The 288358-nt window shown below is 42.8% G+C and overlaps 4 protein-coding genes across 5 annotated transcripts; 2 read left to right on the top strand and 2 right to left on the bottom strand.

The window, feature by feature from the left end:
• Window positions 1-36861: 36861 nt before the first annotated feature.
• On the bottom strand, window positions 36862-45145 carry mis18a (MIS18 kinetochore protein A). Its single transcript, XM_080203235.1, has 5 exons — window positions 44952-45145; window positions 41256-41319; window positions 39105-39227; window positions 38049-38148; window positions 36862-37405 (listed from the first exon to the last, which is right to left on the bottom strand). Exons 1-5 carry the CDS (start codon window positions 45133-45135, stop codon window positions 37325-37327), a joined length of 552 nt encoding a protein of 183 aa, XP_080059361.1. The 5' UTR covers window positions 45136-45145; the 3' UTR covers window positions 36862-37324.
• A 37362-nt stretch (window positions 45146-82507) lies between these two features.
• LOC145352930 (uncharacterized) lies at window positions 82508-114055 on the top strand. Its single transcript, XM_080203234.1, has 3 exons — window positions 82508-82717; window positions 86787-86886; window positions 113325-114055. The coding sequence occupies exons 1-3, from the start codon at window positions 82585-82587 to the stop codon at window positions 113539-113541; spliced, it is 450 nt and encodes a 149-aa protein (XP_080059360.1). The 5' UTR covers window positions 82508-82584; the 3' UTR covers window positions 113542-114055.
• A 21388-nt stretch (window positions 114056-135443) lies between these two features.
• On the bottom strand, window positions 135444-238802 carry urb1 (URB1 ribosome biogenesis homolog). Its single transcript, XM_080203599.1, has 39 exons — window positions 238608-238802; window positions 237181-237320; window positions 235651-235802; window positions 233847-233979; window positions 233003-233099; window positions 232487-232572; window positions 230221-230346; window positions 228225-228355; window positions 225796-225991; window positions 220882-221019; window positions 218725-218898; window positions 215856-216018; window positions 213496-213618; window positions 211557-211669; window positions 210454-210573; window positions 207899-208015; window positions 204631-204769; window positions 200063-200233; window positions 197323-197522; window positions 192727-192951; window positions 190495-190671; window positions 186427-187285; window positions 185417-185621; window positions 183807-183993; window positions 183641-183699; window positions 181032-181222; window positions 179439-179549; window positions 179285-179348; window positions 176904-177072; window positions 176627-176729; window positions 165456-165616; window positions 159540-159651; window positions 152334-152440; window positions 148943-149086; window positions 148361-148470; window positions 147707-147862; window positions 146520-146761; window positions 142234-142818; window positions 135444-135849 (listed from the first exon to the last, which is right to left on the bottom strand). Exons 1-39 carry the CDS (start codon window positions 238729-238731, stop codon window positions 135638-135640), a joined length of 6822 nt encoding a protein of 2273 aa, XP_080059725.1. The 5' UTR covers window positions 238732-238802; the 3' UTR covers window positions 135444-135637.
• Window positions 238803-238900: 98 nt separating this feature from the next.
• hemk2 (HemK methyltransferase 2, ETF1 glutamine and histone H4 lysine) lies at window positions 238901-256930 on the top strand. 2 transcript variants are annotated; one of them, XM_080203233.1, is made up of 7 exons: window positions 238901-238972; window positions 241981-242112; window positions 246253-246339; window positions 247016-247106; window positions 248566-248649; window positions 250575-250716; window positions 254962-256930. In XM_080203233.1, the coding sequence occupies exons 2-7, from the start codon at window positions 241985-241987 to the stop codon at window positions 255066-255068; spliced, it is 639 nt and encodes a 212-aa protein (XP_080059359.1). In that variant the 5' UTR covers window positions 238901-238972; window positions 241981-241984; the 3' UTR covers window positions 255069-256930. The 2 variants fall into 2 exon arrangements, with proteins under 2 accessions (XP_080059359.1, XP_080059358.1); XM_080203232.1 differs by having other exon boundaries at window positions 248563-248649.
• The last annotated feature ends 31428 nt before the right edge of the window (window positions 256931-288358 follow it).

Genomic DNA, 288358 nt, shown 5'->3' with positions numbered 1-288358 from the left:
ATCAGTAAAGTCTCTCCATGAACTGTAATTTGCTTTGAAGTGAATAATTGCTGTTATAGAGGCAAAAACACAGCAACTATTTTTGCACAGCAAGTTTGCACAAATAGCAAAATGTTACCATTTTTGGTGATGGTGGTGACTGGCCAGGAATGAATGTTGGCCACGATACCAGAACTCCCTGCTCCATGTTAAATAGTCCCATGTGCTCCCAGACTTTACACGGAGCATAGTTCTGCTCACAATGTGGTAGCTCTCTCTCAGAAATGCAGTGGGATGGCACAGTGGCACAGTGGTTAGCATAGCAGCCTCACAGCGCCAGGGTTCAACTCTTGGCTTGGGTCACTGTCTGTGTGGAGTTCGCATGTTCTCCCTGTGTCTGTGTAGGTTTCATAGAACATAGAACATAGAACATAGAACATTACAGCACAGAACAGGCCCTTCGGCCCACGATGTTGCGCCGACCAGTTAAAAAACAATGACCCACTAACCTAAACCAATCCCTTTTCGTCCATAAACCTATCCACGGATCTCTTAAACGCCCCCAAACTAGGCGCATTTACAACTGCAGCAGGCAGGGCATTCCAATCCTTCACCACCCTCTGGGTAAAGAACCTACCCCTGACATCCGTCCTATAACTACCCCCCCTTAATTTAAAGCCATGCCCCCTCATGCTAGCTTTCTCCATCCGAGGAAAAAGGCTATCACTATCCACCCTATCTAAACCTCTAATCATCTTATATGTTTCAATAAGATCCCCTCTTAGCCGCCTTCTTTCTAGCGAAAACAACCCCAAATCCCTCAGTCTCTCCTCATAGGACCTCCCCTCCATACCAGGCAACATCCTGGTAAACCTCCTCTGCACCCTCTCCAAAGCCTCCACGTCCTTCCTGTAATGTGGGGACCAGAACTGCACACAGTACTCCAAGTGCGGCCGCACCAGAGTTGTGTACAGTTGCAACATGACGCTGCGACTCCTAAATTCAATCCCCCTACCAATAAACGCCAAGACACCGTATGCCTTCTTAACAACCTTATCTACTTGATTCCCAACTTTAAGGGATCTATGTACACATACACCTAGATCCCTCTGTTCATCCACACTATTCAAAGTCCTCCCGTTAGCCCTATACTCGACACATCTGTTATTCCTACCAAAGTGAATTACCTCACAATTCTCCGCATTAAACTCCATCCGCCACCTCTCGGCCCAGCTCTGCAACCTGTCTAAGTCTCCCTGCAAACTATGACACCCTTCCTCACAATCTACCACACCTCCGACTTTGGTGTCATCAGCAAATTTACTAATCCACCCAACTATACCCTCATCCAGATCATGAATAAAAATTACAAACAGCAGTGGCCCCAAAACAGATCCCTGAGGCACACCACTCGTAACCGAACTCCATGACGAATATTTACCATCAACCACCACCCTCTGTCTCCTATCTGCTAGCCAATTCCTGATCCAATTTCCTAGATTACCCTCAATCCCATACATCTGCATTTTCTGCAGAAGCCTACCATGGTGAACCTTATCAAACGCCTTACTAAAATCCATATATACCACGTCAACTGCCTTACCCCCATCCACCTCTTTGGTCACTTTCTCAAAAAACTCAATAAGGTTTCCCCTGGGTGTTCTGGTTTTCTTCCATACTCCAAAGATGTGCAGGTTAGGTTGATAGGCTATATTAAATTGACCACTTGATAAGCAGGGTAAAATATGTGGGGTTATGGGGATAGGATCTAGATGGGATTGTTGTTGGCACAGGCTCAATGAGCCAAATTGGTCATCCGGAAAGTAAGGATACTGCAGTTACAAGCAATAAGAGAACTAACTTCAGAAGGCAATCAAAGAAAAAGATTCAATAAAGAAACCCCATTACATCAATACAGGGGCCACGCCCTGAGCCACACAAGCTTCCCACAATTCCTATCTGTTTTCTATTTATACCGGATCAGCTGGTCAGCTGACTGAAAACATCATTTTACCATTGGTAACATTACAATAGATTCCAATGTTATCATTGGTGTATCTGGATTTCCAGAAGGCATTTGACAAGGTGCCGCACCAAAGACTGCTACATAAGATAAAGGTGTACAGTGTTACAGGTAATGTATTAGCATGGATAGAGGATTGGTTAACTAACAGAAAATAAAGAGTGGGGATAAATGGCTATTTTTCTGGTTGGCGATCAGTGACTAGTGATGTGCGTCAGGGATTAGTGTTAGAACCACAATTGTTTACGATTTACATAGATGATTTAGAGTTGGGGACCAAGTGCAGTGTGTCAAGATGGTTGGAAGAGCAAAGTATGCAGAGGGTGCTGAAAGTCTGCAAAGGGATGTAGATAACCTAAGTGGGTGAGGATCTGGCAGATGTTGGTAGATATGAGGTCATCCATTTTGGTAGGAATAATGGCAAAATGGACTATTATTTAAATGTCAAAAAATTGCAGTGTGCTGCTGTGCAGAGGGACCTGGGTGTCCTTGTGCAGGAATCTCAAGGAGTTGGTTTGCAGATGCGGCGGGCAATTAAGACTTAAATTTAGACTTAAATAAAATAAAATTAAACTAAATTTAAAGACTTAAATAATTAATTAAATTAATTATTAATTAATTAATCAATCGTGGGATTGAGATTAGGAGTTGGGAGAAAATGTTGCAGCTTTATAAGACCCCAGTCAGACGTCTCTTGGAGTACTATGCGCAGTTCTGGTCACCTCATTACAGGAAGGATGTGGAAGCTATTGAAAGGGTGCAGAGGAGATTTAAGAACATAAGAACATAAGAAATAGGAGCACAAGGATGTTGCCCAGATTGGGTGGCATGTAGGTATGGATATCATCAGCGCAACTTGTGGGCCGAAGGGCCTGTTTGTGCTGTAGTTTTTCAATGTTCTATGTTCTAAGACAAATGAAATTTTGTCCTTCATTGCTAGAGGAATGGAATTTAAAAACAGTGAGATAATGTTGCAGCTGTATAAGTTGCTGGTGAGGCCACACCTGGAGTACTGTGTACAGTTTTGGTCTCCTTACTTGAGAAAGGATTTACTGGCACTGGAGGGGGTGCAGAGGAAATTCCCCAGGTTGATTCCAGAGTTGAGAGGGTTGGCTTATGAGGAGAGACTGAGTAGACTGGGGCTGTACTCATTGGAATTCAGAAGAATGAGGGAAGGTCTTATAGAAACATATAAGATTATGAAGGGAATAGATAAGGTAGAAGCAGGGAAGCTGTTTCCACTGGTGGGTGAAACTAGAGCTATGTTTCAATTTAAGGGGAAGCAGATTTAGAACTGAGTTGAGGAAGAGCTTCTTCACACAAAGAGTTGTGAATCTGTGAAATTCCCTGCCCAGTGAAGCAGTTGAGGCTACATCATTGAATGTTCTTAAGGCAGGGATAAATAAGTTTTTGAACAGTAAAGGAATTAAGGGTTATTGTGTCAGAGTGGATAAGTGGAGCTGAGTCCACAAAAAGATCAGCATGATCTTATTGAATGGCGGAACAGGCTCGTGGGGCCAGATGGCCTACTCCTGCTCCTAGTTCTTATGTTCTGATTGGTTACATTATAACACAGTGGCGTCCTTCTGCATAGGAGGGATTCTAATTGAAGTCAAATAGCACAGAAAGAAGCCATTGAATTCATTGTGCCTACACTGGCACGTGATATAAAATGGGGGATGCAAAAATGAAATATATATGCACGGGATTTTACAAACCGTAAAATCCCGCCCGAGATCAACATGGACCACCCCTCACCTGCTCCAATTCCCGAGGTAGGCAGTGTGGTAAAATTCCAGCCGTAGAGCTTTCTGGGGTCCAAAAAATACATTTCTGTTGGAGGGATGGTGGAATATATTTGGCCTTTTGTTTTGAGATCAGTGAGAGAGGGATGTGGAGGAACAGTGGTTTTGTGAATATCTAATTAACTTGCTGCTCAACACATAACTTGCAAGTTAGTTTTATTTTCTTGTTTAAGGCATTCATTTAGATTACATCCAAAGTGGAGAAAGAAATTCAATCCAAATAATATGTTCTTATGTTGCCTTGGCTTAGTCTCAAATTTCAGTTATTTTGAATACCTGAAAGACGGTCGTTCTGCTGCACAGTTCACCTATCATTAGTCCTCAGGCTGCTGTTTGATTATACCAATGTAGGTGGTAGGACATGAAACAGCCATCTGGCCTAATGGCCAAGCCTTCTGCTTTACATTTCAGCTGCAAATGGCAACTAGCACTGCGGCTATGAGCTTATCTGCAATGCTGACATTTCAGGAACGTGTTTACTTTTCACATTTGCCATTAACCTCCCTGCGACCATCTGTCCACTGTGCAAACGTGGGTGGACTTTCCCACTTCTGAGCCTCGCTGGTTGTCCTAGTTTAAAAAAAAGCCAAAGAACTGGGAATTAGTACAAAGCTGGAAAAGGATTTTTTAGCGGATAGACCCAGTGTGACTTCTGGTAAGATAATCACATGCAAACACATACACACACACACACACACTCATTCATACACAGACAAACACGTACACACACACACACACACATGTGCACACACACACACTTATTCATGCTCACACACACTCATTCACGCTCACACATACGCACTCACACTCACACACACTCATTCACGCTCACACGCACACGTGTGCGCACACACACACTCATTCACGCTCACACACACACATTCACGCTCACACATACGCACTCACACTCACACTCACACACACTCATTCACAATCACACATATGCGCTCACACATACGCACTCACACTCACACACACACATCACAAACATTCAAGCACAAACTCACAGTCGCACACATACACTCACAGTCACACACACACTCACACTCACATACACCACAAACACATACACACTCTCACACACACATTCACAGTCACACACACACACACACACACACACACACACACACACACACACACACACACACACACACACACACACACACACACACAGGATCCATGGATGTTTGAAAATACTGAAAATGCTCAAAATGCATAGCAGGCCTGCAACTGTAGGGAGAAAAGACGATAGCTCGATACTTAATTGATGTCCTTATGTTATTTGTATAAAATCTATAATGTACCCCGATGACATTTACTGGAAACAATGCCTTTATAATCCATTAGCTGAAAATTAACAGATGCTTGCAAAGTCTGGTGTCACCAGGAATGATTTGCCTGCAGGGAACATGTTCCTGATGACAGATGACCCCCACAGTTTGAGAAGCTCTTGGAAATTTTCAATTCAACACCATTGCTTTCTCTCGCACTTTCCTGACACGCACTACATATTAACGCAGTCCTCCATCCCCCAACAAAACAAATCCGTCACTCACAACTTCAGCAAATGAAGTTTCCTCATTTCGTGCCATGAAAAGAAAGACTGAGATTAATATTGTCAAAGATTGCAAGATTGGGTGGCATGGTGACACAGAGCTTAGCACTGCTGACTCACAGCGCCAGGGACCCAGGTTTGACTCCCGGCCTGGTTCACTATCTGTGCGGGGTTTGCACCTTCTCCTCGTGTCTGCGTGGGTTCCCTCCAGCTGCTCCAGTTTCCTCCCACAGTCAAAAGATGTGCAGGTTATGTGGATTGGCTATGCTTAGTTGCCTCTTAGTGTCAGGAGGCTATCTAAGATAACTAAGATAAGGGTTATGGGGATATCGTCTGGGTGGGATTGTGGTCAGTACAGGCTCAATGGGTTGAATGACCTCCTTCTGCACTGCATGATTCTATGAAAAGATTTCCTGTATGCTGTTGTCCATTAAGCTTTTACTGTGTTTTCCACTGGGCAACATTAGAATGTCCAGATATCAATTAGCACACCATGTGATTGTGCACTCCCACACTAAAGAGAGGCTAAATAGACTGGGTCTGTACTCGTTGGAGTTTAGAAGGATGAGGGGGGATCTTATAGAGACGTATAAGATAATGAAAGGGATGGACAGGGCAGAGGTAGAGAGATTCTTCCCGCTTAGAAAGGATAGCAAGACTAGAGGGCACAGCCTCAAGATGGGGGGGGTGGGGGGCAGTTTAGATTGGAGTTGAGGAGGAACTTCTTCACTCAAAGGGTGGTGAATCTCTGGAATTCTCTGCCCGTTGAAGTGGTGGAGGCTACCTCGCTAAATATATTTAAGTCACGGGTAGATAGGTTTTTGATAGACAAGGGAATTAAGGGTTATGGGGAGAGAGCAGGAAAGTGGAACTGATCCACTTCAGATCAGCCATGATCTTATTGAATGGCGGGGCAGTCTCGAAGGGCTAGATGGCCTACTCCTGCTCCTATTTCTTATGTTCTTCTGTTAACACCCCATCCAGCCTCCACTTCCACACCTTCCCACTTCCATCTATGTCTACAGTGCTAGAATTAAAAAAATGTTTAAACCTGTTTCAGCTTCACCATCTACTTGTAATTATTTTTCCCATGTAATCTCTATATATTATCGATAGTGAAGAAGGGAGTTGAGCAATGAAGGTCATGTCGAACTAGGACCAGGCACTCGGTAGGCCCCATGTGGAGTACTGCATCCAGTTCTGGGTGCCATACTTGAGGAAGGATTGTTGAAGGCATTGGAGAGATCACAGAGGAGATTGACAAGAATAATACTAGGGATAAAGAGCTGCAGCTAGGGAGATAGATTAGGATGGGACTGTTTTCCATTAAGAAAAAATAGTTGAGAGGAGACTTGCTAGAGTCATCAAGATTCTGAAGGTTAAATAGTGAGAAATTCTTCCAACTCAGAGTACATCACGAGCTAAAGGGCACAGATCAAAATAACGGGCAAAAGGAGTTAAAATGCTGTGAGGATTTTTTTTCATCCATAGGGTGGCGTTAGTATGGAACAAACTTCCTGAAAGGATGGTGGAGATAGCTTCCATCGAGGTATTCAATGGGCAACTGGATTCCTATCTGAAAAGAAAGAATGTGCAAGGTTACGGGGATAAGGCACGGAAGGGGAATGAAGTTAAATTATCTTTCAAAGAGCTAGTACAGATTTGATGAGCTGAATGGCCTCTTTCGGCACTGTAAAGATTCTGACTAAGAATGACCTGTGTTTTGTGCTAAATTAACTGAAATCAATCAATGTGATGATGGGACCACACTGCTGGCCGTAGGTTGAGCAGCACCAACAGGGCTATGAAATGTAGGCACAGTGGTTAACACTGCTGCTTCACAGCGCCAAAGACCTGGGTTCAATTCCGGCCTCAGATCACTGTCTGTGTGGAGTTTGCACATTCTCCCTGCATCTGTGTGGGTTTCCTCCAAGTGCTCCGATTTCCTCCTGCACTCCAAAGATGTATGGGTTAGCTTAATTGGCCAAGCTAAATTGTCCCTTAGTCAGGGGGACTGGTAGGGTAAATATGTGGAGTTAAGGCAATGTGGTGGCAAAAAAGCTCCATGCAAGGACATTGGTCTTAGCTGTGCCTGGGTGTAGCCCATCTGGTTTATACATGTCCCACCTTCTCCAGAACTGGTCCCAGTGCCTCAAGAATGTGAATCCCTCCTGGCTACAGCCAAGTGTTCATTCGGTCTATCCTCTTGTTCCTGCTCTTGCTAGTGCGTGGAACTGGGAGTAATCCTGAGATCACATCTGAGGTCCTGCATTTTAATTTATCTCCTAACTCCCTGTACTCAGCTTGCTGGTTTTCATCCCTGAGTTTACCAATGTTGTTTGTATTTGTACCATGTTTCTATGATCAATGGCTGTTCACCTTCCCTTCCCAGAATGCCCTGCAGCCGCTCCATGACATCCTGAACCCTCGCACCAGGGCAGCAACTTGCCATCTTCAAACTAAGGATGGAATCTAAAACATCAACTGTGAGGGGTCAGGAGCAAAAACTTATTGAATGTGTATATCGTATAATCTTATTACTAAAAGAAACTTATTAAACTATGTAAATCAAGGCCTAGTCTCCAAGCTCATTCTATTGGCAAGGAAACTGATAGCTGGCTTCAGGGAATTGTGGGTGTGTAGCTGATGCATATGTGCACAGGGTGTGGAAACTTCCTGTGGCATCAACTCAAATAATCAACTCTTTGATGTTACAATAAAATAACAGAAACTGAAAACAGTTGGATTTATCACAGTAAATATATTAGCCATTTTTGTGGACTTTTTTCAACTATGTATGACTCATCTCCAAACTCCATGGCCTGGGGCTCAGCTCTCCCTCTGTGACTGGATCCCGAACTTAGAATCCTAGAATCCCTACAGTGCAGAAGGAGGCCATTTGGCCCTTCAAATCTGCACCAACCACAATCCCACCCAGGCCCTATCCCCGTAACCCCAAGTATTTATCCTGCGCATCCCCTAACACTAGGGTCAATTTAACATGGTCAATTAACCTAACCCGCATATCTTTGGATTGTGAGAGGAAACCGGAGGAAACCAACGCAGACACAGGGAGAATGTGCAAACTCCACACAGACAGTGACCCCAAGCTGGAATTGAACTCCACACGGACAGTGGACTGAAGGTCGCTGGCGTTGTGAGGCAGCAGTGCTAACCACTGTGCCACCATCATGCTGCCTCTTTTTAAATTTTAAATTAAAAAAATCTTTTACTCTATTCTTAAAGTTACAAAGCCAATGCTCAGAGTGGACTGGGCAAATCGGTATCCGTTCCTTGCTTGTTCAAAAAAATCAAACTCAAATTCCTATTAATGCAGTATACAGTCAGGAGGGAGTTGCCCTGGGAGTCCTCAACATCAACTCTAGGCCCCATGAAGACTCACAGAATCAGGTCGAACATGGGCAAGAAAATCCCCTGCTAATTACCATGAACCACCCCCTCTCCTCCTTCAGCTGAAGAATCAGTACTCTTCCATATTGAACACCAGTGGGAGGAAGCATAGAGGGTGATGGCAAGAGCACAGAATGTACTCTGATGAGGGCTTCACTGTTCATCACCAAGATAGCACTATTACTGACTGAATTGTCTGGGTCTGAAAGGACATGGCTGCTAGACTGGGTCTGCGGCAGCTGGTGAGGGAACCAGCAACAGGAAAAAACACATTTGACCTCATCCTCACTTACCTGCATGTTGCAGATATATTTGTCCCTGACAGTTTCAGTAGGAGTGACCACCACATAGTCCTTGTGGAGTTCACCACGGCTGAAGCAACTATCCATTGCGACGTATTGGCCAGAATTTTCCGGTCGTTGATGGCAAAGGGATTCTTTGCTCCCATCGGCAGCACACTCCCCCACCTGCAGGTTTCCTGCCAGCATGGGGTGATGTCAGTGGAATAGAAATTCTCATTGACAGCAATGGGATCAGAGAATCCAGCTGCTAGCAAACAACGTGCCACCTTCCATCAGCAGGAAATATGTGGCTGGTAGGCCAGAGAATCTCACTTAATATGTTACATATGGCCACATGTTATGTTATGACTGAAGCACTGTAGATTGACAGTGAGGCATTATGGGACTTGACTAACTTGACCACATTCTTGTGGCTATTCAGTCATTACAGTCACGGACCATTAAACTTGCTTAGCAGAGACCCTGTTATCAGCACGCAGGCAAACGGCATTAGTAACCAACTGTAATGGAATAGGCGGGGATGTAGTGGAGATACGAAAGTCCTGAATATAGTAATTCATTGTGATGGCCCAATGACAATTAACATAAGGTGTCTGATCCACATCATGAGATAATCCAGAGCTGTCCATGAGTTGATCACTCAGACACATGATGTTCAATGGTTAGCTTGATTGTATATGTATGTAATTAATTAATATAGTGATTAGTGTGTAACCAGCTGGGATGGGCTAGAGTAATGGATAAGAACATGTGATTTCCTTTGTTTGGGGAGAGATCACATGGTGAGCCCAGTGACTTGCTCCCTGCTGGTGTAAAATAAAAACCATTTATTTTTGTTTACTTTATTCCAATCCAATCAAGTCAAAAAACCATTTGATGATTGGAGTTGAGTGATTCCTTTTTCATTAACAAGGCCGCATTCCGTTTTTGCATTGACAATACACTGAATTGTGTTGTGTGGCACTACCACCGCCGTGCTAAATAGGATTTCTAAAATATCTAGCAGTTCAAGACTGGGCATCCATGAGGAGCTGCGGGCCATCAGCAGCAGCAGAATTGCATCCAACCAGAATCTGTAACCTCGTGGCCTGTCATATCCGCCACTCTACCATTACCACCAAGCTAGAGGATCAATCCTGGTTCAATGAAGAATGCAGGAGGGAATGCCAGGAACAACAGTAGGTATATTTAACAATGAAGTATCAACTTGATAAAGCTAGAACTCAGGACTACTCGCATACTACAAACTACAAACAGCATAAGCAACATGTAATGGACAGAGCTAAGCTATTCCACAACCAGTGGATCAGATCTAAGCTTTGTAATCCTGCCACATCCAGTTGTGGATGGTGGTGGACAATTAAACAACTCACTGGAGGAGGCTCTACAAATATCCCCATCCACAACAATAGGGTAGTCCAGCACATCAGTGCAAAGTTAAGATTGAGGCATTTGTAACAATCTTTAGCCAGAAGTGTCGTATTCACAAGGATGTTGCCGGGGCTTGAGAAGCTGAGTTACAGAGAGAGATTGAATAGGTTAGGACTTTATTCCCTGGAGCGTAGAAGAATGAAGATTCGATAGAGGTGTATAAGATTTTGATGGGTATAGATAGAGTGAAAGCAAGCAGGCTTTTTCCACTGAGGCTAGGGGAGAAAAACAATCAGAGGGCATGGGTTAAGGGTGAAAGGAGAAAAGTTTAAAGGGAATATTAGGGGGGGGATTCTTCACGTAGAGAGTGGTGGGAATGTGGAATGAGCTGCCGGATAAAGTGGTAAATGCGGGGTCACTTTTTAACATTTAAGAAACACTTGGACAGGTACATGGATGAGAGGGGTGTGGAGAGATATGGTCCAAGTGCAGATCAGTGGGACTCGGCAAAAAAATGGTTCGGCACAGACAAGAAGGGCCAAAAGGCCTGTTTCTGAGCTGTAATTTTCTATGGTTCTCTGGTTGATCCAGCTTGGCCTCCTCCGGAGGTCCCCAGCATCATAGATGCCAGTCTTCAGCCAATTCAATTGACTCCATGTTATATCAAGGAATGGCTGAAGGCACTGGATGCTGCAAAGGCAATGGGCCCTGATAACATTCCGGCAATAGTATCGACAACTTGTGTTCCAAAACCTGCCGCTCCCCTAACCAAGCTCTTCCAGTACAGTTACAACACTGGCATCTCCCCAGCAATGTGGAAAATCGCCCAGATATGTCCTGGTGTTGTCAGACTTCTTACTGTACACAAAAGACAGGACAGATCTAACCCGGATAATTACCGTCCTATCAGTCTACTCTTGATTATACGATATGTGATGGAAAGTACTATCAAGCAGCATTTACTCAGTAATAACATGCTCACTGATGCTTGCTTTGAGTTCTACCAGGGTCACTCAGCTTCTAACCCCATTACAGCCCTGGTTCAAACATGGATGAAGAAAGAGCTGAATGCTAGAGGTGAGGCAAGAGTAAGTGCCTTGACATCAAGGCAGCATTTGACCAAGTGTGGCATCAAGGAGCCCTAGTAAAATTGGAGTCAATGGGAATCGAAGCAAACTGTCCGTGGTTTGGAGATTTTCCTAGCACAAAGGAAGACGGTTGTGATTGTTGGAAGACAATCATCTCGGCTCTAGGACATCACTGCAGAAGTTCCTCAGAGGAGTGTCCTAGGCCTAACCAATGGCTTTCCTCCATCATAAGGTCAGAGATGGGGATGTTCGCTGATGATTGAACAATGTTCAACAACATTTGCGACTCCTCAGATGCTGAAACAGTCCGTGTCCAAATTCAGCACGACAATATCCAGACTTAAACTGACAAGTGACATTCATGCCAAACAAGTTCCAGACAATGACCATCTCCAACAAGAGAGAATCTAACTTTCACTGCATGGCATTCAGAGGCACTAGCATCGCTAAATCCTCCACTGTACGATCTACAAAATGCACTGCTGAAACTCACCAAGGCTCCTTACACAGTACCTTCCATACCCAGGACCACAATCATCTAGAGGGGCAAGGGCAACAGATACATGGGAACACCACCAGTTGCATGTTCCCTTCCATGCCACTAACCATTGTGACTTGGAAATATATCGCTATTCCTTCACTGTGGCTGGGTCAAAATCCTGGAACGCTGTACCTAACAACAATGTGGGTGCACATATACCACACTAAGTGCAGCAATTCAAGAAGCATCTCACCACCACATTCACAAGGGTAATTAGGGATGGGCAATAGATGTTGGCCTAGCCAGTGAATTAATAAAAATACATTAAATTGTGGAGAGAAGGCAGGGATAAATATTTGTGTACAGTAATTTGGTATTATGTATTGTGTTGACACTCAATTATTGAAAATGTAATGCAAAATGATGGAGCATACCTATCATAGGTTGGAGCTGATCTGTTCCATATTATGTGAAAGTAACCTTCACAAGTACACCAGTTTCCTTAAGTCAGTACTGCCAAGTAATAAATGTATAAAATGATTGACAGTAAGAATCCACTGTCTGTGATAATATCACTTTCTGCTGGCTGGCACAAACTGCCAAAACCAGCATCACTGAGCAAATCAGGGAATGGCTAGACAAGTTTACTGTACAGTCTTTAGTTTGAAAAGGTATAATTTGTGTGCCTACATATAGAGACCACCACTTAGATAAAAGTTGTTATTTTATAAAGTTGACATTTAATTTTGGTAATTCTATTGTCGGGACATTCTCTCTTCCATCTTCTTCCGTTGGGAAATAGATCCAAAAGTCTGAGGTCATGTACCAACCAACTCATGAACAGTTTCTTCCCTGCTGCGTCAGACTTTTGAATGGGCTTACCTTGCATTAAGTTGATCTTTCTTTACACCCTAGCTATGACTGTAACACTACATTCTACACTCTCTTGTTTCCTTCTCTATGAACGGTATGTTTTGTCTGTATGGCGCTCAAGAAACAATCACTGTATGCTAATACATGTGACAATAATAAATCAAATCAAATCAAAAAACAAAATTGCCTCATTCAAACCAACCCAGAATAATTTTTGAAAACAACAATGCCATTATTTTTTGAAAGTAAAAACACAATTACAAAATACGTAATCCAAGCCAGTGAACATTAATGCCAACCATCATGGCATTTTTATTATCTTATGCTCCCATTGAAGGAAAACTGGCACCACAAAACTACAGGGAACAAAATTCAAAATAAATTTGGTTAACAGGAACCTCGATAATTGAACACCGATTTAGTGAGCCTATTGACTCAGGAAGTTCAATAAGTGAATTCCTTAAGCAAGCTAGCGGAAAAAAGTACTAGTTTATCATGACAATTTACACTGTGTTTATTGCGTTATGGGGCATGACTCTTGGCTAACACTGCAATCAATTCTCATTGGGTTAGTTAACCCAAGTACTTTAAATGAGATACAAATGTTACATCTGCATTTTGTTAGCTGGTTGTTGTGTCCCTTTACAGTCTCACTTGTTTTCAGTGGATGAGGTATTGGCAAGATGTCTATTAAGATCCTCCTCTGGTTCCAACAATGAATCAGTGAGTGAGTTCAATGCACAGTGCTGCTAGAAACATTACAGACTCACCAGGAAGATGTTCAATTCATCCCCAGCATTGATAAATTAACTCTTCACTGCCAGGGCAATGCGCGCAATTTCTGGTCATTGTTTACATTGGGGAAAGCTGTGGGGGCAACCTTGGATTTGGCCATAGTGCTATGTCCACTACCTAGCCTCACACAGGAACGAATGACCACTAGGCATAGATGAAACTGTACTGAACATTCAGAAGTTGCAGGAAGAAAATTGGAGAAACGTAAAAAGTCTCCAATAATGCCATGCCCAATCCATCACGCAAACTAGCCTCCCATCTATTGACTCTCTATGTTTCCCGCTGCCTCAGCAAAGCAGCCAGTATAATTAAGGACCCCAGGCAGCCCAGACATTCTCTCTTCCATGTTCTTCAGATGGGAAAAAGATTCAAAAGTCTGATGTCTCATGCTAACCGACTCGAGAACAGCTTCTTCCCTGCTGCCATCAGGCTTTTGAATGGACCTACCTTGCATTAAGTTGATCTTTCTCTACACCCTAGCTATGACTGTAACACTACATTCTGCACTGTCTCACTTCCTTCTCTATGAATGGTATGCTCTGTCTATATAGTGTGCAAGAAACAATGCTTGTCACTGTATATTAATACAAGTGACAATAATAAATCAAATCAAATGAAATCAGATTAAGACAGAAACCCAATCAGTGGGAGTAACGTTCCACTGTGACATATTACATCCAATCCCTGTAAGGAGCTGAAACTTTCACAGCCCTGCCTCTGAGGGGAGTTATAAAAGTTGTGAAAGTTGTATGGTTGTGGAAGGAAAAAAAAGGAAGTGATCCCAGCATGTAAAGTTGAAGACTGAATACTTTATCTGTATAGCACACAAGATACTTTTCACTATATGATATGTGACAATAATAAATCAAATCAAATCAAATGTTATGGAACTAGTCCTAAGAATCTCAGTTTTATGTTATGATGTTAGACTGATGTTTATAGATCTTTAGTAGCAGGTTATTAGAATCAATGTAGGCACTTTGAATTGATGCTTACTTAACAGGGGAATGGATAATGGGAGTATTTTCATTCTGCAGAGTTGTCCTTATTAAGAGGCTCATTTTTGCTAATGCTTTGAGCGCTGGGTTGATTGAATGTTTTTCATTTGCAAAGTAATCGAGTCACTTATTTTAAAATCCTAAAATGCTTCTATAACTGTTTAAAAAATATACTAACTTACAGAGGTAAAATATTCAGAAAGCTAAAGGAAACAATTTTGCTCTTTAGTAGTGTGGCCAAATGGCCCACGGTCTGATCAATTAGGCCCGATACAGAATTGGACAATCTAAACTAAACAGGCAGCCAGGCCTAATGGGAATTTGGACAGGCCAGGCTTAATACACACACCGGTCAGAGATGAACAAGGACAAATCTGGACTTGTTCTGGAAGCTGGAACTGGAAGCTCTGCTCTGACCAAATACGGATAGTATTTGTGTATTCCCCATTTTTGGCCAGACTCTCTGGCACCTCGGATTCTGGCCTTATAGAGAAAGATACTACATGTACCCCTATACCTGAGAATGGACACTTCGGAGGCCTGGCATCTTTCATGCATGGAATCAGCAATCTCATTGGGTGGTGCCCAGTAACCTTATTGGCTAGAAGCCAGAGAAACTTCCAGAAGAATGAGAAGAAGGGAGGATGAGAAGAGACAGCTGGAGGCCACCTCCAGCAAAGATTCAGTGTTGGTAGCAGAGATGCAGCAAGGATTCAGCGAAGAATTGGTGAAAACCTGAGAACAACTTTCACCACACAGAAGATCCTTAGTTCAGATCTCAGCAAAGACCCAAGACCAAGATTCTAGATGGAGCAAGCTTGGACAGTTCAACCTCATGGGTAATGTTTAGGTCTTAGATAAATGTGCTAGAATAGTTTTATTTAAGTTGAAGAAGTTTTATTCAATGATGGTATTTTGTTGAAGTTTGGTACCAAAAGTATTTAAAGCAAGGTAAGTTTATTTAAGTATAACTGTGAATTGACTCTTGTGCTTCGTTTGTCTCACGCATAAGAGCACCTAGCACCATAGAATCATAGAATTCCTACAGTGCAGAAGAAGGCAATTTGGCCTATCAAACAACAATCTCACCCAGGCTTCATGTATTTACCCAGTGACACTAGGGGGCAATTTAGCATGACCAATCAACCTAGCCAGCACATCTTTGGACTGTAGGAGGAAATCAGAGCGCCCAGAGGAAACCCATACAGACACGGGGGGAATGTGCAGACACCGCACAGACAGTAACCCAAGCTGGGAATCGGACCAAGGTCCCATGCACTGTAAGGCGGCAGTGCTAACCACTGTGCCACCATGCCACACCTGGGTAAAGGATTTTATCATAAACTGGTCAAATTGTCAAATTTGATAATAGTGTGACAATTCAGTAGCTTTACCTCTTCACCTTCACTATCTCCCTCCAAGTCTATCTATTTAACCGTAACCATGTCATCTTCTCTAGCTCTCTTACTATGATATCCTTTTTGGGCAGGATCCCGATCGCACCATTTTCGGGCCTTCATAAAGGGGGAACCCGGTGTGGAGGCGGGCGTGGATTACACTTCTCACCTCACACCCGACTTTACCAAGTTTGGTGAACACAATGGGTAAAACTGGTCCCATGAACTCCTCCTGCTGCACCTTCTCAGAGTATTGCTTTCAATCCACATTGCAATTAAACAATTATTTCCATTTGTTGGTAGGTCTAGTCAATTAATTCCAAATGAGTGTCTTTTTTTCTAGTTTGTTGCATATACAACAGATACTCACATTCAGCAAAATTTCTTTAATATTCAATGAGGCCCCTCATAAGCACCATTGAGTATTAAATTGTGCTTAGATTAAGAGGTACTTAAATTGCAGTGATACTGAAGCTGGCAACAATGTTAATGTACAGTGTCTGGTAGGAGTTTCGATAACCATGTAATTTTTGTGACTTAAACTGCAATAATTGTACATATTTTGCCAAAATGTCCCAATAGTCTAGCAATTCCAGTGCTCACTTCCAGATGAAACTCCCTTTCAACTTTAAATACCAACATTTTACTCTCTCGTGTAATTATTTCAGCATTAAATTATTTCAGGATATGAGGGAGGAAGAGATCTTGCCAGGGGAAATTAAGTGATCCGGCACTCATAGTAAAGAACCATGCTCAAAGGTCAATGAGTTCCGCCCTGGTATCTGGCTCTAACAGACAGAAATGTGTCCACTTAACCTGCTTGTCTGTACAATATGTGCAATTAATCATAGAATCATAGAACTTCTACAGTGCAGAAGGAGGTCAGTCGGCCATCCGAGCCTGCACCGACAACAAACCCAAACAGGCCCTATCCCCGTAACCCCATTTACCCTGCTAATCCCCCCTGACAGTAAGGGGCAATTTTAACATGGCCAATCAACCTAACCCGCATATTTTTAGAGTGTGACAGGAAACCAGAGCACCCAGAGGGAACCCACGCAGACACGGGGAGAAGGTGCGGACTGTACACAGTCAGCCGAGGTTGGAATTGAACCCCAGATCCCTGGCACCGTGAGGTAACAATGCTAACCTGCTGTAATACCACGCCACCCAATATTTACACTCATTTCAATTTCTTGAAACCTCAGCTTAATTGATTAGAGTAGTCGGGAATTTGAGCAAACGAAATCGGCATTGAGTCTCAGGTATCATTAATCCAGGGCAAAATATTACGAAATTTTACATAGAGCCATTGAGGTACATATCAGTTGAGTTAGTTGTAAGATAAATAGTAGGTACTAATATTAGGCTCATGTATTACCCAAGGATGGATTTCATAGTCAACAAAAGGTAAACTGCATTTTAACTAAATAAATTAAAGGGCTGATATCATAGAATCATAGAAATCCTACAATGCAGAAAGAGGCCATTTGGCCCATCAAGTCTGCATTGACCACAATCCCACCCAGGCCCTACCCCCCTATCCCTACATATTTACCCGCTAATCCTTCTCACCTACGCACCTTAGGATTCTAAGGGACAATTTTTAACATGGCCAATCAACCTAACCTGCACATCTTTGGACTGTGGGAGGAAACCGGAGTACCCGGAGGAAACCCACGCAGACAGGAGGAGAATGTGCAAACTCCACACAAACAGTGACACGAGACGGGAATTGAACCCAGGTTCCTGGAGCTGTGAAGCAGCAGTGCTAACCACTGTGCTACTGTGCTGCCCCTATGTTTGGTATCCGTGATCTTCAAAACCATGTTGAAGGATCTGGTGATGAACAATGCAAAATAATAATTTGATGCAGAATTGGACTTCTCAAAGGCATGGGGAATTCTAACATGCCTAACCTATTGACATTTTTCAAACATATTACGACCTCACTTGGGCAAGGGTCATAAAATCCCACGTGAGGCCAGTGGAGAATTCCGTTCTGAGAGCCTCGCTGCCCTGGAATTGAGGTGGGCGAGACGGTAAGATTCTGGCCATTATTATGATAGTAAATCATATAATCCCTACAGTGCAGAAAGCCATTCGGCCCATCAAGCCTGCACCTCCTCTCCGACAGAGTAACCCACCAAGGCCCACACCCCACCCTATCCAGGTAACCCCATGTATTTACCCCACTAATCCTCATGGAACACTAAGGGGCAATTTAGCATGACCAATCCATCTAACCTGCACACCTTTGGACTGCAGGAGGAAATCGGCGTACCCTGAGGAAACACACGGGGACAACATGCAGACTCCACACGAATGGCTGAAATCGAACCCAGTTCTCTGGCGCTGTGAGGCAGCAGTGCTAATCACTGGGCCACCATGCCACCCTCAAAGTAGCTGTCATTCATATTCCCAATTCTGTGCCTTAGTTTGAATGGTTTAGTTCAGTTGGCTGGACAGCTGATTTGTGATGTAAAGGCATGCCAGCAGCAATTGTCCAATTCATGCCCCAGCTGAGGTTATTCATGAAGGCCCCGCTTTCTCAACCTTGCCCCTCACCTAGGGTGTGATGGTCCTCAGGTTAAATCACCAAAGGGGAGAGCAGCCTATGGTCATCTGGGGCTATGGTGACTTTTTACTTCATGTTACGTACTTGGCTTTTCAGAAAAGTCCAAAGAAGGACACATCAATAACTTGTGAATAATGTAAAGAGTGCCAGATAAGCAGGTAAGATGTGTCATTAAACTAATAATTGGTTTAAAAACATAAAAAAAGGACAACTGTAACTGGGAAGATTCTGTGTCAGCTTATGGCAGACGGTTGGGGTCAGTCTTCTGATGTCAACCTTGTACATATATCTTCGCAACGTTTTTATGTATCTGTACTGTTTTTTCCATTTGATTGATTTGCTACAGTGCTCATATTTTTCTGATACTTCGTAAATTAATTATTACTGTTTTTAAATTGCTGTCTTTCCTACCATGGTCCACAAAAATAACCAAATTCATGCGATCAAAGAAAAAAATCCATATCCGAAATGACCTTTCATTTAACAGAGCAAAACTTTCAAACCATTTAACTTCCTCACCACTGTGGAAATATTCCCATTATTTGAAGTCTGTTTTTCTAAGTATTCATTTTAAGTTCGTAAGTAGTTTAAAAAATTAATGATTGGACCATTCCGCAAAAAGGGTACGCTTAAACTGGACCAGATGCTGGGCAACACGACAGCTCAGTGACTATCACTGTTTGCTGTGCAGATACATGGATTTGGGCCAGTGTCTGTGGAAGTTTGCACATTCTCCCCGTGCTTGCGTGGGTTTTCTCCAGGTGCTCCAGTTTCCTCCCACATCCCAAAGATGTGCTGTTAGGCTGATTGGTGTAACAAATTGTCCCTAAGTTAGTCTTCCCTCAATGTGGAATGCCATAAGCATAGACAAGGGGCACGGATGGAGAGGGGACTCATAATGTTAAAATGGTGGCACGGGCTCGTTGGGCCAAAGGGCCTGTTTCCTGTGCTGTGTTGTTCTTTGTTCTAAACCTCGAGAGATTCTGATGGAAAATCAGAATTTGGTTTTCTGAAATCAGGAATAAGGCACAACTTTACTTTCGCTATGACACCACTGTAGAAGTAAGTGGTTATTAATGTATAAAGCTGCTTGCGTATATCGGAAGAGGAACCAACTCTGTGTGTGTTCTATTCTGCTGATGTCAAAGAATTGCTGAGCTACATGCCGAGGCTTGATTTGAGTCTCGACACATTGCCAAAGTCAAACATAGAAATGAGACTTGCCAGGTTCTGCTAATTGTCTACAACTGTACTGTGGTCTGCAGTGGGTGATGTAGAACAAAATTAAAATATTAGGTGGCACGGTGCCATAGTGGGGGCGGCATGGTGGCACAGTGGTTAGCTCTGCTGCCTCACAGCACCAGGGACCCAGGTTTGATTCCTGGCTTGGGTCACTGCCTGTGTGGAGTTTGCATGTTTTCCCCATGTCTGCGTGGGCTTCCTCTGACATCCAAAGATGCGCGGGTTGGGCGGATTGGCCATGCTAAATTGACCCTTGGTGTTACGGAGACCAGCTAGGGTAAATATGTGGGGTTATGGGGATAGGGCCTAGGTGGGATTGTGGTTGGTGCAGACCCAATAGGCCAAATGGCCTCCTTCTGCACTGTAGGATTAGAGTCTTTGAGTCATAGAGGTTTACAGCATGGAAAGAGGCTCTTTGGCCCAACTTGTCCATGCTGCCCTTTTTTTTAAAACCCCTAAGGTCATCCCAATAGCCCGCATTTGGCCCATATCCCTCTATACTCATGTAACTATCTAAATGTTTTTTAAAAGACAAAATTGTACCCATCTCTACTACTGCCTCTGGCAGCTTGTTCCAGACACTCACCAGCCTTAGTGTGAAAAAGTTGGCCTCTGGACACTTTTGTATCTCTCCTTAAATCTATGCCGTCTAGTTTTAGATTCCCCTACTTTTGGGAAAAGATATTGACTGTCTAGCTGACCTACGCCCCTCATTATTTTATAGACCTCTATAAGATCACCCCTCAACTTTCTACACTCCAGAGAAAAAAATCCCAGTCTATCCACCATCTCCTTATAGCTCAACCCATCAATTCCTGGTAGCATCCTAGTAAATCTTTTTTGCACTCTTTCTAGTTTAATGATATCCTTTCTATAGTAGGGTGACCAGAATTGTACACAGTATTCCAGGTGTGGTCTTACCAATGTCTTATACAACTTCAACAAGACACTCCAACTCCTGTATTCAATGTTCTGATCGATGAAACCAAGCATGCTGAATGCCTTCTTCACTATCTGTCCATCTGTGACTCCACTTTCAAGGAGCTGTGAACATGTATTCCTAGGTCTCTTTGTTCTGTAGATCTCCCTAGTGCCCTACCATTAAATGAGTAAGTCCTGTCCTGGTTCAATCTACCAAAATGCATCACCTCGCATTTGTTTAAATTAAACTCCATCTGCCATTCATCAGCCCACTGGCCCAATTGATCAAGGTCCCGTTGCAGTTGGAGATAACTTTCTTCACTGTCCACTATGCCACCAATCTTAGTGTCATCGCAAACTTACTAACCATGTTTCCTATATTCTCATCCAAATCATTAATATAAATGACAAATAACAGTGGACCCAGCACTGATCCCTGAGGCACACTGCTGGTCATAGGCCTCCAGTTTGAAAAACAACTCTCTGCAACCACCCTCTGGCTTCTATCAAGAAGTCAATTTTCTGTCCATTTCGATACCTAACCCTGGATCCTGTGAAATTTAACCTTATGCAACAACCTATCATGAGGTACCTTGTTAAAGGCCGTGGTAAAGTCCATTTAGACAACATCAACTGCATTGCCCTCATTGACCTTCTTGGTTACCCCTTCAAAAAACTCAAATTTTTGTGACGTGATTTTCCACTCACAAAGCCATGCTGACTGTCCCTAATCAGTCCTTGCCTCTCTAAATGCCTGTAGAATCAATGATTCTATCTTTGATATCTGTAAAAACAACATGAGTTCAGTTACTCAGTAAATGACATCACCGAAAACACAGTAGTTTGTACGTGATCATAAATAGTTTGTACATAACCATTATCCCAGTACCAAAGAAAAGCCAAGCCGCATGCCTTAATGGTTATCTGACATCCATCATTATAAAATGCTTTGAAAGGCTAGTCATGACACAAATCGATTTCTGCCTTCTGGACTACCTAGATCCTCGACAGTTTGTCTACCACTGCAACAGGTCCACAGTAGACTCCATCTCCCCAGCTCTGCACTCAATCCTGGAACACCTAGATAACAAAGGCACTTATGTCAAACTCCTATTTATTGACTACAGCTCAGCCTTCAACACCATTATTCCTATGAAACTCATCTTCAAACCCTGTGGCCTGGGCCTCAGCTCCTCCCTCTGTGACTGGATCCAGAACTTTCTGGCCCACAGGCCACAATCAGTAAGATTAGGCAACAATACCTCCTCCATGATCATCCTCAACACTGGTGCCCCACAAGGTTGGAATCTCAGCCCCCTACAATACTCCTTATGCATCTATGACTGTGTGGCCAAATTCCTCCCCAACTCGATTTTCAAGTTTGCTGACGAAATCACCATAGTGGATCGGATCCATACAGTGACAAGACAGAGGTCAGGAATGAGATAGAGAATCTGGTGAACTGGTGCGGTGACAATAATCCCTCCCTCAATATCAACAAAATGAAGGAGATTATCATCGACTTCAGGAAGCGTAAAGGAGGACATACCCCTGTCTACATCAATGCAGATGAGATAGAAAGGGTTGAGCGCTTCAAGTTTTTCGGTGTCCAGATCACCAACAACCTATCCTGGTACCCCCATGCCAACACTATTGTTAAGAAAGCCCACCTGTGCCTTTACTTTCTCAGAAGACAAAGGAAATTTGGCAAGTCAGTTACGACTCTCATCAACTTTTACAGATGCACCATAGAAAACATTCTTTCTGGTTGTCTCACAGCTTGATATGGCTCCTACTCTGCCCACAACCGCAAGAAACTACAGAAGGTCGTGAAGGTAGCACAATCCATCACGCAAACCAACCTGCCATCCATTGACTCCGTCTATTTCCCACTGCCTTGGAAAGGCAGCCAGCGTAATCAAGGACCTCATGCACCCCGGACATTCTCTCTTCCACCTACTTCCGTTGGAAAAAAAATACAAAAGTCTGAGGTCACGTACCAACCAATTCAAGAATAGCTTCTTCCCTGCTGCCATCAGACTTTTGAGTGGACCTACCTTGCAGTAAGTTGATCTTTCTCTAGCTATGAGTGTAACACTACATTCTGCACTCTCTACTTTCCTTCTCTATGAACAGTGTGCATTGTCTATACAGCAAGCAAGAAACAATATTTCCCACTGTAAACTAATACATGTGACAATAATAAATCAAATCAAATCAAAGATGAACAATCAGCACATCATCAAAGATGCACATGTATACAACACAACATTGTCACAAGCCAGCAGATAAGTGGTCACAAGAGATTCCTCATCCCAAAAGGAGTGGAATCAAGACTTGGGGTGTCCTGAAACATCACAAAGAAATCTATTCTCAGTTATGTCATCCCCGAGCGTAAGAGTGGCGAATTGTTACAGAAAATACAGTCAGGATTAGGTCAGGATAGGCAGAATCTGGCAGGAGGTTGGCACCAATTGAGGATGAGGTGCCTAGCATATACCCAGTGTAAAGATAGACTGGGGAATGACAGCTGTTGCTGACAGGAAGCAAGTGAAGAAGTAGCTGACTATGAAGAGCGATTTAGAACAACAGGGCTCAAACACTCAGGCATCAGAGAGGTGACGGCCGAAAATATGGATAAAAGACTTTTGATGCCATTCAAAACTGCCTGAAACCAGAATTGTCTAAGACACTGAGAATAAATAAACCCAATTGGAATACAGAGGGAACTGAACTCACTCACCTTGTTACCTATCTTAGCCGATTAGAACAGGATATGACCGCAAATGTCAGGAAGCACAAGCGACTGTGCGATCATCTAAGGACAGATGCTCAGGATGGTGTCAGCACTGCGGGAAGAAAGGACACTGGGCCAAAGTGTGTCGTTTAGGGGAAGGGTCAAGGCGAGCCAGAATATCAGTAATGGGAAGAGTGACAAGGGTGACCCTGATGGATTAGTGGACAATTTAGACAACTCACTGCGAGAAGCGGCTGCAGGTGGCAAAAAACGAGTAGGCCCGACCCTCACCCCTGTTGGCTCTCCTGCAACAACGGACAGACAGCCTATATATCAATGCAAGGGTAAGTGAAGAATCAACAGACTGTTTAATAGATAGTGGAGCTGAATTAATGTGTATACCCCATAAACCGCTTCCCTATGTTCCCTTGTTAGGCAATAAAATGCTATGTAGAGGGCAACAGGAAGACAGATGCCCATGTTTGAGACGATGCCCGTCATCATAGACTTGGGGCCACACCAAGTTGAGACATTTACGTGGGTAGGATCTGTGACCCAAGCACTGCTGGGTATGGATGTTCTCACATAGATGGATTTGTCTCTATGTTTTTCCGAAGGAAGGAACACCTGGAATATTCAACCCCTCAAGGAGGATGAATGGCAGGAACATCTGATTTGGGCAAAAGACAAAAATGATTGTGGCCTGTTATAGATGGACCCAGTCACATTCGTTGGAAAATCCTGCGCTTGTACCAAGCAGTGCCCCATCAGTAAACCATCATAAACACGACCTGGCAGCAAGGAAGAAGCTGTTTTGATGTGGATTAGGATTGACATTTTCTGTGATCTTGCAGTCAAAAGGCATAGGTGGAACAGCTAGTCGTAGAGGGGAATGTTGGTCAAAACACATAATGCGCCCAACAATCCAGTCTGGCCAGTTAAAATGGCGAATGGACCATGGCAATTAACAGTGGACAATAGAAACGCCAACCAATAACTGGACCGACTAACGCTCTTGGTAGTCGACGGCCCTCCACAATCCTTAGTGCACTGTCATCAGAACATAGATAATTCTCGATAATTGCTATGACCAATGGATTTTGGTCAATTTCCTTAGCCCCTGAAATATAACCGTGGTTTGCCTTCACAACCAATAGGACAAAACTCCCACAGGGATTTCATAATAGTCCAACAATCTGTCATATGGCCCTACAAAGTCACCTCCGAGAGGTGCCACGCTGCGATTCAGTCATTATTCAATATGTGGATAATGTTCTGATTGCCTCCGAGGCAGAGAAACTACACAAGAACGATGTGAAGACATTGTTAGACTATTTGTACCAGAAGGGTCAATAGGCTAGCATTAACAAAGCCCACATCACTCAGGAGGAAGTAGTGTATTGGGGGCAGAAGATATCCCAGGGCCACAGGGAAGTAAACCAGAACCATATCACTGCTATTCAAACCGCCAAACAGCCCAGCACAGTCTGGAAATTACGAGCGTTTCTGGGCCTCTGTAACTACAGCCGATGTTGGATGGATTCAGATGTGCGACTGGCACAACCCCTAACAGTCCTCCTGAAGGAGAGACTGGACAAAAAAGGAGCATATATATGAATCTTTAATTCCTTAGCATAACATGATAAAGAATCAAAGGCGAATTGTAGGAGAAGATGATTAATGTATAAATTTGCTTGTATACAACAATCAGAAGAGGAACCAACCCTGGTGTGTGCTATTCTGCTGATGTCAAAGTATTGCTGAACTACATGCCGAGGCTTGATCTGAGTCTCGACACATCGCCAAAGGTTGAACTTGGAATTGAGACTTGTCTAATTGTCTACAACGGCTGTGGTCTGCAGCAGGTGTTGTGGAACTGAGTATACATGAAAAACCGAAACTAGCGAAAACACAATCGGTTGTATGTGATTAAATCATAACCCCAATCAGTGGCACATAACTCTAACCAGTGGGGGTAACATCCCACTGTGACACATTACAACCAATCCCTGTAAGGAACTGACACTATCACAGCCCTGTCTCAGTGAGGAGTTATAAAAGTTGTGGAAGTTCTACAATTGTGGAAGCAAAAAAGAAGCAATACCAGCATGTAACGTTGAAGACTGAATAAAGTTTTGTATGATTGTATCACAATTCTGGCTCAAGTCTAATGAATATAGCACCACAATTTAAAGTTAATTTAATGTTAAGGTTAAAACTGGCCAGCAATTGAATATGCAGCTATTGTACCATTGCTCCACTGATAATTGAGAATGATGGTGGAGTGTGTGATGTGGATTAGGATTGACATTTTTTGTGATCTTGCAGCCAAAAGGCATGTCAGTAGGGCTGCCAAGTTTCAAATGTTAGGACTCCAGATGGCTGCCTATTTGTACCATGTTGGAAATAATGTTTTGTAATTACATGGAATCAAAACTTAGCAATATTTGGAAACTCGGAATGTGAATCAGTCAGAGGGGCGAAGGCACCTGGGTGTGCCAGTCTGTAAAAATAGCACTGCAGGCTACCAAGGCCATTAAAAAAAGCAAGTCAAGCATTTGGGTTTATTTCTAGAACAGGATTTCTCAAACTTTTGGAACTGCAGGACCTCTACTGACATCTCAACAGCATCGGGAAACCCTAAGTCTTCTCATAATGTTGAGAACCCTTTCTTTCATACAAATCATAGAATCGCAACAGTGTACAATAAGTGCTTTGATTTGATTTATTATTGTCCCATGTATTAGTATTAGTGAAAAGTATTGTTTCTTGTACAGACAAAGCATACTGTTCATAGAGAAGGAAACAAGGGAGTGTACTGTTACAGTTGTAACTAGAGTGGAGGGAAAGATCATTAATGCGAAGTAGGCCCATTCAAAAGTCTGATGGCAGTGGGAAGAAGCTATTCTTGAGTCAGCTGGTTTGTGACCTTCAACTTTTCTATCTCTTCCTGATTGAAGGAGGTGGAAGAGAGAATGTCCGGGGTTCGTGGGGTCCTTAATTATGCTGGCTGCTCTCCATATGGTTCTGGCAAGATTCTGAATCACAATCCCACTCTTTAGCTTTCTCCCAAGGTTCTGGAGATACAATCAAGTGTGACTCCTAATTGGAAGGGCTTTTTGGTACCGTTTAGCTCTGTTTCATTACAGGAGACTTTGAAAGCTCAGTTTGTTCAAAGCACGTTGAGGCGGGAGGTCAAAGTTTTGATCTTTTATGGTTTTGGCCAGAGACCCATTTGGTAGAAGTGGTTCTCCACCTGCTGCACATCATTGGTCCTCAATGGTAACCATATTCTTATTTGGCGTGGTTAAGGCAATGTCTTCAACATACAATGTATGATGTTGTGGAACTCACGTTGCAGGCAACGTTGAATAATGTTGAATAACAAGGATACCAGGACTGAATCCTGTGGAAGTCCATTTTTGAGTGTTGTTTAGCTGCTTTCCTAATTGTTAGTGCAGAAGTTTTTGTTGTTAAGCACAAAGATCATTGTTCTGCAAATTAAAATGGCCTTGAAAAACAATCTATGTTTTCCTATGGTGTCATGCATCACCATATTTGAGAAAGGATATAAAGGCACATGAGTCATGATAAATGATTGATGACAATGCTTATCAGGAAAAGACATCAAGCTACTAGTTATTTTCTTTGAAAAGAGAAGACTGAGGTTTGATGTGATAATAATCTTAAAATGATGAAAAGTTTTGATAGAGTAAATGGCCTCATCCCTTCCCCTCCCTCCCAGCACCATAATGGGATCCCTCTCGTCCTCACTTTTCACATTACCAGCCTCCACATCAAAGGATCATCCTCTGTCATTTCTACCAACTCCAGCATGTGTCACCACCAAATACACTAGCCCTTCACCCACCGCCTCCTCCCTCCATTAGAATTCTGCAAGGACCACTTCCTCCATGACACCCGGATTCACTCCTCCATCAGAATGTTGGTTAGGCCGCAGTTGGAGTACTGCGTCCAGTTCTGGTCACCTTACTACCGGAAGGACGTGGAGACTCTGGAGAGAGTGCAGAGGAGGTTTACCAGGATGTTGCCTGGTATGGAAGGACTGGGGTATGAGGAAAGATTGAAGAAATTGGGGCTCTTTTCCCTTGAAAGACGCCGACTGAGGGGGGATCTAATAGAGGTATATAAGATTATGAAGGGTATAGATAGAGTAAACAGAGGCAAGCTATTTCCAGTGACAGAGACACGTAGGACAAGGGGCCATGGACTTAAGGTGAGGGGGGAGAGGTACAACACAGATATTAGAGGGAGGTTTTTCACACAGAGGGTAGTGGGGGTATGGAATGCTCTGCCAAGTAAGGTGGTGGAGGCAAACACGCTAGAGTCATTTAAGAGTAACTTAGACAGGCCCATGACTGGGTTGGAGATGGGTGGATATAGGACATTGTTTTAAATAAGGGTCATTAGCATTGGGGCGTCCCTGGTAATGTAAATGGATATGGTATGATAATAATGTTTTTTCTCTTTTCATTCACAGGTTTTAAGTCGGTCCGCCTCGTGTCCAACGAGGGGCATACACACGATGGGTCGTACTTGGGCTGCTCTTGGTTGTTCGAGATTGGCCTAGTGCTTCCTGTAGTTAGTGTGTGCCTAAACTGGACCAGATACTGGGCAAGACGACAGCTCAGTGACTATCGCTGATTGCTGTGCAGACACATGGATTTGGGCCAGTGTCTGTGGGAGTTTGCGCATTCTCCCCATGCTTGCGTGGGTTTCCTCCGGGTGCTCCGGTTTCCTCCCACACCCCAAAGATGTGCTGTTAGGCTGATTGGCAGGAATAAATTGTCCCTAAATCAGATTCCCTCAATCTGGATGGCCATAAAACATTAGACAGGGGTTGTGGGTGGAGAGGGGGACTGGTGGTGTTGAGATGGCGGTACGGGCTCGTTGGGCCGAAGGGCCTGTTTCCCGGGCTGATTTTGTTCTTTGTTCTCTATCACCTTCAATCCTTCATCCCCTTCCCACAGCACCTTCCTGTGTAATTGCAGAAGGTGCAATAGCTACCTCTTTACCTCTCTCACTGTCCAAGGCACCAAGCACTCATTTCAAGTGAAGTAACATTTCACTTGCATCTCCTTCAACTTTGCCTATTGTATCCGTTGTTCCCAATGCATTTTCCTCTATACTGGGGATATTACACGCAGACTGGACATCGTGGAACACCTTTGCTCAATCCTCAAGCATGACTCCAACCTCCCTGTTGCTTGCCATTTCAACCAAGCATCTTGCTTTCATACCCACATGACCATCCACTACTTGATGCAAAACTTTACTGATGCCCAACGCAAACAGAAAGAACAACACCTCATCTTCCAATTGGGCACATTTTGGACTCAACACTGAGTTCAATGACTTTAGACTGTGAACTTTTCCTTCCATCTTGCCCTCCTTACTTTTTGTATCTTTCCTTTTATTTGCTCAATACAACCCCACCTCAACTCCACAGATTTACCTGTTGTTCAGTTTTGCTCCCACTGAATACTGACATTTGTTTTCCTATTATTATTACTACTATTATATTCTGCTACCTTACCGTTTGCCACTATTAGCATCCTTCAGATCTTAGTGGCACCATTAACCATCCTTTGCATTTTGTCCATGACAGCTTTGTGAATCTCCCCTTGACTCTGACCTATCCCTGACCTTCTATCTTGCCCCACCTCATCCACCTGCTTAGCCAACTGTAGAATTCATTACACTTGACTTTGGTGGCACGGTTGTTAGCACTGCTATCTCACAGCGTCAGGATCCTGGGTTCACATTTATCAACCTGGGGTCACAGGTGACTGTCTGTGTGGAGTTTGCACAGTCTCCCTGTGTCTGCATGGGTTTCCTCTGGTTCCCTCCCACACTCCAAAGATGCTCAGGTTAAGTTGCTTGTCCATGCTAAATTGTCCCTTAGTGTCAGGGGATTTGTAGGGCAGATAAGTGGGGTTATGGGGATAAGGCCTGGGTGGGATTGTGGTCGGTGCAGACTCGATGGGCCAAATGGCCTCCTTCTGCACTGTACGATTTTATGATTCTATAACACTTCTACCCCTCTTCGGTTCTGAAGACTCAAAATGTTAGCTGTTTCTCTCTTCACAGTTGCTGCCAGACTTGCTGAGTTTATCCATCATTTCCTATTTTTATTTCAGATTTCCAGCATCTGCAGTATTTTGCTTTTATTTAGATGAAAGGAATGTGTTTTCACCTGTGCAAAAGAGCAATATAAGATAGTCACCAATAAATCAAACGTGGAATTCATTCCCACAGGAAGCAGTTGAGGCAAGAAGTTTAATTTATTAGAGGGGAAACTGGAGAAGTGTATGAGGGAGAATTAGTTGAAGGATGATGGGAGGAAGCTCAAGAGGAACATAGCTGCTAGCACAGACTGGTTGGACCAAATGGCCTGTTTCTGTGTCCTATATTCTACACAAAAATTCCAAAATTTAACTTCTTAGGAAGATATGGACTGTGATCTCCCTCATGTCAAGCTCCATAGAATGGTGTCTTCATGATATCATAGTATCTTGAGATGGATCAAAAGCTGGTTAGCAGATACGAAGCAAAGAGTTAGAAAGAGAATAAGTGAGTATTTTTCTGATTGGCAGGCAGTGACGAGTGGAGCATGACAGGGATCTGTGCTAGGATCCCAAATGTTCACATTATATATTAATGATTTGGAAGAGGGAACTAAGTGTATTGTCTCCAAATTTGCAGATGCTACAATGTGGGGTTGGGGAGTGGGAATGGTGGGGTAGAGGAGGAGGAGGAGGTTGGTGGAGATTGAGTTGTGTGGAGGATGCAGAGATGCTTCAGGCTGAGGAGTGGGCATATGTATGGCAGATGCAGTATAATGTTGATAAATGTGAGACAGATTGTTACTTAAATGGGTGTAAATTGAGAGAGGTGGATAGTCAGTGAGACCTTGATGTCCTCATGCATCTGTCACTGAAAATAAGCATGCAGGTACAGCAGGCAGTAAAAAGACAAATGGTATGTTGGCTTTCATAGCGAGAGGATTTGAACAGAGGAATATGGCTATTTTACTGAAATTGTATAGGGCCCTGGAGAGGCTATAGCTGGAGTATTGTGTGCAGCTTTCATGTCCTGACCTGAGGAAAGATGTTGTTACTATAGAGGGAGTGCAGCAAAGGTTTACCAGGCTGATTCCTGGGATGGCAGGTCTATCATATGAGGAGAAATTGAATCGGTTAGGATTGTATTCATTAGAATTTAGAAGAGTGAGTGGGAATCCCATAGAAGCTTATACAATTCTAAACAGATTAGACAGGTTTTAGGAATGCTTAGCTTAGACAGGGTAGATTCAGACAGAATGTTCCCAATGGTGGGGGAGTCCAGAATTAGGGGCCATAGTTTGAGGATAAGAGGTAAATCTTTTAGAACTGAGCTGAGGAGAAATTTGTTCACCCAAAGAATGGCGAATCTGTGGAATTCACTACCACAGAAAGTAATTGAGGCCAAAACATTGTGAGATTTCAAGGAGAAATCAGATGTAGCTCTTGGGGCTAAAGAGATCAAGGGACATGGGAGGAAATGTGAGATCAGGATATTGACTTTGAGGATCAACCATTGTCAAAATGAATGTGGAGCAGGCTCGAAGTGCCGAATGTCCTATTCCTGCTTCTAGTTTCTATGCAACCCTTCTATGAAAGTTGCCTCACCCTGTTCCACTCTACTTGCTTGGTCCCCATTTCTTTCCCTCTACTATTTGAGTATGTCTCAAATTTCCCATGGAATTTTGCCTTATGGAACTCTGCCAAAATACGATACATTGCTATCTCTCTTCCTACTCCATCTTTCACAGATTTTCATTGATCATGTCCATTTGTCTATTGTCATTGAGATTCTTTCACTTCTTGCCCTCTTAAAAGTACTTTTAAAGATTTGTCTACATGGAAATTGCTGTAGGGATGTAGTCTGTTGAACAGAATGGGTCAGCATTTGGGAATTCTTTGGTGTGTAATTGACTGCCTGATCCGTCAAAGTCTGTCCACCATCTATAAGTTGCAAGTCAGGAATGTGATGGAATTTTTCCACTTGCTGGATGAGTGCAGCTCCAACAATCCTCAAGAAGCTCAGTGCCATCCAGTACAAAGCAGTCCCTTGATTGGCACCATCTTAAATATTCAGTTCCTCCCACCTACAGTACAGAGTGGTAGCAGTGTGTACTATCTGTAAGATGCATAGCAGCAACTTACCAAGGCTACTTTGACAGCAGCTCCCAAACCTGCGACCTCTACTAACTAGAAGGACAAGGGCAGAGAGTGCACAGTGTCACCACAACCTGCACGTCCCCCTCCAAGTCACTAATCCTGACTTGGAAATATATCACCGTCCCTTCACTGTCGCTGGATCAAAATCCTGGAACTCCCTTCCTAACAGCACTGTGTTGTTGTTATAATATATGGACTGCAGTGGTTTAAGAGAGTTCGCCACCTTCTCAAGAACAAGGGTTGTTACAGGGCGGGGAGTGGGGGGGAGGGTTTATAATTGCTGGCCTAGCCAGCAATTCTCACATCCCTTGAAGGAATTGAAAAAGTTAATAAAAACAGCTTTCGATGTTGCGTCTGGAACCCTCCACGTACTGACCTCTGTATGACTTACCACTTTCGGCTATTACTGTGGAGAGGCCTGACATTTTCTTTATGCAGGTTAAGGGTTGGTTTGTCCTTTTGTAAAGACACGTTTCCACATTGAAGCAGTTCGTCTACATACAATTGTGGCCTGTAACGTTGTACAGCATGTGGAAGTAATAAGTTGTGAAGCAGAAAAATACTTTGAAAGAGACCCTTTTGCCATGGCCTTTGTTAAGAAACTTTTACCCTGGTGCATGGAGTGCACATAAGTATTTACATCTACACAACAAATGCCTTATTCATGTCATGCAAGCAAATTGTACAATAACTGCATCAAGTAAAATCATGGAAAGTAAAGTTTAACTCATAAAAATAAGTTTCAGACAGAAAACTAGAATTCAGTAACTAAATCAGCATTCCTAAAATCATGGTAATTATATTTCACAAAATGAAAGAGTTTCAGTATAATTGACTCCTCCTGTAAACATTTGGACAACTTCTAAGCAATAGCATTGAATAACTTAAGCAACTACTAATCAAGATGTTTTAAACTTCAGTTATGAAATGTTTCTTCAGTGTAATGGACAGTATTATCTATTTTTACACTTATCTAATCAACATCCTTATATTTGAGCTTTATTAGCAGGACGGGAGCAGGAGGTAAGGAATTGCGTTATTTGCACTTGTAAAGAACCTTTGGTTCCATGCTGAAGCATTCATATTCCTTCTTTGCAGGTTGACATGGGGGTTTGCAGTGTATACATTTGTTCCATGACCTTTAATTAGCATTGTTAAAATTTATAATTAGTATTGGAGTTTTGAGTTGGTGTCTGCTGTATAATTCAGTACCATGTAATTATCTATGTATGCACCTCCAGAACACCACATGCAACTTTAACCCAATCACATCTATAGGTGAAACAGTGCCACTTAACTATAAACATCACCTTGTTAAACATAAAAGGGAAAATCTTTCCTCTAGGGTAGCCCCAGATACAAAAATAAGTTGAGACTAGATCTTTCCTACTCTGCTGTTAAAAATCTATAAGTGTGTTTTCAAAGCAAAATCATTGCAGTGACAAAATTCCAAATTGCATTATTTGTCATTTATGAGTTTTAATGGCCTTCTTTTCAAAAGTTAGCAATCAACAAGGTGCATTTAATTTGAATAAGGTGGAGTCCGCTCAATTAATATCCTGGGACAGGCACAAGTTTCATTGTGACACGTTCCAGCCACAGACCATAGGAATGCTCAGCTCAGACTACATGTTTTTTGGAATGGCACAATGGCTAGCACTGCTGCCTCACAGCGCCAGGGACTTGAGTTCAATTCCCGGCTTGGGTCACTATCTGTGTGGAGTCTGCGTGTTTTCCCAGTGTCTGCCCCTTTCTGGTGCTCGGGTTTCCTCCCACAATCCAAAGATGTGCAGGTTAGATGAATTGACTATGCTAAATTCTCCCTCAGTGTACCCGAACAGGCCAGAATGTGGCTACTAGGGGATTTTCACAGTAACTTCATTGCAGTGTCAATGTGAGCCTACTTGTGATTAATAAATATACTTTTAAAAACTTTAATTTCATAAGTCTTTTCAACTTACTGTTCCGACATTTTCATCCTCTTAGAAGTACTGTTGTTAAAATTCTTGTGTTCTCCTAGGCAATTAGGAATGATCTGCATATTAAGGGTAAAAAATTCTTTTTGATTTGGTATTTTTGTAATAGTGCCTGAACAACAACATGGGCACTAAAGCCAATTCTTTAAACTGCTTTATTTGGTATTATAGTGCTAGACTAAATCTGATGCATCGCTGGATGTAAGAAAACCTATCAGTCATCAATTTTTAAGAATAATTGTTCAATTGTGTAATGCAAATCCAAACAACAAAATAATAAATCTACAGTTACGTATAAAGATGAGCAGGCAATGGAAAACCAACATGGCAGAAATTTAACCTAATTACCAAGAATCACCCATGGGAAAGATGGATGAATCTGGGTCTTTCTTGCAATGCCCACTTGTGACTAGTTTCCAACTGACAATCATAAAAGCTGAGTAGATTGTCATCTTACAAAATCAAAATTCAATGCTTGAAACCTAAATGAAAAATGTGTCTGGAAATACTCAGTGAGTCTGACTGCACCTGTGGAGAGAGAAACTGAGTTAAAGTTTCAGGTCTGTAATCTTGCACTGAAGAAATTAGAAGTAAACAGGTTTGAGCAAGTGAAGTGATGGTGGGAAGCACAAAGGGAAAGGTCAGTGATAGGATGGAGAGCAGGAGAGGTCACAGGCATAAGCTATCACAGCACAAAAGTGGCAATGATCAAGTGTCAGATGGAGATTTCCATAGACCAGTAGAAATGAAGCTAATTATGAAGGAGCCATTTCCTTATTGTTACCTCCAATCAGGAAATGGTCTTTCAGAATTACACTTACCTCATTTTCTCAGCTTCACACGTGAATAATTACATGAAGATAGAACCAAGGAAATGTGAATGGGTTGCATTATTTTGTTGGTGCCAATATTTTCACTAACCTCAGAGTTAAAAGGGGGAAAACATTAGTGTTGACCCCAAAAAGAAATGACCTCACTCTCAGTATGTAAAGTTGCACCCAATTTTATAGAATTTTGCAATTATCAGCGCGTGGTTGGTTTGCTGATGACACCACCGAACTGAGTTGGATCTCAAAGAATGAGGTAGACAATCCAGTGAACTGGTGCGATAATAATCTCTCCCTCACTGTCAACAAAACAAAGAAGATTGTCATTGACTTCTGGAAGCATAGTGGAAAACATGTCCCTGTCTACATCAACTGGGACAAAGTAGAAATGCTTCAAGTTTTTAGGTGTCCAGATCACTAACAACCTGTCCTGGTCCCTCCATGTTGATACGATAGCTAATAAAGCCCACCTATTTTCTCAGAGGATTAAGGAAATTTAGCATGTCAGTTATGACTCTCACCAACTTTTAGATGCACCACGGAAAGCATTCTTTCTGGTTATATCAGCTTGGCATGGCGCCTGCTCTGCCCAAGACCACAAGAAGGTCGAGAACGTAGCCCAATCCATCATGCAAACCAGTCACCCATCCATTGACACTGTCTACACTTCCAGCTGCCTTGGAAAAGCAGCCAGTATAATTAAGGATCCCACGCACCCTGGACATACTCTCTTGCAACTTCTTCTGTTGGGAAAAAGGTACAAAAGTCTGAAGTCACATACCAACCAACTCAAGAACAGCTTTTTCACTGCTGCCAGGCTTTTGAATGGACCTACCTTGCATTAAGTTGATCTTTCTCTACACCCTAGTTATGACTGCAACACTACATTCTGCATTCTCTCATTTCTTTCTCTATGAATGGTATGCTGTCTGTATAGCATGCAAGAAACAATACTTTTCAATGTATACTAATACATGTGACAATAATAAATCAAATCAAAAATTAAAAATCACGCCTGAATACCAGTCCAAAAGACAACAATTGCAGGTATGCAAAAACAAAATACATTTGGTACTTAGTCCACTTTCTTTGGATAAATAATATTCACATAAAGATGCAACTTATGGTGGCATCATCTCCATCTGCTGACTAAATATATCAATAAATCACAGATGCATTTTCTGTTTAGTATCAGTGCTACCAGTTAAATTGACACTAACACAAACAAAAATGTGAATTGAAGGGAATAAGACAACCTGCTACATAACATCACTATGTTAGGACATGTAACATCCACAAAACCCAACCAACAGATCAGAATGAAACTTGGTATTAATTCTTCCTGTAGCTGGGAGAGATACTCAAATGTGCAATGATCCAAAGCTTCCTGTACAGGCTGCAAACTTGCTGTCCCTTTAAAGTGCCACTGTGGCCACACAAAAGCAATAAAATGCTCGTGCCCTTAAATGAAATGATTTCATACTATGCAAAAAGAATTAATTGCTGGTTGAAATTTGGAATTCTGCATTTAACATCAAAGTAGAAACACAAGGGTTACAGCAGTTCAAAATGAAGTCAAGCAATTATCACTCACACCCGAAGATTTTTTTTTAAAAAAAATCATCACAGCCCCCAAAATGGAGGTTCTTTTCAGAACTCCAAATGTACAGGGTGCTTTGAATAGTTAATTACATGCCCATCAATGGGCATCACTTATTTTAAGAAAACATGAAGAAATTTCATATGGAACACAATATCTTGCAGATGATGAAATTTGAGAGGGCAGATTTCAAATACAAGGCACAATCTATTTCGCCCATATATGGAAAAGAAACTTAAATTCAAAGAACCATCAGATTCTACTTGTTTTTGTACATATGTAGCCAGACTGAGAGTGCCCTCTGCAGTTGAGAATGAGACTTTTCATGTTGTACATTGCTGAGCATATGGTATTGATAAATGCGGCATTACAAGTGAGTTTACTGCATAATGCCCAGTGTTTAATACAAGATTGAAATTAAAACAGATAGCTTGTCTTTTTAACTTTTTTTAAAAAAACAGTTGTACTCTATACAAAACAAATAAAAAACATTTCAGTTAACTCCCAGATTATGTGAAATTAAAAACTAATTACAAGCAACCTTGCTTTGGAGAAGGGGATTTAAATATTGTCCCAATTTCCCCCTGAATCAAATAGTACAAATATTGTGTTGTGGAATGTGTAATTAAAGAATAGCTTGCTTGGATCAAACCTATTCAAACAACTTTATTGTTCACATGAACATGATCATACATTTACAGACTACAATTAAAACAATTTTACAAAGACATTTATGGAGCAAAATGAAATGGTTAGAGGCTGCCTCTCTAAATTTTAAGTAAACTTAAAGATGTATGTCAACATTGATTTATGATATAACCTTACAAGATACATTAATTAACCTCAGTATTTTTAAAACATAATAGGACCAAAAGTCAAAGTTCAATTTAGCAACTGATATAATGCATAATGTATACAATTTTGACAAACATGAGCCAAGGGTTGTGGCACTGCAACAAGCAAAACCATCATGCCACCACACATCAGGAGAAAGAAAGGATTTCCCTAAAGGGTGCTTGTGATGAATTAATTCTCCGAGCTTGGGCAGCTGTTGTCTGCTGATAGCTTCAAAACTTGGCCTGTTCATTAACATGCTTTTGGAATATAGTATTTCTGTTAGAGTCATCCTTTATTCTGCAATGATTCTATCTTTTCTTCGACAACAGCAAGTCTTGCAATCATTAGATTCAGCACAGTTTGGGACTATTGGAAGAAACATTTTCACGTTAGGCTCATTTGTTTATAGTAATATGCAAAATGTGATTAAAATAAACCAGAGGAAGAAAATCAGGCAACATTTTTCCCATGCACATCTTCTCTTGGAACTAATTCAAGAAGTACAATTTAATAATTAAGCCCAATGAAAATCTCAGCGCACATCTCAAAATGCAAAGCGTAGCTTTTTGTATGTGATGTGGAAATACTAGTGTTGGACTAGGTAAATATAGTTAAAGGTACCAGGTTAAAGTCCAACAGGTTTTTTTGGTAGCACTTTTTTTAAAAAATGGTACATGAGATCAGCTACATCCACGCTCCCCTTGACAAAAAGTGAAATGCAGCATTTAGTTTTGTAGGTGATGTATCAAAATAAATTAATAGAAGAAAAGTCTTTTACCAACTGAAACCTTTATAGCTGCCAAGCAAGTTATTTAGTGTTTACTGCTCACATTGAACAAAATTAAATACAGCTGCCAACTGCATTTTGCAGGACCTGAATTTCAAAACTATTCTTCAAGAATCAAGCATAGTTATTTTTTTCATTCTTTCCTCAAGATTTTACTTTTCAAGTCAACAAATCCACTAAAGACAACCTTAATCTAAAGATACAATCACACTAAAAAGTTACCTTTGCTAATTCTTCAAGGACTTCGGCTTGTGTTTCAAGGACGACTGGCTTTTTTCTCTCATCAATAAATTCTGCATTTATAGTGGAGCCAAGGACATAACTACGGAAATAAAGCAAAGATAATTTACAACTTGAAAAACAAACTAATAGAAAAATTATACAACATTTTAGAAATGACATATTTGGATTAATACAATTAATTGCTTGCCAGATCTTGATCAAATTAAAGGAATAAATTTTTAAAGTATAAAAATTTCTAAGTGACTAATTTATCTTTCCTATGCATTTGGTACCTATCAAATTGAATATCCATGATGCTGTGGCCCAGTAGCAGCATGAATCAAATCATGGGTTTAAGAACCAGAGACTTGAGCCAACTCTATTTGGTTCATCAGTTTTTGATTATAACTTGATCAAAGATCTCAGCATGCTTGACTCATCGTCACAATTGCTTTTACAGCTACTTAGAGGGGCAACTCCAACATAACTTCCCTGCTTTTGTAATCTATGTCTCGACTGATAAAGTGTCCCATATGCCTTTTCACCACCCTCCTAACATGTCCTTCTGTCTTCAGAGATCAGTGGACATAATATTAGGCAACCAGAAACTCTATTTGTCTTTTCACTGATTTTTCAGCAGCGTCGTTTTGGGATTCCTGCATATTGCAATGAGGGCTTTCCGTTTCACAGCTGACCAAAAAAAAAATTTGCAAAATATTTTAAATTGGCTAGCATTTTATAATTCAGAGCCCATCCAAGGTAGAGTACTGAAGCAATGCAAACATTTCTTTTCTACCTTTAAAAATCTTCATATCAATAGCACACACCTGTAAGGTGCTTCACATAATTTGGCAGTGGCAAAATTCAGCAAGTGGAACTATATTCATAAACGATCACTCGTTGAAGGCATGTGGAATTCTCTCTACATTGACAAACTACATACTTACAACAGTTGAAGTTGAATTTGCTGTTCTGTCAATGTCATTTTTCTGCATTAGATAGATATTACGTGGCAAATTGTGCATTACAACCTTGCTTTGTAATATACATACTTGCCTTTCAATATAGGCCACAGACAAGCAATATATATTCCGTTTATAGTCCAGGTGAACTGGAGTGCACAGGTACATTCGACCCAGTAACAGAGAACAGCCACTGCAGGATAACAAGACATAAATGCTGGAAGGAGGGAAAAAGAAAGTTACTGCAGAAATACGAATTGCATAATGAAGCACACAATAGCTGGTCCATTAAGCCAGTCATGCATTATCATAGAGATAAAGACAAAATATTGCAGATGCTGGAATCTGAAACAAAAACAGAAAAAGCTGGAGAAACTCAGCAGATCTGACAGCACATGTAGAGAGGGAGTAGAGCCAATGTTCAGAAGACAAAAAGTCATCCTGACTTTAAAATCATAGAATTCTACAGTGCAGAAGGAGGCCATTCGGCCCATTAAGCGTGCAGTGACCACAATCCCAGCCAGGCCCTATCCACATAACCCCATTTATCTAACCCAAAAAATCTCCCTGACACTAAGGGGCAATTTAGCATGGCCAATCAACCTAACCTGCACATCTCTGGAATGTGGGAGGAAACCGGAGCATCTGGAAGAAACCCACACAGACATGGGGAGAATGTGCAAACTCCACATGGACAGTGACCCAAGGCCAGAATTGAACCCTGTCCCTGGGACTGTGAGGCAGCAGTGCTAACCACTCTGCCACCGTGCTGCTCTATGTTGGCACAGTGTTGAAATGTAGGCTCTATTCTCTTCCCATAGATGCTGTCTGACCTGCTGAGTTTCTCCAGCCTTTTCTGTTTACGTATCAATGTGACTTTCCCCACACTCAATATGCTGGCAACCTATTCCAGATATCCAGCTCTTTGTGAAAAGTGGTATTTAACACTTAACCTCATTCTATACACAACGGAATTTTGATTAATGTCCTCTAACTTGAATAGCAATCCACACGGATTGATTTACTCTTTCATTATACAAGACCCCAATCAACTTCCTTGAATTTTTTTTATAGAGTTAATATTCCCAACTTTCCAGCCTCCTATTGTAAGAGAGGCACTTTAAATTGGTTATCAATCTAGAAGCCCACTTCTGTATTTTTAACTGTCCCCATCATCTGCCATATGAAAGGAACTAAAGTAGACATTGTTTTTCTAGAAACTGCACATAGAAACATTAGTGACTCATTTTGAAGATAAAAGGAGGATACATCCAATAAATGGCAAAGAACGGCAGAAAAGACAGGTTCAGAAATGTAAATTATAGAAGTGGGAGGACACCCTGAGAAACTGAATCCCAAATGCTTTTGAATACAAGTTTGGCAGATGAAGTATACAATTGGAAAACGTGAATTTGTCAAGAAGAATAAAAAAGCAGCATATCATTTCAATAAGGAGACATTGTACAACTCCTGAGGTAAGTAGGGATTTGGGTGTCATGATGCATGAACTGGGAAAAGTTAGTATGCAGGTGCAATGATTGGGAATGAAGGAAGGTTTTGTTACAGCTGTATAGTGTATTGATGAGACCACATTTGTAGAATCCCTACAGCACGGGGATTCAGTCCATTGAGACTGCACCAACTCTCCAACAGAGAATTTTACCTAGGCCCACCCCATAACCCCACACATTTTGATACATTAAGAGACAATTTAGCATGGCCAATCCACCTAACCTGCACATCTTTGGACTACAGGAGGAAACTGGAGCACCTGGAGGAAACCCATGTAGACACAGGGAGAACATGCAAACTCCACACAATCACCCAAGGCTGGAATTGAACCTGGGTCCCTGATTCATCAAGACTGCCACCTAAAATCAATTTACAGAAGTGGGAGGACAGTCTTGATGGTGGACCTGGGCCCAGTGTTAGCAACATACCTCTTCAATCGTTGTTGAGACACACAGAACCAGGCAGTACAAGTTTGAATTCAATATAAAATTATACAGAGAGAAAAAGATTAACAGAAGACTGAGGCTGAAAACAAAATATCTAATAATCTAGTTCTGAAGGAATAAGACTATCCTTCTAAATATAAAATTACAATGATGGAAAAGACATCTGATAGCGTTGGGGACTTGTCATGATGTTATCTATTGTACAAGACAGACGAGAATCATATCTTTCTTTGCTTAACTTCAATGAGGAGTTCAAAAAGCTGCACTCATCAATATTACATACTTACCAACCAGACTCATCTGCAGTGTCTATTTTCTGTTCCTTGCCTACTTGGACATTTTTAGTAACATCTGTAAAAGGGTAGCAAACTGTTAGCTTACAGGTTCAAAATTCAACACAATGATCAAAGTTCAGCACAGAACCAAACAGAAAGCCTGGTTCTACAAACATTTTGTCTGTTCAACTAGTTAAATGAGAGTTCAGAAATGAGCACATCCATCTTCATTCAAAGTTGGTAATATCTCACTTAGAATACCTAAGTGCATCACTTCAATAGCACATTATAGGATGTTACATGACTGGTCTCGAGTTTCCCAAATTTATTAACCTGAGCGGGATTCCTCAACTTGTTACCATCAGCTGGGATACCTTGTATTGTTATGCCTTGAGTGAGGGCAGATTAACTGGTTTCCCTATATTCAACCCCTTTTGCTGGTTGCAACAAGATTAATCTAAAAAAAACTCCTTTTGTGGATACCTTTTCCCAGTCTCAATATTTATGATTTAAAATTTAACCTGGCTTTCTTGAATTAATGATAGAGCAAGTTCATTAATATTAAAGACAAAGAAAACAACAAATCACAAGCATACACATTCAAATTGTTCAGAAATGAGAACCAAGTACAAAGCAAATAAAAGAGGTACGAGTCTTTGACTCATGAGGAACAGATCTGATTTATTGTCACATGTATTGGGATACAGTAAAAAATAGTTTCTTGTGTGCTACACAGACAAAATATACCATTCATACAGGATATAGGACAGAAGGAGAAGGAGCAGAATGCAGTATTGCAGTTACAGATAGAGTGGAGAAAAAGATCAGTTTAATATATGATAGGAAATTCAAAAATCTGATGGCAGCAGAAAATAAGCTGTTCTTGAGTCGGTTGGTACGTGTTTTCAAACTTTGGTATTTATTTCCCGATGGAGATGGTAGAAGAGAGAATGTCCGGGATGCTTGGGGTCCTTGATTATTATGCTGGCTGGTTTTTCTGAGGCAAAGGGAAGTGTCGATGGAGTCAATGGATGGAAGGTTGGTTTGCATGGACGGGGCTACATTCACAACCCGTTCAACCCTTTGTAGATGATTGAGCATTACAGGCACTGCAACTCAAGATTCCAGTAACACTGATTCCTGCAAGCAAATAGTCAGTATTGAGATTCCAGTATTGTGCAGTCTGGTGGTGAAACTTTGTTTCCATTTCAACTGTGGTTTTTGCTGACCTGGCTTGCTTCAACAATACAAGATAGAGGATTTTTTCAAAAAAAATCTCAAATAGACTACTGCAAAACAACAGATCGAATGATTACAAACAGTGCAAAAAAGAATAGTTTTTCCAGTACAAAACTATGCTTATTTACAAGACATTACATTAATTTCATTTCGTTGCTTAAAACTATATACATGTCTCAGATTTTACTGTGTGCTGTTATTTTTCAGATTAGCACACAGTTACGCAGGCCGAGGGTATTCTGCAGTTACCAGGCCCTCTGTCTGCCTTGGTTGAAAGGCTTTACAGTGTGGCCTTTCCCCATTATGCCTTTGCAGCGGCTGCCCCAAGCTTGAGCACGTCCCTCAGCACGTAGTCCTGGACCTTGGAATGTGCCAGTCTGCAACACTCGGTTGAGAACAAATCTTTCAACTGGAAGATCAGCAAGTTTCGGGCAGACCAAAGTGTGTCCTTCACCAAAGCTGATGACCTTCCAGCAGCAGCTGATATTTGTCTCGGCGCGCTTCCCTGGAAACAGCCCGTAGAGCACAGAGTCCTGCATCACCGAGCTGCTCGGGACAAACCCCGACGAATATCACTGCATCTCACTCCAGACCTTCTTTGCAAAGGCACATTCCACAAGGAAGTGTGCGACTGTCTCATCAGCCCCGCAGCTGCTTCGAGGGCAACGTGCGGTGATGTTGAGACCTCAAGCGTGCACAAAGGATCTGACAGTGAGTGCCCTTCTCACCATCAGCCAAGCCAGGTCTTAGTGCCTGTTTGTGAGTTCTGGTGATGAGGCATTCTGCCAGATTACACTGACAGTCTGCTCAGGAAACCATCTGACAGGATCCACCATCTCCTTTTCTCTCAGGGCCTCAAGGACGTCACGCACTGACCACTGCTTGGTCGCCATGTGGTCGAAGGGGTGTTGCAGAAATATTTCTCCACGAAGGACAGGTGCTAGGGTACAGTCCAACAACTTGGAGCGTTCCGCGGCACAGTGGCCAGACCTATCCTCCGCAGCACTTGGGACAGGTAGAACCTCAAAAAATAGTGGCACTTGCTGTTAGTGTACTGAGAATCTACACACAGTTTGATGCAGCCGCACACTAAGGTGGCCATCAGGATGAGAGCGGCCCTGGGAACGTTTTTCCCTCCGTTCTCTAGAAATTTGTGCATCGCTTCCCTCCAAACTCGATCCATCTTTGATCTCCAGATGGATCTGAAGATAGCCTGGGTCACTGCTGCTGTAAGAAGTCTCACAACATCAGATTAAAGTCCCAGCAGGTTTATCTGGTAGTAAACATCACTAGCTTTTGGAATGCTGTTCCTTTGTCAGGTGAGTTCTCTCCACTCACCTGATGAAGGAACGGTGTTCTGAAAGCTAGTGGCATTTACTACCAAATAAATCTGTTGGGACTTTAACCTGGTGTTGTGAGGCTTCTTACTGTGTTCACCCCAGTCCAACGCTGGCATCTCCACATCATCACTGCTGCTGTGCAGGATTTGGGGATAGGCCACACCTGTGCCACGTACAACAACATGGACAGCACCTCGCATTGGATCACCAGGTTTTTTCCAGTGATAGAGAGGGAGCACTGTTCCCACAAGCCCAATTTTTGCCTGGCTTTAGCAATGTGCTTGTCCCAGTTTTTGGCACATGCCCCTGCCGCTCCAAACCATATCCCCAGCACTTTAAGGTAATCTGCCCTGACGGTGAAGGGGACGAGAGAGGTTGTACCCACAATGATTTCTGCAGGGGTGCTGCTGCTGGCTTCCTGTTTGTGTGTCATACTCTGATAAACCAGCACTGATTCTCACATACGCAAAGGGCAGCTTTTCAATTGGCTTTTACCCCAGTCTTTGTATATTCCTGGAAAGTAAAATGCACAAATCCGTCTAGGCATTACACAGAGGATATCTCCTGATGAGATGACACTCATCTCCCACTATGTCTGAATGTCTCCACCAGAGATGGTTACTAACTTCTGTATGTATGTTTTAGAGTTATAGAATCATAGGAACCTTACAATGCAGAAAGAGGCCATTTGGCCCATCGAGTCTGCACCGACCACAATGCAAGCATTTTGGTTTGGAAACAGGATGGTTCCGTTGGCTCTCTCAATGTACCCCACCGCCCCTCTCAGCTCCAGCCCCACCACCACCCGCCGACCCCCAATTCCGCCCCCCTGCACTTTGCCCCTTGCCTGCCCCTCCTCCTCCTCCAGCACTCCCCTGCCCCCCCATCCCCCGCACTCCCCTGCCCCCCCATCCCCCGCACTCCCCCGGCCCCCCGCACTCCCCCGCCCCCCCCCATCCCCCGCACTCCCCTGCCGCCCCCCCATCCCCTGCACTCCCCTGCCCCCCCCATCCCCCGCACTCCCCTGCCCCCCCCATCCCCCGCACTCCCCTGCACCCCCCATTCCCCCATCCCCCCCCCCCCCAGTTCCCCCATCCCCCCCCCCCATTCCCCCATCCCCCGCACTCACGTTTCAGGTAGATCACGTTCTCCTTGGGGTTTGCTCCCACCCAGGCCAGCGAGTCTCCCACTGGGAGGCGGCACTGGGAGCACATAAAGACCACGGGCAGCTCCGAGTCGCCGCTGATGAAAGTGCAGGACTGCTTGTTGTCAGTTTCATCGTCCGTTGACAAATCCACCGTCACTCCCGCCATCTTTCAAAACGCCGCGCACCGAGCATGCGCCGGAAACCGTCAGGCCGCCAGCCCCGCGCATGCTCACGAAGCCGGCTTTCAGAGCGAGATACACCGTGCGCGTGCGCAGTGCAGCTCAGCCGCCTGTGCTCGGGTTGGCGATGTGTGTTTGACCTGCAGCTGGGGGAGTTTATTCAGAGCAAAGCCCGAGACCCTTCCAGCACCGTCCCAAGAGAAGGGCAACACACACAAAACAGATAGCTTGGTCAATGTTTCCGTGCACATCATAAAACAGAATTGGAAACATAAGAATTATTTGATTTATTATTGTCACATGTATTAGCCTATAGTGAAAAGTATTGTTTCTTGTGCATTATACAGACAAAGCATATCGTTCATAGAGAAAGAAGAGGGTGAAATGTAGTGTTACACTTATAGGTAGGGTGTAGAGAAAGATCAACTTATGCAAGGTAGGTCTGTTCAAAAGTCTGATGGCAGCAGGGAAGAAGCTGTTCTTGAGTCAGTTGGTACGTGACCTCAGACTTTTGTATCTTTTTCCCAACAGAAGAAGGTGGAAGAGGGAATTTTCTTGCTGCATGGGGTCCTTTATTATGCTGGTTGTTTTGCTGAGGCAGTGGCAAGTGTAAACAGAGTCAATGGATGGGAGGCTGGCTTGCGTGATGGATTGGGTTACAATCATGACCTTTTGTAGTTCTTTATGGTCTTGGGCAGAGCAGGAGCCATACCAAGTTGTGATACAACCAGAAAGAATGCTTTTTAATGGTACAACTGTAAATGTTGGTGAGAGCCAAAGCTGACATGCTAGATTTCCTTAGTCTTCTGAGAAGAGGTGCTGGTGTGCTTTCTTAACTATAGTGTTGGCATGGGAAGACTGTCCCCCAAGGGGGAACATCTGTTCAACATCCACCTTATCAATCCCCTTTACCAATTTATATACTTCAATCAGATCCCCCTCATTCTTCTGAATTCCAGCGAGTACAAGCCCAAGCTATTCAACCACTCCTTGTACGACGGTCCTTTCATCTCTGGAATCAATTTGGTTTCACAGTCAGCTCTGTGTTGAGAATGCAGCTCTCCAGTTAAGCAGACAAAACTTCTGGAGACCCAAGCTAGGCTTCCCGTCAGAGTCTGGTCTCCACCATTGACACTGGCCTGGTTACAGGAGTTGCCAGAAAGATTACATATTTGGGCACCAGTCCACCTTTGAGGTCCACTCCAGATTTTTTTTATCATTGCTTACTCCCTTAGCCTTCAATTCTGCCAGGGTATCCACCAGACAGTGGAGCTATTCATCCACAGCAGTGAGTTTGTTTCATGAGTGTCAGGGTGTGTCCACATATTGGGCCAGCAGACTGCAGGTCTGGGAACAAAAACACCCCCCAGTTTTGGCCTGGGGCCACCAGGGATCCAGTTTCTGTGTTGCTACAAGAAAACACAGCTGAAGGCTTGCCAGTGGAGAGGCTGAGTACCGACAGCTAAGGAGAGATTTACACATTTGGTTCTCTTTTTTCCTTGTAGCGTCACAAGTAGGCACACATTAACACTGCAATGAAGTTGCTATGAAAATCCCCTAGTCGCTACACCCTGGCGCTCCTTTGGAAACACTGAGGGAGAATTTAGCATGGCCTAAATGCACCTAACCAGCATGACTTTCAGACAATATTCATAAGAATTCTGCAAGAACATTCCAAACATTCCAAAATGGCCATCACACAAAAAGCAATAATATTCAGCTCTTTACATACATTAAATAACACTGGGATGCTTGAATACACTAAAAGAAAATTTTCAGATATTTTAGAATGGTCCTTACCAACATTGCAAAATTATCTTAAAGGTTGTCTACATAGAACAAGTTGCACTCTGAGATGCTTCAGTTCATTTGGCTCTCTTTTTCACATTGCTGCTAGCCAACGGCGTGGGTTGAAAATAAGAAGCAAACTAGCACACAAAAAGCAGAAAGGAAGCGAACCTCCTTCAGTGTCTCACTAGCCACAACACATCGGCTTGTTTACCAGCATAGTGCTGGCTATGACACAGATCATTCATGGTGTGCACCATGGTGAGGATACAACTCTTGATATTTCTAAAGCGGAAATTCTGTTCTCGTATCAAAATCAATTATACTGTTCACCCAGATAAAAACCAACAGACCCATTATTCTATTGAACAGGCACTCTCCATTAATCCCACACACACTGCAAAAATGAAATGGAACATATTTCAATACACTATCTTAAAGTAAAGTTTAAAGTTTATGTATTTATTAGTCACAAGCAAGGCTTATATTAACACTGCAATGAAGTTACTGTGAAATTCCCTTAGTCGTCACAGTCCGGCACCTGTTCAGGTCAATGCACCTAGCTGGTATGGTCTTTCACAATTTGGAAAGAAACTGGAGCACCCAGAGGAAACCCACGCAGACACGGGGAGAACATGCAAACTCCACACAGACAGTGACTCAAACTGGGAATCAAACCCTGGTGCTGGGTGAGGCAGCAGTGCTAACCACCGTGCCAACACACCGCCCTACAATCTACATCTACATTCTACAATCCCATACTCCCAGTACATGGGAAGCAATAACAGAAAAGCACTGACTGGTTGAAGGCTCACATCTGTCACAATAGAATTTTCATTACAGTGTTATGAAATTTGAAAACTATTCTTAAAGGTTAATTAAAAAGACAGTGACTGAATTAAAAATGGCTCCCAGAACAGCAAGCTAAAATTATGACAAGCTGTCCTATTTTGACATAATAAAGACAACCTTTAATTTATACTCACTGTAATCTCATCCAGAAGATAATGGAGTCTCAACGCCACACTGTGGGAAAGTAAATTTTGCCTTGGCATGAACAAAAGCCTTGGCTATTCCCATCACTGCAGAATCAGTCAACAGATTCAAGAAAGAGACAGATATGTTTCCAATGAAAAGTGGGATAAAAGGTTGAGGGGAGGAGGCAGGAAAGTGGAGTCAAGATCAGGATAAGATCAGTCATGACCACGTTAAACAGCAGAATGGGCACGAAGGGTTGAATTACCCACTCCTGCTCCTAATTCTTATCTTCCTGGTTTTATGATGTTCAGGGAAACATTGACCAGGTCACTTGCTGCGTTGTTCCAACACTCAGAAATGATCTCAGTTCATCAATTAACATTTCCCCCTTGCCTTTTTTAGAAAGCAACTTAGCAATTTCTTATCAGGTCACAAAAGTACAGCAACCACTTTGGTTTATGCACCAAGAATAATATAAAAAAGCAACAAGCTGCCTCGAGAGAGAGCTGCGATGGAGATCCACCTAGAACAAACGATGCAGGGAGAGAGGGACCAACAAGCACAATGGAACAATGAAGCTAAAAAAAGGCTCAAACTGCCCTTCCTTGAAAGGGAGCTAAAGAAACCCCTCTCTCTGTCCTCAAACTTACCTGAAATAACCAACCTTCTGCAGATTGACATACAGGAGCCCTCGCAGCTGTGGAGAAAATTATACAACTTCAAGCCCTTCACTTCAGGAAATGCGACATTTCGACTTTAAAAATATATCAGGGTCACAGTGAACAATACAGACAAATTGATTCACGTTTATAAGTATTGTCTGTAATTAGTCATGGTGCTTGTCTATGTTAACATCTTGATTGCTTCTTAAGTAACTTTCAGAGTGTTGAAATTAAATAAATTAATCTTTTCTTAAATAAAAAGGCGTTGCTGCAGGGTCATTTTAAATTGAATTTCTCACTCCATGGGCATAAAAACATACACCCATTTACAAATGTGGTTGTGTGTGACCTTGGGGATACAGCGCTTAAAGTGTCTGTAACACATCACTGTGATGGAACTTGTCATTGAAGCCAAGCAGTCCACTCTCTTTAATTACAAGAGAGACCTTAGCCAGAAATCTCTGAATGAAATCAGCGCTGCTCGAAGTAAAGTTCAACAAACCGCTAGGTAGTTTACTGGTGACTGCTGCTTGCAAGTCTGCCAGAATATCCAAATGTCCTTTGGCACAGGGAATGTCAGGAGCGTGCATGAAGTGATCAGAAAGGCAACAGGTTCAAAGAAAATAGCTCCACTGAAAACAAAGGCAGGGGAGGTCATCACTGACTGCAATAAACATTTGGCGAGACGGGTGGAACAGCAGCTTGAGTGTACTCCATAGACTTCTCCACTGTTGCTGAATTATTAGACAGCTTATCTGACATCCAGTATTGGCCAAGCAGAGGTTTTCTCCAAGTGAATACTCCAATGTCTTTTGTCCCTTTTCCAAACCCCCACTCTCTAACCATTGTCGCCACCCATTTCTCTGGCAATAGTCTGAGAGTGAATTAGATTATTTGCAAACTTTGTGTCATCTTTACATAAGAACATAAGAAATAGGAGCAGGAGTAGGCCATCTAGCCCCTTGAGCTGAGCCTGCCCCGCCATTCAATAAGATCATGGCTGATCTGAGGTGGCTCAGTTCCACTTTCCCGCTTTCTCCCCATAACCCTTAATTCCCTTGTCTGCCAAAAACCTATCTCCCCGTGTCTTAAATATATTTAGTGAGGTAGCCTCCACCACTTCAACGGGCAGAGAATTCCAGAGATTCACCACCCCTTGAGTGAAGAAGTTCCTCCTCAACTTCGTTCTAAACTGACCCCCCCTTATCTTGAGGCTGTGCCCTCTAGTCCTGCTGTCCTTTCTGAGTGGGAAGAATCTCTCTACCTCTATCCTATCCATCCCTTTCATTATCTTATACGTCTCTATAAGATCCCCCCTCATCCTTCTAAACTCCAATGAGTACAGACCCAGTCTATTTAGTCTCTCTTCATAGTCTAACCCCCTCATCTCCAGTATCAGCCTAGTGAACCTCCTCTGCACTCCCTCCAAGGCCAAAATATCCTTGCGCAAGTGCGGCGACCAAAACTGCACACAGTAATCCAGCTGCGGCCTCACCAATGCCCTGTACAGTTGCAGCAAGACCTCCCTGCTTTTATATTCTATCCCCCTCCCTATAAAGGCCAGCATTCCATTCGCCTTCTTGATCACCTGCTGCACCTGCAGACTGGGTTTTTGCGACTCATGCACAAGGACCCCCAGGTCCCTCTGCACCGTAGCATGCTGCAGCTTTTCGCCCTTTAAATAGTAATCCCTCCTACTATTATTCCTGCCAAAGTGGATAACCTCACACTTGCTAACATTGTACTCCATCTGTCAGGTCCTCACCTACTCGCTCAGCCTATCCAGATCCCTCTGCAGACTTTCCACACTGTCCGCACAATTTGCTTTTCCACTCATCTTTGTGTCATTTTTGATGCTGAGCATTTGATCACACATCCATGCCATCACAAGCACCACCTATTTCCGCTTCTGTGCATAAAACATCTGTCTCTGCTCATCTGGGGCCTCAGCTATTCACCATTTATATAGATGATCTGGAGGAGGGAACCGAGTGTATAGTGTCGAAATTTGCTGATGACACCAAGATTGGTGGAACGGCAAATTGTGCGGAGGGTGTGGAGAGTCTTCAGAAGGATCTAGATAGGCTGGGCGAATGGGCCAGGAACTGGCAAATGGAATTTAATGTTGGCAAATGTGAGGTTGTCCACTTTGGTAGGAATAATGGTAGGAAGGACTATTACTTACGTGGCGAAAAACTGCAGCATGCGACGGTGCAGAGGGACCTCGGGGTCCTTGTGCATGAGTCGCAAAAACCCAGCCTGCAGGTGCTGCAGGTGGTCAGGAAGGCGAATGGGATGCTGGCCTTCATAGCGAGGGGGATTGAATATAAAAGTAGGGAGGTCTTGCTGCAGTTGTACAGGGCACTGGTGAGGCCGCAGCTGGAGTACTGTGTGCAGTTTTGGTCGCCGCACTTACGCAAGGATATTTTGGCCTTGGAGGGAGTGCAGAGGAGGTTTACTTGGCTGATTCCAGAGTTGAGGGGGTTGAACTATGAGGAGAGGCTGAATAAACTAGGCTTGTACTCGTTAGAAGAATGAGGGGAGATCTCATTGAGACGTATAAGATGTTGAATGGGATGGATAGGATAGAGGTGGAGAGGCTCTTCCTGCTCAGAAAGGACAGTAGGACTAGAGGGCACAGCCTCAGGATAAAGTGGGGGGCGGTTTAGAACGGAGTTGAGGAGGAACTTCTTCACTCAAAGGGTGGTGAATCTCTGGAATTCTCTGCCCGTTGAAGTGGTGGAGGCTGCCTCGCTCAATATTTTTAAGACGCGGGTTGATAGGTTTTTGATAGGCAAGGGGATTAAGGGTTATGGGGAGAGGGCGGGAATGTGGAACTGAGACACGACAGATCAGCCATGATCTTATTGAATGGCGGGGCAGGCTCGAGGGCCTGGATGGCCTACTCCTGCTCCTATTTCTTATGTTCTTATGTTCTTATATCTGCTGCTGACAACCTCATCACTGCTTTTGTTACTTCTAAGCTTAAACATTTCAATGTACTTGAAACTTTCCTCCAACATTCTAACCTCTGCAAACGTGAAGTCACCCAAAACTCCTCTGCCTGTATCCTTATTCACACCAAGTCCGTCCCCCTAACACCCCTGTGCCCTATTGCTAAAAGTGACACTCGATCACACAACATCTTGACTTTAAAACTCTCATGTTTTCAAATCCCTCCATGGCCTACCCTCTCCTGATCTCTGCAATTTCCCCCAGTCCCACAACTCTCTGAAATATCTGTCCTCCTCCAATCCTGACATCTTAAGCATCCCAGATTCTCATTTCTCCACCATTTATGACTATGCCATAAGCTTCCTGAGCCATGAGCTCCATGATTCCCTCCCTGAACCAATCTTTTGGCCATTTGCCCTAATATAATCTTATATAGCTCAGGGTCCAATTTTGCTTTATAATACTTCTGTGATTCACCTTGGGATGTTTTATTTTGTTAAAGATGCTGTATTAATATAAGTTGTTGGTACCTTTGTCAACTGTGTTCATAGAATCCTTACAGTGCAGAAGCAGGCCACTCATCCCATGGAGTTTGCACTGACTACAATCCCACCCTGGCCTTATTCCTGTAACCCCACATATTTAGCTTGCTAATCGCTTTGACACTAGGGTCAATTTAGCATAACCAGTAAACCTAATCCGCACATCTTTGAACTGTGGGAGGAAATCAGAGCACCCGGAAGAAATCCATTCAGACACAGGGAGAATGTGCAGACTCCGCACAGACAGTGACTCAAGGCTGGAATAAAACCAGAGCCCTGGCACTGTGAGGCAGCAGTGCTAACCATTGTGCCATCACGCCACTCCTGTGTTGACACTGTTTCACTAATATATTTTATGTTTAAGGGGAACTATTTTAAGATGCAGCTTTTTTGTTACAGGCAGTTGCTGTGTCTGGATAAACAAACAGCTGAGATGCTGGGAAAGCATGATAATTACTCATTTTAGCCATGTAGTGTTTATTTAGTAGAAGGGCTTTTGTTTATAAATGGAGATTTCCCTGGGGAGTTTTGCTTAAACACAGTTCGAAGTCTCACAACAGCAGGTTAAACATTTTTTTCTTAATGGAATGGAAGCTAGATTTTTTTAAATTTTCAATTCAAGAAATGGATTGAGGTAGGTTTAAAGCAGAGAAACAGCTTTCTGTTTCACTTTAGAGTTCAGTTCCTGACTGGAGCTGTTTAAAGACAGAAGGCTGTTCTCTCTTTCTTTTTGCAAAGTCTCCCTGACAGTTCCAAGACTTTCTGCACTCATTTATGACAAGTATGCCTGGGCTTACTAACTATATTTAAAGTGGGTTTTAAATCTCTGTTGCTTATTTGGAACTGAAATAGTGATCAGTTAGCAATTGAGAACTTGTTTCTCTTCATGTTTAAAAATTGTTCAATTGTTAAGTGTTAAGCTGCTTCATTTTGTTAGACTTATGCTTAAACTGTATTACAAATGAAGCTTGTTTTGATAAAAGATCCATAATTTATCAGGGAAATTACTCCTGGTGTGAAGCCTCCTTTCTTCGCATTTATCCCAAAATTGAAAAATTGTTGGGATCTAGTCTGGCTTTATAATACAACTTAGGGGATTTGATCCAGGACCTGACCACAATCTTTACATTACTTGATAATCACTTTAATCTGGCACAACTTTCTTTTGAGAAATCTCATATTGACCAACCCTTATTGTATGCAAAGAAAATAGAAATCCTACAGTGCAGAAGGAGTCATTTGGCCCATCAAGTCTACACCAACAACAATCCGACACAGGCCCTATTCTCGTAATAGAGTCATAGAGTCATAGAGGTTTACAGCATGGAAACAGGCCTTTCAGCCCAACTTGTCCATGCTGCCCTTTTTTAACCCATAAACAAATCCTAATTGCCTACATTTGGCCCATATCCCTTTATATCCATCTTACCCATGTAATTATCTAAACGCTTTTTAAAAGACAAAATTGTACCCACCTCTACTACTACCTCTGGCAGCTTGTTCCAGACACTCACCACCCTTTGTGTGAAGAAATTGCCCCTCTGACCACTTTTGTATGTCTCCCCTCTCACCTTAAAGCTATGCCCTCTAGTTTTAGACTCCTGTACCTTTGGGAGAAGATATTGGCTGTCTAGCTGATCTATGCCCCTCGTTATTTTGTAGACCTCTATAAGATCACCCTCAGCCTTCTATGCTCGAGAGAAAAATGTCCCAGTCTATCCAGCCTCTCCTTATAACTCAATCCATTAAGTCCCAGTAGCATCCTAGTCAATCTTTTCTGTGCTCTTTTTAGTTTAATAATATCCTTTCTATCATAGGGTGACCAGAACTACACACAGTATTCCAAATATGGCCTTACCAATGTCTTGTACAACTTCAATAAGACGTCCCAACTCCTGTATTCAATGTTCGGACCAATGAAACCAAGCATGCCAAATGCCTTTTTCACCACTCTGTCCACTGTGACTCCACTTTCAAGGAGCTATGAACATGTACCCCTAGATCTCTTTGTTCTGTAACTCTCCCCAACGGCCTACCATTAACTGAGTAAGTCTTGCACTGGTTCAGTCTACTAAAATGCATCACCTCACATTTATCTAAATTAAAATTCATCTGCCATTCATTGGCCCACTGGCCCAGTTGATCAAGATCCCTTTGCAATCAGAGATAACTTTCCACATAATCCCACATATTTTCCCTACTAATCCCTCTAACCTACACATCCTGAGACACTAAGGGGCAATTTAGCATGGCTGGTACACTTAACCAACACATCTTTGGACTGTGGGAGGAAACTGGAGCATCTGGAAAAAACCCACGCAGACACGGGGAGAATGAGCAAACTCCGCACAGTGACCCAAGCTAAGAATCAAATCAGGTCCCTGGGCAGTAGTGCTAACCACTATGCCACTGTACCATCCTAACAAATAAATAATACTAGTCAATGAGTATCAACCTTTTTTCAAAGATAACACTTAAGTCTCTGAACCAAAATGTTCTGGATTCTAAGCTCCATTCAAGATAGCTGTTTCTTCATGGGTTATTGGCACCATGGCTATAGCCTAGCATCCAATGAATTGGCCATCCCTAATTGCTCTTGAGAGAGTTGTACTGAGCCACCTTCTTGAATTATTGCAGTTCATGTGGTGCGGATGCACCCACAATACTGTTGGAAAGAGAGTTCCCGAGTTTGACCCAGAGACTAAAGGAATGGTGATATAGTTCAAATCAGGATGGTCTGTGGCTTGGAGGGCAACCTGCAGAGCACATAACCATTTAGTACAATCATCAGACTGGAGCACTGCTGGATGTGCTCCTTTCAGATATGGCTTTAAACTGAAACTTCTTCAGCCTTCTAAGGTGGCTGTTGGTGAATATGCAGCACGTTTCATAAATTGTGCGAGAGGGTTTCTCCAATGCAATGTTCGTCTCCATGTTTAAGAAAGGATATCTTTTATATTGGTAGTGATACCTTGAGGATTCACTACATTCCCTGGGATGAGGGAATTATCATAAAGTGATAGGCTGAGCATATTGAGCTTATACTCTTTGAAGAATGCAAAGTGACCTCATTGAAATCTATATAATTCTGAGGAGGTTTGAGGGGGTAGATGCTGCAGGATTATTTCCACGGATTGGAGGATCTAAGACACAGGGGTACAGCCGCATGATAAAGGGCTGATCATTTAGTACTGAACTGAGGAGAAGTTTCTTCACTTAATGAGTTGTGAATCTTTGGAATTCTCTATCCACGAGGGTTGTGGCTGCTCCATTATTGAATACATTTAAAGCTGAGATGGACAGGGATTTAAGCTTTCAGGGAGTTAAGGGATATGAGGAGTGGGTGGGAAAATGAACTTAAAGCCCAAGATAAACCATGATCGCACTGAATGGCAGAGCAGGCTGAATGGGCTATGTAGATGACTCCCGCTCCTATTTCCTTTGTTTTGTGCTGTGTTCCTGCACAGTCTTTATCCTCAACTTTGAAAGAGATTATCCAGTCATTTATTGTTTTTATGTTTGCAAAACTGTGTATGCAAAATACCTGCTATGCTTCCAATATTACATTGCTAAGTACACTTCTACACTATTTGAGAAGCTGTAAAGTGCTGTGGATGTCACAAGGTTGAGAAAATACTGCTTAGATGAAAGTTTTTTATTAACCTTCCACAAAATTGGCTCTCTCCTACTCCTACCACTTGCAGTAACTTTCTCACCATGTCTCCCTATGTGACTTGTGCTGGTCACAGTTTCATGAGTGTGACAGCTCTGCAGTACATCACTGATCTAAATCTGCTTTTCCAGAGTCTCATCGTCAGTATTATTTTTGGAGTAACATTTAATATAACATCAAATGGAACAGTGACGGTTGAAGTGGAAGGAAATACTCACTTCAAGTTATTTATCAGTTTTAGCGGCGTACCACAAACAAATTAATCTATTGTTCAGATGTAGGATGAAGAATATTCTGAATCAGAGTTTTTAGCCCGTCTTCCAATGCCGCTGGATGATGTCCATTAACTCCAGAGTATTGAACTTTCCCACTAATTTCCTTTGGAATGCTGTATTTGGGTAAACAGCTTATTCTTTGCTAACCTTTGGCTGGTCAACAGCAAATCCCACTTGCTCTTTTGCCCTTTCTACTGACTACGGTCCCTTCCACTGTTTTATTCAATCTATCTGTGATCATTTTATCTTCTCTTACCTTCTCATGCCACTTCATTGTAGTTTAACCCTTAGATTACTTTGTGATCCTGAACCAGGCCCCTCCAAGTCACAGCTGGCCAGCCAGTGGTGACCATGTCCCACGAATGAATAAAAAAAAGTGATTTGTTGAAACAAGTTGTAACGGTGCAGATGTCAGTACTGTTGCTTTAGTATTGCAACTGAAATCCTCAACTGCAAAATTAAATAGTGTATTTAATAACATACAAGGTGCTTTATTTTTGACAAGGGAATCAAAGATGGGGGTGTGTGTGCTACAGAGCAGATCAGTTGCTGTAGTAATATTGATCAGTGATGTACCCAGTTTCCAGTGCAAATTTAAAAATGCCACCGTCAGTGCTTTGGGGAGGGTTTTTTCCAGATGGAAGGAATAGAGTTTGTGAATGGTGAAGGATACAAGAAAGTGAGCAAAGATAGCCTTGCCTGTGGTTGAGTCAATGTGAATGGAGAGGGCAGATGGACAGGTCAAGAGTGCGGCCAGGAATGTGGGTTAGAATTTGTGTGGAGCAGAGCGGCACAGTGGCACAGTGGTTACACTGCTGTCTCACAGCACCAGGGTCCCGTATTCAATTCAGCCTTAGGTGACTGTGCATGGTCACACACAAGTTGAGGGAATGGAATCATTTGTGGTTCCTGAATGGCGCCACATGCCACCGTGGTGAACTAAGAGTCATGTTGGTGCGATCTATCATATCTTGCACTTAGAGCATCCCTGCAAGGCAGGCGAAGCCCATGGCACTGGCATCCTGGCTTGTCTGGTCCCGGTCCAAGTTAATAAACATATCAGCCCTGGCATAAAGGGCAGCAGTCACTTCTCTCATACATTTGTGAGCGTCAGACTGGGAGATGTTACAGATGTTCCCTGTGCTATCCTGGATGAACTGCGAGCATAAAAGTTCAGAGCAGCTGTAAGTTTAAGGACCACGGGCATTGGGTATCTTCCAATTCTATAGAGAACCAGTTCATGCAGTATGTGGCAGAGGTGGTCCATTGTCCCTTGGGATGCAGTTTTCCCCAGCACTATAGTTCAGACAATCTGAAGGGAGGAACATTGACTGCGGGAGGTTCTTGGCCAGTGCTGTCTCTAACATTGTTCCTCAATGTGTAATTCTGCTCTCTGAGCAGCTCCAGGCCACAGGTTCTGACCACGAGCAGCAGCACGTCACTGTCTCCACTTCTGGTCAATCCTGATCAGTAGAAAGGCCAGTCCAACAGGCTCCATAATTCTCATGTGAAGTGTGAGAATGCCACAGTGAGCGCTAAGGAGCCCTAATGGAGCACTGGCCCTCATCGCTTCACACACCCGGCACTTCCATCCCAGTGCTTCCCTTTGGGTGGCGCAGTGGCTCAGTGGTTAACACTGCTGCCTCACAGTGCCAGGGACCCGGATTCAATTCCTGCCTTGGGCTACCGTCTGTGTGGAGTTTGCACATTTTCCCCATGTTTGCGTGGGTTTCCTCCGAGTGCTCCAGTTTCCTCCAGCAGTCTAAGAGATGTGCTGGTTAGGTTCATTGACCCAAACAAGTACCAGAGTGTGACGACTAGGGGATTTTCACAGTAACTTCATTGCAGTGTTAATGTAAGCCTACTTGTGACTAATAAATAAGCCTAACATTACCTATGTGAATTTCAATTCTTCCTCACAGCACCCCACTCTGATACTACAGCCTCCTCACCACAAAGCTTCCTCTGTACTTCAGCGGGATGAATGGTGTTGAATCTTTATTGTGGCGTGGCATCTGACCCACACATTCTACTCCCCCGCATTCACCTCCCCACAAAATAACATAAATCCGGATCTTGCATTGTGCTAAAGAACATGAGAGAGAATGCATGATGGCAAGGTCTGCCCCCTGACAGGACGTCTCAAAGACGGTGCCAGAGATTATATTGAACAGGGTGAGTGATATCTGCTGTCACCATCCTACATTGCCAGGAGGTTCTCCACAGCGCGAACTGTGTACTGCTGAGGATTGACTTAAAGACACTTTAGATTGTTGGAACTTTTGTGTTCCAAAGGGTTAACTTCTGTTCTGAAACTGTGCAACTAGATCTAGCTCTGGCTGTTAAACTGTCATGTTGGACTGCTCAAAGTATCGTTAATTAGTCGCTTTGACAACACTTCTCTTGACAAGGCACAGTTGAATCTTGAGAGGTCTGCAATTAGGTTTTGAAACAATTCACTAGAGGGCAGCCTCATTCTTTGGGGTCTTCAATGCTGTGCAGTTAAGCAGCCTTGCAACTCTACCTGACGCTCAGAGTTTGCAGAGAAGTGGATTTAAACTTCCTGTCCAGTAACCCTCTCTGGCCTCGCGCCATTAACGGAGTGAGGGTTGTAGGTTTCGCTACGTTCACCTCCCCCAGGTGAGAGGGTCTTTCTGCCTCATGAGGTAGGGTAGCTCTCCATCACTGAGACCCCCACACTGCCCTTGCATCCTGGCTTCTCCCAAAGCGGGAGCCCAGGACCTCAGAGTCGCCCCGGTACTGCCCCTGTGTTGTGGCCGCCTCCCACCCAGTTTGGAGCTCCCAGCAAGGAAGGGCACCCACTCAGCTACTGTTTGAGCACAAACCCAGCATGGAGGAACTGGGAAGCGATGCCTGCTTGGCAGCCAGCACATCCCCTTGGAGCAAGATGTTACCCGATACGAAGTGAAGGTAAGGACTGTGAGTGACCCATCCACACCCCTCAACGGCCCCCACACCCTCACCCTGACCCCCCCCCCATCCAGATAGTGAAATTGACCCCTGACTGTACTTCTCTGCATCACAAGCCTTCTCCCTCGTGCCCCTTGAGTCTTGGAGTGCACAAAAAGTAATGGCCACCTGAGTACTCACCTCCAATATCCCCTTTGGAGGTGTTGGCCCCAGGTTCAGGCTTATATGGAGATGTTGTAAATGGTGCTGACATGCCTGAATATTCAGTGTGGCCTCAATATGCGGAGCGAGTACTTGCTAATGAGATGCTGATGCATTCAAATTAGGTTCCTGCCCTTCCGCAGCATTTTCCATATCGGTCCATCAGAGATGTTATTTCAAAATCAGAAAATATGATCTCACTGTCGAGATTCACATTTTTCCCAAACTCTCTGCATTTTGAGGCCCTGCTCCATTCTCATGCCATTCCCACGCATGGGGATTCTGGGCTCAAGATTCTGCCCAGAGATTCTTGAAAATGCTGACACAGAAATACAGAAACTACAAGCAGGAGTAGGTCATTCTGCCCTCCGTGCCTGCTCTGCCATTCATTATTACCATGGCTGATCAGTGAATTCAATATCCTGATCCCCTAAGAATCAACAGCAAATGGTTTTGAATGAAGGAAAGCTATCTGAGGTAACTCAAAAAGAAGCAAAATGTGCAGAAAGTAAAACTAAAATAAGGGCCGGAGTTATACTGGCAGGCTCGCCCAAGGCTCGTAAGGTCGTGCGCAAGCCAACGGAAAATGCCACTCTGCAAGCTTTGCCCACCCCGAGTTTAGGGCGGGTGTGCCGGTAAAATCAGGGCCACGGTATCCCACAATAAATTGTTCACATCAGATCTGAACTGGAAGATTTGAACCCGCAAGATTGAAGCTGAGTATATACCTTTGAAAATGCACGATAAACTGAAGGTTTTAATGAACCAAGCTGTCGAGATCTGAATAAACAAACTTCACAGATGATACAAAGGTATCAGGAGGAAATAACAGGTAGGATTCTCTGACCACCGTGGCAAGTATTTTTTTGGGGGGGGTGGGAGGCAGCCCACCATTGGCCGGCAGCAGGGTCTGCTAGTCCTGCCACTGTCAATGGGATTTCCCATTGAATCCACCCCCCCCACCCCAGCCGCCGCTCGGAAATCCATGGCCAGGGATGCACCGTCAGTGGGAGTGGAAGATCCCACCAACAAAATCTAGCTCAACGACCCTCAGTTCCACAGTTGGCAAATCAAAATTCAACCAGCTGTGCAGCCAGACAAAGCAGCAAGCAGAAAAGGCAGGCAGAGAAGTTGTGACCCTGAAAGGCTCCTTGAAGAATCGACACGTAGCCACAGAAAAACAGGAGAAGCTAAAAAGGATGTTTCAGAAAAATCTGTGTTGGAACTATTAGTAACAATGAAACAAGAATGAGATGGCATGAGGTCAACAACGAAATAAATGGTCAAAACAATCGTTGATTGTTCTCCAAGCTCAAATGCAAAAGGAATGTGTAACCATTCAGCATTTTGAAGAAATGAGGTCTGTCTCAAACAGCAGAATGGAAGAACACTGGAAGGAACTCAAAGGAACTTTGCTGAATTACAGGAAGTCCATAGATGAAGAATGTGGGCTTCACAAAGAAAAGGAAAACCTGTTGATTGACCTTCATGGCACAGTGGCTAGCACTCCTGCTTCACAGTGCCGGGACCCGGGTTCGATTCCCTGCTTGAATCACTGCCTCTGTGGAGTTTGCACGCTTTCCCCATGCCTGCGTGGGTTTCCTCTGGGCGCTCCGGTTTCCTCCCACAGTCTGAAAGACGTGCTGGTTAGGTGCATTGATTTAAACTGGCTCCGGAATGTAGCAACAAGAGGAATTTCACAGTAACTTCATTGCAGTGTTAATGTAAGTCTTATTTGTGACTAATAAATAAACTTTACTTCACACACAAGTCTTTCTCAAGACAAGGTGTAGTCCACTGGGAAAAAACAAAAGCAAAGTGAGTTTAACATCGCTCTGAACAAAGTGATGGACCGGCTGACAGAGAAAATTCAGCAACGTCCCATAGTCCAGGAGGAAGTCAAAAGAGACAGAAAACAGACTCAAGATTGAATTGAAACAAAGGCAAAGTTCTGATGCTGACAGAGAAAGCACAGGCAGAAATAAGATTGGAAAATGTAACTCTGGCACTGAAGTGCAAAGAGCGTAAGCTTGAAAATAAAGCAGCAAACAAGCTGGTGGATCAGCTGTCAGAGAAGACTCAGCTTCTTGTCTTATAGCCAAGATGATGTGTCAGTTCAAGCCTAACGGTGGTGGAGGGGGGAGTGCAATGCCTTGTCAGCTTGGATCTTGTTTGTCTCTCTTGAGGAGGCCATGAATTAGATTCAATTGGATTTTGAATTTGGCTTTTGGAACAAGCAAGGAATGGGATCTGGCCCTAGGGCAGGGAAATGGAGTTAAGCCACAGATCAGCCATGCTATTACTGAATGGCAGAGTGGGATGGAGAGGCTGAATGGCCTACTCTTGCTCCAATGTTCCTGTGAATGGATTTGGTTTGCCTAGTCCATTGGCTTTGTAACTTTGAGTTAAAAACAAGATTCAACAATGTTCAGTACTTCAGAAGGAAGCTAAAAGCTATGGTTATACTCTGTTGGGCACAATTGGCCCTATTTTATCATTTTGATTCTAAGTGCTGGGTGGACGTGAAACTGGGAGTGTTTCAGATCTGACTTTTAGACCCGTTCTTAGGCGCCCCCACACGCACTCTGCCTGAAAAAAATCAGCAATTCCAAATTGTGCTGCACAAGCCTGTGATAGGGCTCAATGCACCAGAAATCCTGTAGCTCCAGTCGGTGCCTTCAACTGCGCACGTGCAGAAGAAAGATAGAATGTAGCTCCCCTTCCACATCGCTCCCGGGCTGAATAATGCCTCCCCCAGCCCTCATAGACATTGTCCCACGCCCATAACATTAATGACCCTTTTATCCCCCCACCCACTCGCCACCCAGAACAATCGCAGCCCCCTCCCTTCCTTCCCCCTCACTGATCTCAGACAGAATGGCAGCGGATCCCTCCTTCCCCCTCACTGATCACTGGCAGAGTGGCAGCTCCACCCCCACCGATCTCAAGCAGAGACCTGTCGGACCCACCTTCCATCCCCGCGGCCATTTTCGGGCTTTGGTAAAGAGGGAACTGGCGCAGAGGCAGGCACAGATCGTGCTACGCGCCTCAAGCCTGACTTTACCAAGTTTTTGCACTCAAAAACTGGCACAACGCGATGGTAAAATTGGGTCCAATGTCTCAATTAAGGTTGAACCATAAAGGTTGTCCCTAACTCTATGCTTCTATTTATAAAGCGTTGGATCCCGTATGTCTTATTAACCATTTTCTCAACCTGATCTGTCACCTTCAACAATTTGTGCACATGTACCCGCCCCAACCCCTCCCCTCCCACCTCCCCCCCCCCCACCCCGCCCCCGGTATCTCTGTCCCTGCATCTCATTAAAATTGTAGCCATTAATTTATATTGTCACCCCTTGTTCTTTCTATCCAAATATATCATTCGGATATGAGTCAAAGTCAAAACATATTTCCGGTATGTTTTAAATGACTCTGGAAAACAGATTAATTGCAAAGAGCCATAACCACATAACTAGCCTTTCACGTGGGATTGTAGACAATCCAGAAAGGGCCTTTAGAGGATAGTTTCAGTTGCAATTTTTATTTTAGCTCAGTTCCATCACAATAACTTTGTACATTTTGTCTTTAACCCATGGAAGCTCAAAATACTTTCTCTATCATATTTCAAAAACATATTTCATGGAATAAGGAACAGATCATGCAGTTCAGTAGGATCAGTAACAGAATGTTTGCATCACCAACTAAATGCATGTGGATCTGTGGGGACGATCTTACCAGAAATTGGCAAACTATCGGTCCTGCTGAGAAAAATGGAGTAAATCGCGTTGATGCCGCCAGCGTATTTTCTGACCAAACCTTGACCCCCATTGACAAACATTTTCACGGCTATGGGAATAATGCTGTGCCCATGGTGGCTTCCCTCTCTTTCGCCCGTGATCTTAATCGCTCCAGCCACTGGGGAGCTCCATATAAGAGGCTCCTCAGCACTTGTTCCACAGAGACTGCAGGGGATGTCTGACGTGAATCCCACACCACATTTCTCAGAATGAGCCCTGACCAGAGTTCACGATGGAGTGATGCAGAAGCGCAATACACTCTACCCCCGCTCCAGCAGAATGTCCCCACCAAGGTCACCACCCCTGCCTGGGATGCAATGGCAACCCTGGTGAATGCAAGCTGGCTGCAGAAGAGGGTAAGGTAGCAATGCTGCAAGAAGATGAATGATCTTCTGCACTCAGCTAGGGTAAGTCAGCTTAATGCAATCTTTCTCTGCATCGCCTTGCACACCCTTCCCACTTCCACCTTCATCTATCACCCAGCCACTTCTGGCTTTACCTACACCTGTAAAAAGACTTTCCTTCCTCTCCCCCAAATGCCATATTTCCTCTCCCCATCCGTACCCGCTGCCATGTTCCTCACACTCCAGCTCCCACTTAAAACCCACACCTACTACACCTCATCACCATCTTAAATGTCAACACTGCTGCCTCCACTCTCCCTATCTGTGTCATTGCAGGACAAACTCAGCCACAAGAAGCGTGAGCAACACGCCCAGCCAGAGTAATTGCAGAAATTAGCACCCTCAAACAGGAGACAGCCCTCGAGCTGGCCGGGGAGGAGGAAGAACATGCCTGCGTTAATGGGGCAACAGGCAAATGTGAGAATTCTCAGGACATACTGTCATTTCTCAAGTCTCAAGTGAGTAATCAATGTTCCCTCATTTTGCCCCTGTGATGCACTAATGGCACCTCTGTTCTCTTGCAGGCAAAGCAGCCGAACAATTGGACCACCCTTGCGCCCCATGGCCCTACCGGACTCCAGCAGCTCTAAGGGAGACTTCTCAGGCCCCACTGCAGAAGACATGTCACAGCTGTCACCAGTACCAGCGCAGATTCGCACCTCAGCGAGTCACTAAACAGACAGGCTATTGGATCACTCACTGGTGAGCACCTCACAGCTGAAGATCCGCAGCAGGTAGAGGTGGGGATGTCCCAGAGAATAAACACACGGAAGGATACTGGAGCCCGGAGTTCTTTGCCAATGATGTGCCCTGGAGCCGGTCATCCCAGAGTTTCTGGAGCTGCTGAGGCAGAGTCGCGAGCATCAGGAGGGGATGACAGCGTCCCTCCCCAGACTGCAAGGCTGACTGAAGGAGTCCCATTGCCTTCTATCCAAGGAGATGTGCCCTCACTTCAGCGCACTGAGGCCAGCACTATGAGGTGTTGTCTCACTGGGGACCTTGGCGCAGGACATGCACTCCATGACAGGATATGTCCGCACCATGGCTTAGCTCATGAATTCCATAATGCAAGGTTTCAACTGCACGATGCAGGCACTGGTGGGAATCTACAACTGAATGCATCAGATGATGGTGGGGCTTCTGGATCTCACTCCAGTTGGCCCTCTATCCTATGGAGGCCCACTGTACACACAAAAGGATGAGGATGGTCTGGTGCACAGCCTGGGGCGTACCTATCAGGAGACCCTGGGGGTGTCCAGCCTATCTGGGTCTCCCCTTCCTGTCAGCCACACACCCTGAGCCTCAGAAACCAATGAGGGCAGCACTGCAGTCCCTGTGCTGCCAGAACTCTCCATTCACCTGACGAAGAGGCTGTCCCCTCGAAAGCTAGTGAGAATATTATCAAATAAATAGGTTGGACTAAAACCTGGTGTTGTCAGACTTTTTACTGCCTGAAAACAGGCCAGGGTCTTCAGTTATTCACATCAATTTGGCACTTGGTCTTTGTTTAATCTTATATGGAATTTATAGCACAAAAATTGCTTCACATGAACCTTCTCTCATCTTATTACATCTTACCCTCTCATCATATTCTTCTGTTCCTTTCTCCCTCATCTACATATCTAGTTTCCTCTTAAATGCATTTACGGGTTTAGTTACATGGGTTGCTCTGCCCTCCTGCAGTCGCCCAATCCCACTGGCAGCTAAGAGGATGAGAAAGGTTCAGGCAGGGGGACTGCAGCCTCCCAGCAGATATTTAACAGCTAGTTACCTATCATTAGGCTAGAGGCAGGATTCCCACCTTTCAGCAACAGCAAGATCCCACTCTGGACAACTGCCCAGCCAATCGGAGGCTGGCAGCTCTCGAGGTACTGGTTGTGCCAATGGGAGCAATGGCTGTTGCGGTGTAGCGTTCCGGAGGTTGGTGGTGAGCTGCGAGCTTTATAAATGTTCCGGAAGCCTGGCAGTGGGTGTTGGGGGGCCTGGGTTTGATAGGTCATGGGAGAGAGGGCGACTTGGGGACAGTCCTTCTTTCAGCCATCACCACACTGTGCAGGAGAACCTGCCAGGCTGGTTACTTGGTGTGGGCCTCTCCCACTGCCAGTTAAATACTTTCTGATGCAGTCATTCAGTGGAAATTATTTGCCCACTTTAGAGCCTCAATTGACCCATGGGCAAGTTGCCCAGTACTACCTCTGCCACTGCTATAATTACAGTGGCGATGAGGGCAGGTGGGTAGGTGGTGGGCAGACTTCCCACTGAATTTAACATGTCCCTTTGCTTTCAAACCTGCTGGCAAGGGAGTGTTCAACCCCACCTTATGATTCTCAACTCAACTGCTCTTTAAGGTGACTCCTTCCACGTTATAACTATTTGCTGAGTCAAGAAGTTCCTTCTGAATTCCTTTTGAATTAATGTGGCATGGTTATGCTTATCAATTGCAAAGATCCTGGCTGTCATGCTTCATGCACTCCACCTTGACATTTGCACCAAGTTGGGTAGGAAATACTTCTGTACGAGAATTATTGGGTCGATGCACCTCAGATAAAATAAGTTGACTACAACTAGTTATTAACTGTGAGAGCAGACTGGCGAATCATCTCCTATCAGTGTTGTTCTGCAGCTCGTTAATGGCAGTTACATAAAAACAAGATTGGGCAATTATCCTTTCACAGCGTTTTTCCACGGCGATTGAAAAATATATTCAGTCCATTGGGGATGCATATCAGGAATTCCAGTCTGGGCCCCATTACTTCCTGTCCATTCAAATGAACGGACAGTAAATTGTGAGGTGTACATCACCGGTATTCCCAGTGCACACTACTGGAAAGATTATCTTCATCCTGGGAATGGAAATTTGTCAGAAATAAGACATCAAATGATAACTTTAGAAGAGTGAGAGGGTATCATAGAAACTTACAAAATTCTAACAAAGTTAGACAGGGTAGATTTAGAAAGAATGTTCCCAACAGTGGAGGAGTCCAGTACTAGAGGTCATAGTTGGAGGATAAGGGGTAAACCTTTTAGAACTGAGGTGAGGAGAAATTTCTTTAGACAAAGGGTAGCAAATGTGTGGAATTCGCTACCACAGAATGTAGTTGAGGCCAAAACGTTGCCTGATTTCAAGAAGAAATGAAATATAGCTCTTGAGTCTAAAGGGATCAAGGGATATGGGGGAGGGAAGAACGGAGGCGGGGTCAGGATATTGAATTCGATGATCAGCCATGATCAAAATAAATGGCGGGCCAACCTCGAAGGGTCAAATGGCATACTCTGTCTTCTAGTTTCAACGTTTCTATGTTTCTAAGAATATAAATTATAGAAATCAAGCCAACAGATTTTTTGATTTTTGATTTGATTTGATTTGATTTATTATTGTCACATGTATTGGCATACAGTGAAAAGTATTGTTTCTTGTGTGCTATTCAGACAAAGCATACAGTTCATGGAGAAGGAAACGAGAGAGTGCAGAATGTAATATTACAGTTACAGCTAGGGTGTAGAGAAAGAATAACATAATGCAAGGTAGGTCCATTCAAAAGTCTGATGGCTGCAGGGAAGAAGCTGTTCTTGTGTCAGTTGGTGCGTGACCTCAGACTTTTGGATCCTTTGCACAACAGAAGTAGATGTAAGAGACAAAGTCCGGAGTGCAGAAGTCACCCAGATCAAATATGAGGAAATTCCAGGGGAACAAAATTGCGGTAAATAAATAAGGGAGAAATTCTCTCAAGAGTCTGCAAATGCTGCTATCAATCAGCTTGTAGCAAAACGAGAACTCCTATTAAGAGAAAGAATGCAATCTGGAATTCAAATCAACGTTCAGCAACTTAATATGACAGATGGAAATTAAAAGTCACAGAGAATACCAACAATGGATATTTTAAGCCTTGGAACTGTGTTGCGTGAGTATTGCTGGAAAAAGGGATATGATGATGTTGAAGCTTTTTGCACAAATCAGGACAGATGCAAGAATACCAAATTTCAAAAGGAGCAACAATATATATTGCATGAGAAAGGGGTGCTGATTGGGTGGATCTGATTGGCCAAGATATTATAATGGAGAATGCTTTGTCCCCCATGCTGCAGTTTAATTCAAAAAGGCACAATGTCCGGACATGTTCCTTTTGCCTGCAGAAGACGGATCTCTGTCCATGAATAAAGGTGGCTTCTAGCAAACATAGTGAGCACAACTGATGGTCTTTATTTGGTTGTTAATGTAATTCTTAGCACACTCTGGATTATTCGTGGAATCACAGCTATTGTTTGACATTATGTTCTGAGTTTTGCAGACCTGGGCTAGTTCAGCATACTATTGTGGACAGCTACCGGGACATGCTGTTTGCTGTTATTCACCAGGCATTGAGATTATTAGCCTATGTACGTTGCATCGCACCAGCATGAAATTCGGATACCACATTGCTCAATTGAGTGTTAGGAAGCACATTTTTCTGGCTTGATGACTGCATTCTGATCATGGAAAATACCACTCCCATTGCGACTGCATAGTAGGAGCAGCAGTGTGAAACAGCTTTGGTACCTTGAGATACCTTATCTTTTCAGGTCTGACAGTGGCAGTCTTAGGCCCATTTATGAGTTTGCAGTGAGCCATGGTTTGATTGAGGTAGCCATTATCCCGCTCAATAGCTTTGATGCATTCCATTTCAGCACGTCAGGTTTGCATGGAGCAAATGGCTCAGGCGCAATTTACCAGGTCACTGATGCAGCAAATCTTACAGTGTGTGAAGCACAAATGGGTAATGTGGTATATGAATTTCAGTGCTGCTGCGATGCCAGGTATCCAGGGCATATATCCCAAGAACTGGCAGATCAGATCAAATAGGACATCCCTTCAAGCAGTTCACAATAGACTGTATTCAACTAACCTGTTCTTGCATAACTCAGAATATATTTGCTGGAATTCTACTACCCTGCCCATCATGGAATCGGAGTGGGTGAGGGGTGGACGATGGAAATGTCCATTAATCTTGGGTGGTCTTGCTCAGCAAGGCCGTAAAATTCCCTCCATTGTGTCACAATCCCAATTAATGTTACTACTAAACAAATCAGATCCCATAGTGGAACCCAGCTGGATAGATCCTAATATTTATTTTTTCTTCAGACACTAGGAAGGTAGCGACTGAACAGAGTCACAGGAGTCAGCTGTTGAACTTCTAATAACACATTTACTATGCAAGAAAGATGAACTTTAAAACACTATTCCTTCACCCCACCATTCCTTTACAGATATCTACAGATTCATAAGCATAACACAAGTTACAAACTCCATCTGACACGCTAACGTTCACAGGAAGTACACAGACTATGTAAACCAATAAGCGGAATGTGGTCAACCACCTTACATTCTGAAACCAAGTGACAGATGCCATCCAAAGAACTTCCAAGGATTTCTCATCAATTCCCCACCAACACTTGTCACACTGTGGGCGGGACTTTAGGCCTCGCTCAAGGAGACTAGAAATTCCCACCCAAGGTCAAAGGACATTTCCATTGTCCGCTTCTCACCCACTCCGATTCTGCGGCAGGCGGGGTGGTTGAATCCTGGCGAGTGAGTCAACTGGCTTCTCTGGAACTCTGTCTTCCACATGAGGATTTCTAATCTCTGCTCTCAAAGAAAATGCCTGGAGACTTCTCCCAAATGACACTTTCTCTCAGATGTCTTCAATAAGGATCCATGTCAAGGTTTCAAACTCTCCTTCCTGTGTTCCTAATCCCTGGATAACCATGTGCATTCAAGCGTGGCCTTCCACACAGTCTCTCAGATATCCAGCCATTCTAACAGAACATCACTGCTTCACAGGCCTGCAGTAAGGAGTCACCAACTTTCTGGTAATCTTGGATCTCAAGCCCTCTTCACTTTCTGTCTGCTTTTTGCAGTTTTGCCTTTTTGGAGTCTCTCTTTGCTCCTCACTCTTAACTTCACTGAACAGAACCATGTCTTCAGAGCCCTGTTCTTTTCTCCTTTGACAAGAAGCACAGGAGACAATAGCTCTGCAGTACATTCTCCATGGCAATGCCTTGACCAATCAGAGCCAACTTGCCAACCAGTCAGGATTCTTTTCTCATCTATAAATCTCCTGAAACTTTTCAATCAGTGTTAGGTTAGAATCGCTACCCAATCTTCAAAATGCAAATTACATCCCAGAATGACTTTTTTTGAAAATGTATTTATTTATTAGTGTCACAAGTAGGCCTACGTTAACACTGCAGTGAAGTTACTGCGAAAATCCCCTATTTGCCATTCTCCGGCACCTGTTTGGGCACACTGAGGGAGAATTTTGCATGGCCAATGCACCTAATCAGCATGTCTCTTGGACCCTGGGAGGAAACCAGAGCACCCGGAGGAAATCACGCAGACAGAGGGAGAATGTGTGCAGAATGCATTCATGCTCAAGCCAGGAATTGAACCCAAGTTCCCTGGTGCTGTGAGGCAGCAGGTCAGAGACTTAAATCCCCATTGTAGAAGTACTGTGTTTCAGTGACTGGCACTCAAGGATATAGTGAACAATAAAGGTTTGTTGTTAATTCAGCTCGCACACTGTGTATCTTCCTGCACTCAGGTGAGGAGAACTTCCACACTTCCAACACAAGGCCACTTGTCACAGAATCTTTACAGTGTAGGAGAAGCCATTCGGCCTTTGAACCTTCACTGACAACAATCCCTACCCCATTAACCTGATATATTTACCCAGCTAGTCCTTCTGACACTAAGGGGCAATTTAGCATGGCCAATGCACCGAACCAGCATGTCTTTTGGACTGTGGGAGGAAACTGGAGTACCCAGAGGAAACTCAAACAGACAGAGTGAGAATGTGCAAATTCCACACAAACAGTGACCCAAGTCGGGAATCAAACCCAATTCCTGGAGCTGTGAGGCAGCAATGCTAACCACTGTGCCACCCTCCAGGGCTCAAATTAAGAGTTCATGCTTCTCCAGCTGTTGTTGGTCTGGAAGGTGTTGTACTGAGTGAGATAGAATGTAATGGTATCCAGATGGGTCCAAATATAACTCCGCTGAACAGAACCATTTTTCCAGATTCTGTTCCTTTGACAAGAAACTCTTCCTGAGACTTGTTTTTGTGCCTCTCACTGGTTTCAGGACCTTTCTGTTCTTCAGCTTTGGGCGTGTTGGATATAGAGATAGTCCAAATCATGAATACCTTGGATGTTTGAAGAATGGAGGCAATTCTTATCTGACCAATTAAGATTGACCACCTTCAATAAATTGTATGGCTGCAGTAGTGAGGATTCATGGTGTTGTGGAGAAATTTGAAGGTGGCCAATTGCATCCTAACTTAGACAATTCAAAACTTGGCTTGACTTTGGTTTGATTGAATTTGATGTATTATTGCCACATGTATCATCATACAGTGAAAAGTATTGTTTCTTGTGCGCTATACAGACAATGCATACTGTTCATAGAGAAGGAAAGAAGACAGTGCAGAATGTAGTGTTACAGTCATAGCTAGGGTGCAGAGAAAGATCAGCTTGATGAGAATGAAGTCTTAGAAGCATAGAACGAGAGTATAGATAGAATTAGAAGGTATGCTGGGCACAGCTTGCAAGAAGTCACCTCGCTCCCCTATGTAAAGACATAACAAATATATTTTATATAGAACCAATGAAACAAGCATACAGCCGACTGCACACTCTTAAAGGGTTATATAGCTCTGGGAATAGAGCCACAGAACCACTCCAAAAGATCTGATGTACGTAGTCAAATACAAATGAATTATAGTTTCTCCCAGTCAATAACTCCGTATTTCATTAGCTAAAAATCAATTTCATTTAACAGTCATACATCAATACAAATTTCTGTCAGATACCTCAGCCAACCATACGTTACTTGTTGTTCATCCATTTTGAGGCTGGATGTGGTGCATCTGAAGATGACTGATCAGGCCAATTCAGGCATGGAATGTCCTGGCACATACTGGACAGACTTGTGTAGACACTGTAGTTGTTGTGCTGGTGGCTCTGGACTTGCGCAGCTCGCACTTAAGTTGTGCTTCAGCAATGTACCTTGCTTTGTAAGCTTGATGGCCTTTGTGGATGAGCGCCAGGTAGGGCGGTTTTGTGCCAACGTTTCCCAGGTGGTCGTGTCTATGTCAAGCGACTTCAGGGAGGCCTTGAGTGTGTCTTTGTAATGTTTCTTCCATCTTCCATGCGAGCATCTTCCAGCAGAGAGTTTCCCAAAAAGGAATTGCTTGGGTATGCGCTCATCGGGAAAAGGATGACATGAACTCCCACTGAGTCTGCAATCTCATCAGCAGTGTGTGGACTGATGGTAGACTTGCTCTAGAGAGAACTTCAGTATCTGGTACTTTGTCTTGTCATCTGATGCGTAATATTTTGCGAAGACAAGTCATGTGGAAATGATTGAGCTGTCTTGCATGCCTTTGATACACAGTTTCACAGGCATACAGGAGGGTAGTGAGTACCACAGTGCTGTAGACCTTCAGTTTTGTTGCTAGGCTGATTCCTCGATGTTCCCATACAGTGGAGCACAGTCTATCGAAAGCAGAACTTGCCTTTGCTATTCTGCAGTTAACTTTTGTATCAATAGTCACTGCTCGGGAGAGGGTGCTGGCAAGATAAGTGAATTGGTCCACTGCTTGTAGTTTCTGCCCTTTGATTGTGATTATGGGTTCTGTATACAGTGCATGAGGAGCAGGCTGGTGCATGCTTTCGGTCTTTTTAATGTTGATGGTGAGTCCAAAGTTATCATGAGCCGTGAAAAATTTGTCCATACTGACTTGCATCTCTGGCTCTGAGCCAGTATGTGGAAATGCCGGTGTTGGACTGGGGTAAACACAGTAAAAAGTCTCACAACACGAGGTTAAAGTCCAACAGGTTACAGCCAGTATACAGGGCGCAGTCATTGGCAAAGAGCAAGTCTCAGAACAGTCTTCTTCACTTTGGTAATGGCTTGAAGTCTCCTTAGGTTGAAGAGCTTCCCATCCACTCTGTACTTGAGGCTGGTTCCAGCAGCACTGTCCTGGAAGGCATCACTCAGCATGGCAGTAAACATCATGCTGAACAGTGTGGGTGCGAGCACACAACCCTGTTTGACGCCATTGATGACTGGGAATGCCTCAGAGGATTCTCCGCCATCCAGTACTCTGGCCATCATGCCATCATGGAACTCGCATACCATCTGAATGAATTTGGGAGGGCAGCCGAACTTTGACATGATCCTCAACAGGTCTTGTCGGCTGACAGTGTCGAAGGCTTTTGCGAGGTTAACAAAGGTTATTTAGAGCTTGCTATTCTGCTCCTGATACTTCTCCTGAAGTTGGCACGTGGCAAAAATCATGTCAATAGTCCCGCAACCTTTGCGAAAGCCACACTGTGACTCTGGAAGCAGGCCCAGCTCCAGATGAGTGACCAGATGATTTAGCAGGACTCTTGTGAGGCTTTTTCCTGTGATGGAGAGCAGCGAGATTCCTCAGTGGTTGTCGCATACTTGCCGATTGCCCTTCCTCTTGTAGGGGTGTACGATGGAAGCATATTTAAGTTTCTGAGTGTTGGATCCTTGCTCCCAAAAGGACTGGAACAACTTGGTGAGCTTCTCGATAAGTACAGGTCTGGCAGCTTTATAGATCTCTGTAGGTATGGCATCTGCCCCTGGGGCTTTGCCACTGGATAGCTGGTTGACAGCTTTCATGACTTCGGCTACTACCGGTGGGTCATCCATGGCGCTGTTGATATCAACCTGGGGAATCCTGTCTATCACCTCATCGTTAACAGATGACGGTCAGTTGAAGATGGCTTCAAAGTGTTCAGCCCATCTCTGCAGGATCTGAGCCTTCTCTGTAATGTACCATCTGTACTCAGGAGGGAGGATCTCCTGAGAGATTGCGGTCCGTACAGAGTGTTGAGGGCTTCATAGAACCGTTTCAAGTCGCTTCTGTCAGTATATCCCTGTATTTCATCTGCCTTGGCGCTCAGCCAGGTATCCTGCATTTTACACAGTTTATTCTGGACTGTCCTGCGAGCACTGGTAAAAGCACTTTTTCTTGGCAGCTGATGATGGGTCGTTCTGACAGGCCCGATGACGACAGTGCTTTTCAACAAGTTGAGCTTGTATCTCCTGATCATTCTCATCGAACCAGTCATTTTGCTTGTGGTTAGAAGGCCTGAGCATCTTCAGTGCAGATGAATGGACAGCATTCTTGAAGCGTTCCCAGTCGTCCGAGGTGTAGGTCCGCAGGCTTGATACCTAAGTCTTCAGCCAGTGCTGAAGCTATGCTGGGGTTCTTTAGCTTGGGTGCATTGATTCTTTTCATAACCTTGCTTCCTTGTTGTCACCTCTTGGATCTGATGTGGAGCCTCATTTTGGAGACAATGAGCCTGTGATCTGTCCAGCAGTCAGTACTACACATGGCCTTGGTCACTCTAACATCCTGCCTGTCTTTTCTCCTGACAATGACATAGTCGATAAGATGCCAGTGCTCAGAGCGGCGGTGCATCCAGGAGGTCTTGTTATGGGTAGGCAGATGGAAGGTTGTGTTGGTGATGAGGAGGTCGTGTGCTGCACAGGTCTTCATTAAGAGTGGGCCATTACTGTTACACTTGCACACTCCATGCCTCCCAACGACCCCAACCCTGCCAGATTGCAGAGTCACACCCTACACTTGCATTGAAATTGCCAAGCAAGATCAGTTTGTCAGTACTGCCCTCTGCTGATAGTAGGGCATCTAGTTTTTCATAGAACTTGTCCTTCATCTCATCCGGGTTGTTTATTGTGGGGGCACAAACACTGATCAGGTTGGCTTGGCTTCTCTTCTGTAGCGGAAGCTGTAATTTCATAAGCCGGTCGTTCACACCCTTGGGTAGACTAGCAAGTTTCCAAACAAGGTGACTCCTGACCACGAATCCAACTCCAGCATCACGACGCTCATCGCTGCTGTGGCCGCTCCAGAAAAAAGTGTATCCACCTCCAGTTTCAGTCAACTGACCTACGTTGGCAAGATGAGTTTCACTCAGGGCTGCAATGTCAATGTTGTAACTTGCAAACTCTCTGGCAACTAAGGCTGTTCTTCTCTCTGGACTGTCTGCTGTAGGGTTGTCCAAAAGCGTGCGCACGTTTCAAGTGCCAATGGTGAGCGGTGTCACCTTGTGTTTTATTTTGTTTATTCAACTGCAAGATGGGATCCCTGCCAGCCACAGTAAACTGGCCAGGGTGTAGTGAAGCAGGCAACGTTTAGGGCCCCTTTTCTAGCCCCTTCCTCATTCTATGGAGGTGAGCAGTGCGTTTCTGAAGGGGACTGCTCAGTAGCCCAGGTAGACACCAAGTTTCAGTGCTGCTTCAGTCAGTGAAAAATGACCATTAGACCTGAGGCGCCTGTGTGCAGGTCTGTGACCACAGCTCCCAGTGTATCCACACCTGCTGCTTCATTGCTTGTCCATAGCCACAGGACTTCAAAGGTTGAACAGGAAGAAGATGATGATGATGATGGTGTCGAGACTAGCGCTTGATTTGGATTAAAGTGAGGGAGAGTTGTGCAGCATCAGCCTCACTCTCTCTTCCCAATTCCCATCTGGATCCAATGGCAAGACAAGAGTCAAGACAGTTGGAGGTGGGACTAGGCGCAGTGGATGACCAGGATGTCTTCTGTGTCTTGTCCTGCTCTTCGTGTTCCATAATGCTTGCAGAGACCGCCTTCTTGACCATTGGACCTTCCATTGGTCTCGTCTGCTCAACCCGCCAGACTCTGTGTTCACATGCTGGGATAGACATCTCCCTATCTCACCGAGGGTTGAGACCCATCAGCTACCCTCACCTGGTTTAGCTGGCTTGTCGAAGCTGTTGCCCGGGGTGTGGCTGCTGTCACATGCGAACAGCTAAGGGAGCCACAGGTGAGAGCTGAGTGCCAGGTGGGGACCAAAGGTGGATAAAACTGCCCTGGAAAGGACGCAACATGTTCCTCCACCAGAGGTACTACCCCTCCCTGACATCCCACATAACCATACATATGATACTTAATAGCATGATGATATCTTATTTGGCCAACAAGTCTAGACATTGCCTCCCTTCTTATCTCTAACTATTTCCCTGGTGCCTGGTAACAGCAGACACTATTGTAAGGTCAAAGTGTACGTTCCCATCGGCTCACTGCCAACCTGAATAAACATGTGTTCCTGTGTCCAGGGGCATATCTATCCTTGTGTCTGGGCAGTGAATGCACCCATTCATTAATGTTGCAAATATGTTCCCTCATAGGAATGCTCCCAATATAACTACTGCTGATGAACAGATTCCCAGACCTCTAGGTTTAAACTAATGACATTTACCATGCCTTTCGATAACTTTGCTTGATTAAAGTGAACAATACATTTAAAATATCATTATATATGTTTTAAAATCATAACTACTTGTTTTGATTCTCTTATTTCATCCACATATGTGTTAACTGTTCATGTTAGCTTATCCAATAATCATTTAACACCTTACTGACTCCCTTTCTCTTAAAGACTGCATTCAGTCTATGAATCTTATTAGCTGGTTAGGAATCCTCTACTTCACATGGGAACTGTTTCAAAAGATGACCAAACCAGATTTTATGTATGCAGGGGGCAGGCAGTTGGCAAAGATATACATGTAATGGCAAAGGCACCTGCCAGCCCAGTGCAAATTATGTGCCTACCTGATGACCACCAAGTTATCCATGTTAGGTATTGCAAAGTAGTTTAGATCCCCTGTGTAATAAAGAAATGGCATGAATGAATATTCAGCAATAAATCTCATAATCATCAAAATTTTCATTTTTTCAATACAATATTTAATACAATATGGTATTTGGTGTAAAGATCAGCTGGAAGTCTCAAAATTCTGGTATATGAATATACAGATGAGGCAGAGATCTGAGTCGAAGCTATCATTAATTGAAATCACCTTACAAGAATGTCCCTGGACTCCCATCTCAATGAGGGAGGTGATGGCCTGTTGGTGTTATCGCTAGACTATTAATCCAGAAACTCAGCTAATGTTCTGGGATCATGGGTTCGAATCCCACTACGGTAGCGTGTGGAATTTGAATTCAATTTTAAAAAATTCTGGAATTGAGAATCTACTGATGACCATGAAGATTGTCGATTGTCGGAAAAACCCCTCTGGTTTATTATTGTCCTTTAGGGAAGGAAATCTGCTGTCCTTACCTGGCCTGGCCTACATGCGACTCCAGAGCCACAGCAATGTGGTTGACTCTAAACTGCCTTCCAAGGGCAACTAGGGGTGGGCAATAAATGCTGGTCAGCGAGCAATGCCCATGTCCCACAAATGAATATTTTAAAAAATGCTGAGATTCACAAGCTAGTAAGATGAAATGTTAATGTTAAACATTGAACATGGAATCTAATACTTGGATTCTAGTTTTGCTTGATAGAAACACTTTAACTTTCCTAGTTGACAATTATTGTGCTTCATCTTGATGGGAGTACTGAAGGCAAGACAGAAAGGGCATTAACATTCTTTAAGCTGGCTTCTTAAGTGGCTGAATGGAGTCTGTGGGATGAATTATCCAGTCTATAGTCATCAGGAAGATGAAGAGAAAGAAAGGGATAAGGAATCTGTAACCTAAATTAAGTAAAGTGACTGTCTCATTATGGATTTTAATCATTCTCACTGGAGTGAATAGGCTTTGAAAATCAAGGTGCTAAATTAATAGCAATGCAAAAATGGGCTGGAAGAGCATTTATTCAATAGAAAGAGACAATGGCAGTGATATGAATTCTTTAAGCAACAAAAAAAGCTGATAATTTAAGCAGCAAAGAATGATTCCACATAGCACAACGAAAGACTAAACACACTCATGAAGACATTGTAAAAAACACATAGGTTTTAACAACAATTGATGATAGTTTTACGGTCAACTTTAGATCCTTAAAGGATATTTTAAAAAACTTTCAAAATCAGTAATATACGCTTTACCTGAAACCAGACTGGTTAGGCATAAATATACATTGGTTCGGCTATATTCAGCCGTGATCCACGCATACGAAGAATGTGTTGACTATTATAAACCACAGAGCTAGAAACCAACATTGAATAAATTGATGATGAAAGTAGCACCCAGAGGGATCTTTGCAAGGAAATGTCTTCTGATTTAAGCTATTAATCATGACTTGTCATCAGACTAAGATGGAATCACCTTGAGACAAGTGACAGAAGGGATAATTTTATAAATTTATGGTGCAGGAAATGCATTTCAGAAACTCAAGCACACACTATCACAATATGAGTTGCTGCAGGCAAGGTTCCTTTCTGGTCGTGTAGACTAATTAAATGACCTTTAGCGAATAATAGGGAAAGACTGACATGCAAAGAGGTACCTGAGCAAAGTGGCTGAGAGAATTTATATGGGTCACTGTGACTTTTCATTTGTATTTTTAGTTCGATAACCATTACCTCTTGGAATACCAGAAACTTTTAAGGGTTAATTTCTTTATCAAAGTAATGGAAAGAAGGGTTATTGTTTTGGAAATGTGAGCGTCCCTCGCAAGGCCAGCATTTGTTGCCTATCCCTAATTGCCCTTGAACTGAGTGATTTGCTGTGCCATTTCAAAGGGCAGTTAAGAGTCAACCACTTTGCTGTTGGTCCAAATTCAATCCCTAATTTTGCCTCATTTGCTAGCTATATAATGATAATTTATCATGCTCCGCTGAAAAATGTTTTAGTACACCCTGCCATGCCAGGAAAAGTACATGGAACATTCCCAGACTATATCACTCACACAATGTATTTACTGATTGAGCCATAAAGGGCTCTCTGTTAAACAACATTCATATCCAAGATTCTACTACTAATGGTAACCACTTAGAACTCACCATTTTACCTAATCCAACTGTTAACCCTATGACAGTGGGTCTTTTCCATCACAGGGACTGTGAAGAATTGAGTGAGCCAGTTCACCAAATAGAAGTATATTTCTGAACTGTTAGATCAAAGACAAGCCAGTATGTGTCCAGTAAAAGATACTACTGTCTGGAAGATAAATGTTGATGTACTGCCAGGATTTGACAAATAGACTCAGAGCTGTGTTGACTTACAAGAAAACTGTCTCCTGCAATGGAAGCCATGAAATCCTGTGGGAAAACTTACAATCAAAACATGAAGCTGACTTTATACATTAAAAAAATAGTTTGGGTTGTGAGAGTGCAACAAACCCTCCCAGTATCGTGAACCTTTGTCTGAACTGGAAAGAGGTTACAGACATGGTACATTCTCCCAAGTCAGCTGCTACTGTAGTTTTAATAGGATGACTTGTTACAAAGTTAGCTTAAGAGACACTTATTTTAAGCAGACCTCACTTTTTTCATGTTGTTAAGCTGTCATTTGTTTCTATTTAGCTGGGAAAGAGGAAGACCTTTATCATTTTTGTAATTCTTCCAAAATTTGCATTACATTTATTGCATTGTCAAATGTTGGCTGTTAGCTTCAGGCCTTTATGCCTTAAGGGAAGAATTGGTATCAGAATTTCAGTACATAACTAGCCAACTGTATTTGGGGGTTGACGCAAGATAGCTAAAATTGATAAGGATTCTGAGTTCAACATTGGAAATCTTAATGTTGGCGGTTTAGATACAGCAGGCAAAACTTTCTCATGAAGTTGTGTGATGAAGATTGCTGATGAGTTATACCATCTGTGTCAAAGCTCAATTACGACATTCTCATCTCAGGATTCAGGAAGTTTCAAGTCCCATTCTGGAAACTTGTGTATTTATTCCAGGCTGAAACCTCCTGTGCATTGCAAGTGAAATGCCGTACTGTCAAATGTATCATCTGTTGGACTGTTTCAAATAAGAGTGAGGAGTTCTGGCCAACATTTATTCCCTGCAAACAATACCTAAACCAGATAATTTTGTCACCAGCATCTTATAATTGTCGGACCTTTCTGTGCCATGTTCCCGACATGATATCATTGGCTGTACCCGGATAATACTTTGGTGGCTGCAAAGGGAATGGTAGCAGAGTGCTTATATTACTGGACTAATAATCCAGTGCCCAGACTAATGTATCATGAGTTCAAATCCCACCATAGCAGCTAGGGAGTTTAAATTCAATTAGTTAAATAAATCTGGAATAAAAAGTTAATAATCAATAATGGTGATCATGCAACTACTGGATTTTTATCTGACCCAAAAATAAAGATCAACCTGATAAATTCCTGCCCTTTAGGGAAAAAAATTCCGCTGCCCCTACCTGGTTTGGCCTATATGTGTCTCCAGACCCACAACAAAGTAGTTGATACTTAACTGCCCTCTGAAATTGTCTAGCAAACTAATCCATTACCAAAAGGTGGCTCACCAGCACGTCCTCAAGGGAAAGTAGGAATAGGCAATAAATTCTGGTCTGGTTATGCCCACATCGCATGAAAGAATCAAAAATAAAATTCTTTGGGACATAAGGTCATAAAAGTTACTCTATAAATGCAAGCCTTTTTTTCCCATTCTCACCGTAATTGCAGCTCCGTTCTGAGAACACAGGAATATGAAATTAAGCAGTATTAAATTTCTTACTCTAATTCCACTGAATTAAAATTAAATAGCATTCTTAGTATCTCCCTAAATAACCGCAGTCCTATTTAACAGCAGATATTATGCAAGATCCCAGCCAGCAGCCAAACAATAGTGCCCATGGCTCACCTCAAAGTAACCTAAAGATCAAACGACCTCTGCGGTGTGGAATATTCTCCCCGGTTTTTGTATCAAGCACCAGGTCAACAACAACAGAACAAGCAGCCGATCAGATTGAAGTATTCTCACTGAAAGCATCAGGAACTCATCTTTCACTTTTCATTTAAATTTTCAGATGCCAAAATAAGACCATAAGACATAGGAGCAGAATTAGGCCACTCAGCCCATTGAGTCTGCTCCACCATTCAATCATGGCTGATATTTTTCTCATCTCTATTCTCCTGCCTTTTCCCTATAACCCCTGATCCTGTTATTAATCAAGAATCTATCTATCTCTGTCCTAAAGACACTCAATAACCTGGCCAAATAAATCATTGTGAATGAATTTAGATTGAACTAAAATACCAATTATGAACAAACTTCAAAAAAAATGCAATGTTTTCGCGTAAAGGAGAAATTTGACATTCCGCAATTGCATCTCAGAGCCAGTGTGGGTGTTTAATAATCATGATGAAGTTAGTATATAGTTAAAAATCCAGGCACCCCATTTAACACAGTATATCTTCTTCAAAGACTTTTTCCAATGAGATTATCAGTGTAAAATTGGAAATTTTCATCAATTCCACCGATTGCACTCAACAACACTCTCTCTGGAGGAATGTTGAAACACTGATGGAAATTTTTGGATTTCCACAATATTCTGCACATAGACAGACTTCTAAAGTTGCTGTCAGTTTCATGATGAGAAACAGTTTCACTGTTACTACCAATGTGAAACTTAGGCTAGTGTCCTGGCCCCTCCATGCTGACACTATAGTTAAGAAAGCTCACCAATGCCTCTATTTTCTCAGAAGGCAAGGCAAATTTGGTATGTCCACTAAGACTCTCACCAATTTTTATAGATGCATCATAAAAAGCATTCTTTCTGATGTATCATGGCTTGGTATGGCTCCTGCTCTAACCAAGACCACAAGAAACTGCAAAGGTTGTGAATGTAGCTTAGTCCATCATGCAAACCAATCTCCAATCCATTGACTCTGTCTACAATTCCCAGTACCTCAGAAAAGCAACCATCATAATCAAGGACCCCACACACCCTGGCCATACTCTCTTCCAAGTTCTTCCGTCGGGAAAAAGATACAAAAGTCTGTGAGCATGTACCAGCCAACTTGATAGCAGCTTCTTTCCTGCTGCCATCAGGCCTTTAAATGTACCTACCATATATTAAACCGACCTTTCTCTTCACCCTATCTATAACTACAACATTATATTCTGAAGAACATTGTTCTTCTCTCTTTGGACAGGGAGATAAAGGCCAAGAGGAGATTTGGTAGAAATGTCTAAAACCATGAGGTGGCTGGACAGATAGGTAGGAACTGTTCCTACTTATAAAAAGATCAACAACGAGAGGGCACAGACTTAAAGTAATTTGCAAAAGAAGCAAATGTGATGTGAGAAAGAACTTCTTCACACAGTGGTTCGGGTATGGAATGCGCTGCCTGCAAGTGTGGTGGAGGCAGGTACAATCGGGGCAATGAAGAGGGCATGGGATGATTATTCGGATTGAAACAATATTCAGGGTTACAGAGAAAAGGCACTAAGTCATGATGCTCACTTGGAGAGCCAGTGCGGACACTATGGGCCAAATGGCCTCCTTCTGTGCTGTAGGGGAAAGGGGGGGTGGGGTTCAGGATATTGAATCTGATGATCAGTAGTGGTCATAATGAATGGTGGAGCAGGCATGAATTGCCAAATGGCCTACTCCTGCTTCTAGTTTCTATGTAACGATTCCCCCATTCATTTCTTTAACATTTCAGTTGTATTTTTTTGATAGTCAGAGGTGCGCTAACTCTGATGAAGGCTCATCCTGACTTGAAATGTTGGTTCTCTTTTCTCTCCATAGATGCTGTCAGACCTGCTGAGATTTTCCAGCATTTTCTGTTTGTGTTACTGCATGTTAGTTTACCCACTTTGTAAAGAATATTAAGGGATCATCTCATAAGTGTTTCTTTTGTTTTGATTTATTATTGTCACATGTATTCGCATACAGTGAAAATAATTGTTTCTTGCGTGCTGTACAGACAAAGGATACATAGAGAAGGAAACGAGAGAGTGCGGAATATAGTGTTTCAGTCATTGCTAAGGTGTAGGGAAAGACCAACTTAATGCGAGGTAAGTCCATTCAAAAGTCTGAGGACAGTGAAGAAGCTGTTCTTGAGTCGTGGACTTTTATATCTTTTTCCCGGACTGAAGAAGGTGGAATGTCTAGGGTGTGTGGGGTGCTTAATAATTGTGGCTGCTTTGCCGAGGCAGCGGGAAGTGTAGACAGAGTGACAGGAGGTGATTACTGTCCAGTGGTGCCCAGCAGAGGGAGTTCCTAGCAGCAGGTATGGCAATGAGGGAGGCTTGCTGCTGGAGCTATTTCAGACAAAGCGCTGCATCTAGTTAACAGTGACTGCAGCGGAGGCGCAGCGACAGTAGCAGCGCTGGCGGCACAGCTAGGACACTGTCGCCGTATGCTGTACCTTACTGGCGCGCCGTGAGTTGTCTCCGAGCAAGTCTGGATAACCGGGATGACTGAGGTTAAAGCTCCGAGTGGGCTCAAAAACTCTTCCGAAGAATCCTTGATCAGCGGCCAGACTTACGGTTACGAATATGAATATTACGATCTCGACGTTTCATTTGACGGGCTCAAAGCGAACAAGTGTAAGTGTTTCCATTCACACCGTTATCCCAGCATAGATTTTCTCAAACTAGCAAGAAAATACTGGGCAGTCAGTATATCTGCTGACCATGTCGAGGGCTATAACTGAGGTTTCCCCCTTCAAATCCAGATCAACAAGATGCAAAGAAACCGCACTATTACTCTGAGTGAGCTTTACCTTCTAACACAATATGATTCTTTAAATAACCTCGGTTTGAACCTGGGCAGAGTTAGTGATGTTCTGAAGTTATCAATAAATCAGCAGATGTTTCCAATGTGGTGGGGAGAGTAGGAAACAAGACATTTAAAGCCACAATTTTCACTTACAGATTGAAAAAAAAGTCCTTATTTTCTCCCTAAATCTTTGTTTTCAGAGTGATGGGAGTGCTAGCCACAGTATGTTGAAGGGTTGGAATCAGGGCCAACTGTAAGGGTGGGAGAAGAATTTTCTTTGGAACTAACACCTTTCTCTTCCCCCACTTGGGATGCTCTGGTGTATCAGTATGCATTTTTTTTCCCTACCATCTCTGCTGCTGGTGTCTGTCTTCAGCTATCTGGACCCTGGTTTCTGGAGTCCCTTCCCCTCCCCTCAGCTTCCCTCTCTCTCTCTTTAAAGTTTAAGTTTAAAGTTTTTGTGAGATGTGACTATCATGGCTTAAAGCTTATTTTTGTCAGAAGTAAGGCTTACATTAACACTGCAATGAAGTTACTGTGAAAATCCCCTAGTTACCATACCCCGGTGCCTGTTTGGGTACACTGAGAGAATTTAGTATGGCCAACGCGCCTAACCAGCATGTCTTTCAGACTGTGGGAGGAAACCCATGCAGACACAAGGAGAATGTGCAAACTCTACACAGACAGTGATCCCAGAATATCAAGAGTAGTTGGATCTTGTCTGTCTCCCTTGTGGGGACCATGAATTGGATTCAATTGGAATTTGAATTTGGTTTTTAGAGCAAGCAAGGAATGGATTTGGGTTTGCCTGGTCCACTCCGAGCTTTGTGGTGTAAGGATGGAGTAAAAATTTAAAAAAGAACCCTATACCTTTGACCAATTGCTTTGCATAACATGCCCAAAATTTCCTTAAGTGATCTGACTTTGATAAGGATCCATCGAAGCTTCTTGCAACATTTTTAACGATGTTAAGTGTATCATATAATTACACATAGATTTTCTCATTCTATTGTTTAATCTCAATTTTTTTTAAAAGGTCCTTATTTTTAAAAAAAGTTATTGAGGGATAGCTTGGTGGAAAGGGCTAGAAATGAGGATTTCTGCCAGAAATGATGTTTGAAAGCACCTAGAATCTTTGTATAATATTTGTCCCTAATATGGTTAACGTTTATCACATCAGTGGGGAGTCTACCCACCAGGATAATTATCTGGTTTCTATCATAGTGCTGCTTTGGAGCATTAAAATCGTATGCAATGTGCTCTCTCGAAAGTGGCTTTGCAGAGCTCACCTTGCATTCTCAATGTAATTTTTGAAAGATTCATTTTTGTTCTGAACAAGTCAATGCTGTCAAATAAGTAATGGTTGAATGTTTAAGGGACTTCTCCTGATTGAGCACTTATCACCAATTCTGATGCAGGGCCTTTATAAAGTTAACATGCAAACATGTGAATTCAGGGCCATATAAATGTGTTCTGGCAAGATAATAAATGCATTTTAGTTACACTAAACCCTAGCAATGCCTGGCATTGAGCTTTGAAAATACTCAGACAGCTCGCATTATGATGGTCAGTTATCAGAGTGATGGGAGTGCTAGCCACAGTATGCTGAAGGGTTAGAATCAGCGTCAACTGTAAGGGTGGGAGAAGAATTTTCTTTGGATCTAACACATTTCTTTTCCATTACTTGGGATGCTCTGGTGTATCAGTATGCATTTCTTCCCTACCATCTCCGCTGCTGGCGGCTGTGTCTTCAGCTATCTGGACCCTGGTTTCTGGAGATAACCGGAGCATCCGGAGGAAATGCACAATGGAGGACATGCAAACTCCACAGAGACAGTCACCCAAAGCCAGAACTGAACTCGGGTTCCTAGCACTGTGAGGCGGCAGTGCTAGCCACTGTGCTATCGTGCTGCCCATTCTAGAAGCACCTTTGTTCTGGTTAGACATTCCCAAAGGCAATTTCCCATTGGAAAATAAATAATACAACAAAGAATTTAATTCCAGATTCCTTGGGATTACTAGGTTTGAACTAAGTCAACCTGGCTTTCGAGAAGTCTACTTAGGCAGTCCCTCCAATTAGAGAATTATTCACACTAGTTTGGTGGGTTTTGAGATGACTGATAAGTTCAGTGTGCGATCTGCAGGCTCTGCCACATTGTGAGACAGGTGGTGCTTGAAGGGTTGGGTAGGTTGTTTGGACTTTCATGCCTTGACTTCACCTCTGCATGTTCCCGATGAAAATTCTTGATGTATTGGGTGCCTTTCCAAATGAGCCTTCTCCATTTCAGTGGGTCAAAATCCAGGGTTTCCCGTGAATCAGTGTTTGACCTCATCAGTGATGCTTTGAGGATATCCCTGGAGTATTTGTGCTGACCCCCTGGGAGCCTCCTGTCTTGGGTTCCAAGTAGAGTAGTTGCTTCTGAAGTTCTGGAGCCCTACCCAGCTTTTCAATGATTAGTCACTCAGTGTTGAGCATGTTGGCTTGGGAGAGGACGCTGCTGTTAGACCTCTTTTCTTGCCATTGGATTTGAGGGATCTTGCAAAGGCACCACTGGTGATACATCTTAAATGCTTTTTGGTGTCTGCTATAGGGTGCCCAAATTTCTGAAGCATTTAAGAGCAAAGGAATCACTACCGCCCAGTAAACTATAAGTTGGACCCTGGTTCTCAAATATTCTTTTCCTTAGTTGGCCAAAGGCTAACCTGGTACATTGGAGATGATGATGAATTTTATCATCCATGTCTATCTTCATTGAGAGGAGGCTCCCAAGATCAGGAAAATGTTCCATGTTCTCCGGGATCTCACTATTGATCTTTTTTGACTGGGGGAGGTGTTTTGCTGTGGGAGCTGGTTGGACGAGGACCTTAGCATTCTGGATTTTTAGTGAAAGATTCATTTTCTCTTATGCTTCAGAGAAGGAATTGACAATGACTTGGAACTCAGTTTCTATCTCTGTGTACCCATGATCACTGTGAACTATGTCAGCCTGGCATTCAGGTCTTACTAGAATTCACAAACACAGAGGGCACCACAGAGAAAGAATAGGCAGCTTGCGCAAACTAACAAGGTGTGCTTGTTAGTTGAAATTACACTTTGATCATTGTTGCCAATCGTCTGGTGCTTTGCAGTGCCCAATGATTGCAGAAGTCTTCAAGTAAACTGGTGGACATAATGCCATTGCAGTTCCAGATCACCCTATGTCAGTTCAAGGGATTGGAATATGAGAAAACAGCTAGAGAACCAATCCAACTATCTTTCATATCTATGAGTCACTGCTGGGAGTAGACTCATAAAAAACTGTTCCATACTTTGATCTTCCTGTGCAAAGGGTGACCAAAGATTAAAAAAGCATGGGGGGAAGTGTATTTATAATCTCTGGAATTATCTCTTCAGAAGGTAGAACAGGCTCAAAAACTTTCCGACAGTTCACGCCAGCAGGATTTTCCCATCCTGCTGCAGTGATTGGAAATTTGGCTCGTCGTTAAATTCTCCACCTATGCAGGAGCGGGAGCGTGGTGTAAACAGGTGGTAAGATCGAGCCCATAGGAAACTATTTCATCCTCACTGTATAACTAAAATCACATTAGTGCAAATCTCTTTTGAGTGTGTAATTTAGAGATGTTCCTTTAGCAATTGTTTTCTGACAGTGTATTAACTGGGGCGGCACAATGGCACGGTGGTTAGCACTGCTCTGCTTTCTTGCCACCTTCTGAAAGATGTGCTGGTTAGGTGCATTGATCTGAACAGGCACCGGACTGTGGTGACTGGGGAAATTTCACTGTAACTGCATTGCAATGTTAATGTAAGCCTTACTTGTGACTTATAAACAAACGTTTAACTTTAATATTTTAATAGCCGATGATGCGTTACGTCTAATTCTTGTTCTCCTCTCCTAGATTCCATTGTAATAGCATTCTGGGTTGGCCTTGCTGTCTTTATGATATTTCTCTTCATAATTCTTATGTTGATGTCACGTTCGGGCTCCACACCTGCACAGTAAGTAAATTTTGCAACCCTTTCCTGCGATGAGCTCGACTTGATTGAGCTTAGTTACAGTGATTGTTTGATTTGAGCCTTGTTAATGCACTTTTCATTTATGCAGAGACACATTTCTATAATTTCCTGAGTCAACTCCCATTTTAATGAGGCCTACGCCTGTCTGATTCTGTGTGGGAGTCGAGTGGAATAAAATTAGATTGACGCTTTTAAAACCCTCTGACAGCTCAGCTAGTTAAAGCAACAAGTAGCTTAGCTACGAAGGTCAATGCAAATGTTAGCGCAAGTGCTGGAGTGACCATTGGCAGCTTGAATGAAACGAATTTGTGTCACTTAAGAGTTTCTGATTGCTCACTTCACAGTCAGCCTGAAAATGTGGCACATTATGTAATCATTAAAAATCAGCCCTCCAAATGTATCTTTCTGTCAAGTTTAACAACCATACCGTGCTTTGTTTTTTTTGTTAACCAGTGGCAGGAAACATCTCTCTAAATAATGTTATATATTACAACTCGTCGTTGTTAAATCTGCAGAGTGATAGGTTCACTGGATGGTCTAATGTGTTTATTTTGCCGGTAATGTATTCTTCCTGTGGGATCCTCCACAGTGGCTCCAACAAAATGCTCTCAGATAATTAACCACAGCTCACGGGGTACGATGAATATCGCTCCCATTAGAGAGAGACAATTGGTTAACTAGCTGGGGGAGGGGGCAGGGTGGGGGCCGGAGAGAACCACTCCGCATGTGGCATGGTAAAGAAACAGGCTTTCGTGAACTACTACAACTGATAAGGGGATTGAACCTCTGCATCATTTTGCACCATGTTCTAGCAACCTGGCCAACTATCTGACCCACCTCCTCAAAGAGGGCTCAGAATTATTGATCTCAGCTCCAATATCTCAACTGAAACAAGATTTTAATGTAGGTAAACACACAGCGGCACAATGGTTAGCACTGCTGCCTCACAGAGCCATGCCTTTTCTACATAATCCTTGATTTATTAATCAAGAACCTATCTATCTCTGTCTTAAAGACACTCAGTGACCTGGCCTCCACAGCCTTCTGCGGCAAAGAGTTCCACAGATTCCCACTCACTGGCTGAAGAAATTCCTCTTCAGCTCTGTTTTAAAGGATGGTCCCTTTAGCCTGAGGTTGTGCCCTCCTCTCCACGTCCACTCCGTCCAGGCCTCGCATATCCTATAAGTTTCAATAAGATCCCCCCTCATCCTTCTAACCTCCAACGAGTACAGACCCAGAGCCCTCAACCGTTCCTCATACGACAAGCTCTTCATTCCAGGAATCGTTCTTGTGAATCTCCTCTGGACCCTTTTCAAGACCAGCACGTCCTTCCTTAGATATGGGGCACAAAACTGCTCATAATACTCCAAATGGGGTCTGACCAGAGCCTTTTCCAGCCTCAGAAATACATCCCTGCTCTTGTGTTCCAAGAGGTCCCCTCTTACTCTTCTAAACTACAATAAATACAATCCTAAGAAACTTAGTTTGTCCTCATATGACAGACCTGCCATCCCAGAAAGCAGCCTGGTAAACCTTTGCTGAACTCCCTCTGTAGCAAGGACATCCTTTCTCAGATAAGGACACCAAAACTGCACACAGTATTCCAGGCATGGACTCACCAACACCTTATACAACGCCAGCTCACATTTCCATTGCACTTCTAGTGTTGAAAAATGTCTGAAAACTCTTGGCAGAAGGTTAATCATACAAGAATGAACATCAAACTGAAAGAGGAGATAGTAGAGGAGTGACTAAAAGATTGGTCAAAGAGGTGGGATTTGAAGACGGACTGACAGAAAGATGGTTAAAGGCAGAGAGATTTAGACAAGGAATAAAACTTGGGAAGTAGGCATTTGATGGCGTGTAGTAGAATAGCGAAATGGTCAGAGTCAGTGGAACACAGAAATCTTGGAATAATTTGGGCTGGAGAAGATTACAGGAAAGAGGAGGCGTACGATTATGAAGGCTTTAAACACAAAGGTGATCATTTTATATTAATATCGCCAGGGAACTGGGAGCCAATGTAGGTAGCAAAGTACAGGGGTGATGGAAGAGCAAAGCTTGGATGGCGGCAAAGTTTTGCATGATCTGAAGTTTATCGACATTTGAAGATGGGAGACTGATAAAACAAGATTGAGAATATTCGAGGGGAGATATTACAAAGGCATGGATGAGGATTTATGGAGGACCCATGTAGTCTGCAGACAGGGAAATGGTTACCCAATCAGTCAGGATTAGAAGCTAAGTTAAAAGTTATGTAGTGAAGGATATTTAATAGCATTGGCATGATAATTGACCAAATAGAAACAGAGAATAATAGAATCCTACAGTGCAGAAGGAGGCCAATCGGCCCATCAACTCTGCAGTGACCACAATCCCACCCAGGCCCTACCCCTATAACCTCATGCATTTACCCTAGCTAATCCACCTGACACTAATGGATAATTTAACATGGCCTAACCTGCACATCTTTGGACTGTGGGAGGAAACTGGAGCACCCGAAGGAAACCCACGCAGACACGGGAGAATGTGCAAACTCCTCGCAGATAATGATCCAAGCCAGGAATCGAACCTGGGTCCCTGGCGCTGTGAGGCAACACTGCTAACCACTGCGCCATCCATTCTTTTTACTGATAAAACTGATTGGATACTATCAACAATATTAATTGTATACTGAGATTTATTTCAAGGGCCTTTGACTGTAACTCAGAATGAGTCATTCTAACCTTGTATAGATCTGAGTTGAGGTTATGCTGTGTACAGTTTTCAGCACTCTTATCTTCGAAAGAAGATTCCTGTCATGGATAAGGTTCAGAAAACAGTGATAAGGATGGTTCCTCGATTTATGGCTTTAATTTATGAGGAAAGACTCATAAAACTGGAGATGAAAAACACAGAAGTGGAATGAGGCAAGGTTTAAAAATGCTGCCAGCAAGGACAAACTCAACAGGGACAAATTTGTTAACTTAAGCCTCGTGGACGGTTGTGTGTGGCTTTGGACAGTACCTCAGAAAACTACAGCACAGGAACAGGCCGTTCGACCCTCCCTCTATTCCCATCCTATTCATGTATTTGCCAAGACACCCCTTAAAAGTTACTATTGTATCTGCTTCCATTACCTCCCCCGGCAGCGAGTTCCAGGCACCCATCACTCTCTGTGTAAAAAACTTGCCTCGTACATCTCCTTTAAAGCTATGTCCCCTAGAAATTGACTCTTCCACCCTGGGAAAAAGTTTCTGACAATCCACTCTGCCCACGCCTGTCATAATCTTGTAGATTTCTATCAAGTCGTCCCTCAACCTCTGTCATTGAACAAACCAAGTTTCCCCAACCTCTCTTCATTGCTAATGCCCTCCATACCAGGCAGCATCCTGGTAAACCTTTTCTGAACCTTCTCCAAAGCCTCCACATCCTTCTGGTAGTATGGCGACCCGAATTGAACACTACATTCCAAGTGCAGCCCAACTAAGGTTCTATAAAGCCGCAACATTGCCAATTTCTAAACATGATGCCCCAGCCAGTGTAGGCAAGCATGCCATATGCCTTCTTGACAACCTTCTTCACCTGCGTTGCCACTTTCAATGACCTGTGTACTTGTACACCCAGATCCCTTTACCTATCAATACTCTTAAGGGTTCTGCCAGGCTGGGATTTTCCTGGGAGCTGTTTCTCGGCCAATTTGACTTGACGGAAGTGAGGTGGAAACTCCAGGAAACTTTACTGGGTGAAAACTAGCTGGCAACTGAACAGTCCAAATCAATATGTTTTTCACTGCACCCTGTCAAACAAAGCTTTGTTATTCTTCTTGTGGGCAGATCTAAATGCAGGATATGCAGATATTGACAAGTAGGACCAATTTTCTTCAGGGTAGAATCCTGTGCAGAAGGAGGCCATTCGGCCCATTGAGCCTGCACCGATAACAATACCACCCAGGTCCTATCCCTGTAACCCCCATGTATTTACCCTGCTAATCCCCCTGACAATAAGGTGCAATTTAGCATGGCCAATCAACCTAACCTGCACATCTTTGGAGTGTGGGAGAATTCTGAAGCACCCGGAGGAAATCCACGCTGACACGTGGAGAACATGCAGATTCCACACAGAGACTCGAGTCCAGAATCAAACCTGTGTCCCTGGCTCTGTGAGGCAGCAGTGCTAACCACTGCGCCACCGTGCTGCCTATGATGTCTACTCTTTTATTTTAATACATGATAAATTTCCTCACTCTTGCTACTGTGCAGTTGGTCATGATGATCAAGTTTAGGGACTGAGTAATTTTAAATTATAGACCTTAAGCACTCTCTGTAATTTAGCTGGTTATAGAAACACATTTTATTATGAAGGCAGATGGGCATGTGTGACAATTGATCTCTTTGATAAACACCAAGTAGGACCATTGCTCACAGTGAATTCTGAAGAAACTGACCTCAAATAAGGGCTGACCAACTGCAGAAAGATAACATCTCTCACACCCTAGCTCGAGCTGCATAAAATTCCCAACGGCAGTAATACCAGACCTGGTTAAAGTGAATAGATAGCCATGTGAGCTGAACCTGTCCTGAGACATCAGAACTGAATCTTCACCCAATTACATGGCAATTCACAGTCACTCATCCTGATGACATTTAAACGAAATCCATTCTGCGTAGCAGAGTTTACAGAAAAGAATCCAATTCTGAATAGTTTACTTAAGCATTTCCACCAAACTGTTCAACAACCATATGATGTTTTAGCACAACTGCGCAATGGCAACTACAGTAAGAAGTTTCACAACACCAGGTTAAAGACCAACCAATTTATTTGATAGTAAACTCACAAGCTTTCGGGGTTTGTCCCTTTGTCAGGTGAACTCTCCATTCACCTGACGAAGGTGTAAACCCCGAAAGCTTGTGAGTTTACTATCAAATAAATTGGTTGGACTTTAACCTGGTGTTGTGAGACTTCTTACTGTGTTTACCCCAGTCCAATGCCGACATCTCCACACAATGGCAACTAGCCAAGGCAGGTAGATGGAGTTAAGTTACAGATCAACTAGGATTGAGTGGCCTGCTACTGTTCCAGTCTTCCTATGTGCTAATCCTACTAGTCTGCAGTGCTGAGCGTGATTCAATTATCTAAAGGAGGTGTCTGCTTAGTCATGCTGCCCTGAAGGATGGGGATCTCATTCGCCTGTGACTCCTGCATAGCTTAGTTCTCACATGACCTTCACCACCATCCTTCTTTGCTGTTCATGGTCGCGGTGGATCATCAGAAGGTGGAAGGTGAGGGTGAGTGAACATCACCCCCTTGGGATTAAGGAGTGAGGCAGGTACATTGACGAATTGTGGCAATGTCGTGTTTGATAGAGAAACCAAGGCGACAGTGCTGGTATCCAGTTAGTAGCTTAAAGTTTAACTATTAATCACAAGTAAGGCTTACATTAACACTGCAATGAAGTTACTGTGAAATTCCCCTCGTCACCACACTCCGGCGCCTGTTCAGGTCAATGCACCTAACCAGTACATCTTTCAGACTGTGGGAGGAAACTGGAGTACCCAGAGGAAACCCACACAGCTCAACACCTCCCATGGAAAGGATTGCTTGCTCCCTTATGAGTTGCCTAGCCTTGTTCAAAAGGAGATGATGGGTTTATTGGTGGAGAAATGTAAGGCTGGCAGTTACAACAACAACACCAAGGGTGGCACAGTGATTAGCACTGCTGCCTCACAGCGCCAAGGATCCAAGTTCAATTCTGGCCTTGGGTGACTGTCAGTATGGAGTCTGCAGATTCTCCCCGTGTCTGGGTTTCCACTGGGCTCTGTGCTTTCCTCCCTCAGTCCAAAGATGTGTTAGGTGGTTGGCCATGCTAAAAGTTGTCTCTTAGTGTCCCAAGATGTGTAGATTAGCCAGATTAGTGGCCAACTGCATGGAGTTACAGGGATAATGCCTGGGTAAGATGTTCTGTTGGAGAGTCAGTGCAGACTTGATGGGCCAAACAGCCTACTTCTGCACTGTAGTGATTCTATGATTCTATAAACTTTTGTTCAGCATTTGTCTAGCACCTTTAATGTAACAAAATGTTCCCAGGCACTTCATATGCATATTATAAAATAAAATGACACAGAGTCAAAAAAGGAGACATTAGGTCAGATGAACAAAAGCTTGTCCAATGATACAGGTTTAAAGGAGTGTCTTAAAAGAAAAAAAAGAGGTGGAGAAGGTTAGGGAAGGAATTGCAGATGAAGGCATTTTAAATAGTAACAATTGATATCTTAGGATTGATATCAACAATTGATATCTTAAATAGTAACAATTGTGGAATGGAAGAGGTAAGGTGATAACTATGGGGGTGTGACAATGTTAAAGCGGAGGAAACAATTACACATATCAAATGTGCAATAATGTACGTGTGTAGCCATTGAGCACAAAACAGAGTTGAAGGCGGCCTCAGCCAGAGAACACTGATTCTGAAAATGTGGCTTTAAGTCAGTGAAGGTTGTGCAGGTTAAACTCAGCAGGTTTGACAGTATCAGTAGAGAGCGAAACAGATTGACAAAGATGCTGTGGACACAAGACAAAGGGAGTGTTAATGGCAATGTTCAAGACTAAAGAAGGTGCTATTAATGGCATAAAGATAGAATAATGGTGTTATATATTACTGTAGCCAGCTCACTTGTACAACAAGATAAAAGTGTGTAAAGGTTGCCACATGGTGGGTTACTTAACCAGTTAGTCAAACTTTAGGTGTTGCTTGCTTATAGTCCGGGATGGAAAAGGGAAAATCCTGTGAATGCCTCTCACGGCATCAGTAAACGTCACACGACTAATCAAACAGAGATACATTGGTTTATAATACATAACATCCCTCCCCCTTTACTTCAATAGTACTACAATGAATTTTAAACATTAAGTATTAACACTTATTGACTATGAGCGTAGGTTACATTGCCAACTATTATATACATATTAGTACAGTTAATACGAGTCTTTTTGGTGGATGTCGATATCGGTTTGGTGAGATACGACACTCTGGAGTCTTATACTCAATACCCTCAGCAGTCTGTTCATCACTAATATCAGGTGCTTCATCTTGTGAAGTTGCTTCCTTGATGGCTTCCTTGATGGTTGTTCTATCAGAGTAGATTCGGAACTTGGTTCTGTAATAACCCTTGGCTCAGGAATTTTACAACCTTTTGTGTCTGATGTAAACCTTCCTGATACAGACTCTATAAATTCACCCTTTGAATGGTTGGTATGGTGTAGTCCTTATGTGCTGTATACCGTTGCTCATAAGGGAATTCACAAATTCCTTTGATGTAAATTGTAATCTGTTATCAGTGGCTAGTTGTTTGGGCTTTCCAAATCTTGTGAATAACTCACTAACTTCACTATTGTTCTCTCCATTCTGGTAGATCTCATCATCATGATTTTGGGCCATTTTGAATGCACATCAACTGGGACAAGAAGCATATATCCTTCAATCGGTCCCCCAAAGTCTATGAGTATTCTCTGCCATAGTTGTTTTGGTCATTCTGACAGATGAACTGGTTGTAGAGGTGGAGTATTTTGTATTCTAGTGCAGGGCTGGCTTTGCCGCACTTTTTCTTCTGTTTGTGAGTCAAGTCCCAGGCAGTAGGAAAAGCTTCTTGCAAGCTCTTCCACTCTTGCCACACCTTTGACCTTTGTGCATTTGATCCAGGATTCAGCTTCGTAAACCTGCAAGGATGACCACAGTGATTTTCCAGAGCAAAACTCCATTTTGGACAGTTAATTCAAGTTCACTCATGATATAAGGTCTAAATTCAGCATTCTTCCTTTGTTGGGCCAGTGATGTTTGTCAGAAGACCATGTCCATAACCTTCCCTAACAGTGGATCATTCCCACTGTGCCTTTGCGCCTGAGGCAATGTATTTGGTATACTCTTTACTCGGGAAAAGTAAAATATGTTGATGTAGCTATCCTGGGATTTGATTTTGTCCTAAACTGACAATTGTGATAAGGCATCAGAGTTGACATGTTGCTCTGATCTCATACGCTTGATATCATAATTATGTGCTGATAGTATTAAAGACCATCTTTGGAGATGACTTGCAGCTAATGATGAAATTCCCTTGTATGGACCAAATATGGTTGTCAACAGTCTAGGTCAGTTAACAAAGTAAACTCATTTGATTCCCAAAATTATACTCAGACCTCTTTTTCAAGTTGAGCATAATTCTGTTCAGTGCTTGATAAAGATCAGTGATGAATGCAATTGGTCATTCTTTCCCTGTTAGCATGATATGCGAGACTGCATCCTCCCCCTAGGGCAATGTGTCACACGCTAGCTGAACTTTCAATTTTGAGTTAAAATGGACCACTACTTCAGATTTCTTTAGGACGTCTCTAACTCCTTTGTACGCATTTCACACTCTTTCGTCCAATTCCATTGTTGGGTAGCACACATTAAGTTAGGAAGTGATTTCAGTTGTGTTGCAAGGTTTGGAACAAATTTTCTATCATACTTTATTGATTCTAAAAACGATTGCAACTGTGACATGTTCTGTGGTCTTGGCAACCCGAAGCTTGCTACCTTTTTCTTTGTTTCTTTAAGGTGGCCATCTTTATCTATTGCATGATCTAGATAACTGATTGACAATTTGAAAAATGAACGTTTTTCTTTCTTCACATGAAGATTGTGTTTCTCCAGATGCTCCAGTGTTTTTTTCTAAGTTTTGCAGAAGTTCCTGTTCACTTTTGCCTGTGTTTAGAATGTCATCCAGATAATATTGGACACCTTTGAGATCACTTAGGATTTGAACCATGGATTTTTATAGTATGGCCACTGTTGACATTATTCTGAATGGTAGGCGTTTCTACTCAAACGACCCTTTGTGAGTGACAATTGATAGCAGTGGTTATGTCTAGGTTGCCACTTTCATTTGGAGGTCTGCTTGGGGCAAGTCTATGTTACTGAACTGCTGACCCCTAGACAATCCAGCAAATAGCTCCTCAGTTAATGGTAACAGGTACTGCTCGACACACAGCACTGGATTTATTGTCACCTTGAAGTCACTGCCAATTCTCATAGAACTACCTGGTTTAATGACAGGGTGATTGGGGTTGCCCAATCGCTTGTGGTTGCACATTCAATCACCCCACCCTTTATTAGTTTCTTTAGTTTCACTTCTAACTTTGGTCTAATTGCGTATGGCCCACTTCTTGCCTTTAAAAGTCTTGGGGTGCTATCAGATTTGACCTTGACTCACGCTCCAAGTCCAGTCATGGACCCCAAAGTATTCTCAAACACCTTCCTCCATTTCTCGAAAAGTTTTTGTTGCGTGTTCTTGTCATCAACCAATTGGTTAACTGCTTCCCAAAGAGTGTTTTCCAAAGAGTGCAGGAAAATTTCCTCAGACTATGTGCAGAGGCAATTCTGCTGATTAACCATTAGCTTCTACTTGGACCATGACACACCCATTCAGTGGAGCACCCTCCTCAGTAAAAGCTTTCAGGATGACATTTGATGGCTTTAATGGTAGATATTTGAGCTTCTGATTAAATCTGAAATGAGATGATACAACTGCTCCTTCTCTCTTCACTTTTTCCCCAACAAACTTTGATAAACCCAGAACCTTTGATATCCCTTTTATGGATAGGATACCTATTTTAAGTTCTTAGATGTTAAAGTTTATTTATTAGTCACAAGTAAGGCTTACATTAACAGTGCAATGAAGTTACTGTGAAATTCCCCCAGTCGCTACACTCCGGCGCCTGTTTGGGTCAATACACCTAACCAGCATGTCTTTCAGACTCTGGGAGGAAACCAGAGCAACAAGGGAAAGCCACACAGACATGGGGAGAATGTGCAAACTCCATACTGATGGTAATCCAAGCCAGGAATCAAACCCAAGTTCCTGGTGCTGTGAGGCAGCAGTACCAACTACTGTGCCACCATGCCACCCTGGAAGGATTGAAACATCGAAGTGAACGGGAGGAAGTTAGGGGAGGAATTGGGAGATGATTGGGAGATGATTGATATAGTATAGGGCATCAGAGGGACCACAAAAGTAGGTGAGAAGAGTCTGGACAAGGAGAGAAGGAATGAGTCAAGTTAGGAAGAAATGAATTCAGTGCGGCAGGTACAGGTTGAAACGAGGACAGCCCTGTTGTGGATTTTCAGGAGGTAAAAGTGGGCTGAGATTGGTGAGTTACTGTGAGGTTGGAGACAGTAGAGGGACGATTTCTGAATGGGATGAGGTCAGTGACAGCCCTGGAAACAATGGTTTGATGTTTGAGGGTGGGATCATGGTCAAGGATGAGGTAGGAAGAAGTGTCTGAAAATTATAGAGATTAGCCTCTGTCAATATGCCAGACAACAGCAGCAACACCGCCAACAGCAGATTTGATAACAAAGTCGGGTTGGAGAGAGTGAAGTGCAGCAAGTTCAGAAGGTAAAGTTTATTTATTTGTCACAAGTAGGCTTACACTAACACTGAAATTAAGCTACTGTGTAAATCCCCTAGTCGCCACAGTCCAGTGCCTGTTCAGGTACACTGAGGGAGAATTTAGCATGGCCAATCCACCTAAACTGCACATCTTTGGAAACCTGGTGTTGTCAGACTTTTTACTGTCGGAGGAAACCAGAGCAACCAGAGCACCCAAACAAAACCCATGCAGACATGGGGAGAACATGCAAACTCCACACAGACAAGCTGAGAATTGAACCTGGGTCCCTGGTGCTGTGAGGTAGCAGTGCTAACTGTGCCGCCTACAGAAGGAGACAGGTTGGAGTGGGTGAGGGGAGCAGAGAAATCGATGTCACAGCGACAGTTTGCAATGAAAATTCAAGAGACCAGAAGGCGGGGTCCAGGTGGAGGCAGAATGCTGGAGGAGGGTGAAAGGATCCATTGAATGCTGGGGCGGGGAGAGGGGGAGAGGACTTCTCCTCAAAGAATTGAGCTTGGGACGGAGACCTCAGGATGGCTTCTTTTCACTTTCAATGTGATATGCCCTATAGGATTCTCTGCGTGTGATTTCAATACCGATACTTGTTGAACTTGTTGAAATGTTTTGTTTTGTTGTGCCTGTTACCTGCTGCACAGTCTGTTTTAATCCTTACACGGTGGGCAAAGAACTGCGAGTAGACGTCTTGTTAGTACAGCCAATATTTATTTAAACCCACACAATCAATAATCACCCACCCAATCACCCACCCAACCAACGATAAATTATCTTACAGAAAAATACTAAAGTTCAAGTCCAATACAAGACTTGACTTTGCGTGACTGGTAAGTACCCAAGCAGACATTGGCCTTTATCTATGTGCTGGTCTCAGTACTCATCTGCGTAGCCAGGTTCTTTGGTCTGGTCTGGTACTCTGACTCTGGTCTTCCTTCCTTCCTTCTTGGGTGTGGTGGCTCTCCTCATGTTGGTCGTTGCTGGCAATGTTCACTGTTGTTGTAGCTCATTTGTGGAGTCAGAGAGAGAGATTCCTGGTTGTGCAGCACCCTTTATACCCCATTGGGTTTCCCGCCCCTTTTGGCCATTGCCAATCAAACGATCAGGACTTGATCCCTCTGATCGATAAAGCCCAATTGGGTGCTGCCACAACACCAATGTCTGGGTGGGTCCCCCACGGCCATATCTGTAGGTGCTGGAGGCACATAGGTCACATAGCTCCTTTCCAAATAAAGGGCCACGGAGCCCTCATGTCTGGTAAACAACCCAGTGTGACCAGAAAATCTCTTTCATCCTGGAGATGAAACAAGCCAGTGTGACCATAACGTCTCTTTCATGCTGGAGATGACCCATATCCTGTTTATTCACTCGTCAGGGTTGCAGCCTGTTTATCTCTGTCTTTAGGTTGCAGCCTGTCATTTTAGTTTTGCCCAATTGTCCCAGTGTGCTTTGCAAATCGCCATTTTAGATGGCCTGTTTGGTCACCGTTTACTGGAGTCAACATCTGACACGTGCTTCTCCTTGCATCTGGGGACACTTGTGCTGATTAGTGATTACTTATAGCTCTTCAAACATGCTGACAAGCTGTGTGCCTTTGAAATGGGAAATATTTTGCAAATAGAATGCCTGTGAAGCGTATTAAGGTAATAAAATCTTGTTCAGCATAACTATCTAGTGAAGCAATGTGCTAGTCACGAGCAATCACATAATAAGATGGTAAACATGGATGAGGAAGATCATTTAGTCCATTTAATTCATCCATTCACAAAAATCCTCGTGTTGTGGCATCCAGCTTTTTTTTTATAACTTCACATGTTTTGCTTCCACTACTCCAAATGGGAGGCCATTCCATATTCTTTATATGAAGAATTTCCTGACGTTAATCCTAAGTTGGCCTTTTGCAAGATGGAACCTGTGTTCCATTGCGCTATTGTTGTTTAATGAAACATAGAACATTATGGCGCAGTACAGGCCCTTCAGCCCTTGATGTTGCGCCGACTTGTGAAACCAATCTAAAGCCCATCTAACACTATTCCAATATCATCCATGTTTATCCAATGACCATTTAAATATCCTTAATGTTGGCAAATGCTTAGCCTGAAGTAATTTACTCAATCTAACTTTTCATACTATTTATTACCAATAATGTCTCCCTGCAGACGCATCCTTTCAAGGCAGAACAGCAGAAATTTTTTCAGTGTTTCCCCACAACGCTGACTCTTGGCTCTTCTCTAACATAGAAAATAGAAGCAGGAGAAACCATTCAGCCCTTCATTGCTGATCATCAAATTCAATATCCTGAACCCGCCTTCCCCCCATATCCCTTTATCTCTTTAGCCCCAAGAGCTATATCTAATTTCTTCATGAAATCACACAATGGCTAAGTTCTGTGGTCGTGAATTCCACATTTTCATCACTCTCTGGGTGAAGAAATTTCTCCTCACTTCAGTTTTAAAAGCTTTACCCCTTATCCTCAAAGTATGACCTCAAGTTCTGGACTCCCCACCATTGGGAACATTCTTTCTGAATATACCCTGTCTAACCTTGTTAGAATTTTATGCATTTCTATGAGGTCCCTTCTCATTCTTCTAAACTCCTAACTGATTTAGTCTCGACTCATATGACAGAGCAGCCATCCCAGAAATCAGCCTAGTAAACCTTCGCTGTGCTCCCTCTATATCAATGACATCCTTCCTCAGATAAAGACACCAAAACTGCACACAATATTCCAGGCCTCGCCAATGTACTGTACAATTCCTATACCCAAATTCTCTCGCTATGAAGGCCAACATACCATTTGCTTTCTTTACTGCCTGCTGTACCTGCATGCTTTCAGTGATTGATGCATGAAGACACCAAGGTCTCGCTGAGTATCCACCTCTCTCAATTTACACCCATTCAAATAATAATCCATCTTCCTCTTTTTGCAACTGAAGTGGATAACTTCACATTTATCCACATTACACTGCGTCTGCCATGCATGCGCCAACTCAGCTGTCCAAATCATACTGAAGTTTCTCTACATCCTCACAGCTCACTCTCCCACTCAATTTTGTATCATCTGCAAATCTGGAGATAACACATTTAGTTCCCTTGTCTAAATCACTAATATATAACAGTGGGGTCCTAGCACAGATCACTGCGGTACCCCACTAGTCACTGCTAATCAGAAAAAGACCCATGCTTCCCATCTGCTAACCACTTTCTATCCATCCCAAGACACCACCTGCAATTCCATGCGCTTTAACTTTACATATTAGGAGGAAAGGGAAGGTGTACAAAAGGTTCAGGGAACTAGGAGAGGTTAAGGATCTTGAGGAGTATAAGGACTGTAGAAAGGAGCTTAAAAAGGAAATTAGGAGAGCCAGAAGGGGTCATGAGAAGACCTTGGCGGGTAAGATTAAGGAGAATCCCAAGGCCTTCTATAAATATGTGAAAGGTAAAAGGATGAGAAGAGAAGGGATAGGACCTATAAAAGGTGAAGGGGGAAAGGTCTGTGTGGAACCAGAAGAAATGGCAGAGGTGCTTAATGAGTACTTTGCCTCAGTATTCACGGTGGAAGCTGATCAGGGAGATTTTGCTACGGATTTGCAGCAGATGGAAAAGATTGAGTTTGTGGATATTAAGGTGGAGGATGTGTTAGAACTTTTGAATTCTATCAAGATAGATAAGTCGCCGGGACCAGATGGGATGTACCCCAGGATACTGTGGGAGGCGAGGGAAGTGATTGCAGAGCCCCTGGCGATGATCTTTGCGTCGTCACTGGAGACGGGAGAGGTTCCGGAAGATTGGAGGATTGTGGATGTAGTCCCTATTTTCAAGAAAGGGAACAGAGATAGCCCGGGAAATTACCGACCGGTGAGTCTGACCTCAGTGGTTGGTAAGCTGATGGAGAGGCTTCTGAGGGACAAGATTTACGAGCATTTGGAGAGGTTTGACATGATCAGGAATAGTCAGCATGGATTTGTCAAGGGCAGGTCGTGCCTTACGAGCCTAGTTGAGTTCTTCGATAATGTGACTGAACACGTTGACGAAGGAAGTGCCGTGGACATGGTGTACATGGACTTCAGCAAGGCGTTTGATAAGGTCCCCCATGTAAGACTTCTTGAGAAGGTGAGAGGGCATGGGATCCAAGGGCCTTTGGCCTTGTGGATCCAGAACTGGCTTGCCTGCAGAAGGCAGAGAGTGGTTGTGGATGGGTCTTTTTCTGAATGGAGGTCAGTCACCAGTGGAGTGCCCCAGGGATCTGTTCTAGGACCCTTGCTGTTTGTCATTTTCATAAATGACCTGGATGAGGAAGTGGAGGGATGGGTAACTAAGTTCGCTGATGACACGAAGGTCGGTGGTGTTGTGGATGGTCTGGAAGGATGTCAAAAGTTGCAGCAGGACATAAATAGGATGCAGGACTGGGCGGAGAAGTGGCAGATGGACTTCAACGCGGATAAATGCGTAGTCGTCCATTTTGGCAGAACCAACGGGATGAACGAGTACACTATCAAGGGCAGGAGTCCTAGTAGTGTTGAAGAGCAGAAGGATCTTGGGGTCCGGGTCCACAGGACTCTTAAATCGGCCTCGCAGGTGGAAGAGGTGGTCAAGAAGGCGTATGGTGTACTGGCCTTCATTAATCGAGGGATTGAGTTTAGGAGTCGGGAGGTAATGCTGCAACTTTATAAGACCCTTGTCAGGCCTCATTTAGAGTATTGTGCGCAGTTCTGGTCGCCTCACTATAGGAAAGACGTAGAAGCTATTGAAAGGGTACAGAGGAGATTTACAAGGATGTTGCCTGGACTGGGAGGCATGCCTTATGAAGTTAGGTTGAGGGAGTTGGGTCTCCTTTCCCTGGAGAGACGAAGGTTGAGAGGCAACCTGATAGAAGTTTATAAAATGTTGAGAGGAATAGATAGGGTGGATTCTCAGAGGCTATTTCCCCGGGTTGAAATGGTCGCTACGAGAGGACACAGATTGAAGGTGCGGGGAGGAAAGTACAGAAGTGATGTTAGGGGTAAGTTTTTCACTCAGAGGGTGGTGAGTGAATGGAATCGGCTGCCGTCAGTGGTGGTGGAGGCGAACTCGCTGGAGTCTTTTAAAAGACTTCTGGATGAGTATATGGGGTTTTATGGGATTGGGGGTTATAGATAGGTCTATAGATTGGTAGGTGTTGATGTGATCGGCGCAACTCGTGGGCCGAAGGGCCTGTTTGTGCTGTAGTGTTCTATGTTCTATAATAAGCTGCTACGTGAGACCTTTTCAAAAGCCTTCTGAAAGTCTAAATGAACCATATCCATTGTTGTCCCTGGCCAATTCTACTAGTTGCAAACTCAAAGTATTCCAGTAGATTTGTCAAGTATGATTTCCCTTATGTAAATCCATGCTGACTTTGTCTGATTATACCTCTGCTTTCCAAATGTTGTGCTACAAAATCCTTGACAATGGACTCTAGTAACTTCTGTACTACTGACGTTAGGCTTACTAGTTTATAACCCCCTGTTTTCTTTCTACCTCTCTTTCTGAATGTTCTCCAGGAGTTCTGTCTTGGTGACTAGCACTCACGGTCTATCACGTTTGCAGTACTTTTACTGAGGTTTTAATTGAATACTGCAGCATTTAATTTGGTTTGCTGACTCTTGTGCCTGTGGAGGTGTTCACCAGATTCAGTTCAGTGCAGGAAGAAATAAAGAAAAAGTGGAAGAGAAGGATTAAAAAAAGAAAAACTTGAAAACTTGAGTAAATAAGACCTGCAGCTGCTACAAACTAGATAATAATTCCTTGGAATTAATATAAAAAAAGACAAAATCCAGATGACAAGGCTGGACTGCAATTGTAATTGATGCCAAATAATGTGCTTATCCTAAATAAAAACAGAAACTGCTGGAGATATTCAACACATCTGGCAGAACATGTGGATGGGTGAGTGGGAGTTGTGGTCACAAACATTTGATGAAGTAGCAGTGCTCTGAAAGCTTCTGCTACCAAATAAACCTGTTGGACTTTAATCTGGTGTTGTGAGACCTCTTACTGTGCTTATCCCAGTCCAATGCCGGCATCTCCATGTCATAGCTACCAAAGGTCATTCGCCAGTTAGGTCAATTAAGTGCTGATTGAAGGCATTCATCAGATACAGTCTGAAACATTCCAGACAGTAGACAGGTCCACCGCTGAGGCAACAGCCTGTTGGACGGATGGAGGTGGCCCTTCGCTGGCATGCTAGATGGTCCAGCAATTCCTCATTGATTCCAAATTCCCCACCGCCACAGTGTGGGTTATGGAGGGCCATAACTGCGGCCACAAGCTATCCTGTTCTACCCCTACAATGAACTATTTTAAGCTTTCTAGGTTGACAGGTCCCTCAACTATGTCCATTCCATTTCCCATACTACTCCTCTGCCTCCCTCCCCTACCTTCCAGAACTATGATTGGTAACCCCTTGTGGTCATCTTCCACCTCAGCATCTCCACATTCAGTGAATCACTCTGCCCTATATTTGCCACCTACAGTGTTACTATCAGGTACACGGTCCTCCCCCCACTAATGCTCTCTGTGACACCTTAGTCCGCCCTTCAGTCACCCCAAATGCACCCTTCCCTTTTTAAGATAAGTACAACAGTTGCAGTACCTGCCCTTTCACCTACTCCCACTCACTGTCTAAGACCTCAAACACTCCATGCTGGAGAGCCAATTGAGTACTCTGAGTCCATTGATCCACATGCAATCTCCTCTCCATTGAGGAAACCAATTGCAGATAATTGATCATGTTGCCAAACATTTCTGTTCTGTTCACAAGATTCTGAACTTCTGTTGCCTGCTGTTTAATTCTTCACTTCCCCCCAACTCTGAACCCCCCCCAACCACCCTGTCCTCAGCCTCCTCCACCATCTCAACGAAGCTGTACATAATTCACAGAACACCACCTCATCTTTCAAATAGATACCACCCAGATCAAACATTCAATTCAACAATTTCAGATCATGATCTCTTTTCCCCCCTTCTTGTTTTTTATAATTTGTGGGACATGGGCGTCGCTGGCTGGCCAGCATTTATTGCCTATCCCTAGTTCCCCTTGAACTGAATAGCTTACTTGGCCATTTCAGAGCATAGTTGAGAGCCAATCACATTGCTGTGGCTCTGGAGTCACATGTAGGCCACACATGTGACTCCTACATGTCTGGCCTACAGGATGACATCCTGTAGGATGGCAGATATCCATCTGCCATTCTGCAGATGTAAGGATCTGCAGGTAATCCTTACATTACCTGCAGATGTAATGTGCAGGTAAGGCATTGAGGATGCCTTACCTGGAGGTGGCCCTTCGCTGGCATGCGAGATGGTCCAGAATCTAGCTTGTAAGGGTGGCAGATTTCCTTCCCTAAAGTGAACCTCACAGCAACAGCTGTTGATGCTGATTCTGTCTTTCACATTTACACCTCCTCTCAACTCATTTTTTTGTTTCTTCTCCGTTTACCATCTCTCTTCACCTTGTGCTATCGAGCCTTTTGCTGTTTAATCCTTCCTGTCACAGACTGTCTCATTCATTCTTTTTCTTCCTCACTTCCCTATTTTGTTGAGCCTTGCTTAAAACCTGTTACATCTCTAAATTCTCCACATCCTGAGGAAGATCACTGACCCGGAACATTAAGGCCGAATTCTCCGATGTCCACTGCTGCCAGCGAGAACGGAGAATTTGGACGCTCAGCCAAATCTCCATTCACAGCAGCAGGACTGGGGAATCCCAGCCAAGAGCAAGATCGGAGAATTCTGGCCTAACTCTTTCTTCGGTCCGCAGATGGTCCCAGATCTGCTGAGTATTTCCAGCATTTACTGTCCTTTAATCAGATTTCATTATCCACAGTACTTTTCTGTTGTGTAAAATTACCATGGCATTGTTTAGTTGTAACTCAGAACATAACATTCCGCCGATGGCAGCTGAAGGCTCAGTAAATTGATCCTTTAGAAAATGAATATAATGAACAAACAGATGGGTGAAATCATGTTGTATTTTATGTAGGTCATAAAATCAAGAATTCTTTGTCGTAATACTTGGACAGCTGTTCTTTTCTGCGTCAGCAAAATAGTATAATCTTGTAATGGTGATAATTAAGATTCTGAATTACATAGGAAATTACCAAAGGAAATTATTTTTTGCACACTGGCCCAGAAATTGGTTTGTGCCACACCTATTTCTTAGGCACGACACAGACACCGAAGGATCCGATACAGCCGGCTTGGGCATCCCTGTAGTCATCGAGGATATGCATCAGATTTATTGGAAAGCCCCATCACAATGTTAAAATAGTGATCAGTGCTCATTTGAGGCCCCTTTTGTGAAATCGGTCTGCCCCAACGCCTAATTTGCTCTGTGATAAACCCCTGAAGAGGAGCTTTTCCAGGTGGAAACCTGCCAGCCTTAGTTAGAAAGCTGGACCATCAAATTTAAACAAACATTTCAGCGGAGCTAGAACGCAGACTGACTTTACCTGGGCCACTCTTCCGCCTTTCCCCCTCCAATGCAACCACCCCCCACCACCACCTTTGCGTTTGCACACTTATGCACAATGATTCATCATGCAAAGATTCTTCTCTTAGCTTTACACATTGTGCCCCTTCCTGAACTGCTCTCTGATATAGTCAGTGATGTTGCCACCTATTTAAGAAGGCTGACCTCCACAGTTACTGAGGGTGCGATCTTGCCTGCCGCTCACGCCACGCTCCCACTGCAGCAAAGTCGGAGAATTTGGCATCCCAGCCAAATTTCCGTTCACTGCAGCCAGTTGGGAAAATCCCACTGGTGGGAATGGTGGTAACATTCCAGCCTTGGAGTCATAGACATGTGCAGCACTAGAAAAGGCCCTTCAGCCCATCGTATCAGCACCAGTCAAAGACAAACCACCTAACTATTCTAATCCCATTTTTCCAGCATTTGACCCATAGCCTTGAAAGCCTTGGCATTGTAAGTACACATCTAAATAATTCTTAAATGTTTTGTCTTGAACTGGCCCAGGCACCCTGACATTTTCTGTACTTGAAATAATAGGTTTATTAGGTTACCAGTGAGCAGAAATACAGCTTTAAAACGTCATGTCTGACATGAGAGTGACAACACAAATAGGTTTCACAGTAGACAAAATAGATGTGAATAACTGCTACTTGTTTTAAATAAGGGAGTGTGTGGGGGTGTAAGCTGGTGATATTGGGTTCAGTTTTACAAAGTGTGGGTGTTACGGATAGTTAGCAAGTGGATAAATGCTAACCATTTCTTATAAACCATGAAGTTTGAACATTTTTGAGCACAGTGTGACCACCTAATCAAAAAGAACACAAAATCCTGCAAGTTTCACAGCTTAATTAACAGCGATAAACCACTGTGTGTGTGTGTCAATGAGTCAGACATAACAGCATGCCAGGAAAATTCCTGCAACAATTTTAGTGAGATTGAATGTGGCATTTTAGCTGAGAGCTTATCAAAAGGATGCATGCGTAGGGCAGACATTGTACACAGAGCAATCGCACTGTACTAGACAGGGAGCAATGCTAATGGTATGTGGGAGTCTCAATAACTTAGAGTGAACCAAAAATGACAAAGTTACTCAAAAGAGGAGCCTGACATGCAAGGAAAAAGGAAGTGGGTTAGCAATTGTCAACAGTGAATGGAAAGTGAAGATGACCCTCCAAATGTTGGTGGGTGAGTTTTACAGGCGGTCGCCCACACACCTCTCGCAAGTAGAAGAGTTGGTTGGTTTTAACTCGCTGAAGGTGGGACTCCAACCCCTCACTGAAAGGTTGCTTCACTTTCTAAATCCGCTGGCCAGTCTGACTGGATGAGTCATCCCAGTGGGATGGAGTATTCTCAATGGGTTTAGGTTGCTTTAAAAGAGACTGTGCGCTCTGGGTGATTTGGGGATTCTCTGGCCTCCCAGTCGCATGTTTCTCTGGGGCAGGAGGAGGCGGGCTGTTCACTGGCCTCGGGATTCAATGGTTCCTCCGCTGTCAGTGGGATTTCCCATTGATGTCACTCCATGCCAGTGGGAAATCTGTGATGGGAGAGGGAGGGGCACTGCCAGTGGGACCGGAGAAACCCAGCCTGTAAATGGCCAGAGAATCGCCCTCGTTGTCTTTCAGCTGAGGGTATTGAAATGAGGCCTCATCCAGTCTCAGTTAGACATAAAAGTTCCCATTGAACTTTTCAAAGAAGAACAGGGCAATTCTCAGGGTGTTCATCTGTAATCTGTAGCCATCAACAGACCATCTGGTGATGCATCTCATTGCTGCTTGTAAGCCACAGCTTTACAAAAAACAGCGTGCTGCATTTCCTCTATCAAAACAAAGGCTACATTTCAAAATGCAAACACATTATGAAAGCCACAAGGTAAATAAGATGATAATTTCTTCTTTCTGTGATGCTGGCTGAACAATAAATATTTTCCAGGAAACTGGGAGAACACCTCTGTCCTTTGAGTGTTGCAATGGATTAGTTTGTATTCACTTGAACAGGAAAACTAGGTTTAATATCTCATCCAAGGACTGTGCCATCAATAATACAGCACTCAATCAATACTGCTCTGATATGTCTCAGTGACTTTTCAAAGAATGTTTAATTTTTTTTACATCATGAATTACTTTGAAGTATTGTTATGTGCGTAAGGGTCTGAGTCTTCCTAATCTCACTGCAAGAGAATTGGGTTGGGAATTTTGCCTCTCACCCTGTCCTATTTTCCTCCTTGGGCCGTAGGTAAGATGGATTCCTGGTAGAATCTCTGCAACGGAGAGATAATCTGCTGCTTCTGAAGTGGGAGATATACAGCACTGCTGTAGGATAACATCCATTGCGGCAGCAGAAAGGGAAGGAGCCCATTTAAATTGGGTTACACATAAAGAATATAGTACCTTAGATATTAACCAACAGGCCATTTGGAATGAATATCTGTCAGAGTATGACTAGAAGGTTCATTTTATGACCACTTTCACATTTTTATGACCATTTTTAGATTAATTAATGACCTCATAGCAAAATCACCTCTAGTTAGCCATGACCATAGTATAATTGAGTTGTACATTCAGTTTGATGGAGAGAAGAGTGATTCTAAGACCAGTATTTTAAACATAAATAAGGACAATTATGAGAGCGTGAATGCAGAGCTAGCTATAATGTACTAACAATTTAGGTTAAGGGATAGGTCAAAAGAGACGCAGTGGCAGACATTTAAGGGGAAATTTCAGAATACACCTTTCAACAAGAAAGGAAAATTCCAGGGAAGGACCCACCATCTGTGGTTAATTTAAAAAGTTAAAAGATGGTAGCATACTTAAAGAAAAAAATATATAATTGTGAAAAGCTGGCCAACAGGCCAGAAGATTAGACAGAATATAAAAAGTATCAAAAATGACTAAGAGATTAATAAGGAGGGAAAAGTTACAGTACAAGAGAAAGCCGGTTAGAAATATAAATACAGATAGTAAAATTTTCTATAGATATTTACAAAAGAAAAGAGTTAACAAAAAGGTGTTGGTCTTATAGAAAGTGAGTCAGGGGAATTAATTATGGACACTAAGGAGATGGCAGGTGGAGTGAACAGGTATTTTGAATGGGCCTGCACCTGGAGGGTACAAGTAACATCCCAGAAATTGCAGTAATTCAGGAATTATAAGGGAGGGAAGAACTCAACAAAATTACAAACACCAAAGAAATGATACTAAACAAATTGTTGGAATTACAAGCTGACAAATACCAACTCCCTGATGGACTTCATTCAAGGGCCTTAAAAGAAGGTGAATGAGTTGGCTAATGTGTTGGTTTTAATTTTCCAAAATTCAGGTAAGGTTCTATTAGATTAGAAACTAGCAAATGGAACTCCATTATTCAAAAAGGGGGGTAGGCACGCCTGTAGCCTAAATCTGTCATAGGGAAAATGTTAAAGCTGTTAATAATGATATTACAACAGGACACTTAGAAAAAAATATCAAAATTATCAGGCAGAGTCAACATGGTTTTGTGAAAGGGAAATCATGTTTAACCAATTCATTGGAGTTCTTTGAAGGAGTCACATACACTGTGGATGAAGGGGAACCAGTGGATGTCCAGTAATTAGATTCCAGAAGGCATTTGAAAAGGTGACTCATCAAAGGTTATTGAAGAAAATAGAAAGTTCACATTGTAGGGGGTAACACATTAGGATGAATAGAGGATCGGCTGGCTGACAGGAAACAGACAGCCGGCATAAATGGGTCTTTTTTTTGGCTGGTAAGATGTAACAAGTTCTGTACTATGGAAATTAATGCTGGGGCCTCAACGTTTTGCAGTTTATATAAATTTCTTGATTTGAAGGATCTAAAAATATGGTTGCTAAGTTTGCTGATGATACAAATGTTAAGTCAGAAAGTAAGTTATGAAGAAAACATAAGGAGGCTACATGGGGATATAGATAGGTTAGCTGAGGGGGCAAAGATCTGGCCAATGGATTATAAAGTTAGAAAATGTGAGATTGTCTATTTTGGCAGGAGGAATAAAAAAAAGTATATTATCTAAATGGTGAGAGATTGCAGAGGTCTGAAATGTAGAGGGATCTGGGTGTCCTAATGCATGAATTGCATAAAGTTAGTATGCAGGTGCAGCAAGTAATTAGGAAGGCTACAGAACATTATTGCTTATTGCAAGGGGAATTGAATACTAAAGTTGGGAAGTTATGTTTCAGCTTTACAGGGGTTTGGTACGAGCATATCTGGAATACTGTGTTCCACAGTGCTCTCCTTATTTGAGGAAGCAGTTCAAAGAAAGTTTCCTAATGTAACAGCAGGAATGGGGAGGTTGTCTTGTGAGGGAATTAGACAGGATAGGCTTGCATACGCTGGAGATTCCCACCCCTCACACCAGCAGACCCCCCCCCCCCCCACCAGCCCCCCCACCACAATCTGCCCCTAATTGCTTCCCTCCCTCCATCCCAGACCAATCCTGCCTGCAAACTGGAAGCAGGACCCCTCACCCTCATCGATCGTCCCAGGCCCTGGCCACCAAAAGCCCTTGGCACTGCCCAATGCCTGATGGGCAGTGCCAAGGTACTCCCTGGGCATGGGCACTTTGTCGCTCGGGCAGTGCCAGGGGTCATAGGCTGGCATTGCCAGGGTGCCCATGCGCAGGGAGTACCACACTCACCCCCCTGCCGCCCGACCCCCTGGGGGTCCCCAATTGTCCCCACCTTCATTCCAGCAGAGTCTCCCGCTCATTCCCCAAATGTGGGGGGCTACTCTAAACCCCGCCGGAATGAAGTATTCCTGGCGGATTTGGGAGATTCAATCGGGACCTGAAAGGTCTTGATAAAGAGCTAATAAACATATTTCAAATACATGCAAAAAAGATGAAACTTACTTACCTGCCTTCCCGCTGGTTTTCAGCGTGGTCTGACAGGCGGCTGTTCACCGGCTCTGGGAGATGGACATGTGCTCCTGACACATACACAAATCCCGGAACAAGGCCAGAGACCCGCGTCCCCCACAGCGACCCAACAGAAAAGTTGCGGGTCACAATGGGGGAATCGGGGTCAATATTTCTGATGGTGAAGTAATCCAGAACTGGGGGCCATAGTTTAAGGATAAGGGGTAAACTTTTTAAGACTGAGGTGAGGAGAAATTTCTTCACCCAGTGACTGATGAATCTGTGGGATTCACCATCACAGAATATAGTTGAGGCCAAAGCATTGTGTGATTTCAAGAAGAAATTAGATATAGCTCTTGGGGTTCAAGGGGTCAAGGGATATGGGGGGAAGGCACAGTAGACTGAAAGGGCTAAATAGCCTTTTCCTATATTTCTAATTTGTATGTACATCTGTACATTTATACATCCAGGAGCAGTTGAGGAGATATGCATAACAGAGAAGAGCAGTCAAGTAGTCCTCAGCTAGAATGCTTTAGCAGTAGTAAATAAACCGCAGCAAGCAATAAATTTGCATTTCATACAGTTCGCTGTGGCTTTTATTTTTAACTTCAGTATGAGCTATTGCTGCTATAACTATTTCACGGCTTATTAAGTAGCCAGAATAAAGTTATTGCACAAAGAAGCTTAGGGCTATTTTTCAGGCTTTATAGATAATTGGAGATAATTGTAAAATAGCACGATCTGGAACTGTTGTAAGTGCAGTATGACTCTGTGCCTCTCCCAGGTCCTAGTTTTGCTACAGGAAACATAATGAGTTTGCTGTTCCATTCATCAAAAAGGGGAAGTGCCTCTGGGTTTAAACGGCCTGCACAATAGCTGGTCTTCAAATCTGGAGTGAATGAAATTTGGGCAATGATTCAATGATACCAGATTGTTCTACTCAAACAATGAATTCATTTATTTACCGTCGAGTGGAGAGTTCTGTGTTTAGATTGGACTGTTACATCCTAGTGCTTTTGAAAAAAGTTTCGAGGAGCTTGCAAGTCGGTGAATGAGGGTGTTTTCCCAATTTTATATTTTGCAAGTGGTTCCCTTCCACTTTTGAATAAACAGAATAATAATGGCAATCTGCATTTATATATCTCTGTACCTAACAAAATGTCACAAGGTATTTCACAGGAGCATTATCAAACTCAGTCGCTTAATAGAACACGTAACCAAAAGCTTGAGCAAAGAGTTGGGCTTTAAAGAATGTCTCAAAGGAGTAGAAGATTTAAGGAAGCAATTCTAGAGTTTACTTATGAATGGGTTACAGTTGCGGTGGGGAGAAGGGAGTTGGGTATGCGTGAGTCGTCGCATTTGGGGGATCTCAGTGATCTGAGTAGCTTCCAGTAGGGAGGGATAGCAGTTCCAATCTGGGACTTCGATGGATCCTGATCACCAAATCATAACTTGGCCGGGATTTTCCAGCCAGTCTGGATTTTCCAGCCCCACCAACATTGTTGCAGGCGGGATGGGAATTGTTTTATTTTATTTATTATTTATTATTTTAGTCACAAGTAAGGCTTACATTAACACTGCAATGCAGTTACTGTGAAATTCCCTCAGTCCGGCTCCTCTTTGGGTCATTGCATCTAACCAGCACGTCCTTCAGACTGTGGGAGGAAACCGGAGCATCCGGAGGAAACCCATGCAGACACGGGGAGAATGTGCAAGCTCCACAAAGACAGTGACCCAAACTGGGACTCAAACCCAGGTCTCTGGCACTGCGCTATTGTGCCGCCAACAGTATTTAAATATTTGTTCATGGGATATGGATGTTGCTGGATGGCCTAGTAGTTGTTTAAGGCTCAACCACATTGCTGTGAATCTGGGGTGGGATTTTCCACGTTCCCCGCAGTGGGTTTCCAGGCAGTGGGAGTTCGCTATCAGCGGAACCATAGGATCCCATCAGTGAAAATTGCTGGAAAATTCTGGCCTTGGAGTTGCATGAAGACTAAGTAATATTGACAGGTTTCCTTTTGTAAAGGACATCAGTGAACCAGATAGGTTTTTACAAAAATAATCAACATTTCATGGTTATCATTTAATTCCAGATTTTTATTGTATTTAAATTATACCATCTGCCCTGATAAGATTAAAACCCAGGTTCTCAGAGCATTGGTCTCTGGATTACTAGTCCAGAGACAATAGGGCGGCACAGTGGCACAGTGGTTAGCACTGCTGCCTCATGGCGCCAAGGACCCAGGTTCGATTCTGGCCTAGAGTCACTCTGTGTGGAGTTTGCACATTCTTCCCGTGCCTGCGTGCATTTCCTTCGGGTGCTCCAGTTTCCTCCCACAGTCCAAAGATGTGCAGGTTAGGTGGATGGACCATGCTAAATTGCCCCTAAGTGTCAGCGGGGGCCAAAAGTCTAAAAACGTGGGGTTAGGGAGCCTGGGTGGAATTGTTGTCAGTGCAATTTCGATGGGCCAAATGGCCTCCTTCTGCACTGTAGTGATTCTATGATCAGTTCGGCCAAGTGGCCCTGCATGACAATGCAATTCAAATAATATATCTGAAAACATGTCACTAAGTAGGGAATGTTGATAAACCAGATTCCTTCCTAATTCTTGAATGTCTATCTTCCTTTGTTTTGTAGAATTGATAATTTACGAAAAACGTCAGCGAACAAGTTGAACAAGAACAATGGTGGTCCGGTCCAGGGAATGAGCTATGCCGTTTCATCATTACTGACAGTTGACACTGGAAATGTGGCTAGTGTAAATACCAACAATGAACAGAAATGCCTTGAAGTCTCGGAAGGACCACAGCCACTGTTGGATAATACTGTGATTTCTGCCAGAGTTATTCCATGATCAGACGATCTAAAACGTATAATAACATTCCGGTTCTCAGGAATGGGGACAATCTTTTGTGTCACAACATGTAGCATCGTGGCTTTAAAAGAAATTGGTGTTATGAATCATTCCTGTAAGTGCTGATGATTCAAGGGGACCTCGGAGCTCTCAACAGTACACGTTTGTGGGTTGAAATTGCATTGGGCGACTTTAGTAACAAACGTGCTTGTGTCAAATTCTTTTGTCCACTATTTTAGTCAGGCTTTTGAAATATCAGACTGAAAAATATACTGGTGCATTCATTACTAAAAGTAGAAAGTGCAAATTCAGCCCAGTTGTGGCAACACTGCATATTGTGTCTCATCTTAATCCATTCAAAACCCATTCACTTTCCCAGAGTTAATATTGGGTCCAGCGACGCCAGGCTCCTGGGTTCAGTTCCTGGCTTGGGTCACTGTCTGTGCGGAGTCTGCATGTTCTCTAAATGGGTTCTCCACAGTCTAAAAGACATGCGGGCTAGGTGCTAAATTCTCCTTCAGTGTACCTCAACAGGCGCCAGAGAGTGGCGACTAGAGGATTTTCACACTAACTTCATCGCAGTGTTAAGGTGACAGTAATGAATAAACTTTAAAAATGATGACATTTGATAAAGTGCCACTCAGCAGATGTGGCAGCAAAGTTGACATTGCCAGTGTGGATAAGAAGTTGACCAAGTGAACGGTGACAGAGAGTGATGAATATTGATTGTTTTTTTTTAAGAGACTGCATGATGGTGAAGGAGGAATTCCAAGGCATCAGTCTTAGCACCAGTGCTTTTCTTGATGCATGTTAATGTCTGAGACTTGGCTCTACAGGACAACTTTCACAATTTGTGGTGATGCAAAATTTAGAAGTAGTGCGAACTGTGAAGAGGTTAGTGATAGACTTCAAGAGGACATAGGGTGGTAGAATGGACAGACGTGTGACAGATAAAATTTATTGAGGGGAAACGTGAAGAGATAAATTCTGGTTGGAGAACCAGAAGAAGAAGAAATATAAAATGAAGGGCACAGTTCTAAAGGGGATGCAGAAACACATACATCTGGAGGTATCTATGCGCAAATCATTGAAGATGGCAGGGCAGGTCTGTGTGAACCTTACACGTTCTCCCCATGTCTGCGTGGGTTTCCTCTTGATTGCTCCGGTTTCCTCCCTCACTCTAAAGATGTGTGGGTTAGCTTGCTTGGCTATGCTAAATTAACCTTTGGGACCAGTTAGGGTAAATACATGGGGTTGTGGGGATCAGGCCTGGAGGGATTTATTGTCAGTGCAGGCTCGATGGGTCGAATGGCCTCCTTTTGCACTGTAGGCATTCTATGAGGTAGGGAAAGCAACAAAAAATGCATATGGTATCCTGAAACCAAAAGAGAAAATGCTGGAAAATCTCAGCACATCTGGCAGCATTTGAGAGGAGACAAAAGAGCTGACGTTTTGGGTCCAGATGACCCTTTGTCAAAGCTGGAGTATTGCTCCCAATTCTAGGCACCCACTCAAAGAAGAATGTGAAGGCTTTGACAGTGCAGGAAAAAGTTTATGGGAATGGTTCTAGAGATGAGGGACTTTAGTTACATGGACACATTGAAGACTCGGGCTGCGCTTGAAGAACAGAGATAGAGAGGAGACTTAATGGAGGTTTCAAAATCATGAAGGGTCTAGACAGGCAAACATTGGCCGAAGAGTGAAGAATCAGACAAAGTCTGATATAAGATGAATTGATATAAGAACCAATGGTGCTATGAGGAAAAATACTTTTACACAGTGAGTATTAGGATTTGGAATGTATTGTACAAGACTGGTGGAGGCAAATTCAAATTGTGGAATTAGAGAAGGACCCGAAGCGAAAAGGAACCGAGGTGCTACAAAGTAAGGGAAGGGAGTGGCATGAGCTGCAGATACAACGGACTGAATGGTCTCTGTAATCTGATCCTAAAAAATATGTGCCTTACAATAGTGCAACGCAAGAATTTGTGAAGAATGGTTTTAAGGCATAATCTTCTGTAGTTTTATGGTGAAATCACAAATGATATAGATGATTTGAGAAGAGATTTTTCAAGCCTGTAGTTGCTTCACTGGTAACAACCCCCCACCCACCCAGATTCCAAGCTCTAATCTTAAGGTTATACGTCCCTTTATCTGAATTGTCCAGTCAGAAGAAAAAGCTTTGCTCTGTTCACCCTAACAATTCGTTTAATCATTCACATGTTTTGTAGGAATTTAGTGTTCTGTCATGAGTACATTTACTTTATTGGAGGAGCATGATTTCTTCAAATACAAGTTGCTTCAGGACAGTGGAGTTCCTTGTACTCCAAAAATATTGGTCTAACATAGTCATTCCTTTGATTTAATTCACAGTGAAATGCTCTGAATTACTGTTTAATTCTGAACACACATCCTTGTTTAACTTCAATGTTTGTTTTCTCCTCTTGTAAATAGCCGAATATGACACATCGCACCATAACGTGTTAATACTTCATGACTGATTCCATTATTTTGTTACAGCTTCTTCCTAATGCATAATTTACCCACTGCACTGGCGCCAGTGCAAATAGCGCTTAGATTATGACCCATACTAGTGGATTGAGCATCACATGGCATGTCCCACTTGCTGGGCATTTTTTCCTCACATGTCAGTTCAAAGATGTGGCACAGTGGTTAGCACTGCTGCCTCACAGCTCCAGGGACCTGGGTTCGATTCCGGCTTGGGTCACTATCCATGTGGAGTTTGCACATTGTCTCTGTGTCTGTTTGGGTTTCCTTTGGGTGCTCCACTCAAAGCCCAAAGGTGCACAGATTAGATGCATCGGCCATGCTAAATTGCTCCTTAGTGTCCCTCAATGTGTAGGTTAGAGGGATTAGTGGGGTAAATATGTGGGGTTACAGGGATTAAAACCGAGGTTGGATTGTTACTGGTGCAGACTTGATGGGCTGAATGGTCTCCTTTTGCACTGTAGGGATTCTATGTACAGGCTAGAAAGGTTGGCCATGCTAAATTGCCCCTTAATGTCAGGGGGATTTGTAGGGTAAAACACATGGAGTTACAGAGATAGGGCCTGGGTGGGACTGTTGCCGGTGCAAGCGTGATGGGCTGAATGGTCGCCTTCTGCACCGTAGGGATCCTATGAAATATCCCACGTCTCACATTGCTGGATGAGCAAACTGATAGCAACATGGTGTGAATGTAGGACATCTGGGATCTCGCTGAATGACAGGACAACCTGCCTATCTCCTCAATCACTGAGATTTAAGGATTGAGAAAGAAGTAGAGGAACGATTGAGAAAGAGATTGGGTTAGGGTCAAATATGACATGGAAAGGTAGAAGAAGATTAGGTTAAGCAAGAAGAGACAAAAGAAGTTAACATTTGGTCATTTAAAAAAACTATTTACTACCCTTCCACAGTGAGATTCCACGGTTTAAATTGTCCCCTTTCTGGGCTGGAGAGGTTGACTGGGGTTGTTGAAGCAGAGGCACCATGGTTAGCACTGCTGCCTTACAGTGCCAGGGACCCGGGATCAATTCCCAACTTCAGTCACTGTCTGTGTGGAGTTTGTACATTCTCCCCGTGTCTGTGTGGGTTTCCTCCCACAGTCTGAAAGACATGCTGATCAGGTGCATTGGCCATGCTAAATTCTCCCTCAGTGTACCCAAACAGGCACCAGAGTGTAGTGACTAGGCAATTTTCACAGTAACTTCATTGCAGTGTTAATGTAAACCTACTTGTGACACGAATAAATAAACTTAAAAACGCATAAACATAAAAGACTCCTCACATTGTTATGTACCAGGCAGCACCAACTTTCCCAAGTGTGTTTAATTTGTACTTAATGTGCAAGTTCAGCAATTTCTTGAAATTCGAGGAAAGGTGAACACTAAGTGGCCACTTTCACAGAATACACACTGGCATATTTCACCCAGAAATCTGTGATGACTCACAAGCCATGGGACTTCCTCATTACAAATTGCTGAGCTGTTTACCTAAGGTCAGCAACACTACCTGTATGGGACAGGTGGCATGGTGACACAGTGGTTAGCACTGCTGTCTCACAGCCACCAGAGATTTGCGTTCGATTCCTGGTTTGGTCCACCGTCTGCGTGGAGTTTGCACATCCTCCCTGTGACTGCATGGGTTTCCTCCAGGTGCTCTGGTTTCCTCCCACAGACGTGCTGGTTAGGAGCATTGACCCGAACAGGCACCAGAGTGTGGCAAATTTCACAGTAACTTCATTGCAGTGTTAGTATAAGCCTTACTCGTGAATAATGTGCTTTGGTTTATTTGGTAGCAAATGCCACTAGCGTTTGGTAGTAAACGCCACTCACCTGACGAAGGGGCAAAGCTCCGAAAGCTGGTGGTTTGTGCTACCAAATAAACCTATTGGACTTTAACCTGATGTTGTGAGACTTCTTACCCGGACAGTGACACCCACAGCCTGAAAATGAATATAAAATATCTAACTCTTAGGCTGGAGATGAAAGTGTTAAGTGTAAGTGAACTCTGAAGCCAGAAATCAATTTAATGATGACTGTAAAAAATGCTGTGGAAATTCAACTCCACAATCTTGTGTGAACTGCCCTTTTATTAGCCTTATCTTCCATGTGAATCTGATGATATGCATGAACCCGTTTAAGGATACATGGATATGTATTACAACAGAATCACCATTAACCACCAGAAATGGAAATAGTGGTGATAGTGACATAAAATGGCCGGTTTGGGTCTTCATTCTTGAATAAGCTACCATTTGAGGAGACCGTTTATGACATGTGCCACCCATCACCACATTCAGTGTAAGATCAGAAAGCAAATGGTGAAAACCAAGAAAGGAGTAGGACAAGCATAGTGAATAGAAACTAGGAGCTGGAGTAGCCAATTCTACCCTTTGAGGTGCTCTGTCATTCATGATGATCATGGCTAATCATCAAATTCAATGTCCTGATCCTGCCTTGCCCTCCCATATCCCGTGACCCCTTTAGACCCAAGAGCTATATCTAATTTCTTCTTGAAATCACACAATGTTTCACAGTTCAAATTCTTCCTTGTCACACAATGGTCTGCAGTGCAAACCTATAAAAATCAGTACTTCAATAAATTGCACCAGAACATTTCAGATTAAGACTATCCTGAAGTTTGTTGCACAATGAATTGAGACGAATTAAGTAATTGAAGCTGTGCTTCCCAACCCTGTACTAAAGGCAGTAATTTATTATGAGGTACAGTGTTGTGGGTGCTGAATTTCCTGCAAGATCTTGTCCAGGTAATCCTTACTCCAGAGTGAGTCTTGGTTTGCTATTCAACTGCAGGAACCAAAATAACAAATATAATCATGTTCTCATGCATGTGGATGTTGGGCAGAAGTTACCGGATAGTAATCAGAAACAGGAATCCGGAATAGTTTTCCGCCCCTGACCTTATGAGCTGAGACCTTGATCACTAATCTTATCAAGAACAAAATCTGGGACTTGCCTGATTTACAAGATTTTGCTACTTATCAGAACGTACCCATTGAATCATGAGAGGATTATGATTCATAGACTGAATAAGGGACAGGCGAGGCCAGCAGAGAAGTCTGTTCTGCGAGCCTTGCCCACTCTGATTCCAGTGTGGGCAAGGCTGTAAACTTCCAACCAATGTCGTGTAGGGATGCCACAAAATGTGCATCATCAAATCAGCCCCCTGTTATTCAGTGTATGTATTAATGGCTGCAAAAATCTTGTTCGTAATTCACATGTTACAGATATAATTTTTGGTTTCAGGAAAATAACTTTTATGTTGGAGTTTCCTGACACTTTGTTCCAATGCCCAAAACTTATTTTCATCCCAAAATATTTTGAGATTCAAAGAATCTAATGCCAAAAATAACTCCTGTGGAAATACAACAACTTTTTCTCGTGTTTGTTTAATGAGGCAGGTAGGGATTGATAGAAGCTGCACGTTAATGTGCCACTACATTTGAGGATAAGTGATCATCTCAGATTCAGATCTTGGTTTGTGCTGAGCCAGCTGGCTAGGTGTAGGGTGTCATCACCAGATACCCTGAGGTTAAGGAGGGGAAAAATCAGTTGGGTCTGTCACCCCCTGACTGCTAATCATTGAGTTCTGCTGATAAATGCACATTTGGATGGTGGGTGAACTGAAGATGACACCTGGCAAACTCAGGGTGAATCATCCTGTCAACACTTGAGGAATTAAACCAAAGGACGAATCTATGTCTCTAAGGAAGCAGAAGAAAAAAAAATGAGATTACAAAACACTAATTTAAATTCCAATAGCTTTCCTCGCTCTTCAGAATTATTCCCAATACTGTAATCTGGTTTGTCAAAAGAGAATTGCTTTTGAAACCACGACTGCATTTCCATAAGTACCCTATATTCAGTGTACATATTAATGGCTGCAAAAATTTTGTTCATAACTCACATGTTATAGTGTATAATTTATGGTTTCAGGAAAATAAGTTGGAGGTTAAAGTGTTAAGTGCAAGATAAGTGGAAATATCGAATTGAGAAACTTGTAATCACTCTGCTGTAAATATAATTCAGCAAGTCTGGGTTTAGTATTTTGTAAAGGGTAAGCTACACTTATCTTAGAAGTTGACGTGAAGCTTGTGATAGCAATAACCAATTGGGACTCTTTTGTTCTGATTCAATGGGGCCAGATTGTCTGCCATTACTTCAAGAAAAGATTTGAATTATATGTGAAAGGAAGCTAAAAACAGATTTGTAAACATTTGATTTGATTTGATTAATTATTTTCACATGTAGTTGTATGAAGTGAAAAGTGTTGTTTCCTGCATGCATGGCCTTTCTTTGAGGACACAAGGAGTTTGGAAAAAAGGCCATAAAACTTCTTTAGCAATGTGAATTATTATATGGATTATTGAATCAAAGAGTAGCATTGAAGCTAAAACAATTTACATTGTTCTTTGAGAACATCTCAAAGCAAACCATGTAGCTATAGAGATGGGTTGTGGGCATGGAAGATTCTTTTTATGTAATCTGGGTGTTTGTTGATAGAAGCAAACAGTTCCAAATGGAGAATGTACAGAGACAGTTGCAGATCTGCACTGATGTCGACTGCATCTCACCAGATTGAGAGAGCCAACGTGAGATGATAGTCAGTTAGGTCTTCACTTCAAGCAGAGAATAAACTAACTTAATCATTCACCACATGGAATGCAGGCAGGGTTCTCTCAGTTTTGATTTTGTGAAGATTTTATCTAGCTTGCAGCTAGTGGAATACATCTGTGGTGGTCCTCACAGAGCCTTGTAACAGAAAGCAATCACCAGGATTAGTTTACAAAGCTCTGGGTAGACAGTTAGGCATCTGCCGACAATTCAAACACAGAGCTGAGGCATCCACAAGGTCTGTAAAGAAAATGTGGAGAGTCATATAGCTAAATTGCTGTTGGAAAGTCCCCACATTGAAACTTATCCCAAAGGATGGTTGGATCACCACAGAGAATTAAACTAAATTCTGGAGGGCTATGGCATACCTTTGGTCTGGTCTCTAAAGAAGTCAATGCGCCTTCAAGATTGTTATAAGGTATAAGGTGTATATAAGGTATAAATTCTTTGAGGAAGTTAAAAAGTAAAACTGAATTCATAATATACATAGCTATAAACTATAGTATTTAAAGTGCTTACATTGTTTAAATCTTTCTGATAAACAATAAAGCTTGTTCTTGTTTAAAAATATGAAATCTTGTGGTGTGGTTTTGCAGATTGACACCTACATGTTTGGATTTCTTCTTTAAATTAAATGATGCCCAATGGGATTGTAATGTAATAGCAATGAAGTAATTTCAATTGTACAGGTTAAACTGCTGTTTACATCAGGATGTTTCCTTAATATTAAATGGCGTGGTGATTAGTTCTATTCTAATTCCAAATTGTGGTCATTTGGAGATTCTGCACTTGACAGACACATTTAAAGCACAATATTTGTTTTTCTGTAAATGCTAATTAGTAGTCAAGTGAGTAGGTAGAAAGGAACAAACCACATTATTTTTGGAAGGAAGTAGCCAGATGATGAGGTATGACTTTCATCCATCTGTCTGTAAATTGAATCAACTATCCTTCCTGTGATTCATTAGGGAGTAATAGGAACAGATGAATGCTATGTTATCTTGTGCCTGCTCAGTTGACACTGATTTGTTTAAGAAGCTTTTATGCACACAAACTCAGACCTTCCAGGGCACAGGAGAACTTAGTTAGAGCCATTTCAACATCCAGAAAATTATATTGTACAGGGGCATTATTAAGTATTATCATAAAATGATGAAGAACAGAAGGAGACTATTGAGCTCAGTGTGCCTGTGAATGTTATCTTTTTTTATTATTCATTCAAGGGATGAGGATATCGCTGGCTGGGCCAGCATTTATTCTCATTCCTCGCTAGGTCATTTGACAGTCAACCACATTGCTGTGGGTCTAGAGTCACATGTAAGCCAGACCGCGTAAGGATGGCAGATTTCCTTCCCTGAAAGGGCATTAGGGAACCAGAAGGCTCTTTACAATAATGCCTTCATGGTCAATTAATTCCAGATCTTTCTTGAATTTAAATTTCGTAATGGGATTCAAATTCAGTCCCTGGATAGCTAGTCCACGCTCAATACCACTATGCCACCACTTCCCCTTTAATGCACTTATTATGCCGCAAATGCTAAATTTGCAATTTATTGGTGAATTAAGATTTGCAAAACAGAAATTGAATGATTTAATTGACTTGCCTTCTCCTTTAATTGGTTGTTCTTAATTTGATGTATTTTTGTGCTTTCCTCACTGGTAGCTGTTCTATTTGCTTTCCCTGAACTTGATTCCTGTGTTCTGCTACAGTTGCGGTTTGTTGGTATTTAAAAAATTTCAGTCCATCGGGTGCAAGTCTGATCCAAAGATTGAGAATAAAAATGTTTGATGATTAAGACAGATAAAAGGAGCTCTGCTAATGAAACTTTCTTCATTTTTGAATTCTACCAATGATGAAAGGAAGTGGGAAATACATCCAATCTCTCTGAAATCTCTGAGGCCAATTTTGATGGTATCAGGCAGGAATTTTCAGAAGTTAATTGGGGGAGTCTGTGGGAAGGCAAAGGGATGTCTGGTAAGTGGGAGGCTGTCAAAAGTGTGTTAACCAGGGTTCAGGGTAAACACATTCATCTTAGAGTGAAGGGCAATGCTGGCAGAAGTAGGGAACCCTGGATGACTCGGGATATTGAGGCCCTGGTCAAGAAGAAGAAGGAGGCACACGGCATACATAGGCAGCTGGGATCAAGTGAATCCCTTGAAGAGTATAGGGGGTGTAGGAGTAGAGTTAAGACTGAAATCAGGAGGGCAAAAAGGGGACACAAGATTGTTTTGGCAGATAAGGCAAAAGAGAATCCAAAGAACTTCTACAAATACATAAAGGGCAAAAGAGTAACAAGGAAGAGAATAGAACCTCTTAAGGATCAACAAGGTCATCTATGTGCAGATCGACAAGAGATGGGTGAGAAATATTTCTCATCAGTAATTACTGTTGAGAAAAGCATGGATGTTAGGGAAATTGGGGAAATAAATAATGATGTCTTGAGGAACGTACATATTACAAAGAAGGAGGTGCTGGAAGTCTTAAAGTGCATCAAGAATAAAGAACAATACAGCACAAGGACAGACCCTTCAGTCCTCTAAGCCTGCGCTGCTCATGCACCCAACTAGATCATTCATTTGTATCCCTCTATTCCCAGTCTGTTCATGTGGCTATCTAGATAAGTCTTAAACAATCCCAGTGTGTCCGCCTCAACCACCTTGCTCGGCAGTGCATTCCAGGCCCCCACCACCCTCTGTGTAAAATATGTCCCCCTGACATCTGTGTTGAACCTTGCCTGGGGATTTATCAAGGTAGATAAATCCCCAGGACCTGATGAAGTGTATCCCAGGACATTGTGGGAGGCTAGGGAAGAAATTATGGGTCCCCTAGCAGAGATATCGGAATCATCGGTAGTCACAGATGAAGTGCCTGAAGATTGGAGGGTGGCAAATGTCGTGCCTTTATTTAAAAAGGGCTGCAAGGAAAAGCCTGGGAACTACAGGCCAGTGTGCCTCACATCTGTGGTGGGTAAGTTGTTGGAAGATATTTTGAACGACAGAATCTATAGGCATTTCGAGAGACAAGGACTGATTAGGGACAGTCAGGTATCACTTTGTGAGTGGAAAATCATGTCTCACAAATTTGTTGAGTTCTTTGAAGGGGAAACCAAGAAGGTAGATGAGGGCAGTGCAGTTGATGCTGTCTACATGGACTTTAGCAAGGCCTTTGACAAAGTACTGCATGGTACACTGTTGCATAAGATTAAATCTCACAGGATCCAAGGTGAGATAGCTAAATGAATAAAAATTGCCTTGATGACAGAAGACGATTATAGAGGGTTGTTTTTCAAACTAGAGGCCTGTCACCAGCAGGCAGTTTCGAAAGCTAGTGGCATTTGCTATAAAAAAAAAACCTGTTGGACTTTAACTTGGTGTTGTGAGGCTTCTTATTGTGTTTATCCCAGTCCAACATCAGCATCTCCACATCATGACCAGTGGTGTCCCTCAGGGATCAGGGCTGGGTCCACTGTTATTTGTCATTTATATTAATGATTTGATGAGAATATAGGAGGCATGGTTATTGAACTTGCAGATGACACTGAGATTGGTGGCATAGTAGATAGTGAAGAAAGTTATTTCTGATTACAACAGGATCTTGATCAATTGGACAGTGAGCTGACGAATGGCAAATGGAGTTTAATTTAGATAAATACAAAGTGATGCATTTTGGTAGATTGAACCAGGGCAGAACTTACTCTCAGTTAATGGTAGGGTGTTGGGGAGAGTTACAGAACAAAGAGATCTAGGGGTACTTGTTCATAGCTCCTTGAAAGTGGAGTCACAAGTGGACAGTATGGTGAAGAAGGTATTCAGTATGCTTTGTTTCATTGGTCAGAACATTGAATACAGGAGTTGGGACGTCTTGTTGAAGTTCTACAAGACATTGGTACTTGGAATACTGTGTATAGTTCTGGTCACCCTATTATAGAAAAGATATTATTAACCTAGAAAGAGTTCAGAAAAGATTTACTAGGATGCTACCAGGACTTGGTTTGAGTTATAAGGAGAGGCTGGATAGACTGGGATTATTTTCTCTGGAGCGTAGAAGACTGAGGGGTGATCTTAAAGAGATCTATAAAATAATGAGGGGCATAGAGCAGCTAGATAATCGATATCTTTTCCCAAAAATAGAGGAGTCTAAAACTGGAGAGCATAGGTTTAAGGTGAGAGGGGAGTGATACAGAAGTGTCCAAAGGGACAATTTTTTCATGCAGAGGGTGGTGAGTCTGGAACAAGCTACCAGAAGTCATAGTAGAGGTGGTACAATTTTGTCTTTTAAAAAGGATTTGAGTAGTTACATGGATAAGATGGGTAGAGAGGGATATGTGTCAAATGCTGGCTTTTATAGAAAAGGGTGGACAAGTTGGACCAAAAGGCCTGTTTCCATGCTGCAAACCTCTATGACTCTAAGCTTACATTAGCACTGCAATTAGGTTGTTGTGAAAATCCCCTAGTCGCCACATAGTTGCATTGTAATTCTTGCATTTTCACTGATTCCAACAAAGTCAAGACTTTTCCTGTACAGAAATGGCTTCTTTTCCCTCCTTCCCCATATCAATACCTGTAGAGACATCCAGAGGTTTATCCCCAGCAGGCTTCTATTGTTACCTATACACTGCCCTTTGCTAAAATAATTCGCAGGCAGGGGACCAGTTCTCACAATTGCATGAAGATGCCCAGATCTGTCTCAAAATATCAAAACAATAGTTAAAGCATTGAATGCTGTTTAGGCACCATCACTATAAAAAGGACATTAAAGTTGTAGAGAACTATAGTAAAGCGACCAGAGATCCAGAGACTACTTCTACTGGAGCAGAAGTTGTTTAGACTGAATGGAAGTTTTAAATTGATTAAAGATTTCAATCAGGTGAACAGGGAAAGATTACTTCTGATTGAGCAATTACCACGAAGAGAAATTTCTTTACACAGAATTTGCCAGTAATTGAGACAGGCACCTATTCTGCTTTTAAGGGAATAGCAGACAAGTAATTAAAGCAAATAAAGATGTGGAGAGAGTGGGGAGTGGGATTGCTCTTAAATTACACCAGCTAGAATACAATGGATTGATTAGACTTCTACTGCACTGCAAACCTTTAGATGGTTTTACATTGCCGCCTCTTGTCTTGTGACTGCAAACACGCCAGACGAGCATCAAGTCCTGATTAGTCACAGCTTTGATATCAAGACTGAAACCATTGTCTTTTAATCTTCCACGAAGTCTGCTTCCTTTCCAATGACTCCATTGCCACCCCAGGCACTCTCAGGCTGAATTAATCTATTGACAGCCCCAACATTCACTTCAGCTCAGGGCTGACCTTAAAACCCACATCACTAATCTGCAGTGCCCAACTTTATGTCTAACACAGCCCTTCTGTTAAAGCTTTTGTGCCTGAACTTATCACTGCTAGCCTTGGCTACCCGAAAAGCTCTTCATGTTGCCTCAAAACCCTTCACTCTTCGTGAATGCTTCCACTTTCTTCCATCGGAAAAAAGATACAAAAGTCTGAGATTGCCTACTGACTGACACAAGAGCAGCTTCTTCCCTGCTACCATCAGACTTTTGAATATTACATTGCTCTTTCTGTACACTCTGTGACTGTAACGTTATATTTTGCACCCTCTTCTTTCCTTCTCCCCTGTGCTTTGTTTGTATAGTGCGCAAAAAACAATACTTTTCACTGTATCCCGATACATGTGACAATAAGTCAAATCAAATCAAATTCTTAACTTGTTCAAAGCTCTATCTCATCTTTCCTATCATTTCCCACCTCACCTCTCCCTGGTGGCATGACAGCTCATCATTCCTCCATAGATTAAATGCAATATCCCAGCCCTCATCTACAAATTGCTCCCACTTTTTGGTGAAATGTCCTCATTCCCCCGTTCTTGGGCCGACCCTGCTTCTGTTAAACTTGTTGGCAAAGCATCTTGCAAAGTTTCTTGTATTAAAAGTATCATAATACTCCGAGCTAGGGTCAGCAAAAGTGAGATAAGTGGCCAGTGGAATCATGGGCCATTATTTAATTGAGTCTGTATGACCCTAATGGGGGTGTGGGGGAGGAGGAGGGGGGGCGGGGTAGTGGGGGTTGGGGGAGGCTGGGGTGGAGAATTGGGTGGCACTTCCTGCCTCAGGAAAACTGTCCCTAACTAAATTGAGGTTGGATAGGCCCAATGTGGGTAACCTGGTTGCTGGGAGTGTGATGCAAATTAGGCTCCTTTCTAAGCCACTTGATACCAATTATCCCTCATGAGCCATTGGAATCCAGTGATAGCGCAGGGATTTAAGTGGGTCACACATGGCTCTCCTCGCTCTCCTGAAGGCCTGTCAAATTAAGCTGCGGCCTCAGAGATGGGGTGCTCCACTTTCAGGAACATAATGCCTGACTGAGCGACCAGCATCGGGGAGGAAAGTGATGGGGTGGGGGGTGGGGGGTGGTGGGATGGGGGTATTGAATGCTATCTTCCCAATTACCTTCCTGGACAGGGGAGGTGATGATCGAGTGGTATTATTATTATTAGATTATTAATCCAGGAACTCAGCTAATGTTCTGGGGACCTGGGTTTGAATGTCGCCATGGCAGATGGTGGAATTTGAATTTAATAGAAGTATCTGGAATTAAGAATCAACTGATGACCCGTGAAACCATTGTCAATTGTTGGAAAAATGCATATCGTTCCCTAATGTCCTTCAGGAAAGGAAATCTGCCATCCTTACCTGGTCTGGCCTACATGTGAGTGTACAGCCACAGCCAATGTGGTTGTCTCTGAAATGGCCTAGCAAGCCATTAGCAAGGGCAACTACAGATAGGTAATAAATGCTGGCCAAACCTGTGACACTCAAATCTCCTCTCTCTGGTGATCTCCCATCTCCAACCTCAGTTATCCATGTCCTGAGGTCAAGCACAGGTCCTCTGCCTGGGCAATGCTAGAAGCAGGCGCCATTCCCTGTGACACTGCCGGCAAAGGATAGTTAGTGGTGAGGGCGGTGGGGTGGGGTGGACCTTTGTCACGGGCACTTAATCCCAGCCATGAGATCCCTAGCAACTAGTTCAGTACCATACAGTCATAAAGTCATACAGGTTTACAGCATGGAAACAGGACTTCCAGCCCAATTTATCCATGCTGCCCAGTTTTTATCACTAAGCTATTCCCAACTGGCCACAGTTGGCCCATTTCCATCTACATTATACCCATCTGACCCATGTAACTGTCCAAATGCTTTTTAAAAGGCAAAATTGCACCTACCTCTGCTACGGCCTCTGGCAGCTCATTCCGGGCACTCACCACACTCTGTGTGAAACAATTGCCCCACTGGACACTTCTGTATCTCTCCCCTCTCACCTTAAATCTATTCCCTCTAGTTTTAGATTCCTCCACCTTCGGGAAAAGATGTTGACTATCTAATTCATCTATGCCCCTCATTATTTTATAGATCTCTTAGATGGTAGCACTCTTGCCTCAGATGTTGGGAATTTAAGTCCTAATCCAGAAATCTGACCACATAATCGGTGCACACTGAGAGAGTCCTGCTGTGTTTTGGATGGAGCCTTAGGAGAACCCATTCTCTCTGTTCGGTGGATGTGAAAGATTCCATGGAACTAAAAGAAAGGAGGCATTATGATGTCTTGTATTTATTTAAACCCTCAATAAACAGATGATCTAGTGATTGCATCATTCCACATTGGATGCCAGATTTCCTACGTTGAAATAGGGACTACTCTTAAAGAAAAATACATCAATGGTTGGAAAATGCTGTGGGGTGGACTGAGGTCGTGAAAGGTGCCTTATAAATTTTCCTTTGAGAATTAAGTAACATTTAGCTCAAATTATCTCACTGTACCTTAAGATACATTCACAAATCTTGGTTGTGTTATCTTACTGATACCTAGGATTAAAAATTGTTGCATTTGAAAGCCAAGGATATAAATGACACTCATAAAACATGACTCATCATCCACAGAAAGAGCAGTAACGAGGTACAGATTTGTCACTCGCAGAAGGCACGGAAATTAAATTATTGCTCATAGCTGTCTCCAATTCCCCGTGTTCACAACAGCATCATCACTTTGCTGAGTATGTCTGCGGAGCGAAAGCAATCTATGGGTTGCAGTTTTCCTAAAATTGCACCGAGTGCTGGCTCAGGTGAGAAAAGCTGTGTGAAACTTGACTGATCACACAGCACTCTTTGCAATTTCAGAGTGCTGGCGAGGATGACACAGCCAGCTGGAGGGGCAGGGCCTAACCATGCCAGCAATGCCGGGATTCTGAGATTGGTGTAGTTGATGCCTCCATATGTGGTAAGTCACATTTAGCCCATTCGTCAGAAGTTGACATTGCAGGGACTGGGAGGACATCCATTGCAATTGGCTCTCAAAGTCACTACAGTTTAACCAGTGACGTTGATAGCATCTCTCAGGTTTCCGCACAAGTGAGTGCAGGAGGTTACCCTCTTTGCCAAGGCACAATTATGTGCACTTCATTAGACATCAAGCTAGTCAGGCAGCCTGAACACTGGGATTTGATGCTGTTCCAGGATTCCCACAACTGTAGGGCGCCATCGACTGCACTCATGTAGCTTTAAGAGCTCCCTGGCAAGAGCCAATGCAATACATTAATAGGAAAGGGCTCCATTCACTCAATGTACAGCTTGCTTGCAACCACAAGAAATACAGGTAAGTGAGTAAGTGCAAAATACCCAGGAAGCTGCCATGACTCCTAGATCTTCAATAAATCACCGATTCGAGGGCCCATAGTACAGCCAGAGTTGGCTCCTCGGCAACGAAGGACATGGCTGATGACATCCTTCAGAGAGTCACAAATTCCATGTGATGACTGTGCTCATTCTGCTACATGAACATTCACAGAGCAAAGCATTGGCACACTGAAGATGTGATTCCGATATCTCAACAGATCTGACAGTGAACACTCCCCAAAGGGTCTCACAAAGGGCCAGAGGAGGCAAGCATGCACATGAGGAGCTAATAATAGCCACCAGATTTCAACAAGATGAAGTGATTGAGCTTCCAGTCACTGGCCTCCATGCTGGGCACACATTGCTATCCTTCTCATTTCACTCTGAGAATGAATCGTTACACATTAACGGAATGGTGGCACATTGATTAGCATTGCTGCTTCGCAGTGCTAGGGGCCTGGTTCAATTCCTGGCTTGGGTCACTGTCTGTGTGGGGTGCTACCCTAAGAGCTCAAACTGAATCCTCAGTATTACTTCAATCCTTGTAATGTTGACATCCAGCACTCTCAATGGGGGATTCAGTGTTGCAGTCAGTCTGACCTTTCACTGGGCGTGGAGGACCTCACTTGGACCATCTTCAGATGCCTGCCTGCCACAGAGGGACACAATTATTTTTCTCTGATGGCCAGCCATGGCCCTAGTTAGTCTGACAAGCCCTCAAGGTTCAGCATTGTTGATTGTAAAGAGCAGACATTAGCTGCATTCCATGCTTACTCCTATCCTACTTCCACTCTTAGTGTTGTCATCCTATTAAGCTTGCGTATACACACTGAGATTAGGCTTAACAGTTCAAGTGATTGCAACATACCCCTGTATGAAATTTGCATTATGGAGCTCACCAAGGGTTTAGGTGAGGGGATGCAAAGCAGAACTTGTGACCCACCACTGCAACCCACCATGTCCTTGATTGTCTTGTGGGTAACAATGTAGACAACTCCAAAGTCGCTAACAGTAAACACTGTAACATTGAACGCCAGGATAATAATACATTGTTGAAGGCCAGAGCTCAGGAACGTTGAGATGCGAAGATGTACATTTAATGCTAGGGGGCTGTGCAGATTTCCACTCAGAGGCTTAACAGTGATTCTATTATGCATGGGAGCATAGACCGTGGGCTATTCGATCGAACAACTTCATGGATTGACGGGGAGTTTGTGGAGATCAAGGGCAGAGTACCCATCTCCATGCGCATTTACATTTCTCCTCTGACACTACACCTTTGTCTTTCCACAATGCAGACTACATGAGCCTCCATCTTACTCAGCCTGAAACAAACATCACTGGAATCTGCAAAACATGTCCAGGAGATGTCCTTACACTGAGGGTGATGCATCACTGATGTCGGGAATGAGCTGAAAACAGACACTCAACATAATGAGGAGGCTGTATGTTCATCCCATGATGGAATCACACTCATCCTATGAAGGATACATACCCATCCCATGACGGATACATACCCATCCCATGATGGATACATACCCATCCCATGATGGATACATACCCATCCCATGATGGATGCCTACAGCAGCACAGGCGTTATGTCCTGGACCAAGGTCTCCATGGTGGCCACCAACTGATCTTGGTGTGCTGGCATATTGGTGCTATTTCCTTGCATTGAACACAGACAGGTTCCTCCATCGTATATTGTAATCTGTGGAATGCATCTAACAACACTGCCTTATATTCCCGTGTTTGTTGCAACAGTTCCAACATTTGAATGGGATCGAATTGACAGGTTGGACATCAGACAGAGACGCAGCAGAATCTAAGGCATTAGTGACCTTGGATTGACCTGCCTCTACCTGCTGTGGATCGGTGCTGGGTTCACACTGTAACACGAAGCCTGCTCTGGATCCAGATCCCACTGAGATGGTGTGCCTCTCTATGTTGGTGGAGGGGATGGGTGAGCACTCTGACAGATTTTCCAGCAGTATGGCATCTGGATCCTCACCCTCTGAGCTGGAGATGAGACACCGGTTCCCGGTATCTCTGGGCTGAATGGTTCTGGTGACTAAGGAGTGCATGACAGCAGACTTCAAAAGATAACAACACAATCACAATGCAACTGTCTGATGGAGCAGCTGGTGCAGGGTCCTCATGAGTCTGCATGGTCCCAGCCCTTTCTGGCTAGGCCAACAACAGGTTCCTCACAAGGTGTGAAAGTCTTGAACTCAGGCATCCCATCACTAGCCTGGGACCTCCTACTTATTGTGTGCGAGTCTCTTTTGCATAAAGACCGACTGAGTGCGAGTAAGACTCACGCCAAGTCAAATGATAAGAATGCTTGTCTCATATGGGTGTTGAGTGGAGCAGTGCACAGGATGAAGCCAAAAACTGGACAGGATGTGAACCCAGATGGAGATGGCAATATGTATAGAGAATTTGTGGTGATGTCCCTTGAGCTGGCAGTATGTGAGATCCCTAAGGATAGTCATCCTGTGAAAGTCTGATGGACTAGTGAGAGTTTTGAATTGAGAGTGAAGAGATGGTTGACTTACCCTGGTGGATGAGATTATTCATCCTCTTCCTGCACTGGATGGTTGATCTCCTAAAGGTGTGTTGGCACTCCTTGCTCTGGCTGCCTCATCTGAAGCTGCAGTTGAGAGATTTTTGGACCTCCGCCTGCCATCATTGGGGTAGAGTGCCTGCTGATCATTGATAGCATCAAGCAGTTGACCCAGCAACATGCTGATAAATGTGGGGGCTCTTTCTGTTCTGCAGCAGTCCTAGATTGCAGGCATTGAGATTATGCCCTTGTGTGGTGTAAACATGGAACCTGCCGCAGTGGCCCCCTTAGGCCTCAGCAAGGCAGGCAAAACACATCTCAACACCATGATACATGTTTCTTTTTTCCTTCATTTGTGGGGCATGGGTGTTGCTGGTTGGCCAACATTTTTTCTCATCCCTAGTTGCTCAAGGGCAGTTGAGAGTCAACCATATTACTGTGACTCTGGAGTCACATGTAGGCCAGGCCAGGTAAGGATGGCAGATTTCCTTCCCTAAAGGACATTATCAGAAAACCCCATCTGGTTCACCAATCAACAATGGTTCCACAGTCATCAATAGATTAATTCTGGATATTTTGTATTGAGTTCAAATTCCATCACCTGCTGTGGCAGGATTCGTATGAATGCACACTTAAGCATAAAACTGGGTGTGTAAATAGTTATTAATCCGGGGGTCAAAATGATGCTTTTCCTCCTTAGCCCATAAGACCACAAGACATAGGAGCAGAAATAGGCTACTTGGCCCATTGAGTCTGCTCTGCCATTCAATCATGGCTGATATTTTTCTCATCCCTATTTTCCTGCCTTTTGCCAATAACCCCTGATCTCCTTGTTAATCAAGAACCAATCTATCTCTAACTTAAAGATACTCAATGACCTGGCCTCCACAGCCTTCTGCTGCAGAGTTTCACAGATCCACCACTTTCTGGTTGAAGAAATGCCTCCTCATCTCTGTTTTAAAGGATTGAGGTGGTGCCTTCTGGTTCTAGTTTTTCCTATAAGTGGAAACATTCTCTCCACGTCCACTCTATCCAGGCCTCAGATCCCCCCTCATCCTCCTAAACTCCAACAAGTACAGACCCAGAATCTTCAACCTTTCCTCAAACAACAAGGTCTTTATTCTAGGGATCATTCTTGTGAACCTCCTCTGGACTCTTTCCAAGGCCAGCACATCCATCCTTAGATACAGGGCCCAAAACTGCTCACAATACTCCAAATGAGGTCTGATCAGAGCTTTTACAGCCTCAGATGTACATCCCTGCTTTTGTATTCTAGCCCTCTCGATACGAATGCTAACGTTGCATTTGCCTTCCTAACTGCCAACTGAACCTGCACATTAACCTTAAGAGGATCTTGAACAATCCTAAGTCCCTTTGTGTTTCTGATTTCCTAAGCATTTCCCCATTTAGAAAATAGTCTATGCCTCCATTCTTTCTTCCAAAGTGCATAACCTCATACTTTTCTACATTGTATTCCATCTGCCAATTCTTTGCCCACTCTCCCAGTCTGTCCAGTCCTTCTGCAGCCCCCCCGCTTCCTCAATACTTCCTGTCCCTCTACGTATTTATCATCTGCAAACTTAGCAAGTACCTTCAGTTTCTTCTTTCAAATCATTAATATTGTGAAAAGTTGCGGTCCCATCACCGACCCCTGAGGCACACTAGTCACTGGCTGCCATTCTGAAACAAGACTCCTTTACCCCCACTCTCTGCCTTCTGCCAGTCAGCCAATCCTCTATCTATGCCAGGAACCTACTCTGAACACCATGGACTCTTAACTTATTTAACAGTCTCCTCTGCGGCACCTTGTCAAGGGTCTTCTGGTAAACTAAACGAGTCATGTCAGCTGGTTCTCCTTTATGTGACTTCCTTGTTACCTTCTCAAAGAACTCTAACAGGTTTGTCAGACATGACGTCCCCTTGACGAAGCTGTGCTGACTCAGTCCTACTTTATCATGCACTTCCAAGTATTCCGTGGAGTGGAAAATCCCGCCCGAAATCTAAAATGCGTTGCTGTCTGTGTGTTGCAGATTGTAAATGTTACTGTATAATATAGTACTGAAGTGATGTTGTTTTACCTTTTTGCCAATGTAATCTCTGATGTATTGGATGGGGAATGGTGTCATGTGGACTGTGAACTGGCAATAATTAGGTCAGAAATGAAGCCAGGATAAATAGCCTGATTCAGGGAAGTACTATTTCCTTTGCAACACAGATAAAAGTTTTCAAGGTGACAAAGAGTTTACAGTCTATTTTTATAAAATATATGCAGGTACTCTTACAGCTATTTCTAAAATCTAATGGACAATGACCGTTTAAAATGCTGATTCTATGTCTGCCACAGACAAAAAAGGAGTACAAACAAACAAAAAAGGAGTACTGAAGAAACTTGCACCTCATTATCCAGAGACCCTAATGATCCTCCTGCTTTGGGCTGCGCACACCAAATTCAGAGAGAATCAAAGGCCATCCGCATTTCAGAACTCATTGGTTGGTCAGCTGAAGTCCACCCACCTGCAAGGACAAAGGATCTGGCAACCTATGTTTCAGTTTTTAATGACTGGGGCATTCAACAATTTTGAGGACCCAGACGAGGGATACACACCCTTTGTCAAAGGCAATGTGGAGAGGTGGGAGTCACGTGTCTTACTGTATTGCAGAATTTCAGTCTGCTGTTTACCATTCTGCAAGCAACCTCACAGTAAAGGGGCTCTGCCCAGATCGAACTGCTGATTCCATCTACACCACTTGAGCTGGAGCTTCTGCACCCTTGCCCAAAAGACTGATTTGTCTCTGCATATATACCTCACTGTGTGACTTCAACACCACCAGCAAAGGAAATTATATACAGCAGCGGTTTTCAACCTACTGACCTCCGTGAAAGAATGCCTCATTGGATTTTGATTCTGGACCTATGTGAAACAATAATCTTTTCCTCCATGGTCTCTGCACTGTAATCTTTCTTTGCTCTGTCTCTATGAATGCAAAAAGGGCAACACTGCAACTCTCTTCCCTGCAATTTAGGTTCGCACAAATAAACTAATGGACTTGAGGTCATCCTGTCTAACTTCTGCTGTGAGTTTACTAATAGAAAATTGGATTGCAATTAAGCTGAAGGATTGGGGAATATGCTGCCGTTTATAAAGGAGCAAGCAAATCAAAACCCATTTCAGTTTACAGAAGGGCGATGAGAGGAGAAATTAGTGCTGTTTAAATTAAACCTCCCTCCTGTCCAAAGCAGCTGACAATTTGGGCGACTTATTTATAAACCACTGTGCTGTGAAGATTCAGTGATGGAGGTGTAAACTGTGAGAGATTTATATACTATTTACAGTTTAGAGAATTGATTTCTGTTAGACATTCCAAAGAACAGACTATTGCGCGTTTGTAAGTGCCTGTGGAGTAATTGCTAGCTCCAATTAACTATAAAGTGCAGACTGCCATTTACTACAGGGAAACCATTGTACTTCGACATGCACGGGCTAAATTGTATTTACAGATTTATTCAAAACTTAATATAGATTTTCAATATAGACAGGCTGAGTATCCAAAATACCGCATCTCTTGACGGTGCCTGAAGCATACATACACGCAACACATTTAATAACACAACTGTCAACTCTCCAATTTCCAGTAAGATATATAATAAAATAAGATCTGTCTTTGATAGTAAGTGCAACTAAATGTGTCACTTTTCAATTACTGATCTCCAATAAGGGAATGAATGTCTTTACAGAGAGATACAATGGCATCTGTTGGCTTCTTTCGTTTTGCTTTAGGGCTCTTTGCAAACATTGGTGTTTCTTCAGGAGCTCCCAAGATCAATCTTACATGAGCCAGAAGGAGTTGAGGTTCCTGTACTCCAAGCCACAATTCCCACAAGTAATCAGAGAGCAGAAACAATGCTGCAGCTGTGAGAGAAGACAGAATCACACATTTTTAAAACATCATTGTTGTACTTAAAATGGTCAGATACATTATACAGGGGACAATCTTTGGACTATTTTTGAGGGTTACCTTGTAGAAGCGTGTGACTATTTTCTTCCTCCCAAAGCCCTACCCCCCTCGAGCCATGGAACATAACATAGTTGAGAAGGGAGCTTGTGCCATCAACTGTAATGTTGATCATGTTGAAATCTACGGTGGCCTTGCCTCTCCCTTCCTCTATGACTTCCTCCAGCCCCAAAATTCTCCTCCAAATCTTGACCTATTGTGCCACTTCCTTTGTCTTACTGCTGGTGCCCTTGCTTTCAACTGTCTAGCCTCCCCCCCCCCCCGACCTGACTAGCCCCCACTACCCAACTCCTTTTCCAACACTCCCAACCCTACTTGCCTAGCCCCCACCATTTGACTCCCTTCAGGCACCTCCCAATCCGACTAACCCCACTATCTGACTCCATGCCTGCCTGAGTTCCGTTAACCTGACTAGCTCCCTCTTCTAGACTCCCTGCACCCCCTTGACCTGACTAGCCCCCACCATCTGACTTCGTTCCTGCACCCCACAAATCGATCCTCTCCTAACTTGACCTGACTAGCCGCCACCACATGACTCCCTGCCTGCACCCCACAAATCGATCTGATTAGATCCCACTACTTGGCTCCCTACTTACTCACTGGCTCCCATCCCACTCTACAACCTGATCTGACTAACCTCCTACACCCCCGCCCTAATCCTGTAACCTCATGCATTTACCATGGTTAATCCACTTGACTTACACATCTTGGAACATTAAGGGGCAATTTAGCATGGCCAGCCCACCTAACCTGCACATCTTTGGACTGTGGGAGAAAACTGGGGCACCCGGAGGAAACCCATATACATACCGGGGAGAATGTGTAAACTCCAAACAGTCACTCAAATAGAACCCTGGCACTGTGAGGCAGCAGTGCTAACCGCTATGCCACCGTGCAGCCCTTAATTCAATTATTAATCAACAAGTATATTAGCAGAGGGAGGAAATGAAATCCCTCAGTTGGTAACAGTGTTTTGAAGTGCACTTTAAAATAAAGGAGGTGCTCTGACGTTTAGGCCTCCTCAAACATTACAGTATTATTGTTTTATAGCATGGCCTATTATTGAAATTTTGGCCTTTTGCTCTAATCAAAACATGGAAATCAGAACAAAGAGAATGAAAAGATAAAATGAGTTAACGTAAAAAAAAACAGACCCTCCCCTAACCTAAAAAAAAAGAGAGAGAGAGAGAGAGGGGCTCTGTCTGAGAGCTGGTAAGACTGCTTTTGTATTTGTGTGTGCTGTAAGTGCTTTGGCTCACAGGGCCAAAGAGATAAGGTAAGTTGTAAGTTTTTTTTTCCTTTTTTCCTTTGGGTTGCTATAAGGGGTAAATATGAGTGTGAGACCTGTATGTTGTTGCCAATGCAACATGTGGGACGTCTTGGAGGCTCCTGGCCTGCCAGACATCCACACCTGTGCTCGGTGTGTGGAGTTGCAGGCCCTACGAAACCAGGTTAAGGAGCTGCAAATGCAGCTCGAGGACCTTCGGCTAGTTAGGGAGAGTGAGGACGTTATAGAAAGGAGCTACCAGCAGGTAGTCACACCAGGGCAACGGGATGAGGGCACTTGGGTTACCATTAGGAAGGGGAAAACACGGGTGATGGGGAGCACTCCGGTGGATGTCCCCCTTCAAAATAAGTACTCCGGCCTGAGTACTACTGGGGGGGACAGCTCATCTGAGGGAGGAAGCGATGGCCAGCTCTCTGGAGCTGAGCCAGTGAGCCAAAAAATCAAAAAGGGAAGCAGAAAGGTAGTATTAATAGGGGACTCCACAGTGAGGGGCGCAGACAGGCGTTTTTGTGGACGTAGAAGGGAGTCGCGGATGGTGGTTTGTCTCCCTGGGGCTGGGATCCAGGATGTCTCTGGGCGGGTCCCAGACATCCTGAAAGGGGAGGGTGAGGAACCGGAGGTAGTAGTACATATAGGTACTACTGATGTAGGTAAGAAGAGGGAGGCACTTGTGAAAAAGGACTATAGGGAACTGGGTAGGCAGCTGAGGAAGAGAAAAGCGAAGGTAGTAATCTCAGGATTGCTGCCTGTGCCAAGGGAGAATAAGGGAAGAAATGAAATGAGGTGGAGGGTGAATGCGTGGCTGAGGGACTGGTGTAGAGGGCAGGGATTTCGGTTCCTAGATCACTGGGACCTCTTTAGGGGTAGGTGGGACCTCTATAGTAGGGACGGGTGGCACTTAAATACCAGGGGGACTAGTATCTTGGCGGGAAGACTGGCTAAGGCTACCGGGGGGACTTTAAACTAGAAAGGATGGGGGGAGGGAACTGTGTTGGGGAAACTGGGACGGAGGAGGTTCGCTCCCAGGTAGGGGAGGACCGCAGGCAGTATGCGAGGGAGGTTAGACAGGTGGTGGAGATGGGAAATGCCCAGACTGAGGGGCTGAAGTGTATATATTTTAATGCAAGGAGTGTAGTGAATAAGGTAGATGAGCTTAGGGCGTGGATAGCTGTTTGGGATTGTGATGTGGTGGCCATTACGGAGACTTGGATGTCTCAGGGACAGGACTGGGTACTTCAGGTGCCAGGCTTCAGGTGCTTCAGGAAGGACAGGGAGGGTGGCAGAAGGGGTGGTGGCGTGGCACTGTTGATCAGGGATAGTGTCATGGCTACAGAGAAAGAGGATGTCGTGGAGGGATTGTCTACAGAATCTCTGTGGGTGGAAGTTAGGAACAGCAAAGGGTCAAAAACTTTGCTGGGTGTAATCTATAGGCCGCCCAATAGTGACAGGGAAGTTGAAGTGCAAATAGGGAAACAGATTCTGGAGAGATGTTTTAATAACAGAGTTGTCGTGATGGGAGACTTCAATTTCCCAAACATCGACTGGAATATCCCTAGGGTAAGGGGTTTGGATGGGGAGGAGTTTGTTAGGTGTGTTCAGGAGGGTTTCCTGACGCAGTATGTGGACAAGCCTACGAGGGGAGAGGCTGTACTTGACCTGGTACTGGCGAATGAACCAGGGCAGGTGATGGATCTTTCGGTAGGAGAGCATCTTGGATATGGTGACCATAATTCTATCTCCTTCACAATTGCGTTGGAACGAGATAGGATCAGGCAGGCTAGGAAGGTGTTTGTCTGGGGTAAGGGGAGATACGAAGAAGTCAGGAAGTTACTTGGACAAATAAACTGGAAGGAGGCGTTCTTAGGGAAAAGTACCGAAGGAAGGTGGCAGATATTCAAGGAATGTGTGTCTAGAGCTCTGAATGACAACGTTCCGATGAGACGAGGGGGGTTTGGTGGGTCGAGGGAACCGTGGTGCACAAAGGATGTGTTGAACCTAGTCAGGAAGAAAAGGAAGGTGTACAAGAGGTTCAGGGAATTAGGAGATGTTAAAGATCTTGAGGAGTATAAGGACTGTAGGAGGGAACTTAAAAGGGAAATTAGGAGAGCCAGAAGGGGTCATGAGAAGACCTTGGCGAGTAAGATTAAGGAGAATCCCAAGGCCTTCTATAAATATGTGAAAGGTAAAAGGATAAGAAGAGAAGGGATAGGACCGATAAAAGGTGAGGGGGGAAAGGTTTGTGTGGAACCAGAAGAAATGGCGGAGGTGCTTAACGAGTACTTCGCCTCAGTATTCACGATGGAAGCCGATCTGGGAGATTTTGTTATGGATTTGCAGCAGATGGAAAGGATTGAGTACGTGAATATTAAGGAGGAGGATGTGTTGGAACTTTTGAATTCTATCAAGGTAGATAAGTCGCCGGGACCAGATGGGATGTACCCCAGGATACTGTGGGAGGCGAGGGAAGAGATTGCAGAGCCCCTGGCGATGATCTTTGCGTCGTCAATGGAGACGGGAGAGGTTCCAGAGGATTGGAGGATTGCGGATGTAGTTCCTATTTTTAAGAAAGGGAACAGAGATAGCCCGGGAAATTACCGACCGGTGAGTCTGACCTCAGTGGTTGGTAAGCTGATGGAGAGGCTTCTGAGGGACAAGATTTACGAACATTTGGAGAGGTTTGACATGATCAGGAATAGTCAGCATGGATTTGTCAAGGGCAGGTCGTGCCTTACAAGCCTAGTTGAGTTCTTCGATAATGTGACTGAACACATTGACGAAGGAAGTGCCGTGGACGTAGTGTACATGGACTTCAGCAAGGCGTTTGATAAGGTCCCCCATGCAAGACTTCTTGAGAAGGTGAGAGGGCATGGGATCCAAGGGCCTTTGGCCTTGTGGATCCAGAACTGGCTTGCCTGCAGAAGGCAGTGAGTGGTTGTGGATGGGGCTTTTTCTGAATGGAGGTCAGTCACCAGCGGAGTGCCTCAAGGATCTGTTCTGGGACCCTTGTTGTTTGTCATTTTCATAAATGACCTGGATGAGGAAGTGGAGGGATGGGTAAGTAAGTTCGCCGATGACACGAAGGTCGGTGGTGTTGTGGATGATCTGGAAGGATGGCAAAAGTTGCAGCAGGACATAGATAGGATGCAGGACTGGGCGGAGAAGTGGCAGATGGACTTCAACGCGGATAAATGTGTTGTCGTCCATTTTGGCAGAACCAACGGGATGAACGAGTACACTATTAAGGGCAGAAGTCTGAGTAGTGTTGAGGAGCAGAAGGATCTTGGGGTCCGGGTCCACAGGACTCTTAAATCGGCCTCGCAGGTGGAGGAGGTGGTCAAGAAGGCGTATGGTGTACTGGCCTTCATTAATCGAGGGATTGAGTTTAGGAGTCGGGAGGTAATGCTGGAACTTTATAAGACCCTTGTCAGGCCTCATTTGGAGTATTGTGCGCAGTTCTGGTCGCCTCACTATAGGAAAGATGTAGAAGCTATTGAAAGGGTGCAGAGGAGATTTACAAGGATGTTGCCTGGACTGGGAGGCATGCCTTATGAAGTTAGGTTGAGGGAGCTGGGACTCTTTTCCCTGGAGAGACGAAGGTTGAGAGGCGACCTGATAGAAGTTTACAAAATGTTGAGAGGAATAGATAGGGTGGACTCTCAGAGGCTATTTCCCCGGTTTGAAATGGTCGCTACGAGAGGACACAGATTTAAGGTGCGGGGAGGGAGGTTCAGAAGTGATGTTAGGGGTAAGTTTTTCACTCAGAGGGTGGTGAGTGAATGGAATCGGCTGCCGTCAGTGGTGGTGGAGGCGAACTCGCTGGGGTCTTTTAAAAGACTTCTGGATGAGTATATGGGGTTTAATGAGATTGAGGGTTATAGATAGGTCTGTAGGTTGGTAGGTGATGTGGTCGGCGCAACTTGTGGGCCGAAGGGCCTGTTTGTGCTGTAGTGTTCTATGTTCTAACTGTGAATTGCTATAAAGTCTGTTTGTTTTTAAAGTGAATAATGACCTTGAGGATGGGAATAGAGGGATATGGTCCCGGAAGGGTTTTAGTTAAGTCAGGCAGCATAGTTGATTCAGGCTTGGAGAGCCGAAGGGCCTGTTCCTGTGCTGTAATTTTCTTTGTTCTTTGACTGAAGTTTTGAGGAGAATATCATTAACCTAACCTTATAGGTGGCACAGTGGTTAGCACTGCTACCTCACAGCTCCAGTGACCTGGGTTCGATTCCCGGCTTGGGTCACTGTCGGTGTGGAGTTTGCACATTCTCCCTACGTCCATTTGGGGTTCCTCCCACAGTCCAAAAATGTGCAGGTTACCTGCATTGGCCATGCTAAATTGCCACTTAGTGTCCCAGGATATGTAGGCTAGAGGGATTAGTGGGGTAAATGTGTGGGGTTACAGGGATAAGGCCTAGGTGGGACTGTTGTCTGTGATGGGCTGAATGGTCTTCTTCTGCACTGTAGGATTCTATGATTTTCTTATTCAATTCTGGTTTCACCAATTTCAATTTATTTGTTACTGATAGATTTATAAGACTACAACAAAGTAAATCTCACACCAACTCTATTTCTTACCATGTTAAGTGTCAAATCAAATATGGCAATTAGAGTTATTTAATGGACTAGGCTTTTAAGAGTTAAACCAGCAAGATCCTTTTATTGGGACCTTTCGGTGAATTGGGTAAAAAGCAATATTATTTATATTCGTGACACAAATTTCTCATGATGCTTTAACTGGGGAAAACACATACTTTCGGTAGAGCTCCCCATTAAAATTTTGAGTTTATTAGGTTTTGTATTGAGGCCATCTGGCTTCAGCTGTACTCAAGTACTTTATAATAACTCTTGTGGTTAATTATGAACTTGGCAGAAATAAAAGTAAACAAAAATCATTTCTGAGGCTTTATTTCATTGCGGCAGCAACTTGTAAATTTGGGAGTGGGACACAAGACAATCAGAAAATAAAAGCTGGAGATAGGAAAAAAACACTCACCTTTCCTTTCGTGATCCTGGTCTTTTAGTGCAGGAAGACAGACTGGTTTGATAACACTCTTGTATATGTCGTTGTCCACTAGGCCTCGAACCTCCAGCAGCTGAAGCATGATGGTGGTGAAGAGGCATGAAGCCTCCCCTGTCAAACCATCTTCAACTATTTCATTGGTGACTCTACTGTAAAACTGCAGAAGATAATGCTGGAAAGCATTGTCCTTCAGAAGCTCTTGAGTCACAGTGCTGCAGGGCAGGATATTTCTCTGAAGCCATCTTAATAGAACCAAACTCTGAGCTTCACTCATTGGACTTTCAATTCCTGATTTTATAACCCATTTAACCAGCACACACGTGGTTGCTTTAACTGTGCGGCACATTTCAACTTGGCTTTCCAGAGAATCAGAAGTCTCATTTGGGAAGACTGCATCCCAGTGAGTGAATATGGACCTCAAAGATGTTCTACAGTCCTCTAGGCATGACTCTTCCATTTGGCTCTCTGTATCCTCTTGTGTATCATCTCTTTTCTTTCTGCTGTGCCGAGTTACTCCCCGACCAAGTACTTTAGGTTTGTTCCTCTCTTTGATAACTTCTGAAAGATTCATATAATGGAATCAGTAACAGTTTGTAAGGACACCTATTTATACAGGTAAGAATAGCCTTCCATTTAAAAGGAATTTATTACATACGTATAATCTGGAGCCTTCCCAACAGGCTAATAACTTTTATCTCGTCAACAATTTGAAACATTCTATAGTTTAAGTAACTAATTTTGCCTCCTGTAAGATATTCCTTTAATATCTATTAATGGATTTTGGACAATAGCTATTTGGGTATGATGTTAATGCAAAAAAAGTAATTATTTTAAGTTTTAAGTTTATTTATTAGTGTCACTAGGAGGCTTACATTAACTCTGCAATGAAGTTACCGTGAAAATCCCCGAGTGGCCACATTCCGGCATCTGTTCGGGTACACTGAGGGAGAATTTAGCATGGCCAAAGCACCTAACCAGCACATTTTTTGAATGGTGGGAGGAAACCCATACAGACACAGGGAGAACATGCATACTCTGCACAGACAGTGACCCAAGCTGGGAATCGAACCTGGGTCTCTGGCGCTGTGAGGCAGCAGTGCTAGCCACTATGCTATGGATACTGTCTACATGATGTTTGTTCTTGTTAGTGCAGGTTCAAGTTACACCATTGTTAGAAATACAGATATTGACAGATTAATTATATACCATATATACTTGTGTAAAAGTTGACCTCATGTAAAAGATGACCCCAGGACCTTTGGCCTGATAAAAAAGCCACAATTTTTCATAAACCCCAAGTAAAAGTCAACTTTATTTTTTCAGGATCAAAGACTATAAATTGTAAAACCAAAGTGTACATAGGAATGAAACCAACCAAATACTTCTCAATGTGGGTAACAACAGTGAAAAGTAAATCCTAGTTATCATAAAATTTACAAAGTGATAATTACAGTGATGCGTTAATAATGGAGATAAATGCTAGTTTATTTTCTTTTTTAAGAAGAGAGAAAACATTATCTGAAACTTTGCATAGTGCAAGATGGTCTCATTCAAAAAGCAAGGAAGGATATTTTTACAAAATGCTTCAGAAGTACAATTATAGACTAGGTTTTATTGAGCAGAAGATCTGGTTTGAAAAATTTATTTAATAGACCTCAGCTGCCTTCATAAAAAAAACTGTTGAAATTAATTTGGCAGTTAACCACAGATCATTTTTCCTTTCTATCTGGCCCAAGTCAAGCATGACCCCTTAGAAACACCAACCGTGTAACAGTCGACCCAGTGAAGTTTGGCCAAAGAATATTGGCTTCAAAAAGTCCCAACTTTTACATGAGTATATATTCATAACGTCTCTAGTAAGACTGGTTAGAATAATTATTCACATAAATGGGCTCGAGGTGACATCATGTAAGAAATAAACGGTGGCATAAATAAAAAAATACTGGAAGTAAATCATGATGAAACATAAGGAGCCATTTCCTTGAGCAATATGTCATTTTGTAGTAAATGGATTCCAGCTGTTTGGTTTGCAACATGGTCCCTATCCCTCCAGCCAGCCATGCACAAGGCAAAATGACCATCCCAATATAACCTTGGGAGTTATAAAATCGTGGCCAAAATTAAACAAGGCAAGGTAAACTTCGTAATTTGTTGGTTCATTAGGGACCACTTATTTTTATGGCCTCCCATGGATTATTTCTTTAAATGTAAGCAGAATAGATGAGCTGTCAGTCGATTAACCTACATACTACAGTTTGCAAATAGTCAGAATAACCCATTTAAATGAGTTCATTCCAGTTAACTTAGAGATGCAGCTTTTTGTTGCATTTACATCTTCCACTAACTGGAGCGCAGCAAAGCATTGCATAGACAAGTAGTGTCTGTGGAGAGAAGAACAGACTAAACATCATGGTTCGATGACCTTACAATAGAAGCAATGACAGGTCATTGAACTGAAACATACGGTAGAACTTTTCCATATCGGGGGAGGTGGCTTTGGAGGTGGGGACTGGAAAATAGGTTAAAACAGCATCCGGCCAGAGATGGGCATGGGTAGCAAAGACGAGAATCCGTTCGACAGCAGTAGGAATACAACCAAGGTAACTGAAGAGTTAAACAGCACTGGTTACGGGAATGACATAGCAATTTTGCAGGCATAACATTGATTTCCTCGTTGGGTCCATATGGGCCACTAGAAGGAGGTGACTACACAATGGGACATTGAAGCTGCTTTGTGACTGGATAGGTTTTATGTGCTGCTAGCAGAAAATGGCAAGGCTGATGACTTCACATCTCACAGCCTTGCCATCAAGCGAGGATTTTTTGGAGATGGACATCTCCAATCGCCAAGGGCCTAATGAGGTCTCAGCCATTCCACCCTTGCGGCACTCTCCGTGGCCAATTGTGGAGGTGGCCTGCCAGTCAGGCAATGACAGTGAGTGGAGTCAGGGCTTGGAAACAGATTCAACTTTCAATTATTCTCAATATTGATAAAATTCAGCACTTCATCTCAATTTCACTCTCCCCAAAACCTGTCTAGCCAGCTGAGCACTTTGTTTTTATTGTAAATTTTTAGCATCTGAACTATTTTACTTCTGTTTCATGTATGGTCAACTACTGGTATTTTCATTTGCAAATGTATCCAATTGTTGGAAACACATATACAAAGGCTCACCACTGGTTCAGTGTGGGGAGCTTTAGCACGCAATGATTTGCTGTATTAACATCAGTATTATAACTGAGGCAGTAAAAGCATGACATCTTTCCTGAGCTAAATCCTAGAATGTTTACTGTGTGGATCCTGATACTTTGTCAAGAAAACCTAAGTATAAATAACTGTGGCAAGCCTAGCAGCTTGACAGTACTTGTACAATGCAGATCATGAAACTGAGACAATATATTTGGAAGTGTTAATATCAGGCTCCCTTGCTGAGGAACAGAAGCAAGATTCAGCTGTTGCACATCACTGAATCACAGAATTGTTGCGGCACAGGAGGCCATTTGGCCCACTGTATCTGCACCAATTCTCTAAGTGAGCACTATGCTTACTGTCATTCCCCTGTCTTTTCCCTCTACCCCTGCATATTGTTTCTACTCAAGTAATCATGGGATGTCTTCTTGAATGCCTCAATTGAACCTGCCTCCAACAAACTTCTATGCAGGATTTCACCATCAAATTTACATCTTTACAAACACAACATCAGGAAAACACAACCCGTGGAGCACTCTGCATGTGGGGGCATGGTGGCACAGTGATTAGCATTGCTGCCTCACAGTACAAGGGATCCAGGTTTGCCTCCTGGCTTGGGTCACTGTCTGTGTGGAGTCTGAACGTTCTCCCTGTGTTTGTGTGGGTTTCCTCCAGGTGCTCTGGTTTCCTCCCACAGACTGAAAGACATGCTGGTTAGGGTGCACTGGCTATGCTAAAAGTTTGGAAACTACAGGATTTTCGCAGTAACTTCAGTGCAGTGTTAATGTAAGCCTACTTGTGACACTAATAAATAAAACTTTAAAAACTTTAAAATAAACTTTAAAAACGAAAAAACTCTATATCCAAATTATAAAAACAGATTCTTGGGTTCAGATTGAAGTCATCTGACCTTTTGGATAAGCAGCAGACTTTTGAACCTGACCTTGCGGGAGGATCTTGAAATACAATTTATTTGAATCCCATGGTTTAAGACACCCACCAATCATTCTAAAACTTAGTATTTCAACATTAAAATTGATTAGTTCGAAAGAAAGAAAGAAAAACTTACTTAGCAATTCCTTAACATTGTATTTATGAGCCAGAGTTTGCAAGGCCTCCTGTAAATGGAACTCCCTTGCCATAATGCTCCATTTATGTAACAGTAACAAGGCCTCATTGTGAGACAGAACTCTTTCATTTATGGTAATCCGTCCCATTTCCTTGTAGTCATCAAAGGCACCAGTGCGATGATGCAAAACTGAACTTAATATCTGTAAAAATTCTTCAAATGTTTTGGCGTCAATCTTGATCCTGCCAAAAACAAAGGAAATCAATGATTTGAAGCACAACATTTTCATATTTTAGAAACAAAATTTATTAAGTGAAGATGAAAGAGTGTTCTACAGATTTTTAAATTCTTTGCCAGATTGTGAATGATGTTTAACCCTGATATCACCCAAAGATTTGTGTGAGAGGCGGCATGGTGGCACAGTATTTAGCAGTTTTGCCTCACAGCTCCAGGGACTTGGGTTCAATTCTAGCCGGTGTGTATTTTCACCGTGTCTGCGTGGTGCATCGGCTTTGTCCCACAGTCCAAAGATGTGGGGGTTAGGTGGATTGGCCATGCATAATTGCCCCTTAGTGCCCCAAGATGTGTAGATTAGATGAATTAGCCATGGTAAATGAGTTATTGCAATAGGGTGGAGCTGCGGCCTGGGTAAGACACTATGCCGGTCCAGACTCAGGGGGCCAAATGGCCTCTTCTACACTATAGGGATTCTATAATTCTCTGAGCATTGGAATGTTTTGCTGCAACACTTATGGGCATGAACTGATGTCGCACCATTGTGATCCTCTAACACATTCATGTGTCAACTTGGCTCAGTTGATTATACACCAGTATGGAGCAGAACCACACCAGAGCTTTAGCACATAAGCAAGGTTTACATGCTTTACTGAAAGGATTCTAAGCTGTTGGAGATGGTGTCCTTTAGAGGTTAGAGCAGGATCCCATTCTAAATGGACAGTGAAGATCCGATGACATTACTGACAGAACAGCAAGGAATTCTCCCGATGTACCTTGGTCAATGTCACCTTAAATAGATTGACTGTTCATTCAGTGCTTGCTTTTCTGTATAACAGCAAAACTTTGAAGAACTTAAACTGCAAAGTGCTGAGAAATTTCAAGCATTACGTCAGTAAGAATTCCCGCAGATTCCCATTGAGCAACATACATTACTTACATATATTACGTACCAAATGTGTTGTATCAGAACAGTCAGAACATAGAGAAATTCATTTATAAGCAGAAGAGGTAGAAACTTCTTAGTCTTTTCTCTATTTCCTAGGTTAGTGAACCACAAAGTGTGCAGCAATGAGATTAAATCCGGTATCAATCTGTGCTCTAAAACTCTAGAAAAATACAAATGAATTCAAATCAAATTCAATAGGCAATTATCTTTAAATGTTAGTCCTTAAAAATCTTTAAAAGTTAAAGTAATGGTTTCTAAACAGCATGATAAAGCAATACAAAATCGCGAATTAGCAAGATATTACAGGCTATAAGTAAACTTCCTTTGGAAGATTTCAAAACATCTTAAAAAAAAAGTAAATCATGGGACATTATATTGTGCCTTCATAGCTGTTTTGCAGTGGGTTGGTCAATCACGTTTATGCTGAATGATATGCTCTCTTTCCAAAATATTACAATTAGGAATAATAATTACAATTAATTAAAATTAACACAAATACTATATTGCACCGTGACCATGTACAACATTTTAAAAACAAAAAAAAATGTACTCAGCATATTATGGCCTGGTAATTAATGACTTTGTTTAAACAGATGAAAAATATCTTCAATTACTTTGAAGGAAAGCTACTTGTCAAAACCAAACAGTGTGAATGTACCTTCTTTGTAAGATATGCAATATCCACGTCAGGAGGTTGTGGTCCTGGGTCAGCTGATATGCTGCTTTTGTTATCCGTGCAGCATGTAACAGAATCTGCATAATCTGTTTCTTTAAATTGAAGAAAAAGTTATGAAAGTGATGTGAAAACATAAAAGTTTGAAACCTAAACCAACTGTAAGGACGGCACGGTGGCACAGTCGTTAGCACTGTTGTCTCACTGCGCTAGTGACCTGGGTTCGATTCCTGGCTTGGATCACTGTCGGTGCAGAGTTTGCACATTTTCTCCATGTCTGCATGGGTTTCCTCTGGGTGCTCTGGTTTCCTCCCATTGTCTGAAAGACGTGCTGGTTAGGTGCACTGGCCATGCTAAATTCTCCCTCAGTCTACTTGAACAAGTGCCAGAGTGTGGCTACTAGGAGATTTTCACATTAACTTCATTGCAGTGTTAATGTAAGTCTTAATTGTGACTAATAAATAAATAAACTAAATCAACTATAATATTCAATGACTGCTCCTGTTGCTAGAATTTGACATTTTACTGCCATTTTAGCATCCCTTCAGAATAGAAACTGTATCCTACCTCTGCTGTCTCATCACACAACGGGCTGTTGGAAAAGGCTAAGAGAACATGGATAATTTTCTGATGGTCACAAAGCTCATAGCAGTGTTTGTCCTTTAAGCCATTGATGAGAAGTTCAAAAAGCCATTCGCGTTCAGTCTTGTGCTGAAAAATTAAATGAAGGATGAAACATGAAAACGGGTATAGAAGGTAGGCATTTAGCTCGTTACATCTGTCTCATTGCTACCTGCCTCCAGCGGGGCCTTGCATTGAAATTGGAACTGTCCACATTTAGATTTGGCCAATAATTTCCTCTTCCAAATCCCTCATCACTTGGTAGAAATGCCTTAAGCTGCTGTATGGTTCCATGGACAATGATAAAAATCCTTGGAAGACATTCTTCATGTGAAAGCTTAAATTATAATAATAAGCCTCAGGGATCAGTGCTGGGTCCACTGTTATTTGTCATTTATATTAATGATTTGGATGAGAATTTAGTAGACATCGTTAGTAAGTTTGCAGATGACACCAAGATTGGTGGCAATAGTGGACAGTAAAAAAGGTTATCTAGGATTGCAACGGGATCTTGATCAATTGGGTCACAGGCAGACAGAGTGGTGAAGAAGGCATTTATCATGCTTGGTTTCATTGGTCAGAATATTGAGTACAGGAGTTGGGACATCTTATTGAGGTGGTACAGGATATTGGTAAGGCAACACTTGGAATACTGTGTATAATTCTAGTCACACTATTATAGAAAGGATATTGTTAAACTAGGAGAGTGCAGAAAGGATTTACTAGGATGCTATCGGGATTTGATGGTTTGAGTTATAAGGAGAAGACTGGGACATTTTTGCCCTGGAATGCAGGAGGCTTAGGGGTGATCTTATAGAGGTGTATAAAATAATGAAGGGCACAGATCAGCTAAGTAGTCAATATCTCTTCCCAAATATAGAGGAGTCTAACACTAGATGGCATAGGTTTAAGGTGAGAGAGGAGAGATACAAAAGGGTGCAGAGGAGCAATTTTTTCACACAGAGGATGGTGAGTGTCTGGAACAAGCTGCCAGAGGTAGTAGTAGAGGCGGGTACAATTTTCTTTTAAAATGTGCTTAGACAGTTACATGGGTAAGATGGGTACAGTGGGATATGGGCCAAATGCAGGCAATTGGCACTAGCTTAGGGGTTAAAAAAGGGCAGCATGGACAAGTTGGGCCGAAGGGCCTGTTTCTATGCTTTTAACCTTTATGACTCTATAATAAATTCTGGCAGATGGATGACATGTGTACTTCCAGATGTATTGTGAGCAGAAATGGAAACATGGCACAAGACTCTTTTTGCCATAAATCAGGGCACATGCACAATCCTACAGTCTGAAAGATAGAAACATAGAAACTAGAAGCAGGAGTAGGCCATTCGGCCCTTCGAGTCTGCTCCTACCATTCATTACGATAATAGCTGATCATTAAGTGCAATATCCTGATCCTCTCCCATCCCCCCCATATCTTTTGATCCATTTAGTCCCAAGAGCGAAATCTAATTGCTTCTTGAAATCAGACAACATTTTGGCCTCAACAATATTCGGTGGTAGTAATTCCACACATTCATTTCCCTCTGAGTGAAGAAATTTCTCAACTCAGTTTTAAAGTTTTACCCCTTATCCTCAAACTATGACCCCTAATTCTGGACTCCCCTACCACTGGGAACATTGGGCCCAATTCTCCCATTCTGACATGCACGCTTTTTGGCTTGTCGGGTTGGGAAAATCGTGCGTAGGCCATTTTATGGGATTTGCGCATGCGTTCCTGACGTAAGTGTGTTTCCCACAACTAGAGAACAGTCGCGGTCAGGACCACGCTAGAAACTGGCGGGAAGACAGGTGATTTAAATCTGTTTTGACCGTATTTTTAAATCTCATTATCAGGCCCGGCAAGGATTTCTCTGGGCCCAATAGCATCTCCCACCCAGCCAGGAATTTTTCACTCCGGCAGGGTTTAGAGTAGCTCCCCACTTGCAGGAGACCCTGCCAGAGTGAAGTGGGGGGGAGCAATTGGGGTTTCCAGGGGATCGGACGGCAGGGGGATAGGTGGTGCCCCCTGGGCATGGGCACCCTATGGCCCTTAGCACTACCCAAAGGGCAAAGTGCCCATGCCCAAGGAGCACCACCCACCTCCCCCTGCCAATTGGACATCAGGCAGTGCCAAGGGGACAGGGCCTTGGGGCCTATTTTGGGCAGGGCTCAGGAGGTGATTGGTGGGGATTGACACGCTGCATTGAGATCAGTCAGGACTGGACGGAGGCTGGCGATGGGGCGGGGATCTGCATCCTGGAGGACGGGGTGGGCGGGGGGGGGGAGGGGGTGGGGAGTAGGTGTGTACGTGTGTGTGTGTTTGGGGGCGGGGTGGGGGGAAAATTGCCACTACTGGGGTGGTGGGGTGCGGGGTGTGTGATCAGGGTTGGCCCAGAATGCTCCTGGGGGCTGTGATCAGGCTGTGGGGGGGCTTAGGATGGCAGCACTGTGGGGATCCCAGCAAACAGGAGTCTGACAGATCGGGGCCACTGCGCATGCGCAGAGTTCTGGAGCTGTCAGACTGTGGCGTGAATAGGCCCTGCCCCCGAGCTTCAAATGAGATTCACGATTGTCGCCTATGTATTACACAGGCTGTGGGAGATTCAGGTCTGAACTCCCAATGGAACAGCAGACGTGATTTACACCGGTTTTCTCATCAATTTAGCACTTTTGGAAGAATTAGGCCCATTGTTTCTGAATCCACCTTGTCTAACCCTGTCAGAATTTTATACATTTCTCTGAGATCTCCTCTCACTCTACTAACCACCAGTGAATATAATCCTAACCGATTTAATCTCTCCTCATATGACATATGCCACCCCAGGAATCAGTCTGGTAAATTTTCGCTGTATTCCCTCTATAGGAAGGACATCCTTCCTCAGATAAGGACACAGAAACTGCGTACAACAGTCCAGGAGTGGCCCAACCAACACCCTATACAACTGCAGCAAAACATCCCTATCCCTATATTCAAATCCTCTTGCTATGCATGCTGGTTAGGTGCATTGGCCATGCTAAATTCTAAAGTGTATCCACACACTGGCGTCGGAATGTGGTGAATAGGGGATTTTCACGGTAATGTAATGAGCCTACGTGTGCCACTAATAAATAAACTTTAAACATGTACACACACACAATCACACACACACATACACAAAGACTGACCAATACTACAGATGAGGAATTGAAGCGACTTTGTTGCTCTGTGTGACTCAGTACCATGCCACAAAATGCCTTTTGTTATTGATGGAACAGTTTTTTTTTCTGTCATATTTGACATTTACATTGACTTTCAATTACCTAGAAAACAGCAGAACATAATTAAAAAGGAAAACAACTTTACCTCCATGTCAAAGCTGTAGAAAAACTTGAAAAACCCAGGCACTTTCTTCACATCCAAATATTGATGTGCCAGGAGGAACCCATTAATCTTCACGTACATGTGTTCCTCTGTAAGGAAATGGGAAAAAATAATTTTTTAGAATTTATTTTAAACAAAGAAAACCACCATTATACTTTCAAAGGTTTGCTTTCAAACATAACTCTTAGTATTTTCAATTAGATTTGATTGTTGCTTTCATTTTTGCTTGTCAATTACATACCGATCACTCTTGTCAAGAATAGTGTTTCAAACCTTTCCTTGCTTTGTTTTTTAACATTTAAGCTTGCCTTAACAAATCCGTTTTCAAAACAAATAAACAGAGTAAACAGAAGAGTCTCTTTTACTGTATGTAAACTTTTAAAAATGTTTAAACTTAGTGAAGAGTCAAGGGTTCACAACAGGTGATTAATGAAGCTCTGTACACTGGTTTACACAAACCTGATTAAACTACCTTTACGCACTGCTGACTTCCACTTTTAATCTCAAAGCACAGCAGCAAACTAAATTGGTAACTTGGCTCATTTACACATCTATCTGTGGAACAATGCTTTACCTGGGTACTGGACCCTGACTGCAGGACCTAGCTATGACTATAAACTGTCAAAATGCTCCTTATGCTTGGTATTCATTATGGATTCAATATGTTGAATGGTTAGTTTATAATTCCACCTTATCGGGAATTTTTGTCTTAAAATGTGGATTAAGAGCTATTAATCGACATATAAATGACTCAAAGGTTCGCCAAATTCAGATTTTTGTTCCATTTCTGGTAATTTGGAAGAATAGAGAAATTTTAAATGGACATTCTTTTTGTTGTACATTATTTAGCATCATAAGAGTATGACCATTGCTATTGAGGGATTTGTTCCAGTTCTTACTATGGTCTGTTGGACTTCTACCTGGAGCCATAAATCTGGGCACACTTCAATAAACACATCTAAACTATTAATATTTCCATGCATTCTATTTTCCAGTTCACATTCCATTTCAGCTTTTGACTTCTGTAAACAAAAGTAATCTTCTTTCCCCTGTCTGGAACTTAATGAATATTCAAATGTCTAAATCAGCAAATTAACTATCAAAATCTTCAGAGATTTATCCATATAACTGTGTTTAAATTTGAAAGCTGATTTAATTTCAAACAAATTCCATAGTACAAAATTATAAATGGTATTGGACAAATACGATTAATGACAGGTGACTCACAGTTGATTTATAAATACCATTTTACCAGAATGGAAACAGGGATGAGGAACTTCATTTCTGTGGACAGATTAGAGCTGTGTTTTTTTTATTACATAAGGGAGAATGAAGGGGAGATTAAACAGAGGCACTCAAAATTTTGGTGTGTTTTGACAGGAAACTGGCTCATTGTCCTCTAGTTACCAATCCTCCTGACAAAGGTTTAAGATAATTGGTGAAAGACTGGGGAGAGGGTGGGGAAATCTGGAAAACGCGGCATGGTGGCACAGTAGTTACTACTGCTGCCTCACAGCATCAGACATCCGGGTTCAGTTCTGGCCTCGGGTGATTGTCTGTGTGGAATTTGAACGTCCTCCTGTGTCTGTGTGGATTTCCTCCAGGTGCTGTGCATTCCTCTCACATTCCAAAGATGTGTGGGTTAATTTGATTGGACATGCTAAATTGAACCTTACAGTCAGGGGGATTAAGGACACAACTCAATTTACAAAATAATGGTTGGAATATGAGACTTTACAGGTAATCAAGTCTTAAAGGTAAATATCTCCAAGGTACCTTTGTGTCTTTATGCCCTGTTTGTGAACTGAAATCCCACTCACCTGATGAAGGAGCAGTGCTCCGAAAGCTAGTGGCTTTTGCTACCAAATAAACCTGTTGTTAGACTTTAACCTGATGTTCTGAGACTAATTACTGGATTCTATGATGCCAGCAGGTTCCTGAAACTAATACTGCTACCACAGAATTAGTTAATACAAACTTGAAATAGAGAGGTTGTAAATCTACTGGTCAAGAATAACCCCCCTTCCCCTTCCAACGTAGAAGAAATGTAGGACAGATTCCTACCAAATTTAGTGAATGGAAGAAGGTGGCTTGAATATGGAAGCCATAGAGGAACAAATACTCAATGGAATATGGTGGTAGGGCAGCTTCATTGAAAGCAGGAAAGCTTATCCATAAAATGCAATTGATAAAAGTTCAAACATGACTGATATTAGATTGCTAATGTAACATTATTATTCCATTATTTTCAGGCCAGGAAAAGGTTTCAGAATTTTATCTATAGATACTCGAGGTCAAAAGAGAACCCTTTGACACTGTGAAATATATATATGCTTTTGAAGGAACAAGCGTGATAGATGACATGGGCTTCCTGATCCATATTTTCTTATGATCTCATCAGTCCTGAAAAGCTTCCATCATATGGAACAGCAAATGGAACAAAAGTACCAGGCAATGGTACTTGAGATGAGCGATAATCCAACCATCTTCTCTTGACATTCAATGGTATTACCATCGCTGAATCCCCCACTATCATCATCCTGCGGGTTACCATTGACCAAAAGCTAAACTGGATGTGCCATATAAGTACTGTGGCTACAACAGCAGGTCAAAATTTGGAAATTCCACAGTGAATAACTCACCTCCTGACTCACAAAAACGTGTCCACCATCTACAAGGTAAAAGTGATGGAATGCTCTCCATTTGTCTGGATGAGTGTGGCTTCAACACCACTCAAGAAGCTCGACACCATCCAGGAAAAAGAGGCCTGCTTGATTGGCACCCCATCTACCATCTTCAATATTCAACCCCTCCACTGACACACAGTCACGTCTACACAGTGGCATTTACACCATCGATAAGATGAACTGCAGCAAAAGACTTCTTTGACAGTACCTTCCAAGCCTGCAACCGCTACCACCTAGGACAAGCACAGGTAGATACAAGAGAACGTCACCATCTGCAGGCTCTCCTCCAAGCACCGCACCATCCTGACATGGAACTATATTGCTGTTCATCCTCTGTCACTGTGTCAAAGTCCAGGAACTTGCTTTCTAAGTTTAAGTTTATCAATCTCACAAGTAGGCTTACATTAACACTGCAATGAAGTTAGTATGAAAATCCCCTAGTCACCACACTCTGGCATCTGTTCCGGTACATTGAGAGAGAATTTAGCATGGCCAATGCAGCTAGTCAGCGTGTCTTTCAGATTGTGGGACGAAACCCATGCAGACACAGGGAGAACATACAGACTCCACACAGACAGTGAACCCGGGTCCGTGGCGCTGTAAGGCAGCAGTGCTAACCACTGTGCCACCATGGCCCCCCACTGCCACCTAGCAGCCCTGTGAGTATACCTACACTACATGGACTGCAGTGTTTCAAGGAAGTGACTCACCACCGCCTTCTTAAGGGCAATTAGGGATGAGCAATAAATGGTGGCCTGGGCATGGAGGCCTACATCCTGTGAAATAAAAGTTTGTCATGCATGTTAATTCTATATTAAATTGTGTTTAATTATAAGCCGGTGAGAGACTTAACTGGGCAGTCACTTGAGTGCCTATAAAATATACACAAGTTAAAAACCTTGGTTGTTATGTTCGGAGGTCTCAACATAGAATCAGGAAGCTTTCAATCTTTAAGCCTGCCCTGCCATTCAACAAGATTATGCTAGCCTGATTGTAATTTCAACTCCACTTTCCTGCCTGCCCCAAAGGACACTTGGCTCTGTTGTCCATCCAAAATTTGTCCAATTCAGCCTTGAATAAATTCAATAATCCAGGCTCCATTGCTCTCTAAGGAAGAGTATTCCACAGACTAACAATCCCCTGTGAGGGAATAAATTCTCCTTATCTCAGTTTTACAAGAGAGTCATCTTATTTTTAAGATGAAAACAAATTACTGCGGATGCTGGAATCTGAAACAAGAACAGAAATTGCTGGAAAACCTCAGCAGTTCTGACAGCATCTGTGGAGAGAGAACAGAGCAAATGTTTCAAGTCTGAGGGACTCTTTCTGTTTTTGCCTTTTGCTTTTAAACCGTGTCCCCTAATTCTGGTCTCCCTCACAAGATAGGATAGATACCGGGATGGTATTTCCTCACGTCTCCTCAACCTTATATGTTTCAAGATGATCACCTTTCATTTTTCTAAACTCCAGTGGGTACAGGTCTAAGCTGTTCAACTTTTCTTAATAAAATAAGCCAGGAATGAGGCACTTGCACCTTCTTGAACTGCTTCTGATGCAATTATTCTTTTCCAAATAAGGAAGCCAAAACTCAGTGCTCCAGATCTGGTCTCTCCGATTCCTCTTGCAATAAATGCTAACATTCCATTTGCTCTTTTTAATCGCTTGATGCACCTGTGCACTAACATTTCATAACTCATGTTCCAGCACACTGGGAATACTCTATACAATGAATTCTGAAATTTCTTCCATTTACTGTTTTTCTACTCTCCCTGCTAAAGTGAACATGTTCTCATTTTCCAACATTGTACGCCAACTATTAAGCTTTTGCCCACTCACTCAATCTCTACCTCTTCTCCCTATCTACCTTGATGTAATCTGCAAATGTAGCTACAATACATTAAGTGTCCTCATCCAAGTCATTGATATGGATCATCGTTTGTCAAAGCAATTGATGCCTGTAGCACTCCACTAGTTAGTTTCCCAACCTGAAAATAATCCTTTCATTCATATTCTTGGCTTCCTGTTACCTAACCAATCCTCAATCCATGCTATCATGTTATCCCTTCCACCATAAGCTCTTATTTTACATAGCAAGCTTTGATCTAACACCTTATCAATTGCCTTTTGAAAAGCTAAGCACACCTCATCTACAGGTTCCCCTTTACTGACATTGCTTGTTATTTCCTCAATGAACTTAAACACAAAATCACCATGCTGACTCTGCAAGATCCCATTACGGTTTTCTGAGTATCCTGCTATAACTTTTTAAAATGGATTCGAGTTATTTCCCCATGACAGATGTTAGGCCAACCGGTCCACAGATTCCTGCTTTCTATCTCTTTTCTTTTGTGAACAAAGGTGTTGTGTGCTTAGTGTATAACTCTAACTAAATGTGAAAGCACGCAAAGCTGGGCTTCAGTGCATTCCTTCACCAACTGGTTTTTTTTGGAATGGAACGAAGCTTGGCATAACACATGGTAAGCTCACTCAGCAGAGATTAATCTGCTTGAGTAAACAGTCTTATGTTTTGCTGAATTTAACCACTGTGGACAAAAAAAATAAAGACCATATTGCATATGCTGCTGTATAAATAGCTTTTCTTCAGGCAATGGGCTTTGTTCCAACATCTGCCAACCACATTTAAGCAAAATTATTTGCAAATCATGTGAAGCCACTTTTAGCCACTAACATTTAGCTTCTTGATTCAGCCACCATAAATCAAAATGCCACAGTGATCTTAATCATTCATGTTAAGTTCAAAAGACAGAAAGCAAATTTATTATTTTCTAACATTTTAATAATTCACATTATGTGTCATGTTATGCACTACTGACCTGGCTGCTAGAGACACCAGCAAAGGCCTCACCAATCACACTTCAAATGTGAATGTGTGAAAACTCTGACAGTGCCATCAGAGACTCCGGGTCCCTCACAAAATACAACTCATTTCAACAGTCAGTGATCCAACTACCAGTCAAATCCTTTTCCCCTCATAAAGCCTGATCATACTATTCAGCTAAAGCAGTGGTTCCCAACTGGTGTGCCGTGAAGACCCCCTCCAAGTGGCCTGTGAAAATTATTCAAAGTGAGTCAAAATTCATCTAATTAAACTAAAACTAACCTTCACCTTCAGCTCTGTGGGTGGCATGTCCAAGACCTGATGAATCTTGGGCCTCCAGCACACGTGCAGCTTTTTCCCAGCCAATGCATGTGTGGTTTAGATTTTTTATGTGGGTCAGGCCTGTGCCCATGACCAATCTGGGCTCCTCCTTGGAGCTGAAGACAGAGGCCTCATGTGCCTGAACCAAGGGTGAAAACTCAAAAAGGGTGCAAAAAAACTGAGAGAAGCAAGAGAGACAGAGAGGTTAAAAAAAACCAAAACAGATGAGAGGACAGGGAGAAGTTCAAAACAACGTTTCCAGTCAGGGAAGAAGACAGAGAAAATAGGAGGTTTGCCTCAATTTTTTGTATACAGTGTAGAGGTGTGACATAACACATAAAAGATTGGGACCCACTGACCTACAGGCTGCTGACTTGAATGGGCTACAACCATGTACAAACTAGGAGAATGAGGAGCTCAAATAAAGTATCTGGTTCATTGAAACAAACAGTTAACATAACTCCATAAATATTTTACGCCCTCCTAAGTGGACCCTTGTGCAACTCAAATAAGAGCAAAATACTGCAGGTCTGAGATAAAAACAGAAAGCACTGGGAAAACTCAGCAGGTCTGGCAGCATCTGCAGAGAAAGTGAGACAGAGTTTATGGGCAGTAACCTCCAAGCTCCCCAGTGTTGGATGCGGGGTGGGTATCCCAAAGATGTGCAAGGGAACTCTTCTCAGAACTTCAAAGCTAAGGGCTTGCACAGCAACCACCCAGAAGTGCAAACTTCCTCTGGGCACTCATCCTGTGCTGGGAATCATCTGAAAATCCAATTTAAATTACAAAAAGAATTACCCAGAAAAAGGTAGAAGAATTAAACCCTCTTGTAACTTCTGGGTAACTATTATAAAGATGCAGACATGCCCTCTGGTGCTATCAACTACCCATATCCCCCACTACCCCCCATCCCAAACACCACACCAACTATCTTCCTCCACAATATTTCTCTGAGGTCAGATGCCCCCAAAACTCTCACCAATGTCTGACCAGCCCCTCCCCTGAAGTTTGAACCCCCCACTCCCCTCACACCCACAGAGTCTGCCTCCCCCACCTTATTAATTTGAATCAGACCTTTAAACTTACCTGGTTTACATCAGGAGACAACTGGGCTCCTGATGTAAACCAGGTAACGTCCTTGCCTTGCCAAATTTGGAAAGTCAAAGAAATTTTGCAAAATAATTGGGCATAGAGTAGTAATCCAAAGATGACTACTACCACCTTCTGGCAGCTCAGCACCAGCTTCTCAAAGGCAGCTAGGAATGAGTATCGTTAACCCACATGGACCAATCATTTTCAGCCTTAAAATGGATACAAGTTGAAAGCACTATTTTCACAAACCTGGTTTAAGCATCTGCTGAGCAACTTTAGCAATGTAAAGTGCCACGCAAAAAGTGAACCTGGTGTTGGGTTGTCGAATGCCATTTTTCACCACATCCAATAGATACAGCAGCTAGACAACGGAAAGAAAAGGGAAGTAACACATTATTAGAATTTGAATAATGTTAAAATGGGGAATAGGTAATCGTGCTTGGCTGAATGCAAATTCATGAGTGCAGTGACTTAAAAGGAAGAAAGTAATGTGGTTGGAAAAAGAACAATATTGGGTACTGAAACTGCCACTTTATAAATCATTAATGTGAAGCAACTTAGAACAATGTGTACAATTCTGATCATCATAGTATTAAGAGGACATTATATCTATTGAAAGAATACATAAGAGAGCAACTAAAAAGACTGAAAGGTTGGTGGGATTGGATTATTAGCAGTGGTTATCGAAACTGGGTATGTTTGCATTGGAAAGCAGAAGGTGGAGATGTGATATGATAGTATTTGAGAGGATTTCACAAGATACTAAATATTGCAGGCAATAGTAAACCAGTCCATCTTGTCCAGAACCACAGAATGAGGAGACATAGAACATACTTGACAGGGATAAATTCAAAGTTAACAAAATTTCCATGAGCAAGTTGTCTATCAATGGAACAGACTTGTTGGAAGACAGACAGATGCAGTTATTGATCAATTCAAATTAAGATCCCTTTCAGAGAATAATATTTTGGAATACATATGAGTAATCTGAGAGGTCGGTGGGATTCTCTGGTCCCGCAGGCAATGTGCTTCTGCCCACGGGTTTCCCGCCAGCAAGGGGTGACGTCAATGGGAATTTCCATTGACATTGTGTGCTGGCAGTGAGATTCTCTGGTCACACCAATGTGCTACCACCAGGTAGATTATCCTGCGATTATCCCTCTCTCTACCTGTAAAGACTTGATTACCTGTAAAGACTCGCATTCCAACAATTAGTCATAGAGGTTTACAGCATGGAAACAGGCCCTTTGGCACAACTTGTCCATGCTATCCAGTTTTTATCACTAAGCTAGTCCCAACTGCCAGCGTTTCATAGAATCATAGAATCTACAGTTCAGGAGAAGGCCATTTGGTCCATTGAGCCTCCATCGACAACAATCCCACACATGTCCTGTCCCATCTCTGCAAACACATATATCGATCCTCCTAATCCTCCTGACAATTAGGGACAATTTGTCATGGTCAATCAATCCAACCTGCACACACGTGGCCCACATGCCTCTATATCAATCTTACCCATCTAACTGTCTAAATGCTTTTTAATAGGTAAAATTGAACCTGTCTCTACTACTACCTCAGGCAGCTCATTCCAGACACTCATCACCCTGTGTATGAAAACCTTTCCCCTCTGGACCCTTTTGTATCTCTCCCCTCTCACCTAAACCTTTGCCCTCCAGTTTTAGACTCCCCTACCTTTGTGAAAAGATATTGACTATCTAGCTGATTTATGCCCCTCATTATTTTATAGATGTCTATAAGATCACTCTTATGCCTCCTATGCTCCAGAGAAAAAAGTCCCAGTCGATGAGGCCTCTCCTTACAAATCAAACCAACAAGTCCCAGTAGTATGCTAATAAATCTTTTCCGCACAGTTTAGTTTAATAATATTCTTTAATATTTAATAATAAATATTAGTTTAATAATATTCTTTCTATAATAGATGTGCAGGTTAAGTGCTAAATTGCCCCCCAATGTTCAATGATGTGTAAATCAGGTGGATTAGCCATTGTAAATGCAGACAGCCACAGGGATAGGGCAGGGGGATTGGTGTGGGTAAGATTTTTTCACAGAGTTGATGTAGACTTGATGGGCCAAATGACTTCTCCCTACACTGGACGGCTTCCATGGTTCCATGATGAGGAGCACCTGAAATTGAAGTGAGACAGGTGATTTTTGACCCATTTTTGACTAGTGGCTGAGGGGTTGTGGTTTTAATTCATAAGTATATACCTTTTAGACTGGAGAACTGTGAAGGGTAATTGGGAAGGTATGTGATCATAAGGGGCTGCACAGGCAAGGCAAGTTGATAATAAATGTCTATCCTCCCCCCCCCAATGACTCGCCTGATTTTGAACAAAGATTATCTTGCAATTGCGTCGCTGTCTATATATGCCATGCTTGTGAACACCTCTCTATTTACCTGATGAAGGAGCAGCGCTCTGAAAGCTAGTGATTCCAAATAAACCTGTTGGACTTTAACCTGGTGTTGTGAGGCTTCTTACAATTCCTATGTTGTTATCTCAATATTAATTTTCACTTTCAATTAGAAAACCAAAATTTTGTGGATGCTGGAAATCCAAAAGGAAAACAGAAATACTGAAACTATTCAGCAGGTTAGGCAGCCTCTGAGGAGAAACAGAGTTTAGATTTATGAGAATGTTGTCAGGGTTTGAAAATTGCAGCTATGTGGAAAGTCTGGATGGGCTAGATTTGTTTTCCTTAGGACAGAGGGGGCTGAATTAAAGTTTTACAAAATTATGAGGGGCCGAGATGAGGTAGACAGGGAAGACCGGTTTTAGCTAAGGGATCAATTGCCAGGAGTCATGAAGGAATACGGAGAGAAGGTAGGACAGTAGTATTAAGTGAATTGCTCATTCAGAGAGCCAGTGCAGCCTCTGATTCAGTTGTCAAGAAAACACTGCAATGTACTATTAAGGAAATCCATAATAATTCACTTTGAAATTCATAATGTGATCAACATAGTTTTATCAAAAGGATAGTTGTGTTTGACAACTTTAGTCAAGTTCTTTTGAAGGTGTAACTTTTGGATTAGATAAAGGAGGACGAGTACTATGCCTGGATTTCCATGGGACCACACTAAAGGTTAATAAGCAAGAGCACTTGAGAGTTTGGGCTAATAGGATAGCATGGAAGGAGGATTGATTTATGCACAGGAAGAAGGCAATAAGCATTAACTGGACATTTTACTGTTGGCAAGTTGTAACTAGCGAAGTGCGACAAGGATCTGTGTTGAGGCCTGAGCAGTTTACAGCCTAGATTTATGTCTTCTACAAAGAGACCAAGACTAATGTATTTACATTTGATGATAATGTAATATGTATTTAATTTGTGTCTTCTACTGTGGAGACAGGCACAAAATACTTGCTTAGTTTAATTTAGCAAATGTACTTGAATATGTAACAAAACTATCGCATTGGCATGCATGCCAGTCCGGCTACTTCATACTAAACAAGAGGTCAAACCATCACAAGGTATCACTAATGAGAATGACAAGGTGTGATGAGAACTGATAAAAGTTGCAGCCAGCGATGCAGATTGGGAACAGATTTGACGATACAGCGTGTATGCCCTAAAGCAGTAGTGAGGCTTCACGACTTCAATCAAGTGTTGGTCCTTGATACTGAGCGGCACTGTGTAACCAGTCACTGCCAGATCAAGGTGATTTCCAATGTTTAGTTTCCCTCAGTGGAGAAATAGAAATACAGTCAGTGAGGCTGCAAATAGAGATAATATTTCAGATAGCTAGATAGATAGTTTAGGCACTACATCCAATGCCGTTTGGAACCAGGCTAACCGGTTTCTAGTTCCCTACTTTCTCCCTCCATTATCCTTTAATAGCAATATTATAATTGGTAACATTCAATCCACTGGGTATATTCTAGACTCTAGGGAATTTCGGAGAATCATAACCAGTGCAGCTACTATCTTTGCAGCTATCTCTTTTAGAAGAATAGGACGTAAGCCATGAGATCATAGAGATTTGTCAGTTTTTAAGAACAAAGAACATTACAGTACAGGAACAGGCCCTTCAGCCCTCCAAGCCTGCACCGACCATGCTTCCCAACTTAACTAAAACCCCCAACCCTTCTGGGGACCATATCCCTCAATTCCCATCCTATTCATGCCCTTTAAAATTCACTACCATATCTGCTTCCACTACCTCCCCTGGAAACGAGTTTTAGGCACTCACTACTCTCTGTGTAAAAAAAAATCTGCCTGGTACATCTTCTTCAAACCTTGCCCCTCTCACCTTAAACCTGTGCTTCCTAATAATTGACTGTTCCATCCTGGGATAAAGCTTCTGATTATCCACACTGTCCATGTCTCTCATAATCTTGTACACTTCTATCAAGTAACCCCTCAACTTCCATCGTTCCAGTGAGAACAAACCAAGTTCCTCCAACCTCTCCTCATAGCTAATGCCCTCCATACCAGGCAATGTCCTGGTAAATCTTTTCTGTACTCTCTCCAAAGCCTCCACATCTTTCTGGTAGTGTGGTGACCAGAATTGAAGTTTTTAGTCCCTTAATTTTCTCCAATACCTTTTCTCTGCTGATATTAATTACCTCACTCTCATTAGCCCTTTGGTTACCCTCAATTTCTGGAATGTAATTTGTGTCTTCCAATATGAAGACATACACAAAATATTTGCTCAGTTTAGTTTAGGAAATTGTGCTTGAATATGGAACAAAATTATCACATCAGCATGCATGCGGGTCCTGCTGCTTTACTCTATATGACAGGTCAAACCATCACAAGGCATCATGAATGAGAATGACAAGATATGTCGAGAGCTGAGAAAAGCTGCAGCCAGTGATGCAGATTGATAACAGCGTGTATGCCCTAAAGCGATAGTGAGGATTCACAACTTCAATCACATGTTTCACCTTGGTATTGAGTGGCACTGTGTAACCAGTCACCGCCAGATCAAGGTGATTTTCAACATTTAGGGTGGGGGTTCTCCCAAAAAAGTTTTAGGTGCGGAATTCGCAGGAAAACTGGTGTAAATCATGATTGTTTTTCAGTGGGAGTTCAGACTCAAATCTCCCACACGCTATGCATTGCAGAGGTCACAATCATGAGTATCATTAAAAGCCCGGGGGGTGGGGCCTATTGACGCCAGAATCTGACTGTTCCAGAACTCTGTAGATGCACAGCGGACCCGATCTACCAGCCTCTGGTACACTGGCCAGCCCAGGACCCTCGCAGTGCTGCCCCCACACCCAACAACCTCCACAGCCCGATCGCAGCCCCCACAAGCACTCCCGGGTCAGCCCCGACCCGCCCCCATCCAGGAGCACCCTGATCTCCAGCGCCACCCCCCCAATCCACCCACAGCAGTGACGATCCCCCCCCAGTACTCACCCCCCCACCCCACTGCCCCCATGCAATTGCCAGCTTCCCTGCAGTCCTGACAGGTTCCCGATGGACAGTGGCAGCTGGACCCCCATCCCTACCAATCGCCCCTCAACCTCTCCCCCTTGGCACTGCCTCATGCCCGGTGGGCAGTGCCAAAGTGCCCCCTGGACGTGGGCACTTTACCCCTTGTGCATTCCTGGGGGCACAAGGCTGGCATTGCCGGGGCACCCCCTTGCTGCCCGACTCCATGGGGTGCCCCAATTGCCACCCCCCGCTTCACTCCAGCGGGGCCTCCCGCTAGTTTCCCGAAAGTGAGGAGTTACGCCAAATCCCGCTGGAGTGAAATTGCACTGGCAGGATGGGAGATGCTATTGGGCCCGGAGAATTCAGTCCCTAGCCTGATAATCACATTCAAATAACATTAAAATAAGATTAAGAATACTTACCTGCTGTTCCCGCCGGTTTCCAGTGTGGGCCTGACTGCATCGGATATCCGTTGCTGCGAGATACGTGCAAGTTGGGAACGCGTGCGTGAATCCCGTGAATCGGCACACATGCGGTTCTCCTGGCCTGACACGCCAAAAAATTAGCGGGTCAGGATGGGAGAATCGCGGCCTTAGTTTCTCTCTGAGTAGGTCAGTCCACATCATGGATTACACACAATATGGGAAGCTCAAACAGTCTTCATTGGATTGGATGGATGCATTTTGGTAGCTTCTACAAAACTGTAAAGGACATTCCTTTGTCTAAGATTGAAGTAAACTGTATGCCATGCGTTCCACTTACCTGCTGCTTTTCCTTAAAACGAGCAGCTTCTAGATGTGTGTAGTAATTACCCAGAATGTGATAGGCAGCAGCTCTCACTTTAGGATCATAACTGCTCAGAGCTGCCACAGTTAATCCCAAAGCATTAACCTCCACAAACTTATGGCACTCGACCACAGATTCTGCAAGAGAAAAAGAAACCAAGCTTTTAATTATCTGATGCCTCTTCACAGGAAAGTGTTTAAAGTTGCTTCACATACAAAGAATTATTTTTGAAGTGCTATCAATTCTTTTGGGCCAAAAATGACAATCATTTTGCACATAGCATTTGCATAAAGCAAACTGCAGTGAGTTGAAATGGCCAATTGCTTGGTGTTGGTCAAGCAAAGAATGTCAATTGGATGAATAAAAGATCTCCCTGTTTTCTCTGAAAGGACAGTGTTTAGAAAACCTTACTTACAAAGCAGATACTACAGCATGTGCTCACGGACCGAGAGCATATTGTCTATCATGGAGAAGTTGCACAGCCAAGAAAATTCTATCAAAACTCGAAGGCAGCGATTCTACCATCCCGACTGCGCGGATTCAGGGAATTGCTCAGGGGAAGGGTTCCCGCCAGCATTCGTGCCCCGCTAGTATCTCTCAGGGCCCCATTTTACCAAAAATTCGCGCCCGAAAATTCAGGCGTTGGGCCTGTAACGTGATCTGCACCCGAATCCGAGCAGATGCGCCTTTACTAACACCTGATTTGGGCGTGGATCCGGTCCGTGCCCCAATCGGGTGGCCCGGCGATTGAAATGCATTAGCATGCATTTAAAGGGACTTAATGAACTGCGCGCCCAACTCAACTGCCAAACCCCATTTTACCGTCTTTGGATCCGTTCCGGATCTGCGCTGTTATCAACCTGCAGAATAAAAATCCGAAGCGGATTCCTGTTCTCCAAGGGAACCTCTGAAGCCCGTCCTCCTCAAACACCCTTCACAGACCCCTCCCCCCGCAAAGATCGGAGCCTCCGGGAGGTAAGCCCCCCTCGGCAGAGCACCCCCCTCCCCCGTGATCGGACCTCCCTGGGAGGCAGCCCCCCCTCCCGCGATCAAACCCCCTCGGGAGGCAGGCCTCCCTTGGCAGAGCACACCCCAACCTATCTTGATCGGTGCCCTCTCTCCACCATCCTTCTGACCTGCAGTCGTTGGATAGCCTGCAGCAAGCACCTTCTTGGCCTTCTGCTGGCGTCTGCCGGAGGAGTGGGGTGGACTCAGACGGATTTATGGTTGGGGTGGGGAGGGGAGGGGGTTGGGGAGGATGAACTTGGGAGAATCTCCACCACCACTCCCCAAACCAGAGATCCATTTAAACCTGTCCCCCTCCTCTGGCAGACACCAGCAGGAGGCCAAGAAAGTGCTGCAGGCTGTCCAACGACAGCAGGTCAGAAGGATGGTGGAGGGAGAGCAGCGATTAAGGTAGGTTAGGGGTGTGCTCTGCTGGGGGGGTGGGGGTCTGATCGCGGGAGAGGGCTGTTCTGGGGGGGCGGAGTTGGTGCTGCCTCCCAGGGAGGTCTGATTGCAGCTCATAACCCCCCCCACCCCGCCCGGGACTCTCTCTGCTGTTTTTGTCTTTTGCGTCCTGGTGCGCTTTTTCAGATGGGGGGGCGGGGGGTGCTGGTTTAGAACGGAGTTGAGGAGGAACTTCTTCACTCAAAGGGTGGTGAATCTCTGGAATTCTCTGCCCGTTGAAGTGGTGGAGGCTGCCTCGCTAAATATTTTTAAGACGCGGGTTGATAGGTTTTTGATAAGCGAGGGGATTAAGGGTTATGGGGAGAGGGCGGGAAAGTGGAACTGAGCCACGACAGATCAGCCATGATCTTATTGAATGGTGGGGCAGGCTCGAAGGGCTAGATGGCCTACTCCTGCTCCTATTTCTTATGTTCAGATCTTTTTTGAACTGTGCATGCACGGTTCAGAACACCGATCGTTCCGGCAGCACTAAGCCCCGCCCCGCAGCACAGACCAGACCGGATTGGAGCCGGCAAAAAGCGTATGGGCGTGCTGGGACGAGCATTCCGGGCTCGGATCTGTTTTACGCCCGAATCCGGCCCTTGGGCTCCGATTGGTAAAGTCGGGCCCTCAGTATCAGATTTCTGGCATGGTCTGCTCTGCACCGGAAATCAGTGGGCCTAGCATTTAAATGATACTAGCAAGCCCAGGGCTGAATTCTCTGGGTCCGCTAAGTCTCTCCCACCCAGCCCAGTGTTTCACTCCAGCAGGGATTTCACGAGTTCCCTACTTTTGGGGAGTTAGAGGCCCAATCCCACTGGTGGGGAGCAACTGGGGCCCGCCCAGGGAGTTGGGCCGCGGGGGTTGTGACCCCTGGTCATGTGCACCCTGGTAGTGCCAAAATGTACCCCTAGCACTGCCCAAGGTTCACATTTCCCATGTCCCGGGGGCATCTTGGCACTGTCTAATGGGCAGTGCTGAGGGTCAGGACATATGGGGGCTGGGCTTATTGGGGGCAAGGCTTAGGGCATGGAATGGGGGCAGGAGGGAGGCCAATAATTGGGTTGGGGTGGCCTGGGGTCTCTGCCTGTGGCAGGGGGGAGGCTGGAGATCGGTGTGATTCGGGATGGGGATGAGGGCCATGATTGTGCCATTGGTGCTGGTGGTGGTGGTGGTGGTGGTGGTGGTGGGGGGGGGGGGGGGGGGGGGGGTGGGCTTGTTTTCAGTGTACATTACTGCAAGAGTCCTGGGCTGGCCAGCAAATGGGAGACTGACAGTTCGGTTTCAGCCTCCCAGATCTGATTCCAGGTTTGGGTCACTGTCTGTGTGGAGTCTGCACGTTCTCCCCACGCGTGTGTCAATTTCCTCCGGACCTTTCCACAGTCCAAAAGATGTGCTGCTTAGGTGCATTGACCCGAACAGGCACTGGAGTGTCACGACGAGGGAATTTTCACAGTAACTTCATTGCAGTGTTAATGTAAGCTTACTTGTGACTCGTAAATAAAATTTAAAGATCAAAAATTAATTCATTTTCCACAGAATGGAAATGACGCACTCTGTACACGCTCATCTCATTCTGCGAACAGAGACTTTCACTAAAACAGACAAGGCTGCTTCTGAACTCCAGGAGAGAAAATTGATGATTTCAGCCTGTCTTGCATGTGACCACATTTTGTTTTGATCCAGATTTCACACAGTGTAGTGAACCAGCATATTGATGATATTGCGTCACAGAGCAGAAGGGCACAAGCACAGAGCTGAAATTCATTGCAATGAAGCCTCACTCTTCCTTTCATAACTTCAAGTTTCACAATGGTTTCAGTAAAGTTTGGCTGTTTGCCATCTCAACCAATGAACACAACAGTTTAAAACAATGCACCAAGATGCATTTAGAAAGTGGATCTGAGAAACTGTACAAATCATTTTGATGCAGCTAAATAGCTGGTATTCTGATATGTGTCAAACTGTCTTAATTTCTTTCTCTGCAATTGTTCCCCTAACTTGTGGTTTCAACACTGAATTACAATTTTGAACATATAAATGCGATTCTCCATTTAGTTAAGGCAATAGATTCGGTTAAAAGACAAATACTGAGCTAGCTGTCGGTAGATTCTCAGAATCAGGGGTGCAATTATGGAACAAATTACAAGGTAGAGTTATATTCCACGCACGTGGACCTTAACATCATTGGTTAGGGTTGAAACTCATTGGCCAGTAACTTGCTGGCTCCCCGGTGTTGTGCTGGGGGTGTATCCCAAAATCACGCTGGGAAAATCCCTCTTGAAAATTCCTAGGTAAGGGGCAATTGTCCGGATACGCCAACTTCCTCCTGGACAATTGCACTAATCTGGGAACCTTCCAGCAAAGCAATTCAAATCATTAGCTTTGGATTGTTCAGCCAGTGTTACGCTAATAGTTACTCTGAAAGACACAGAAGAAATAAAACCACTTCTAACTTCAGCATAACTATCTTAAATCCCCAGACCAAGCACGCACAGGTCTCCCCCACATTTTCAATCCCCCAGCGGTCTCCTACTCTCGCAAGGGAATTCCCCCTAACTTAGCTATGAGGTGAGATTGAGTAAACTAGGGTTGTTCTCCCTGGAAAAACAGAGGTTGAGAGGCGACCTAATAGAAGCTTATAAAATTATGAAGGGCATAGATAGGGTGAACAGTTGGAAGCTTTTTCCCAGGTCAGAAACACAAGGGGTCACAAGTTCAAGGTAAGGAGGGGGCAAGATTCAATACAGATATGTGGGGAACATATTTTACACAGAGGGTGGTGGAGGCCTGGAATGCACTACCAAGCAAGGTGGTTGAGGCAGACACGCTAGGATCATTTAAGATTTATCTAGATAGCCACATGAGCAGACTGGGAATAGAGGGATACAAACGGACCGTCTAGTTGGGAACACATGATCGGTGCAGGCTTGGAGGGCAGAAGGGCCTGTTCCTGTGCTGTATTGTTCTTTGATCTTTGTTCTAATTTCTCCAAAATGAGCGATTATTTGCCAGGTTATTTGAAACTGTTTTGCAGGAAGTGTAGCAAAGGAGAGTCAGCCTCAGCCAAGATCTCGCACAAGTTTACATTGATAGAAATCAAGACAGACCAATTATTTTATAGGTACATCAAAAGGCTGAAAACTATAAATCGCCAAACCAGAAGGCAGCTGAAACCATAAACAAGATCAGAAGCTGAGAGAGTCTTAACAAAAACTTGCTTATCTTATGGTTCCTGGGTCCTTGCACAGTACGAGTGGTGGGTCACATGGGAGATGCTCTAGATGTTGTAATTATATAAAAATTAGGGGTTTACTGACGCATGTGATCTTCAATAACCAACTGATTAGCCAAGTTCGTATGATGAATGCTGGCTACCAAACTGCATACAGCCGCGCTTTCAACATGGGATTGAGGCACATTGGTGAGGTCAACATTAAAAGGGAGCACTGCGTAATTACTCTGCTTTTCAGGTTAATACCGATTCCAGGGGTCAAAATGGGTTCATTTACCATCCATTTTTTAATTCATATGTAGGGCATGGGCATTGCTGGCTGGCCAACATTTATTGCCCATCCCTCGTTGCCCGAGAGCAGTTGAGAGTAAGCCACATTGCTGTGGCTCTGGAGTCACATGGTCACAGGTAAGGACGGCAGATTTCCTTCCCTAAAGGACATTGGTAAACCAGATGGGTTTTTCCGACAATGGTTTCATGGTCATCAGTAGATTCTTAATTCCAGACATTTTTTTACCGAATTCAAATTCCACCATCTGCTAGGATTCGAACCCGGGTCCCCAGGACGTTGGCTGAGTTTCTGGATTCATAGTCTAGCGATAATACCAATAGGCCATTGCTTCCCTCCAGCATAGACTTCTACAAAGATAACAACTTTTTGCAACAAATGCATGAAACATTGAACCAACAGGCACAGCTTCTTTGTACATTAATGACATCCATTTTAATGATGTTTCTCAGAGAAGTCTCAAAGGTCTTTACTCTGAAAAGTGTTACGTAGAATCCCTAAAGTGCGAAAGGAGGCCATTTGGCCCGTCAAGTCTGCACTGACCACAATCCTATCCAGGCCCTATCCCCATAATGCCATGCGTATACCCTAGCTAGTCCCCCTGATACTAAGATGCAATTTAGCATGGCCAATCCACCTAACCCACACATCTTTGGACTGCGGAAGGAAACCGGAGTACCCAGAGGAAACCCACACAGCCACGGGGAGAAAGTGCAATCTCCACACAGACAGTGACCCAAGCCGGGAATCGAACCCAGTCCCTGGTGTTGTGAGGCATCAATGCTAACCACTGTGCCACCATGCCATCCATGTGTAGCTGGACTCAGGAGCTGTTAGTTAAAAAAAACAAGTAAGAAATCTCACAGCACCAGATTAAACTTCTTACCAGGCCTACCCTAGTCCAACACAAGCACTTCCACCTCATTAAAAAAAATCCATCAAACAATTGCACAATCCATCTTGGCTCATGGAGAGAAGCATGTTGGTTGAACATTGAGGAAATCTTGTGTTTCTTTACCAAATTGTGCTATGGCATTTTCCACAGAAAACTACTGGAACAAACGTGACTTAATACCTTTTCTAAGAAATAGCACCTTGACAAAACGCTGTACTCCTTTTCGCAGATGAAAATTGAACCAACTGGGCCAAGCTGAGACAGACCAGCTGAAATTGAATACAAGATTATGCTCCCAGGATGGGGACTTGTATGAGGGCTGTGTAATGAGACACCGCAAGGGTCTGCAACTTCTCACATTCTGATCTCAACGGGCTTAGATCTAAGCTGAGAATGTGCAATCTTTAAAAAAAATGCCTATCTAGTTGCTAAAAGTGGAAAAGATACTGCACAGAAGCTTTCTTGTTGAAATCAAAATCTCCCCCAATAGAAAGAAATCAGTCTGCTTCCCAAAAGGGAGATTATGCCCTTGACCTAAACAACTTCACTCTGAACTACAGCCACAAAATTAACATTTAATAACCTTGAAAAGTGAAATGCACCTAAAATTGTAAAGAAACTTGTAGTGAGAGATTTATGTTAGGCAAATGCAGTTTTTTTCAGATTTCAAGGTAAGAAATTCTTATAAAGCAGCTACGTAAGATGTTGAGGGGAATGGATAGGGTGGATTCTCAGAGGCTATTTCCCAGGGCTGAAATGGTCGCTACGAGAGGACACAGATTTAAGGTGCAGGGAAGCAAGTACAGAGGAGATGTTAGGGGTAAGTTTTTCACTCAGAGGGTGGTGAGTGAATGGAATCGGCTGCCGTCGGTGGTGGTGGAGGCGAACTCGCTGGGGTCTTTTAAAAGACTTCTGGATGAGTATATGGGATCTAATTGGATCGGGGGTTATAGATAGGTCTATGGCTTAGTAGGTATAGAAGTGATTGGCGCAACTAGTGGGCCGAAGGGCCTGTTTGTGCTGTAGTGTTCTATGTTCTATTTATGACTGCTACTCAAGACAGAATGACACTTTTAGTTAAGATGCAGCAGAGACAGTAAATAGTCAGATTGTAGACTGGTTAGGGAAGGAGGGCAGAAAAGTGGCTTTGCTTAATGAAACTCATCAGAATATTTTCACTGTAATTATGACAAGTTAAAACTTTAAAATTTGACCATTTCATTGCTGACCACAACCACAAGTAACATCCAGCATAACACTGGCAATCTTTGGAGCTGTGGATTAACAACATTTTAATGGTGTTTGTTTGAGACAGTCACATTTATCCAATCACAGATGTTGAAACTCTGCAGACAGGTTTAAGGGAACAATAAAACAGAGTTCAAAGGAAAACACTGAGTGGCCGAGAGGAATAAAGTTCAAATTACACCAGGTACAGACACGGGTGTAAATGTTAAGTGCTTACATAATGTTTTGTAAATATTAGAGTATTAAACAGTGAGGAAATGTGGGCAAATTATATTTAAAACACAAGTCGTATACTTGATAATTTGGATGGGCAGGGTTAGAGTGTGTAAAACTCCTTCTTTCCTGTCTTGACTCACTTATTACAGAAAACTACAGGTAACGGACTCGATTTTAACTCATTCAAAATTCATCCACTTGCAAAGAGTTAACATGCAGCATCTGATTTAACAAAAAAAATCTTCAATTCACAAGACATCTCGCGAGGGATTTTCTCACTATCTAGTTATCTGCTGCTCTCCTTTGCTCTGTTCCACGCCCCCATTTTCTCCTTCCACTGTTTAAAGTCCTTCTGACTACAAGTTAGCCACTGGTTTAAAATGTCTCTGCCCGCCATTTAAAACTCTATCTCTCAACCACATCGGCTCTTTCAGATTTGGATCGTCAAATTCCTGGATTTCTCAGGACCTCAAGACCAATCTCTGCAATGGACTACCTAGCATTAAAATATAAAATTCAGTCGTTGCCTTTGAATAACTTTGATCAACCTAATGACCTTTCCGCCACCGCTGGTCTAAGTGAGGGACTTTAATCCTATGCTGAGCCTCTGGGTTTTGTGGTGGCCATCAACTTTGTTTCAAGTTTAAGTTTGTTTATTAGTGTCACAAGGAGGCTTACCTTAACACTGCAATGAACTTACTGTGAAAATCCCCTAGTCGCCACACTCTGGCGCCTGTTGGGATATACTGAGGGAGAATTTAGCATGGCCAATGCACCCAATCAGCAAGTCTTTCGGCTAGTGGGAGGAAACCGGAGCACCCAAAGGGAACCCATGCAGACATGGGGAGAATATGCAGACTCCACACAGACAGTGACCCAAGCCGGGAACCAAACCCAGATCCCTGGCGATGAGCGGCAGCAGTGTGAATCACTATGCTACCGTGATGCCCATCAGGCCTCTCTTCCCTTGAATTTAGAACAATGAAAGGTGATCTCATGTAAATTCTTAATGGATTTGATGAAGTAGTGTGTGCTTGGAGGTTGTTTCCTGTGGCTGGGAATCTCAAATTAGCAGCCGTTCTCCAGCACTCCCCCAACTGAGATAACGTGAACCATGGTGTCACGTTAAGTGCCAAGGACTAGAAGAATGGGCCGTATCTAAGTGGGGATGTGGACAGTCATCGTCTGTACAGTGCTGTGGCGTCAATGGAAAAGTCATCCATGCTGCTGCTCTCACCTTGCTTGTTTGCTATACTCGTTTCCACACCAGGGTAACCTTTGTCTGATTAACATGTTTTGGTGGATTCCTTGAAACCTTTTTGTGAGCCCTTTTGGGGGCTGCAGAGTACCCCTGCCCTAAGTGGCCAGTAAGAAATCTCACAACCAGGTTAAAGTCCAACCAGTTTATTTGATAGTAAACCTACAAGCTGATCCTTCGTCAAGTGTGTGGAAAGTTCTGATCAGAGAAGGGCATATAAAGGCACACACAGTTTACAGAATACTGATTAGAATGCGAGTCTTTACAGCTAACCTGCTATTCAAGTCTTAAAGGTGCAGACAATGTGAGTGGAGATTGCATTAAGCATAGGTTAGAGAGATGTGGAACAGCGTTCCTGAAAGGGTTTACTATCAAATAAACTGATTGGACTTTAACCTGGTGGTGTGAGACTTCTTACTGTGTTTACCCCAGTCTAATGCTGGCATCTCCACATCATAAGTGGCCAGTCCAGTTTACTGCTTGATGGCAGTACATTATTGTTCAGCGTCTGCCACCTAGTGGCCTTGTTGTAGAACTGATGAAACTAAAAACTACTTACTATTTTGACAATTAAATGCTTATATGCTAATAATATTTCATAGAGATTACTCTGAACCCAAGGACGGATGCAGTGATAGAAATCAATGACAAATGACCAAAATCAGACACTTTTCCGACTACAGGGTTATCTGTAGCCTTCATACTAACACAGATTGTGAATCTATAGCTCAGTGGTAGGCAACCTAAGTGAGTGAGTGGGCTGCATGAGTGGTCCTTTCTTACCTCAGAGGACTGCAAGATTGAAGTCAGGGTTGTTCACTAACCATAACCCAATGAATAAGATTAAGTACGTTTAATATACACTGAATATTTCATAACGAGTTTCAGAAAATGCTCAATCATTTATATATTGATGGAATTATCCTAAACTTCAAGTGGTAAAAACAAAAGAAATATTTGATGCAGCAGTGCATGTTGTGCGCAGTAAGCATGAAGTTCACTTCACTTGCCCTTGCTTTAGGTGCATGTCACTTTAGTTTTTTAAAAATTTATTTATTGGTTCCATAGGTAGGCTTACATTAACACCGCAGTGAAGTTACTATGAAAATCACCTAGTCCCCACACTCCGTCACCTGTTCGGGTACACTGAGGGAGAATTTAATATGGCCTATGCGCCTAACCAGCATGTCTTTCAGACTGTGGGAGGAAACCGAAGCACCCAGAGGAAACCCATGCAAACATGGTGAGAATGTGCAGACTCCGCTCAGTCACCCAAGGTTGGAATTGAACCCGGGTCCCTGGTGCCGTGAGCAGCAGTGCTAACCACAGCGAAACCAATCGTTCAGGTGGGAAAAAGACATGGACGGAAATCAACAGAATGTGTCAACCCTGCGCAACAGCCAACAAGATGTCTTGTGGGCCATACTCAGAACCCAGATGGCTCACACGTGGTCCTTGGGCCCCAGGTTGCCCACCACTGCTATTGCTTCTAGAAAAGGATATGAGTCATGTATTACTTTTATAGTAAACTTCTGGCATTGGCGTAGTGTCTTCTCGGCTGTTAATGAAATGCCAAAAATGCACTGCTTCATAAAAAAGGAAATGACTTATTGGGGATGGGGTGTGCTGTGGGGGAGGGGGTTGGGGGGTGACACTGTACATGAAATAGCCTAAGAAAGGTGGAACTGTTTATATGGACACTGGCTGTGATGTAAAAGGGGCGGTCTCAACAGGAAAAGCTAAAATCAATATCACTATTCACATTTCAATGATGGGTACTTTGTAATCATTAAAAATCATTCCAGCCAATGACACCTGATGCCATGTTTATAACTCACAGTAAGTTACCCCAGTTTCCTAACGCCTTGAAATGAGGGACTCCAACCACTCCTCATCCTGAAGCCTGTAAGCAACCGTGTATGAACCTGCTTGTTGTCCTCCCTGCAGGGTGAGCACCCATGCTATCCACCACTGGGCCCTTAAGTGAGGACCAATTATCCATTTAAAGGCCATCCATGGGACCTCCCACTAGGAACTTAACTGGGATGGAGATGGAAGTTTGACCGGGGGGGGGGGAAGAGAGAGAGAGAGAGAGAGGTGGTCCTGCCTGCCACCCTCCCACCTGATTAAATGCTAGCCTCACCTCCAACATCACCATGAGGATGAGACAGCTGGGGGTGGGTGGTGGTGGTTGGGTGGTGGGGGGCGGTGGTTGGGTGTGGCGGGGGAGGTTAGCACTACTCATAGCACCAGGAACCAGTGTTCAATTTCTGGCTTGGGTCACTATCTGTGCGGAGTCTGCACATTCTCCCGTGTCTGTGTGGGTTTCCTCCGGGTGCTCCAGTTTCATTCCACAGCCTGAAAGACCGCGCTGGTTAGATGCATTGATCTGAACAGATGCCAGAGTGTGGCGACAGGGCAAATTTCACAGTAACTTCAATGCAATGTTAATGAAAGCCTGACTTGCGACTAATAAATAATCTTCAGCTACCTTCATTGTTGATAGCTCAGTAAACTAGGGTTGGAAAGGCCCCCTTTTCAATAAGTTTTTACATACCTGGTGTCATTAATCCACTGAAGAGAGGCAGCAAGAAACAAGGGTCGTAGAGATTGTGGGGTTCCTTAATACTGTAATCTTTGAAGACTAACTCCTTTCCGTCCTGCCATATAAACAAAATAGCGATAAGGATCTGACTGTGCTTGGCATAAAATTGGGCATGTTCAGAGTGACGGTTATCTTGACTTCCCATCAGCCTACTCCTAATGCCCTTGGAATGTATTAAGAATATACGAGGAAAGTAAAAAAAACCTGAAGTGATGCAACTAAAACGCACCTCTGGCAGGATACGGCGATGCTGTGGGAAGTTGATAATTGTCTGGAACATCTTCTCCCTGTCCAGAAGTGTTAGGACATCCTCCATGCTTGGCTGTTGCCATAGGGACTGCCCCAAGCTCTTGCGAACCTTGAGGTGTTCAACGGCAGCTGGGCCCCACAACAGCAGGCTGAGAAACAGAGGTTTAACACCATTTATCTGAAATACAACTATGCATCTCTGTTCAAAAGCTCAGTGGAAATTCTGTCAGTGGCACATACGTTTGCTTAGCCTGAAATGTTCACAAGGGGTTTTGTAACGTGAAAAGTGCGTCAGTGAAGCAAAACATTATTTGGTAAATAAGGACATCACGCTCAGTTTTCAGTCATCCCATGAGGGGCAGTATAATTGAAACAATGGAATTTTCTACTACCATCTTTCAGAATTCTTAGTGTTTCTTTTAAGGAAATATATGTTTTGCTGGAAAACAAAAGGTCAGCAAGATCTTCCTCTTATCAGGATTTACAATCCCATCCTTCTCCAATTACAAATTCCTTTCCTCTTAAAGCAGATTCCTGAATGATGGGGTCAGTTTCCAGATGCTAGGTGCTGTGGATGGTCTTGGGTTAAGGAATGTTCACCATACTATCAAAGAAAACACAATTAACATCAGTGTTCTGAAGAAAGTCATATTTGACTCAAAACATTAACTGGTTTTCCCTCTCCAGAGGTGCCCCCAGACCAAGTGCGTTTTTCCAGCACTTTTCAATTCAATTTTAGATTTCCAGCATTTGGTTAAGAAAGCCTACCAACACTTCCATTTTCTCAAAAGGCTAAGGAAATTCGGCATGTCCAATGCCGGCTCTCAACAATTTTTACAGATGCACCATAGAAAGCATCCTCTCCAAATGCATCACAGCTTGGTATGGCTCCTGTTCTGTCCAAGACTGCAAGAAATTGTGAATGAAGCCCAGTCTATCACGCAATGTCTATCACCAGCCTCCCATTCATTGACTCCATTTACACTTCCCACTGCCTTGGAAAAGCAGCCAGCATAATCAAAGACCCCACGTGCCCGAACATACTCTCTTCCACCTTCATCTACCGAGAAATAGATACAAGAGTCAGAGAACACGTCCCAACCGACTCAAGAACAGCTTCTTCCCTGCAGCTAGTCTTTTGAATGGTCCTATCATATATTATGCTGATCTTTTTCCTTACCCTATCAGTAACTGCAACACGATGTCCTGCAATTCAGCCTTTCCTTCTCCCCTATGTACTCTATGAACAGTGTGTTTTTCGGTATAGTGCACAAGGAACAATACCTTTCACTGTATCCCAACACATGCGACAATGTGAAACCAGACAACACAAGCTCTTTGCACTTTATCTTTTTACTAATTTTTCTCCATCGACTTCATCCATTCCTTTTACCTGAAATTTTACTCTGGAAACGATATGCAAGTTGCAATGTCTCCCTGTACTTTGCCCGACTGGTCATTTTTCACATGGGACTTTATGTCAGTAAAGTATTGGATCCTGAGGGGTGTCATGGTTACGCTGTTCAATGTCACCCAACACAAGTATTTCCAGAAAGGATCTAAGGTTAGGAATCCGATAATTTTCTCATCCCTTACCCTGAATCAACAAAGTCAATTGTAGCTCCCTTAATATTACTCCAGATAAGATCAGCTAACTTAACAGAGATCTGTGATTATGTTGTTGCCTTCCCTGGAATCGTATGGCCCAGTCACTCATCAAGGGTGCTGATCCACCTGTTTACAAAATGTTATTGTTTAAATAGTGTTTTCACATGACAGAATGGACATACTCAGCATTATAATGTAAGGGAATAGGTGCTTGTAGGATCTTACTGTGTTTAGATTAACTACTGCATTTATCTACATTATAAAAGTGGTTCTGTGTGTGTGTGTATGGATGTCCTATGGTCATGAAATGTGATTTGCAAATACAAGTTCCTTCTTCTTAAATAACTTTAGTAATGAGGTGCTGAGAAAAAGGAGCCTGTGGCTTTCATTCTGCTGTCGGCACGGTGACACAGTGGTTAGCACTGCTGCCTCACAACACTAGAGATCTGGGTTCAGTTCCAGCCTTGGGGTGTACGTGCATGCATGCATGTGCGTTCATGTGGAGATTGCACGATCCCCCCTGTGTCTGCGTAGATTTCCTCTGGGTGCTTCGGTATCCTCCCACAGTCCAAAGATGGGCAGGTTAGGTTGATTAGCCATGATAAATGCTCTGGCCTGGGTGGAATGTTCTTTCAGAGGGTGGTGCAGATTCGATGGTCAAATGGCCTCTTTTTGCAATATAGGGATTCTGTGGTTCCCTGGGTTACACTACTATACTAAACGCAGATTTCATTTGCAGCAAAATGAACTCACCTGAACTCAGCAAGACTTATGTTGTTTTTCTCATAAGACTGTAGGATCATCAGCAGTTTCTGATCTTTACAAAGGAAAAGGATAAATAATAAAATGGGAATGATCACATTTGCTGTTCAGTTGTGTAATTTAAACATAGAAGTAAGAGATTTACCTGTATCACAGAGTGTTGCTCCATAAGCCCCCAGTAAAACACCAAAATGATTGCTGTTGCACACAGATGGACATTTTCTGACCAAAACCAGTAACACGTCAATTAGAGCATCTAAAAGAATCACAACATTTTAATTAAGGGTCTTTAAAAATGATGTTATTTCATGTTGTGATACATTTGTGACAAATTACATCAATAATCACGATGTACATCACCAGCAGCGGTCATGTTCAGTTTTGGGCACTGAAACTCAGTAAGGACATAAAGGTTTTGTATGAAGAGTAAGTGAATCACAGAACCCCTACAGAAGGAGGCCATTGAGACCATCAAGTACGCACCCACTGCCTAACAGAGAATGTTACCCAGGCCCTCTGCCCTGCAAGAAATAAAGGGGGGATGTGAGGAGGAAATTTTGAGTGCTGAAGACAGTGAGCGCTAATGATCTTGCACACCACCTACAGCTGGTGGAAGTAGAGATGGTCAAAGACTTCAAAAGGAAAACGGATGGGCACTTGAGGGAAATAAAACTTCCAGCACCTCCAGGATAGAGCAGGAGAGTGGGGCAGATTGAATTCCTCTGGACATCCAGTATGAACTCAATGGGTATGGAAGTATTATGAGGAGAGGCTGAATAAGTTTGGTCTGTGACTCACTGGATATCGGAACAAGGAAGAGCCAGTTTCTCTTCATAATTACAACCCACTAATGAAACTGGGCAAAGTGACTTTGACATCTGCAATTTTTGAGAACATATTTTGTTATCAGGTGGTTAAAAACAAAAGGGGAGAAAAAGTAGTTTTGAAATGTTTCTTTTTTTTTGACATTGCTGCACTGCTACTGCTCTGAACACAGTTGTGGAGTTTGATCACTGGGTTTGGTACCGCATGACAACATTAGAACAGTTGATCTGGGTTAAGCTGCGGCCAACTGGCAGGAATAAATAACTCACTGAGCAATAATCAAATTATAGAATCACGCATGTGGATTATTTTGCTTCCAGACTGGAATTTTGGTTTTAGCTGATCAGAATGTGAGATTACCGAGCTGATTGCATTTGACATCACAGCTCTCTACCATAACAAGAAACCTTTAAAGGAAAGAACAGGAGGAGAAATAACTGTGCGTCAGGAAACTTGCTGCTGAAAATGGTTTGGACTATAGCCAGCAGAAAGCGTATATTCAAAATTCTGCAACATTTTCTCTTTTTCTTAATGATTAAATGATTAAATCACACAGTGCAACTATTCTAACAGTTATTCATCCCCTTTTATACACAAAACACATACTTCCAGGAGACATCTCCATTTAGGGCAGCACAGTGGTTAACACTGCTGCCTCACAGTACCAGGGAGCTGGGTTCGATTTCCAGTTTGGGTCACTGTCTGTGTGGAGTTTGCACGTTCTCACCGTGTCTGCGTGCGTTTCCTTTGGGTGCTCTGATTTCCTCCCACAGTCTGAAAGACGTGCTGGTTAAGTGCTTTGAGCCAGAATGTGGTGATTGGGGGAATTTCACATTAATAAAAAATAAATAGATAAATGGTTTTCTGTTTATGATCGAGTGCCAATCCCAGGGGTCAGTTTATCTGGTCGTACCTCTTGCTTTTGCATTTCCATCCGGATCCTCTCTGGCCCCCAGCATGGTTGGCAGAAACAGGGAGTGATTTGTTACCATCATATGGATCATAGGCAATGGAATCAAACCTTGAGCCAGATCTTCATTCTCATACAATACAGGTATTAATTTATGAAGGGTTTCCATAAATGCCCAATCTCTGTAGCGATACCTGCCATTGTAAGAGGGAGATCATTCGAAGCAGAAATATAATTGGAACAGTGCACGTGGACTCTGACTTGTGCAATTAGGTTTATTACTTTATCCATTCTATTGCACTTGATGCTCTGGTGAAAATTTCTTTCCTAAGTCTAAATATACTATCTTTCATGCATTCTTCTCCTTGCACTTTGAACGTCAAGAAACAAAAACTACTTGCACATCTTTTGCTCCACAACATTATTTTACAAGATCTCAAACTTCACTACTCACCCTCCCCAGTCTTTTGTTCTTCCTTCTACAGGTCTTACAGAAACTTAACTTGGCCCCAGCCTTGCCAGTCCCTGACACAACATGCTTTCTATTTAAAATGAGCTAGAAATGAGCTTGTCCAGGTCTGTAGGATGATATCACATTCCGACCTCAGCCTGCCCCACTCCTCCAGTATCTTTACTGTTTGAATATCTCAGTCTCTCAACATCTTGTTCAACTTTCTGTGTTTATTCTCATTACCCCCCCACTTCTCACTCACCATTTTCTTGTCAAATTCAATCTTCATTCAAAGTCAATTTGCTTTTCCCTTCCAACTTCTCTGCCCACTCATGTTCTCAACCTCAGCTTCCATATTCATTACCCGTCTTGCTTTTGTTTTATCACACATGAGCCTTAATATTCACCAAGTTGTGGAGTATGGCCGAAAATGGAGATCCTAGCAATTTTAAAGACAGGATCTCATTAACAATTTTAAGCTCCTTTTCTTTCCTGGGAGCTGGGAAAATAGGCATGCATGAAGGGAAACTTTGTGGCAGTATGCCAAAACCAGAAACTCTTGGGGTCACCTAAAAGCTACTGGGAGATTCGAGAGGCCTATGATCGGGAGGGCTGGAGGAGGATGTCAGCCGGGGGCCGAGGGAGGCCAAATGCTTCCCTGAGGGGCCAGGGAGAGGAAAGGATAAATAGTTCTCAAATTGTTACCAGCATTATTATCACTAATGCTTCCTTTTCCTCCTCCCTTCTCTTCTCATTCTCCTTCCTTCTTGTCCCTTTGCTCTGAGACCGGAGATAGTCGGCCCACATGGTGTGCTGCAACATCCACTTAATTTTTGCAGTTGACAGCTTCCTACTCCATTTCACTGAATCCCCCGATATCTGGGAAACCCATGTGACAACAGTTAAATCAGGTTCCCGCTTGCATTGTAGAAATTAATATCAAGGCCACAATTTCAATTACTAAAGTTTAAATTTCTCTGACGCGTTGGCTGGGAAAACATCCCCATCAACTCCACTAGCCCCAAAACCAAATTACTGGCTGGCATAGAATTCTGCTCCTCACTCAGAAGTCCCGCCTTGGAGAGCTATTGGCTAATCAGATTGGCTAGCAGATCTCCAGTCCCTCTAGGCAGAGTGCTGCAGTGGCCAGAAGAAGCACTGCAGGGAGCTATCTGGCACTAAGTTCCAGGACCCAGAGGATAGGCAAGTTGCTGGGGTCCTAGGGTTGGGAGGGTAGGGAACACTTGTTGGATGGAATTGTCAGGGAGGTCCAAAGCGAGCCTTTAGAGAAGAGTGCCTTCAGTCACAAGGGGCTTCTGGTGGAGCCTCTCCTCCACCACTTATCTCACACCTGAGATCAAAGTTGCATTATTTTCACACTACTCCCTTTCTCTCCTTATGCCTAAAAATTGAGACCGGGCAGGAAATGACCATTAAATGACTACAGGAGGGACATTGGAGGGCTCCTCATCCCTGGCCCTGCTGGTCCAATATAAAATGCCAACCAGGTCGGTGTGGGCAGAAACCTGGAGGGAATACCATCATTGCAATTTCATGCTCCCCCTCAATTTTAGAACTTGTTGGGAGAGCGTATAAATTCTGTCCTAGGAAAACATTTGCCAATCACTTCCACATCTGCATTCCTATTGCAGAAACCCACCTTTTTTCTCCCCAGTGGGCCACTTGTCACTTGTTCTTAAGTTTTGCTACATTTTTGTTGCAATCTCTTCTAGCTTTATTCTGTTCCACCTCCTTGTACAGTGTATAATCAAACATTTCCCCTCTCTTTAGTTCGAATGAAGAGTCGTGTGGACTTGAAATGTTAACTCTGTTTTCTCTCCCCACAGATGTTGTCAGATCTGCTGAGTGTTTCCCAACATTCTGTTTTTTGTTGGAGATTCCAGCCTGTGCAATATTTTGCTTTCATTTCCCTAACTCCTCACTCATTGCTCTTGTGCCCTCTATACTTCTGACCTTCAACACTCATGTATGTGCACACACCCAAGACCATCAACTTCCACTCAGCATTCACTCAAACGATAGCCAGAATCTGGGAGTCAACAATGTGCAGCAACACAAGAATACCGTTCAATAATTAACATGCTTTTTATGCAGCACTATTACTACATTTAAATGTAAATGAGCACACATTTTAACTTACTTGAGTCCATTCTTTAAAAAACTGCTCCAATCATCTGAGTTGACCTCACCAATTGAAACCTGCAAATAGAACAGAATACAATAGAAACAAATTTGGCTCCAATGGTTTGGAAGTACAACATGATTAATCTTTGCTGGTTGAATCTGAGTAAGGATGTAAAATTTACCACCAGCTCCTGTAACCTGCCTAGCATCACCATTTCAGTCTCCTTCATGTTCTCCTCCTGCACCTTGCTGCTGCTGTAGGTGACTGTTATCCAGCAGAGACAGGTCTTTATTAGGGATTTCCTCCAAGAACATTGGTCCGCAGGATATTCCTCCAGCACGCTGGAGACTGCATCTGCCAAAGTCCACCTGCAATTCAATGATTCTACGTTACAAAATCTGCAAGTTACAAAAGAAATGGGGCCTTTGAAACTGATAACAGAACACAAAATAATACATATAGCTAACACTGAGTGCCTCTGAAGTTTGCATAAATGCACTGCTCACAACAGCCAAAATTTATGAGGGCTATGAAATAGAATTAGAGAAAACTACAATATTTAGGAACATGGTTTTGGAATAAAGCAACCTAAATTCACATGCAGCATTTGAAGTCCTCAACAGCTTGCTCAGTGGGTCCTGCTTTTGTTCTGAGTCAGCGATTTATGGGTTCAGGCCCAATGCCACAACTTTGAGCACACAATCTTGGTGGCCCTGTGTCAGAACTGCATTGCAAGGGTGCTAATTTTTGAATGTGATGTTAAACTCTGGCCCCTCCATTAGGGGACACAAAAATGTCTGCGGTACTAAACTGAAGTAGAGTTGCGTGGTTTGGGTTGGGGGGCGGTGTGCGGCACAGTTCTCACTGTGTCCTGGTCAACATTTATCCCTCAGTTGACACCCAAAACAAATTACCTATCATTTCTTTCATTGCTGTTAAAGTTTAAAGTTTATTTATTAGTCACAAGTAAGGCTTACATTAACACTGCAATGACATTATTCCACACTCTGATGCCTGTTCGGATCAATCACCACACTCTGATGCCTGTTCAGATCAATGCATCTAATCAGCATGTCTTTCAGACTGTGGGAGGAAACTGGAGCATCCGGAGGAAACTCTCCCAGACACAGGGAGAACGTGCAGACTCCACACAGACAGTGACCCAAGCCGGGAATCGAACCCAGGTCCCTGGCGCTGTGAAGCAGCAGTGCTGCTGTTTGTGGGAACTTGCCATGTTCAAGCCTGCTGCTGGTTATTTCCACATTGCAACAGAGACTAGTCTTCAAAGATAGTTAATTGTTTGAAAAAGTGCAATGGGGCATATAAAAGCTGCTCTATAAATGCAATTAATTCATCATTCTCTCAAGGTTTCATGAAATCCACAAACTGAAAAATACAGCTAAGAACCCATAGAACAGTTTAGAATCATTATGGATTGATGCAAAACTGACATTAATGATACTAACTTCTCCCCCACCCCTTCAATGGAGCAGAAAATTCAGTTGTATTGAGAACCATAAATTTTCCTTTCCACGAAAAGGAATATCAGAATTCCAGTGATGTCAGGTGCATGGATTCCGTGTTCGAAATTCTTTAAATACACCCCTCAACTTCTCTACCGTAACCCGTTTCTAAAGAGCCTCCTCAACATCCATTCTCCCACCCAACATTTTAGGCACCCCTCCTTCTTTGATTCAGTATTGTTTTCTTATGTCGCTTTGGGATGCTTCTCTCCATTAAAGGCACTATGTGAATGCACATCATCGTTGGAAAGAAAATGAAGGAATCTACCTTGAAGAGTTTGTTGTTTTCTCCAGCACTGCGGGTAGCTGTTCCATTATACACGACACATCCTCACGAGACGACAATAGCTGTGTCAATCTGGCAAGCGTTTGCATTTGCAAATCAAGTTCATCAGGCGGATCATCTGAAGCAATGGAGCTCACGAGTTTCTTCCATAGGACCTGTCTGATAACCATCAGGATGTCTGCAAATACTAAATTAGGGCAAGAAGACATTTTTAGACCCTGCCAAAGAGTTGACTGGATGACTTGGTCCTACTGGATATGTCACAAAGGTGTCAATTTAATACTAGTTTGTTTCAGTGTTTCATTTTGTTATTTCTGCAGAGGTGGCATCATCTGCAACAATTGAGGTATGACAAAAGTTCATCTGAAGTACATTTTTAATGAAGCCACGTCCAATTTCAGATAAGCATTTTAAACAGATTTATCACTGAAGGTTCACTTTCACTGCCAAGAATAACTTCAGTTTGAGAAATTATTGCTCAAGACAATCCAACGGATCTGCCACGTCTGCATGCCTTACACACAAGAACAGCAATCAACTGTGGCAAAGTTAGCAGGACACACCATGGCCCAATGGAATTTTACTATCCCGCCCGCCACAGGAATCAGAGCGGGTGAGGGGGCAGACCATGGAAAGGTATGTTGACTTTGGACGGGATTTTACAGTTTTGGGACGAGCAAGGACATAAAATCCTGGCCCATATCCCCCATCAACCCCACTCATAGCCCTCTGAGACCTGGAGAGTGAGTCAGTTTATACATCAGGAGAAATGGTACATGACCAGTGGCTGCAGCAATTTACTGTCAATAACAAATTAAAACATTTTGATCATGGCCTTTGCAAAACGTTAATGGCAACAAGAGAAACCGAAAGATTTTCATCACAGCCACCATTTTAATAATTTTCCCTGAAATAAGAGAAGCAGACTTAAAAGAATGAGAGAAGAATAGTAATAGAACATTATATATTATACATACTAAAAAGCTAATCACCTTTCTTTGGTCGGGCATAATCATTTTTTCCTCGGTATTGTAGATACGTGCTGAGAAGTGAAAGATAAACTCCCGTATTTTTCTGTAGATATTTAACTCTCCCTGCATCTAAGCACCAAAGTTCCAACTGTAAAAGGTGAGTTCTACTATGCTGAATGAGGAGCTTGCAAATATAGAGGGAAGTTTCAGTCATGTGATTCAAACAATGAGCAAACACATCTGATCCAACGAGCTGTGCGTAGATTGGTTCTTTCTCTAAGGCTCCAAGAAGAACCTTCATCAACTCTTCGCTGTTGGAGGACTGCAAGAGTGCTCCTAAAGCACTGAAATGGTTGCATGACAGCATGCCTCTATCTGGAGTCTCCTGGTTATTTTCTGTAAGGATTTTGACCAAAGTCTTGCCATACATGCTTAACTGTTTCGTTCCATCACCGCCATTCTCAGGTTCACTTGGAATGACCAAAAATTCTTCTGAGAGTTCCAACATGGATGCCACAACCTCTTTGAGCACAGCTGTATCCATATAGCCATGCAAAATGTCCAGGCCTTCCAAAGGTAAGGACTTCTTAGCCCCCACTGTCAATTTCTTCTTGGCTATCTTTTTCATTTCAAGTTCCTTCAATGCACCTTCTGCTATAGCTTTAAAATAAGTTAACAGTATATTCATGCGGCCAAGTCTATGCAACGATGAGGCACTCTGCTGGAGGAGGTTCAAGGTGCCAGAAGTAAGGTGGGCTGACAGCATTTTGAAACTGACGGGGTTCAGGCTATGCAGTGGTGGAGTCTGTAATTCCAAAGCCAAAAACCACTGTTCCAGTGTCGGGTGTTTAAAAATTGCTAACAACATGCTTTCCAGAACCTGAAATTAACAGTGGAGGATTAAAGACACAATATCAACAGTGAACCAGTTGTTTGGTAGTAAAGAACTTGAAAATTACTGAAAAGGGTGACGATTTGCCAAAGTTTGTTGCCTTGCACTTATCATGACAAATACAGAAATGCCAAATTTCAAACAATCACAACAAAAGTGAAGGGTTCTGATTGGTTGGTAAGTCGACTCTAATTGCTCAAAGCACTGCCATGAAGAAAGCAAGGGGGAACTATAGGCTCCCCAAGCTCCTGAGGAATTTAAAAGCGGGCACAAGACTTCAACATATTCCTTTTGTTTGCAGAGAACTACCACTAACAACCAATTTAAGATATGATATAGTGTGCTTTGTCTGGATAGCGCAAATGAAACAATACTTTTCACTGTATACTAATACATGTAACAATAATAAATCAAAGCAAATCAAGACAATCAGTCGAGTTCATGACTCATTTATACTGGTGGAAGTGACAACATTCGTACATTAGGACTTATTTTCTGCAAACAAAAGGAATATAATCAAGCTTTATGATTTTTTAATAACCTGGGAGCTCGGGGAACTTATAGTTCCCCATTGCTTTCTCCATGACAATGTCTCAGCCAATCAATCAACACTGTTTTCTCCTCTGGTATAAATCGTTGTGATGGTTTGAAATTTGGCATTCTTGTCTATGTCCTGATGAGTCAAAGCTTCAGGTCTGATTCTTCAACAATAAATAATGAAAACTGAAAGTGTGAATAAAAAATGTTGCAAATGCACATAATTAGGCTAGCATTTCAAAGGAAAAAGCAAATTAAAATTTCAGGTGAGCTATTTTGTTAGATTCAACATATGCAACTTCCTCTGACAGAGTCCCATCAGAAATATCAGCCTATTTTTTCCCTCTTTTAGGCAATTAACCTGCCTTGTTGACTTTATTTCCGGAAATAGCAAAATTAATCACTGACTCCAATGAACCGCTATCCAGCACTGTACAACTCTAAGAAAACATTTCCTCCTAGTGACATTGAAGCATAGAAAGACGAAAATAAATCCAGGGTATAGATGGTGTCCTCTAACTTTTATATAAACACAATCTCTTCAGTCCGGTAACCTCTAAAAAGAGAATTCAGGAAATTCCAGCAATTCCAGTGACTAGTGGTGTGCCTCAGGGATCGGTGCTGGGTCCACTGTTATTTGTCACTTATATTAATGATTTGGATGAGAATATATGAGGCATGGTTAGTTAGTTTGCAGATGATACCAAGATTGGTGGCATAATGGACAGTGAAGAAGGTTATCTCGGATTGCAGCGGGATGTTGATCAATTGGGCCAGTGGGCTGACGAATGGCAGATGGAGTTTAATTTAGATAAATGCGAGGTGATGCATTTTGGTAGATTGAACAGGGCAGGGCAGTTAATGGTAGGGCGGTGGGGAGAGTTACAGAACAAAGAGATCTAGGGGTACAGGTTCATAGCTCCTTGAAAGTGGAGTCACAGGTGGACAAAGTGGTGAAGAAGGCATTCAGCATGCTTGGTTTCATTGGTCAGAACACTGAATACAGGAGTTGGGACATCTTGTTGAAGTTGTACAAGACATTGGTAACGCCACACTTGGAATACAGTGTACAGTTCTGTTCACCTTATTATAGAAAGAAATATTATTATTATAGAAAGAAATATTACTATTATTAAACTAGAAAGACTGCAGAAGAGATTTACTAGGTTGCTGCTGGGACTTGATGGTTTGAGTTATAAGAGAGGCTGGATAGACTGGGACTATTTTCTATGGAGCATGGAAGGCTGAGGGCTGATCTTAAAAAGGTCTATAAAATAATGAGGGGCATTGATCACATAGATAGTCAATGTCTCTTCCCAAAGGTAGGGGAGTCTAAAACTAGAGAGCGTAGGTTTAAAGTGAGAGATACAAAAGGGTCCAGAGGGGAAATTTTTTCACACAGAGGGTGGTGAGTGGGACAAACAGCCAGAGGTAGTAATAGAGGCGGGTACAATTTTGTCTTTTAAAAAACTTTTAGACAGTTATATGGATAAGATAGGTATATAAGGATATGGGCCAAATGCAGGCAATTGGGACTAGCTTAGGAGTTTAAAAAAAAGGGCGACATGGACAAGTTGGGCTGAAGGGCCTGTTTCCATGCTATAAACCTCAATGACCTCTTTCTCCCTTAACTCATACCAAGGGTGCTCCAGGTTTTATTATCAAGTTTGTTCAGTTAGATCATCTTAGTTAGGGAAACAATAGAGGCCTTGAGCCCAAAACCTCTAGATTGGTAATGGAAAGAAAATCAACTAGGTTTCCAAATGATTATCCTGCAAGTCTTATTAAAGTTCACGTTTCTGAATACTGGGTGGGGTCAAGATGAGCAACAATCAAGACTTCCCTGTGGTCAAATAGGGCAATTTGCCTTTACATTCCCACAAGAATTCAGCAAAGGTTTAGACAGGAAAAAAAGTTAGCAAGATAAACAATACCAACACAGCCATGATTTTAAAACATACATTCTCAAAAGAATACTCTCATATGACATAAATCATCCCTCGACTGAGATCATTCATAGGCTGCACTACAGTCGGAGGGCGGGAATTTCTGTGTGTCCATGTGGCATGTTTCCTGGAGGAGGCAGCCCCCCCAATGGCTGGTGCTGTCACCAGGTTTCCTATTCAATGTACCATCCTGCTGGGAAACCCACGGCAGATGTCGCCATCAGTGGGACTGAAAGATCCCGCTGGCGAGAACAGTCTGAAAATTTACATACAAGATTATGGAGGGGCAGGGACAGAGTGGATAAGGAGCAGCTGCTCCCCTTAGTTGAAAGATCAGTCATGAGGGGACACAAGTTCAAGGTGAGGGGCAGGAGGTTTAGATGTGATGTGAGGGGTATGGCAGTTTTGAATGCACTGCCTGGGAGGGTGCTAGAGGAGGGTTGCTTTGCAATCTTTAAAAAATCCCTGGATGAGCACTTGGCACGTCAAAACATTCAAGGCTATGGGTTAAATGCTGATAAATGAGATTAGGTGGGAGGTCAGGTGTTTCACATGTGTAGGTACAGGCCTGATGGGCCAAAGGGCCTCTTCTTACAGTATGATTCCGGCCAGAGATACTATTTTGGGCCTCTTCAACATGTGGAAAATTCCACTTCAACCATAGGGCACAAAAGTTTCAATGTAGAAACAGAACAAAGTACTCTGAGGGATTACCTGATCCTTCATTAGTTCTCCATCCGTGATGGAATCAAGGTCAATGAAAAGCTCAGTTTCACCTTCATTAATAAGTTTAGTCTCAATGGTACCATCAATCTGTTCACATCTCCGTAACAGCAATTTTAAGAGATCCATAAATAGTCCGATCAGTGCTAATCCAGAGCCTCGTCCCAACTGAAACAACAAACAGACTAGTAACAATTGAAGGATGATTTAAAAAAACAAACTGTATCCTTCAAGGAATTACAAAATGGTTACTTAATTAAGTAATTATTCTTCGGCTCCTACTCATTCCTCAGAATTATTACCAAAATTGCTAAGTAGGGAACATTTTCAGGAGTGATAATACTGTTTTGAGATAATTGACATATTCCTGAAGTTCTGGTCCAGCACACTGAAGAATCACAAGGCCAATGGCAGGCTGCACTACTGACAGAGATGCTGTTTTGGGCATCTTCAACATCTGAACAACCAAATACTAATGAGCACAAAATCACAGGGTCAATGACTAAAAACAAAACCCTCAAAAGTCCAAAGAACATCTTGTAGAAAAATTAGTGGATTTTCACAATCAATTGCTGGCATATGGCTGGATTGAATGATGCAGTGTGTCACCTCAGAGTTCCAAGTGTGAATCCAACCTAACTGTTTGCTATTATCTGTTTCATATAATGAACACACAACAAATGATCAACAGGATAAGATTTACTGGACCACATTGCCTGATCTAAATGACTGTGGTGTTTTCTGCATTCACTCCCCATTGTGAATAGATAGTTCTAATCATACTGAGCAGGAAAGAACTAAAAATGTCACTGAAAGTCAAGGTGCCAAAGGTGATATTGTGGGAAGTGCTGCATTTTCTTTATGGTCATGTCAAAAGGGTTTTAAGAAATGTGTTTTAAAGATAGGAGATACGTCACTAGACATAGAAGACAGGCAGACATTTCATAGAAACATCAAAGATAGGAGCAGGACGAGTGCATTTGGCCCTTCGAGCTCGCTTGGCCATTCATTACGATCATGGCTGATCATCCAACTCAATAGCCTAATCTTGCTTTTTCCCCATAATCTTTGATCCCATTTGCCCCAAGTGCTATATCCAGTCGCCTCTTGAATACATTCAGTGTTTTGGCATCAACTACTTCCATTGGTAATGAATTCCACAAGCCCACCACTTTTGGGTGAAAAAATGTCTCCTAAATGGTCTACCCCAAAAGCTCAGACTCTGACCCCTGGTTCTGGACTTTCTCACCATCAGGAACATCCTTCCTGCATCTATCCTGTCCAGACCGGTTAGAATTTTAAAAGTCTCTATGAGATCCCCCCCGCAACTCATTCATCTGAATTCCAGCCAGAACAACCCTAACCTAGTCAATCTCTCCTCATATATCAGTCCTGCCATCCCCAGAATCAGCCTGGTAAACCTTCACTGCCCTCCAGCGAGAGGAAAAACATTCTTCCTCAGAAATCCTCAACCAATTTTTACACAATATAGTACACACAGGCAATCTCACAAACTGAAACAGTGCACTGCTACCCCCTCGCAACCATCTAAATACTACAGGAATGTTGTTCCAATTAGAGCCAACATGACCTTTACACGTTATATTTGTATAGTATTCTCTCTGTGAGCTCATGTGAAATTCTATTTTCAACGGAAAGAATTTGCATTTTATATGGTGTCTTTCAAACACTCTGGTACTCCAAGTAGAACAATTACTTTATCAGCAATATTTATGCCCAGGGTACAGTAAATAATATAATTTTGCATTTGAATTTCCAATATTTCTCTTAAACAAATCAACTAAATCAGCATTTCTTGCAACTTTTGATTTGAGAGCAGAATGCTTTCAAAAGAAAATCTTGTGGCGTGCTTTAAAATAAGCACAAGGGGTGACCCGCTTTTCCTATTGGAAGTAAGCAGTAATACAAAAGTAAAATGCTGTGGATGCTGAAAATCTGAGATATAACCAGGAAATGATGGAAATGCTCAACAGGTTGGCAGCACCTGTGGGAAAATAAACAGAGTTAATGTTAGACCTGAAACAATAACTCCAATGCTGCCTGGCTTGCCGAATACGTCCAACATTTCATATTTTTTATTTTCAAGGCAGGTCTAGTGTAAGATACTGCGGGGAAGTTATTGTAACATTAAATGGACAGATAATCTCTGAATCTAAACACATTCTTTTCCCCAGATGTCCTGGTAACGAATACCGCACTCACTTTTCGAAAGTTCTCCACGGAGGTTCGGATGTACAAAATCACCTGCTTCACGGCCAGAACTAGATCGCAGAGATGCAGTTTTGTAATGGCCTGCTTCAAATCTTCTTTTACCTCATCATTTAGGAGGCTGCTGGCTCCCATTTCATACACACCCATTAGAAGACTGCAGAACGAAACATCTTTCAACAGTGCTGAATTAGTTGTATCTGAACCAAACCGTTCAAACTGTGGGCAAGTTCCAAGACAAGAAAAAGTTGTTTTTTGCGATTCATTGAAAGGTATGAAATATTAAGACATAGACATACTGCAACAAAAATCATTTTCTGCATCATGAGGTCGCTAAGCACAATTGGAGAGTGTTTTACCGTAATAGGTTTATGATTTTGTTTCCCACAGTGCATAATATAAATTCTTTCTCGGCATTTTATAGGATAAGTTAAAGTTTTAAAACAATGCTCCCACTTTGTTGAAACAGTTAGTACCCTGTTTTAAAAATTCTGCTTAAATTCTTCAGATGCAATGCATTTATATGTTGGGAGTGATTCTCCCAACTCACTGCTGGAGACCTAAGCAAAGGCTGTTTAGTGGGCTCTCCGGTGGGCGCCATGGCCTCCGCACATCTCCGGACCCTGGATTTCCGGCTTCGTGAGCTCCACGCCGGAAATCTGCACGGAGCTGGTTAAAATATTTAAATCTTCGTTTTAATATCATTAGTGAGCCTGAGACTGATGTTTCCGGGCCCGCTGGCCTCTGCTTCCATCTGCCAGGAATGGTTCACTCCAGCAGAGTTTATAACAGCTCCCCGCTAACGGGGTGGCACCGCTGGGGTAGAGTTGGGGGGGTGGTGGTGGTGTGTGGAGAGGGTGCCATGGACGCCTCTCCAGGAGGCCCGAATTAAGGGACATTCCCCTGGGCACTGTCAGATCGGCAGTGCCAGCCTGTCCCCAGCACTGCCCAAGGGGCAAAATGGTAATGCCCAGATGGCACGTTGGCACTCTTCACTGGGCACTGCCAATGGGCAGTGAGGGTGAGGGATCCTGCTGCCACTTGGGATTGGTGACAGAGGGAGGACAGCGATTGGGGTTGGCCATCAGGGGTGGGTGGGTGGATTGGCATGCCCAGGAGATGAAGTGGGGGGGGGCGTGCTGGTTTGAGGGGGTAATCGGCACTTGCACAGTGGCTCGCTCAGTGCTCTGCTGTTGGCCTGTCCAGCAGGAATAGACCAAGAGCACTGATTTTTATCATGATACGTGCTCGGGCACTCTGCAGTGCACAGAGTGTGTGAAATTCATTTTGAAGATCCCACTGAAAAAAAACCAGTGGAAGTTACTCCAGTTTTTACACAAATTCAGCTCTTGGAATATTTTTGGGAGAATCCTGGCTGTTGTTTTACATGATCTCAGGATGTAGCAAAGCACATCTTAGGTGGCACAGTGGTTAGCATTGCTGCCTTACAGCGCCAAGGACTTGAGTTTGATTCCTGCCTTAGGTCACTGTCTGTGTGGAGTTTGCACGTTCTCCACGAGTCTGCATGTGTTTCCCCTGGGTGCTACAGTTTCCTCCCACCATCCAAAGGTATGCAGGTTAGGTAGATTGGCCATGCTAAATTGGCCCATGGTGCCAGTGTAAATTAGCAGGATAAAGACGTGGAGGTAGAGGAATAGGGCCTGGGTGGGATTGTAGTTGGTGCAAACTTGATGGGCCAAATGGCCTCCTTCTGCACGGTAGGGATTCTATGATTCTCTATCACAGCCAGTAACTTACTTTGTGAAACATTGGTGTTGCTGTTGGGAAATCTAGTGGCCACGTTTCATAGCAAAGTCCCACAAACAGCAATGAGGTAAATGACCAGGGCTGGGATTTTCGCCTGCCACATCCCCCCAAACCCCTCACAGCAGGTTTTCTGACAGCAGAGGTTGCTGGCTATTGGAGGCCAGTAGGATCTTTCAGCCCTGCCAGTCAATGGTCATTTGTGCTTCTCGCCGATTGCGCCACTTGGGATCCCACCAACCAATAGCAATCCAGGTTCACCACTGGAAAATCTGTCATGAGGGAAGGTGCCGGGCTGGGTGGGGGGGACATGGTCCTGAATTTTTGTGCTGATGTTAGCTGAAAGATGCATGTTCATTAGGACATTAGGAGACGGCTCCTATCCATCTCTGAAGAGTGCAATGGGATCCATTTCATCCGGCAGGGTGAATCAGGTATTGATTTAACAACTCTTGCAGAAGGCAGCACCTCCAACAGTCATGCATTGCTCCAATGCATGACGCATCTATGAGAGGTGCCCTTTTAATCTTTAGGCTTTTGTCCAGTAAACACCAGATCTCCTTTTCCCCAACAATTCAATTCCCCACTGTCCATATCCCCAGATTTCCTCTACCTCTCCACACTGCGAGATCTAGAGCTTACCCTTTTCTGGGATCCTAGGGCTTAGACTCCGGGAACTGACTGCAGCCCCAGTCCTGCCCACTGCTGCTGCTTGCAGGGACCAGGGAGCTGTTGGTTAATCTGATTGGCTAGCAGTTCTCCAAGGTAGGCTTCCTCCATCCTGAGTGAGAAGTGGAGGATCTGTCTGCACCCATTAGCACTCACTAGAGTATGAAATGGTTGTGGGGATGTATTGTCTGCTGACCCTTCAGACAGCAGGATGGGAAACCCCACCATTCCAAAAATCCTGGCCTGGGAATTTTCTCAAGGCTTCCTCTGCTCCATTGCTGGAGTTTCATTGGAAGTTTATCAGAACCAAGGATGTGTTGGTGGAACAAGCAGCCAAAAGTGGAGCGAATGGAGGATCAGTGAGGAAAACATATAGTGGTAGAGGAGTGCAAGGTTTATATTTTGGGGGTGGGGAGATAAAGTTGGGGCAGTTCACAAGGCTATTGAGAAATGTGAAAATAAGGATCAGAATTATGAAAAATCAATGTGCTGGGGAATGGGGAGTCCGTGGAGTGAGGATGTTGAGAATGTGGATTTTGATAGAGTACGGATTTATGGTACTTAGAACTGAAATTTTTGAGAGTCAATTCAGGGCTGGGAACTTGAAGGAGCAGGAGACAGAGCCTGAAAGGGGAAACATTGTGGAAGTGAAGTGATCTTGGTGATGGAATGGATTTGCAGAAGGAAACTGTACTTGTGGTCAAGCAGGACATCATACTGACTTAATCCAAGGTCAGAGACTTGGAGATGTTGTCTAGAGTTTAACGGCATTGGATAACACAGAATTTTCTAATACTTAGCTGAAGGACCCTTGGTTCGTTCGGGTCTTGACACAATGATCAATTATGCAGCTAAAATAAACTGCCCTTTAATCAACAGATGATGGAGAGAGGCCAGAATGCAAAGGATTAGGGATGGAGAGAGAGAGAGAGAGAGCACAAGGTGGTGGTGGGGGAGGGGGGATTAGGGACGGAGAGAGAGAGAGAGAGAGAGAGCACAAGGTGGGGTGGGGGGAGGAGGAGAAGGAGGGTGGAGTAGGAGGAGGAGGGTGTTGGCAGAGTGTCAGGGTCAGGGAGAGAGCATCAGATGAAGGGCCAGGGACAGGAAAGGGAAGGGTCAGAGATGGGGAGAGACACAAGGCAGAGTGTCAGTGATGGGAAGAGGCCGCAGGCAGAGGGTCAGTGACGGGGAAAGGTCACAAAGCAGAGGGTCAGTGATGACGAAGGATCTGTAGTGACCAGGAAAATCTGGGAGCGAAAGACCCAGGAAACAGGCTTGTCAGCAAAGAGATAGTACTGTATTCAGAAAATTTTCATTTTATATTTTAAAATGTATCTATTCTTTACTTTCTCCCTCAGTCAGAATTCCAACCTACAGGGTATAATGTGCAATGTTTTTCTAATCAGGAAGGTCCTATAAAACCTAACTTCAATCTTAACTGTGATATCTATGTGAACCCATGTTTTGGTTAAATTAAAATTAAATTTCAGAAATACAAACACAAATGTGGATTTACTCTACTGTGAATGGGGTGAAGAGCAAATGGAATGCTAAAACAAAATGCGGATTTGGGGTAAAAAGAAAGCTTTAGACAGGGTAAGATTACTGCTTAATTGACTCTAAGTATCAAAGTTTTTAAAAAATCTTTTTAAAGTTTATTTATTAGTGTCACAAGTAGGATTATATTAATACTGCAATGAAGTTACTTAAAATCCACTTGCTATCACACTCTAGTTCCTGTATACTGAAGGAGAATTTAGCATGGCCAATGCACTTAACCAGTACATCTTTTGGACTGTGGGAGGAAGCCGGAGCACCTGGAGAAAACCCGCGCAGATATAGGGAGAACATGCAAACTCCACACAGACAGTGACCCAAGCTGGGAATCGAACCCAGGGGTCCCTAGTGCTGTGAGGCAGCACTGCTAACCAATGTGCCACCCTATGAACAGTAAAATATGCATAATTAAATGAAATTATAGATTCTGTAGTGCCAATAAAAACTCTGACATTTCTAGGAATCCACATGTTGACTATCGATATGTAAACCATAAAGGAAGCAGTTTGACATTAATATTAATACTAACAAGACGGCCACCCAGTGATTAAGTGTCAAACCCCACTGTTGCAGTGAACTCTTGTGGAATTCAATTCTTACCAGTGTTTCCTTGGCATGCTGTGGGATCCAAAGACTATAATATTTATGCAGCTGGAGATTAATTTTGTGCACAGGTTGGTTTTCAGGCAAGGAATCCAATTCCTTGTCATACATCTGCAATACTAGACACAAAGCCAATGGATCTTGTTGAACATGTAGAATGTCAGTCATAACAGCAAAAAGGTACCTCAAAACAGCATCTGAAACAGCACACAGTAAAATGGGGATCAGTAAGTGAGACTGCTGATTTAGTTTGATTTGATTTATTATTGTCACATGTATTAACAAACAGTGAAAAGTATTGTTTCTTGCACGTTATACAAACAAAGCATACCGCTCATAGAGAAAGAAAGGAGACAGTGATGACTGTGGTGTTACAGTCATAGCTAGGGTGTAGAGAAAGGCCAATTTAATGTGAGGTAGGTCTATTCAAAAGTCTGATAGCAATAGGGAAGAAGCTGTTCTTGAGCCGGTTAGCACGTGACCTCAGACTTTTGTATTCTTTTCCGGACGGAAGAAGGTAGAAGAGAGTATGTCCAGGGTGTGTGAGGTCCTTAATTATGCTGGCTGCTTTGCCAAGGCAGCGCGAAGTGTAGATAGTGTCAATGGTTGGGTCACTGGTTTGAGTGAAGGACTGGGATTTGTTCACGACCATTTGTAGTTTCTTGCAGTCTTGGACACAGCAGAAGCCATACCAAACTGTGATACAACCAGAAAGAATGCTTTGTATGGTGTATCGGCAAAGGTTGGTGAGAGTCGTAGTGGACATGCCAAATTTCCTTAGTCTTGGATGTGAGAGGAAGGTTCTTTACGCAGAGAGTTGTGGATGTATGGAACGCGCTACCGAGTAGGGTGGTGGAGGCAGGAACGTTGGACTCGTTTAAGGTTCAGTTAGATAGACACATGAGTGAAACGAGGATGGAGGGTTATAGTAGGGGCTATTAAATAAGGTCAGAACCTCAGGAGACACTGGAAATGCAGACTTGCAAGTTAACGTTTTTGTCTTTTTATTCCACAGGTGGAGGTCCACCTCGTTGTCAAACGAGGGGCATGCACACGGTGGGTCATGCGTGGGCTGCTCTTGGAGGTTCCGGGAGTGGCCTAGTACTTCATGTCGGTGTGTGTGCTTGATCCTGGACCAGTAGACGGGTGCCGCAACAGCTCGGTGACTAGCACTGCTGGCTGTGCAGATACATGGATTTGGGCCTGTGTCTGTGGGAGTTTGCGCATTCTCCCTGTGGTTGCGTGGGTTTCCTCCGGGTGCTCCGGTTTCCTCCCACACCCCAAAGATGTGCTCTTAGGCTGATTGGTTTACCAAATTGACACTATTCTCCCCTGAATCTGGCTAAGTTAGGGGTTCCATTTGTAGACACGCAGGGTAGAATAGGTGTAGGGTGATGCAGTGGCGTGGGCTCGTTGGGCCGAAGGGCCTGTTTCCCATGCTGGGTTGTTCTTTGTTCTTCTGAGAAAGTAGAGGCGTTGGTGGCCTTTCTTAACTATAGAGTTGGCAAGGGGAGACCAAGACAGGTTGTTGGTGATCTAGACACCTTAAAAACCTGAGGCTTTTGACCATTTCTACTTTATCCCCATTAATGAAGACAGGGGCATGTCTTCCACTACGCGATGACTATCTTCTTTGTTTTGTTTTCACTGAGGGAGAGATTATTGTCGTTGCACCAGTTCACCAGATGCTCTAGCTCTTTCCTGTACTCCATTTTATTATTGTTTAAGATCCAACCCACTACGATGGTGTCATCAGCAAACCTGAAAATCGAATTGATGGGGATATAATCATTAGGTGTATAAGGAGTATAGTAAGGGGCTAAGAACATGGCTTTGAGGGGCACCAGTGCTGAGGGTAATCGTGGAGGAGTGTTGTTGCCTATCCTTCCTGATTGTGGTCCGTGGGTTAGGAAGTTCAGGATCCAGTTGCAGAGGGAGGAGCTGATAGTTCCATTCAATTGAGGCTGAGGGACAGGTTTAAGATGTCAGATTACATTACCTCTAAAGTAAAGACCTCACCCATCAAAACTCATTCAAATGTATTGGTTTTTGAAAAATATTTCTTGGCTGCTATTGTTAGTGATAAAACCAAATAACATGCTATGACGCACTTCAACAGTTGTGTGGAAATTCTGAGCTAGTCTGGCAATAAAAGTGAGCAAAGAAGAACAATGCTGAATTCTGAATCATGAGAGATGGCATGACTGGGGACTTGTCAACAATGATCCTATGGAACTATTTTGAATAAGATGGGGAGGGAAGAGAAAACAAAATCACTCCACCTGTCACTTTCTACAACTGTTCACTTCCATACAGTTTCTTCCCTCCTGCCATCAGACTTTTGAACGGACCTATCTTGCATTAAGTTGATCTTTCTCAAAACCCTAGCTATGACTGTAACACTACATTCCGCACCCTCTCCTTTCCTTCTCTAGGAACGATACGCTTTGCCTGTATAGTACACAAGAAACACTACTTTTCACTATATACCAGTACATGTGACAATAACAAATCAAATCAAATACACTTTCATGGATTACTTTGATGTTATCTGTAATGTTATATGAACAAAATTGAGCATGTGCACCAGCATTCCAACGAAAATAGCTCATTTGTGTTCGTGTCAGTGAAAAATGCAAAACTTCAACAAAGGTATCAAGATTAAGGTCAGAGGGTTAGGGAGCTCCACGATTCACAGTGAAGCTCTTTACAAAAGGTCATTCAGTGAGCGGTTCACCTGTTCCACTACAGTTTCCTGAAATCATTTTGTTCTTGACTTCCAGAGCGGCTGCCACCACAGGACTGAAAGGAAAAGTCTGTACAATCATATCCTCGTTCAGCGTAAACCCAATCTCATCATCCAGACCTTCACTGGTCTCCATAATAACGTCTACCATATCCAGAACATCTGAAGGAGAGGAAATGGTCAAAGAATCATTGCATATGAAATGAATATAATTGGCTTAATAATCTTCCATTTAACTTTGTGCGGTTCACGATAGTTCCAAGAACTTAGCTGGACAAAGTTCATTTTACAGGGATATTTATTCTAACACAATTTATTCCTCATTATATATAAGAACATAAGAAATAGGAGCAGGAGTAGGCCAACTAGCCCTTCGAGCCTGCCCCGCCATTCAATAAGATCATGGCTGATCTGTCATGGCTCAGTTCCACATTCCCGCCCTCTCCCCATAACCCTTAATCCCCTCTCTTATCAAAAACCCATCAACCCGCGTCTTAAAAATATTTAGCGAGGTAGCCTCCACCACTTCAACGGGCAGAGAATTCCAGAGATTCACCACCCTTTGAGTGAAGAAGTTCCTCCTCAACTCCATTCTAAACCGCCTCCCCTTTATCTTGAGGCTGTGCCCCCTAGTCCTACTATCCTTTCTGAGCGGGAAGAGTCTCTCCACCTCTATCCTATCCATCCCATTCATCATCTTATACGTCTCAATGAGATCTCCCCTCATTCTTCTAAACTCTAACGAGTACAAGCAGTTAATAGGACACTGCTGAGTTATAGGAACAGCTTATGTTGAAGTTTACAACATTAATTTCATATAGGGAATAAATATAGGATACTTCACATAAGAATAGATGATCTGGAGGAGGGGGCTGAGTGTAGGGTGTCGAAATTTGCTGATGACACAAAGATGAGTGGAAAAGCAAATTGTGCGGAGGGTGTGGAAAGTCTGCAGAGGGATCTAGATAGGCTGAGCGAGTGGGGGAGGACCTGGCAGATGGAGTACAATGTTAGCAAGTGCGAGGGTATCCACTTTGGCAGGAATAATAGTAGGAGGGACTACTATTTAAAGGGTGAAAAGCTGCAGCATGCTACGGTGCAGAGGGACCTGGGGGTCCTTGTGCATGAGTTGCAAAAACCCAGTCTGCAGGTGCAGCAGGTGATCAAGAAGGTGAATGGGATGCTGGCCTTTATAGCGAGGGGGATAGAATATAAAAGCAGGGAGGTCTTGCTGCAACTGTACAGGGCACTGGTGAGGCCGCAGCTGGAGTACTGTGTGCAGTTTTGGTCGCTGCACTTGTGCAAGGATATTTTGGCCTTGGAGGGAGTGCAGAGGAGGTTCACTACGCTGATACTGGAGATGAGGGGGTTGGCCCATGAAGAGAGACTAAATAGACTGGGTCTGTATTCGTTGGAGTTTAGAAGGATGAGGGGGGATCTTATAGAGACGTATAAGATAATGAAGGGGATGGATAGGGTAGAGGTAGAGAGATTCTTCCCGCTCAGAAAGTACAGCAGGACTAGAGGGCACAGCCTCAAGATAAGGGGGGGGGTGCAATTTAGAACGGAGTTGAGGAGGAACTTCTTCACTCAAAGGGTGGTGAATCTCTGGAATTCTCTGCCCGTTGAAGTGGTGGAGGCTATCTCACTAAATATACTTAAGTCACGAGTAGATAGGTTTTTGGTAGGCAAGGGAATTAAGGGTTATGGGGAGAAAGCGGGAAAGTGGAACTGAGCCACTTCAGATCAGCCATGATCTTATTGAATGGCGGGGCAGGCTCGAAGGGCTAGATGACCTACTCCGGCTCCTACTTCTTATGTTAGAATTGTACCATTTCAGTTGGCAGGGGATTTGATGTTTTCATCTTCAGAATCTAAGTTCAAATTCAGCACAGATGACAGAATGAAAGTCTCTCCATTCTGCTGGGCAAAGCATCCTCTATAGAAGCGGTATGGATGGTCTTATTTCAGTCATGAGTATATGCAAATCCACAGCACAACACTGTTCCTCTGAGCAATGCTTACTCGGAAAACTGCTGTGGAAAGCAGAAAATTGTCACACTTATATAGATGGAGAATAGCCAATGTTGTTCCTTTGTTTAAGAATGGTAGCAAGAACAATCCAGGTAACTACAGGCCAGTGAGCCTTACATCAGTGGTAGGGAAATTATTGGAGAGGGTTCTTCGAGACAGGATTTATTCCCACTTGGGATTAAGTGGACGTATTAGTGAAAGGCAACATGATTTTGTGAAGGGGAGGTCACGTCTCACTAACTTGATTGAGTTTTTCGAGGAAGTGATGAAGATGATTGATGAGGGTAGGGCAGTGGACGTTGTCTACATGGATTTCAATAAGGTTTTTGACAAGGTCTCTCATGGCAGATTGTTACAGAAGATGAAGTCGCATGGGATCAGAGGTGAGCTGGCAAGCTGGACACAAAACTGGCTTGGTCAAAGAAGTCATGATATGGAGATGCTGGCGTTGGACTGGGATAAACACAGTAAGAAGTCTCACAACACCAGGTTAAAGTCCAACAGGTTTATTTGGTAGTAAACGCCACTAGCTTTTGAGGTTTGCCCTTTGCCCTGACGAAGGGGCAAACCCTGAAAGCTAGTGGTGTTTATTACCAAATAAACCTGTTGGGCTTTAACCTGGTGTTGTGAGACTTCTTACTCGGTCAAAGAAGACAGAGGGTAGCAGTGGAAGGGTGCGTTTCTGAATGGAGGGCTGTGACAAGTGGCGTTCCTCAGGGATCAGTTCTGGGACCTTTGCTGTTTGCAATATATATAAATGATGTGGAGGAAAATGTAGCTAGTTTGATTAGTAAGTTTGCGGATGACACAAAAGTTTGGTGGATTTGTGGATAGCAATGAGGACCATCAGAGAATGCAGCAGGATGTAAATCAGTTGGAGATTTGGGCAGAGAGATGGCAGATGGAGTTTAATCCAGATAAATGTGAGGTAATGCATTTTGGAAGGGCTAACACTGATAGGAAATATACAGTAAATAGCAGAACCCTTAAGAGTATTGATAGGCAGAGGGATCTGGATGTACATATCACTGAAAACGACAATGCAGGTAGAGAAGGTAAGTCAAGAAGGCATACGGCATGCTTGCATTCATCGGCCAGGGCATTGAGTTTAAAAATTGGCAAGTCATGTTGCAGCTTTATAGAACCTTAGATAGGCTGCACTTGGAATATAGTGTTCATTTCCGGTCACCACACTACCATAAAGATGGAGGCTTTGGAAAGGGTACAGAAAAGATTTACCACGATGTTGCCTGGCATGGAGGACATGAGCTATGAAGGGAGGTTGGAGAAACTTGGTTTGTTCTCACTGGAATGACAGAGGTTGAGGAGCGATAGAAGTCCACAAGATTATGAGAGGCATGGACAGTGTGGATAGTCAGAAGCTTTTTCCCAGGATGGAAGAGTCAATTACTAGGGGGCATAGGTTTAAGGTTTGAGGGGCAAAGTTTAAAGGAGATGTACGAGGCAGTTTTTTTTTTACGCAGAGGGTGGTGACTGACTGGAACCTGCTGCCGGGGGAGGTCATGGAAGCAGATACGGTAGTGGCTTTTAAGGGGCGTCTTGACAAATACACGAATAGAACGGGAATGGTCCCCGGAAGGATTGGGGATATTAGTTAAGTCAGGCAGCATGGCTGGTGCAGGCTTGGAGGGCCAAAGGGCCTGTTCCTATGCTGTAATTTTCTCTGTTCTGTACAAGAAGGCACTCTCTTTTGATGTCAGGGATGATGTACATGGTTGGGGTCAGAATAAAAGGAGTTCTAACTGTGCAAGATTTGTCTTCAGGAATTCTCGAGGGAAAGCACTTCACTCACCAGAGCTAACAGCAGCCTTTATTTAAATAAACAGCTAACCACAAAAACAGCACTGTTTGCTTCAGGAGGTCAGCAAATGCTACAAACATACTTGGAAAGATTCAGCACCCGCTGCTACAAACATACTTGGAAAGATTCAGCACCCGCTGCATGCCATTTGCAAAACATTAAAAGTAATGGACAGCATGTACCACAGTCCAGGGACGTGGATTCAATTCTTGGTTTGGGTCACAGTCTGTGTGCAGTTTGCACATTCTCCCTGTGTTTGCGTGGGTTTCCTCCGAGTTCTCTGGTCTCCTTCCACAATCCAAAGACATGCAGGTTAGGTTGATTGGCCATGCTAAATTGCCCCTTTAGAGTCCTGGGGTGTGTAGATTAGGGGGATTAACTGGGTAAATATGTTGGGTTGTGGGGATAGGGATAAACGCACTGTGGTGTTTCTGTGATTCCATGATAATGGTTAGAAGATTGTGGGTATCAACAATTTTCTAATATGTGGTTCTGGAGTGTATTGTAAATACTGAAGTGGCAAACCCCAGTCCAGGGTCTGCCTCAGCTACGCATTTCGTTTGACTGAAACCAGCGTTATTGGTTGAAACATTTAACTGACTAAATTATCATTTACTTTCAGAAGGGTTTGGATTTGCTGGTTGTATTTTGTACAGTTACTGTAAGAGCATCAGAACTTTTCTTTAATTTCTTCCCTACTCACCATCAATATGTGAGATAGGCAAACTGACAACATCCGAGTCCTGTCCACCAAGGTTTGCTTGCAGCATGCTAGCTTCTCGTATTACATCTGAAATCCTGTCCGTGTAAGGATATGGATTTGATATTAACTGCATCAAAACCTAAGAATAACACAAAGCATAAATTAAAATAACACATATGGGAATAAGAAACAAGTATTTGTGAAACTTTGCCATCTCAAGTCAAGAGAAACTGAAAATCTAATTAGTTTCACTTGGCAACATCATGCTAACTGTTTCACTTGTTGGATCCAGTTACTCTGTTGTTTTTAAATGCTACAATTTCTTACGATATCAAGCAAAGGAGTCAGGTGACGATATGGCACCAGTGGCCAGTGCCATGGAGAGGGGCGATATCCACTCTGTCAGGTTTCTGATCTTTCAGTGTGGGCACTTTTCAGTTAACTAGTGGTGAGAAAACAGGCTTTTGGCTTAGTGTTTGCTACCATAGAAAAGAATGAAAAGACTGTACAACCATACAACACTACTACAGCATGGATCCAGATACTAGGAACAAGCCATTCATGCCTCTCATTGGGAGCATAAAAACTGTTTGTAAAAGTTTCAATAGGTATGTGAGGAGAAAAAGGTTGGTAAACACTAATGTAGGGTCCCTTACAGTCAGAAACAGTCTATTGTTAGGGCTTTCATTCTAACTAGAGCTGTTTACTGGTAGGCAGCTCTTTTACAGGGATCCAGACAACTATCCAGTAACCCATTGACTCCTTTTTGGGTCCCAGGCTGGGATCCTCCAACCATTCCAACTAAATGGCACTTCTGCAAATTTTCTCCACTTTTCACTTGCCATCAAAACAACATCCTGCAAACTACTCAGGCTCTATCACTGCATGAAGGTGAAAGATTAGCCAAAGAGCCCAGGTCCCATCTGCACAGACAGCAGCCGGGTCCAGGTTAACACGTGACTCCCCCAGGCCTATCCTCGGCCTTGCTACTGCCAGAGATTTTCCAGGCTTTCTGACTCTCCCTCCTAAATTTTCTTTCTCTGCTTCTCCTTGGCCTCCCACGAGGTGCTGAATGGGTCAAACCCATTGTTCAGAAGCTGGTTGAAAAGTGATTGGTGACAGTGCAATGGAAAATCTCCTGCCTGGTGGGAGCAGGACCAGTCAGGCTAACTGTTCTTTGGTCTCTAATCACATGTCCCCATCCTCCTGTCCTTGCTGTTCCTCCATCATAGACTTTTGTCACTGGAAGAGTGCCTCGAGCAGGAGGAGGAAATCTGTGATTGGAGGAGTTGAAGCAGTGAGCTTGAGAGAGACAGAATCTGTGATTGGAGGAGTAGATCTGTCTCTCCCACGCCTGCTGCTCCTCCAATCACAACTCTGCAGTCAGTTCCCAATCTGACTGCAAGACAGCAGAGTCACAATTTGGTTTAAGCCCACTGGATAAGCTTTGGAAGTCAGAACATATATCTAAAACGGCGGATTTCTGAGACGCCAATGCTGGAGATGCGCAAAATGGTGGAAATTACTCAACAGTGTAATAAATTGCTTATGTTTATTTATTACCATTGTTGGGCCCAATTCTCCCAAAAAAATTCTAAGTGTCAAATTTGTATGAAAACTGGAGTAATTCATGCTGCTTTTTTCAGTGGAAGTTCAGAGAAGAATCTCCCACACTCTTGTGCAATGCAGAGTGCACCAATTTGGATATCATTAAATATCACCAGGGAGGCCAGCAGCATAGCGCTGAGCAGGCCACTGCGAATGCACCAAACCATCAGTGCCGAGATTGGGCATGCACAGTAGCTCCACACTGTCAGCCTCCTGATTGCTGGCCATCATTCCCGCAATGCTGCCCTCCATCCCCCCACCTACAGCCTGATCGCTGCCCCTTGACCATTTCTGGGGCAGCCCCAAACCTCCTCCTCCTAGCACCCTCCCCCGCATTCCCGATTTCACCCCCTCCACAGTCCCGGCGCCCACAGCAAGCTGACCACCTCCCCGCAACCAACCCCTCCCCCTCCACCATTCGCCCTGATCGCTGGCCTCCCTCTTTCCCCCACTGATCCTGTCTGCAGAGTGGCAGCGGGACCGCCACCCCCCCCACCCCTACTGATTGGCACTTTAACCTTTGGCAGTGCCAGGGGGCCCAGGTGGGCACTGTCAAGGTGCCAATGCCCAAGGGGCACCTATCCCACCACCCGACCCATTGTGGGGGACACTGATTGTCCTCCTCCTTTACTCCAGCAGGATCGGGATACCATTTCCCCATTAGTGGGGAACTACTATAATCCCCATTGGAGTGAACCACTCTGGTGAGAGGAATGTTGGCGGGCCCAGAGACTTCAGTCCTGGGTTTGCTAATCACATTTAAATAATATTAAAATGACCATTTAAATGGTCTTTGCACCTCCCTGTCAATTTCCAGTGCGGATGTGACACTGTCGAAATCTGGCACAGGGAAGCGCTATTGGGGCAGGAACGAATGCACAAACCTTGCGAATCGGCTGAAGTGAGAGTCTTCTGGCCCACTGCACTAACAAATTAGCATAACGGGATTAGAGAATCACCCCCATGATTTCAGGTTATTGGGAAGTGTTTTCAGAGTCAAATATGAGTGCCATCATTGCTGTGACGTAGGTGTGCATAGCAACCAATTAGTGCGCAGCAAGATTCAACCAACTATGATTGAGATCCTGTTTCTGGTGGTATTTGTCGAGGCCATGACATATAGAGAATTCCTCTGCTATTCTGTAAATAGTGTCATGGAATCATGTATATCAAACTGGAGAGGGAAATGGAGACTTGGTTTATTCCAATTTGGAAACCAAGGTTCCATATTGGAAAATATATTTCTGTTGCTGACTCAAAATTCTGGAACTGCCTCTCTAAAAACATTGCGGGTGTGCCTACACCACACGGACTGCAGTGGTTTAAGAAGACGGCTCACCACTGCGTTGCTGAGGGCAATTAGGCATGGGCAATAAATATTGGTCTGGTCAACAATGCCTATGATCAAAGAATGAATTAAACAGAAAAGCAGCGTCTGGCATTTAACCTCCAGAACAACCACTCCAACCAACACAAATGTTAAAGAATAATGAGGTTTAAATGAAATTGCCTCAGACCTGCCAGCAAACTCATCTCCCACCCTAACTGATTGTGAAATTGGACTGAGTGCTGAGCACTTAAACAGAAAGTATTAATTGTTGCATTTCCAAGTCGTTATAATCTACTTTATAGAAGACCTATCAGTATAATCCGTACTTACTCTTTCAAGAAATAAAATGACACTCTCTTGTTCCGATTCAGAAACAGACCAAAGACCTTTCATCCACATCTCTAGTTCTTTCCAGGTGTATTCAAAAATTCCACTTTCTTTTAAAATCTAGGCAGGAAACAAAAGCATGCAACACTTCACGGTTACCCCCAGGGAGATTAAATGTTGCAGGAGAACATAGGGTAAAGGAAAGTCAAGGAATGCTTGTAGTAGTTATTAAACACTAAATAAAATTTATTTAAATTGTGATTCTGAATGGATTTGAAAGCTAAAGCTTGTAACTTTATCTGAAAGGACAACCCAGCAATACACACACATGCAATCTAGTGCCCTAAATTTTCAGTTTAAAGTTTATTTATTAGTATCATAAGTGGGCTTACATTAATACTGCAACGAAGTTAATGTGAAAATCCCTAGTTGGCACACTCCGGCGCCTGCTCGTATACACGAAGGGAGAATTTAGCATGGTCAATGCACCAACCAGTACATCTTTCAGATTGTGGGAGGAAACTGGAGCACCCGGAAGAAACCCATGCAGACAAGGGGAGAGTGTGCAAACTCCACACAGACAGTGACCCAAGCTGGGAATCGAACCCAGGTCCCTGGCACTGTGAGGTAGTAGTGCTAACCACTGTGTTACCATGCCACCCCAATTTTTTTGATTTCAAAGGAAATCAACAGTATTGCATCCAAAAGGTAGGTCTTCAGGCACTGAGAACTAAAATCCCGAATCTGCTATTCACCAATTTAACGTGCACACAAGAGATTCAGTTTAATATAAATCATTATAAACTATCTCAACAGAGTGCCTCAGACTGTCTATCTCAAAGAACAATGAGCTGGATTTTAAAGCTCCCTCACCAGTGGGTTTGATGGGGAAGACCAATAAAATTCAGTAGCTGGCCTTCCTGTGGAAAGGAGAGTGAAGGAGACATTGGGCAGCCCCACCGTTTAAGGGCCTCATATTACTGTTGCTGATATTTTATCCATGGTGGAGACAGGCCCATGGCATGCAGCAAGCCTGGCACCAGGATGGTCTGTGCGGGGCACAATAGCATGGTCGCACCTGGATGCATCAGAATCACTCTTTCCTGACCAACCTCAACTTCTCCTTTGTCCCTACCTCTCCTGCCCTCCTAGAATCGGCCCCTCACTGAGATCCCTGACCCTGGGCTGTTCAGCATACAGGACAACCTGTAGTACCAGCTGTGGCCACCCTTCCTTGTGGCGCTGCTGGGACAACGGAATCTCAGGTCACCCAACTGGCTGGCAGCTCTCTTAAGGTGAGAATTATCCCTGAGAACGGGGTGGAAGTGTGGCCTTGAAGTAATTAACACTGTCCTCAGTGTTAAATTGTCACAGGACAACTATCAAGATTGTTGTTGGGTTCTTCTGATGGTGACCAAGATTCCCCATAACATCCAGCCTAATACCTTACTTTACTGGGACACTTGTTGGTTTGAATTTGCTGCATCACATTTGCATATATTCACTGAACAACCTGCACATATTTGTCACATATTTTAAAGAAATATTACATGCTACAATTAGAGACACTTCATTCCAGATTTCTGTTCTCTTCTACTCTCCCAACAAGTCATCTTTGGACAAGATGCCAAGAATAGGCAGTTTCACCTCATTGGTTTATAGCTTGCATGATCACTTAATCTAGTATTATAGAACAGATAAATTATAATTCTGAACGTCATTTGTATGACGGGTGTACAAATCCATGGCTTAAGATCGATTTTTTTATTCAAAATGGCAATGTTTATGGTATTGTTAGGGTGCCAGATCAGAAGCCTTAAGGGTATCTTATGAAGCCAGATCAGAGACGAACAATTTTTCTATTTTGGTATATATGTGAGGAAAGGATGCTTTACTTCAGGAGTAATTCCAAATCAGAAGCTAATTATGAACCCGAATGTCCGCTTTATTGGCTTGGGTTATTTGAAAATGTGCAAAAAGGCAAACTGTATGTTTTTCATGTTGCTCATTAAGGCATAGTTTATATTAAGGGGAGGTGATGGCCTAGTGGTATTATCACTAGACTATTAATCCAGAAACTCAACTAATGTTCTGGGGATCCAGGTTCGAATCCCGCCACAGCAGATGGAATTAAGAATCTACAGATGACCATGAAACCATTGTCGATTGCCAGGAAAACCCATCTAGTTCACCAATTTCCTTTAGGGAAGGAAATCTGCTGTCCTTACCCAGTCTGGGCTACATGTAACTCCAGAATCACAGCAATGTGGTTGACTCTCAACTGCTCTCAGAAATGACCAAGCAAGCTACTCAGATCAAAGGCAACTAGGGATGGGCAATAAATGCTGGCCAGTCAGTGATGCCCACGTCCCATGAATGAATTAAAAAAAATGCACATCAATTACATTTAATTAGATTTAACACACCTCAGGTGATACATTAATAACAAGAATATTTTCCTGATACATTCCAGCCAAATTCACAAATGTTATTTGAAAGCTAACAGTATGCATATATTAGATTATAGGAACTAAATGACAATTAAAATCTCAACTCACCTTTATAATGAGATGCTTGGTTGATGTTTGTAGTTGAGAGTTCTTGCTGGTCACAAACATTTTAATCAACAAATAAAACACTGACTGTTCTCCACTGCTCTTTTCCATATCTATTATATCCTAAATACAAATAAGAATTAGAGATCAACTGTTGCACAGTCTCTTAACATCTCCTCATTAGAACTGTGAATACTATACAAATACATCCAGCATTATGATCAGGTACAGTATGGACCTTTGCAGTTTCTAAACATATTACATTTTTCAGGATTACTACCAGAATGCCCTGAAAGCTCTCTTTCAAAGTTCACGTTTGTAGAACCCATTTATCATGGCATATCCATACTTTCGTCCCTCAAAAGAGAACTAGATTTTCACTTGTTGAAAAAGTGCCACAGAAATAGGTTCCACATAAAGAAACAAAAGACTTGCATTTCTCTGCACAGCTAGAGTAAAGTTCTGGCCACCATATGGGAAATTTATGGGAAAGCTGCCAAGAATGGAGAACTTTAGCTATGAAGATTGGGTACACTGCTTTATTTTCTTGCAGCAGAAAAGGCTGAAGGAAGAATTAACTCAGACGTATAAAATGGTGAGGGCCCGCATAGTGTGGATGGGAAGAACCTATTTCCCATAGCATTTAAAGTGACGGGCAGGATTCAAGGGGGGGCTTGAGGAGGAATTTTGTTCCACGGAAAAAGTGTGGAGATCTGGAAATCAACCAGAAGGGATGGTAAGAGGCAGAAACGCTCAGATTTTCTTTGAAATGCTGTCATAGCATCCATTACATTCTCCTGTAAGGACAGACTTGGCTTAACATCTCATCTGAGAGACAACCTCTGACAATGCAGCATTTCCTCAGTATTGCATTGACATATTAGCCTAGATTTAGTGCTCAAGTCTGTGGAATGGGACTTGGAACTCCCAACTTTCTGAGTTATGGGCGAAGGTAACAGTACAAAGCCAGAGTTGAAGTCATTCGGCAATTAACACTGAATTAATTTGATTTTGACAGTCAACTGAGAAGAAGATATTACAACTTTATACCTAAAATGCCATTCCAATCTAAACAAACACAAAAGGTTTGTCTAATAGAATTGTACCTGAACTCTGAACCATGCAAACTTATTGGCAGGTAACTCCAGAGAAAGCTGCAGTATGCGGTACTGTAGAACAGGAGCAATTTCCTGTCTCACTCCCTTCTCACTAACGATGCCTGGAAAACAGAAGTTGAACACCTCACCATCAGTGCAGAACCTAACATATTCCTCACATGGAAATTACAGCACATAAACATGTCATTCAGCCCAAACAATTGTCTATCTGTTCCCGTGTTTACGCTCCACACAAGTCTCCTCTCAGCCTTCCCATGTTATCCTATCATCAACTTTCAATCCCTTTCTCCTACATGTGTTTATCTAGTTTTTCTTTGAATACACTGAAGCTTTCTTCATTAACCATTCCCTTTCTGAACAATTTCCACTTTCTAACCACTCCTTATTCAGGAATGGAAGACAATCCTTCCAGAAACAATCTATTTGTATTTGTTGCAAATTTAAGTTTGAGATGAGCGCGCTCACTAGATGTGAACATGGGAAAAATATACAAACATGATTAATATCATTCTTATTTAAGAAGGCTTGTTGTGCTAAGTTGAGAGATGTTGATACTGCAGAATAGAACAAGTGATCTATTTAATGACATTATGAAGTAATGCAGATATCATTATGGTTTCCATCCCTAAATTAAATTTAATTGGCACCAAATTGGAAATAGATCAGTGCTATGCAACAAGATCCACCAGTATTTGAACTGGATCCCCAAACCAATTTCAGTTAGGGCCAATGCAGACAGAAGGAACATTCATTTATTGGTCTGGGCTGGATTCCAACCCTTGTCCTAGTTGTGAAGGGGTACTGGTGAAATCTAATGTTCTAGATATTCCCCATCAGCTTTTTCCTCACTCATTTCTTGCCTTAATAAAGCAGAGAGCTGCAAAATCAATCTTTCAATTGAGCAGCTCATTAATGCATCGCAATACTGACTTTAGAAAATACTTGTTAAACTCACTGTTACAACACCAATCAACTGCTCAATCTGTGGCTTAAAGGAATTAATATTCTTCAAATAAAAACAGAAAATCATGGGACTGGCCATTGATTTTCTAATATGTGATCCTAGTGAATGAGGTTTTTCACCAGGATAATATATTTGTACTCAATCATTAGAAGTAAATGAAATAACATTATAAATAATTTCTTGCATTGCATATAGACCACCTTACTTCTGGGAAAATGCACAATTATCAATTGCTTGTCTATAAACCACACCCTGAATGTAACAGTTTTTGGTGCTTAAAATGTGCAAACCGTCCCTCAGTATATCATCCACCAACATTCATTTGCTTCATCACTGCCGCACTCTGGCTGCACAGAGGGTCATATACCAAAGGCACTGCAGCAACTGGACAAAGCAACTCAAACAGCAATCCCTAACCCACCAGCTCCACCGCCTGGAAAGACAAGGGCAGCAGGCCCATGGTGACACATCCATATTCCCCTCTAAGTCACACTCCATCCTGATTTGGGAGTATTTCACCATTCCTTAATTGGTTCAAACTCCTGGAACTCTCTCCCTGATCGCACTGTGGAAACATTTTCACCACAATGACTCCAGGGACCCAAGAAGGTGGGTTGCTACACCTTTCCAACAACAATTCCACACCTTATCGACAATAATTAGGCAATGGCCATAAATGCTTGCCTTGTTGGCGATGCAGCATCCGGGTAGTGGAAAAATAAATAAAAATTATGCTACATTTTCACTTAAGTAACAATTGGTACCTAACTTCATATAAAAAGAGATCATTGTCCGTGAATGGAAAAGATTCATTCTTTTTGCAATGAGTTAATTCTTTCTGCAATGAGTTAATGTTTCTAATTTGGATCCGTCCAATTCCACTTTTCAAACTGCCAGCGATTTGTAAGCAATGCACTTTCCAGTAGCCATGTAGTTTTGAAGAAATATCGAATATTTACATACCTTTAAGTAATTTACTGAAATCAAATGTACACTGTGAAACCAGGTGAGGGACCACTTTCTGGTAAAGGCACATAACCTCGAGCACAATTGCCTTCAAAACAGTGGTCTCAGCATCATCTCTACCTAAAGGAGAAGATAGGAAATCTCATTTTACTAAAATAAATTACATTAATGTAATGTAATTAATTAATTAATGGTGGCACGGTAGCACAGTGATTAGCATTGTGCTAATCACTCGATTTTGGTTTGGGTCACTGTCTAGATGGAGTTTGCACGTTCTCCCCATGTCTGCGTGGGTTTCCTCCAGATGCTCTGGTTTCCTCCCACAATCTGAGAAACATGCTGGTTAGGTGCACTGACCCGAACAGACGCCGGAGTTTGGCGGCTAGGGGAATTTCACAGTGGCTTCACTTCAGTGTTAATGTAAGCCTTACTTGTGACTAATAAACTTTTTAAAATTAATGCACAGGTTGCATGTTCAATATGACCAGAGGTGTTTAAAAACTTTAATTAAAGGATCAATTAAAAAAAAAATCAAGGGTTTGCAATCGTAAAAATAAAAGCTTAAAGCTTGTAAAGTTTTGTTGCTCTCAACTATTTGACTACTGCTATCAGGTACTGAGCATTGGTCATAATTGTTTAACACATGTTAACAATGATGGAATAATTCAAAGCAAGAGTCATAACTTTGATGATAAGACTAATGAGGTGAGATAGTGAAAGAAACTGAGTAATGCTATCACATATTCAACTACAAGTACCTCAACATAATCCACTCAGTTGTATTGTTAACTTGTGGAATGCGCACAATTCACCGTCGGATTTGGTTTTATTTCTCATCGAAATAATTTACTAAGAAATGTATATGCAACTACAAAGAAAAAAATCATTTAAATGTTATGTTAAACTTGCCATTTGTTTTTAAACATACTTTCCCACCTTTTCCACCTGACTTTGAACCATATATCTTGCACTTTGCTGATCAGCCACAATTTTGCAATGTCTAATGATGATTTTTGAATTGTTTGTGAAATGAGAGTGAGACTAACTAGGGCAAAGTTATTTCCCAGCCTGAATTGGCTTACAGCAGTGGAAGGGGGTTCTTCTTTTTGGTCCCCACAGTGGTAGTGGACCCATAGTGGGAGCTTGGACAGTGACAAAATTGAAATATAGTAGCTCAGCTAGGAACAGATCATACTTAGGGACCATTTTGCTAAAGACAGTATGAGTGACAAACAGTTTTTGGCTCTGTCATCTATTATTTCTACCAGAAGCATTAAGAACCTATTTTTGCTTTCAACATATTCACTATGTATTGGGTCAAACATTGCTGGGCAACTCAGGCGTATCCAGTGAGACTTTCACCTGCAGCCTTTAGCTGGAAACCTTTTGGCTTTAGAAGTAGTTAGAAGTAAGAGTGGATAATGATACACCAAGATCATCAGCTGCACAGCTGGATCAAGGGTATATCTCTCGTATTAACGAGATTTAAGGATCGAGGAAAACAGGAGGGCAAACTTGGTTGGGTGAATTCAAGGCAATATCAAATCAGCTACAGAAAGAGAAAAAACAAGAGGGAAAGACTGGTTTATGAGAAAAAGTGAAGATAAGGTTGTTTTTAATTTTAAAATCTGACATTTAAATAAAAACCTGAACAATTCACTAACTGAAGGAATGATAATCCATACTTTTATTGTTCCCTTTTTGACAATCATTACCAATTGTCACATCGTTACAGGGCTCTTAAAATTATCAATTACTAAGCTAACCTTAATGTGGTAACTCATTGGTTAATTAATGTGAAATGAAGCAATATGGGGAGGTTAATGACCATTTTGTTAACGTTAATGGCAGAGACTCAAATACGGGGACATAGCTACAAGAAAAAGGGAGGTCATTTAAAATTGAGGTGGGTAGAAATTTCTTCTTGCAAAGCGTGGTGAATCTCTGGAATTCTCTAGCTCAAAGGTTGGTGAAGGCTGGATCATTAGAAGTATTTAAGTATTAGAAGTGGAGGTAGATAAATATTTGATAGATCAAGGAAGAGAGGGCAATGGGGAAATGGCTTAGAAAAGGATTTGAAGGCAGCATCAATCAGCCATGATCATACTGAATGGCGGGCCAGGCTCAAAGGGCCTGGTGGCCTACTCCTGCTTCTGTTTCATGTGTGAGTGGAACAAATCATCCTGCAAGTTTGGATGACTTGTAATTATGGATTGTCTTTCAAGTTGCTGGCCTATTTGCACAATAACATTGTGCATCATTCACATGCTGTTACTTTGTTTGCAAAGTATTAACTTTTATAATTTAAACCATGCAAGCAACTTCCCCTCCCTTCCCACTCTGAAAACAAAACCTACCAAGATGCTCTGTAAAATCCGATATCTCATTTGCTTCCTCTGATGCAGGGGTGCTTTTTGTGTTTTTCTCATCCCCCTGTTCTCCTTTCTCATCTTCCTCTTTTCTTTCAGTTTTTAAAAGGGATTGCCATGTAGCTACAATGCTATTCATGTCTGGCAAGTGCTGTGTCAAAAAAAAAGCACACTGGTGTCACAGAATAGTATAGGCATTCCAGAAAGTGGTATTTTTACAGATGTAAGGATTATTAAAATATCTTTTGTAAATCTGGATTTTACTGATGGCAATTATTACTGAATTTGACCTAATATTCTTGTAGTTTATTTATTAGTCACAAATAAACTTACATTAAGTCTGCAATGATGTTACTGAGACAATCCCTTAGTCGTCGAACTCCGGCACCTGTTTGGATACACTGAGGGAGAATTCAGCGTGGCCAATGTACCTAATCTGCAAATCATTGGACTGTGGGAGGAAACCAGAGCACCCAGAGTAAACCCACACAGACACAGGGAGAACGTGCAAACTCCACACAGGCAGTGACCCAAGCCAGGAATTGAACCTGGGTCCCTGGTGCTGTGAGACAGCAATGCTAACCACTGTGCCAGCTCTATGACAATTTTTAATCCTAAAGGATTAGAATGATTTGAAAGGGTGTAAATTATAATACTGTAAATTGATGTGAATATAAATGTTTGGTGATAATTATGGAAGTGAATGTTAGACTATTTTGAACATTACCCATTCAATTTTAAAAATGCTTAAATATTATCATTCATGCCAATTAGTAACTTTCATTCCCCTCTCCTAATAGAATGCACCTTATTTACACACCTTCCCAAATTATTTCACCGTTTGCTAATGGGAAGCCTGTAGATGATTTATATCTGGACTTCCAGAAGGCATTCAATAAGTTGTTACTCAAAAGTTAACACACAAGGTTAGTTCACATGGGCCAAAAACAGAAAATGCTTTAAAATCTCAGCATGTCTGTCAGCATGTGTGTAGAGAATAGCGTCAACGTTTCAAGGCTAGATGGCCCCTCATCAGAGCTTTATCAACTCTGACAAAAAATCATATAGGCTCAAAACATTGGCTCTATTGTCTCCACGCAGACGCTGACAGACGTGCTGAGATTTTCCAGCATTTTCTGTTTTTGTTTCAGATTCCAACATTCGCAGTATTTTGTTATTTTACTTCACATGGTATTAAGGGTAATTTATTAGTATGGATAGAGGATTGGCCAACCAGCAGAAAGTCAGGATAAATAGATCTTTTTCACTGGCCATGTGAAAAGAATTCTCCCTCCAGATAGGCGCTGGAGTGTGGCGACTAGGAAATTTTCACAGTAACTTTAGTGCAGTATTAATGTAAGCCTACTTGTGCCACTAATAAATAAACTTTTATGGTTGATAAGATGGAACTAGTGCGGTGCCACAGGGTTCAATCCTCGGGTTCCACCTCTTTACATCTATATTAATGACTTGGATGCAGCGATAATAGGTACCATAGCCAAATTTGCAGATGACACTAAAATAGGTGGGATAGTAAGTTGCGATGATGAAATAAGAAATTTACAATGGATATGGCTAAGTTAAGTAAATGGGGCGGCAAACTGGCAAATGGAAAAATGCACAGGCAAATTATCTAAATGAAGAGAAACTTCTGTATGCTTCAGTGCAGAGAAAATACATTCATAAATGGATATGGATAGGTTAGGTAAATGAACTAGCTTGTCAGATGGAGTTTAATGTAGATAAGTGTGAGGTTATCCACTATGGTCAAAAAAAAAATAGAAAGGCAAATTATTATCTAAATGGAGAGAAGCTTCATAGTGCTTTGGTGCAGAGGAATCTGGCTGACCTTGTGCATGAACCACAGGGAACTAACGAGTATGCAGGTAATAAGGAAACAGCAGAAAATAAGGAAGGCAAATGGAATCTTGGCGGTTATGAGAATATAAAAGCCATAAGGTTTTTGTATAGTTTGTAATCTCATGCTGTGAACGTGCTGCCTGCATGTATGCAGAAGTGCCATTAATCACACTCTTTAGTCTAGCTGTACCTAGTACCAAGTGTTTTAACTGTCGTGTAAGGATTCATTGTGATGAGAGTGTGTACAGAGTTGATTGGTTTTCAGAACATTATGAACTGTGCATGCAGCTATACTACCACTCTGTTGGTGTAAAAGAGTCGGGGACAAGTTGTAATAGGCTAATGCTCTGGAAGCCCGCCTACAGACTGGGATAAGCGTTTGGAAAAAGTAGAACAAAGTTACTTTTGCCGGGGTGTGTGGGATCACTGATACCTGCCCACTCTAAGGAGAAATAGCTCCGATGTCGTAAAAGAATAAAGGTATAAACCTTCTATCCGGAGTTGACTTGATTATTATCAAACCAAGCCGAACGCAGAGCACCGAACCTTAGAAATGGTCACTTATTGCTAAAGGAATAGCATATTAAATTAGTGAAGCATTGTTGTTACTTTACATCTATGTGAAGCGTACTGACATGTTCTCCACATTGAAGGTGCCACATAAGTACAAGTCGTAACCAAAATCTGAACCAGCCAAAAGCGGTTTGTCCAGTGTAACTTGTTAACATTGGAGTCCTTTTACAATGAAGTGCACATGTTAGTTTGTAGGTGAGAACAGCTATTACTAATTGGGGAAAGATTCGGCAATTATTTTTAAGTCTATAAGAACTGTTTTACACCAGGGTATGGGAGAAAATAAGATCATTTGCTAGTGCTCTGGTGTTTTTGAAATGAATCTGTAAAAAAGAAAACAGAGACTTCAGATTCACCCTTTACTCAATGAACGAACAGTGAATTTCAAAAACAAGTTTCTTGACATGACATCAGTCCTAAGTACCTTGCTGAAGGTCTCTCTGTACTGCTGTGCAAAGTCCTCCATTGTACTGGGAGTGTAAATCTCAGAGTTTTGCCACACTTCCTCATTTAGGCAATGTTCAATGTTCTTCAGAGCCCTCTTCATAAAATATGCAAGCAAGGAAAAGGTAGTGTGTTGGACGATCTTATTTGTAAACTGAAAGTAAAAAGAGACAATTCACTAAATTTACTCTTCTATGTGTGACATTATGAGACTGATAAGAAAATAGTCTCCATCGCGATTTTTAAAAATTAAAAATAAAAGCAGAACACGACTGAGACAGTGAGCCTATCAAAATCAGAAAGAGAGTTACATTTTGCATGTGATTCTTAGATACAAAGACACTTGACAGAAATTATTGCTGTGTCTCATTTTTTTAGAAGAAAAAACTGGAGGGTTAAAATAAAACCCTTCATTATTACACAAAACCATACTTTATTTTATAGCTGCGCACTTCAGTATTCTGGAAGTCAGCAGCTCGAATTGCAGCAGGAGAATACTTTACTTCTGCTTATGTTCTCAGCATTGTTATATGGCCCAGAAAATTAAAGAATCAATGTTCCTTACTTTTGCAACAGGAAATGCCAATTCCTGCAGGTGCAAAGGTCAGGAAAAAAGGCCAAAGACCCATCATGGACACTGCCTCCTCTTACAATCAAAGGTTTTGCTTGTGGAGCAGAATAAGAACAACGTGGTATGAAATGGGCACTTCCAGGCACAGGGGAACCCAAAAAAGTGGGCAGTGGAATTCAGAGTGCGTAGGCTTTAGCAGTGAATAGGTGAGCAGCTGGATATCCCAGTTCCTTCACTGGATACTTCAGCATTAGCATCCTTGACCTCAGCAATCATATGGCAGGATCCCCATCTTTTTCTGAACAAAAAGCCCTGCCAATAGGTACATTTTGCTGAGAGTACAAGTCGGCAACATTAAAGTCTGAGACACCGGATGAGTCACAGCTCTGTCTAGAAAGGCACTTTTGGCATACTGTACCTGCCCATCACCTGGGCTTGTGGCACGGAATTAGCCCAAAATCTCCCTCGCAAGTAATCTGTTTTGTGCAAATTACCTGGGACCACCTTCAGCACTAGTTAACTAACATAACTTTGTGATATGTACAGATTAAAAACAGTGCAAGTTAAAAACTTTGTATTAATGTCTGCAGTGGACACAAACAAACTTAGTCAAATTTACACAAGTAGCTGATTCAAATCCAGTCCCCCTGGATGCAAGTCTGGTTATAAATGGCCAAATTTTCTATTTTTTTCTGATATATTGTACCTTCCCATACTTGTATGGCAGTGCAGGCAACTGATGAGCCATTGTTTTTGAGATTTTTTTACTCATTCATGGCTTGGCAGCATTTATTACCTATGTCTAATTGCCTTTGCATTGCCATTTCAGAGGCTGCAGTAAGAGAGGGGATTAAGGGTTATGGGGAGAGGGCGGGAAAGTGGAACTGAGCCACGACAGATCAGCCATGATCTTATTGAATGGCGGGGCAGGCTCGAAGGGCCAGATGGCCTACTCCTGCTCCTATTTCTTATGTTCTTATGTTCTTATGTTCACATGTAGTAGAGCAGACTGGGTGAGGACAGCAGATTTCCTTCCCTAAAGTACATTAGTGAACCAGATGGGTTTTTATGACAATCGGCAATAGTTTCATTAGCCTTTTAATTCCAGATTTTTATTGAATTTAAATTTCACCATTCGAATCCAGGTCCCCAGAGCTTTACACTGGGTCGCGAGATTACTAGTCCAGTGACAATACCACTAACCCCACCGCTTCCTCAGATGCACACCAGTCCTATGTTTTACTATGTACCATATTGCGTTTTCTGGCTCCTGATGCAAGAAAGGAATTATATTAGGCAGATCAGTAGTGAAATTGGTTGTAGAGTGTGTAGTAATTTGCCTTTCTGCTGACAAATGTTTTGTATATTCTAAATAATTTTGATTTTAAGAAACAAGTAATTAGTAAATTTTTATTTACACTGATTCACTGAGTAAACATGGCTTTACTTTTGATTTTAAGCATCAAGTAAAAATTAAATGTATTTTTTCTTACACTGATTCCCTGAGTAAATATGGCTTTAATTTTGATTTTAAGAAACAAATCAATATAAAACGTTTTTTCTTACACTGATTCCCTGAGTAAACATGATTTTAGTAGCCACTGGAGGTAACGTTGTGACCATCACCATTGAAAGGAGACGGGGGATTGGAATGAACTCTTTTGTTCTGAAGGCCTTGGAAATCTCTGGCTGAGCTTCGTAAATCTAGAAGTTGAAAGTACAAAAAAAATTTATGAAGAGTATGCACGATCCAGCGTTCACTTTAAGAAATAATTTATCTCTCAGGTACCTATAATAAAGGTTTAAATATTTACTGTATTCACTGTCTATTCTCAGTTTAGTTTTAAACAAACACCATACTGTAAAGATTAAACATACAAAGAATTTACTATTAAGTATCACAAGTTTGTTTGTCAAATTGTTTTCCTCAGTTATTGCTAACATTTAGTGTGAATAAACCAAATCTGAGATAGTATGAATGTGCTGGTTTAAAGTTGGCAAACTAAAGGTTGCAGTTTTCACCAATGATTTCTCTAGGCTGCTTGGCTGCACAGTAACACAAAAGTCCCTATTCAGAGTGTACACAAGTTATCGCAAAAGAAGTGAAGACCTTCACAAATATGTACGCACTCAGAAGCAAAGAAAGATCTTGTTTCAAAAGAGCTTTCAGGGAGAGAGTATTTGCTTTGCAGAATTCCCTTCATCCCATACATACAGTGGTCCTGTTTTAACCCAGCTTGAGGCTATTTCTGTGCACTAACAGACTATTTCTGACTTTGATGGACTCTGAAAGAAAACACTCCTCAGTTGCAATTATACTGCAAATTTGTGCTTGTGAATACCATCTTGCTCAGCTGTGAACCAGGTGGTGAATTATCTTCAAACTGCTTTTTGAATGTTGTGCTTTTTCTCCCTGTTGGAATTTTCCGGTCCCGCCCGCCATGGGAATCATAGCGGGCAGGACAGGGACCATGCAAAAGTCCGTCGACCTCGCATGGGACGTCAATCTCGACCTAAGTGCCAGCTCTGATTTTGCAGTCAGTGAAGCATGGGTGCTCGCTGCTGACCTTGAAGAAAGCTGCCCACAAAGATCCAGCAATCTTTTCAGTGTGGCTTTCCCCTTTCCTTATGGCAGTTCAAATCTGGGAGCAAGTCAAGGGGATTGTCTTGGTGTGAAACAACATAACATAACATAAGAAATAGGAGCAGGAGTAGGCCATCTAGCCCTTCGAGCCTGCCCCGCCATTCAATAAGATCATGGCTGATCTGTCGTGGCTCAGTTCCACATTCCTGCCCTCTCCCCATAACCCTTAATCCCCTCGCTTATCAAAAACCCATCAACCCGCATCTTAAAAATATTTAGTGAGGCAGCCTCCACCACCTCAACGGGCAGAGAATTCCAGGGATTCACCACCCTTTGAGTGAAGAAGTTCCTCCTCAACTCCGTTCTAAACCGCCCCCCCTTTATCTTGAGGCTGTGCCCCCTAGTCCTACTGTCCTTTCTGAGCAGGAAGAGTCTCTCCACCTCTATCCTATCCATCCCATTCATCATCTTATATGTCTCAATGAGATCTCCCCTCATTCTTCTAAACTCTAACAAGTACAAGCCTAGTTTATTCAGCCTCTCCTCATAGCTCAAGCCCCTCAACTCCGGTATCAGCCTAGTAAACCTCCTCTGCACTCCCTCCAAGGCCAAAATATCCTTACGTAAGTACGGCGACCAAAACTGCACACAGTACTCCAGCTGCAGCCTCACCAATGCCCTATACAGCCGCAGCAAGACCTCCCTACTTTTATATTCAATCCCCCTCGCTATGAAGGCCAGCATCCCATTCGCCTTCCTGATCAGCTGCTGCACCTGCAGGCTGGGTTTTTGCGACTCATGCACAAGGACCCCGAGGTCCCTCTGCACCGTCGCCTGCTGCAGTTTTTCGCCACGTAAGTAATAGTCCTTCCTACCATTGTTCCTACCAAAGTGGACCACCTCGCACTTGCCAACATTAAATTCCATTTGCCAGTTCCTGGCCCATTCGCCCAGCCTATAGCAGAGATGTCAGCAAGCAGGGAATGAGTCATATGTATTAAAATAATTGCACACAGCTACCCAGGAAGTTAAAGGCACCCAACTTCCTTTACTTGCAATTTAAACTTTCAGACAGCAAAGTAAGTTATGATTGGATTAGCGTAGAAACTCAAATAAAGATAAATGATTGGAAAGAAAGTTTTTACTGACCCCTTTCAAGGATTTTTACTTTAAGACGAACGCAGTCTTGATGTAAAAAGAATAATTAAGAGTGCATGTTCTTGTCAAATTATAGATTTCCCGTTGATATTTTCTGGTAGTGTCTCAACAGTAAACTGAAACAAAGTCACAGACCTCAACTTCTGGATTTCCGCATCATTCTGCGCATGCGCAAGCTTAGAAATCGCTGTCAGTTTCGGAGCAGCAATGGTGACGTACACCAGCAGTTTTGCTGTCATTACCAAATTGTCATTACCAGACATTTCCAAATTTATTGAGTACAAATCAATTAAGTGCTCTTTCACAGGCACAGCATTTTTGTTTTCTTACTAAGAATCCTCCTTTCTGTACAGATAATGCCTGACCTATCGAATGTCCAGCATTTCCTGTTTATCTTTCAAACAGTTGTGCTGTTAATGCATCAAACCCATAGTCCCAGGTTCACTGATTCCATTGAAACTAATTAAAATAAATTAATTGCATTAATTAATGGACATGGCATCAGTGTTTCAAGCTGTTCTATTTGCGGGGATATTTTCTAAAGTAATTAAACTGAAGTTTCCCCTTGAGTTAAAGTTTATTTATTAGTCACAAGTAGGCTTACATTTACACTGCAATGAAGTTACTGTGAAAGTTCCCTAGTCGCCACACTCCGGCGCCTGTTACGGCACACTGAAGGAGAATTTAGCATGGCCAATCCACCTAAGCTGCACATCTTTGGACTGTGAGAGAAAGCCGGAGCACCTGGAGGAAACCCATGCAGGCACAGGAAGATTTGTTAATGTTAAGAGAAATCTGAACACCCACTGATCCACTACAAGAGGCTATGCCAAAATATTTCATTCTTAAACTAAAACAAACTTCTCTGTATATAAAGAGGAATAAAACAATTAAAGGAAGTACTGATCACTTAATACTATGGCTCACAAAGACCTATGCTATAAACATATATCTCTTTTTTATTTGTCCCTGGAGTGCCATTTATATTACAAGGTTCTTGAAACTTCATTCATGACTTTAAGGACCAACCCAAAGGAATGCCACAACTCTCTGGAATTCACTTTAATTCTCCTCTATGTTCCTGCTATGTTTTGAGGTAAGATTTTATGTGGATCCTTTCTTTCATTTTATGGCTAAGCCCTGTCATTTTTCTTTAAGGCCTCAAAGTTGCCGGTTCCTTGGTCTGGTTGCTGACAGGTACCAAGCTACCTATTCACCACCTTGTAACTCTGCAAAATGCTTTCTGTCAACAAGGTTCTGTGAAGACCATTGTAGGTTTCTTCCTCGAGCGTCAAACTAGGCAAATCTTCCAATTTCTTCCTCCCCTTACAAATTCCACACCGAGCCCATGCCCCTGCCGCCACCACCTGAATTGCATGCAATGAGCAATAAGGATAGTGCTTTTTCTGCTTTAACTGCAGAGCAGGTACAACTAACATTCATCTTCTTTGGCTCTTAGAGCTGCAGCCTATATCAAACCAAAACTGCCTTCCGTGAGAAACACCCAGCTAAATTAAACAAATGAATCTTCTATTCCGTCGTAGTCCATCTCCATAGCAATGTGGGATGCTTTGTGATGGTCTCAAAAAAGAATGTAAATTAATCATTTTACCTACAATATTAATTATTCGATGTGTAACTTATATAACAAATTTATATCTCTTATGGAGTTTTGCAACCCTCCTCTTTCAGAATTGATGGCCCTTCAAAGGAACTTGCTTGTTTACAATTGGTTTTCAGCTTCCTTTCATCTGAGACCTACATAAAAAATTTAAATGTTTTAATGAAGGATAGATCTTCTGATTTCTTACAAGCTGAAAGATGGGTCATTCATTGCTCAATGCCTTCACATTTTATCCTCTGACCTTGTGAGACAGGTTAATTAAACCCAGGGCAAAATCTTCAGCCTGCATTTGCTGTCTGCGAGGTTGCCGGTGGGGACTCAAGATCCACAAGTATCAGTTTTCACCAGTGAGAACACGCTTTCAGATTTTCTTCGCCCCCTCGCCGCTGACATCATCAGATTCATGCTCATAATGATTGAGCAAGGGGTGGTGGAAAAGAGAGAAGGTGCCAACATCATTTGAGGGCTGGGGGGGGGGGGGGGCAGGTAGAGAAGGGGCTGATGATCACACTGGAGGATGGGGCCAAATAGAGAAGGGACTGATGATCACGGGAGATAGAACTCCAAGTGAATGTTCGTTCCAATTGTGGAGTGGGGAGGGGAGCCCCTGAGGCGTCAGTGATGGGCTTGAGGAAGGCATATTGGAGTTCTGATCGGGAGCCCCCTTTTAAGATGATGCCCTGATCTCTAAGTAGTCAGGATTTGCCATTGTGTTTAAGTCGCACCCCCCTCTATGATGGCATGACAGGCCGTTGATTTTTGTTGTCAGAGTGTGGTAGAATATGCAGAGAAGACCGACCAGTCTTGTTGGAGTAAACAGACGAGTTTTCTCATAACACAGCCATTTGTTGAGAAGATTTTGCTCCTAGTCTTGTTTAATTTGCAGTTACATTGAGGCTGTTTATCAGTTGCTCAATTATCTTACATTTAACACCTCATTCTCCAACCTAAAGGTTATAACCAAAAAATGAAAGTCAACTATGAAATTAGATGATTATGCTAACCAATATTTCACATGTGCTCCAGAATTAATTTATTGATATCTTACAACTGTAATACATAATTATCAGCATCAAGTCTGAAAGCATGTGCGAGCGAGTTAGTTGCTCCCTACCTTTCGAAGTAGTTTGATATTGTCCAACCAGACTGTCTTAGGTCTAGGGACAAAGGAATACTGTGTTTCCTTGAAGAATCTGTTCAATAAATCAGGACACACTTTGAGGATGTTCGTCATCAAGTCAGCCACCAGTGCATCTTCTGTGGCTGTCTTTAAGCACAGCAGAAATCTCAGCAGCACAATATTTCCTCCCCTGCATGTGCAATCATAGTTCACAATTAAAAAAAAATCTTTTTGGATCCGCAGACAATCCATTAATGAACACCAATAAGTTCACAAGCAATGTAAAAATCACAACAAATAGGAAGCAACTCATGTTAATGACCACTTTCTGCATTTCAACAAATATCCCCTAAAATCCGAGAAGCCAAGTAAAGACCCATGGTTACAACCCATGGTTACAACCCATGGTTAGGCACTTGGTGAAAACAAAGAAGACGCCAAATGGAAATATCCTGTTCAAGTAGCTAAACTTCCATGAATCCAAGTGGCACCACAGAAAGCTACTTACCTTCAATCACTTCCATGGCAGAAGTTCCATATCCTCACCATTCTCTAGTGAAAAGATTTCTTCTGAATTCCTTATTTTCTTTCCTGGTGTCAATCTTATATTGATGATCTCTCTAGTTTTGCCCTTTCCCACAAGTGGAAAACTTCTCCATGTCTACTTTGCCAGAGACTTTCATAAATTTTAAAGGTCATTCCACCGGCCAAACAGCTCTCTCTTTTCATACAATTTAGATGTGTTGTCTCCCTTGGATTTGTATTATCAAAAAATGTCACAATGAAAAACTTTGACAAAAAAATGGCTATATTTTGGGCATGACTGGGGAGTTTATGTGAATGTTGCTTTTGCCTTAGTGGATAATTGGACATGTTTGTATATTTTATACCTTTTTGTTAATAATTTCTGTTTTTTAACCCAAGTGAGTTGTGGTAATAAAATTAACTTCTCTCTAGTTAATTTGAGGAATTTGGTTGCTTTATTTCATTTACTGATAATATAGTATCATTTCTAAATTTAAACAATGTTTATAACCAACCCAAGAGTGGGACAAAGAGTAGAGTGAGTTCATCCCTTCTAACCTGGTTGTGTCACTGTAAAGAATTTAATGAGATTAGTTTAGTAAAACCTTTCCTTTTAAAATTAATGGTTTTAGATGTTTTTTCTAATTTCTCCTTTAACAGGGATTCCATTCCTTCAGCTAAAGTATAAGGAGATCCAAAGATCTTCTATGGGATTTTAACAGTGAAGTGTTTCTTACCGAAGTGATGAAGCTGATTTGGCACCAAAATGGAAACTTATTGTGGAGGTAGGTCGTGGCCAAAGTATTAAATGAGTATTTTGCATCAGTGTTCACCAAAAAGGACAGCTTTGGCAAATCTATGCGAATAGAGGAGGCTGCTTGGATGTTTAATGAGACAAAACTATCTAAAGAAGAGGCACAAGGACCACTGGCAGTAACTGAAGTAGATAAGCCCCCAGTCTGGATGGGATGTCTGCTAAGCTGCTGAGGGAAGCAAAGTTAGAAATTGCAGAATTGCTAGCCACAATTTTCTAATGGGGACACTGCCAAATATTCATTCTCCCCTTATTCAGAAGGGGAGAATGATAAACCTGGCAAATACAGGCTAGTAAATGGTGAGGAACCTTTCAAAATGATTATGTGGACAAGTAACGATGATTAAAGCAGAGCCAGTGTGAACTTACATTCGAGTGATTTGATTACGTTTCTTGATGAAGTAAAAGAGGACAGATGAGGGCACTGCCGTGTATTTTCTATAAGTAAATTTTGAAAGAGTTTTGATAACCATATGAGGCTTGTTAGCAAAACTGAAGCTACTGGGATCTGATGACAATATGAATACAGAATTGGCAAAGGGATAGAATAACTGTTTTTGGTAAAAGATGAAGTTGCCATAGTCCTAGATGCCTGTAGGCTGCACTCCCCTTTGAGAGAGAGAGCTGAGTGGTGGTGATTTAACCTGAGGATCACCACACTTCAAGCGAGGGCAAGGCTGAGAATGAATAACTTTAGCTGGCACAGAAATTGAACACGTGCTGTTGGCATCACTCTGCAATACTACTAACCAGCTGTCCAGCTAGCTGAGCTAAGCTGTAATCACATGTAGGCCAGAGCAGGAGTGGACAGCAGATTTCCTTTCCTAAAGGAAATAGTGGACCATTTGCATTTTTATGACAACTGACAATGGTTTCATGGTCATCTTTAGCCTTTTAATTTCCGATTGTTATCAAATTCAAATTTCAACATCTGCCATGGTGGGATTCAAACCAAGGTCCCCAAAGGTGTCTGTATTACTAGTCCAGTGACAATACCACTATGCCATCACCTCCCCAAAATATTAATATTACAACATACAAAAGTGGCTTTAGCACAAAGCTGCCAGTGCAGTGAGATTCCTACCTTTTAGCTGTACCCAAACTAGAATCATAGAAATTGATGCCATGTTTCAATGAGCAGCAGAGATCCATCAAGAAACTGTGTACAAGTTCTCGAATCAAGTCTTTCCCAGCCATTGTGGAACACTGGTCACCCTGAACGGATTTAAGATGCAAAAGTTCATTTTTACAATATGTTCACAGAGTATCACGTTGCATGTGCAGCAGAGAAACAGGCAATTTGTCCAATTGGCTGGTGTTTATTTTCCACATGAGACTTCCTCCCCCACATTTCACTTTATTAACATACCCTTCCTCTCTCATGCATCTATCGATCTTCCCCAGAATTGTGTTTATGCGGTTTGCCTCAACTACTGCACACGGGAGCAAGTTTCACGTTCTAAATATTCCCCGAAGTAAAGAAGTTTCTCCTAAATTCCTTACTAGATTTTGCAATATTCAATACTGCATTTTCAGTATTATGTCTATGATTCTTATCTAAAACACAGACTTCATTCATGCTGGAACCCTTTTCAAATATTTACAATGTAAGTATTCACAACATGCTTCACCATCAATTATTTTTTGAAAGCACAGCCACTGTTGTCCTTTGTGTACAGATGTAACAGCCAAACTCGGTACAGCAAAGTCCAATGAAAAGCAACCAGTTACACTATTCTGGTAGTGCTGGTTGAAGAAGGAATATTGACCAGAACACTCTCAGGTTCTTTGGAAAGCTGTTACAGAATCTTCTAGGTTCACTTGAATAGCAGAGAAGACCGTGTTTTAATAATTCATTCAAATAGCAGTACTACTGACAATATAATATTTGCTCAGTACTGAAGTGCCAGCCTAGGTCCTGCGCTTAAGTCGTAGTGTTTACCCCCACAAGCTTCAGACTCAAAATATAACAGAAAATTTTGACAAATTGGAAGAATGGCGCTATGTATAAATCCTCAAATACATCTATATGAAATCCTTTGCCCATTACTTCATAAATTTAAAATTAAGATGTCTATGCCTCTGAGAAATTCTGATAAAGGATTTTGCTCTCACCCTGTTTTTTCAGAAATTCATTGAAGAGATGTGGGTTTCACTGGCCAGGCCAGCGTTTATTGTCTGTCCCTAATTGCCCTTAAGATGGTGGTGGTGAGCTACCTTCCATGAGGTGTAGGTACACCCAAAATGCTGTTAAGGAGGGAGTTCCAGGGTTTTGACCGAGGGACAGTGAAGGAATGGCAATTTAATTTCAAGTCAGGCTGGTACTTTCAGGTGGTGATGTTCCCGAAAATCTGCTGTCGTTGCCCTTCTCGATGCTAATGGTCATGAGTTAGGAAGCCGCTGTCTAAGCAGTGTTGCTGCAGTGCATTTTGTAGATGGTAAACATCGCTGCTGCTGTGTGTGGTTAAAGGAGGGAATGTTTGTGGATGGAATGTTTGCAAATCAAATGGGCTGCTTTACCCTGGACAGTGTCAAGCCTTCTTAAGTGTTGGAGCTGCACTCACCCAGGCAACTGGAGAGCAATTCTTCACACTCCTGACTTGAAAATTGTGAATTTGTGGAGTCAGGGTGTGAGTTACTCGCTGCAGGATTAGGGAGTTAAATATCACCCGCCCGATTTAATCTCAAAGATGACTTATTCGGCAATTATTAACATTTGAATTTTCTTAAACATTAAGAAGTTATTCAAAAACCAACAACAAATTGAAATATAATATTCCACAAAGAAAAAGTACTTGCACTGTACGAATACAGTGCTAGAGCCAATATGTCTGCCTCAACACCAGTGAAAGAAACTCATTCCATTTACTGATATTGCATATAAATACAGCCCCACCATGGATTACCCCAGATAGAAGGAAACTTGATACAGATAAAGGTCAGATACAGGTTAACGGCAGTGACTACTAAGAAGAGAATGGGATCAGACATGACACTAGCAGGTCATAGTTCAAGTAAGGCATTTTGATTCTACAACAGAGAAATCAAGCCATTAGAATTTTTTTTAAAAAGACACTCACCTTGTTATTATCTACTTGGACATCAACAATTCCATTCCAGTAATATAATGAATGAATATGGTTCAAAACACCTGCACTGAAAAGACGAACTTTCTGTGTTTTACTAATGGCTTTATTTTGGACCACCTAGAAGACAGAAACGATACAAAAGAATTTTCAATCTCATTGATATAATCCTTAAACCAAGGGCTTCTAGAGGTTAAAGATGACACGATTAAATAAAAAGAAAATCCAGGGCTTGCATCCACAATTTTCCACACTTACAAATACATTCCTCCAGTTAACGTGCACAAAATAGTTAATCTAAACGAAAAGCTGTTTCTCGCTTGCAACAAATTTCCACTCACGGTCGCACCCAGGGGAAAATATACACAGAAACCTTAGCAAAACCTTAGTGATGAAAAGTGTGAAGGCTGAATGACTCTAGAACACATCTCAGTGCAGTTAGGCAGCAGCACTGGTAGAAACCTAGCTTAAATATGTGAAGGTAAGATTTGAAATCTGTATTTTGTTTTACTATATTTATATATTTGATTTGGGCACCTGGCATACAAACCGATTTAATTTATAAAAATGTATGCGGCATTGCATTATTACATTTCATATTCTGTTTTCTTGTTCAGTTGTCTTTTCATAAAAAGGCCCAGGTTCTCAATCAGTGATAAAATGGCAGTATTTGCCACTGACTATATAAAAGAATCTGTACTTAGCTGGTTTTAGGCTGCAGTGAAAACTTGTTGCAGCGGGACCTACAATCATGGTGAAGAGTGGGGTTTTCCAGTGCAGTGCAATGTTGGCAAAACTGTGCTCCCTTGTGACGTCAAGACCTGAAGACATGCCCTGGAAGGCCAGTCTTCAGCTCAATGACAGGCAAATTGTTTTTAAAATTACTTCTGAAATATTTAACAACTGTTATGACATTTTTAAAAATTGGCATAGACTTTTAAATATTTTTAAACACTTTTATATGGCTTTAAAAGGCTGCTGGAATCAGTCCCATGGATATTAATGCTCTTCACACCCACTGGCTCCTCTTCGCTTGCTCCTCCTTCACCCTGACTGCCACAGTCCTAGCTCCACTCCCCCTCCCAGATCTCCCCAGTTTTTCAGACTTGTTGATATGGTACGGTATGGTAGCACAGTGGTTACCACTGCTGCTTCACAGCTCCAGGGTCCTGGGTTCGATTCTCAGCTCGGGTCACTGTCTGTGTGGAGTTTGCACATTCTCCTCGTGTTTGCGTGGGTTTCCTCCAGGTACTCTGGTTTCCTCCCACAGTCCAAAGATGTGCAGGTTAGGTTGGTTAGCCATGTTAAGAAATTGCCCCTTAGTGTCAGGGTAGCAGAGGTTAGAGGGATTAGTGGGTAAATATGTAGGGATATGGGGGCAGGGCCTGGGAGGGATTGTGTTCGGTGCAGACTTGATGGGCTGAATGGCCTCTTTCTGCACTGTAGGGTTCTATGATTCTATCATATTGGAAATGGCACATGATGGAAGGGGAAAATCTCAGGAAGTTTCATTATGGTTAGCAATGCTGCCTCAGAGCAACAGGGACCCGGGTTCAATTTTCGGCTTGGGTCACTTTTTGTGTGGAGTCTGCATGTTCTCCCCGTGTAAGCGTGGGTATCCTCCGGGTGCTCTGGTTTCCTCCTAAAGTCTGAAAGACATGCTAGTTAGGTGCATTGCCAATGCTAAATTTTCCCTCTGTGTACCCGAACAGGTGCTGGAGTGTGACAACTGGGGGACTTTCACAGTAACTTCACTGCAGCATTAATGGATGCCTACTTGTGACTAATAAATAAACTTTATTTTACTTATATGCTTTGTGCTCACCACTATTGAGAAAGAAAAATCAAGGCTGATGTCCAGGTCATTTTCACTCTAAACCCATCATGGTGAAGGCAATGACTTCAAGAGCCAATACCACATTGCAGATTTAATATTTAAGTTGCAAAACTTTGTTGATAGTGAAACAGAAATTGTAACAACAGTGAGAATAAGTCACATTTTTTCTGACTTGATGAAGTGATTAAGGCATTGTTGCAAATGATCTGATTAATAAACTTCATCAACAGAAGTTTTAAATATCATGTTACTTTTTCCCATTTTAACAATGGCAGCTAAAACAACAAAGTAGCATTGATAATTTTCTGTTAATAATGCCTTACATACAAAGGCTTTGCTAAATTGAGGATCAGGATTCCCAGACATCTATTGAAGATTTGAGCTGAAAAATAAGTAAAAAAATCAGTATCCAGACTGACAAACCTTTGTTTTGATAGTTGACAGAAGTAAATTTATGACAGAAATCCGATCTTCTTTTAATCCAGAAGTGAAGATACCTGAAATGAAATCTTAAAAACAAAATGCACAAATTAAGTCAATGCAATTTTAACTAGCAAACCCCATTTGATTGCTATAACTTTTCTTGTTTCCATTTTATGGTTGTTACTAGTCATTACTGTACCCAACTTTCTTCCTTATTCTTCTCAAGCTCCAAAAACATACTCCTTTGATCGCTGGCATTTTAATCAAGATTTATTGCTAGGTCTTTGACTCTTTTACATGTATTTTTCAGAAAATTTCAAAGCTATTGAACGTCAGTCTTTTCCTCTTATAATTTCCAATCTGGTCATCTCGTATTGATTTACCTGCTTTTCTCTCCATCTCTTTCAACCTTGGTAGTATCCCACACTACAGTCTTAATCATACATCTCTCAACGAGAACAAAAATGTATTCATACAAACTGTCTGGAAACTACTGAATAACAAAACTGAAAATACCTTTGAACTCCAGGATTTGGCTAATAATGTTGTGGTCACCAGCAATTAGGAAGGAAACTATGAACTGGATATAAGCCATGCGGACATCAATCCTGCCCTAAAGAAAACAAGCACACTGTCTTTTAAGAATACCAATTCTGAGGATATTTCCTATACAAGGTTACGGATATGTGCACAGCCAGTTTTACTACAATGAAAATACGAGTTATTTAATATTTCTTTTGCTTAAAGGCAATATATCAACAATGCACTGAGCACCAGAGGTACTGGACTCTGAAGAATTAGTGTACCAGGTGGGTTTTTATGGCAACCAACAAAATAAAGGCAAAGTAAAATTTATTTATTTATCACAAGTAGGCTTAACTTCAAAATGAAATGAAGTTACTGTGAAAATCCCCTAGTTGCCACACTCCGGTGCCTGTTCAGGTACACTGAGGGAGAATTTAGCCTGGCCAATTCACTTAACCTACACATCTTTGGACTGTGGGAGAAAACTGGAACACCTGGAGGAAACCCACGCAGATATGGGGAGAATGTGCAAACTCCACATAGACAAAGACCCAAGTTGGGAATCAAATCCAGGTCCCTGGTGCTGTGAGGCACCAGTGCTGACCACTGAGCCACCGTGCATCCCCTAAATGCTGAACCTAATGGTTCCGTGGTGATCGTTAAACCGTGAATTCCAGATTTTTATTGAATTCAAATTTTGCAGGGTTGAATCCAGATCTCCAGAACATTACCCCAGATCTCTGGATTACCAATCCAGTGACAATACCATTACCACCTCCCTAAATAAACTACATTTATAAGAACCGGTTAAACCATTACAGAATAAAGCACTCACCATTTTATCTCTCTTTTTCACTAAGCCTAACAGCATTTTGTTAGTGAAATCAAAATGGCTCAAGAAATCCCGAGCAGCATCTGGACCCTGGCTCACCATTGCAGACATTAACCCCAAGCACACTCGGCTGTACCTATTGCAAAAACAAAATCAAATTAAAAGCGCAAGACAGAAAATACTTGTCTTATGATAAATACGACACTAGCTGATGTTACATGAAATTATATTGCTATCAAATATCTATATTTTAAAACACCAATAGGCCAGTGCAGTTTCAAGTAAATCTGTGTAAATATCCAGGTAAGTGTAGCACAACAGTCCATGCTTCTGTGGTTCCGGCCATCTGATTGCGCTGTCGTTGGAATCAGGATCCAATCTGTGCAGGGTAAAACTGATAATCGTTAGTTTAAACTTCCCAATTAAGCATTATGATTTTATTGAGGGCCTATTGATAACATTGGCATAATGTGCCCAGATTAACTCCAAAACGTGCTGTTATCCCAGCTCCACTCCAGTTCCTGATCCTGAATTCATCACGCGTATTGAAGCACAATGGTTACATTTTGTAATCTAGATATCACTGAAATACAAGCAGACAAGCATAAAGATATTTCTAAATAGTGTATATTATTAATGCTGAATAGAGGAGGTATAACGAATCTGATGTTAGAATTCATAAACAAACAGTAACATCTCTGTTTGTCTGGTGCAGCACTGAGAAAGTGTCTTCCAAACCCGAAATGTTTCTATCCTCTGACTCTATTCCCTCTCTGCAGATGCTGTCAGACCTGCTAAGATTTTCTAGCATTTTCAGTTTTTGTTTCAAATTCCAGCATCCGGAGTAATCTGCTTTAATATTATTATTCTTATTATTATGGTAACATTCCTGGGGTCTGATCAATCCTGAAAACAGATTTGCCTATCTTCCTTTTGAAGTTGTCACAAAATACATGGTGGAAAATTCATCTCTTTTTTCAGATGCTTGTGCATCATAGAATCTTACAGTGCAGGAGGTCATCATTTGCTCCATTGTGCCAAAGCTGAAGGAGCAATCCAATTAGGAATGCCCTCTGGATCACAAAAACTCACTGAAGAAAAATGAATCCTTGCTACTTCCCCTCAGCTATGTATTTTTAGCACTTTCTGAATTGCATTTCCAGCATCTGCAGGCTTTAAATTGCTATTTCAAACATCTTAATTAATATATAGAATAGATGTATCTTCTACGGATGTTGGCTGGAAGTATTAGCTTAGCACAGTGGTAGCACTGTTACCGCTAGGTCATAGGGTTACATGCTCAAGCCCCACTCCTCGATTTCAGCATCTAAGATACGTTAACAATTCAGTGCAATACTGATTGAGTACTGCGGTGCTGTTGTCCAGATCAGGCTTGAAACCGAGCTCCATTTAGTGGGGTGTAAAAGATGCCAGTTCATATTCCAAAACAAAGTGGGAAATTCTCCCATTATCCTGGTTGACTGCAGATTAATTTTATATGTATTTGCCATTTGTGGGATTTTACAGTGTACAAATTAACTTCTACATTTGACTAAATAACAATGATAACTATGCTTAACAATAATCTGCTGTTTCTGAAGTGCTTTCGGACTTCAAAAGTCTATATAAATGCAAGTTCAATTTTTTAAGACATTATACCAAAATGGAGAGAAATAAATAGAAAGGTTGTACATAATATTGTAAACGACTGGTGACTGAGTTTTAGGATTATCTACAGCAAAGGACTATAAATATTGCCTTACCAACTCCTTTATTAGCAGATGTCAGCTTAGTCTGCAATACTGACCTGTGACTTGGTGAGTAGACCGCTGTATATATTAACTTCATGTGGTTATGCAGCAACACCTTCACTATGTTCATCCCCACTGCACTAAAATGTATAAGGTCACCAGCAGTCCTCAGCAAAATGGCCTCCAAGGCTTGGAAAATCAGAATCATCTGAAGAACAATACAAAAAGGGAAAGTTTTTGCCATGATTATTTCTCAATGACAACTAGACAAGGTATTACAGCAACTTGCTAGACTAGTGCATCTCACATGGCACTGATGCAGTGAGTTGGGTGAATTACAGTTTGAGTACAATGTTGTGTGATGAATGAAGGTTTATGTTGTTGCTACGTTTAAGCTTGCCTATCTATATTAACCTTTAACACTGGTTTCTTCTGCATAACCAGATGAAACTAGCATTAAATGATAATATTTTTTCACACTTTCAGGCCTTGAAGTATGAAATGACAAGCATGCTGGCCAGCAGATTTATATTAACAGTTGATAGATAGGTGTATTCTCCACAACAGAGTGGAGACAAACACACATCGGCTGACTACATTGTGAAACAATTTCATTTGGTCCACAAATGTGACCCCAAGCTTTCAGTCATTTGTCATTTTAATTCTTTGCCCAACTCCCACTATAATTTCTCTGGCTTTACTATCTGTCATGAATCTGCCTAGTAACAGCAAAAACAAGAGCTTGGCTGTGATCTGCCCAGCAACAGGTAAAAACCTGCCTAGTGACTGCAACAGCCAACATTCAAAGGGAATGATGAGATGTTACCTTCCCAGTAATGAGATGAGCAGGTATTGAAGCAGAATCAGGTTTAAATAGCCTTAGCACCTAGAAGCTGCTTATCTAGTTGACTGAAAGATCAAGGCAAACTTGAGAGTTGCAGAATTGAGAGATACAGACAGCTCAAATATACAGTAGGGAAATCAAAGAGAAATCAGGGTATAATTGCTAGCACCTACAGAAGCAGGTAGGCCAGTTTAACATCTCTCAGCTAAAGACATTGTAACATCTACAAGCCGACAAGCCAGTTGAACGCAGAACAGATTTAATGATGAAGAGAGATCGGATAGATGGAGTTTATTTTCCTTGAAGCAAAGAAGACTGAGGGGGACACAATTGAGGTATAAAAAAATTAAAAGGGACATAGATAGAAAAGATAGGGAGAAACGTTTCCCCTTGGTTGAGGAATCAATGACCAGGGGGCATAGATTTAAGAGAAGGGGCAGAAAGTTTACAGTGGATACGAAGAATAATATTTTCACACAGAGGATGGTGAGAGTCTGGAACTCACTGCCTGCAAGGGTGTTGCAGGCAGAAACCCTCATAAAATTTAAGAAGCATTTGGATGTGCACTTGTGATGCCAATCCATCTCCCAGTGCCGGTAAAATCTTGGCCAAAATCTGTAATTGACCAGCTGGATGTATTTTGTGTTTCACAACTAAATTTTGCTGGAAAGTGTGGTCTGACTGCAGCATGCATGATGCAATTAAAACATTATATTTCACATTAAATGTCAATTATATTCACCTGACTTTCTGGCCGTTTCTCTCCATCAAGAAGCTTAAAGATTTCTGTACATTCAGCTGAAATTTTAATGTATCCATCCACAACATCATACAATTCAGAGCAAGGCAATTTCTTGGCTATGGAAATAAAGGTCACTAAAGCTGTGGAAAAAAAAAGGGGGTTTTAATGTTAAAATCTATTACATAGACTAAGTGCTGATACAAAATGCAAGAATTGCAAATGTTAGAAATCAAATACAAACAGTTAATGTTGGAAATATGGAAGTCTTTTAGATGTCAACACTTCCTCAGTGGTGCTGACAAAGATTTATGTTTCAAGGTACAGATTCTATGCTTTTGTTCAGATGCGATAACCAAATTGTGTATTTATAGTATTTTACTTTTAGTTTCAGACAATGGTCATTTAGTTCTGGTTGGAATATCTATCAAATCAACACCTTCCTACAATTGGGGAGCTGACTGTAAAAGTCTTCTGGGCGGTTTGATGGCACAGTGGTTAGCACCACTGCCTCATAGTGCTGGGACCCAGGTTCGATTCCCAGGCTTGGGTCACTGTCTGTGTGAAGTTTGCATGTTCTCCCCGTGTCTGCATGGGTTTCCTGCAGATGCTCCAGTTTCCTCCTACAGTCTGAAAGACGTGCTGGTTGACCCGAAGAGGCGCCGGAGTATGACTACTAGGAGAATTTCATAGTAACTTCATTGTGTCCAAATTTAGAGAGGGTGAAGAAAGAATTTACAAGAATAAATAAGCACGAGGAGAATGTGTGGACTCCGCAGAGACAACGACCAAATCGGAAATCAAACCCAGGTCCGTAGCTCTGTGAGGCAGCAGTGCTAACCAGTGTGCTACCAAAGTTGTTCTTTCATTTCCTTCAGCAATAACCCTGCCTCCGAGTGACCTGGCACCACTACTATTGACAGACTGACCAATATCAAAGCTTTTCCCAACACCTTATGTCTTGCACAACTGGAGATCTCAGGAACAGAATGGAAGATTTACAGTTGTTACCAGCAGCAGAAACAGTGAATCAAGTCACACAATCGCTACGTGCAGGAGGTCATTTGGCCCATCAAGTCTGCACCGACCACAATCCCACCCAGGCTCTATCCCCAGAACCCCACATATTTTTCCCACTAATACCTCTAACCTATGAATCTCGGAAACTAAGGGGCAATTTGGCATGACCAATCAATCTAATCGGCAGATCTTTGGATCGTGGGAGGATACCCACGCAGACACGGGGAGAATGTGCAAACTCTACACAGACAGTGACCCAAGCCAGGAATCAAACCCAGGTCCCTGGCTCTGTGAGGCAGCAGTGCTAACCACGGTGCCACCATGCTGCCTACTTTTGCCATGTGCTGCAATCTCTCAGCACAGAGAGTGAGGGGAAGGTTTGATTGTCCAGCACTGATTGCTGTTCTCACCTTTCTCCAGCCTCTCAGGGGTTTGTAACATGCTTTTGAACTGGGTCCCTGTGAACTCTATCCTGGCTGCTTTACTCTGGGACGCCGGGACATCAGATTCGCTTATTTTCCTTTTTTGCGCCATGTTTGGCTAACGATGAGGGTTAAAACCGGCTTTCACACTCCTCATCTGACATCTAAACACTTCTCCCGCATGGCAAGGCTGTCGGCGGAAGTGTCCGTCTCCGTTTACAGTCCGGGTGAGGAACAGGTTTCCCCCTGTGTGTGGTTCCTGCCGGAAGCTGAAGCAGGCGGACCGATTGGGCCCCACCGTGAGGAGGGGTTTGTGGTCCCGAGTTGGAGATCACGGCAGCGGGATCGCTGAGGTATCAGAGCCTGCTTTAGCTGTTGCGGTGTTTGTTTAAAGGGGATTTATTAGTGTCACAAGTAGGCTTACATTTACAGCAATTAATTCACTGTGACAATCCCCTAATCGCCACACTCTGGATCCTGTTCGGGTACACTGAGGGGGAGATTTAGCATAGCCAATACACCTCAAGAGTATGTCTTTCAGACTGTAGGAGGAAACCAGAGCACTGGGAGGAAACACATGCGGACGTGAGGAGAACATGCAGACGCCACACAGACAGTGACCCAAGTGGGGCAATCAAACCCAGGTCCCTGGTGCTCTGAGGCAGCAGTGCTAACACTGTGCTGCCTACCTGTCCACAGTTGGTGCCAATCTGACAGCACAGCAGCTATCATTTCTGGGTCTGACTCAGGAAGCCTCCTGCTGTTGATGGCTCAGGACTGGCTAGGGGGGAAGCAATTCCCTCCCTCCCTGCCATAGACAGCATAAGCTGCTCAACCCTGCACTCATTGCACAAAATGGTTTTATTACTGTGAGGGCACAAATCATATACTACCAGCAAAACAAAAATATTCATTTGAAACCCAATGATCAGAGCTCAACAGCACTGCAAAAAATCTATTTATCTTTGCTGCTTTGATCTATTATTGTTATGTGTATTGGTATATGGTGAAAAGTATTATTTATTTTATACTATGGGGACAAAGCGTACCATTCATAGCGTTCGAAAAGGAAAAGGATTGGGTGCAGAATGTAGTGTTACAGTTACCGTTAGAATGTTGAAAAAGATCAATTTAATTTGATTTGATTTATTATTGTCACATGTTTTGGTATGCACTGAAAAGTATTGTTTCTTGCTCGCTACACAGAGAAAGCTTACTGTTCATAGAGTACATGGGGAGAAGGAAAGGAGAGGGTTCAGAATATGATGTTACAATCGTAGTTAGGATGTAGAGAAAGATTAACTTATCATAAGATAGCTCCATTCTAAAGTTTGATGGCAGCAGGGTAGACGCTTTTCTTGAGTTGGTTGATATATGATCTCAGACTTCTGTGTCTTTTTCCAAATGGAAGAAGATGGAGGCGAGGATGTTCAGGTTGCATGGTGTCCTTGATTGTGCTGGCTGTTTTTCTGAGGCAGTAGGAAGGGATCTCTCTGGCTCTTATTTGGCATTTCTATGGCTCTCCAAGAAGTTATCAACAGAGTCAAAGTAACCTTTTGATGTGGCTGTGTCTGCCATGATATGAAACAATTGACAGTCTGAGTATTGGTCTGTTTTGATCCCCTCCCCTCCTTGACAGGCACTTGTTTTTACATATTGGATCATGAAATATTCTGATTTGTGAAATTGGGCATAAACCAACTTGCATTTATAAAAAGTCTTAGAGAAAAATGTCTCTTCACGGATGTAATGAGAAAACTTGATACTGCTACAAAGAAGGGTGACAAAAAACTTGGTTAAAGATGGGTTTGGGGGATCTCTTAAAAAAGGAAAGGAAGGTGGAAGGGTTTATGGAGCAAGTTCCGCTGTGCAGAAAGCTCAATGGCCAGTAGTGGGATGAAGGAGTGGGTGCAGAGAGAATCAGAACGAGGGAATCTTGGGCAAGTTTTGTCCTGTTGTTACTGCTGATGTTGATCACCCCCAGAAACTCTACTCTAGTTATTAGCTTTGACAAATTAGTGATACTTTTTTCACAACAAAAAGTTAGACATCGAAAGAGAAAATGCTGGACTGTCTCAGCAGGTCTGACAGCATCTGTGAGGAAAGAAAAGAGCTGATTCCGTAAATGCATATATGTCCTGTCAAAGCTTTGTCAGCTTTGATAAAGGGTCATCTGGACTCGAAACGCCAGCTCTTTTCTCTCCTTACAGATGCTGCCAGTCCTGCTGAGATTTCCCAGCATTTTCTCTTTTGGTTTCATATTCCAGCATTCATAGTAATTTGCTTGTATTTAAAAATTTACATATGCTGATTATTAGGATTTGTATTGCTGGTGCTTGTAAGACGTGTTTAGAAATCTGAAGCTTTAAAATTATGCAGTGAAAAACCAGCATTCAACTACGGCAATGATTAAAGTGAAATTCTTTCCTTTGCTATTTTAACAGAAAGGGTTCATCAGGCAAAATTGAGGTATCAAATTTGAAATCTATTTTAAAATGAGTCTAGGGCCCAGAGTGTGTATTTCCATCAGTTATTCATCCAGGACTTCCACTGTCATCAAGTAATATTGACAATTCTTCAGCAGTGATGCAGACTGGAGCTCTCTCATGGCAAATCTCCAGTATTGAGAAATAATTCATAATTTTTTGTTTGGTTGAGATTGGGGATGCAATCAAGCCAGGAATCAAATGATTAGAAAACTAATTGGATCTCCGGAATGGCTTTTGTTATATTACACTGATACAGTGGCATGCATTGCTGTCCCGCAGTGCCAAGGACCTGGGTCCGATTCCTGGCTTGGGTCACTGTAAGTGTGGAGTTTGAATGTTCTCCCCATGCCTGCGTGGGTTTGTTCCGGGTGCTCTGGTTTCCTCCTATAGGCCGAAGGTATGCTGGTTAGGTGCATTGGCTGTGCTAAATTCTCCCTCAGTGTACCCAAACAGAAGCCTTAGTGAGGTGACTAGGGGATTTTCATAGTAGTTTCATTGTAGTGTTAATGTAAGCCTACTTGTGACAATAATAAACAGAGTAAAGCATAATAACTGTTATATTAGTATATGGCAAAGGTTTGATTTTCTAACATGTTTGTGCTCTATCAGTATATTCTAGTGCATATGTTTTGAAAAATGGGAACCTTGATACTTTGCCTGCTTGTATAGTACAGAACATACCTTTAAAGAAAGCATGGATTCAGTACATTACTTGATGTTGCTTGTTTTCCACATTTCCACCAGATATATATGTCCTGAATCCAATGCTACGCTCAACAGTGTAGACATTAATTTCAGAAATAAACAACTGATTGTGACATGAACAAGTATCAAGGCAGAAGAGAGTAATTTATTCCTTTTCTTTTAAATAGAAGGATGTTTTCGACACCTATCAGTTCCCACGTTGGCCATGGAGAATTCACAGATGTGTATGATCCAGCAGAAGATACCTTCCTATTAATGGATGCCTTAGAAAAGGATGTGAATGAGATAAAGAAACTCTGGTATGTCATTAGCTAAAGGATAACAAAACATGAAATATGCAAGAACATTATATTTTCTGCCTACTTTTCAAGTATAGTGTTGTGTTTTGTCTTGATACATCAATTATTTATAACCTTTTTCTCATGGGAAATCAGCTGTCTTTTCCTAAGCACAATGACAGTTTTGTACATGTATAGACTACTTAACACAGGCACAAACTAACAGCTTGATGAGAAAGTTTAAGGAAGGCCTTACTACACTCCTTATACATCTATGACTGTGTGGCCAAATTCCCCGCCAACTTGATTTTCAAGTTTGCTGGTGACATCACCCTAGTCGGTCAGATCCCAAACAGTGACGAGACGAAGTACAGGAAAGAAATGGAGAATCTGGTGAACTGGTGCGATGATAAACTCTCCCTCAATGTCAACAAAACAAAGATAATCATCGACTTCAGTGTAGTGAAGGACATGCCCCGTCCACGTCAATGGGGATGAAGTAGAAATGGTCAAAAGCTTCAAGGTTTTTAGGTGTCCAGGTCACCAACAAGCTATCCTGCTCTCTCCATACTGACCTATGGTTGAGAAAGCCCATCGCATTTATTTTCTCAGAAGACTAAGGAAATTTGGCATGTCCGCTACAACTTTCAGCAACTTCTACCGATGCGCCATAGAAAGTATTCTTTCTGGTTGTATCACAGCTCAGTATGGCTCCTCATCTACCCAAGACTGCATGAAACTACAAAGGGTCATGAACAAAGCCCAGTTCATCACTCAGACAAGCCTGCTACCCATTCACTCTTCTACATTTGCTGCTGCTTTGGAAAAGCAGCCAGCATAATTAAGGACCCCACGCATGCTGGACATTCCCTCTTCCACCTTCTTCCATCTGGAAAAATGTACTGAAGTCTGAAGACATGCACCGACTGACTCAAGAACAGCTTCTTCCATGCTGCCATCAGATTTTGAATGGACCTATCTTGCATTAAGTTGATCTTTGTCTAACCCTAGCTATGATTGTAACACTGCATTCTACACTCTCTCGTTTCCTTCTCTATGAACGGTATGCTTTGTCTGTACAGCGCACAAGAAACATGTATACCAATACATCTGAATAATAAATCAAATCAAATACATTAACACTACAATGAAGTTTCTGTGAAAATCCCCTAGTCGCCACGCTCTGCCTGTTCGGGCACACTGTGGGAGAATTTACATGGCCAGTGCATGTAACCAGCGCGTCTTTCAGACTTTGGGAGGAAACTGGAACCCATGCAGACACGTGGCAAACGTATGGACTCCACAAAGACTGTGACCCAAGTGAGGAATTGAACCCCTGGGTCCCTGGCACTCTGAGGTAGCAATGCTAAGCACTGTGGGGACAATATCTAAGGAAGGGGAATCTTTTACAATGTCAACCAGCAGGGCATGGGAGTCAAGAGAGCACAGGTGAGCTTCATGGACAATGTGTATTCTGAAGGTATGGTGGAGATGGAAGAGAGATTAGAAATACATGGAGTATTCAAGGGTAAGCAGGTGGGGAGCGGAGTCTATTGGAAAGTTTAACTTTACAAAAAAGTGAGGGAGCAGAGAAATTTTATATTGCATAATTCTTCATGTATTGTGATAAGCTTGGTATGTGTCCCTTTAGTGTAATGTGTTAACTGAGGCTAAGATAAGAGTTTAATCTATTTGAATATAAAGCAACATATTTTCATCTGAATAGATCCATTGATACATTTTAAAATTGTGTACTTTTCATCTGCCCAAATGTTTTCAACCATCTCAGTTGATTTTGATGGACCACCGGCGACATCTCCTCTGTGTTAGGTCAACTGTTTAAGTCCAAAGTGTTAGGGGCCAATCATATGTGATACATTGTATATCTTGCTGTGTGACATGAATTGAGCAGCTTAGAGACTGCTTCATTGGTCTGCCTTGATGCTGTGTTCTGCTTTCATGGTATTTTATCCCCGCTGTTCATCCTTTTCTCCTGACCTTGCCTGGCCCCAGCCTCAGCACCAGACCTCCCATTCCTGAGCTGAATGACAAGTCTTCCACTATCAGCTTCTTTCCATTAAGAGATTATTGTAACTAAGAATCATAGAAAATGTTTTATTTTATCTTACCGATAGGGCATCAAATCCAGATGACCACACAATGGAAGCACCATGGTTAGCAGTGCATGCCTCAGGGCACCCGGGACCAGTCACTGTCTGTGCCGAGTCTGCTTGTTCTCCCCGTGCCTGCATGGGCTTCCTCCTGAAAGACGTTAGCTGGTTAGGTGCATTGGCCATGCTAAATTCTCCGTCAGAATACTCAAACAGGTGCTGGAGTGTAGTGACTAAGGGATTTTCACAGTAACCTCATTGCAGTGTGAACGCAAGCCTACTTGTGATGCTAATAAATAAACTACGCTAAATTATGAAGCAAAACCAATTGCAGTACTGTGAAGATGCAGGAGGGTGGCACATTAGCACAATGATCAGCACTGCTGCTTCACAGTGTCAGGGACCTGGGTTCAATTCTCAGCTTGGGTCACTGTCTTTGCAGAGTTTGCAGGTCCTCCCTGTGTCTATGTGGGTTTCCTCCAGCTGCTCCGGTTTCCTACCACAGTTTGAAAGATATGCTGGTTAAGTGCATTGATCCAAACAGGCGCTGGACTGTGGCAACTAGGGGAATGTCACAGAAACTTTATTGCAGTGTTAAATTAATCCTTACTTGTGACAAATAAATGAACTCTTTATGCTGTCTTTTCCTGTGGTAAACCTTCATGGTCGAGGGGCAGCCAGATTCCTCAAGCAAACAGTCACTTTCACGTCCAAATTAAAATAGGGAGTTGGTCACCTTAGTAACAAGAAGAACCCTTTTTAAATTTAATCAAAAATGCAGAGTGCTGTTACTCAAATTCCAATAATGTTAAAACAAAAAACAGGCCAGACACATTTTAACAACATTTTAAAGGTTATTATAAAAGAGTTGTTAATTGAATGATACTTTCTCACAGAATTTTAATAAATTTAATTCAGTTGTGATCAGAATGGATTTGATTGAGCAAGGCTGAGAACCCTTCTCCAGACCCACAATTTGCAGAGCTCCCCGACTAAACTGTATATCAGGGATGACTTTCTGGTTGTACCACAACTTGTTTTAGCTCCTGCTCTGTTCAAGACCGCAAGAAACTACAAAAGATCATGAGTGTAGCCTGATCCATCACACAAACCAGCCTCCCATCCATTGACCCTGTCTTCAGTTCTTGCTGCCTTGGAAAAGCAGCCAGCATAATTAAGACCCCATCACCTCGGACATTCTCTCTTCCTCTGTCTTCCATTGGGAAAAAGATACAAAAGTCTGGAGACATGTACCAACTGACTCAAGAACAGCTTCTTTCCTGCTGCCATCAGACTTTTGAATGGACCTACCTCGCACTAAATTGATCTTTCTCTGCACCTTAGCTGTAACATTACATTCTGCACTATTTTGTTTACTTGTTTATAAACAGTATGTTTTCTCTGTATAGTGTGCAAGAAACAATACTTTTCACTTTATGCTAATACATGTGACAATAATAAATCAAAAGAAATGCACAATATTGTTTTGTCAGTGAATAACATTTACAACTGATCAAATCATGCTGTAACGTTTTAGCATTTAGAGGGTTCTGTGACAATTGGATATGTAATTTTGACAAATACCCAGTTCTGCATTTTTATCAGTCAACTATTTACTAACCAGTTGAAATATTTTTTAGTATCGGGGCAGTTATATATAATTTAATTTAATTTTGTAAACAAGCCATGCCATTTGAGGCAGCACGGTGGCACAGCGCCAGGGACCCAGGTTAAATTCCAGCCAGAGGTGACTGTGCGGAGTTTGCACTTTCTCCCTGTGTCTAAATAGGTTTCCTTCGGGTGCTCTGGTTTCCTCCCACAGTCCAAAGATTTGCGGGTTAGGTTGATGGCTATGCTAAATCGACCCTAGTGTCAGGGGATTAGCAGGGTAAATAAATGGGGGTAGGGCCTGGATAGGATTGTGGTCAGTGCAGACTCGATGGGGCGAATGGCCTCTTTCAGCACTGTAGGGATTCAATGATCCTATATATGAAAAATGCAAATTCTGCTAATTCCTGTAGAAGAATGTAAAATCGTGTTATTTTTCCAGTCCCAGGATCTGCCTTGAGGTTGGAGCAGGATCTGGCGTTGTTTCTGTTTTCCTCGCTTCAATTGTTGGGCCCGGATCATTTTATCTGTAAGTTGGTAATCTGGTAGATTATTTGTTGTGGAATGATGAATAGGTTAATGTCAAAAAAAAATCTGTCTCTACAATTAAAACAAACTCAGAAAGGGATCAATTTTTATATATGATAAAAAAGGCTGTTGTGGAGATGAATTGTTGAATGGAGAATTGAGGTTTGGAGGTTTGTCCTTCCACAAAATGTAGAGAGTATTGGCTGATTATTGAGGGGCATTATCATTCAGTTTGGTATCCTGTTCAACAGCTTCTTATAAATTTTAATTGGGTTTGTGAAGAGACAAAAATCTGCTACTCAAAGTCTTAGCCACTAAGACATTTGGCAGCAGAAGTGATGGAAAATGGTGAGATTTGAACCGTTGGCACAGCAGTTAGCACTGCTACCTCAGAGCGCCAGGGACTAGGGTTCGATTCCTGTCTTGGGTCACTGTCTGTGTGGAGTCTGCACATTCTCCCCATGTCTGCGTGGATTTCCTCCCACAGTCCAAAAGATGTGCCGATTAGGTACATTGGCCATGCTAAATTCTCTCTCGGTGTACCCAAACAGATGCCGGAGTGTGGCAAGTAGGGAATTTTCACAGTAACTTCTCTGCAGTGTTAATGTAAGCCCACTTGTGACACCAATAAATAAAATAAATGATATGTGTCTTTATTCTGTGTTGTTCATTTATAGCTGTACAGATATTAATCCTTTGGCTGCTGCTTGCTCAGTGGAAAGTGCAAGATCTAATGGAGTGAACCTCCAGCCAATCATTACTGACTTGGTGAGTCATGAGTTCCAGATCGCCTAAAAATATCCTTTTCAAACATTGTAATTCTGTGACTGTTCAGTGCTGTTCATCAGTAACATTTTTTTGTCGTACTGTTAGCTCGTCATTACCCCCACTCCTATAGAGATATCAATGGCAACGTTGCTGATGCAATTACCTACTAAGCAGTTGCTGCAATCAGAGAAATTCATCAAATGTTGAGATTTGTGAGAAATTATAATGGGCTTTGAATATAAGGTTTTATTTTCTCCCTCTCTTTTCCAACTTCTTTTTCTTGTTTGGTAACATAATTGACATTAACAAGATAGAATACATATGGAATAAATCTTTCTGATACTTTTTGTGGTGCAGTGCATTGGCCTCATTAGTTTGTGCACACTCATTGTTAACTTCCTGATTTTTGGCTACAGGTTAATAGAGAGTTGCATAGAAGATTAACTGCTTTCATGCAGCAGTGTAGAGAAAGTGCGAGGGAGAATTATGCTGATGTTAGGGCAAAGGGTACTGTTGGCCTCTTCAGAAAATAAGGGTAGGTTTCCTATATTCTGAGGAGACCTTGAAGAGGTAATGTTTGATCTTTTCGTCTCTTTCTCCAAACCAAACCACCCTAAGCTACCAAATCACCCTAACCAGTGATCAGTGGAGGGAAATTGTCCGTTACGCATTAGTGGGTAGGCATTAGTGGGAGCACTGTTAAAACGAATGGAATATGCTATATTCCCCCATATTGTACTTTTGCTTTTTGAACATAGTTAAAGTTTATTTATAAGTCATAAGTAAGGCTTACATTAACGCTGCAATGAAGTAACTGTGAAATTCCTCTAGTCGCCACACTCCGGTGCCTGTTCGGGTCAATGCACCTAACCAGCATGTTTTTCAGACTGTGGGAGGAAACTGGAGTAAATCCACACAGACACAGGGAGAACGTGCAAACTCCACACAGACAGTGACCCAAGCTGGGAATCAAACCCTAGTCCCTGGCACTCTGAGGCAGCAGTGCTAACCACTGTGCCACCGTCCATTGAGTAGTTGATAGAGGGGGGAGCTACGTTAGCATTCTCAGTCAAAGTTCTGCATAGGGCTCCATCAGGGAAATAAACAACTCCCTCAAGACTTTTTTGACGTGCTGCTTGCCGCCATCTTCTGCTTCTGCTGGAGTGAGTCCTGATGCTTCAAGGCCTGGCGTGAGTATGGGAAGTCTACCTTTTGCATGTAAGTGTCCTTGAGAACCAAATTGTATTTGAAAACAGGGAGCATCTCTGGATTGAGTAAAAGTTCCATCCTGAACAGAGATGCATTCCAATTGAGATTGGATTGAAAACCCATGGCAATGACTTTAATTGCCAAATCAAGGAACAAATTGAAAAGGTGACCCAGTGATTTGTTTCTGTTCCTTGTACAAACTTTTCCTGAAATTAACTGAATTCCTTTTTTTTTATTTTCTTATAAGCAGGTTGCAGGATTATTGCCACGATTGCAAAACCAAGTTGATGTGTTAATATTTAACCCACCCTATGTGGTGACTCCCTCAGAAGAAGTAAGTATATGTTTGTTGAATATAAATTTAACAATTTAGCTTTCTAAATGCAGACTGACTTTTTTGTGAGTGGTTGTTCCAGTACCCAAGCTATGCTGCTGTTAGCGTACAATAACGATAATCAGTTGCTCAAAAGATTTGAAGTACTCAATTTCCAGAAGTATTCAGAAACAAGTTCTAATCTGAGAAAAATTCTCAGTTAAGTGGGTGTCCACCAGGTGCTCTGGTTTCCTCCTGCAGTCCAAATATGTGCAGGTTAGATTGATTGGCCATGCTAAATTGCACCTCAGTATCTCAAGATATGTAGGCTAGGGAGCTTAGCAGGATAAATGTGTTGGGTTATAAGAACATAAGAACATAAGAAATAGGAGCAGGAGTAGGCCATCTAGCCCTTCGAGCCTGCCCCGCCATTCAATAAGATCATGGCTGATCTGTTGTGGCTCAGTTCCACTTTCCCGCCCTCTCCCCATAACCCTTAATCCCCTCTCTTATCAAAAACCCATCAACCCGCTTCTTAAAAATATTTAGCGAGGCAGCCTCCACCACTTCAACGGGCAGAGAATTCCAGAGATTCACCACCCTTTGAGTGAAGAAGTTCCTCCTCAACTCCGTTCTAAACCGCCTCCCCTTTATCTTGAGGCTGTGCCCCCTAGTCCTACTGTCTTTTTTGAGCGGGAAGAGTCTCTCCACCTCTATCCTATCCATCCCATTCATCATCTTATACGTCTCAATGAGATCTCCCCTCATTCTTCTAAACTCTAGCGAGTACAAGCCTAGTTTATTCAGCCTCTCCTCATAGGATAGGGCATGGGGTTGGGCCTAGGTGGGGTGCTCAGTGCAGACTCAATGGGACGAACAGCCTTCTACACTGTAGGGATTCTATGATAATGCAAATTAAACTATGTTTGATCTTCAGTATTACTTGAACAATGTGTCTGTCTCTGTGTAGCCCCCCCCATATTCCCTCAGTCCATCTCTCCACCACCCCCATGAAAATCGTCCCTGCCCCACCCCTCCTTAGCCCCGTCAAAGCTGATGATTACATTAAAAAAGGGGGCTTTGCATAATTATCGGGGTGGGAACCTGATCAGGGCCGGCGGTCCGGATGAATTGTGAGGGGTTTGCTGCCTAGCAGAAATCCTGATTTCGCCCCAGTGCTCGATTCAGTGGGCCATCAGGATTCCCGCCAGTGGTGAATCCCAACCAGTATTTTTACTGCTCCTGAATGTTGATCTTGATGCAACAATGGTATAAGAGAATATTATTCACAGGAGGCCATGAGAAAGGACGTGCGTCCTCCAACCATGCTCCCATTGGTGCAGACACAGTAGAATTGAAAATATCTGTAACAACCTAAGAGCAGATACCACCATTTGAGGTCTTTCAAAATATCTTTTGGGGATTTATCATGCAACGCTGCTGGTTTTAAAAGATTGGGACACACTTGGTCCTCTATCTGGCTTGAATATTTTTGTTATAAGTACTTCCTTTTGGTATCTGTATCCTTCCTTGATAATTATCTGGGGTCACCAAAGCCATGATAACTTTCATGTTTCCACTATCCAGCAAAGATACAAGAGCACTTAATACATTTCAGTTTAGTTGTCAAAGTATGTATTGGTGTCACAAGTAGGCTTACATTAAGACTGCAATGAAGATACTGTGAAAATCCCCTAGTCGCCACACTCCGGCACCTGTTCGGGTACACTAAATGAGAATTTAGCATGGCCAAGCATATCTTTCAGATTGTGGGAGGAAACTGGAGCACTTGGAGGACACCCATGTAGACATGGGGAGAACATGCAGACTCTGCACAGCGTGACCTAAGCTGGGAATCAAACCCAGGTCCCTGGCACTGTGAGGCAGCGGTGCCACCATGTCACTTCTAACACTCGATGCTGAATTGTGTTACATTTTTCTCTCAGGTAGGCAGCCATGGCATAGAGGCATCTTGGGCTGGTGGTGAAAGAGGTCGGGAAGTCATGGATCGGCTATTTCCTCAGATCTCAGCCCTCTTGTCCAGTCAGGGATTATTTTATCTGGTTGCAGTTCAAGACAATAATCCAGGTGAGACAATATGATTCCAAGTTGGTGATAGCCAAGTAGTTGTGTAAAGCAAAAGTGAGGACAGGTTCCCAGCACATTAGATCTATTGATAGTGTCATCTTTACTGTTCTGTTTTCAACAGAATGGAGTGTGGATGTATGCTTTTTTTTTGTTCTTGAACAGTAGTTTTCAAATATTAGTGAATAGAAAGCAGGTAGATGTCATGGGCTGTGATGGGGGAAATCTAGTGGAGAGAAAGGAAACTAAAAAGAATATCTCTAGAGAATTCTCAGCAAGTTACTAGTGATCAGATGAAGATTAATGATCTGCCTGTCACCTTGAGTAGAAAATTATGTTTACTGCAATGTGAGGTTCTAAAGAAGGGGATGGAAAAGATTCATATTTATTGTGGTTTGTGGTGTATTCTTTCTTGTTTGCTTGTGTTTATGATGGTGTATACTGAAACCACAACAGGGAGTTGGCCAGGAGGAGTTGCAGATTGAGCTAGCTAAATCAGTTAAGATACTGTCAGTGGGTTTAGCTTCCTCTCATTGGGTCCAATGTATTTTTTTATGCATTCATGGGATGTGGCTGGCTGGGTCAGCATTTATTGCCTTCAAACTGAATAGCTCACGAGGCCATTTCAGAGTCCATTTCTTTTTGAGAGTCAACCACATCTCCAAGCTAGTTATTTAAAATGTAGCACTAACACTCCCCTGAAACAAAATACTTTCATGTAATCAATAGAATGGGTGTTGAAACTATAGGAATCTTAAGTTTATTTGGAGTGTTCAAATACTTATTCTGATCTGGTCATACACCCCTGTTTTTTGAGAAAACTTCTGAGCTGACAACACCCAGGTTTCTGCTTTAGCTAATCAAGATTTAACAATCAGCAGATATGCATTAGGTGCCTCTCAGTTATTCTTCTCCTTCCTCAGTGGAAGCTTTCTTCAAGCACTGCAGCTGAAAACGGAAAGGTGGGTCAGTACTGGGAATAGTGTAAGTGGAGGATACACAATAATTTCATGCTTCCGTCATGCTGCAGTATTTCAGTAGCTGAGCTAGTGAGCCCAGATGTTTATTTTTCCTATAAAACTTCCATTCCAAAAGTTTACTTTTTGAGTCTTTTGCTTTAATTATTTGTGGTTTGGGAATGAACTCCCAAATCTGGCCCTTTTCGCTTCATAATTTCATGGTAGCACAGTGGTTAGCGCTGCTGCCTCACTGCGCCAGGGACCCAGATTCAACTTGGGCCTTGGGTGGAGTTTGCACATTCTCCCCGTGCCTTCGTGGGTTTCCTCCAAATGCTCTGGTTTGGCCCCACTCTCCAAAGATGTGCGGGTTAGGTTGATTGGCCATGCTAAATTGTCCCATAGTGTCAGGGGGACTAGCAGTGTAAATATGTAATAGAATGGAGAGTATAGAAGTTGGCAGCTGTGTCTTTGTGAGACATGGCTGCAAGGGGATCAGGTCTTGGTTCTAAGTATCCAAGGATATGTATCCTCTCGAAAGGACAGGCAGATGGTCAAAGGGGGCAGGGTTGCATTGTTAGTAAGGAATGAAGTTAAATTGATAGCAGGAAGTGACATAGGATCAGAAGGCATAGAATGTCTGTGGGTAGAGTTGAGGAATTGCAAAGGTAAAAAGACCCTGTTGGGAGTTACGTACAGGCCTCCTAGCAGTAGTCAGGATATGGGACAGAAAATAAAAAAGGAGATAAAAAAGGCAATATTACAGTAATCGTGGGGAATTTCAGTATGCAAGTGGACTAGGGAAAATCAGGTAGAGAGTGGATCCCAAGAAAGGGATTTTGTGGAATGTCTGAGAGATAGTTTTGTGGAGCAGCTTGTGACAGAGCCTACTAGGGAATCCTGGATTTGGTGATGTGTAATGAGGCAGACTTGAATAGGGAACTTAAGGTGAAGGAGTCCTTCGGGAGCAGTGACCACAATGTGAAAGAACTTACCCTGCAGATTGAGGGGGAGAAGCTGGAATCGGATGTAACGGTATTAATAGTACCGTTTAATAAAGGTAACTACAAAGGTGTAATAAGGGTAATAAAGGTTTAATAAAGGTAACTACAAAGACATGAGGGAGTTGCTGGTCAGAGTTGATTGGAAAGGGAGCCTAGCAGGGAAGACAATGGAATAGCAATGCAGGAGTTTTTGGCATTTATTTGGGAGGCACAACAGAAATTCATACCAAGGAGGAGGAAGCACGCTAAGGGGAAGACACGGCATCCATGGCTGATGAGGGAAGTCAAGGACAGCATAAAAACAAAAAAGAAAGCGTGCAAAGTGGTGAGGATTTGTGGGAAGCCAGACGATTGGGAAGCCTTTAAAAACAAGCAGAGGACAACTAAAAAAGCAATAAGGGAGAGAAGATGAAATATGAGTATAAGTTATCTAGTAATACAAAAGAAGATAGGAGGAGCTTTTTTCAATATATAAAAGATAAGAGAGAGGCAAAAATATACATTGGACCTCTGGAAAATGAGGCTGGAAAAGTAATAATAGGAAACAAAGAAATAGCAGAGGAACTGAATAATTACTTTGCATCAATCTTCATGATGGAAGACACCAGTGGAATGCCAGAGCTCAAGGAGAATCAGGGGGCACAGGTAAGTGTATTGCCATCACTAAGAGAAGGCTCTGGGAAAAACTGAAAGGTCTGAAGGTGGATAAATCGCCTGGACCGGATACACACCAGGGTTCTAAAAGAGATAAATGAGGAAATTGTGGAGGCACTAGTGGTGATCTTTCAGGAATCACTGGAGGCAGGGGAGGGTCCCAGAGAACTGGAAAGTAGCTAATGAAACACTGCTGTTTAAGAAGGGAGGGAGGCAGCAGATGGGAAGTTATAGGCTGGTTAGCCTGACTTCAGTCATTGGCAAGATTTTAGAGTCTATTATTAAAGCTGAGATCGCGGAGTACTTGGAAGTGCATGATAAAATAGAAGTCAGCGCGGCTTTGTCAAGGGGAGGTCATGTCTGACAAATCTGTTAGAGTTCTTTGAGGAAATAGCAAGGAAGTTAGATTAAGGAGAATCAGTGACGTGATATATTTAGATTTCCAAAAGGCCTTAGACAAGGCACCATATAGGAGACTATTAAATAAACTAAGAGCCCATGATGTTAAGGGTAAGATCCTGACATGGTAGAGGATTGGTTGACTGACAGAAGGCAGAGAGTGGGGATAAAGCAGTTTTTTTCAGGATGGTAGCCATTGACTAGCAGTGTGTCTCAGGGGTCGGTGCTGGGATCACAACTTTTCACAATATACATTAACGATTTGGAAGAAGGAACTGAAGGCACTGTTACTAAGTTTGCAGATGATACAAAGATATGTAGAGGGACAGTAGTATTGAGGAAGCAGGGGGCTGCAGAAGGACTTGGACGGTTTCAGAGAGTGGGCAAAGAACTGGCAGATGGAATACAGTGTGGAGAAGTGTGAGGTTATGCACTTTGGAAGGAGGAATGGAGGCATTGACTATTTTCTTAATGGGGAAATGCTTAGGAAATCAGAAACACAAAGGAACTTGGGAGTCATTGTTCAAGATTCTCTTACAGTTGATGTGCAGGCTCAGTCAGCAGTTAGGAAGGCAAATGCAATGCTAGAATACAACAGCAGGAATGTGCTGAGGCTGTGTACGACACAGTAGGGATTCTATGATTCTATGAAATTTCTTTATTAGCTGGAATGAAGTTTATGATAAAGATGGATGGTATTCTTGCTTCACTGCTGTTGTATTGATGGAAAGGAATTTTAAATATTAGTTTTCTGGCCCTACAGATCAGTTAACTTGGCAGAAAACTAGGAAACTTATTAACTTGTGTGGCTCAGTTACTCCTTTAATAGCTGTGGCATCGGGAATGCACATATTTGACACTTAAAATGGGTGCTGATAGTTATACTTTTTAAGCTTCATAGCTTAATTTCTTAACTTAGTTTCAGCTTCAGCCCAGTTCATTGGAATTAATATGTACTGTGGAAAAATGTTGACATCATCTTTAATTACTCACAATATAAATAACCATTTATAATTGTGGAAGAATTAAGTGATGGAAATAGTAAAGAAATTGAGTTTTTAATGGAAAGCTTTTCCAATTTGCTGTTATATCTGAATGGCTACATTTCTTTTCGTGACATATGAAAAACGTTTCAGAAAAATGCAGTTCAATGTTTCTCACTTTCGAATGCAAATTATTTAATTTATGCAGCAGAAGTGCTTTTTTTATACTAAAAACATTGTGTTCCATTACAGAGGAGATAATACAGTCACTGAAGAGCTCTAGTTTAAAAGGGACCGTGCTTATTTCAAGGCAAGCAGGGAGAGAACATCTTTCAGTGCTCAAGTTTTGGAAAGCGTGATTGTTGGCTTCCTGTTCCCTCCATGTTAAGCAGCATCTTTAAAAACTGTGATCCCAGAAACGAGAGGCAGCCCTACACACTGCTTTCTTTATAACTGGAAAATTGAATTGGCAGTTTTGGATTGATGTAATCCACTTGAAAGTACCGTGGAAAGCCTGGAACATATTCTGCGGAGAACTGAGGAGATAGTTCTGCATTATAAATGGTCACTGAAAGAGTCTGGTCACGGAGAAGAATTTCTGACAGTTTTTGAAAGATGAAGAGTTAATTATTTTATACAGAAGATTGCATAAGTCAAAATAATATGTGAAATATTTAAAAACCACCTGAGCTCACCATTTTACAGGATACCATTCGATATGGTTCATGCTCAGAACAGTAAAGGAGAACAAAAAGATGCAAACAGACTATATGCTGAGGTTTAACGTTGTGATGTTTGACAGACAACTTCAGAAAATCTGAGATCTGTTACAAAAACAAAACAAGCCCAGCAGCTCGCCATCTCCATGGGCAAAATTGAACAAAACTGACACTTTGGGCAAAATTTCCCCATCCCTCCTCAACACAGGAATCATATCAGGCAGGAATGGACCATGCAAAGATCCGTTGACCTAAGGCAGGATTTTCCGGTCTTGGGGCGAACGCGACTGGACAATCCCACCCTTCATCCCTCATCCTGTTCCTTGCCTTGCTTGGAAGTTATTATGTCATGTATTTCTTGGGCAGCAACTGGGAGATTGCTTTCTTTGTATTTTTCAGTGCTGCAGTCAGCCCAGTGCCACAAAGAGGTCTACCGCCACCGAGTCACTTAGCCTGTGCCCTGAAAGAAAGTTCCTAGCAGGGAAGAGGGTTGCTGGTGCCCTAGCCTAGCAGCCCGAGGGTTGCTATATGGTCCTAGTGCAACCCAAGATTCAACAGGGATGTGTTTGGCAGGGCGGGGGAGGACAAGAGAGCAGCAAAGCCCAAGTTTCCACTGAATTCAGAAGGCTAGGTGAGCAGTAGTGGGAAGGGGATGTGGAGTGGGGCTGTGAGGGTGGAAAGGAGTCAGCAGCATAGGCAATGGAGTGGCTGCCAACAGGTCGGGTCCCTTGGCTGAGTGACTTTGAATGTGTGCCTTCCCCTCTGACTCCACTGGACCCCCGCTCTGAGTTTCCTGCAGGGCAATTCTCCCACCCACTGCTCTGTGAATACCCATAGCAGCTGGGTGAAACCCATAAGTGGGCATTAACTAGTGAGCCTCATTAATGCCAAAGTGGGAACGCTGTCCAGGAGCCCTTGTGCCACCAACTTAGTTGGGGAGGAGTGGGAAGACAGCATGGTTCTCACTCCACTTCTCTGCCCGATGAAATGCTTTAAATCCCTTACATCAAACTTGTCATTGTGGAAGATAACTCCCACCTTCTAATGTAATACATATGCATAATCCTAAAAAATGACACATCAGATTGTACATAAACATGAATTCCTATCAACATGATTAAGATTTTACAACCAACTTCTCGAATTAAATTCATCATTCAAATTGAATATAAAATGTTCATCACGAAAATAATAAATTAATCACCAATTGCCCCTTACATTCCCCATGCCAACTCATATCAACCTATGACCCCTTATTGCCCTGCCAACCTATCCACCACCCCTGGCTTTTCCACCCTCTGCTAGCTCTCTCAGTATGCATCATGAGCAGAACTTAGGAGCCACATTGGTACCACATATAATAGTAGATCACATTGCATTGCACTGGAGGGGGTGCAGAGGAGATTCATGAGGATGCTGTCAAGTATGGAACATTTAAAGTTGGATAAGCTTGGATTGTTTTCGTTAGTAAGAAGTCTGACAACACCAGGTTTAAGTCCAGCCAATTTATTTGATAGTAAACTCACAAGCTTTCGGGGTTTGCCCCTTCGTCAGGTGAATGGAGAGTTCTGGCCTCATTCAGAGCATATAACAGCACACACAGTTTACAGATTACTGATTAGAATGCGGGTCTTTACAACTAACCTGCTGTTCAAGTCTTAAAGATGCCGACAATGTGAGTGGAAAGAGCATTAGGCATAGCTCAAAGAGATGTGTATTGTCTCCAGACAGTACAGTAAGTGAGGTTTTGCAAATCCAGGCAAGTCATGGGGGTTACAGATAGTGTGACACGAACCCAAGATCCCGATTGAGACCATCCACATGTATGCGGAACTTGGCTATCAGTCTCTGCTCAGCGACTCTGCGCTGTCATGTGTCGTGAAGGCCACCTCGGAGAACACTTACCCGAAGGTCAGAGGCTGAATGCCCGTGACCACTGAAGTGTTCGCCAACAGGAAGGGAACAGTCTTGCCTGGCGATTGTTGAGTGATGTTCATTCCTTCGTTGTCGTGGCGTCTGCATGTCTCCCCAGTGTACCAGCTTCGGACATGAAGCATGATACATTGGGGAGACCATGCAGATGCTATGACAACGGGTGAATGAACATCGCTCAATAATCACCAGGCAAGACTGTTCCCTTCCTGTTGGCAAACACTTCAGCGCTCACGGGCATTCGGCCTCTGACCTTCAGGTAAGCATTCTCCAAGGCGCCTTCACGACAGTGCAGAGTCGCTGAGCAGATGGATAGCCAAGTTCCGCACGCATGAGGATGGTCTCAACTGGGATTTTGGGTTTGTGTCGCACTATCTGTAACCCCCATGACTTGCCTGGATTTGCAAAACCTCACTTACCGTACTGTCCGAAGACAATACACATCTCTTTAACCTATGCCTAATGCTCTTTCCACTCACATTGTCGGCATCTTTAAGACTTGAATAGCAGGTTAGTTGTAAAAACTCGCACTATAATCAGTAATCTGTAAACTGTGTGTGCTGTTATATGCTCTGTCTGAGGCCAGAACTCTCCATTCACCTGACGAAGGGGGAAACCCTGAAAGCTTGTGAGTTTACTATCAAATAAATTGGTTGGACTTAAACCTGGTGTTGTCAGACTTCTTACTGTGTTTACCCCAGTTCAACGCCAGCATCTCCACATCATGACTTGTTTTTGTTAGTGCAAATCAAATGATTGTACCTTGATCAGAGATATGTAGTCCAGGAATATAATGCTGCAAAGATACCACCTTGTTAGTCTAGGTACGATCCTTCAATGAAACAGCAGATCTTGCAAATCTGATTTAATATAGCTTCATTATCTTGAGTACATCTTGCCTGTAGTGAACCTGCCAGCCAGCCACTAACGCCTGAGACTCAATACTGATTACAGAGACTACTGAGACATAAGAAATGTAGGTCCTTTTGAAATGTCTTCAAAGAATATACATTAAAGTGTTATTGGTTTTATTTTCAGTACTCCAGTAGAGGGGGCTAGTGTAGTTTCAGCTGCCTTCTTTGACAAGAATAACTTCTCTGTAAACTTTAGGTGGCGAAGTGTGTCAAGTAGCTCAAAGTTCCTAGCAGCTTAAAGTAGCTGCAGTGTGTGAGAATTTGTAATCGTTAACACAATCGCAAATAAGTACATTTTCTTTCTATGGAGTTGGTAAATCAGCTATTTGCAGCTGTAAGGGATCATGCTGAGTTTTTCTTTACTCACAGCCTCGTCTTTGAGTAGAAATCAAATTGAATCCTAGAAAGAAAGAAGTGAATTTATATAGCGCCTTTCACAGCCTTGGGACATTCCAAAGCCAGTCAAGTTCATTTGAAGTATAATTGCTATTGCCATGGCACAGACAATTTTAAACAGTACAGCACAGGAAAAGGTCGTTCGGCCCACCAAGCCTGCGCCAATATGCGGTTTCTATCCCTCTGTTCGCCTCCCATTCACGTGTCTATCAAGATATTCCTTGAACGTTGCTAACATGCCTCCTTCTACCACTTCCAATGGCAGTGCATTCCAGGCACCCACTACCCTCTGTGATAAACTTACCCTGCACGCTCCCCCGAACTTACCACCTCTCACCTTAAACCTGTGCCCTCTTATAAGCTGATCTTGGGAAGAAAGCCTCTGACTCTCCAGCCAGGGCAGCACGTGGCACAGTGGTTAGTACTGCTGCTTCACAGTGCCAGGGACCCAGGTTCGAATCCCGGCTTGGGTCACTGTCTGTGTGGAGTTTCCACACTCTCTCCTGTGTCTGCGTGAGTTTCCTCTGGGTGTTCCAGTTTCCTCCCACACTCCACAATGGACATTGACTTGGGGAATTTCACAGTAACTTCATTGCAGTGTTAATGTATGCCTTACTTGTGACTAATAAATAAATAAACTTTATTTGTGCCTCTCATAATCCAGCAAGCCAGTTTTGATCCAGTAAGCTCCAAAATCAACAATGTGATTAAATGACCAGACGGGGTTATTTTAAAATACAGTTGACAGGAAGGTGGATTTAGAAACTGTAAAATAAAGTAATGAAGAATTAGTTTTGACCATTGCAGAAACAAATGTGCTTCTGGTTGAAGTGAAAACAATCTTTTTTTCCATGATCATTTTCTGAAATGGGTTCTGTGAGAATCGGCAGCAGCTAGGAATGCTTGACCTTTTCATCAGATGAAAGATCATCAGTCTTTTCCTGTCCACAGATGCTGCCATCCTGCTGAACATTTCCAGCATTTACCATTTTTATTTCAGAATCCACAATTTTTTTTTCTAAACGGGATACCATGTTGGAGCATTGAATATAAAAACAAGGAAGTTATATTGAATTTGTACAAAACATTAGTCACTGGGAGTGTGCGTACAGTTCTGGGCTCCTTATAAGAAGTATATTGGTTGTGGAAAGAGAATTGCGAAGAAGCAGGAAAATTATAGCAGGAATAATGGGTCTTAGTCATGTAGCTGACCTACAGTGATTCCCATTGCATTTCATTCAAACTCCTCATCCTCATTTTTAATTTTCTTCATACCACCATCTCTTTTGAAACTTCCAGCATCTCTCTATGCCCTTCAGGCTGATCACGTGGGCAGCACAGTGACACAGTGATTAGCACTGCTGCCTCACAGTGCCAGGCACCTGGGTTTGATTCCTAGCTTGGGTTACTGTGTAGAGTTTGCATATTTTTCCCGTGTTTGCGTGGGTTTCCTCCAGGTGCTCTGGTTTGCTCCCATAGTCCAAAGATGTGCGGGTTAGGTGGATTGGCCATGATAAATTGCCGCTTAGTGTCCGGGGAACTCGCTAGGATAAATGCATGGGTTTACGGGGATAGGGCCTGGATGGGATTGTGGTAGGTGCAGACTCGATGGGCCAATGGCACTGCAGGGTTCTATAATTTCACTTGTACACCCCCAAATCATAGCCTTCGGCCCTGCTAAATCCCTGTGTTCCACTACTTTCTCTGCTTTGTGAAGGCTTCAATGAAAGCCATCCACTTGACTAGGCTTGCCTTCATATTCCCAGAGTCCCAAAATGATAGTTCATTTGTTTCTTTTTTTAAAAAATGAATCTGACGCTGAAAAGTTCTTTTGAGGATTTCTTCTGTTACAGGTGATTATTTTCATGTGACCCATTTTGCTTCTTTGCAACTCAGTTTTTAGTAACATAGAAAAGAGGTGCCGCAGTAGACCTACACCGCCATTCAATGTGATCATGGCTGACCATGCACTTTCAGTATCCTTCTCCTGCTTTCTCTCCATACCTCTTGATCCCTTTAGCTGAAAGGACCACATCCAGCTCCCTTTGAACATATCTAACGAACTGGCCCTACAGCTCTCTGTGATAGACAATGCCAATAGCTTTCCTCACCACCTGCTGCAACTGCATACCAATCTTCAGCAACTTTTCCACCACAATACCCAGGCCATGTTGCACTTCCCCTTTTCCTAAACTGCCATCATTCAGATAATAAACTTCCTTCCTGTTTTTGCCATCAATGAGGATAATTTCACATTTACTCAGATTATATTGTGTTTGCCAAGTACTTGCCCACTCAGCCTCTTCAAATCACCCAGCGGCCTGTTAGCATCCTCCTCAAGCACACACTGCTATCCATCTTAGAATCGTCTGCAATTTTAGGGATCTTGCATTAAATTCCTTTATCCAAATCATTCATGTATATTGTGGATAGTTGAGATCCCAGCACTGAACCCTGCAGTACCCCACTAGTCACTGCCTGTCACTTATTCCCAATCTCATTTGGCGAAGTGTTCTTGTTTTTTCACACATCTAAATTTGAGGGCCATATCTCGTCCTCATTGCCAATCCTGATATGATTTGATTTATAATTATCACATATATTGGGATACAGTGAAAAGCATTGCTTCTTGCACACTAAGCACAAAACATGCCATTCATAGAGTACTGGAAGTAGCCTCACAACACCAGGTTAAATTCCAACAGGTTTATTTGGTAGCTCGAGCTTTCGGAGCAGCGCTCCTTCATCAGGTAAGTGTAAATAGGAGGGAAGGAAAGGAGAGGGTGCAGAATAGGGTGTTGCAGTTACAGATCGGGTGCAGAGAAAGATCTGCTTAATATATGGTAGGATCATTCAAAAGCAGGGAAGAAGCCATTCTTGAGTCAGTTGGCATGTATTCTCGGACTTTTGTACCTTTTCCCCATTGGAAGAAGGTGGAAGAGAGTTCTCCTGCTACTTTCACAGGCCAAAAGTTAATTCCAAATGAATAGTGGCAGACTTTATCATCTTAATGAGTGAAAGTGCTTGACTGCTGCACTCGATTGCAGAGCAGTTTCACTCTCACTGACAGTATGGGTAAAAGCCACCTCCAAAGCCTGAAACTATGTCAACCTTCGGAGTTAGTCAGGTGAAGGCAGTGTGTGGCAGGTCGTAGAGAGAGCAGCAAGGCTGAGCTCTCCATTTCACACTTAATTTACACCAACATGATTATTGATTCCATTTGCTCTGATTGGTTTGACAGAACTGGCATGCCTTCTGTTAGAAACTAGTTGACATGAAGCTTGTAGTGTGGGGGGGCAGTCAGTCCTCTGATGTGTGTCGAGACATGCACTTATTCCCTTCCCCAATCAACTTGTCCAGGAGGATTCAATATACTTAGAGATGTATCGGAATCACCCCTAATGTTGAGAATTAGATGGTAATACATTATCTACAAACAAAGCATTAGGCTTGAGTGGCTATTTCTATAATTTCCATTGTGGGTTGAAATTACTGTTACAGTGCATCGATTTGAAATCTAATGTTTTACTGGAATTAATTGTTACATTGAAAAAGTAGTGGAAAATAACTGCCTCTGTACTCAACTTTCAGTTTTGCAAATTGCTAACGACTACAGAAAACTTAACAAGCTGTAGGCGTGGACGGTTGTATGCTGTGGGGTGCTCTGCATTTTATTTTAAAAAAAAGTTATGGAAACTTTATCTTGGCAGTTACTGAGTCCCATGAAAGTCAGGAACCGATACTTTTATTTAAAAAGTGCTTCCTTTTTGTATATGTTAAAACCACAAAAAAACAACCAAATCTTGGGGAGAGATCTGGAAAACACTTTGTTTTAGTGGCTTGAGATTTTTTTTTGTTTTTTGTAGTTTCCTTTTTGGGTTTAACTGATGCACCCAAATACGTTTGTTTGTTTATTTTTTGATTGTTGTTTTCCGATGGTTTTAACCTTCTTCAATCATTTATCATCGGCTTTCCTTCACCTTCGATCAAAGCTTCGATCATAACATAATACAAACCAACTCAACCCCATGGTTCTTGCAAATGACCATCCCAATCTCTAAAATCTATTTGTTCACCAAATTTCTTGAATGTGTTGCCCCTTGCCAAATCTGTAGCTATCTTTCTAGGAACTCCATCTTTGAATCTGTGAATGAGGTTTTTGACCCTGTCACAGAAACAAAATGACTGGATGATAAACTGGCACTGATAAATTGCCATAAATGAGGGATTTAGAATAATAAAACTTTGAACAATTTTCAGACTGCTACAGAGAAGCATCTGAGATTTAATAGACCCTTTGTTCACCTTCTTGACTGAGAATTATGAAGTTAAAGTTTACTTAGTGTCACACATAGGCATACGTTAACACTGCAATGAAGTTGCTGTGAAAATCCCCTAGTTGTCACTCTCCAACGCCTGTTTGGGTACACTGAGGGAGAATTTAGCACGGCCAATGCACCTAACCAGCACATCTTTCGGACTGTGGGAAGAAATCGGAGCACCCGGAGAAAACCCATGCAGACTCATGGAGAATGTGCAGACTCCACACAGACAGGGACTAAAGCCAGGAATTGAACCTGTGTTCCCGGTACTGTGAGGCAGAAGTGCTAACCACTGTGCCAGTGTGCTGCCCTATGCTTTGATCATAACCACATCAATGCCAGATCAACCACTGCGTTATTTTTCAGTCTGCCGGCTGTGGCACAATGGAGGCAGAGTGACAAGAATAAATTTTTCTTGCTTTGGTGAGGTTGAGACATAATGGCACAAATGTGTCAGCAAACTATGCCACTCTCATTGCTTAACCATATCAATATATTTTGGAATTGTTTTTTGCATAACAAATTGGGGGCGGTAAATACATCATTAATAAGCCATAGATTTGCAGCAAATTCTGGTCCATTGTTTTCTGATTATGAATGCTCTGCTTAATTTTTGATTTAAAGGTGTCTAGTTAGATCTAGCAAACAAGCAAAACCTGAAAACCAGAAGGACTGACTATAGTATGAAAGCTGTGGATGCTGGAATCTGAAACAAAAACAGAAAATCTCAGCAGTTCCGACAGCATCTGTGGAGAGAGACTAGAGCCAACGCTTCCCATCTGGATGACCCTTCGTTAGAGCTAACTACAGTGACAGCCAAGTTTAACATTTACTAGCTTCCAGCTCCCACAGTAAATCCTGAGCTGCAAAATTGGCTTTGCAACACTGATAGTTCTAGTGGTACAGGAACTGGTTGAGTTAAAAATGGCTGAGGGTCCTCTTTTGATTTGCTCTGGTGCAGCTGATCACTATTTTGTGTAGCCCACGTACATTCCAGAAGTAAGTAGAGTGGGCAGATTATGCTGTCAGTCAACCTGTGATGCTGATTTGATGCCTGATCTGCCACATCAGGCTTTACTGTTCCTGTTAATGCCCTTAGCTCAGCAACAAATGGAACTCAAACCCAACCCTTCATTCTCCACCTCTACACTTGAAAATTATCACCATGTGAGGTGCTTTCAACTATTTTTTTGATGCAGCAGAGTTAGTGGAATGCATGTTGTCAGCCGTTGCTTGAGTCTGAGGATGCGCTGTTAGAAGTTTGCAATGAGCTGTAAACCTTCTGCTTCTTGTTGGAATATATCTGCAGATTCATGGTGGTTTCCTCCAGAACCTGCCCTTGCCACCATGACTTCAGCAACCACCTTAGGTGGAGGAGAAAGAGAAGGAAGCAGTAGCTACCTTTGTGTTTGCGACATTTTGTCCATGAGCATCTCATCACACTCCAATTACCATGGACAAATCCCAGGTTCCTATTGCTCAACGTTTTCCCACTTTACTATGCCTCTATTATAGACCATCCTTTTGGCCACAAAGAACAAAACATTCCAATGCAACCACTCCTTATCAACTTTATGCAGCAACACTTCCAGTACTCTTGCAATATCCAGCTAATCAGCCTTGTGCATTCAATTCATATCTGTTTGTGGAATGTCATTGTATGGCCAATTCTCCAACACAGTGCTATCCCAGTGGCTAGAGCAGGCTGGTAGAAGGCTGTTGATTTTCAATGGAGGAAACCGCAGTTGACCTTAACAGACACCTCAGATGCTGAAAGACACACTCGTAAGCACACGACTTGGTGCTCGACTCATCAATTGACAGTTCCGACGCGCCACAGCGAAAACCCGCACCGACCTCCTCAGAGGAGAAACACGGGAGATGACTGACGGAGCCCCCCTTCAATTGTCCAATACTTCCCCAGAACAGAGAAATTACAACATCTTCTTTGGAGCCTTCAACATGTCATCGATGACGATTAACATCTCCACAACCCCACCATTTGCCTTCAAACAATTGCACAGACCATTGTTTGCAACAAACTACCCAGCCTTCAGGAGAACAGTGACCACGACACTACACAACCCTGACAAAGCAACATTTGCAAGACGTGCTGGATCATTGACATGGATACTACCATCACATGTGAGAACACCACACATCAGGTACACAGTACATACTCATGTGACTGGCCAACCTTGTCTACCTCATATGCGATGTGGAGGTGCCAGTATTGGACTGGGGTAAGCACAGTCAGAAGTCTCACAACACCAGGTTAAAGTTCAACAGGTTTATTTGGTAGCACAAGCCACAGGCTTTCAGAGCACTGCTCCTTCATCACTTGAGTGAGAGTTCTGTTCACAAACAGAGCATATAAAGACATAAACTCAATTTACAAAATAATGGCTAGAATGTGAGACTTTACAGGTAATCAAGTCTTAAAGGTACAGACAATGTGAGTGAAAAGAGGGTTAAGCACAGGTTAAAGAGATATGTATTATCTCCAGCCAGGACAGTTGGTAAGATTTTGTAAACCTTAGGAAAGTCGTGGGGGTTACAGATAGTGTGACATGAACCCAAGATCCCGGTTGAGGCCGTCCTCATGTGTGCAGAACTTGGCCAACAGTTTCTGCTCAGTGACTCTGTCTTGTTGTGTGTCGTGAAGGCCGCCTTGGAGAACGCTTAATGCCCGTGACTGCTGAAGTATTCCCCAACAGGAAGTGAGGACTCCTGCCTGGCGATTGTCGAGCGGTGTTCATTCATCTGTTGTTGTAGTGTCTGCATGGTCTCCCCAATGTACCATGCCTTGGGACATCCTTTCCTGCAGCGTATCAGGCAAACAACGTTGGCCGAGTCGCAAGAGTATCTACTGTTTTTTGAGTAGTCTTTGCCCTGCAAATCTTATATTTTCTATCCCCTTCTTTTATTCTGCATAAGAAAAGGAAGCAACGTTGCCACTCTCCCACTCCATTTCAGCATGTGCAAATAAACTAACCCCCTGAGCTCATCCTATTACAAATTTGCTGTGGGGCGATGAATGAAAATTGGAACACACAAAAACTGAATGGCACCTCCAATCTCGCTAACCCAGAATGACCCTCTCTGAGGTCCTCATGGAGGTCCGATTCCTCCCCAAATTCAAAGAGAGTGATGTAGAGTCTTTCTTTTGCCACTTTTGAGAAAATAGGACAGCTAAAATGGCGAGCATTTACCTGGACATTTTTAGTTCAAATGCAGTTATCAAGGAAAACCACGCACAAATAAGAAATCTTTCCCTGTTCCATGATTTTCTGTGTTACTCTCAATTACTTTCCACTGCTCCAAGTCAAAGGCTTGGGTTCAGGGAAAGTGCCAATTGCATCATGGAGTGTCGAAACTGTTGAAGACAGAGGGAAGAAAGTAATGAAGAGAAGGTGCGTGCCTGTGTGAAAGGAGGAAGGAACAAGCAGCGTACACAATTCCTGAAAGTCATTGTTTTTAAATGATGCTTCTAAAGACTGATTATGATTGTGAAAACGTCAGGACATGGGCTGAAAGTGCCAAATGTGCAAATGCACATTGCAGTTTCTTCAAGCCACTTCAAAGGTAAGACCGAATTGTTGAGCATCATGTCAAATCTCCATTCGCCTGCTTGCACTGTTTCCTTTCATCACCTCGTCATTCAGAAACTTACGTTCCAAGGTACCTCAATGCTTCGCTTTAGACAAAACCCTTATCTCCGTTTTTGCATCTTAGATTTGTTGGTGACTGCATTTAAAATTAGTGATCAATAACGTCAACCTGTGAAGCTTCCTGCTGCAGAATGCACTTTAGGCAGTTTGGGATGCTCTTAATCATCTATGTCAGATGTTGCAGCTGACAATTTCTCAGTCATACCTCACACCTTTTAAATAGAATGTGTAATGGCTGTAAGTGCTTGGAAGTAGGGACGAAAAGTGTAACTTCAATACACGTTTGTCAAAGCTATTTGACATCTTGGAGATTTTACCATTTTTGGTCAGATGGAATGACAGGAGGCTGGTGTATTGATGTTCCTGACTGGAAAGCTTTTAACTTCTCTGATACCTAAACCCAAGAAGTTCCAGTGAATAGAATTTACCTTTTTTTTAAGCTATTTGATCTGGGCACAATAAGCATAAAAGTAGAAAATGCTGAAGATAGTCAGCAACTCTGGCAAGCATCTGTGAAGTGAGAAGCAGAGTTAATGTTTTGAGTCAGTGACCTTCCAAAAGAAAGAGAGAGATTTTAAGCAAGAACAGGGGCAGGAAAAGAGGGGTGGGGGGGGAGAGGTAGGAAAGAGCAAAATGAAAGGCCTGTGATGGGGGGGGGGGAGGTGGTGGTGTGTGAGGCGAGGTGGGGGGGTGGGGTATGGAGAACAAAAAGAAAGGCGCAAAGAGCCAGAGAGATTAACCGTCAAAAAGGATCAGACAAAGACAGCAACAAAGAAACAAACGAGTTTTTTTAATTGTCCAACTCTGTGCAACGCCACCTTTAGCCACACATTCCTTTTGGCACTTTAGGCAGGTGGCTGTAATACATGGTTCATGAGAAATTCTGTGGAACTTTTGAAAGAAAGTCTTCAGTTGAGAAGCAAGTTAGAGGCAACTAAAGGAAGGATTGATTTCGGCAAGTGAAGAAGATCGCAATCAGCCTGCAGCCATGCCTGGATGAGATGCAGCAAAGTGCTGTGAAAAAGACTACTGGCCATTCACGGGAGGAAACCTCCAAAGGGTACCTTATATGGCACATGGAGGGAAATGGATGAGACACTGAGTGCCACCTTTCTCATTCTGAAACTGAAGACCCATACTGGAAATGCTCAATAACCTGATGAGGGCAGACAAGGTAAGAGACCAGCCACACTCCCCTTTCTTCACTGGGCACCCTGGGGTCTAAAAATGAGTTAACTGCCAAAATAATTGATTGCACAATTTCATACTGCACTAAGGTTAAAAAGTTGTTTCATTCTGTATCTTCCAACATGATTTTCCATCACACATACATGAAATGACTTGTGTGCAGATGTTTTAATCTATTTCCTGCACTTTAACAGGGTAATATCAGCTGTTATAGAGTCATAAAGGTTTACAGCATGGAAACAGGCCCTTTAGCCCAACTTTTCTATGCCGCTCAGTCTTTAACCACTAAGCTATTCCCAATTACCTGCATTTAGCCCATTTCCCTCTTTACCCATTTGACCCATGTAACTGATGTGAAAATGCCCATGTTGAGCACAGTAAGAAGTCTCACAGCACCAGGTTAAAGTCCAGCAGGTTTATTTGTAGCAAGCACCACTAGCTTTCAGAAGTGGCTATTCCTTCATCAGATGGGTGGGAATTCTGATCACAAACAGGGCAGATAAAAACACAAACTCAATTTACATGACTAATGATTGGAATGTGAGTCTTTACAGCTAATCAAGTCTTAAAGGTACAGGCAATGTGAGTGGAGATAGCATTAAGCGCAGGTTAAAAAGATGTGTATTATTTCCAGACAAGAAAGTTAGTGAGATTTTGCAAGTCCAGGCAAGTTGTGGGGGTTACAATTGGGGCGACCATCCAGACACTACAACAATGGATGAATGAACCCTGCTCGACAATCACCAGACAAGACTGTTCTCTTCCTGTTAGGGAACACTTCAGCGGTGATGGGCATTTGGCCTCTGAACTTTGGGTAAGCGTTCTCCAAGTGGCCTTCATGATGCAAGACAGTGCAAAGTCACTGAGCAGAGACTGATAGGCACATTCCGCACACATGAGGACGGCCTCAACCAGAATCTCTGGTTCATGTCACACTATCCGTAACCCCAACAACTTGCCTGGACTTGCAAAATCTCACTAACTTTCCTGTCTGGAAACAATACACATCTCTTTAACCTGTGCTTAAGGCTAAATCCACACACATTATCTGTACCTTTAAGACTTGATTAGCTGTAAAGACTCACATTCCAATCATTATTCATGTAAATTGAGGTTGTGTCTTTATATGCCCCGTTTGTGATCAAAACTTCCACCCACCTGATTCAGGAACAGCCAGTTCTGAAAGCTAGTGGTGTTTGCTACAAATAAACCTGTTTGACTTTAACCTGGTGTTGTGAGACTTCTTACACTGTCTAAGAAGACCAGATGTCTTCTTCAACACCTTGTCCACCTGTGACTCCACTTTCAAGGAGCGATGAATGTTCTGTTACTTCAGCTGGGAGATCTCCCACTCATGTTCTCTTCCAGGTGAAGCACTAATTCCTGTTGTGCTTGAGCACAATATCTGCAGAAGGCAGGGACCAGAGGGATAGTTCTTGATATCAAAGAACTCATCCCCTCCATGGTGCAAGCCATTAGAACTGGCTGGGAGGTACTTTTACCCAAGCAGTAGGAGTTTCTGGGATCAGTGAAATAATGGAGGCTCATTAGTTTTGGCTAGACAGTTGCCATGGTATTCCTGTGAAGCAGTCTGACACCTGAATTGTAAATATGGTGAGGACTCATTAATATTAAAGGCTATAAAGTGCTTTAGAAAGGATATGGAATGTGGAGAGGCCTCACTGAAAGGAAATGCATTGGAACATTGAAAAGGCGGGAAAGCCCTTGAGGAGGCATGGAAAGAATCTGTCTGGCAAGAATTGAGAAGTAGAAAAGGTATATTCATACTACTGGGAGCATTCAATAGGTCATTAAATGAGAAGGGGGGAAAGAGAGAGAGAGAGGAGAAAACCTGCTGAAAATGTGCAAGGGCTATAGAGTCATAGGGTTATAGAGGTTTATAGCATGGAAACAGGCCCTTTGGCCCAGCCTGTTTTTAAACTCTATACTAATCCCAATTGCCCACAATAGTCATAGAATGGTGATACTGGGGAACTTTTCTTATTTAAATATCAATTGGGATCAATATAAACAGTAAGAAAGAAAGAGCAATTCCTGTGATGTGTCCTTGGGAAACTTCCTTAATCAGTATGTCTTCTGCCTAACTGAAAAGGAGGCATTTCTGAATCTGGCAGTAAAGAGTGACGTGAGTCAAGATGTCCCTCATCGTCAAAGGTTTAGGTAGGTTGAAAAGAACAAGGAGGATTAATTTTTCTTTTTCACAATCACATTGAATGTAATTTGTGACTTTGGCAAGAGTCATTTCAGTTCTGTGGTGGGGCAGAATACTGATCCAAACATGGAGTTTTGGGATAGATGGGTATGGACAAAGGAGGTGAGAGCATACTCATTGACCTTGGATAGGAAAGGCAGCTAGGAGGTGGGGCTAGGTTTGTAGTTGAGGAAAAGAGCAGTTGCTGGAGAGAGTTGCTGAATATTGCAGCCTAGAAGCAATTTCTCTCTACAAAATCTCCCTGAAAGCTTCAAAGCTGTTGAACCAGTTCAAAACAATTATGTCTAGAGTTGCTAATTACTTCTGAAGTAGTCTCTAAGGCCAGAAGAAAATTATTGCTTAATTGGAACTGAATAGTGATAAGTAGTAGTAGTTCTTTTCATGTTTAAAGATTGTTCAACAATTAGGAAGTAAACTTTCATTTTGTCAGAGTTATACTTAAACTATGTTATGAATATAAATTGTTTAGATAAAAAAATCCCTAATTTGTCAGTGAAATTGCTCCTGGGGCAAAGCATCCTTTCCTTTATACCAAAACAGAAAAAAATGTTGATGTCAAGCCTGGTTTCATATTATACCTTGGGTTTCTGATCTGGTATCCTAACAGGAGTTGAAGTTATCAGTCCCAAAGGCACCAGAGTGTGAATTCTAATGTTCTGATATTCACTTGGACAACTGTAACGTAAGGATGAGGTTAGAACCTCAATATTTCATGAAAATGGGACATTTCTAGAGCATTTGCTCATGGGAAATACCTAGAGGATGGGAGTAAACTGTGTGATCAGCTCACAATTACATTAACATGTGGTCATTGGGTCACTTTACATAAGAGAGCTGATTGCCTGAAGAATGCCAACATTTTTCTAGATCATTTGGGATCAAGATTCCAGGCTGAAAATGCCCAATTAAGCCCCTCATTTGAACTGGATGTTAGTCTCTTTGGACATCTGGATTGCTAAGCATTCAGGAGGCATTTATCATGAATATTGTGAGTGAAAACACCACCCCATCATTTCCACATACAAACATGTGAATTAAGAGCAGGAGTAGGCCACTTGGCCTGTGAAACCTGCTCTGCCATTCAATAGATCATAACTAATCTGATTGTAACCTCAACCCCAAATTCCTGCCTATCCCCAGTAACCTTTCACCCCCTTGTTAATCAAACATCTATCCAGTTCTGCTTAAAAATATTCATATTCTGCCACCTTTTGAGGAAGAGAGTTCCAGAGACACTCAACCTTCTGAGAGAAACATTTCTTCTCATTTACATCTTAAATGAGTGACCCTTTATTTTTAAACAGTGACCCCGTGTTCTAGATTCTTTGACAAGAGGAAATATCTGCTCCATATCCGTCCTATCATTACCTGTCAGGATCTTAAAGGTTTTGTTCAAGTCATCTGTAAATATTTAAACTCTTGTGAATACAAATCTAAACCTCTCCAACCTTTGCAGGAAAGGCATATACTAGTAAAGAGGAAGGATGGGAAAAGCAGGATTAGAGAGCCGTGGACTACAGGGGGTATCGAAGACTTGGTCAGGAAGAAGAGGGAGGCATATGTTAGGTTGAAACAACTGGGATCGGAGAGTGCGCTGGAGGAATATAGAGAGAGTAGGAGGGAGCTAAAAAGGGGAGTTAGAAGGGCGAAAAGAGGGCATGAAATGGCTTTGGCTGATAGGATTAAGGAAAATCCAAAAGCATTTTACTCTTATATTAGGAGCAAGAGAGTGGTTAGAGGGAAAATTGGTCCTCTTAGGGACAAAGGAGGGGAGCTATGTATCGAGACTGAGGGAATGGGGGAGATCCTGAATGAATACTTTGCGTCGGTATTCACGAAGGAGAGGGGTTTGGTGTCGTGTAGTGTCTTGGAGGGAGCTGTGGATCAGTGGAAGGAAATATCCATTACGAGGGAGGAAGTGCTAAGGTTTTTAGGTAGCATAAAAATGGATAAAGCTCCGGGGCCTGATGGTATTTATCCCAGGCTGCTTAGGGAGGTGAAAGATGAAATTGCTGGGCCTCTGACGCAAATCTTTGTCTCTTCTTTGGGCACAGGTGAGGTCCCAGAAGACTGGAGGGTAGCTAATGTGGTACCGCTGTTTAAAAAGGGTAGTAGGGATAACCCTGGTAATTATAGACCAGTGAGTTTGACATCAGTGGTAGGAAAATTATTGGAAAAAATTCTTAGGGATAGGATGTATGAGAATTTGGAGCGTTGCGATCTGATTAGGGATACGCAACATGGCTTTGTTAGGGGGAGGTCTTGCCTTATGAATCTGGTGGAATTCTTCGAGGAGGTGACAAAAATGGTTGACGATGGGCGAGCCATTGATGTCGTCTATATGGATTTCAGTAAGGCGTTTGACAAAGTCCCTCATGGTAGGCTGGTAGAAAAGGTTAAGGCACATGGGATACAAGGACAGGTAGCTAGGTGGATTGAAAACTGGCTGGGCAATAGGAGACAGAGGGTAGTTGTCGAGGGGACCTTTTCTGGCTGGAGGCCAGCCACCAGTGGTGTGCCGCAGGGCTCAGTACTGGGACCTCTCCTCTTTGTAGTATATATAAACGACTTGGAAGAGGGCGTACGTGGTGTGATCAGCAAGTTTGCAGATGACACCAAGATGGTAGGATTGGTAGATACCGAGGAGGACTGTCTGGTGACACAGCAGGATATAGATAGGTTGGTATATTGGGCAGATAGATGGCAGATGGAATTTAATCCTGACAAATGCGAGGTGATGCATTTTGGAAGGAATAATGCAGGGAGGAGTTATGTGATAAAAGGTAGACCGATTAAGAGTATAGAGATACAGAGGGACCTGGGAGTGCAGGTGCACAAGTCTCTAAAGGTGTCGACACAGGTAGAGAAGGTTGTGAAGAAAGCTTATGGAATGCTAGCCTTTATAGGAAGGGGTATAGAGTATAAGAGCTGCTGTCTAATGCTTCAGTTGTACAGAACGTTGGTTAGACTGCATTTGGAGTACTGCGTCCAGTTCTGGTCACCTTACTACCGGAAGGACGTGGAGACCCTGGAGATGGTGCAGAGGAGGTTTACCAGGATGTTGCCTGGCATGGAAGGACTGAGTTATGAGGAAAGGTTGGAGAAACTGGGGCTCTTCTCCTTAGAAAGACGGAGATTAAGGGGGGATATGATAGAGGTATATAAAATACTGAAGGGAATAGATAGAGTCAACAGTGGGAGGCTTTCCCCTAGATTGGGGACAATTACGAGAGGTCACGAACTAAGGGTGAGGGGGGAGAAGTATAATTTGGATATGAGAGGAATGTTTTTCGCGCAGAGGGTCGTGGGGATATGGAACGCGCTACCGAGTAGGGTGGTGGAGGCAGGCACGTTGGACTTGTTTAAGGTTTACTTAGATAGACACATGAACGAAGCAAGGATGGAGGGTTATAATAGAGGGTATTAAATAGGGTCAGAGCCTCGGGACGACACCGGAAATGTAGTATTACATGTTAACGTATTGTCTTTTTATTCCACAGGTGTCGGTCCACCTTGTTGTCAAACGAGGGGCATGCACACGGTGGGTTGTGCGTGGGCTGCTCTTGGAGGTTCCGGGAGTGGCCTAGTACTTTGTGTCGTTGTGTATGCTTAATCCTGGACCAGCAGACGGGCACCACAACAGCTCGGTGACTATCACTGCTAGCTGTGCAGATACATGGATTTGGGCCTGTGTCTGTGGGAGTTTGCGCATTCTCCCTGTGGTTGCGTGGGTTTCCTCCGGGCGCTCTGGTTTCCTCCCACACCCCAAAGGTGTGCTCTTAGGCTGGTTGGTGTACCAAATTGACACTATTCTCCCCTGAATCTGGCTACATTAGGGGTTCCATTCACATACATACAGGGTGGGGTAGGTGTAGGATGATGCGGCGGCGCGGGCTCGTTGGGCCGAAGGGCCTGTTTCCCGTGCTGGGATGTTCTTTGTTCTTTCCTTATAAGACAACACACCCATTCATGGCATTAGTCTCATAAACCTTCACTGAACAACTTCTAATGCATTTATATCTTCCTGAACTAAGAAGGTCAATTCTGTACACAATACTCCAGATGCAATCTCACCAATGCCCTGTACAAATGAAACATAACCTCCCTAGTTTTGTAATCAATTCCCCTCACAGTAAGTGAAAATGTTCTATTAGCTTTCCTAATTACTTGCTGTACCTGTACACTAGCCTTTTTGATTCATTCACTCAGAATTCTGCAATCTCTCACCATTTAGATAACTTTTTTTTTAATTCTTCTGGCCAAAAACAGATATTATCATATTTGCCCTCATTATACTCCATTTAACAAATTTTTGCCCACTCACTTAAGCGATCTACATGCCTGTGTAGCTTCCTTCTGTCCTCTTCACAATTTGCTTTCCTCACTATCTTTGTGTCATTGCAAATTTAGTAACCATACCTTCAATCCCTTCATCCAACTCGCTTATGTAAATTCTAAGAAGTTGAGGCCCCAGCATTGATCCCTTTGGCACACCACTCATCGCATCCTGCCAACCAGAAAAAGACCTGTTTATGCCAACTCTCCTGTTAGCTAGCCAATCTTCAATGCATGCCAATATGTTACCCCCTACATCATAAGCTTTTTTTTCCCAATAAACTTTGATATGTCATCTTATCAAACACCTTCTGGAAATCTAAATACAGTACATCCACTGCTTTATCCACAGGACATGTGACTGCTTCAAAGAAGTCAGATAAAATGGTTAAACATGACTTCTCTTTCACAAAACCATGCCTGATTTCCTTAACTTTTCCTTCTATAACATTTTTAATAATGGCTTCTAACGCTTTCCCTATGGCAGATGTTAGACAACTGGCCTGTAGTTTCCTACATCCTGCCTCCCACACTTTTTAACTCAGTGTTCTTCCATAATTAAGATGGAACTCTTGCGCATCCAAACTCTTTGAATCATCAGGGTAGGATCTCTTCTCCTTCCGGGTCCCTTGCAATGTTCTGTCCCCCTCACCAGCTTTCCTGATACACATCAGACTCTAAGGATATTCAGACTGTCTGGGCCCAATTTTACCATTGTGTTGTGCCCATTTTTGGGTGCGAAAACTTGGTAAAGTCAGGCATGAGGTGAGTATCGCGATCTGTGCCCACCTCCGCACCGGTTTCCCCTTTATCAAGGCCCGAAAATGACCATGGGTTGGATGCATTTGCATGCATTTGAATTGACTTAATGGGCTGCACACCAAACTTTACCGGCACTTCCCCCTTCACCACCATGTTCACCCATCCAGAATTGGTGCGAAACAGACATGCTCCATGTGGGTCTGATTTGGGAGCTCCTGCTAGTGAGGAGGTAACTGCCAAGCGTTCAATGGCTCTCTGCTTGAGATCGGGGGAGGGAGAATTGGCTGATGGGTGGAGAAGATGGCCCTCTGCTTGAGATCGTGGTGGGCGGGTGGGAAGTGAGTCCGCTGTCACTCTGCTTGAGATCGCTGGGCGTGAAAGGGAGTCTGCTGCCACTCTGCTTGATATCAGTGGAGGGAAGGTGGGGTCTGCTGCCACTCTGCCTGAGATCAGCAGGGGGGGGAATGAGGGGAGGGACCCGTGATTGGTCTGGGGTGGTGGAGGGTGTGGGGGATAAGGGTTCAGTAATGCTGGGGGGATGGGGCAATGTCAGTGGGTCCAGGGGGAAACATTATCTGGCCTGGGAGGAACGTCATGATGTGGATGTGCCGGCGTTGGACTGGGGTAAACACAGTAAAAAGTCTGACAACACCAGGATTTAGTCCAACCAATTTATTTGATAGTAAACTCACAAGCTTTCGAGGAGACTCTCTCTTCGTCAGGCGAATGGAGAGTTCTGGCCTCGGACAGAGCATATAAAGCACAGACAGTTTAGAGATTACTGATTAGAATGCGAATCTTTACACCTAACCCGCTGTTCAAGTCCTAAAGTGGCCAACAATGTGTGTGGAAGGAGCACTGATCACAGGTTAAAGAGATGTGTATTGTCTCCAGACAGCACAGTAAGTGAGGTTTTGCAAACCCAGGCAAGTCATGGGGGTTACAGATAGTGCGACATGAACCCAAGATCCCTGTTGAGACCATCCTCATGTGTGCGGAACTTGGTTATCAGTCTCTGCTCAGCGACTCTGCGCTGTCGTGTGTCGTGAAGGCCACCTTGGAGAACGCTTACCCGCGTTACTTTAGGACTTGAACAGCGGGTTAGGTGTAAAGATTCGCATTCTAATCAGTAATCTCTAAACTGTCTGTGCTTTATATGCTCTGTCCGAGGCCAGAACTCTCCATTCTTTATAAGCTAATGCTTCATTATAGAGCATTTCCTGACCTTACCTGACAGAGCATGCTGCAACGATTTATGTTGGATTTTTAACTCCATATTGTTAGGGCAACATATAAACTATGATGTAACTGCAACCAATGCATGACCTTATTTTTAAATTTGAGCTTTTTTTAACATTAAAATAGGCATACGGTGGTGCTAATCATTAAAAATCTCACGGGCATACACAGACCAAAAAACATTGTTCCGCACGTGTATTTGGTAACCACTTGCAGAGTTGTGTTTTGTGTGGTGAGCAGTCATGATCCTGACATTAAGATCAAATGTAAATCCTGACCCCAACAGAAAATCCAGCCCAAGGCATCAATAAATTATGGTATTACTGGAATCTCACTTCAACTGATAACTGTTGGACAATACTTATCATCATGATGGGTTTTTGATAAGAGAGGGGATTAAGGGTTATGGGGAGAGGGCAGGAATGTGGAACTGAGCCACGACAGATCAGCTATGACCTTATTGAATGGCGGGGCAGGCTCGAAGGGCCAGATGGCCTACTCCTGCTCCTATTTCTTATGTTCTTATTCACCTGACGAAGAGGGAGTCCCCTCGAAAGCTTGTGAGTTTACTATCAAATAAATCGGTTGGACTAAAACCTGGTGTTGTCAGACTTTTTACTGGGAGGAATGTGGCAGGAGAGCAACATTTTATCTTTTTCTCTGCACATATGTAGTTGGAGGTGCAAATTGGAACTACAGGATTTCAGGGGTGTTAAGCCCTGCCCACAAGTTTATGCAGCACGATTCAGATTCGCTGATATTTTTTCAGGCAGCGTGCATATTGGGGGTGCCTGAGAATGGTTCTAAAAGTCGGATCTGAAACACTCCCAATTTCAAGTCTGTCTAGCACTTTGAATCAAAATGGTAAAAATAGGGCCCTCTGTCTCCAAAGCACTGAAAACATTAGACAGAAAAAAGAAAAGTAAAACTGAATAACTAGCTCCTTACAGCCAGATGGCAAGGAGTGTGCTTTATAACTTTGAAAATAATTCGAATAATGAAATTGAAAATGCAGTGTGCAAAAATCTGCAGCCTTATCTTTCAAGTCTGCTGTGATAGAGGGGTTGCTGGAATAGCACTGCAATTTTTTAGAATAATGTTAGAATGCAAATGATTGTTATTTCCTGGAATGATGACTTAACCAAAAATAAGATGATGACAGATTAGCCATCTCATCCATATCGTTACCTAACTGATAACCGTTATTATGTTATCAAAGTATCACTATCTATGACGCAAAAACCTTTATGAATCCCCTGACATCTACAATCACGTACACTATTAGGCATTTCTGTGCATGGGAGTAAAACTCCAGCCTTTCTGTCCAGCCCAGGAATTGAAAAGTCTTTGGAAACGTCTTGCCATTTCATTGCCTGCATAAAACAATGCGTCTGGGATTGTTTCTGTTCGTTTTATATCCAGAACCAGCACATCCTTGCCAGAAATGACTGGACCAACGTGGAAGATTATGGAATTTAAAATGTGGGTGAGCTATTTTAAAACCATTTATTTTCACATTTTCTGCGATGTTTTATGCTCAAGATACAATACACTAGAATCAGACCCCAGCTGCTGATCAGGTCTCCTGGGCAGCACAGTGGCACTGTGGTTAGCACTGCTGCCTCACAGGGCTTGATTCATAGCTTTAGTCATTGTCTGTGCGGAGTCTGTATTTTCTCTCTGTGCCTGCATGGATTTCCTCTGGGTGCTCTGGTTTTCTCCCACAGTCCGAAAAACATACTGATTAGCTGCATTGGCCATGCTAAATTCTCCCTCGGTGTACCCGAACAGATGCCGAATTGTGGCGATTAGGGGAATTTCACAGTAACTTTATTGGAATGTTACTGTAAGCTTACTTGTGACAAATAAATAAACTTTAATATAAGCCTTACTTGTGACCAATACATAAACTTTAATTAAGCCTACTTCTGATACTAATAAAATAATAATTAGTTGTGTTTGTTAATGACTGTTGGCTGGGGAGATTTTTTATATTGTGCTTATTTGCTTCAGTGTCCAAGCACTGGAGTCACACTTGAGTTTCCCCATCTCAAAAAATATTCAATTATCAAAGAAACAAACATCAATGAAATGATTAAATGATTTATTATGATTTTACTAAAATTATTTTTAAAGCAGATTCCTCACCGTGCACCTTTGTTAAGAATGGCTATTAGAACATAGAACATTACAGCGCAGTACAGGCCCTTCAGCCCTCGATGTTGCGCCGACCAGTGGAACCAATCTAGTGACCCTCTAACCTAAACTATTCCAATATTATCCATATGTCTATCCAATGACCATTTGAATGTCCTTAAAGTTGACGAGTCCACTACTGCTGCAGGCAGAGCATTGTTGAAGTTAACCCACTTTCTGCTGCATTAATAATATTGAACCCGGTTACCATTGTTAAATACTTCACTAAATACACTACAAGAATCATATATTCCCTACAGTGCAGAAGGAGGCCATTTGGTCCATCGAGTCTGCACTGACAACAATCCCACCCAGGCCCTATCCTCAAAACCCCATGCATTTACCCTAGCTAGTCCTCCTGACACTAAGAGACAATTTAGCATGGCCAATTAACCTAACCCACACATCTTTGGACTGTGGGAGGAAATCGGAGTACCCAGAGAAAACACACGCAGGGACAGGGAGAATGTGCAAACTCCACACAGACAGTGATCTGAAGCCGGAATTGAACCTGAGTTTAGGTGCTGTGCAGCAGCAGTACTAACCACTGTGCCATCAAAGGAATACTTGTTAAATGGAAACAAAAAGAAACAATTACTTTCTGTTATGCTGCCCAATTGTGCTGGCGCTCTTTTGCATGTCAGACAAGTAAACGAACTCAAATTAACTTAGGGACAAATTAAAAGGGGCAGCTCCCCAAAAAGGAAGGGAGGGGAGGGAAACGGCCTGAACAAAAACCAAAATTGAAAGGAAACTTAAAACTTTAAATCAAAATGTGATTGTCGGGGACCAATTGTGCTGGTTCATGGAAGATTTTATGTTTGTGATTATGCAAGTTGATCTGATCAGAAACTTAAAAGATAGATTAAAATCAGAACGAACTGAAATACATTTTGGGGACAGTTTTTGCTCCACGCTTGAAGCTGAAATACTACCCCATTAGAATTTCATTCTGAAGAGAAAGTTCAAGATGATTAGGTGGTTTGCCCATAATTTAGATACTACATCCCAGATTTAGACTGTTAAACAGAGAATTTCTTGAACTTTAATTTCAGCCACAATAGTCGTAATAATTTTTTTAAAGTTCATTTCTGGTGAGCGGGCATTGCTGCCTAGGATGGCTTTTATTAACTGCCCTAATTGCTCTTGAGAAGGCAGTGGTGAGCTGCTTTTGTGAACTGCTGTAGTCCATGTATAAGCACCCTTATGCTGTTAGGTTGCAAGGCCCAGGATTTTGAACCAGCGATGATGGAACAGCTATGATCTTTCCAGTCAGGACATTATGTGATTTGGAGGAGGCTTGGGGTTGGTAGTGTTGCCAGTGCTGGTATCCATTTAGTAAAAATTGCAGGTTTCGGGAACCTTTCCTATTGAAGATGCCTTGATGAGAGTGCATCTTGTAGTTGGTGTTGTCACTGCGCATTAGTGCTGGAGGAAGTGAAAGTTTAAGGTGGTGGATGAGATGCCAATCAAGCAGATTGCTTTGTCCTGGATGGTGCAGAGCTTGAGTATTGTCTGAGCTGCATGAATACTGCAGCCATAAGACTAGGTGAGAGGTTTGACTCCCCAAAGCCTACCCACAATCTCCAAGGCAAAAATCAGGAGTGTAATGCCTGGATGAGTGCAAATTCAAACACGTGGTACAACTCTAACATATCCTCCCTATTGGAGATAAACTATACTAGAGTAAGTCATGATTACAGTTGTTACCTTACATGATGTGCTTGACACCTTTCCATTTGTCCATTGTTTATTCTTTTAAAAGCACTGAGAGAGCTATTTTACTGAAGGGTGAAACAAGGCCCAGAAATGGCCAAAGTGTTAATAAAATTAGCCTGTTTGAAAGTCCAAATTTTGGCATACAATTTTGGTCCTAATTACTGATTGCCATAATTTCAATTTGCCTTTGATGCCAAACCAGAGACCTGCAGGTTTAGTACTCAATGCTGATTAGACACAATGTTCATGGTACGCAATATGTGGTCTCCTTAATGCACCCATTTCCACTAAAGGTTTGGAGTGCTCTGCCTCGGACGCATTTCAACATCACTCAGTCACCAGGATGCACAGGCTCTTGGATGCAGCATTAGGTGTATGGTCCTGTATCCATACTGGGGCAGAACACCCCCTCACTCACCTGTGTCTCTCTCTGTCCTGCAGTAGTTGGTGAAGCTCTGCCTGGCCTCATGTCTTCCATTCATTCCTCATCTTATAGCAGGATAACCATTATTCCTTGCCTTCAACTGTTTAGTGAGCTCTGGGCGGCTGTTTCTAACACTGAATTTAACTTCTACACCAAGCTGGTATCTTGGCTAATCCAGCTTTACAGTGTAGGATCGATCCCATCTTGACCACCTCAGAGATTCGTTGGTACTGAAAGTACTCAACGGAAATCACCCCTGAACAGAGGCATCCACTGTCCCAACATGTAACATGCTGACAAAAAATGGGTTAAAAACTTGTGGCACAAAGCTTGTTCAGCCTCTAAGCTAGCCAGTAAGAAATTGAGATTAAAATGGAGACTTAAAGTTCAAAGGAACTATCCAAAAGTACACATGAAACTTGTAATCTGTATCTCATATTGAAAGGCATCATGGAGTAATTCTAGTAACCTATTTATCTGGATGAGAAATAAAGTCAACTTCCCAAAAATGCCACATACACCACAGATTATAATGAAGCTCCCATCAATTTTTGGTGGGAGAATCCTGCACCAGCTTTAAACCTGATCACACATGCATGTCATTCCCATTATACGCAAGAATTGAGCAGGACCATATTTGCATTTCACTATATCTGATTCTGCTCATTCAAAGCAAAGGAAGTTGATTCTCACAGTGAATTGATCCAGTGCACCAGGAATACCCCACAAAGCAGGATATAAAAAAATACACCTTTGCCATATCGCGTTAGTGCTTTACTTTAAAGATACTTATATCTCTAATGTTGCGCCATTTTATTTGTCTCAATGTTACTCTCCAGCAAATGGCTAGGAAGTTCCAAACTGTGAACTGAAATCAGTCATTCAGATTTTTCCTGTTCAGTGAACCTTCCTTGTCCATCCTAAGATCATTGTGTTAGCAGTCTTGTCCAGTAAAGCTTGCTAAATACCAGAGATCTCAAAAATTGATTAATTCTACACAGGACCATCACTGTTATGGTAGTTCCTCTTTAGGAACAGTTGCATCACTGAATCGATCATATCAGCACTTTAGTCACCTTATGACTATCAACTATCAGTAGCACAAATAATGCTTTGAAGGACCTGCAAACAGCCAGAATATTTTCCACCCGCTGCATGGTGCATTTTCATCTAATATCATGCTACTAGCATACTGCTCCTGCGTAAATGTCAGACAAGTAGCAGCAAAGCCAACCCACTCAGCAACTTTCGATTGCTCGTAACACACCTTATCGCATTTTGCATTGGAACAGGATTGTTTAAAATCTCTAACACTGTGTTGCTGACATGGCCATTTTGAATTTGTTTATCAGTCGAAAGAATTTGCGCTCTCCTCCTATGGAATGCAAACTTCAAACCGATGCTTTGAAGTGGAAGGGCAGCTTTGTTGGTGGTGTGTTTTGTCCCGTTAGCACTTAGGTATAAATGTGAAAAAGTCAATAGACTTGAAGTTCATTTAAAGAAACACACAACATTCCCTCTCCCTCCCCCACTGATCTTCCACTAGTTCATTGCTGGATTGTCACTCTACTCGAGCCTTCCCACGCCTAAACATTGCTCCACATTTCTCGCGCGGTCTTCTGAGTCTGGGGTTTCTTTTATTTTGCAAGAAATGTAGTTCATTCATAGAATACCTGAAAGAACATTTCAAGCGTTCCAAAATGGCCTTCACAGAGGGCAATAATATTCAGGCTCTTTACTTACATTAACTTACCTTGAGATGTTCCAACACAGTCAAAGGAACATTACCACATTTCAAAAGGTCAAAGTTTATTTATTAGAGTCACAAATATGCTTACATTAACACTGCAATGAAATTACTGTGAAAATCCCCTAGTTGCTACTCTCCAGCACCTGTTTGGGTGCACTAAGGGAGAATTTAGCATGGCCAATGCGCCTAACCGGCATATCTTTTGGACTGTGGGAGGAAACCAGAGCACCCAAAGGAAACCCATGCAGACACAGGGAGAATGTGCAGACTCTGCACAGACCGTGACCCAAACCGAGAATCGAACCCGGGTCCCTTGTGCTGTGAGGCAGCAGTGCCAACCAAAATGGTCCTTACAAATGGTTCAAAAGTATTTAAAAGTTGTCTATATAAATCAATTTTCACTCAGGTGCTACAGTACAACTGAGATGCCTGTAATATTCATTGTATGCGTTGAGTGAGCTATTCGTCCCGAGGGGATTCTGCTCCCCTCAGTTCATCATAGCTGAAAGGTCTTAGATGACAATCTTCCCCACTGTGTTTCTCTTCTCTGGGAATGCAGAGAATAGCTTTCGCTGGAGAGCTCCACCACAGCCAATTGTTAGGAAGTATTGCCATTTTTGTAATGTGGGAAATTTGGCAGAAAATTTGCACACAGAAAGGTCCCACAAACAGGAATGACATAATGACCAGATAATATGCTTTTGTGATGTTATTTGAAGGATGAATATTGGCAAGCACACAGTGAAATAAATCCTTCTGCCCTTCTTTAATAATACCATGGGATATTTACATTTACCTCAGAGAGCAGACAGGCATTGAATTAATGCCCTGCCCTGAAAGATGACACCCCTGACAATGCAGTATTCTTGCAGTACAACATAGAATGTCAGTCTAGAATCTATGCTTAAGTAGCTGGAGTGGGATTTGGACCCTTCTGACTGAGAGAAGAGCTGGCTCAAGGCTAACGTCTTGAGGACAGAGTTAGTGAAGTGCACCTGCCATTGACATCAAGGCAACCTGTGACTGAGTGTGACTTCATGGATCCCTAGCAAATCTGAAGTCAATGGGAATCAGGGGAAAATTTTACACTTGTTAGAGCCATGCCTGAAACAAAAGAAAATAGTTGTTGGAGTTTAATGAACTCAGCCCCAGGACATCACTGCAGGAATCCCTCAGGATAGTGTCTGAAGCCCAACCATCTTCAGCTGCTGCATCTATAATCTTCTCTCCATCATAAGCTCAGAAGTGGGGAAGTTCACTGATGACTGCACAATGTTCATTCGTGATACCTCAGATATTGTCACGATTACAAAAGCAGGTCTGAGGCAGGGAATTCGGAGGCAAGTAACACATTTGCTTCTGTACAGCACTGCCTACAATATACATTACCCTTTGGCACAAAAAATGCCTAAGGAGAAGGATATCATCTTAACATTCAAATGTGCATTTTCCATGATTACAACATTAAGCATAAGAAGAAGTGTGTGAAAGGCATTAAAACAATTGTGAATAGCTTGATAAAGCATATCCATGTGACAGTAAATAAAAAGTTTGGAGCCAGCATTTATCCATCACACACTAGCAGATAGTTCCAACTGTAAAATGATCTTAGAAAATTAAGGAAAACTAAACAGTGCATCTTGAATTCAGCAATCTATTGATCACATATTAATCCGAGCAATTGACAAGTATTTGCAATCGATTGGATTGTTACTGGAAATATCTGAGCTATACTGTAACAGATCAGATTAGCAGCAAAATATCGCAACCATGGTCAGGTTTCTCTTTTATTTACCTCGTCTTTATTTCCTCTTCCAGCAGATTGAATTGCTGTGGGGAGGAGGTAAGCTTCGTCCAACCCTGAGTTACTACCAATTTTGTATGGTTGTAGTTGAATTTCAAACAGTAATGCAAGTGACATTGCTCCTGAAGAGCGACCTTAGCAAATGCAAGCACAAAAATGGAAATCTTTAATTCTTGCTGAATGCAAGAGATTCCCCAGATAGACAGAAACTAATACACAATCTATTTCTGGAATGATGGACCAATATTGTGTTGTGAAATCTTGATTTATATCAGAAATTATTTTTAAGTTCACTGGCTGAAAACCACAAAATGGTTTTTATTTAAAAGATGAAAGCCTCATTCCAGTGACTTGGGATCACAGTCAAAGATGGCTGCATATTTACATCTCTACACCTTCTATATTCCAAAGTTATTGTAACAGAACCAACCTGGTGGTGTTCCCATGTACCTGCTGCCATTATGCTTCTAGTCGGCAGAGGTCGGATGTTTGGAAGGTGCTATCAAAGGAGGCTTGGTGAATTGCTGCACTGCATCTTGTAGATGGTCAGTACTGTTGCCACTGTGCCTCGGTGGTTGAGAGAGTGAATGTTTAAAGTCGTAGATCGAATGTTAATCAAGCAGGCTGCTTTGTCCTGGATGCTGTTGGGCTTCTTGAATTGGGGCTGCACTCATCCAGGCAAATGGAAGATATTCTACCACAGTCCTGACTCGTGCCTTGTAAATGGTGGACAAGCATTGGGGAGTAAGTAAGTGAGTTGCTTGGCCCAGAATTCCCAGCCTCAGATCTGCTCTTGTTGCCACAGTATTTACATGGCTGATGCCGTTCAGTTTCCTGTCAATTGTAACCCCAGTGTTGATAAACATTGATGACAGAAGACTCAATGATGGTAATGTGATTGAATATCAGGTGGAAATAGTTAGATTCTCTCTCTGTGGAGATGGTCATTGCTTTGTATTTCTGTGGTGTGGATGTTACTTGCCAATAATCAGCACAAGCCTGGATATTGCAGATCATGCTGCATTTGGACATGGAGTGCTTCAATACTGAATATTTTGCACCTTTGCTGTCCCATTTGATCCTCAGCTGAGCTTTTGACCCCGTATCCTCTCCATCATCAAGATTGTCTCCTTCTACCTCTGTAACATTGTTGTCTCTGCCACTTCCTCAGTTCATCTGCAACTGAAAACATCATTTGTGACTTGCTATCTTTAGGATCAACTATTTCAGTGCTGTCCAGGTTAGCTCCTGAACTTCTATCCTCCATGAGTCTGAGCTTATCTAAAGGTCCACTGTCTATATTCTGAGTCCTTCTCACCCATCAGAGCTGTGTTTACCTCATTTTGAAATCACTCCAATGTTTATCCTTTGTTAATTCTGTAACCCATTAAAATCTAAGCTCCAATTCTGGCTCTTTGAGCAACCCCAATTTTAATTTCTCCCCCATTGGTGATTGTACCTTCAGTTGCTTAAACTCTAAGCTCTGGAACTTTCTCTCCCCTTATATACCTCTTTCAAAGATGTTGATTAAGCCTATCTCTCTTTAGTTACTTGGCCTAAAATCTTGTTATGTAGTTCAGCGCTAACTAATGCTCCTGTGAAATGCCTAGGGATATTTAAGATGCTCCGTAAGTGTAATCTTTTAAAAATTTAATTCATTTTACAGGGCGTGATGGCTGGCTGGGCCAGAATTTATTGCCCATCCCTCCATTTCAGAAGACACCTGGGAGTCAGCCACATTGCTGTGGATCTGGAGTCACATATAGGCCAGACAGGGTAAGGATGACAGATTTCCTTCCCTAAAGCCAGATTTTTTTTACAATAATCAACAATGGTTTCACAGTCATCAGTAAATAGATTCTTAATTTCAGAGATTTATTGGCAGGATTTGATCACAGGTCCACAGATCTTGCTCTGGGTCACAAATCCAGTGACAATATTACTGTGCCGTTGCCTCCCCCAGTTGCTTTATATGCTTTTAGTACTTTCATATCAAATGGTTTTTTTCACTTTTACTGTTCAATAAAATTCTTGTTTAACGACCCTATTAAAATGACAGGCAGGAGAATTTGGTGCAAACACATTAAAGATTGGTGCAATAATACAGGGTGGTGTAATGTCTTGGCTATAGATATCTGGGAGTAGAATTGACTGATGTTGAAATTATTATCCGAGTACTTAGCACCCATGCTTCTCTCAGCTATTTTAACAGAGACCTTAAGCAATTTATTTTATTTTAACAGAGTTAACACCTTCATTTAAAGTAGTGGCAAGAAGAATTTGGCACGAGTGCATTAAATGTTCACACATCCCCAACAGTAACCTCTCATCTTTAATCTATCAGGAATGACTTATTTCATTGTCATGTATTTCATGTGACCATTGTGTAGAGAACCATTGAAATTACTGGGAGAAAAACTAATTCCAAATTATTTGATTGATAAAAGTTTCTGTGATCATGATGGGGAAATGTGAAGACAATTCCATCTTTGATGGTTTAAATATATAAATAGTAGGCGACCTGAAGTAGCTTCAAAATGTTCCCTCCTTACAGTATACAGTACTCCTTACAGTACCCCTCACTCTTACAGTATAAACCCTGTCCTATTTTCTTTTTCTTCTGCTCTGACAAAGGGTCATCCAGACTTGAAATGTTGGCTCTATACTCTCTCCACAGTTGCTGTCAGACCTGCTGAGATTTTCCAGCATTTTCTGTTTTTGTTTCAGATTCCAGCAATTATTTGCTTTCATCAAAATATTCTAACTGGCGCATCCTTTCTTTCAGTTGGGTTGGGTGATTCTTTAATTCTTGGCTCCAGACTGCATTACATTAAGGTCCAACCATTTGCAACTATTTGTGCCAATTTATTTATCTGTGCAGAAGTCTTTGTACACAGAATCGTTCATTATGGACCCAAATCTTCGGCTATCCGTGGTTTAAACAGGGAGGCCAAAATTCTCTGACTTTGCCCATGGCTGGGATTCCATTGTCCCTCTGCTGTGAATGGAGATTTGGCTGAGCGCCAAATTCTTCATTCTTAGAATTCTGGCCATAATGTTGGTACGTTAACTGGGCCTGAAAAGAAGGAAAAAAAACAGCCTTGTTTAGAGGAGAGAAAATCCAACGTTTCTATGGTGCATTTCCCACAGTAGAATGTGCTTATTGCGAATGTGCCATCTGTAACTTTTTTAAAAAGTTTATTTGTCATAAATAGGCTTACATTAACACTGCATTGAAGTTACTGTGAAATTCCCCTAGTCAGCTCACTCCAGTGCCTGCTCATGTATACTGAGGGAGAGTTTAGTGTGGCCAATGCACCTAACCTGCACATGTTTCAGACTGGGGAAGGAAACCAGAGCACCCGTAAGAAACCCCTGCAGACACGGGGAGAATGTACAGACTCCACACCGACGGTGACCCAAGCCAGGAATTGAACCCAGGTCCCTGGCGCTGTGAGCCAGCAGTGCTAACCACTGTGCCATAGTGCCGCCCCAACAATAGATGGATTGCTGTGATTGCCAGGAAACAGTAAGTCCTGATCAGGATTTTACACAGGTATAGTACAGTGCTTTACTAAAAAACAAATCTTGTTCTTGTTTTGTTAAACAAGTCCTCCAGTAAAATTGTCTCGAGTTTACTCAAAAAAATAGGATGGGATTTTCCAGCCCTTCCCACCAGCAGAATCTTCTGGGATGGATGAACCACACTTAACACTGGACATTGCCAGGGTTGGAAGATCCCACCTGTGGTCAATGGCGAGTTGCCTCTGCCATTGGAAACCACGATGTGGGTATGCCGGCGTTGGACTGGCGTAAACACAGTAAAAAGTCTGACAACACCAGGTTTTAGTCCAACCTATTTATTTGATAATATTCTCACTAGCTTTCGAGGGGACAGCCTCTTCGTCAGGTGAATGGAGAGTTCTGGCCTCAGACAGAGCATATAAAGCACAGACAGTTTAGAGATTACTGATTAAAATGCGAATCCTTACACCTAACCTGCTGTTCAAGACCTGAAGTGGCTGACAATGTGAGTGGTAGGAGC

Source organism: Carcharhinus amblyrhynchos, chromosome 15 (genome assembly GCF_965287045.1).
Source record: "Carcharhinus amblyrhynchos chromosome 15, sCarAmb.v2.hapA, whole genome shotgun sequence".
Lineage (NCBI taxonomy): Eukaryota > Metazoa > Chordata > Chondrichthyes > Carcharhiniformes > Carcharhinidae > Carcharhinus > Carcharhinus amblyrhynchos.
The sequence above is the reverse complement of the archived record's forward strand: the minus strand, read 5'-3'. Positions and strand labels throughout refer to the sequence as shown.

Bases quoted from the DNA above. Each gene is read 5' to 3' on its own strand.
- mis18a (XM_080203235.1), bottom strand. From the start codon at position 45,135: ATGGCGGGAGTGACGGTGGATTTGTCAACGGACGATGAAACTGACAAC. The intron at 38,149-39,104 runs GCAAGTATGTAT...TTATTTCCGTAG, and splicing joins TCTGTGGCCTATATTGAAAG to TTATGTCCTTGGCTCCACTA. The intron at 37,406-38,048 runs GTAACTTTTTAG...TTCTTCCAATAG, and splicing joins TCCTTGAAGAATTAGCAAAG to TCCCAAACTGTGCTGAATCT.
- LOC145352930 (XM_080203234.1), top strand. From the start codon at position 82,585: ATGACTGAGGTTAAAGCTCCGAGTGGGCTCAAAAACTCTTCCGAAGAA. The intron at 82,718-86,786 runs GTAAGTGTTTCC...CTCCTCTCCTAG, and splicing joins CGGGCTCAAAGCGAACAAGT to ATTCCATTGTAATAGCATTC. The intron at 86,887-113,324 runs GTAAGTAAATTT...TTTGTTTTGTAG, and splicing joins TCGGGCTCCACACCTGCACA to AATTGATAATTTACGAAAAA.
- urb1 (XM_080203599.1), bottom strand. From the start codon at position 238,731: ATGGCGCAAAAAAGGAAAATAAGCGAATCTGATGTCCCGGCGTCCCAG. The intron at 233,980-235,650 runs GTCAGTATTGCA...TTTTTGCAATAG, and splicing joins GTCTACTCACCAAGTCACAG to GTACAGCCGAGTGTGCTTGG. The intron at 148,471-148,942 runs GTAGGATACAGT...TTCAATTTAAAG, and splicing joins TGTGTGATGAGACAGCAGAG to AAACAGATTATGCAGATTCT.
- hemk2 (XM_080203232.1), top strand. From the start codon at position 241,985: ATGTTTTCGACACCTATCAGTTCCCACGTTGGCCATGGAGAATTCACA. The intron at 248,650-250,574 runs GTAAGTATATGT...TTTTTCTCTCAG, and splicing joins TGGTGACTCCCTCAGAAGAA to GTAGGCAGCCATGGCATAGA. The intron at 250,717-254,961 runs GTGAGACAATAT...GTTCCATTACAG, and splicing joins AGTTCAAGACAATAATCCAG to AGGAGATAATACAGTCACTG.